Consider the following 287,705-nt stretch of genomic DNA (forward strand, 5'->3'; position numbering starts at 1 on the left):
GACACTTTACGTAGGAGAGCTAAAGCAGGAAGGCAGAGTGTCACAATGTTTGACCTCAGCTTAGGAATGTTCGGTACGGTGACACCTTTTTCACTGCTCTGCACATGCCAGCAAATGACCTCCAAAGCACCGAGTATTGATTATGAGGTGGCAAAGAAATTTTATCAAGGAAGATAATTCATAAATACGGAATCTGTGAATACTGAAGATCACCAGTGTGTGGATCTAGATGCAACTTGTGTGAAATGATATCAACTTTTTATATTACATTAATTAGTTGGGATTAGAACACTAAAATTGTAAATAGCTTTTTTTTTGAGACGGAGTCTTGCTCTGTCACCCAGGCTGGAGTACAGTGGTGCCATCTCAGCTCACTACAAGCTCTGCCTCCCAGGTTCATGCCATTCTCCTGCCTCAGCCTCCCAAGTAGCTGGGACTACAGGTGCCCACCACTACGCCCAGCTAATTTTGTTTTGTATTTTTAGCAGAGACGGGGTTTCACCATGTTAGATGATCTTGATCTCCTGACCTTGTGATCTGCCCGCCTTGGCCTCCAAAAGTGCTGGGATTACAGGTGTGAGCCACTGCTCCCGGCCCAAATAGCTTTTTTTAATAAAAAGATATAATAAGATTTAATTACATTTTCAATAGACAAATGAAAAATTTCATCTTTTTTTGAATAGTTTTGGTCTAAAATGTTCATATTCACTAGTTATAACATAATTTGGCTTTTACTTTTAATAGAAAAACATATTTTAGAAGAAATTCAAAAACTAATTTTTTACATTTCTTTATATTTTTGTGAAAATATGTTAAAATTTTGTGTACTTTGAATATATTTGCTTTTTTCTTTTTTTTTTGAGACAGAGTTTTGCTCTTGTTGCCCAGGCTAGAGTACAATGGTGAGATCTCAGCTCACTGCAACCTCCGCCTCCTGGGTTCAAGTGATTCTCCTGCCTCAGCCTCCTGAGTAGGTGGGATTACAGGTATATGCCACCACGCCCGGCTAATTTGGTATTTTTAGTAGAGATGGGATTTCTCCGTGTTGGTCTGTGACCTCAGATGATTCGCCCGCCTGGGCCTCCCAAAGTGCTGGGATTAGAGGTGTGAGCCACCGCGCCCGGCTATATTTGCCTTTTTTAAAAAACAGACTATGCTTTCATTATTTAATTGCTTATATCATTGCTGTAAAGGAAAAGAAAATTAAGTGAATACTTTATTACAATAATATAATTAATAATGTTGCTAAAATCAAGGCAAGTAAATTAGTTTTATGGAACAAAGGCTGTGATAACATATGAATTATGTACGTCTTAATTTTGTTACTCAGCTAGATCTTGCCAGCCCATCAGCAGACCAGATATGTCCTATAATCATAAAATCAAGGCCAGGCATGAGGCTCACGCCTATAATCCCAGCACTTTGGGAGGCCAAGCTCAGTAGATTGCTTGAGCCCAGGGGTTCGAAACCAGCCTGGCCAACATAGTGAAACCCCTAAAAATACAAAAATTATCTGGGAGACTGAGGGAGGAGAATCGCTTGAGCCTGGGAGGCGGAGGTTGCAGTGAGCTGAGATCATGCCATTGCACTCCAGCCTGGGTGACACAGTGAGACTCTGTCTCAAAAAAATAATAATAAAAATAAAGAAATAAAATAATAAAATTCAGGTGTCTTTAATAGTTTGTTGACATGCAGTCATATAAAAGAGCTTTATACATACTTAAAATTTTTGTTGTTACAAAGATAACTGTATCAAGGTAGAGGATAAAACATGTTTTATTTAACTTTTTGTTGTCGTTGTTGTTGTTGTTTTGAGATGGAGTCTCACTCTGTTGCCCAGGTTGGAGTGCAGTGGTGTGATCTCAGCTCATTGCAACCTTCTCCTCTTGAGTTCAAGCGATTCTCCAGCCTCAGCCTTCCAAGTAGCTGGGATTAAAGGCGCCTGCCACCACGCCCGGCTAATTTTTTGTATTTTTAGTAGAGATGGGGTTTCATCATGTTGGCCAGGCTGGTCTCAAACTCCTGACCTCAAGTCATTTGCCTGCCTTGGCCTCCCGAAGTGCTGGGATTATAGGTGTGAGCCACTGCACCTGGCAACTTAACAGTTTATTGGCTTGATGTATTACCTCTTCACATTTAGACACATGGTATGTGGAGTTCCATTCATGCCCTTGCACTGGGACCCATCCACATCTTGGTGGACCTGCCTCTGTGAAGATTGAGGGTATAGGCAGTATTCTGGGGTCTGTATCCCAGAAAATCAGCAGCCCAGCTTAGCAGATATTCTGATATTCTGATTAGGTCTAGCCCCAAATTGCAGAAAAACGGATGGCAACAGCATCAAATCAGTTAGAAATTCTCCAATAATAGTGCTAAACATTGTCATAGGGTTGGAAAAGGCCACCCTAGCAGACTGGTGGCTGGAAGTGGAGAGATTCAGAAAATGCACAGTGGCTGTGACAACCACTACAGGGAGAGAATCCTTGAGAAGCTGATGGGCTCAGAAGGCCACTTGTTCTGATGAATAGAACATGAAATCAACTGATTTTGCTGTCCTACTCTGGAGGAAATGCAGCAGACCTCTGCAATGGGTCTGCATCCAGGTCCTGGGCGCCAGGGCCCATCCTGAGCATGGAGGGCTCCAGGCAACAGAAGCTGGGTCTGTCCTGAGGCTTCCACCTCTGATTACCCGCAAACCAAAGCTTCTCTAGAGCATATTTATAGGAAGCTAAAGATAAAACATGGAGCCTACCTGCTCAGGTTAACATCACCTCCAAGTATTGAAGTTGGGTCCTTCAATCAGATTTAAGATTTATTTATGGCCGGGTGCAGTGGTTCATGGCTGTAATCCCAGCACTGTGGGAGGCTGAAGCTGGCAGATCACTTGAGGCCAGGAGTTCGAGGGCAGCCTGGCCAACATGGTGAAACCCCGTCTCTACTAAAAATACAAAAATTAGCTGGGCATGGTGGCACATGCCTGTAATCCCAGCTACTCGGGAAGCTGAGGCAGGAGAATCGCTTGAGCCTGAGAGGTGGAGGTTGCAGTGAGCCGAGATAGGTTGCAGAGTGCCACTGCAGGAGACTCCGTCTCAAAAAACAAACAAAGACTTATTTATAATCATTTATAATCATTCAGCATATGCAAAGTCTCAGGGGACTCAGAAAGCGATCTGGGTTCTACTTCCAGTTTCTAGTTTCTGTACTAACCACGGGACCTTGGACAATTCCTTTCACCTTTACAGGCCTCTGTTTCCTCATCTTGAAAACAAAAGCACAGTCTTAGATCATCTGTAAGGTCCCTCTTGCTGTGCAACTCTACGGTTTATCTGCCAGAGGGATTCCTTCTGTGTGCATTGGACTACGTGCAGTATCAGGATTACTTACTCCAAAAGGCAGTTGTTCCTTTGTTTGCTGGCCTCCGGGGAAACCCAGACATTTTATGATGTCCCTGCTATGGGGGTGGCAGGGAGTGCCTGGTGGCTGGTGCCCTCTGCCTCTGGCCTGCGTCATTAGCATTGGCCCAGCCTCTTTGGTGGAGGTCATCCCACCCTTGTTATGTGGTCAGACATGCTACTACCTTCAGGGAAGTAGTCACAAGACAATAGTTCCCTTTGACAGAGAGAAGTCCTTTCAACTATGGTAGACAGCCCTTGAATTCTATCATGGGGTTCAGTGGATAGGTTCTTTAAATCATGGCTTACTTTCATTAGCTTAGTCAATAAATATTTAATGGAGGACAATAATATCTACCTCATCGTATTACTGTGAAGAGTAAACCAGTTCATATACAACTTTGAATAGTGCCTGACACATAATAAATTCCAATAAATGTTCGCTATGGAGTACCTACTGCATGCCAGGCATATGCTAGGTGCTGGAGTGCCACAGGAGCAAGACCAGCTCCTGGAGGAACTCACAGAGGCGAGATGGATGTGCCTACAAGAGTGTGCTGTGAGAAGAAATACAACACAGGAAGAATCCAAAGCCACGGACATGCAGGTGAGGCAGGTACTGATTCTTCGGGGAAGGAGAAAACAATGGAGGGTGAGGGGGACATCTGTCACTTCCCCGTACCCAGCATCACAGCCCTGCCTTCTTCACATAGAATCCATCTTTCTTATGGGGGATCCATTCCATGGAGTCAGGTGGGACTGATCCCAGAGGGGGGCAGGTGGCCCAAGTTTGGCCCTGAGGGTATTGTGTCTTCCTGCTGACAGTCACGGGCTCAGGGATGCGCATGGGGCACATGCTGGGGCAATCCGAAAGCTCCTGGGGACTTTCACCAAACCTATTAGAGAAGCGTTCACTCTCTCTTTGTCTGGGATCATGAGACTTAAGGATAACACACATCTGGAGCTCCCAGTGTGACTAACTTTAACTTTAGGTGGAGGAAAACTAAATCTAAGTCAGAGGAGAAACTGGAGAGAGAGAGAGAGAGAGGCCATGACACTCTGAACCTCTCTGGGTCCTCTTGTGCCTGAAGCTACAACCACTCCCAGTTACATGAATCAGTAAAGTACCCCTTTGCCCACTGTATTAGATTTTTGGCATTTGCAACCATCAGCCTTGGCTAATACAGAAAGTTTTTTTTAAAGAAGATAGGACGTGTGAGCTAGAGTTTGAAGAAGATGCCCACCAGTCAAAAAGTTCTATATTAATCTTTGAGATTCAGGAAAAATCATAATTCCCAGGATTTCCTGGGATGTCTCAAAACTTATAAATTGTTCTGTATTTTTATAATACTATTATGCTAGGTGCAGTGGCTCATGCCTGTAATCCCAGCACTTTGGGAAGCTGAGGTGGGGGGAGTTCGAGACCAGCCTGGGCAACATAGTGAGACCTTGTCTCTACTAAAAGTAAAAAAATTAGCCAAGTGTAGTGATGTGAACCCGCAGTCCCAGCTACTCAGGAGGCTGAGGTGGGAGGATCACTTGAGCCCAGGAGATCCAGGCTGCAGTGAGCTATGATTTCATCACTATGATTTCTTCAGCCTGGGCGACAGTGCAAGATCCTGTCTCAAAACAAAACAAAATGAAAAAATCCCCAATGATTTACTTGTTTTTAAATGATAACAGAGTGACCATAAGAAGAAATAATGAGGCTGGGCTTGGTGGCTCACGCCTATAATCCCAGCACTTTGGGAGGCCAAAGGCGGGCAGATCACCTGAGGTTAGGAATTTGAGACCAGCCTAGCCAACATGGTGAAACCCTGTCTCTTGTAAAAATACAAGAGAATTAGCCAGGTGTGGTGGTGCACGTCTGTAATCCCAGCTACTTGGGAGACTAAGGCAGGAAGAATCGCTTGAACCTGGGAGGTGGAGGCTGCAGTGAGCAGAGATTGCGCAACTGCACTCCAGCCTGGGCGATGAGAGTAAAACTCTGTCTCAAAAAAAAAAAAAAAGAAAGAAACAGTGAATCATGTTCCTGTGTCAGGGTTATCATAAATGTTTCAAAAGTTTTCTGTTTTAAAAAAGGTATAATAAACGTATAATTATTGTTATGAGAAAATGTATGGTACTTATAGATTATTTCAATAACATAAAAATAATCTCTACGTGATAAAGACATTTGAAAACAGAAAACTAAAAGAGAAGATTAACACCAAATAAACACCAAATGAAAGTCATTAAAAGTTGAAAGATACTTTCACAAATACTAAACCATTATTCTCAAAAGGAGATTTTTAAACACAGCGTTAATTGCCCTACATGATAATCTTGATCTTTGTTTCATGAGGGATACTGTAGTGGGAGAAAAATGCCTTTCATTTTGTGTTGACACAGGTTGAATTAAGAGTGCACGTCTGAAAGCATCTTCCAGCTGGGCATTAGGGTACAAGTTGCTTCCTCTAAGCTAGTTTTTTATTTAATGATGAAACTGTGGTCTCCTTGCCCTGATTTTGGTTTTGTCCTGGAATCGATATAGGTTTTGCTAGTTCCGACTTTAGACTGTTCCTGATTTCATTTCTGAGTGTCCCATGCCCACCTTATCTTCTCTTTAGGTTTCCTCCTTGCTGGGGTTGAGCTGGACACCCCAGGGGTTCAGCAAGGCCCGTCTACTCCACCTCATGGGAAGGACAGCATCTCTCAGCCCCAGCAGGCTCCTGGGGTCTCCAGGCAGCTGTCAGCTGCACAGCGCTGCTCACTGCTGGGCCTTCTGAGTCTTGCCCTGTCCAGTCCTCCCCGAGAAGACCCCCCCCTCTACAGTCCTGGGCTCCTCTTCTGGGCAGCTTCTCCTCTCCAGTTCCCTGCCCCCACAAATTCCAGTGACTTCAGCAGCCTCCATCTTCTCTGAGCTTTTCCTTCTCAGCTCAGCGAGACCACATCTCTTCATCTCCTTACTGGAGTCCAGAGAGTGCCCCCAGGGGTGGTTGTGCGGTCACCTGTGGGTTTCCTGGCTCTCAAGGATCAGCCCTGTGTCCCTTGGGGTCTAATTCCTGGAAACAGTTGTCTTGTCTATTTTGCCCATTTTTACAGTTCTTTAAAGCAGGCGAATACCCATTTAATATCAGTCGCTCCCACATGGCCAGATATGAAAATTCATCTCTTATTTTTCATTAAAAAAATGTTGTGAGCCAGGCGCAGTGGCTCACACCTGTAATCCCAGCACTTTGGGATGCCGAGGTGGGTGGATCACCAGAGGTCAGGAGTTAGAGACCAGCCTGGCCAACATGGTGAAACCCAGTCTCTACTAAAAAAAATACAAAAATTAGCCGGGTGTGATGGCGGGCACCTGTAATCCCAGTTACTCGGGAGGCTGAGGCCAGAGAATCGCTTGAACCTGAGAGGGAGGGTTTGCAATGAGCTGAGATGGTGCCATTGCACTCCAGCCTGGGTGACAGAGGGAGACTCTGTCTCAAAAAAAAAAAAAAGAAAGAAAGAAAATGTTGTGATGATGAGGATATTGTTCAAGTTTATAACATGTATATTTTATTTTAAAGTCACAGTTTCACTGTTTTCTCTCTTTAATGCCATAATTCTACATTTAAATGGATTCAGTGTTCTAAGTCTTTCTACAGTGCTCTCTCCATTCTTGAGTTTTTCATGTGATTCATTCTCCTTACAGGTTAGATTTTAAAACAAGCAGGCTTTCTTCTCCCAAGAAGCACTCAAGGGTGTTACATTCCTTGTCGTGTTTTCATGTTTGGGATTGTGACTTGGCCTTTATACTGAAATGGCATCTTGTCTGGGTCTCATTTTCTCAGACACATTTTTTTTTTTTTTTTTTTACAGACAATGTGCTATTGTCTTCCTTAATTATTCCCTAGTGATAAAAATATTTTTAAAAATGTTTAGGGTAGATATGGTGGCTCATGCCTGTAATCCCAGCTCTTTGGGAGGTTGAGATGAGAGGATCACTTGAGTCCAAGAGTTTGAGACCAGCCTAGGAAACATGGTGGGACTCCATTCCTATATTTAAAAAAAAAAAAAAAGCTGCGTGTGATGGTGCACACCTCTGGTCCCAGCTACTCAGGAGGCTGAGGCAGGAGGATTCCTTGAGCCTGGGAGGTGGAGGCTGTAGTGAGCGATGATTGAGCCAGTGCACTCCAGCCTGGGCAACAGAGTGAGACCCTGTCTAAAAAAAAAAAAAAGTTTAGAATTTTGTTTCCTTTTTTCTTATGAAATACTGATACCTACAAAAAACATGTAGAACCAATATATTATACATAATCAAAATAAAATAAACGCAAGTTCATTGCCCCCTTTAGAACTAGAATATTGCCACTGCAGCTCCCTATGCTCCTGCCCAAGCCCTCTCCCACCCCAACCCTCAGAGAGAATCATTATCCTGGCTTCTTTGTAGAATTACCATTAATTTTTTCTTTTATCTTTTTTTCTTGAGACAGAGTCTCTCTCTGTCGCCCAGGCTGGAGTGCAGTGGCACAGTCTCAGCTCACTGCAACCTCCACTTCCTGGGTTCAAGTGATTCTCCTGCCTCAGCCTCCAGAGTAGTTGGGATTACGGGCACCCGCCACCATGCCAGTCTAATTTTTTTGTATTTTTAGTACAGATAGGGTTTTGCCATGTTGGCCAGGCTGGTCTTGAACTCCTGACGTCAGGTGATCCACCTACCTTGGCTTCCCAGAGTGCTGGGATTACAGGTGTGAGTCACCGCACCCAGCCAATTTTTTCGTAAATAATATATGATTTAATTGTTAAATGTTTAATTATTTTTTATTGTTTTTAAACACGATAAATGCAGAATGTTCCTAAGATTCAGTCACCTTGATGTATATAGCTGTAGTTCATTTATTTTCAGTGTAGTTGAGAATTTTAATTTTATGAGTATACTACAATGCATTTATCCATTCTCCTGTCAGTTACAGCTCTTTCCAGTTTTTTCCTATCATGAGCAATGCTGTCGTGAACATACCTCTGCTTGTCTCCTAGTATATGCAGCAATAAGTTTTGTAGGATAAATATACACAGGTTAAATTGCTGGAGCTGTAGGATATGTGCATGGTCAGCTTTACAAGCTAATGCCAAGTATTTTTCTAGAGTTGTTAAACAAATGTAACTCCCACCGCCGGGGCATGAGTTTACCTGGCTGCGCTTTGTCTTCACTGTATCCTGGTCTTGAATGTTGCTGTGACGAAGGCTGAATCCTCCCTGGGTTTTGCACCCCTGGCAAGATTCGCTTTTTCTATTAAGATACTTGAAAAATTTTTTATCACTAAAGTTCGCTAATTTAATTAGAGTATATTTTTTCTTGTTTTGTGTTTTGTTTTTTGTTTGGGACAGGGTCTCACTGTGTTGCCCAGGCTGGAGTGCAGTGGCATGATCACTGCTCACTTCAGCCTCAATTTTCTGGGCTCAAGCAATCCTCCCACATCAGCCTCCAGAATAGCTGGGTCCACAAGTTTGCACCACCACGCCTGGCTAGTTTTTGTATTTTTTGTAGAGATGGGATTTCACCACGTTGCCCAGGCTGGTCTCAAATTCCTGGGCTCAAGCGATCTGCCCACCTTGGCCTTCCAAAGCACCAGAATGGCATGAGCCATCGTGCCCAGCCTAGAGTACACATTAGTATTTAACATTCTGTATTACATTTTTCTGGGAATACAGTCTATTCTGTTTATTTGTATATTCAGTCCTTCATTTCATGGAAATTCACTTGATTATACATTTGAATACATCTTTTGTTCCATGTGTTGGACTCTCTACTTAAGGGACACCAATTATCCTTATATTCAGTCACGTTTTCCTCTTTTTCATATCCATTTCTTTATCATTTATATTCCCTACGATTGTCTTAAGCCTTTCCTCTACATCATAATTCAGTTTTCAACAGTATTTTGTTTCTTATTTCTAGTTTATATTTTAACTCCTTAATAATTCTGCCCTCTATTTGTTTCCCTATATCTGAAATCTCTCTTTTCATCTCATTTCGATTTTACCAGCTCTTCTTTGAGTTCCTGTTTCACCTAATTCACTTTCTAATTAAGCAGTAGAGCCTGCAGAATTGGGAGGAATTGCCTTCATTGCTGGAGTCAGGTTTCCTCTCATTTGGGTTTCTGGTCATTTTCTTCATCCGTTGCCTTTTCCACCCTGCAGGATGGTTTTACACTTGCCATACTTTTTCTTTTCATTTGCTCATGTTTGGGGAATTTCAGCCATTTATTTTATTTGTTCTGATAGTGTGTGGGTGACTTCTTGACGCTCTTCCTCTTCTATTTGTTTTCTTCTCGCAATTTCATTGGGAGAGTTGAGGGAACCAGGTGGGGAGGGCAGGGAAGGCTCGGAGGGCAGAGTGTCAGGGTCTAGCATGTCTGGGCTCCGCTCTGCCCACTGCAAGATTTAGGAGACGTGTCGGGATCTACTCCTCCAGGCCGGGTAGTACACACCAGTCCCATGGAGGGTAGAACCTTAGGCTTTGCATCAGTGCTGAAATTCAGTTTGTAGCCCTGGAGGCTTCACTATGGTCAGAATCAGCCCAGTTGTTCACTTCCTCCAGTTTACCTATTTCTCCCCAACAGGCATTTCTGCTGCTTTATTTACAGTCAGAGAAGGAAATGGATAAATAAACCTTTGTGCTTGGCTTCTCTCGGCTTTGTGGGTATTCGTGAGAATTGCCAGGACTTTGTTGGGTCTCCACTGCAGATTCAGGGGGCGTGGGAACCAGGTGAGGAGCCAAGTCCTGTCAGGCTTCTCCACTCTACTCCAGAATCTTGCTTATTTTCATGGCTAACAATTTTCAAAGTTCATTGCTTCTTTCCTTATTTGATTGCTGTTGGTAAATTTCTCTTGTTGATTTTTACCTCTTTTTTTTTTTTTAGATGGAGTCTTGCTCTGTCACCCACGCTGGAGTGCAGTGGTGCGATCTTGGCTCACTGCAACCTCTGCTTCCCGGGTTCAAGCAATTCTCTTGCCTCAGTCTCCTGGGTAGCTGGGATTACAGGCTCATGCCACCATGCCTAGCTAATTTTTGTATTTTCAATAGAGACAGGATTTCACCATGTTGGCCAGGCTGGTCACAAACTCCTGACCTCCAGTGATTCACCAGCCTCGGCCTCCCAAAGTGCTGGGATTACAGGCATGAGATACTGCACCCGGCCTTGTTTATTTTTACTTCTTTGGGCTATTTTTGAGGTATTGGCAGACCAAAACTCTGTCTTGCTCCATTCTCACACTGCTATGAAGAACTACCTGAGACTGGGTAATTTATAAAGAAAAGAGATTGAATTGACTCACAGTTCCACAGGTTGTACAGGAGGGATGGTTGGGGAAGCTTCAGGAAACATACAATCACGGCAGAAGGTGAAGGAGAAGCAAGTGTGTCTTCACATGGCTGCAGGAGACAGAGGGAGAGCAAAGCAGGAGGTGCTACACACTTTCAAACAACCAGATCTCATGAGAACTGTATCACGGGACAGGACATGGGGGATGGTGCTAAATCATTAGAAACCACCCTCATGATCCAATCACCTCCACCACCAGGCCCCACCTCTGACATTAGAAATTATAATTTAACATGAGATCTGGGTGGGGACACAGAGCCAAACCATATCAAACTCTATGAGAAAATTTCAGACTGCCATCTTAGTTAGGAAGTTCTTTATTTATTGTATGTTATCTGGCTACCTCACTAGAATGTAAATTTCATGAGGGCAGGGGTCTTGTTGGTTTGTTTTATTCCTGTGTCTCTGGATGCTAAAAGAGTACTTGGCATATTGCAGGTGCTCAATAAGTATGTGAAGGACAGATGAGTGGATGGATGAAGAAGCAAAGAAATTGATGAGGAGGCTTTCACCATAGTTCAAGCAGGGACAATGTGGGCCTAAGCAGTGGGGCAGCAGTGGAGAGGAAAGGGTGGCTTTGAGGCACATTGGAAGTTGGAGTAGAATGGAGAGAGCTTGCTAACTCAGGTGGAGTGAGGAGCAGTGAGTAAGAAGGAAAGCCAGACTCTTAAGATAAACTGAAGATTCTGGGGTTTATAGCTTGATGAACAGGTGTTGTGGTTAGGTCCTTCACTGAGAATTGAAACACCAAAGGGGCCAATCATAATGAGTTTAATTTGGACTTGCTAGCTTTGGTCACATTGGGCTGTCTTAAACACAAGGCTGATGCTCAGGAGAGAAGAGAGCTGGGCAGTTTGGGGAGGCATCAGCAAAGGTAGAGGTTGAAGCAATGGAATTAGAAGAGTAGAGAAGACAAGAGAATGGGGCAGAGAAGTGAGGTACTGATCCAGATTTAAAGTAGAGGAGGGGTCACAGGCAAAGAAATCTGGTTCCATGAGGCTCCAGGTCCCAGAAAATGTTTTTAGAAATAAATCAAAAAAAGATATGCAGATGCATGTCGCATTTGTGCCCAACGTAACTTCTGTTTCACCTTCTTCCCCATCCTGCCCTTACCCTCATTACTCCCCCATCAAATGTTTCTTTGCAAAGTTGCAAAAATAAAATGCAGATTTATATAATCTCAGTAAGCATAAAGACAACTGCCTTTAGCAGCGGGAATGGTTTACTTTTCTTTGCAGTCACTGAAGTGTATGGGATGAGTCATGTGAAGTTCTGAAAATTCAGCAGAACCTACATAGGCATTTGAATAGCTCAACCAGTAGAGCCAAGGCGGGTGGGGGCAGAAAAGCACCAGCAGGAAATGCTGAGTGTCAGACAGTAGCCCGAAGGAAGAGCTTGGGAAGGTTACCCTCTGTGATGACGCAGGGTCTAGAAACAATGACATCAACATAAATCATGAGGTTTGAGATTGCGTCTGCTCTCTTCTTGGTTAGGAGGGGAGATTGTGGGCTGGGGAAACATTCCATGATCTCCCTTGGTACCCCTGTCCCCCACCTGCACCCCCTCTATCCAACATCCTTGGACTTATTGGGGGCTGGGGTGATGATTTCATTCTGAATCTCCAAGTTCATTCTCTAAGGGCGCACTGACCACCACAATCCCTAGGCATTGTCATAGGAATTAATTAAGGGCTGGCTTCAGTGGGTCATGCCTGCAATTCAGTGCTGTGGGAGGCCAAGATGGGAGGATCGCTTGAGGCCAGGAGTTTGATTCTAGCCTGGGCAACAGAGTGAGACCCTGTCTCTACAATTTATTTATTTATTTTTGAGACGCAGTCTTGCTCTCTTGCCAGGCTGGAGTGCGGTAGAGGCTGAGGCAGGAGAATCACTTGAACCCAGGAGGCAGAGGTTGCAGTGAGCCGAGATCATGCCACTGCACTCTAGCCAGGTGACAGAGCGAGACTCCATCTCAAAAAAAAAAAAAAAAAAAAAATTAGCTGGGTGTGGTGTTACATGCCTATAGTCTGAGCCGTTCAGGAGGCTGAGGCAGGAAGATCACTTGAGCCTAGGAGTTCAAGGTTGCAGTGAGCCATGATTGCACCACTGTACTCCAGCCTAGATGACAGAGTGAGATCCTGTCTCAAAAAAAGAAAAAAAGAAAGAACATTGGAGAATTTAGGTTGAAGTGGAGTTGCCTTGGATTCCACGGGGCTTTAGTGACTGAATTGCCTCATGCAGGTCTGAGCCAGAAAGGACTGCCCCCCTCAGGCAGACAAGAATTTGTGTTTTACAAATTTTCATCTTTCTTCAGTCAACTAGCTGAGACTTCAGAATAAGGTTTATTGCCAATTGTCACAAAAATAAAATTATAATCGCGAATAGCATGAATGGATAATTACTGCTAAATTAATACTAATTTTTACTGTAGCTGATAATAATTTTTTAATTATGTGCTTAGAATGCGCTGGGCACTAAAATAAACAAGTTATACGCATTATCTCATTTCCTGTTCATAATGATCCCCTGAAACACATATTACCACTTCTATTACTGAGTGAACATGTATATTCATTGATTCATTCAGTCAGTGGCTGGGGATGCAATGTGAAAGCAATAGATTTTGCTGATGTCCCACCCATATCCCTTCCCACAGTGTGGACTCATCTCCAGTGGCCGTGACCATTGGCTGCTACTGTTCACAGCTGCTCCTCTTCTCCAGAGAATTGCCCTTAGCCAAATGGGAGCTGCTTCATGTGGGAGGGTACTCTCCCTGCCCCACCTAGGTATATTCTGAAAAATAATGGAAAATGTCTGCAGCCCATAGCCAATGACTCACTGACACATAAAGGTACCGACTTGGCTCCCTTCTTGCCTCGACGTGGGACAAACCCTGTGGTGTCATTCATGTTCTGGGACTCGGCTGAAGGGACTTGGCCCCATGAGACTCGGCTGAAGAAACCAGTCTCCAGCTAAGATGACGGCCTTTCCCTCATATCCTTCCCTTGTCCTATCTTCCCTCCTACACCCCTTTCTCTCCAGCATACCTTGTTTATAAATGATGTGCTGCAGACTCTGTCTTACGTTCTGTTTCTTGTGAACTACACCTACCACATTGGAATGAGTATAGACTTTAGTTCCAGACAGACCTGAGTTTGAATATGTTTCTGTGGCTGTGTGATCTTGAGTAAGTCAATTAACCTCTCTGAATTCTATTGTTCAGATCCATTTCTAAAAATGAAAATAATATAACTGAGTTTCATTCATTCCTTCCTTCTTTCAATAAACTTTAACATTAGCCTCTGTGCTGAGGATACAGAGACAAAAAAGGCGCAGTTTCTGCCTCCAGAGGTACAAGATTTTCTAAAGATTGTAACTTCTCATTAGAGGGTGGTGAAAACAACTTTAGTGGATCCGACCAGCATTATGAAAAAAAAAATCTAAAGGAATGAAAAGAAAGTATCAGAGTGCCTCACACTTAATAAGAGTAAGTTCCATGAAGAATTGATTTGAATTTATGATCGTGTCTATGCTTAGATAGAATCTATAGAGTATCTATATCATATCTATTGCTATAGATGCTTCATGGTAGACCTGAGGATATACTGAAAAATAATGTAAAATGGATCTCTTTCTGGCCATCAATTTAAAAAAGTTTGAAAGCTTCTTGTCTACAGAGTAAGAGCCAGTGAGAAAAGGGGAGATTTTATTCCAAAATTTGTTTTTAATAGTCAGGAGCTTACACACGTGCATTTTGCGTTTGTACACATCTAAGTAACCTCATAATAAAAAGTAATTTGTCAGTACAGGGAGGCACTTTCTCAAGAATACTTTTCCTTTAAAGGTGGAACAGTGAATTGCTTAACCTTGTGTTCTAGTTGTAAATCCACTCTCTTAATCATTTTTAAATGCTGTGGTATTCATTTCAGAATATTACTCAGCAAAATGAATCAGTGTAGAAGATGGTGTGTATAGTTCAATTTTTTGCCAAGTGTGTAGATTTATGCAGAGAAGAGTGGAAGTCTCTACGACAATATTAAGTGTTACCTCTGTGTAGCAGGATTATTGGTTTTCTTCTTGCCTTGCTTTGTTTTTAAGCTTTAAGCAACATATTAAAGCTTTCTGCAACATATTAAAGCAGAATATATTAAATATATTCAGAGAATTAAACTGTAATGCGTGCTCTCTAGATGCTAAAGCTGTTACATATTACATCATTTCATCATCACAACAATCCTACCCCATAAGTACTACCATTCTCTCCATGTTTACAGATGAGGAACTGAGACTTTACGAGATTAAGTAGGCTAGGCACGGTGGCTCATGCCTGTAATTCCAGCACTTTGGGAGGCCGAGGCAGGTGGATCACCTGAAATCGGGAGTTCGAGGCCAGCTTGACCAACAGGGAGAAACCCCGTCTCTACTAAAAATACAAAATTAGCTAGCTGGGCATAGTGGCGTATGCCTGTAATCCCAGCTACTCGGGAAGCTGAGACAGGAGAATTGCTTGAACCCGGGAGGTGGAGGTTGCAGTGAGCCGAGATCACGCCGTTGCTCTCCAGCCTGAGCAACAAGAGTGAAACTCCGTCTCAAAAAAAAAAAAAAAAAAAAAAGATTGAGTAAATTGCCCAATGTCATAGAGCTATGAAGTAGAACAACTATGAATCAAATGTTGTGGAGACTTGCATTGACCACACTATTACAAATCATAAGCTTTTTCCTAACCTGCCCCTAATCTCCCTGTACAGGGAATTACCATTGCTTTTCGTTTTCTACATCAACATCTCTTATCACTTTCTAACATACTATATAATTTACTTATTTATATACTTATTCTTTTTTTGTATCCCTGAAATCACTGAGCTTCAAATTATGTTTATTATTTACTACACTCTTCCCCATCTAGAATGTAAACTTCAAGTGGACAGATTTTGAGCTTGGCACAGTGGTATACACCTATAATCTCAGCTACTCAAGAGGCTGATGGGTGAGGATCCCTTGAGCCCAGGAGTTTGAGACCAGCCTGGGCAATAAAGTGTCTTTTTAGAAAACACAGAATTTAAATCTATTTTGTTTATGGATATATTCCTAGATGCTGAGATACAGGCCTGGCACATGCCTGACATTCATTTAAATAAATATTTGTTGAATGAATGCTTGATACCAAAGTCAATGATCTGAACTACTACAATGACCTGCGTCCTAGTATATAATAAATATGAACGTTTTTCAAAGGTGGCCCCAGGATAACCAATGAGCATGGATCAGAGCTGTGGTGACAAATGCCTGTGGGTCCATGAAGATGACATGGGTTGTGAGAAAGAGCAGGTTCTGGACTCTTCCATCCCTTCCTCCAGCTCCCAGCCCACCCACCCTGGTTCTTCTACCTGGCTCCTTTTGCTGCAGGGAGCTGCCCAAGGTGTCCCTGACTATACCCCTGATGATGATAGTGATGAGCAGATGGGGGCTCTGCGGGAGTGGTGCAGCCATAGCAGGATGCTGGGCGTTGGGGTTCAAAGAGTTCAAAGGAGTGAAGAGCTGTCCCAGAGAGGTGACCCTGAGAGACATCATTTATTGAGAGTTTACTCCAAGCCAAGCATAAGGCTACATGGGCTTCATATGTGTTGTTTCCAATCCTTATAACAACACATAAAAGTGGGTATTATTGTCTCCATTGTGCAGATGAGCAATCTAAGGAAGAGAGAAGTTAAGTGCTTTGCCCAAAGTTACACAGAAGCCAAAACTACAGCTGAGCCAGGATTTGAAACCAGGCATCCCTGACTTCAAAGTCCTTATGCTTTTATATCATCCAACATTGAGAATATTGCTGTCTCGTAACATCTTAACTTGCCACAATTTATCACATATTAGGAGCTCAATAAATATGTCTTTTAAGAATGAACAGATGGATGGATGGATGGGTGGGTAGATGAGTGGTTTATGTAGCTGTCCCTTGAACTATAGCACCCTTTGTTGACTTTTCATCCATTTTGAGGAATATTTGGCTCTGTATATGTGAAAAAATACAATTTTTCTTTTTCTTTCTTTTCTTTTTTTTGAGATGGAGTTTCACTCTTATTGCCCAGGCTGGAGTGCAAAGGTGCGATCTCAGCTCACTGCAACCTCTGCCCCCTGGGTTCAAGCGATTCTCCTGCCTCAGCCTCTCAAATAGCTGGGATTATAGGCGCCCACCACCAAGCCCGGCTAATTTTTTTGTATTTTTAGTAGAGATGGGGTTTCACCATGTTGGCCAGGTTGGTCTCGAACTCCAGACCTCAGGTGATCCACCCTCCTCCGCCTCCCAAAGTGCTGGGATTACAGGCGTGAGCCACCACGCCTGGCCAGAGTACAATTTTTTCTAAACAAAGGAACACTTCATCAAACTAAATATTATCAATAATGATTATTTAAGCAACAACATAAGTACTTCATGAAATCAAACTATTTTTTCAAGTAATCTTTAATTGCTCATTATAGGCATTTAGAAAACATTAATTGATTGTATGTATTGTTTATAATCAAAGGAGAAAAGGGGGACTATTGTCACTGCTAGCAATGAAGGAGTCACAGATAGTCATGGCAAAAGGACTTTCATAATCACCTTTCTACTGCCCTCATTTTATAGGTGAGTCATTTGACCCCAGTGAGAAATGTATATGTTTAGGTGGTTGTTTAATGATTATTGTTTTGTTTTATTTTTTTTGAGCCGGAGTCTTGCTCTGTCGCCCAGGCTGGAGTGCAGTAGCGCGACCTCTGCTCACTGCAACCTCCGCCTCCCGGGTTCAAACAATTCTCCTGCCTCAGCCTCCGGAGTAGCTGGGACTAACAGGTGTGTGATATCACACCCAGCTAATTTTTGTATTTTTGATAGAAACAGGGTTTCACCATGTTGTCCAGGTTGGTCTCGAGCTCCTGACCTCAAGTGATCCACCTGCCTTGGCCTCCCAAAGTGCTGGTATTATAGGTGTGAGCCACCGCAACCTGGCCTATTCCATTTTTTTTTTTTTTTTTTTTTTTTTTTTTTGACGCGGGCTTTTGCTATGTTGGCTAGGCTGGTCTCAAACTTCTGAGCTCAAGCAATCCTACCTCAGCCTCCTGAGTAGCTGGAACTATAGGTGCATGCCACCATGCCTGGCTTATTTCATCTTTTACTATAGGCAAAACTTTATTTCTCTATAAATGGTTCTTATTTAACTTATTTAAACTTTCCATACCTTAGTTTCATTGCATTTAAAGTGAGAACAGTAATATTACCTACCTCATGGCTTAGCTGTGGTAATTAAATGATCAGTACATGTAAATAACATATGTAAAGTGTTTAGAACAGTACCCGGCACCTCATAAGCACTTATCTATCATTATAATTACTGTTACTTAATAGCAAGAAATTGGGGGATTGTGTAAATCAACTTATGGCTTAATAATGAAATTGATCTCACTCTTCTTTCTAATCTATGTTTATTTTACTATGTAATAATAACTTTTAAACAGCATTCTGGTTAGAATTACAGTTTTCTTGTTTTGCCTAAACACATACACAATGTGTATGTACAGGCATATCTTGGATATATCATGGGTTTGTTTCCAGACCACTGCAATAAAATGAGTCACATGAATATTTTGGCTTCCCAGTGCATATAAAAGTTATGTTTACATGGCTGAGTGCAGTGGCTCATGCCTGTAATCCCAGCACTTTGGGAGGCCGAGGCAGGCAGATCACCTGGTCAGGAGTTCAAAACTAGCTTGGCCAACATGGTGAAACGCTGTCTATACTAAAAATACAAAAATTAGCCAGGTGTGGTGGTGCGCGCCTGTAATCCCAGCTACTCAGTAGGCTGAGACAGGAGAATCACTTGAACCTAGGAGCTGGAGGCTGCAGTGAGCTGAGATCGCGCCACTGCACCCCAGCCTGGGCGACAGTGAGACTCTATCTCTAAAAAGAAAAAAAAAAAAGTTACGTTTACACTGTCCTGTAGTCTATAGTCTATTAAGTGTGAAATAGCATTATGTCTAAAACATAGACATACCTTATTTTAAAAATACTTTATTGCTAAAAAGCGCTAACAATCATCTGAGCCTTCAGCAAGTCATAATCTTTTAGCTGGTGGAGGGTTTGCTTCAATGTTGATAGTTGCTGACTGATCAGGATGATTGTTGCTGAAGGTTAGGGTGGCTATGGCAAGTTCTCGAAATAAGACAATAGTGAAGTTTGCTGCATTGATTGACGGTTCCTTTCACAAAAGATATATCCACAGCATGCGATGCTGTTTGATAGCATTTTACCCACAGTACAAGTTTTTTTCAAAAATGAAGTCAATCCTTTCAAACCCTGCTGCAGCTTTATCAACTAGGTTTAGGTAATAACCTAAAGCCTTGATTGTCATTTCAACAGTGTTCACAGCATCTTCACCAGGAGTAGATTCCATCTCAAGAAACCACTTTCTTTGCTCATCCATAAGAAGCAACTTCTCATCCATTCAAGTTTTTTGATCTTGAGATGGCAGCAATCCAGGCCCATCTTCAGGCTCCATTTCCAACTGCAGTTCTCTTGCTATTTCTACTACATCTTCAGGCACTTCCTCCACTGAAGTCTTGAACCCCTCAGTTATCCATGAGGGTTGGAATCAACTTCTTCCAAACTTCTCTTTACATTGATATTTTGACTTCTTCCATAAATCATGAATGTCCTTAATGACATTTAGAATAATGAATCCTTTCCAGAACGTTTTCAATCTATTTTGCCAAGATCCATCAGAAAAATCACTACCCATGGCAGCTATTGCCTTACAAAATGTATGTCTTAAATAATAAGACTTAGAAGTCAAAATTACTCCTTGATCCACGGGCTGCAGAATGAATATTGTGTTAGCAGGCATGAAAACCATGTCAATCTCCTCGTTCATCTCCATTAGAGTTCTTGGGTGACCAGGTACATTGTCAATTAGCAGTAATATTTTGAAAGGATTCTTTTTTTTCTGAGCAGTAGGTCCCAACAGTGGGCTTAAAATATTCAGTAAACCAGCTGGGTGTGGTGGCTCACACCTGTAATCCCAGCACTTTGGGAGGCTGAGGCAGGGGGATCACGAGGTCAGGAGATCAAGACCATCCTGGCTAACATGGTGAAACCCGGTCTCTACTAAAAATACAAAAACAAAATTAGCCAGGCATGGTGGTGGGAGCTTGTAGTCCCTGCTACTCGGGAGGCTGAGGTGGAGAATAGCGTGAACCCGGGAAGCGGAACTTGCAGTGAGCCAAGATCTCGCCACTGAACTCCAGCCTGGGCGACAGAGCGAGACTCCGTCTCAAAAAAAAAAAAAAAAAAAAATCAGTAAACCATGTTGTAGACAAATGTGCCGACATCTGGACTTGCTTGTTTCATTGGCAGAGCACAGGCAGTAGATTTAGCATAGTTCTCAAGGGCCCTGGGACTTTTGGAATGGTAAATGAGCACTGGCTTCAACTTAAAGTCACCAGCTGCATTAGCTCCTGCCAAGAGAGTCAGCCTCTCCTTTGAAGCCTTAAAGCCAGGCATTGACTTCACACCTCTAGCTATGAAAGTCTAGTTATTAATTTCTTTCAATAGAGGCTGTTTCATCTACATTGAAAACCTGTGGTTTAGCGTATCCACCTTCATCACTTAGCTGGATCTTCTGGATAACTTGCTGCTGCTTTTTCATCAGCACTTGCTGCTTCTCCTTGCACTTTTATGTTAGGAAGGTGGCTTCTTTCCTTAAACCTCACGAACCAACCTCTTTTAGTGTCTAACTTTTCTTCTGCAGCTTCCTCATCTCTCTCAGCATTCACAGAATTAAAGAGAGTTAGGGCCTTGCTCTGGATTAGGCTTTGGCTTACAAGGATGTTGTGGCTGGTTTGATCTTCTATCCCAACCACTATACTTTTTCTGTGTCATCAGTAAGACTATTTTGCTTTCTTGTTACTTGTGTGTTCACTCAAGTAGCATTTTAAATTTTCATCAAGAACTTTTCCTGCATAGTCACAATTTGGCTAACCGTTTGGCACAAGAGGCCTAGCTTTTGGCCCATCTCGTCTTTTTACCTGCCTTCCTCACTAAGCTTAATCATTTCTAGCTTTTGAGTTAAAGTGAGGGATGTGTGACTTTTCCTTTCACTTCAACACTTAGAGGCCACTGTAGGTTTGTTAATTGGCCTGATTTCAATATTGTTGTTTCTCAGGGACTAGAGAGGCCCAAGGAGAGAGAGAGAGATGGGGTATACTGGTTGGTGGAACGGTCAGGACACACAGCACTTATGGATTAAATTTGCTGACTTATATGGGTGCCGTTCGTGGCACCCCCAAAAGAATTACAGTAGGAACATCCAAGATCGCTGATCACAGATCACCATCACAGATATAATATTAATGAAAAAGTTTGAAATATTGCAAGAATTATCAAAATGGGACACAGAGACACAAAGTGAACACATGCTGTTGGAAAAATTGCAAAGATAGACTTGCTCAGCTGGGCGTGGTGGCTCCCGCCCTAACTCTTTTTAATTCTGTGAACGCTGAGAGAGATAAGGAAACTGCAGAAGAAAAGTTAGACACTAAAAGAGGTTGGTTCATGAGGTTTAAGGAAAGAAGCCACCTTCCTAACATAAAAGTGCAAGGAGAAGCAGCAAGTGCTGATGAAAAAGCAGCAGCAAGTTATCCAGAAGATTCAGCTAAGTGATGAAGGTGGATACACTAAACAACAGGTAGCTCACGCCTGTAATCCCAGCATTATTGGAGCCCGCGGTGGGCAGATCACCTGAGGTCAGGAGTTCAAGACCAGCCTGGCTAACGTGGTGAAACCCCATCTGTACTAAAAATACAAAAATAAGCCGGCATGGTGGTATGTGCCTGTAATCCCACTTACTCAGGAGGCTGAGGCAGGAGAATCGCTTGAACCTGGGAGGTGGAGGTTGCAATGAGCTGAGATCACGCTATTGCACTCCAGCCTGGGCAACAGAGTGAGACTCCATCTCAAAAAAAAAAAAAAGACTCGCTTGAAGCAGGGTTGCCACAAACCTTCAATTTGTCAAAAACAATATCTGTGAAGTAGAATAAAAGTAGGTATTCCTGTATATGCATGCACGCATGCATGTGTGTGTATGAGAGAGAGAGAACGAGAGAGAGAGAGAGAGAGAGAACAAGAGAGAGCGAGAGAGAGAGAGAGCACAAGAGTATAAAACATCCAATGCATCAAACCTGGTGACTACCTTCAAATGCATCCAGAGCCTGCCTCCTTCTCAGCACCTCTGCTCTCCCGCCTGGCCTCACCCTGCTCCTCCAGTCTGGCCTCCCACAGGAGCCCCCTGAATGCTCTTCCTGCCTGCTCTCTTGCCCCTCCACCCTCTGTTCTCCACCAGCAGCCAGAGGGCTCCTTCTAAAATGTGAGTCAAGTCATCTTACTTCCTTGCTCAAAACCTTCCAAAAGTGTCTCTTCTTGCCCTGGGAAAAGCCCTGACTACCTCCCTAACCTTCTTCTCTCCAACGCTCCCTTCACTCACTCTGCCCCGGCCACAATGGCTGTTTGCTTCCTTGACCCCGCAGGTGTGCTCCTGCCTCAGGGCCTCCACTCTGGCTGTCCCCTCTGTGGATAACACTCTTCCCTGGTGGCTGAATGACGTCCTCCCTCCTTCCATCCTTCAGATCTCTGCTCAGACATCATCTTAGGCAGAAAGTCTTTCCTGATCACCTCTACAAAGTAACTTAGCACTCCCAAGGCCCTCTTACCCTGCCTGTATTGTTCTCCATGTTCTCCACGGCTCTTATCAACATCACACACATCAGACACACACACACACACACACACACACACATATATATATACAGGCTTGTTACTCCCTATCTTCCATTACTGTGAAGCCTCTCTGAGGTCAGGACTTGTGTGTGACTCCCTGCTCTATCCTCACAGTCTAGAATACTGCCTGACATATAACTGCTCAGTAACATTTTTTCAATGAATTTGTCTTCTTCCCTTTTTACCTTTAATCACTTTTTTTGTCTGTTTTTTGAGACAGAGTCTCACTCTGTTGCCCTGGCTGGAGTGCACTGGCACAGTCTCAGCTCATTGCAAAACCTCCACCTCCTGGGTTCAAGTGATTCTCCTGCCTCAGCCTCCCAAGTAGCTGGGACTACAGGTGGCCGCCACCATGCTAGGCTAATTTTTGTATTTTTAGTAGAGACAGGGTTTCGCAATGTTGGCCAGGCTGCTCTCGAACTCCTGACCTCAGGTGATCCACCCACCTCAGCCTCCCGAAGTGCTGGGATTACAAACATGAGCCACCATGCCCGGTTTTTAATCACTTTTTAATTATTTAAAGAAAAAATGGCTGGGCAAGGTGGCTAACACCTGTAATTCCAACACTTTGGTAGGCTGAGGCGGGCAGATCACTTGAGGTCAGGAGTTTGAGGCCAGCTCCGCCAACATGGCAAAACCCTGTCTCTACTAAAAATACAAAAATTAGCCAGGCATGGTGGCGCATACTTGTAATCCCAGCTACTCGGTAAGCTGACGTAGGAGAAACGCTTGAACCTGGGAGGCGGAAGTTGCAGTGAGCCAAGATCGTGACACTGCACTCCAGCCTGGGCAACAGAACGAGACTCCATCTCAAAAAAAAAAAAAAGAAAGAAAGAAAGAAAAAAGAAAAAGATGCTGTGAGAACTCACTTGCTCACTTGCCTGGAAGTCAGCCCTGGGGCTCCAGTGGACCCTCTGGGCTCTTTAGCTGAGCAGCCTCCAAGCCTGAGATGCCTGCTTCACCAGCCTCCAGGGGTGGGTATGGATACACACCTCAGCTCAGCCCATCAGACACACCCACTGGACATTGACACAGAGAAGCAGGGCCATGGAGAAGCCATCTTTGTGGTAACGGCACCAGCAGCATGGCCATGTCCAAGCTCCAGGAGTATCAGTGCTGCAGCAGGAGCTGTGTTGACAACACCTTATGTGGCACTGGACAAACTCTCAGGAGTTATTTGACCTAGGGAGCCTCCCTCATTCCTGCCCCATCTCCCAAGCTTGATTTTCTGGCATTCTTGATGATTTTATGAGCTCCCCATATCTTTTTTATAACTTTATCTTGTGCTTACAGAGGCAATACACAGTTTCTGTTGCTTGCCATTGAGCACCCTGACCACTGTCGGGCCATGCTGTGTGATGCTTTATGGCAATAAGCACAGTGGGGTGAGGGCATGCAGGAACCACTGGAAAAGCAGTGGCCTCATAGATGCCTTCCTAACGTCCTACAACCTATTATACCTTATCTTAATGTGAGCAAGTTGGCATTCTTTGCATCTCATAATTTGAAGTCATTCATCTTTGTGCTTTTCACCGTGTCTGCTCTCTTTGGAGAAGATGTCTATTTTTGAAGCTACTGGGCATTTGGGAATCCTGCACACAATGTGAGTTTGTTGGGTTGGCATTGTCACCAATGACGATGTGAGTCGGGTTGGCATTGTCAGCACTTGGAGACACAGTTTAGATGGGAAGCTTTCAACCTCAGCATTCATGCCTCAGGGTTCCTTTGGGAGCTACTCTTCTAGCTGCATTTCCAGGAATTTTAATAGAAATTATGTAACAACAAGCACGGAGGCTGTACTCAGGAGACCAAGTGAAGGAAGAGCATCCCAGTCTATTCCCAGCTTCTCAGCTCTGCCTTAGCAGGGAGCACATGGCCTCTAAGACAGAAAAACAAAGCCTCAGCCCAAGATGAGCTCCTCCCCTCACCCCTGCTTCTGTTTACCCCAGCCTTCCATCCCAATCAGGTGTTTTAGTTTAGCACAGAGATGGGCACATAATAAATACCTTTAAAAGCAGTCTAGGCTGGGCACAGTGGCTCGTGCCTGTAATACCAGCATTTTGGCGGGCTGAAGTGGGAGGATCACTTGAGTCCAGGAGTTTGAGACCAGCCTGGGCAATATGGGGAGACCTCATCTCTACAAAAAAGTGAAAAAATTATCTGGACATGGTGGTGCATGCCTGTAGTCCCAGCTATTCAGGAGGCTGAGGTGGCAGAATCACTGGAGCCCAGGAGTTCAAGTCTACAGTGAGGCATGATCACACTACTGTACTCCAGACTGGGCCACAGAGCAAGATCCTTTTTTTTTTTTTTTTTTAAAAAAAAAAGCAATCGAGTGCTAAACCATTGGATAGATGATGGGGGAGACCTCGGAAGGGGAGGAAACACTTCATTTCAGGGCCCTAGAGAGCTGCTAGAGATGGGTGATGTTGCCCTGGAACTCCAGTCCTGGCGGGTCAGCAAGTGTTTATCAGGTGGTCACCAAATAAAAGGAGGTTCCACAACATGGAGATGCAAGGTCCTCTTGCTTTTACCACTGAGCGGGCCTTGATATGGGATGTGTCTGTGACAGTCTTGGCTGCCCTCTGAGGAGAAGCCTGAGGATCAGGCTCTTCCACAGCCAGTTTTGCCTGTAACTTCGATCCAGGCCTTAAGGTCCTCCTGCACTCGTGAGTCTTGCTTAGGATGTGGCCTAAGTTACTGGCTAAGTTCCAATGTGGCAGGGCCCATGCTAGGGTCTTTCATATACACCATGTCATTTAATCTTTCAAGATCCCTATAGGGTAAGCAGCAATATCCCCATCTTGCAGATTAGGAAATTGATGTGAAGAGAGGCTACCTGACTTCCAAGTTCACACAGCTCTAAGTGGCCGAACTGGGATTTAAACTCATGTCCAGGCCAGGTGCAGTGGCTCACACCTGTAATCCCAGCACTCTGGGAGACCGAGGCAGGTGGATCACCTGAGGTCAGGAGTTCAAGACCGGCCTGGCCAACATGGTGAAACCCCGTCTCTACCAAAAATACAAAAATTATCCGGGCGTGGTGGCAGATGCCTGTAGTCCCGGCTACTTGGGAGCCTGAGGCAGGAGAATCACTTGAACCTGGGAGGCAGAAGTTGCAGTGAGCTGAGATTGCACCACTGCACTCCAGCTTGGGCATTGCAGCGAGACTGTCTCAAAAACAAAAACAAAAACAAGCAAAAGACTAAATAAATAAATCTTTGTCCACCATGGACTTTTTAACCAAAGGACCCAATGGATAATAAGAATTAACTGATGAGGCCGGGCGTGGTGGCTCACGCCTGTAATCCCAACACTTTGGGAGGCTGAGGAGGGCAGATGAAGAGGCCAGGAGATTGAGACCATCCTGGCCAACATGGTGAAACCCCATCTCTAATAAAAATACAAAGAATTAGCCAGGTGTGGTGGCGCACACCTGTAGTCCCAGCCACGAGGGACCCTGAGGCAGGGGAATCGCTTGAACCCAGGAGGTGGAGGTTGCAGTGAGCTGATATGGCGCCACTGCACTCCAGCCTGGCGACAGAGCAAGACTCTATCTCAAAAAAAAAAAAAAAAAAAAAAAAAAGAATTAACTGATGAATAGGGAAATTTCAGGTCTTCAACATCTTATTCCAGGACCACAGTAATGGCATTCTAATTGAGCCCCTTGAGGAAGTATTCCCTTAATCACCAGATCAGTCCAGATAACCTCTCTTTGATTGTATAGCCCCTGGAGAATACAGCTACCTTATTTTTGTCTTATTATTCTGAGAGAGTTCAAGATCAGTCTCTATCCTTAGAGACAGACTCTAAGATGGGTTGAAATATTTCTGCCTGCAGGCATTCACGGCCCTGTGTGTGAGTGGGCTCGGCGATTTGCTTCTAAGCAGTGGAGGTGATAGGATTATAATCTTCTAAGCAATGGAGGTGATTATGTTACATAAGATTGCAACTTCCGTCTTGTCAGCAGACGCTCTTTGTTGCCTTCTAAGCTTTCGCGCTTTGATGAAGCAAGTAGCCATGTTGAGGAGGTTCACATGGCAAAAAAGTGAGAGAAGCTTCTGGCCAAAGCCAGCAAGTTGCTGAATCTCACCAACAACACTGTGAGCTTGGAAGCAGATTCTTCCCCAGTTGAGGATCAGATAAAGCCCAGTCCTGGCCAACACCTTAAGTGTAGTCTGAAGCCGTGGACTGAGCTAAACCACACTGCATATTACAGAAACTGTGAGATTATAAATACGTGTTGTTTCAAGCTGCTAAGTTTCTGGTAATTTGGGATAGCAACAGGTAATTAATATGCTCCTTCCACAGTAGCGAGCTCCTGAAAGGTAGGGCTGTGTTGCAGTGTTTCACTCATCTCTGAGGGCCCGGTGCCCTGGAGCTCTGTAATAGAGACCACTGAATCTGGTCTCTATTTCCCCTCCAATATATCCTCTGTATTGCCTCAGAGATGTCTTTTTAAAATGCTAATTTAATTGTGTCACTCTCTGCCTAAAACTCCTCAGTGACTGCCTATCATTTTTAATGAAAATCCAAGCTAATTAGCACAGTAATTAAGGAACTTCACCACATGTCCCCAAACTGTTATTCCAGGCTCTTCTTCCCCCCATTGCCCCCCACCCACCACCACCATATACTCTGGCCACATGGACTCAGCACTCCTCAAACCTGCTCTTCCATGGGTCAAGGGACTTGTGATTGCTGTGCCTCTGCCTAGAAGACTCTCTTTGTTTCCTGGTGAACTCCTACTCATCCTTTACAGTCCACCAAAAGATCACCATTTCCTGAAGCCTTCCCATCTCCTCCCCTAGCCCAAGGCCACCCCTACCACTGTTCTCTCTTGGTAATTTGAGTTCTATTATACCATATATCACATAAAAATAAAAATAATTATAACTATTTTAACACTTGGTTCCCCTTCTAGTCTGTGAGTACTTTAAAGATGAGTACAACTCCTCTTCATATCCTTCTCTTCCCTCTCCCCTGCCTAGAAAACCCAGTCACAGTTTAAAGAGTAAATGAATGGTGTTAATGATACCCAAAGCTGAAATGAGATGCTCATGGGTTAAACAGCAGTGAGGTAGGCTGCGTTAGTGGGTACCAGCAGAAGCTCTGTAGACACCTGAAGCGTGGACTGAGTGTGGTTTGCAACCAGTATAGATATAATCTCCTGTTGCTGGTGCTGTCCCTTTGTTGTAAGGGAAAGGAGAAATGGGAGGCATGAGAAACTTCCCTTTTCTACCAAAGACAGCCGTCTATTTTGTATTAGAACATTATATGGTGACCTTTTCTGAGACTCTGTTCTTACACACCAAGCACGTAAACTTAACACTTTCTTTTCATTCCTAAAATCTTAAATGATGGATCAAGTTTGACTCAAAGTCCTTCTCTGGCTCTCCTAAACTTCCTAATGGAGGCTATTCAAACACAAGGCCCACTGTATCAAAACCTCAGAGAAAACATTTTGTGAATGTCCTGTAACTTGCGTGTTTCCAATGCTCTTTCTCATCAATTATTTTTGTCCTAAGGGTCGGCAGATGTCATACAAATCCAGTTATCCAGAAAAAGGTGCTAAGGCCGCTCCTCACCTTTCACTCTTTATTTTTATTTATTTTATTTTATTTTATTTTGAGACAGAGTCTTGCTCTGTCACCCAGGCTGGAGTACAGTGGCGCGATCTCACTCACTGCAAGCTCCGCCTCCCAGGTTCAAGCGATTCTCCTGCCTCAGCCTCCTGAGTAGCTGGGATTACAGGCACCCGCCACTACGCCCGGCTAATTTTTGTATTGTTAGTAGAGACGGGGTTTCACCATGTTAGTCAGGCTGGTCTTGAACTCCTGACCTCAGGTGATCTGCCCGCCTCGGCCTCCCAAAGTACTGAGATTACAGGTGCGAGCCACTATGCCCGGCCCACCCTTCATTCTTTAGGATTTAAAAGCAAAGGCAGCCTTTTCAGTGTGTAGGAGGGGATCCCTGGAGAAGAGGTTTAGTGCAAAGCCATATAGAGTCAGCATCTTAAACTGACAGTAAATGACTTGGTTTCAATTAAAACAAAGTCTTGACACCACGTTCCTTTTCTTTTCTTTCTTTTCTTTAGAGAGAGGCTCTCACTCTGTCACTCAGGCTGGAGTGCAGTGGTGCAATCATGGCTCTTTGCAGCCTCAACTCCTGGGCTCAAGTGATCCTCCTGCCTCAGCCTCCCAAGTAGCTGAGACTACAGGTGCACGCCATCATGCCTGGCTAATTTTTAAATTCTTGTACAGACAGGGTCTCGCTATGTTGCCTAGGCTGGTCTTGAACTCCTGGCCTCAAGCAAACTTCCTACTTTGGCCTCCCAAAGTGCTAATCCACTGCACCTGGGCTTGACATAACATTTCAACATGAGTGTTTAAGTTAGCTAAGTCACATTTAGGTAGGAAAAGCAGGATCGCATTTTTTCAGTCTATCTCTTATCAGTTCATGGTTGTTTACAGACAATGAAAAAATGTATATATACATTTTTGATGTTGAGTGAATACATATATTTATACCACTGGCTCAGATCATGGCTATTCTATGGATTTTGAGTCTCTGTGCATAACTTATTAATAGATCTGCAACAGAGCCAACCCGATCTGTTGTTTAGGTGGCTGGAAAAGTCAGTTTGAAACTAGATAATTGTTTCAGTGTCCACATGTAAATGGAATATACCTATAAGTATCTTACTCTTTGCTGCAGAAATCATCCTAATCAGCTTGGTATTCTCTTTCCAGTACCACCACAAAGCAGCCTCTGGATTTAGGAGAGGCAGAAAATGCTTCTGTTGCTCTTGCCTGAGTTGGGGACAATGACCTTTCAATAAATATGATCAAATACCTTCCCTACACCAGACATAGCAGATGCAAATGGGACTAAGTCCTCAAAGAGGAGGAGACAAAAGGTAGCACATTATAACATAGCATGGAGTGAGGGAAGGGTTTAGTAAGCATTTGATGAATGAATGAATACATGAAGAATAAGCTGTTATAATAGTGAAGTATACCCAGGAAGCCATGAAACTAGGGCTAAAGCTCAGGTGTATAGGGAATGTAAAAACGGACTTTCTCTTTTCCATATCAACCTAGAATCATAACATTTGCTGTTTTCATTTTGCTCTTCCAGACCATATGCCTCATGAGTAGTGGCAGAGGGTAGCAAGACTGTGTTTGTGTATGTATATGTTTACATAAATAAGTCTGTGTTTTAAAAAATAGTATTTTTAATGACTAAGGAATTAATGATGAATAAATATATGTAAGACAAGGTATTAAGTGGCCAGGGGAGGTGGGAGTTGTTCATAGAAAAGCCATAGCTGCTCTCTGCCTTCAAGGACCTTATGGGAAAGAGTGTGAAAAGCTTACTAACAGTGCAAGGCAGAAGGAGGGATGCTGAGTGAAGGGTGCTGATGCAGGGTCTCCACGTGTGAGGAGGAGGAGGTCATTTCAGGCTGGGCCATCAGAGGAGGATTCCCAAGAGGATGATATTGCAGGATAGATGCGACAGCTGGAACGATTGTGATAATTTCACAAAGTTATATTTGAAAAAAGGGGACACAGAGTTAGTTATTCCATGAAACATGTGAATGAACAAATGAACAATTTATCCAGAACGTTTCACCCAGAAGAGAGATTATATGTCATGCACTGTGCTTGACACTAGGAATGGGGCCCATAATATCCTCATCAAAGGCTATATCCATCCATAGCTATGTTTTTAAAAATATCTTTATTGGCTGAGCACAGTGGCTCATACCTGTAATCCCAGAACTTTGGGAGGCCGAGGCGGGCGGATCACCTGAGGTCAGGAGTTCAAGACCAGCCTGGCCAACATGGTGAAACACCGTCTCTACTAAAAATACAAAAATTAGCCAGGCATGATGGCGGTTGTCTGTAATCCCAGCTACTTGGGAGGCTGAGGTAGGAGAATCACTTGAACCCGGGAGGCAGAGGTTGCAGTGAGCTGAGATCACACCACTGCACTCCAGCCTGGGGGACAAGAGCAAGACTCTGTCTCAAAAAAAAAAAAAAATCTGGCCTGTAATCCCAGCACTTTGGGAAGCCGAGGCGGGCGGATCACGAGGTCAGAAAATCAAGACCATCCTGTCTAACATGGTGAAACCCCATCTCTACTAAAAATAGAAAAAATTAGCCGGGCATGGTGTAGCTGTAGTCCCAGCTACTCAGGAGGCTGAGTCAGGAGAATGGCGTGAATCCGGGAGGCAGAGCTTGCAGTGAGCCGAGATGGCGCCATTGTTGTACTCCAGCCTGGGTGGCAGAGCGAGACTCCATCTCAAAAAAAAAAAAAAAATTATGTTATAAGTGATATACAACAAACTACACATATTTAATATTTTACAGTGTTATATGTTTTCACGTATGTATACACTCATAAAATCATCCTTGCAATTAAGACAGTGGACGTATCCATTACTTTCACAATGTCCTACATGTTCCTTCATCTTTCCTACTTCCTGCCCCTCTCCACAGCCTCCATGTTCAGGCAGCCACCCAGTCTGCTTTCTGTTACTATAGATGAGTTTGTGTTTTCTAGAATTTTCCATATTTGGAATCATACAGTAGATATTCTCTTTTGTTTGATTTTTCTCATGCAGCATAATTTTTTTGAAATTCATCCATGTTGTATGTACATCAATGTCCACTTCTTTTTTATTAATGAATAATATTCCATTGTATACCACAATTTGTTTATCCATTCACCTGATGGACTTTTGAGTTGTTTCCAATTTTTGGCTAATTCTAATAAAGCTGCTATGAACAGTATGCTTTGCATATATTTTCTCCCAGTCTATGCATTGTCTTTTCATTCTTTTCAGTATCTTTTGAAGAGAAGTGGGGTGTTTTGTTTTGTTTTGTTTTGTGGACACAAGGTCTCACTCTGTCACCTAGGCTGGAGTGCAGTGGCATGATCATGGCTCACTGCAGCCTTGGCCTCCTGGGCTCAATTGATCCTCCCACCTCACGCTCCTGAGTAGCTGGGAATACAGGCACTTGCCACCATGCCCAGCTAATTTTTGTATTTTTTTTGAGACAGAGTCTTACTCTGTCACCCAGGCTGGAGTGCAGTGGTGTGATCTCGGCTCACTGCAACCTCTGCCTCCCAGGTTCAAGTGATTCTCCTGCCTCAGCCTCCTGAGAAGCTGGGACTACAGGCGTTCACCACCACGCCCGGCTAATTTTTGTATTTTTAGTAGAGACCGGGTTTCACCATGTTGGCCAAGCTGGTCTCAAACTCCTGACCTCCAGTGATCTGCCTGCCTTGGCCTTCCAAAGTGCTGGGATTACAGGCGTGAGCCATGTTGCCTCCTAAAGTTCTGGGATTATTGGCATCAGCCACCATGCCTGGCCTAATTTTTGTTTTTATTTTTTGTAGAGATGGGGTTTTGCCATGTTGCCTAGGCTGGTCTCAAACTCCTGAGCTCAAGTGATCTGCCCGCCTCAGCCTCCCCAAAATGCTGGGATTACAGGTGTGCACCACTGTGCCTGGCCTTGAAGAGACGTTTTAAATTTTGATGTAGTCCAATTAATTTTGGTATCATATCTAAGAAACAGGAACCCAAATTCCCAGAGATTTTCTCTTATGTTTCTTATAAAAGTTTCTTGGTCTTAGGCTTTACATTAGGATCTGTGAGCCATTTTGAGTAATTTTTGTACAATATTGATAAGATATTCATCGAATTTCCTCTTTTTAGATATGGATGTTAAATTGTTATGGCACTATTTGTTAAAAGACTTCTCCACTTTTTCTGCACTTGTGTCAAAAATCAATTGTCCATATATACGTGGGTCTATTTCTGGACTATTTTGTCCTATTGATCTATTTTTTGAACTTTATGCCAATGCCACACTATCTTGATTACCGTAGCTTTATAATAAGTCTTGACATGAGATAGTGTTAGTCCTCCCACTGCATTCTTTTTCAAAGTTGTTTTGGTCATTCTAGATCTTTTGCATTTCCCTATGAAGTTTAGAAAATAAAAACAACATAAAATAAACAAAAACAAAAACCTGCTGAAATATTGACTGTGATTGCATTGAATCTACAGATAAATTTGAGGAAGAATTGACATTGTAACAATATTGAGTCCTCCAATTCATGAACATGGTATATCTCTTCATTTACTTAGGTCTTTTTTATTCCAGTAGTGATTTATAATTTTCTCGTTATGGATCTTCAAATGTTTTGTCATGTTTATCTCTAAGTGTTTCATAGTTTTTTATGTTATTGTAAAGATATTATTATTTGATTTTTTAAGATTTCTGATTATTTATTGGTAGTATGTAGAAATACAATTGATTTTGGGAAGACCATATAAAGATACATAGAGATTTATCAGCTGGACGTGGTGGCTCACGCCTGTAATCCCAGCATTTTGGGAGACCGAGGAAGGCGGATCACAAGGTCAGGAGTTTGAGACCAGCCTGGCCAATATGGTGAAACCCCGTCTCTACTAAAAATACAAAAATTAGCCAGGCGTGGTGGCAAGTGCCTGTAGTCCCAGCTACTTGGGAGGCTGAGGCAGCAGAATTGTTTGAACCTGGGAGGCAGAGGTTGCAGTGAGCTGAGATCATGCCATAGCACTCCAGCCTGGGCGACAGAGTGAGACTCCGCCTCAAAAAAAAAAAAAAAAAAAAGAGAAAGAAGATTTATCTACAAGCCAAGGAGAGAGGACTCAGAAGAAACTGGCCCTGCAACAGCTTGATCTACAGACTGCAACTATTCTTAGTCACCAGAATTGTGAGAAGATAAATTTCTGTTGTAAACAGAATTTCTGTTGTAAGCCAACCAGTGTGAGGTACTTTATTATGGCAGCCTGGCAAACTAATACATTTACTAAACTCACTTATTAGTTCTAATAGCTTTTTCATAGACCCAGGATTTTCCACATAGACAATTACATAATCTAAATAAATAGTTTTACTTCTTCCTTTCCAATTTGATGACTTTTCATTCCTTTTCCTTGTCTTATTGCACTGTCTAGGACTTCAAGTAGTGTTAAATAAAAATGGTGAGAGGAGGCATGCTAACCTTATTCCTAATTTTGTTTCATTTTATTATTATTTTTTGAGATGAAGTCTCACTCTGTTGCCCAGGCTGGAGTGCAGTGGTGCTATCTTGGCTCACTGCAACCTCTGCCTCCCGGGTTCAAGTGATTCTCCTGCTTCAGCCTCCTGAGTAGCTGGGACTACAGGTGCGTGCCACCTCGCCTGGCTAATTGTTGTATTTTCAGTAGAGACAGGGTTTCACCATGTTGGCCAGGCTGGTCCTGAACTCCTGACCTCAAGTGATCCACCTGCCTCAGCCTCCCAAAGTGCTAGGATTACAAGCATGAGCCACCGTGCCTGGCCATTGTTCCTAATTTTAGTGGTAAGTGTTTAGTACTTCATCATTAAGTATGATGTTAACTTTAGGTTTTTCGCAGATGCTGTTTATCAAGTTGAGGAAGTTTCCTTTTATTCTTAGTTTCATAGCTTTGATTTTTTAACTTCAATTTCAAAAGCAGGCAAATGGGTACTCTGAATAGTTAGGCAAACCTTCCCTACAGTTATAGAGAAAACTGAAAAGTTAGGCACACCTTCCCTATGGTTATAGATAATAACTATACAATATGGAGAAGTAGTGACAAGCATGGACTCTAGACCCAGATTACACAGGTTCAAATCCTGGTTTTGCCACTTACCAGCAATGGAATTTGGGGACAAACTACTCACTCACTTGCGCTTTCATTTTTTCATCTGTAGAATAAGGATAATAATGATGCCTGCCTCATAGGGTTTTTAATGAGGATAAAAATGTATAAATATTTATAATGTGTCTAGAACAGTGTCTCGCAAATAAGTGCTATGTAAAATATTCTTCTCATGTTCATTTACAATCATGGAAGACAACTTGATTCTCTCTCAGGATGCAAGCCCACTATGCTAGCTTCCAGACATGGGTTTTATTCCATCTTTTCCCCAACCCCTGCTGCTCTTGGTGGCACAGTTAGAATTTTAGACTGGTAGAAGCATCAGCTAGCCCCACCTCAAGCCCAAGGCAGAAACCCCTTCTGCATGTCACACCTGACAGCTGCTGGCTGCCTTCTGACCAATAATTCTTCAGGTTGACTGCACATTCAAGAAGTCTAAGTTTCTCAGCTACGGAAGCCTGATGATGTCAGGCTGTGAGGTGACAGTGAGGTTTCCCAGGGATTGGGAAGCTAAGTGTCTGTGCTTAATGTATGCGTTGCTAGGTCCTTCAGTTGCTTCCACCATGACATCTGACATAGGTATTGGCCTCTACTAGAACAAAGGCCCCTCAGACATAAACTCCAATGATTGGGTCTCCTGAAAACTGGCAACTCCTCTTTTTTGCCCCTAGGGAACCAAATTAGGGTCAAGGAGAGGGCTGGCTTCTCTTTCTTAGGAACTGCTCAGATCCTGAATAACTGCTCAGAGACCTGAATAACTCTGGGCTCTTTTTTTTTTTTTTTTTTAGATGGAGTCTCACTCTGTCGCTCAGGCTGGAGTGCAGTGGTGCAATCTTGGCGCACTGCAACCTCCACCTCCTGGGTTCAAGCGATTCTCCTGCCTCAGCAGCCACCCAAGTAGCTGGGATTACAGGAGCGCACCACCATGACCGACTAATTTTTGTATTTTTAGTAAAGACGGGGTTTCACCACGTTGGTTAGGCTGGTCTCGAACTCCTGACCTTGTGATCCGCCTGCCTTGGCCTCCCAAAGTTCTGGGATTGGGCTTTTTTTTTTTTTTTTTTAAAGCCCCATTGAGGGTAGGAGGGTAATTAGGTTCAATTCTTCCATTTCTAATTTTTAAAAATTAGAAAGTTTTCAACAGTGTGTGATTCTCAGGAATTCTTGGCTAGAAGATCTCTTGATTTCAGATTTAGCATGAGCCTTTTCCTGATTGAGCAGCAGGTTGCTTTGCTCACTTAACAGTATTGTTACATAAACAAGCAACAGATCTGTGTGCTACATGCAAAGTCAAAATTTCCATCTGAATTTCAGCTAATCATGATATAAGGACCAGTTCAGGCTTTGGATGTTTCAGTCTCCTGAGCCGTGCAGCTGTGTTTTCCCTCCTTTCACTAAATGCTGTAGTTTAAGATTTAGAGAATTATGTAAAACACACTGGCAGTGCCAGGGCTTAGAAGGGGCAGGATCCCCTGCCCAGTAACGTTGGCTGATGTTCTTTCTCCCTTTTTTGCTGATAGTAGGGGAGAAAGGTTCTTGAAAATGATCCAGTCTACAGGAGACAGTCTACAAGGGTCTACAGGAGCAAGAGGGGTTTCAGACATTACCCAAGCCTTCTTAGTTCCAGGACTATGCTTTTTCTTAAAATAATTCTGAGAATTAAGTGCAAAAATATGCGAATGTCACATGTGCCGTGTGCATTTATAAATAAATGTGACATGTAAAGGTGTATTTATATATCTACCAATTGCACTGCAAAACCATCCCCAGCTCATAGACCAACCAGTATTCCAAAATACTACTGTGATGCACTTAAAATCTGCAACTCTGCAGGAAGGTGACCTCAATGTACCTTCTTTGAATTTGCAGAATTGTGTACAAGAACACAAACCGTTTATATAGGATTGTAGCCTTTTTTAAATGCTAAAAAAGGTCCCCATGATTTGCTTTGTTTAAGACATACACTCAAAACTTTATTAAAAACATTTTTCAAAAATAGTTTCATAAAGCTAGACACATCAGCAAGCCTCGATTGAGGGGTGGAAAATGAATTGTATATCTTTAAACCGCAGAAGTTAAAAGCCTTTTTTTTTTGTTGTTAGCTAACAATGGAAACTTTTTTTTTTTAAGTGTTTCCCTCCCTCGTCTTGCCAAGCAATAGAAAAAAAAAAAAAAAAAAAGAAGAAAAGAAAAACTTGTTCCGCTGAGTTCAACCCCAGACAGGCTCACAACTTCCTTCCTGCTTTCCTCCCCCAAGCCTCCGCCTTTCTCCCTCCTCCCTCCTCCACTACCCCCCCAACTTTTCTTTCTTTTTTTTTTTTTTAATCGTACATTGAACAAACACTGAAGTAACCCGGAGCAGACACTGACAGGGGCAGTATCTCCACGGTCGAAAAGGGCGTGCAGGGCCGGCTTGGCGTCGCCACTGCCGGGATCGCCGGGCCCCTGAACCGAAGAGCTTTCCCCCCTCTTTCGCACTCCTCTTTTTTGTCTTCTATAGCTTGTGAGAAAATAATTTCTGAGCATTTTTACTTTTAAAGCCATCTCGTCCCTACGAGGTCTGCGCCTCTGGGCATGTAGTCTACACAGGACCTGAGAATCTGAGAAACTGCAGGTAAGTTTGGCGGCCTTTTAATGGCTCTCGCCTCTGAACAACCCTCTTTTCCCTCACTTTCTGCTCTGGAGCGAATCTCGGCGTTCCTGGTTCCGAAACAGGGCAAAGGGGTGGGCTGGGGAGGTAGGGAAGGGGGTTTGATTTTGGAGGGTGACATGGAGTGGCGGTGGGGAGAAAATAGGGAGAGACGAGGTCTTCGCATTTCTCCTACCCGCCTTCCGGGCCGCTCACTCCGCGCCGCCTCCCCCAGCGCGCTCCAGGAGTACCCAGGCTGGAGTCTCGGGGCGGCTCTGCTGGCGCTGGGCGAGGCTGCCCGGGATGCGGAGAAGCCCTGCGCTCCGCGGCGCTGCCCTGGGGTGTTAGAGCGCTGGCTCCAGGGAGGTTTGCAGAGCCAGAGGCTCTGTGCACCTAGGGCTGCTGCCCGGCTGCAGCCATGCACGCCCCTAAGTTCCTCCGAGTGGGCGCGGGTCCGGGAGCCCGCAGGGGCAGCCGCGTCCTCTGCAACAGGGCGCGCTGAGAGCGGACTCGCTCCGCGCGCGTGCGCGCGTATACACACACGCGTGCACACACACGCACACTCACAGACACCCCTCCATAGGGGACGACGGCAGGGGGGCAGCAAGTACTGGTTCCGGTAAAGAGAACGTGTAGAACCTCTGTGCGCCCACACTCACAAAACACTTGTCTAGGGATCGGCGACAAGGCTAGCGCTGAAAAACGCTTCGGCTGCAGCCCCGCCGCCCGCCCAGGCCTTCGTAGGCCGAGAGACACAGCCCCAAGGCTAGGGTCAGGAAGGTAAACCACGGGCACGCGGGCGCCCTCCCAGATCCGGGCGCTGGCAGCGGCTCGGCCAAGGCAGGTCCCGCTTAGGTTCCCTCCGAGCCGGTCGGTCTCTGATGCCCGAGAGGGTGGAGCAGGGAGACCCTGAAGCCCAGGGCGAGGGCTGCCGGGTTGCCTTGGATAGCCAATGTTAGCTCAGGCTGGGGAGACCCGGAGACGGTGGCTGGGGTGTCCTCAGCCCGGGAGAGCTGAGTCAGCCGCGCCCCGCACACAGCATACTTAGGAGCCAAGAACTTGGACCTCGCTTCTCGCCGGTCCGCGAGACGAGTGTTAGGATTGGGATTTGAAGGGACCTCATAAAGCGCATCGCAGCCTGGGGCGGGGTGGGGGGCGGGGAAGCACACCCGTAACCGCGCTGGCGACCGAGGCAGCCGGGGCATGCCCTCGCCGAGCCTCGCCGTCCCCATAGGTGAGATGTCTGGTGGCGCTGGGTCCCGGATAGATTGTGTTCCCGGGGCTCCCTCTGGGTTCTGCAGGCGACCCCCAACCCCCTTCGCGCCCTCCAGGGTCCTGACTTTTCTCCTTGTATCTCCACAGCCGCACGGTTGTTTATGGAGCTTTGGGCGGGGGCTGAGCCCGCGGTCGTGCCCCCAGCCCGCTGCCCAGGCCATGCCGCCCCATCTGCGCGCGGAGCCGCGGCTGCCGGGCCTCCGGGGCTGAGCCGGGAGCGCCGGGAGGAGGAGGCGCCGGCGGCGGAGCAGGAGCGGGAGCCGCGGCGGCGGGCAGCGCGGGACCCAGTACTATGGCTGTGTACTGCTATGCGCTCAATAGCCTGGTGATCATGAATAGCGCCAACGAGATGAAGAGCGGCGGCGGCCCGGGGCCCAGTGGCAGCGAGACGCCCCCGCCCCCGGGGAGGGCAGTGCTGAGCCCCGGCAGCGTTTTCAGCCCCAGGAGAGGCGCCTCTTTCCTCTTCCCCCCCGCCGAGTCGCTGTCGCCCGAGGAGCCCCGGAGCCCCGGGGGCTGGCGGAGCGGCCGGCGCAGGCTGAATAGTAGCAGCGGCAGTGGCAGTGGCAGCAGCGGCAGCAGCGTGAGCAGCCCAAGTTGGGCTGGTCGCCTGCGAGGGGACGGGCAGCAGGTGGTGGCAGCCGGTACCCTCTCCCCGCCGGGGCCAGAGGAGGCCAAGAGGAAGCTGCGGATCCTGCAGCGCGAGTTGCAGAACGTGCAGGTGAACCAGAAAGTGGGCATGTTTGAGGCGCACATCCAGGCACAGAGCTCCGCCATTCAAGCGCCCCGCAGCCCGCGTTTGGGCAGGGCTCGCTCGCCCTCCCCGTGCGCCTTCCGCAGCAGCAGTCAGCCCCCTGGAAGGGTCCCGGTTCAGGGCGCCCGGAGCGAGGAACGGAGGACAAAGTCCTGGGGGGAGCAATGTCCAGAGACTTCAGGAACCGACTCCGGGAGGAAAGGAGGGCCCAGCCTATGCACCTCGCAGGTGAAGAAAGGAATGCCCCCTCTTCCCGGCCGGGCTGCCCCTACAGGATCAGAGGCTCAGGGTCCATCCGCTTTTGTAAGGATGGAGAAGGGTATCCCGGCCAGTCCCCGCTGTGGCTCACCCACAGCTATGGAAATTGACAAAAGGGGCTTTCTTACCCCGGGAACTCGGAGCTGCCTAGCTCCCTCATTGGGGCTGGTCGGAGCTAGCTTAACGGTGGCCACAGAAGTGGCAGCGAGAGCTACATGCACTGGGCCACACCGTCCACAGGATCTTGCCCTCACTGAGCCGTCTGGGAGAGCCCGTGAGCTTGAGGACCTGCAGCCCCCAGAGGCCCTGGTGGAGAAGCAGGGGCAGTTTCTGGGCAGTGAGACAAGCCCAGCCCCAGAAAGGGGCGGGCCCCGCGATGGAGAACCCCCTGGGAAGATGGGGAAAGGAAATCTGCCCTGTGGCATGCCGGGCTCTGGGGCGCCTGAAATGGGCAAAAGGCCAGAGGAGACGACTGTGAGCGTGCAAAGCGCAGAGTCCTCTGATGCCCTGAGCTGGTCCAGGCTGCCCAGAGCCCTGGCCTCCGTAGGCCCTGAGGAGGCCCGAAGTGGGACCCCCGTGGGCGGGGGGCGTTGGCAGCTCTCCGACAGAGTGGAGGGAGGGTCCCCAACGCTGGGCTTGCTTGGGGGCAGCCCCTCAGCACAGCCGGGGACCGGGAATGTGGAGGCGGGAATTCCTTCTGGCAGAATGCTGGAGCCTTTGCCCTGTTGGGACGCTGCGAAAGATCTGAAAGAACCTCAGTGCCCTCCTGGGGACAGGGTGGGTGTGCAGCCTGGGAGCTCCAGGGTTTGGCAGGGCACCATGGAGGAAGCCGGTTTGGCTTGGACGCGTGGCACAGGGGTGAAATCAGAGGGGACCTGGGAAAGCCAGCGGCAGGACAGTGATGCCCACTCAAGTCCGGAGCTGCTACCCCAAGATCAGGACAAGCCTTTCCTGAGGGAGGCCTGCAGCCCCAGCAACATACCTGCTGTCATCATTACAGACATGGGCACCCAGGAGGATGGGGCCTTGGAGGAGACGCAGGGAAGCCCTCGGGGCAACCTGCCCCTGAGGAAACTGTCCTCTTCCTCGGCCTCCTCCACGGGCTTCTCCTCATCCTACGAAGACTCGGAGGAGGACATCTCCAGTGACCCTGAGCGCACCCTGGACCCCAACTCAGCCTTCCTGCATACCCTGGACCAGCAGAAACCTAGAGTGGTAAGTCTTGCTCTGAGATTTGCCCAGAACGCATGCTGATTTCAGCAGACTTTTGATGCCCTATGCATCCCTTTTTCTTACTTTCTACAGAGTCATGAAAACCCAGACCAGGGCCCGGGGACAGTCACAGTGAATAATTCTGTCCAGGTGTGTTTGCTGAGGTGGAAGCAGAGGCACTGACCATGCACTTTAGCCTGGACAGTGAATCTAAGTCTTTCTACTATTTCCATGCACATCTTAAAACACAAGTTTTAAAAGTATTTCATGTAAGTCACCACGCTTCTTGGGAAAATAATATTCATAAACGTCACCAAAAACTTCTGGACTAATCCCCAAAGATAGTGAACTGAGCTACTGAGTGTAGTTTTTGTCTGATCAGGTGAAACACTTAACTCTGTGTTTCATACAGGCCAAAGAAAATTGACAAGGATATCATCAAATTAAGTTAGCCTCTACTAATAAGCCAGGAAAATGAGTGATGTGAGTCTATGACAGGGACGCTGAAACCTGTAGATGTGGTTGTGGCCAGTCAACTGGGTGAGGAATCACTGAGCCTGAGTAAGTTAAGCTAGGCCATTGCAATATTTGTGTGGTCGGTGTAACCAAGGTGCAGTTTGATGTATGAATTAAATGAAAACCATACTTTGAGCTAAGCAGATGGTTTCTTCAGTATCACAGGCACCTGAGTGTTATCTCCGGAGTAGGTACCTCCTAATGGATGTACATGTCAGTTGGTACAGGTTGACATTTCAGGTATGTTTTCACATGCCTCTGGTTTGGGTCATCACACTGACATCTTGTTCTGGTTATGGCAGTAGACAGGAGTTTATTTCTATTACATGGTTAATCGAACTTGTAGGCTGCTTTTACTCTTAGGAGGATCAGCGTATCTTACAGAAGACATAGGAGTTGAAGCTAGCACTTCTGAAAAGGTCTGGGCTTTCTCTTAGCTTTTCCAGAGAGCATGGGGAATTTCCTAGTTCAGCGTGCCAGGGGTGGTTGTGCTATTTTGGGGGAAAGTCTGCATTTTATTATAGTAGGTAGCCTTCCGATTTCATCTTGAATATCAAATACTCTTCACTGTACCTCAATAACTTTCTCCACCACGACTAGGAGCTTTATGTTTCTACTCTGCATTCTTCACTAAGGTATTTTGGACCACAAAACATACTCCTCTCTGATTCCCTATTCACAAATCAGTCTGGATTTTTGAAGACCAGGCATTCCTTTTCATGAAACTCTGCTTTTTGCTGATGATCTGGAGGCAAATGTGTATGCACAATCGCCCCAATCAGCCTGGCATTTTGTGGCTAGGACAGGGCCCCTGGGCATTATGCACCTGCTGTCAGGCATAGGCACACCACCTTTAGAGGGGGAAACGGTCCACCTGGAAGGGGATGGTGGTCAAGGGCAGGTGGGAAATACTTCTTTCTGAAGGCATGGGCCAGATTTCTCTGTCTTTCTGCCCAGCAGTTAGAGGCCTACTGAATAAGAAATGGTCCCCTGTCCCATCCCTCCCGGTTGCTTTTGAACTCCTGAAGCATAGCTGGAACAGCCAAAGTCACTTTAACTTGTTTCCTGACTGTCCATTCACCCTTTCTAGTGGTAGATTAGCAACTTCTATTGGCTGGTTGTCAAAACAGTTTGTGTCCCGATGTTTGAAAAGGGCTCTTGTCTAGAAGAGAATTAATGGGGAGATCAATAACGACAGGTGACTTTTTTTTCATTTGCCAGAAGGATGCCATTTGAGAAACCAGAGGGTTAAGTGGTGTTTTTAAGTTACTGAACATATCCAGAGGTAGAAACAAGGCCAGCCTGTTGTCCAGTCTACCTCCCACCTTTAAACAGGTTTTCAGACACCCGCAGAGCAGAGCCAGGGAAAAATCCCCTGCCGGCTTTGCCCTCTGAATCACATGAGACTGGTGGGAAGTGGGGTGGGTGTGTGTGTGTGTGTGTAGGGGGGTAAGGGTGGGTAACCAACTGGAAATTATGGGATCCTAGGGACTTTTGAGCTTTGGTTGAATGCTTGCATGATAAGCAAAGTTTTCTTCTTGTACAGATGGTTACGCTGGAGCCTTATCTGTGACACCCAAACATCAGCTCATTGGTTAAAAATCACTTGATTACCTGCGATAGATATTTTGTCTACAGAAGGCCAGACATCTTGATGGAGTGAGTCTTTTGGCTGGGCCTTTCTGTGTTTGATAGATAAAAGCCCCACCAGCCCCATCAGAGGTTCTACCAAACTGGTGTAGCATTCTCTTTTCTGGACTTTGCTGTGTCTGTCCAGCTACTGCACAACGCTATAGCTGCACACTCTCATGCTTGCTCACACTTGCTTACACTCACCCTCACACATGCTCACACTCACCCTCCTATGCTCACACAGGCTCCCACTTGCTCACCCCACTCACACAGGTCTGAAATGGCACGTTCAGCATTCCAGTCACATAACCAACCCCTGGCCCTCAGACCCACACTAGACACTGAGATTTTTTTCTATGCTGCCCTACCTTCCCACAGAGTTAAGCCTTTCGGGCCTCCTGTGGCGCTTTCTTCATCCTTGCTGAGGAATGAGTGTGTATGATTTGGTGTGCAGGCAAGGGGTGACAGTGTATCTGCTTAGTAGGGATCAGACACTTGAAATTTGCTCAGAAATAGTTGCATTACACACCCAGTGTGCAATGGCTGAAATTCAGGCACATTCATGCTTACTGTTCTCCGAGATCTGAACAAAATCAAATTGCACTGAGCAAGGATAGTGCTCAATCTTTTGTTCTTTCTGACAACTAAAAATTAACCAGCGGTTGTTTACTTCCCTATATAATTCTGTTTAAGAGAATCTGGACCATTGAGATACCAGGCTTAAAATGTTGTATTAAGATATAAAAGTACCTTACTTTAAAAATCGATTTTTATTGATTTATTTCAAAATTGTTCTGTCAGTTTATATGTACAAAAAAAAAAACAAAAGCAGTCTGGGCACGGTGGCTTATGCCTGTAATGCCAGCACTTTGGGAGGCCAAGGTGGGTGGATCACTTGAGGTCAGGAGTTCAAGACCAGCCTGGCCAACATGGTGAAACCCCGTCTCTACTAAAAATACAAAAATTAGCTGGCGTGGCCGCAGGCGCCTGTAATCCCAGCTACTTGGGAGGCTGAGGCAGGAGAACTGCTTGAACCCTGGAGGTAGAGGTTGCAATGAGGCGAGATTGTACCACTGCACTGCAGCCTGGGCTACAGAGTGAGACTCCGTTTCAAAAGAAAACAAAAAACAAAAACCAAAAACAAAAAACACTGGCCTAATTACCTGGGGGATGTATAAAGAAGTGTAATACAAAACCCTTGGCTTCATGGTGCTTACTGTTTTTTAAAGGCCATTGGAATTTTGTTTCCTTAGCCTTTTTTTTTTTTTGATGTTGACTAGTTTTGTTGTCTTTTTTTTTTTCTGAGTGAAAAACGAACTCATAGTAAAAAAATCCAAACAGTTTAACATGGTTTTATGTGGTTTTGAAAAGTGTGTAAAAATTTTAGTTCGGGGTAAACCAAACTAAAATTTAAAACCTTAGAGGGGCACTTTAAAAAATGCATCTGTTGGTGAATACTTTTAAGTGGAAAATTCTTTTCTAGATGAGAATGTTGAAAGCTCAGATTTGTGGGGTTAAGAGCTCAGGTTGCATATGCTGTTTTCTGAAGATGGGGTACCATTCTTCTCTCAGGTACATGGAGAGGATCTTTCTGGCAAGGGCTCAGCAGCTTTGAGATCTGGGAGGACCCCGAGTCATTTATGTTGGGTTCCGGGTATGACTCTGATCTGTTTGGGGATGAGGAAATAAACACTCAGAAAGTCAAAGGGAACCAAGGACACACTCATGGGCTCTGCTTCTCTAGCTTAGTTTTCTCCTCTGAAAATGTGGGTATTGTATGAGAATGATTTCATGGGGTCATCTAGTTCTGTCTGTGACTATGTAATTGAAGACATCTGATTTAAAACCTAGTGTTTGTATTAGGGTATCAGGAAATGCGACAAGACTTCTTAGGTGTGGGTTTCCAGCACTGAGGCCAAAACTGGGCACTTTTACTTTTGTGCTTTTGCTTGAGACCAATTGATTGATCTGCCTATCTTCTACCTCTTTGCCATAAGAAAGGCTCTTTGTAATTTCACACTGAAAAAGTGTCATCAAAATAAATCATCAGTACAATACCTAAGATTATCATTAATAATTAGTCTGGTGGTAGAGACAGCTGGTAGGATGCCAGAACATTAACCTGAACAGTAAAAGATTCATTCTGTTTAAAAACAAAAAGCAGGGCATTGTCCCCCCTCAGATACTGAAGTCTAGAAACTGAGGCCTTGCCCACACAGAGCCAAAACATCACTTCAAAGACCTTCTCTTATCAAAGATAAAAGTATTCAGCCAGCTTAAAACTTTTTCAAGTAAAGGTGAGGTATACAGACAAAGAGAGATTGATTCTAAGCTTTGCTACTTATCATGCAAATGCTTAGACTTTGCAAAACATACAGCTCAAGACTTACCCGCTTTTAGGTACTACAAGAAAACATTAAACCAGTCGGTGTTTTTAGAGAAATATATTTCAGGTGTTACATAAGTCATTTTCAGAATTTTTGTTTTTAAGTGCTGAATTGCTACAGAGTCACTTTTCTGATTTTGTTGGCACATACCTGTTAAATGCAGTTCCAGATTAGATTAGTACCAGCTAGTTTATTTATATTCCTAGGAGTATTGATAACATTGTTTAGGCTTATTTTGTTTTGTCAGGTTTCAATTTAGTTATCTAAAGGTAGAATTTTAAGGTATTTAATGGAAAGAATTTTATATCTTGGTGGAAAAAAAACTGCAGACTTTGGATAATCAGGAGGTGATTCAGAATTAACTTGGGAACTCGTCTAAAGCATGTTGTGATCGCAGCATCAGTGTAGAGTGTTCTGTGGATTTTGGTGGGAGAGGAGACCTCGGGATCGTAGGTTTACGCATATGGTACTCTCAACTCCATGATAAGAAGGCCTTGCCGTGATTTTTCTTTTCCTCACTGGGTAGAATGGGCATTGTGAAAGATGTATTTTTCAGCCATCAGGGGAGCTTATTGTTAACAAAAGTCACACCAAACCCAACTATGAACTCTTTGGTAATTTGAAAAGTGGAGTGGCAGCTGCCTGTTCAGGATTTTGTATTACCAGTTCTAAGATGGTTGCCCGTCCTGTGTTAACTTACCAACCAAGTGACGATGGTGCTACAGGCAGTCCCAAACAACACGGAGCAGAAATAATCAGCATCTCCTTCAGACCCATGGGTCCGGTCCATCTGACTGTGGAGGGCCACCTTGGTGATCTGGAAGAATCTGCTGACCTGGTCTCTTGACCTTGTAGTCAAATTTGACTTGCTGAAGTTCTGCCAGACAGCTCTTCATTTTCTCATTGGGCCCCCTTCATTCACCCCAACTTTCTGGTGAAGACAGCAGCCCTGATCCATTTTTCCAGGAGTAAACTATTATCTTAAATACAGTTCAAGTCTCCTTGGTTGAAAGACACCGTAAATATATATGATCTCATTAGGAAGTTAGGCCTCTGTGCCTGCTATTAAAAAATAACAAAAACTAGGCCGGGTGTGGTGGCTCATGCCTGTAATCCCAGCACTTTGGGAGGCTGAGGTGGATGGATCACCTGAGGTCAGGAGTTCGAAACCAGCCTAGCCAACATGGTGAAACCTTGTCTACTAAAAATACTAGATCTACTAAAAATACAAAAATTAGCCGGGCGTGGTGGCACTCACCTGTAATCCCAGCTACTCAGGAGGCTGAGACAGGAGAACCACTTGAACCCAGGAGTTGGAGGTTGCAGTGAGCCGATACTGCGTCATTGCACTCCAGCCTGGGCAACAGAGCAAGACTCTGTCTCAAGAAAAATAAATAAATAAAAATAAAACAAAAACTTTTCGATAGCTTCCATAATTAACAGTATCGAAATCTGGGTCTGGGGCAGGCTTTAGAGCTCATTTCCTTTTTTTTTTTTTTTTTTTTGAGATGGAGTCTTGCTCTGTCGCCAGGCTGGAGTGCAGTGGCATGATCTCGGCTCACTGCAACCTCTGCCTCCCGGATTCAAGCAATTCTCCCGCCTCAGCCTCCCGAGTAGCTGGGACTACAGGCGCATGCCACCACGCCCGGCTAATTTTTGTATTTTTAATAGAGATGGGTTTTCACCATGTTGGCCAGGATGGTCTCGATCTCTTGACCTTGTGATACTCCCGCCTCGGCCTCCCAAAGTCCTGGGATTACAGGCATGAGCCACCGCGCCCGGCCTCATTTCCTTTAATATCCACGTTTTACAGAGGAGGAAAGCAAGGGTGGAAAATATTCAATACCATTACAGGACCCATGGTTACACCCTCCTTTTCAACTAACAAACTTCCTCAGTGGATAAGCTCCTTACTTGCCTTTGCAGATCCACCTCAGCTTTGAACACTGTACATGCTTTTAAAGCATTTGTTAAAGGAATGGGTGAATGAATGAAGGAGAGAAAAAATCCCTGCTGCATTATCTACCCATAAAAGAAATACAGAATCATCTGGAAGGTGAAGAACAAAGAAAGGGAATCAAGCCCTGGGAATGCAAGTTTGTTGCTTATTCCTGTGACTGCTGCCACAGGGATAAGGGTGCTAGGCTTGGGTTTAGGAGACTTGGGTGAAATTCCAGTCTACACATGGCCAGCAAGCTCTCTGAAAAATGGGGAGAGGAAGTGTGACCTCATGGAGTGGTGAGCGTTCAATTATGCCATGTTTATAAAAGTGCCTAGCACTGTACCTGCTATATAGTAGGGGTGTAGTAGTAGTGGTTTCCTTTTGTTCAGTTGCAGGGTTGGGGATTACTTTAAGGCTTAGACTCAAAGCGATAGGAATGAATTGCTTGGTCAGCAGAAGTGCACACTGTACACCAGCCTCAAGGGACAAGGTCAACCATGACACATGTCTGCCAAGTGTTTGCGCAGGGAAGACCACTCCGATGTTTCTTACTTAAAGGCAGGGTCTTCCAACTTTTTCTTATACGGAATGACTTGTTACAATCATTTCACAGGCAAGCCAACACTCAGGCTTTTGACTAACTTGTCTGGCGTGTTTCTCAACAATTCCATTAAGAATTCACTGTTAGAAATCTGATCTTTTCTCCTCTGTTGAGCTTTACTTGGGCATTTTATTGATTTGATATCACTTAATAGAAACCCATTCAACAAAAGGTATCTCTTCAGGCCACTAGTCAATACAGCATTTTTTATTTCCTGAGATTTTTACTTCTATGTTGCCCCACATCAGCTGGTAAGTTTTATAAGTAAGCAAAAAGCAGGAGCTATAGACAATAAGGAAGCAGAATGAACCTCTGCAATTCATATTTATGTATGATTTCACTTGGAGTGGGAGGAGTTTTTTTTCCCCATCTTTGAATAAGTAGGAAAACATCTCACATAACCTGGGGTGGTGGTGGTGAATTTTCAGCTAAAGGGAATCCTTCCTCGTGAAGCTCACTGCTATCCTGTTAATTTAGCATTTTACTTTTGTGGTAAGATTCTGGGTGGAAAGGGAAAATGAAATGATACAGCATCTCAAACATAGGCATCAAGATTATTTCCGTTGACCTGGTGACCAAGATTAGGGTTTGCCTAACTCAGAGATGATAATATGTATTAATGATGCAGGGTAAGGGCCGGCCCTTGGCCAAAGAGAACTCTTCTGAAGGGGTGGGCCATTTGCTCACATTTATAAAGTTGGTCTCAGGGCGTTGAGGGGTGGGGGTGCAAATGAGGTGCTTTTACCTCTGGCTTTTGGGGCAATGACAGCAGTTTTCTTTCTTGGCCCTTCTAAAGGGTTCTCTGCATTCTGTCCCCCTTCCCGCCCCCATCCATTAAAGGAGAATGAATAAACTGATTTTACTGTTTTCCAAGAAGAAGCCATAACACATTTTATATTACCAGTGTTTAATATTTTCATGAACTACACGGAGCGTTCAGCCTGCCGCGAGACGGATTTGGTTCCCTGGTGACTGGCCATCTACCCAGCTCAATCTGCAATCTCTCTTGGTACGCTGCCGAGTTGGTGGGACCTGGGCAATTACAAGGGAGGTCACTGCACCCCCAGGCAGTTCCCAGCAAGTGTTTTTTCCAATTTCACTGACATTCTTTCCGGGCTCAACTCAATTTGTTTTCATCTTCTCTATGGCAATTGATGACTGACTGTGTAATTCAGCAGGCTCTCCTGTGAAGTGCTTCTTCCCCAGTTGAATAGGAGCTGGTGTTTGTCTAAGCCTCTGCTTATGCATGAGGTATAATGCTTTTTATATGTTATTTAATGCTTTTACACGTTAGCTATCTGAATGATAGATTTAATAAAATATACCTCATAATCTTATGGGGAAAGGATGCCGGCTGGTATAGAGAGGAACTTGGGAGTATCACTTCTGTAATCCTTATCTAACCTGAATCTGTTAGCAGGAAACTGAAAAGGCCTGTGTATGACAATGAGATAAACAATTTTAATCTCTTAACAATGTCAAGTGGAAAATCTAACTACCTGCCAGTAGCTTAAGAAATGGCTAAGAGATTTTGTTGGGCACAAATAATCCTGAGACCCAGATTGCTGAGCCAAGGGTAGGAAAATTGGTTGCTATGTGTTACAGCTGGGAAGTGAGAAGGTCACTGTTTGAGAAACTACTAAAAAAACCTTACGGATTAAACATTCGCCAGTGTAGGGGACATTTTGAATGTGTTATAATTGATATTTTAGTCTATGTGGCTGCTGAACCCTTTTTCTTTTACAAAAAAAAAAAAACTTTGTTGAATTTGAGACAGTGTCTCACTCTGTTGCCCAGGCTGGAGTGCAGTTGTGTGATCACGGCTCACTGCATGCAGCCTCCATCTCTCCAGCTCAAGAGATCCTCACACCTCAACCTCCCGAATAGCTGGGACTACAGGCTCGTACCATCATGCCTGGCTAATTTTTTATTTTTTAGTAGAGACATGTCTTGCTATGTTGCCCAGGCTGGTCTCGAATTCCTGAGCTCAAGCGGTCCTTCCACCTTGGCCTCCCAATCCGCCTTGGCCTCTCAAAGTGTTGGGATTACAGCTGGGAGCCACTGAGCCTGGCCTTCTTCCTTTCTTAACCTTTCTCCTTCATCATCATCATAGTCATCACAGCATTAAACACTCATTAATATTGACCATCTGGCTAATTGCAAGTAGTTGAGGAGACTCAAGGCCTCCTCTGAGAATGTTTTTTGTGCTTTACAAGTGAACGTGCTTGAAAGACTTGTGACTCTCAGATCCAACACTTGACCTCATTGGGCCTCTTTGGACTTGGGTATCCTCAATCTGTAAAATGGGTATATTGATAGTCTTCCTACCTCACGTGGTCTTTGTGAGTCCAAATAAGACGTGTATACAGTCATTTGGGGACAGTGAATTATTTCCTGCCTAAATGAGTTTTTAATTACGAGTACGATGACTTTGCTTTAAGTTTTTACAAAAAGGATGGACAAGGGCAAGCACTCACTCATGAAGAGGATTCTGACCTTGTTGCTTGAAGAGAAATTGCTAAGGACTATGTTAAAAACAATCTTTGCGTCCACAGCAGAGCCAGTTCTGAGGTGGACGGAGCAGTGAGGTCTGGTTGGGATGAGGAGACATTCTGGATAACGCCCTGGTTTCACTTCAGCCGCAGCACTGTCTCCTCTTGCCTATGTGACCATCTTGGCCATCGTAGACTGTGGACGCAGCCTCCTCCGGCTGTGGTTTGCCCACTCGTCAGTGGGCATGCAGATGTAAGAGACACCAGGGAAGGCTGGAGCAAGCAAGGAGCGGGCCCCAAAGCAGGGGTCTCATGCTCCCTGAATAGGGCTGCCAGCTGCTGAATCATGACAGGGAGACTGCGCTGCACTCTAGAATTTGAGGGTACTTAATGGGGGCATGGACTTTTCCAGTACCATGTAGTGGTTTTCTCTTCTGTGTCATGGAAAGTGAAACAGGGGAATTCAGCAAAGTCTTGAGCTTTTAATGCAGATATTACATTCAGCAGATATATACTGGGTGCCTCTGCCAGGCCCTGGGCTAGGTCTGGCAACCACTGCCTCCTTTCTCACGGAGCTGGATCTCCCTTCGGGTGACTGCTCACTTTGAGAAGTGCATTTTGCACCCAGTGGCGGCCCAAATAGCAGGCATTTATTTAATACCCTTGTCTGCAGACACCTGTGCTGAAAAGAACGGCTTAACGGATGCTGTCCCTGTCCTTGGGGATCTGCCTTCTAAGACAAAGTTAATGCCAACAGACATATTGGAGATTTGTGAAACTGAAGAACAAGTTGTATGGCCATTGAGCAAGCATGTTCATTAAATATGAGTTAATAAATAATGGATTGGTGCTGGCATGCACAATGCAGAAAGCTTCAGTACATGTTGTGGAACAGGGAGTAAAGGAATTGGATTTGGGCAACAGCCCTTAGGGAAGGAGTCTGGGGTAAAGGTATTGAGGAATTTGCTCCCTCTGTTAGAAGTGGTTGATCAAAGAGACTGTTCTGGATCCAGAGGCTCATGGAGGCTGGAATGAAAGAGGGCACCCCTGCCCCAGGACTTGATTCGGAGCGTTGGATTCTGCACAGATTGATGCTCAGCAGATGCACGGTGCAGAGCTCAGTCAGCTGCACTGTTGCTGTGCTCTCAGGAGGACCCCAACTGACCAGAAGGACATGGTCAGGAGAGCGCGGCAGGGGTTTTTCTGCTTAGTACGCATTATGGAGCCTTAGCTATGGAAGAGCCCTAGGGGGAGGGGAAGAACCCTGAGGTGGTAGTCCTGGGTTGAGTCTAAACTCTGTTACTTCCTATCTGCGTGACCCTAGAGAAAACTTTCTGCCCCTCAGTTGCATCATCTGTGAAATGTGACTGATAACACCCACCTTAAGGCTGTGAGCCTTAAACAAGGTAATGTGGGAAATGCCTAGTACAGCATCTGGACATGCTAAATGCTCGATACAATAGCATGGACCTCAGAGGCAGCTGTGGTGTCATTTGTTAGTATTTTATGCTGAACCTGTGACCTCCACCATTCTCTTTGATTGGGTGAGAGTGAATAACGGTGTCTGAGGCAGTATTGCCGACTTCTTCCCTTGGAAGAGGAGAAGTCATGGGGTCTGGGAGCTCTTTGACATTGAGGTTTGTAGGAAGTGTGTGCTGGAGGAGGCTTGCTCTGCCGAGCACAGAAGCAAGATGGTCTGCTGGGGAGTGTGGAGCCCGAGCCAGCCAGACCTGAACCCACACCCTCACTCTGTCCTAGACCTTGGCATGGGCCGAACATCTCTGAGCCTCAGTTTCTTCATCTCTAACATGAGGATAATGAGCCTCTCTCAGGGGCTGCTGTGAAGATGAAAGGAGATAATGCGGCTCAAGTACTGGGTGCAGAACAGGGGTGGAATAGAGGACACCCCTCCACCAGTTGTGAAGAGTGTTTTTAAGTGGATGCCCTAATCGCCTTCACCAATTGGCTCGAGTCACATCGTCCCAAGTACAGCTAATTGTCGAAGATGATGACAAAACAGGCAGCAGGATTTATTTTTCCAAGGAGGTTCTTTAGTTGCAGGAGAGGCCTCACTTGGTTACTAGGGGTTGGAACTTGAAGTTTAAAAAAACAATCCCCTGTATTCAGCTGCTGGCAAGAGGTGTCAGGTTACACACCCTGGGGACCAGCCTCTTTTTATTCTGTTTTGTAGGTGGAAACTGGCTGAGGTCATCCAGACACAAAACGCCCAGCATTTGGGGTGTGAAAGCCTCTGTCCCTTCCCTCCCTTCCCCTTGTTCCTCTGCTTTCTTGGTGCATCTTTTAGAGTCACTGTAGCTCATAAGAGAGCCAATGAAATATATACATATATATCTCTCTATACACACACACACACACACACGTGTGTGTGTATAACAACACTGCTCTGTATCGCTGTGGCTTTTCTTACCAAGGAGGTCTCTGGATGTGTGTGATTTAATTAGTCTTCGTCTCTTCTCTGTGCCGCATCTGGTGCCAGGCCAGGCACGTGCTTATTAACACAGGCTCTTTCTGAGATTAAGGAGATGTTTTATTTTCCTGCACACCCATTGAGGCCCGTCACGCGTCCATTCACAGGGACTCAGGTCCAGGTGGCTCTGGGGTCTCTGAAGCACACTGTGCGTCACCCTGGCCTCCTCTTGAAGTAAGCCACAGAGAACCTACCCAGCACTTCCCAAGTCACAAGGCCATACTGTGCCCTTGTCATCTGGGCTGGGATGGTGGAGTGGAAGGAAAAGCCAGTCAGGTGACTGGACAGAGCTGATGAACCCCGAGCACACCAGCTCACTTCCAAGTCCCAGGAGGGCCTACTGGAACCCATGCAGGATCCGGGCTGGATGGTGACAGGTTCCATCTGAGCAGCACGGACTGGCGTCACCACAGCCCTGGGCATCCTGCCTGCCAAACCCTGGTCTCTACTCTGCTACACACAGGATGAGTGAAATGGAACTCTCTCCTTCCTGTCAGCTGTAATGGGCGGGGGGCAGGGGGAGCAGGCAGCCTGCAGGGTTGACCCCTGGGGATTTGCAACTTTTCTGTCCAGGATGATCTATTCAAGCCTTTTCTAGCCCCAGGACCCATTAGGCATCTGTACAGAGCTTCCAGGCTCTGAATGTGCAGTTTTGAGATGTTGTCCCTTTCTAGACATACGTGTCTCAGGCTCAGCCTGCCCTAACACCTCCCCAAGCCCCAGTTTCTTCTTTCTGCCCTTTGCAGGATGAAGGGACTGATGTCTGGGAGGATTGAAACCACGAAAGGAGCTTGTTACCATGTGGCAGTGTTGACCTCAGAGGTGGTCTGATGGCGAATGTGCTGGACAGTAACTCCCTTATTGCCCCAACCTGGAAATATACACAGAATGGTAATTAGTTTCAATCTCAGGGTAAAGCCATATGGAGCAGCGTCTGGGATGCTGTTTACCTTGCGGTATTACACTGTACATTAAAAATCAGCTGCTCTCTCCTGAGAGCCGAGCCGTCTCCCGCCTCTGCAGACTGCTGGTTAACCCCGAGAAGCTGAACGGAGCCCTGCAGGTCCTGGGTCCTTCCTGGCATCCTGTCTTTGGCATTTTGAACTGGCCTAGATTTTCTGGTCTGTCACCATTGGCCTCAAATACCACATTCCCAGGGGAAGGCAGGAGAGTCTCCTAGGAGTTGGAGTGGCAAGGAGCCCCAAGGATCCATGTTGTGCTTGAAGGGCGAGTGCCCTGAATGTACCAAGTGGCAGGTTGCTAGGGACCGTGAGCCTGGCCTCTGACTGTAGTTTGGGAACACTGACTTTGCAAAGAAGATTTGAGCAACTTCAGAAAATAGTTTATGGCTGGGTGCGGTGGCTCATGACTATAATCCCAGCACTTTGAGAGGCTGAGGTGGGTGGATTACCTGAGGTGAGGAGTTCGATTCCAGCCTGGCCAACATGGTGAAATCCCGTATCTACTAAAAATACAAAATCAGCTGGGTGTGGTGGTGCGCGCCTGTAATCCCAGCTAATCCTGAGGCTGAGGCAAGAGAATCGCTTGAACCCGGGAGGCGGGAGTTGCAATGAGCCCAGATCGTGCCACTGCACTCCAGCCCGGGCCACAAGAACAAAACTCCATCTCAAAAAAAAAAAAAAAAAAAGAAAAGAAAAGAAAAAAAGGCCAGGTGCAGTGGCTCACGTCTGTAATCCCGGCACTTTGGGAGACTGAGGCAGGTGGATCACCTGAGGTTAGGAGTTCCAGACCAGCCTGACCAACATGGTGAAACCCCGTCTCTACTAAATACAAAATATTAGCCAGGCGTGGTGGCGTACGACTGTAATCCCAGCTACTTGGGAGGCTGAGGCAGGAGAATTGCTTGAACCTGGGAGGCAGAGGTTGCAGTGAGCTGAGATTGCACCACTGCACTCCAGCCTGGGCAACAAGAGCAAAACTCCGTCTCAAAAAAAATGAAAAGAAAATAGTTCAGTATGACCCCATGACCAGATATCATAAAAGGGAACATAAGTTCCCCATAAAGGTATTTAAAAGTCAGTTGTCCAAAGGATAGGATGGAGGAGTCCTGGCTCATCAATATTTCTTTTATTTCTTTTTTTTTTCTGAGATGGAGTTTTGCTCTTGTTGCCCAGGCTGGAGTGCAATGGCGAGATCTTGACTCACTGCAACCTCCGCCTCCTGGGTTCAAGCGATTCTCCTGCCTCAGCCTCCCAAGTAGCTGGGATTACAGGCATGTGCCACCACGCCTGGCTAATTTTGTATTTTTTTTTTTAGTAGAGACGGGGTTTCTCCATGTTGGTCAGGTTGGGCTTGAACTCCAGACCTCAGGTGATCCACCCGCCTCGGCCTCCCAAAGTGCTGGGATTATAGGCGTGAACCACCGCGCCCAGCCAGTATTTTATTTTATTTTTTGAGATGGAGTCTTGCTCTGTCGCCCAGGCTGGAGTGCAGTGGCATGATCTCAGCTCATTGCAACCTCTGCTGCCTGGGTTCAAGCGATTCCCCTGCCTCAGCCTCCTGAGTAGCTGGGATTACAGACACGTGCCACCACACCTGGCTAATTTTTGTGTTTTTAGTAGAGATGGGGTTTTAGCATCTTGGCCAGGCTGATCTTGAACCGCGTGATCTGCCCGTCTCGGCCTCCCAAAGTGCTGGGATTATAGGCATGAGCCACCACGCCCGGCCGCGCCCGGCCAATATTTCTTTTGAAATTCACTGGGAGTTATAATTTTACTACCAGTTCAATATGAATTAACAGGTGGTGCGGCTGTAAAAAATACTTAACAGTCTTAGGATGCACAATAATAATAAAAATAATAGCAGCAATGATTTCAGAAGTGCCTATTATGTGCCAGGCATGTTCCATCAAATACTTCATATAATTTTTGCAGGGCATTCATTATTTTCCTCCTTTTAGAGATGAGGATGAGACATATAAATTGTTAGTCCCAAGCCCACAGCTGATCAGTGGCAGGACTGGGATTTTAACTCATCTGAATCTCCCAAGTTGCTACCCTGTCCTCTCTGCCACCCATCAGCTGTCGCCTGGAGAACAGAGGAAGGTGGCTTTGAATTTAGTTCTGGGCCTTGTGCTTTAGGGGGATTGGGGCTAACTGAACTGAATGCTGAGGCGGATGGGTGGAGCGATGGGGGCTCTGAACCACAGCCCTGGGAGGTGGCTGAGGGAATTAGGATTGGTTGTTGCCGTGGAAATATTGGACCCGGGAGAAAGAGAGTGTGTTCACATAGGTCCCCTGGAGTACCGTTTTAGTCTGGTTAAAAATTTTCTACTTGAGGAGGTGGAACTAAGAGTGGATTCTTTTCCTTATAAATGAATGGGCCTTTGTTTAAAAAAGGGATGTAATAGATGCAACTGCAGCAAAAGTGAGCCCCTGGAGCTGCCTCCTTAGGCTGATGAACTGGAAGAGAATTCTTAACCCTAAAGGGCAGGAAAAGGTTAAAGCTCCTCATTGCTACAGACATATCAGGGCAGTAAGCCCCTGATAGCAGAAAAGGGGAGCACCCCAAGGCACTCACTCTGCAATCCGGGTCCCCAGGGACTCAGCCTGCCTCCCACAGGGAGAAGAAGGGCAGATCTGCCCACAGGACAGAGGGTTTCAGCAGATACAGAGCACGGATCTGCACATGTCCAGATGCCTCAGGCCACCCAGAGAGAGCATCGTGGGCCTCTTTGCTGCATGGGGCTTGCTAGGTACTGCTATACGGTGAAGCATCCAGGCAGCCTGGAGCTGCATGGCCTGCGCATGAGTCCAACAGGTACAAGCTGTTGTGGGCTTATAACGTCAGCACCTAAGTAGGAATTGAATGCACTCAAGTTGAGTTACCTGCCTGCAGGTAAATTAAATTAAATCGTCATTTAAATTAGGAGACATGGGTGAGGGCCTTAAAGGGGCCAGGACACAGAAGGCCCAGGCTTTCAATAGGTGATAGTCTCAATAGGTGATAGAGGTGGGACTGAAGGGTGTGGCACCTCCCTGGAAAGGAGCACAGCTGCAGTCACCAGGTGAGGCTGTGGCCTCCATCATAAAGGCCATGTGGGGCGGCAAGTGACCGACCACAGGGCACAGTAAGTCAGCAGGGAGTGACCGCCAGGATTCCTTACTGAAGTTGGATTCCTCAGCCTCTGCTATGCTACCCTCAGAGATTCAGATTCAATTTTTGTTTTGTTTTGTCCCGCTCTGTTGCCCAGGCTGGAGGGCAGTGGCGTGTTCTTGGCTCACTGCAACCTCTGCCTCCTGGGTTCAAGTGGTTCTAGTGCCTCAGCCTCCCGAGTAGCTGGGATTAAAGGCATACGCCACCACAACTGGCTACTTTTTTTGTGTTTTTTAGTAGAGACGGGGTTTCGCCATATTGCCCAGGCTGATCTCAAACTCCTGGCCTCTAAGTGATCCGCCTGCCGCGGCCTCCCAAAGTGCTGAGATTACAGGCACGAGCCATGGCGCCGGCCCCCGATTCACTTTTTAGGAGGGGACATCTGTGTCGTTTCCAGGTCTGGCTATTTTGAATAAAGCAGCTGTGAACATTCGTGTACACATTTTTGTGTGATGTAAGCTTTCATTTATTTGTGATAAATGCTCAGGAGTGCGGTTGTTGGGTCGTACAGTAGTTGTATGTTGATTTCATTTTTTACGAAACTGCCACACTGCTCTCCAGAGTGGCTTCACCATTTTACATCCCACAGCAGTGTATGAGTGCTGCAGCTTCTCCACATCCTTGCCAGCGTTTTATTTAGTAGCTAAGTAGCTACTTTTATTTTAGCCACTCTGGTAGGTATGCAGGTATGCAAGGCCATCTCATTGTAGGTTCTTTTTGTGTCTTTTTTTGTTTTGTTTTGTTTTGAGACAGGGTCTTGTTCTGTAGCTTGCCCGGGTTGGGGTTCAGTGGGCAATCATAGCTCACTGCAGCCCTGACTTCCTAGATTCAAGGGATCCTCCCGCCTTAGCCTCCCAAGTAGTGATTTATAGGACAACAGGTATGCAGCACCATGCCCAGCTAATTTTTAAATTATTTTGTAGAGATGGGGTCTTGCTATGTTGCCAAGGCTGGTCTCAAGTCTCCTGGCCTCCCAAAGTGCTGAGATTATGGGAGTGAGCCACCACGCTAGCCTTCATTGCAGTTTTAACTTGCTTTTTTTTGAGAAGAAGTCTTGCTCTGTTGCTCAGGCTGGAGTGCAGTGGTGCGATCTCGGCTCACTGCAAGCTCCGCCTCCTGGTTTCAAGTGATTCTCCTGCCTCAGCCTCCCAAGTAGCTGGGACTACAGGTGCCCGCCACCACGCCTCGCTTAATTTTTCTATTTTTAGTAGAGACGAGGTCTCACTATGTTGGCCAGGCTGGTCTTGAATTTCTGACCTTGTGATCCGCCCACCTCGGCCTCCCAAAGTGTTGGGGATTACAGGCGTGAGCCACCGCGCCTGGCCAACTTGCTTTTCTCTAATGGCTGGCAATGTTAATTTTTTCATTGGCTTATTTACCGTCTCCTTGTGTGGAATGATCTGGCTTAGAAAAAGAAAAATTCCACAGAGGTGCTATAAAAACGGGCAGGGTGTCAAAAGCCTTGGCCTCCTGTTTGGGCTTTGGCTCTCAGGGCTTCAGGTGAAGGTGCTTGGTCATCTCTGAGGTCTCTTCCTGCTCCCGGTGTCCTCTGACTCCAGGATAGAGTCATGCCCCTTGGTGGGCAGCCCGGCGGGAGCTGTGGTGTGTAGGAGGTCCGGACGGCGGCCCCTGCCCACATGCCATCACCGCCCAGCCCCGTCTCCACAGGAGCTTAACCAGGCTGACTCACAGGTGCTGTATTATTTAAGGAAAGTTGTTTATTGATTGTTGGGCCTGGAAATAAAAAGAAAAACAAAGAAGCAGATGCAGAGTGTCTCCTTGCCACCTCCCTCTGGGCGCCTCCGAGATGGTGGCTGAGGACCAGGCCCCGCTCTGGGCGAGGCTTCCTTTCCGCCACTGGTGCTTCCCTTTGTCTCTCTGCAGCCTGGGCCTGTGCTTTGGGTTTAGTTTTGCAACACAGTCATGCTGAAGGTCCCAGAGATGCTTCCCCTTTTTATTGTAATTAAGCCAAAAAAGAAACATGGGGTATGTAATTTAGAACTACTCATAACCACAGCGATGGAAGGAATTTTCTCTTTAAAGCTAGCACTAGATTTCACCTTGCACCCTAGGCCACTTGCCCATGTCCTTGTCATCTTTTAACTCCTGTCTCAGGAGGGGGCAGCAGAAAGTAGTCTTGAGAGTTAATGGGATTGCTACTAGTTTGATTACCTGCTGGAGGGTTTGGTCTCCATCGAGAAACAGGGGAAGATGTCGTCTGCTTAAGAAGGTATTTATGTTTGTTTTTCTGCCCAGTGATATACATGAACCTGGTAGTGTGTGAAATAAAGCATCTTAGTCCTCATTTCAGTGAATCAGAAGAAACTAAAAGGCATGGTTGTTTCTCCCTCGGTATGATGAAGTCTATATAATATTTGCAAAATCTCCTTTGGTGAATTTGTATAAACTATCACAAAGAAAGTATTGTTTTCTATATGGGCTTAAAGGATTTTTGGAAAATGGGCAGAGGATTTTCCCATGTATTCCCTGAGCCTGGGGAATGGAAATCATCTCATGGAGACAGATGACCACAGGCTTTCCACCCAGTCCCCGTGGCCCACTAGAATTGTCCAACATGTTTCAGTGGTTATTTGATTGGGCTCAAGACCAAAATTGGAACTGAATCAAATGATGGTTTGGTTCAGAATATTTTTCCGTTTTGGTACGTTTTGAAAACCTAGGTTTGATGCTGGTTGCAGTTGTTCAATAGATTAAAAAAAAAAAAACTTTGGGTACAACACACACTGAGGCCTTTTGGGGGTGGAGGTAGGGAAAGCATCAGGATAAATAGCTAATTCACGTGGGACTTAATACCTAGGTGATGGGTTATAGGTGCAGCAAACCACCATGGCACTTGTTTACCTATGTAACAAACCTGCACATCCTGCATATTTATCCTAGAACTTCAAATAAAATAAAAAAATTTTAAAAAGAAAATAAAAAGAGAAGATTTTTAGAAAAAAAAAAGAAAAAGATTTTAGAGCCACCGAATCTCTTTTTAGAGTATGGGAAGAATAGAAATACTTTGGGTAGAGCAGTTTTTGACAGAAGATGATTTGGGTTTATATGAGATATACAAAACTATTCTTACGCATTTTTACTGCATGCCACAACTTGGGATTTCTTAGTATTTTCCACATCAACCACACTACTTTAAGTCATCTGATTAGAAGTGTATGAACATGTTATAAGCTCAGAAAATGGCATGTAAAAGCAATAGAGGGCCGGGTGCGGTGGCTCACGCCTGCAGTGCCAGCACTTCGGGAGGCCCAGGCAGGCAGATTGCCTGAGGTCAGGAGTTTGAGACCAGCCTGGCCAACTTGGCAAAACCTCATCTCTACTAAAAATACAAAAATTAGCCAGGCATTATGACGGGCACCTGTAGTCCTAGCTACTCAGGAGGCTGAGGCAAGAGAATCACTTGAACCTGGGAGGCGGAGGTTTCAGTGAGCCGAGATCTTGCCACTGCACTCCAGCCTGGGCGACAGAGTGAGACTTCATCTCAAAAATAAATACATAAAAATAAAAGCAATAGAGTATTACAGTGTGAATCAGGAAATCTTGCACGTTTTGAAGGTTTCAAATGACTTGGTTTAAGAAAGAAAGAAAACTTGTAATACCTAGAAAATTGACGTTGAATGGGAAAAATAAAACAAAATATTGCCATACAAAAACCTCTTTTTATATTCCTGACTCAATCTGATATTTGTGTTTGGTTTGTTTGAATACATAAAATATATTATGGTCACTGGTGAGTAGTTAGTTCATTTTGATTCAAGTTACTTCTCCAGATAGCATCATTGTTATAAAATTTAATTTCCGTGAACTTACATTCTTCCAGGATGGTTGTATGTGTTGATCTTCTGGTATCTTAAATCTTCTGGGTCAGAGTTACTATACTTGCATTTGTGCTTCGCAATGAACTAGAATAAATACTTTCTATTAAAACCAGCAGAGGTTTTGCTAAAGAGAATGCACGCACAGGCCTTGTCTTTTTGGTGCAAGGTAGACGGTTTTATCTACTACCTGCGACTAACTAGCTTTCAGGAAAGAGTGAACTAACGCTTTACTCATGGAGTTCATGAACGTTCATGGTGTACTGGCAGTAGGGATACATGTACAAGCATAGCTTAGTTCCTACCTTCTAGGGATTCGAAGTTTAGTAGAGGAGGCAGATTGTAATACTTAATACCTATTATGCTTTTATTATGTGGTAGACATTGAAGGAGAAGTTAAGTGACATGTCTAAAATCATAGTAATAGAAGAGTCAGGTTATGAACCAAGATATTCTTAGAGTTTCTCATCGTTGGCATTTAGGGACAGATACTTTTTGGTTGTGTGGGGCTGCTCTGTGTACTATAGGATGTTTAACAGTATCTCTGGTCAGTAGCACCTCCCCCCTTTTGTGACAACCAGATGTCACCAGACATTGCCAAATGTCCCCCGTGGGGAGAATCGCCCCTGATTGAAAAGCACTGCTCTAGAGCCTGCTCTTGTGCCCACCAATCTGTACTGTCTTCCCAGATGAGTGAGTGCTATGGAAGAGAATAAGCATGTTTACAGTGTGAAGTCCCAATTCCTGCTGGCAGCAGAGGACAGATGCCAACACTACCTAGGGTGGTGGAGAAGAGAAATATTCTCAGATATGGTGCCATTGGAGTTGAATTTTGAAGGGATTCATGTAGTCAGAGAAAAAGGAAGACTATCTGGAGTAAAGGGATGTGTGTGCACAAAAGCACGGCAGCAGGAGGAAGCAGGGCAACCTTGAGGATGACAGGTAGTTTTCTATAGACCCTTTAATTTCCTCTTCAGTGCTGTTCTCTTGTTTCCTCTGTTCAAGCAGCAAGCCAGGGTCACAGCAGCTCTTCATGTCATTCTTACTTCAAATCAAAGGTGTTGTGTTAGTCAGGATGAGCTAGGTTATGTTGCAGTAACAAACAGCCCCAGAATTGGCAGCAGAAAACAAGAAAGGTTTATTTCCTGCTCATGCCACATACCTGATCTGGGTCAGCTGTGGTCTCATGGTGCTGGTTACTGTACAGAGGGAATGAGAACATGGCGAATCACATACTGACTTGTAAAGCTACATTCCAGACAAGCAACACTTACCACTTCTGCTCACATTTAATTGGCCAGGCAAGTCTGCTGTCCTCACCTAATTCTAAGGGGACAAGGGAGTAGAGTCCTACCATGTGCCCAGGAGAACTAGAAATATTTGGGGACAGCACTCAGGTGTACCATAGATGTCAGAGGCTGATACCTGAAATGTTCAAGCACACACAACTCATCGTCTGCTCTCTGAGAGCCTCCTAGCTTGACTTTCAAGAAGGGCCCTTTGCCATAGACGGTCAAGATTTTTAAAAATATCAATTATCTGAGTAAGTCAAGGAAAGTCCTTGCGGGACCAGGTCACAAGCCCTCAGTTTTTAGAGTCAGGATGTTGGGGTGGGAGTGATAGAAGTGATTGAAGTCAATATAGCCTGGATGTGGTAGGTAGTTTTACGAGGGAGGGTAGTTGTTCAGGACACTGATTGTTATCTGAACACCCAGGATGCTTTCTTTGGCTGTCACTGTAGTAAAAAGAACATTTTTAAAGCCTGAGCCAAGTGTCAAGCAGCAGGAGGGTGTCCTTCGTGAACTCTGAATTTATGGGGCTGTGTCTGAGAGCAAAGAGATGCCAACAGTAGCGACTGAGAACATTCTGGATGATTTTAGTAAACCCCGAACAAATTCCTTATACACCAAGGAGCATTCTCCTTGTTAGAAATTCCTCCAGACCACGACTCTGGCCCTGGCCCTGGGGTGGGGAGATAGAGAGGGTGCCTGGCTGTAGTGGATCTAAAACGGGATGACACCGGAAACCTGTGGGGAGGACGCCGTCCTTGTCGCCCCTTGACAGAGGGGGCACAGAGGCCTTAGAGAAACAAAAATAAAAATAGCAATTGTTTGCCACTTCCCTCCCCAATAAAGTGTTCTCTCCAAACCTGGTTTCCACTCTATTTCTGAACTGTTTCGCCCCATGGTGTGTAGGAAGCCAGGGTAAATGTGGGACTGGGAGGAAGGGGACACAGGCAGCAACTCAAAGGAAGGCAGAATTAGTAGCCGTCTGGGAACTGGGGGCGGGGGCATTCTAGAAATGTGAAGAGGTCGAATAGCCAGCTGGGTCCAGAGTCTCCTCGCCTCTGGTGTCTTAGCAGAGCATGAGTGTGTGTGTATGTGTGTGTATATGTGTGTATATGTATTTGCGCATATGCACGTGTGTGTGTGCATGCATGTGTGTTTATGGGTAAGTGTGCAGTGTATGTGTGTTTATGTGCATGCATGCATGTATGGGTGTAGATATGTGGGTGTGTAGATAAGTGTGGGTGTGCACACGCGTACACCCACGGGAGGGGTGCGATGGAAGTTGTGTGCAGCTGCGTAAGCATTACTGACCATCCTGTGGTTTGCTGATAGCTGCTTAATCTGGGTTGTGTGTTTCCTCCCTCCCCAAGCAGACACTCAGGGCGCTCCGTGATGCACCGGGACGCTAATATTTTCACACCTGCAATCTGTATTGTTCTTTTCTCCTTCGGAGAGCAATATTGCCCTTCTGGGTGCTTAAGCAGGAAACACAGGACCAGATAATTTAAGAGGAGCCTTAATGCTCAGGGCCAGAATGGACAGACAGGCCTGAACAAGGTCACAGGCCATCCAGGGAGTGCAGGGCTAGGGCAATGCCAGCCCACTTCCTCCCAGCCGAGCGCTCCCTTCACGATGACCATCTTCCCTTCAACGCCTTTGTTTCCCAGCTGTAAAATGGGCATGTTGCATACAGCTATGTAGGAAGTGTTTGCAAGTGCCCAGGCTCTGGGAATTTGAGTAAAGAAGGCCCTTTGTCAGTGGCGCACACACCCTCGGCTTTCTTCACCTTGTCAGTTGTCCATTCAGTTGGAGTAGCTATGAACACCCACTTACCCTTCACATATCCTAGGATCAGGACTGTGCCTGCAGTGACCACGAAGGCTGGGGAGCCAGATGGCTATGGACCTCACAAGGGCCTGCCAGTTCCCAGGAAGGGGGTCTGGGCTGCCAGGACGGGGGGCAGCAGCAAGACTGAGAGAGAGGGGTTGCCTCGCAGTGAGCCCTGCCCGTCTCTAGTGCGGTGGGAAGGTGGTTTAAACCCTGCCCTTACCCCATGCTCTGAGGTCTCCGGAAGACACAGGTGCTATATATAAAACTAAGACTATTATCTCACTCTTGCTAAGTTTCCACCCTCGCGGCTTACTGTACACCACCGGGGAGAACATTTCCTGAAGCCCTTCTCCCGGAGCTCTGGGGCCAGGGTGAGGGACGCCTTCTGAGAGAGAAAACCTTCCCCGCAGGGAGGCCTTTTGCAGAACAGGGAGGAGAATAAAAATGTCCCGGCAAATGCCCAACCTCACCCTAGTGAGCTTCCCACTAGCTGAGTTGGGGACCAACATGGTACCAGCCTACAGGGAAGCCCCTCATCTTCCTCTTTTTTGCCTTTTAACATGGAGTCTCTGGGTCGGGGATGGACGTGGTGGTGAGGGATGCTAAGTATGAGCAGACACCCTAGTGGGTTCAGCTCAAACTCCAGAGGGGATGGGGATGGGCAACACTCCTGAGGAACTTCTGTTCAGCACTCGTCATCGCCAGGACAAATGATGGGAGGTCCAGGTTGGGAGGTTTCCATTTAAGCGTTGGTTCCTTGCAATTTCCCTGGGCAGTTTTTTCAAACAACCCATGATTGTCATTTTCGGTAGGATGATCCCCATTGTTTGGGACTGTCCAGCACACTGAAGGTCACTGAGCATCTGGGCATCTGGGCCCTGGAGCACTATTTGCCATTGTGCAACATACACAACTCTCTCTCTCTCTCTCTCTCTCTCTCTCTCTCTCTCTCTCCCTCCCTCCCTCCCCCCCTCCCTCCCTCCCTCCCCCCCTCCCTCCCTCCCCCAAAACACCCTCCGGGCTGGAGGCAGGTACTGCATCTGCTTAGGAACCACTGCAAGGAATTATTTACCTTGGCAACATCTCAAGAGGATATCGAACTGGAGTCAAAGGATTTTGGGGAGGTGGAGTAGGAAGGAGGTAGAGGATGTTAGGCTGAGAAATGTCCTGTCAGCTTCGACAGGGTGTTGGCCTAATTTTTTTAAGTGAAGAAGTTTCATTTTTTTTGTCCTATTTATGAGCACCCAATTGACTGAGCACTCTCAGTTAATTGGAGAATCTTGTGCATTTTGTTTGGTTTTGTTTTCATTCTTTCTTAATAAGAATGTCTTAATAAGATGTCTCTTAATAAGCACTATTACCTGTGGGGCCGGCTTCATGAATGCAGTTGCACAGGCCGCATGCTCAGAAGGGCCCCGCTTTTGGGGTTGAATGCCTGGCCGCTGCTGCCTTGAAATTCGTAATAATTCTTTGAGTTGGTGTTTTGTAAGTGAAGTCCAGTGGGACAATGAAGCATGAATTCCCTGGGCTCCAGCCCCACCTGGCTTCCTTCTCCCCACCCCTGGCAACTACTGACTCTTCTGATCCCATCAGGGGCCTGGGTGAAGGTTCAGGGAGGGAACCTTCCAGTGACACCAGGGTTGGCATCACTGGTGTCCGAAGGCAGGGTGTGGTGGCCATCCCTACCCCAGGCTGGCAGGGCCAAAAAGTGGACAACCGCATGAGAATCCAGCTCACTCCAGATCCAAATACCAAGCGCGTCCCAGCACGAGTGTGCAAACGCTTTGGGTCTGCCTAGGCAGGTGTGTGGGAAGAGGGGACCTCTCTGCTCCTGGCCCAGCACCTGGCACAGGAAGGCAGTAGACACTTAAGAGTGGCCAGAGTCAAGGGGCAGGATCCCAGCGTCTTGTGAGACTCTGCACTCATTAAATAGCAAATAAGAAACACTGTATCAAGTTGAGAGAAACCCTGCAGAAGAAAGGAAGGAAACGGTTTATTTTAGTACCTTTTATGGCACTTTTTTCCTGCTTTTTGAACAAGGGCACTGCATTTTTACTTTGCACTGGGCCCTGAAACTTACGTAGCTGGCCCCTACTTGCTTACTTCATTACTATCTGCAGTTTCTGTTTATTTTCTGTCTCCCGTTTCTAAAAAGAAATAACTAGTTAAAAGGGCTCACCATGAACGCAGGTGCTTCCATTTGTTTCCCCCTTTCTGTTCTTCTGAGGGACATGATCACCAGCCAATCACCAGCTGCCCCACCCCAGACTCCTTTTCCAATGCTACCTGTTAGCATGGCACCTTCTGAAGGAGGCCGTGAGTCAGGGGAGAAGAGACAGGGGCAGGGAAGACAGATGTATCTGTCACTGGGATGTGGCTGAATTTTGTGGTGGGTGGGTTGTGAATCTTCCCATTGGGGAGTGGTTTCTTCCCAGGTAGTTATGAGCTAGTGCTGGCCCCAGGCAGGATGCTATCAGGATACTAGACAGGGAACCATAAAGCAAAGTTCCAAGAAATGAGGCTCTGCTCTCATCAGCAAGCTTTACTAAGAGACCAAGCGGGGAGATAGTGCTGCACCAAACAAGTTAAGCACTGTCCTTGGGCAGGAGTATCATGCTGTAAGACATGGCCCAAAGGAGAATGACAGTGAGGAAACCTAACTGCAGGTAGGTGGGCCTGTAGACAGGGACAGGTGAGGGCTAGGCCTGCCAACTGCCGCTTTTCACCGTTGGTCCCTAGTCATGGAAGTTTCATATTTAGACAATGGAGGGTCAGGGAAGTATCACATCTTCTGCCTTATCTAGGAAGTTCTTGTTGGGGGGAAGTTGGATGTCAGGAGCCACTGTGCCTGCCTCTACCCTAGTCCCCTCCACAGCCTGCTGCATAGTTTCCAAGTGTCCCAGGACCGCAGTGACGCCCACCCCACCCATACATTTTAAGTGTTAGCCACTTCTTGTCTGTTACTATAAAATGCACATCAGACATTCCTAGACCCATCGGAGACCTGGAGAGGCCAGACACTGGACATCCTCCTACCACTGGGCCAGACACACCCACGGCAGCCCAGACAGGCAGCCCAGGGCAGGGGAGGCCATCTCTGTTTCTGGATGTTCCTAGCCTGGTGCCTCGCCAGGGAGGGGGTGCAGCCAGAATAAAGGCATGAGACATACTCATACTAAAAAGTCACTCGTTGTTTATCTAAAATCCAAACGTAACTGGGCATCCTGTACTTTTTCTGGCAGCTCTAACCCAGAGGGCAGTTTTGTCACAGCCTTTGTGAAATGGGTGAATCCAGAAAGGAGACAGCTGGTGGCCCAGAGGTCCCCTATTGAGGGGCCAGACGTCTGGGGCTCTGCTGCCCACTGCTGCCACCTGCTTGCTGTACCATCTGGAGTTGTTCTGAGGCCTGGTGTAGCTCATGTTCACCAGTGTCTTCTTACATCTCCAGTAGGCTGTCCCCCAGAATGGAATACAGTGAGGGGCCTGGCAGAATACTGGCCTAGGGCAGCACGGCCTGCCAGGCCTCCATCAGAAAGCTGCTCAGGCTCCCTGCCTCATGAGTTAAGATGCTGTCAGCTGCAAGTATCAGAAAACTGCAACCCAGTAGAGTTGAAACAATAAAGAAAACACATTCTTTCACCTTGATCAGTAAGTCCCAGCACAGGCAGTTCTAGCATTGGCTAATTCATCAACACAGCAGAGTTACTGAAAGACCTGTGTCCTCTGCATCTCTCTGCCCTGTCCCACAACGTGTTGACTCATCTTTCCTCGTGGTTGCCGGATGGGTGCTACAGGGCCTCCCGTCCTCTGTGGACAGGATAATATCCCTTGGAGGAAAGAGAGGAGATGGCTCTTCTTGATGTCTAAGGCCGAGACATCTTTTTCAGAAGGCTCCCAGCAGATATCCTCTGTGTCTCATTGACCAGAATGTCTCGGATACTCGTGCCTAAGTCAGCCTCTGGCATGGGAGTGGCTTATAACAATTAGTATTCACTCTGGGAGTAGCTCCAAAGAGCATACATTTGGGTGGGTCTCAATTAGGTCCCTTGAACTGTTCCCTACTTCATTCTACCAACGGTTTGAGGCAGGTTTGATTTATTTTTTCTTTGTTCTTTTTGTTTTTTAACAAAAACTTAAATATTACAGAGAAAGAAGCTAATGATAACCATGACTAAATAATGATAACCACGACTAAATGAATGATTTAACTCATTCTAGGTATTTACAGTCCTTGTAAATCCAATTTGGTCTTTGACCAATTGCCTAATTTTGTTTTACATAATTGCAGTCTGATTGTACTAGTTTTATCTTTTATTGTTTTAACGTCATTTCATATAGTAATGAACTGTGTGGTCTGATTCCTGAGTGTGAACTTTCAGCTACTACATCATTTACATCATCTTACTCCTACCTTTGGGTGGGTAGTTTCCATATTTTGTTGCAGTTATTGCCATATGCAGCCATGAGTATTTTTGTTAAAATGACCTCTTTTCTTCTCCCTTTAGTGACTTCCTTGGGAAGTGTTCCCCTCAGTGGTACTGCTGGGGCAACGTCCAATACCAAGAATGATGTATAGCATATTTCATCTTCCCACACTACTCTCTGGAAAGACTGAGCCAATTACGGGGTCATCTGCAAAGTCTAAGTGCTGCAGTTTCGCTTTGACCATTGGATTTTGTTTGTAGTTTGATATTGTCTTACTGTCCCTTAAAGTTGTAATTTGTAATTCTTTAGTTTTCAAGAGGAACTCTACATGTTTCCTTGTGATGATGGCCTTTAGTTACTCATGTGTACACTGCCTATTTATGCCCATTGAGCCACCGTTGCCTGAACATGTTGATGGCATTTTTTATATAGTAAGCTGTCAGTTACTTAATGTACAAATATTTTTCCATTCCATGTTTTTCTCTTAAAATTTTACTTTATTGGCCAGGCGCAGTGGCTCACATCTGTAATTCCAGCACTTTAGGAGGCCAAGGCAGGCGGATCACCTGAGGTCAAGAGATCGAGACCAGCCTGGCCAACATGGTGAAACCCCATCTCTACTAAAAATACAAAAATTAGCCAGGTGTAGTGGCGGGCACCTGTAATCCCAGCTACTTGGGAGGCTGAGGCAGGAGAATTGCTTGAACCCGAGAGGCGGAGGTTGCGGTGAGCCGAGATGGCACCACTGCACTCCAGCCTGGGTGAAAGAGCTAAACTCCATCTAAAAAAAAAAAAAAATTGTACTTGTATTTGGCAATAATGTTTTTATTCTGAATTATTATACTAGGTCCCTTTTTTTCCTTGTGAAATTGTTCTTAATTGCGCTGGCCTGGAAATAGAGCCCATATGGTACTGGAGGGTGACGGTTTTTCATAATTTTTCTCATGCAACCACCCTTAGTGATGAGTCCCTAGAGGATTGAACTGTGCCTCATTCTGTGGACTGGACTTTTTGGAAACCCCTTTTGAGCCCCCAGGAAGCAATTTGGCTGAGAGCTGATGCCTGGATGCTAGCCAGCTGGCTGCTGGCCATATCCAGCCACCCCAGTCCCCTGGCCATCTGTACACCTCGGCAACAGAGTGGCAACTGACACACCCAGGCCCAGAAAGCCAGACAGACTGGCGGCTGGAAACTTCATGGAATCCTTGTAATTAGAAATGGAAAAGACCTGTCAGCTCGAGTGGTATCCTCCTCCTCCTCCCACAGGCCCCAACCTGCTTTAGAAGGTGACATATAATTTGCCCTGTCACCTGGAGCACTCAATTGAGTTTTCTGGGTCTTATCTGTGAAATCCAAGAGCTGGGCCAAATCAGTGGTTTTTAACCCCTTTTGGGTCTTATGCCATTTTGGAAAGTGGTAGAAAGCCACACACCCTCTTTCCAGAGAGAGGCACATTTCACAGGCCATTTTGCCCTTTCAGGACATTGATAAGAAGCCTGTCTAGATCCTAGCCCACAGTCTTCAGGTTTGGAACCCAAAGACTTGTTGATCTCTGAAGTCTCTCTCAGCTCAGAAAACCCACATTCTAGAAAGTTTTCTGTCAAGGACCCCAGGTATGGAAATGGGTAAAAGGGAGTCTCTTGTACTTAACTTGGAGGAAACCACTGTCCAGCCCAATGGGTTTCACTGTCAAGTATTTTTATTTATTGTTTTTCCATTTATTATTTTCCAGGATTGAGTTTGACTTTGTGGTACCACTTTCTTTCCCATCATCTTAATCTTTCTAAATTTCGTACTGCCTTTGATTGAAACAATTGAACTCTTACAGGTTTGTGGAGTGGAAATGGGATTTACGTGGTTTTGACCTTCACCTCACAGGAAGGGGGATCATCTTTCTGGCAATTCCCAGCAGATATTAGCCTCTGCCTGCTGACCCTCAGCCTCCTCTTCCAGCCCTTTAGCAGCTTGGAATAAGAGGCAACAAACTGGTTGGGTTGATGTTTATGTGAACCTATGGGTGCTTGGGAGTTGGAAGATGTGGGGGGAGTCCCTTCTGATGGCTCTACAAGTGCTTTCCCAGCACTCTGGGCTTGCGTGTTTCCCAGGGACTTCAGAGTTTCTAATTCCTCAAATGACCTGCCTGACAGGGAGTCCTAAGAAATGATTTGGGCCTCAAAGATCTGTCCTCAGGGGTCAGGAGAAAACGTGCAGTATAAGTGGATATAGCTGGAGAGGGGATGCCTCCAACCTCCAGCTGTGGAGGCCAGCCTAGCCTCCTGGAATGGGGTGGAGGCAGTCACAGATAATAAGTCTCCTTGGTGGGAAATTGAAGGTATTCAGGCCCGTATGTGCCCGTAGGCACATCTGCATATTTGGATTTGACCCAGGAAGCTTGGGGAAGGAGGGAGAAAATCAGAAGCTTTGACATCTTTTTTTTATTTTTTTTGAGACGGCGTTTTGCTCTTGTTGCCCAGGCTGGAATGCAATGGCGCGATGTCGGCTCACCGCAACCTCTGCCTCCCGGGTTCAAGTGATTCTCCTGCCTCAGCCTCCCGAGTAGCTGGGTTTACAGGCACTCGCCACCACGCCCGGCTCATTTTGTATTTCTAGCAGAGATGAGGTTTCTCCATGTTGGTCAGGCTGGTCTCGAACTCCCAACCTCAGGTGATCTGCCCACCTTGGCCTCCCAAAGTGCTGGGATTACAGGTGTGAGCCACCGCACCTGACGGACATCAGTTTTATGTTTCTGGACTCTCCTCTCTTCCTCTGGCCATCAGAATGTTTATGGAAAAATGTGAGATGAGGGATAAAGGAATTAGCACCTAAATATTTTACATAATGTTAGGATGATTTTGCTCTGTGGGAGAGTGGCCTGAATGTGGGGAGCCTTTGAGTAACTGACCTATAACTTTTCTTAGGCCCTTCTGGTTTTATCCCAGTTACTGATGCTGTTCTTATCTCCTAGCTATTCTGGAATTCATCTCTGAACATTTAATACATTTGGCCAAGCAAGAGCAATGCTGTGATTCTTTTAAAAAGTACAAGCTTTTGCCAGTACTTCTTTCAAGTTCTAAATTTTATGAGGAGTTTGTTCCACTGTGCAAAGGAGCCTCTGACTTCAAGAAAAGTCATTCCAGCTCAAGATTTCAAATGAAGTCGAGGCTGTGTGTAGTCACAGGTTTTCTCATGTCATCGGTAGAGATAAAAGCCTCTTAGTTTTAGACTGGGCACAGCATTGTTGAACGTCCATTACTTACTGTTTAAGTAGCCAATGATCTCTGAAAAAAGCTTGGCTGTAAAGTTGGCAGAATGATGCACTGCTTTGTTTCAAGCCACTGTAAACTGTCTTTCCCAGTGTCACTTTTATCTCCAGTGCTTTTGTCACATCTTTTTGTTCATTTCCCCAGAGAGGAAAAATATTGCATTCCCCAGAATGACAATTTTCGTTGCTGCCCGCTCCATTCAGTTTTTCATAAATGCCCGGGAAATAAACTAGCTGGGTTCTTCTCCATTCTCACACATCTTCATTAGCACACACGAGAAGCTTTTTTTACAGGGAACTCTCGTGTTGACCAGGTATGATACCTGTTGCAATGTGGGTAGCCTTGGTTATATTAATGTTTTTAAAGATAAGCAGTGTTATTACTTTATTGGTCATGTATAATTACATCGGAGATCTAATTATTGAGAGTTAACAATGCTTTGTAATTGGTATTTTATGGCATGCTAAACATTTTTCTGAAGTGCTTGTATTATTAATGTTTATACTCTTTATTAGTTTCGTAGTCACCCTTTTTTCATACTGTAAAGGCAAACGGAATTCGGCTTAAGACTGAATTATCAAAAATTTTCAGGGGTCTAAACAAATAGTATTTAGAATCCGACCCTCCCACTGTTTGAGATCTAGGAAAATAAAAGCCTTGGGCGGATGGGTTTCGGGCAGAACCGCTACGCTCTGCAAGCTGACCGTGGAGTTGGGCACAGTGTCATCCAAAGAAATAAAGATTTTTTTTTTAATTAGCTCTTGAACAAAATTAATTAAAAGTTGTTACTCTTGGGGGTGAGGTGGACAAGGAAAGACAGGATTTGGGAGCCTGCTGACCTACAGTTCAACCCTACAAATGAGGAAACCCAGACTGAAACACATCCTTTCTCCCAAGCCGGGAGCTGGCGGCCAGCAGCGCTGAGATTCTTTTCGTAAGCAGCAACAGCAGCCCCCTTGTCTTTCCCGCCTGCGGGTGCGCAAGCCAGTCTTGCAGGTCAGCATTTCAAGCCCCGCTGCCGCCTCTGCTGCGGGCCCGCTGCCGCTGGAGAAGCCGCTGGCTCTGGCGAAGGCGGCAGGGGCGGCCGCCTCCCAGTCACGTGACCGGCACCGCCGCCGAGCATGCCGGGAGACGGCGCCCGCTCCCCGGCCGCGGGCTTCCGCGCGTGGGCGGCGGGCAGAGCGCGCGCGGGAGGAGAGAGGAGGTGGGGGCCGGGCAGCGACAGGGGAAGAAACCGCGGCGAGGAAAAGCCCCCTGTAGAGCAGGCCCTGCTCCACCGCCCCGCCCGAAATCCCCGCGCGGCGCCCCCGCCTCGGCCAGCGAGCGTCGGGCGGTGGGAACCGGGCCTGAGCTGAGGGCGGAGGGACTCGGGCGCCGTCCGTTCATTGTAAACAAGTCTAGTGAGAAATGGAGGCAGGCCTGGTTCCCCGGGTCCCTTAGTGCAGGCTTTCACACCCCGGGTGCTGGCACTCGGTCTTTCTCCTGCATAGGGGATAGGATTGTGTGTGCAGTCAGGTTTTTCTAGTAATATCTTGCACTTTTTTTTCCTTCACCCACTCAGACATTCCCCATTTTTCCTCATAATCACTTTCTCTCGCTTCAGCATACACACTTAGCCCTTGGCAGGCAACGTGGAATCTCGGATTCTTGTCAGACCTCAATGTTTAAACTGCTGAAACACAGGGCATATTTGGTTTAGATATTTTACTGTTATGAAAATAAACCACCTCCTGCAGTTACACCAGCTCAGATTTTCCCTTGATAGGGTCAGTGTGGATTATCTGTTGGAGGAAAAATATTTAATTAGAAAGGAATGAAATTCTCTTAGTTCCTTGAGGTTGGAGGGAGCTTAGGCAAGGAACAGTTAAAGGTAAGCACAAAAAATGCCAGGGGACCAAGAAGCCACTATTGGAATGCAGTATCTGTTGGCTACTGGTTTAGCACACTGCCCCAGGCTTCCCGGTTGGGACTCCACTCAGGTCCTAGACTGACAAAATGGAAAGGCACCTTCCCAATGGGTCTTCATTATCATCTGCCGAATAAAGAGAATACCAGTAGTTGTATTTCGTGCATTTCTTGGAGCCGAATGATTGGATTAAATCTAGTCCCTTACTGTGCAAGCGTAGTCAACTTTGGTCATCTCTCTCTAGGCCTAGTGCCAGTTGTTGCCTGCCTTTGTAACCAGATAGCCACAATGAGGTCATCAGAAGAGGACAGGCAGCCCTGCAGAAGGGAATCCTTTTTCTGTACCTCACCACGATGAAATAGGGGTAGCCGTGAAGTTGAACTTTCCCTTTTTTTTTTTTTTTTTTTTTTCTCGAGAGGGAGTCTCACTGTGTCGCCCAGGCTGGAGTGTAGTGGTGTGATACCGGCTCACTGCAACTTCCGCCTCCCGGATTCAAGCAATTCTCCCTGCCTCAGTCTCCCGAGTAGCTGGGATTATAGGTGCCCACCACCACACCCGGCTAATTTTTGTATTTTTTAGTAGAGGCGGGGTTTTGCCATGTTGGCCAGGCTGGTCTTGAACTCTAGACCTCAAGTGATCCACCCACCTCGGCCTCCCAAAGTGCTGGGATTACAGGCATGAGCCACCGTGCGGGGCCAAGTTGAACTTTTCTCTTGGGGGAATCATTTCCCTGCTCAACGTAGACCTGGTGGAATTTTCTTGTCTCTCTCTTCCCTGGCATTTTCTCTGGTCTTAGGCAAGCATTTCCTGCCTTTTCTGATTCCCTCTCTGTGTGTGCATGGGACTTAGGGGAGGAAGGAGGAGGGAGTTTTCTGTTAAGGGAGCCATGAATGAGCAGGAAATGGCTATTTGGTACCAGTTATTCTGCAGAATTAGGGAGTGCTGATGCTGACAAGTAGTCAGAAGGATTCAGTCATCATGACATCTGCAGTCACAACTGGGTGGGTTAGTGAGTGCCCCTGAAGTGTGTGTACTCATTTCTGGCGCAGTCAGCAGCAGAATTCGGGAAGACTGTCCCACCCCTCCTACTCCCTGTGTGCTGACAATTTTGCTGTGTGCATCTCCATGGCTCTGTGGAGCTTAAGAGATTAAGTCCTTGGAGAAAATGGTTAAAGTGAAGTTTTGTTTTTTTTTTTTTTTGAGACGGAGTCTCACTCTTTCGCCCAGGCCGGAGTGCAGTGGCGCTATCCCAGCTCACTGCAAGCTCTGCCTCCCGGGTTCATGCCATTCTCCTGCCTCAGCCTCCTGAGTAGCTGGGATTACAGGCGCCCACCACCACGCCCGGATAATTTTTTGTATTTTTAGTAGAGACGGGGTTTCACTGTGTTAGCCAGGATGGTCTCGATCTCCTGACCTCGTGATCCGTCCGCCTCGGCCTCCCAAAGTGCTGGGATTACAGGCATGAGCCACCGCGCCCGGCCAAAGTGAAGTTTTTAAGTAGGACTGTTGTTAGGAACATGTTAGCACAGTTAGAATTTGTAGGAATTCTCCTGTTGGGGTGTCACTTTCTGTTCTGTTGAAATGATACTTCTTCCAAAAGTAGGAGTTCTGAGCTTATACAGCAGAGAGTCTTGCTGCAGCTCACACAGACCCCGCGTGGCTAGCTTCTGGTCAGAGTACCAAAAGCATTTGAAGTTCCTGGAGGTGTGTTAGCATGAACAATCAGTGTCATTGGGTAGCTGGGACATTGTGAGAAGTCTGTAGAAACAGTTTCAGACTGACTGCTCGCTGGTTTCTCATTGAAGGCACCGTGTGCTCCATGTAGTGCTCTACGTAATCTAACATCCAGAGTCAAAGCAAAAGCTGCAAATGATGGCAAACCCAGATCCAGAAAAAGACACAGGCCTTGACAAGGTGGTGAATTTCTTCTGAGCTTCCCAGCATCTCTTTTTGTGTTCTTTTCCTCTCTTGCTTGAATTTTGTTTGGGCCCCCACTCACTTCTTATTCTGATAAGGGTAGAGGGGCTCAGAAGGTGGTGTTCTGCAGGCAGGCAGTGTAACCTTTGGGAAGAAGAAGCAGGCTCTGGAGTCAGAGCCTGAGTTTCAATCCTAGCCTGGCCAATCGCTAATATCATTCTAGGCAAGATATTTTCTGTGAAAACACTTTTGGCATTGGGTTTATGTGGGAACTGAGCAATGTGTGTAAAGTGCCTTGCATATATATTAAATCGTATTAATAGCTGTGATGATGGTTAATACTGAGTGTCAACTTGATTGGATTTAAGGTTGCAAAGTTCTGGTTTTTTGTTTTTGTTTTTTTTTTGACGGAGTCTTGCTCTGTTGCCAGGCTGGAGTGCCGTGGCGTGATCTGGCTCACTGCAATCTCCGCCTCCCGGATTCAAGTGATTCTCCTGTCTCAGTCTCCCGAGTAGGTGGGACTACAGGCGTATGCCACCATGCCTGGCTAATTTTTTGTGTTTTAGTAGAGACGGGGTTTCACCATGTTGGCCAGGATGGTCTCGATCTCCTGACCTCGTGATCCGCCTGCCTTGGCCTCCCAAAGTGCTGGGATTACAGGCATAAGCCACTGCGTCCGGCCAGTTGCAAAGTATTGATGCTGGGTGTGTCTGTGAGGATGTTACCAAAGGAGATTAACATTTGAGTCAGTGGACTGGGAAAGGCAGAACCACCCTTAATCTGGGTGGGCACCATCTAATTAGCTGCCAGTGCAGATAGAAAGTAAAGCAGGCAGAAAAATGTGAAAAGACTAGACTGGCCAAGCCTCCCAGCCTACATCTTTCTTCCTTGCTGGATCTTTTCTGCCCTTGAACATCAGACTCTAAAGTTCTTCAGTTTTGGGACTTGGACCAGCTCTCCTTGCTCCTCAGCTTGCAGACAGCCTATTGTGGGACCTGTGATCATGTGAGTTAATACTTAATAAACTCCCCTTTATATATTTATCTATCCTATTGGTTCTGTCCTTCTAGAGAACCCTGACTAATAGAATAGCTTAGTGTTTGTTTGTCTTTTTTTTTCTTTCTTTCTTTCTCTCTCTCTTTCTTTCTTTTTAAAATTAATGAAGCTCTGCTGTACTGGGTGCTATGAAGAATATTCCAGAAAGAACTATTCTCAGAAAGCTGACAGTAAAGATGATACTGACTAACGTTCATTGAATGCTTAATATGCTGCAGGCATTGTTCTAAGTGGTTTGAATATTTTGGCTTATTTAATCCTCCCAATGACCCTGTGAGGTAAGTGCTATTAATATATCTATTTTGCAGATGAGGAAACTGAGACCCCAGAGGTGTTAAATGACTTCTCAGTTGTCCGAGAAAATTCTAGTATGTGAACACAGTTCTTCAGAGCCCAGACCTGCCTGGCTGCACTGTCGGGCTCTTAACTGCTGTAGTCTACACTGCTGTAGTATAGGCTCACACACTGGGGAATCTGACAGTGTCGTCAGCGGCCCGGAGGGTGCTTGGCGGTGCAGAGATCCTCAGAGATCATCCTCCAGGTACGCAGCCAGAGCAGTCTCTGTCCTGCTCTTGCACCTTTCCTTTCTCTATAGCATTGCTGCTGTGACCAGGAGGCATTGCCTTCAGCCTTCCTACAGAACAGATAGCGCACTGAGTACTTTCCTTCTAGATGAGACTTTTCTCAGTTGGCCTGATAGGACCTTATTATCAGCATACTAGAAAGCCAGGGCTGCTTCCTTACGAGAGGTAGTGGGGGTGAGAGGAGGCTAGAGGGCCATGGAGAGTTCAAGGAACCTGGGGAAAACTTAAGGCATTGTTCCTGCCTGCCAGCTCTTCCCTGTGTCCTTCCCAGCAGTTGGTAGAGTTTCCAGGTGAGACTGGCTTTCTAATTCTTTCTTGCACTGCTCAGCTCAGCCCTCTTAATTTTAAGCAAATAGGTGCACCAGGTTGGAGAGGGTAGCAGCCTGAGATATGACCAGGGTAGCAGAGCTAGTCCTGTCTGGAGACTGTCAGCAGATCTGTGACTATGCAGTCAGCAGGACAGGAAGAGAGGCCAGCTCCAGAGCTGAGCTCTAGCCCAGTGGCCTGGAGCAGGGAGGGCTGCCCCATCTGGGATGCTGCTTTCCATAACCTCCTGCAGATCATGCCTGTCCTCTTCCTAGTCTGACCTCTGCCAATAGTTACCTAACTTTGAGGTTGGCAACCTGGGGAAAAGAGTCTTCCATTTTTCTCCAGCCTCTGATGACTTAGTAACGCCTCATTCATATATAAATGAACGATACCTGTCACCCTGGCCTCTGTCTTTTCCAGAGATGGTTTAGTTGGTTTAGTCTGGGGAGAGGCAAAATGAAACGTGAAGGCACACACTTTCCAGTCTTATGATTCTGAAAGGTTGATCCTCCTCTAATTGGCCCAGTGCCTCCATACTCTGATTTAAGAGAGGTTTCTCATCCCCCTAAGCAGTCAGCATCCCTAGCCCTGCCCTTCTGGCCTCTAAGGTCAGCTCTGCTCAGTTCAGAAATGAGCTGTCGTAGCTGCTTTAGGGATCTTAAGGAGTCTGTGACCTTTCTCATCTTTCACATGAACAGAAATTTCCTGAATATCCACTCTATGCCAGGCAGTAGGCTAGGTGCTGTGGAAACAAAAGATAAATCAAACAGAGCTTCTGCCCTGAAGGTGCTGTCCAATTTGGGTGATTCCCCTTGGCCCCTTGACAGTTACACTGGTGACATTTAGGGGACAGAAAACAAGATTTGAACCGGTTGGGCAGACAAATTCAAAGCTGTCCTTCAGTCTACAGTGCTGTTCTGCCCCGGGGGGAGTGTCCTTCCATCTGTCTGGAGAGCGCAGTGCATAGGACCCTGCCTCTGAGTTGAGTGGCTCCCAGCCTGTGGGCAGCCAGTTGTGGCTGTGACCGGGCTGCCCCCAGAGGGTTTGGCTCCTCTTGGGGACCCCTTATCACCCAGATGTGAGGGCACGTCTGCCAGGGCAGGCCACAGAACTGTGGTGTTCCTAGGGCAGCTCTTATGTGGAGAGTTCTGGGTAGGTGCAGAGGACCCTAGAGAATTGTCTATTTCACTAATGCCACCTGGGGCAGGTCCCCAGTGTCTTCACCACTAATTGCCTCCCTTCTCTAGCTCCCATAGTCGTGGTGAGGAAAAGTGGCTTCAGTGCTCAGCAGAGTGCTTGGGACTGCATAAAGCCCAGTTCGCCTATCAGGTATGTTTGATTTCAGCTTATTCCTCAGAAGAAATGGCCAGCCATTGTTTGCAGAGTTGGAGAATCACGCACAAAGAGATTCCCTCACCTGACCTCTGGACACCCATCTCTCCAGGGATGATGAGAAGGGGAACTAGGGCCTTTCTTGCTGATGCCGGGGCTGTGTCTGCATCACAGTGCTCTCTTGTCTAGAGGGGGAAATTCTATTTCTCATTTTGTAGCACTGTGTATTCATGATCTTTTCAGATTTGCTTATTGGTGCAGAAAGGGGAAAGAGTCTAAAGTTTCTTGAATCTTTGCCAAACATGTACTGCGCCTCTAAATGCATCATGCCTTAATCACGGCTCACAACGACTATTGCTACTTTCATCTTTCACACAAGGAAACAGATTCAGAAAGGTTAACCAAGTTGTGACAGGCACCTAGCCTGAATCAGTGGATTTCTTCCTGGACCTACCAACATTTAGTTGACGCTTGCCCAGGTTTCTGCTTTGGTGAACTATATTCTATTGCTCTCAGATAAGAACACCTCCAAATTAACATGAATCCGTTTGTTTGGTGGTTGTTGACATGATTTGTTCCCAAGAGGCCTGGATGAATGAACTTCGTGGTTGTGACCTTTTAATTAGTGATGCTGTACCTGTCCTTCCTGTAGGAAGCTGACATCATTGAGTGTGATCTGTGTGCTGGGTTTTTTCCTGGGAATGGGGACAGGTTGTGCTAACCCCCCTGCCCCTAGTCGGGTGCTGCAGAGGACACTCAGGCCTCAGGGGACGGCTTGGGCTACATCACCTCTGCAGTGTCTCAGCTCTGAGATTCTCAAGCCTTAGTAAGTGTGATGAGACACTTAGGAAATATTCGGAGCCCTAACCAGATGTAAAGACTGTGTGTGTGTGTGTGTGTGTGTGTGCGCGCGCGCGCGCACGCGCGCACGCATGTGTGCGTGCGTATTTCCTCATTGCTAGTGCTAGCTGTGAGTTCTATGGAGAAAACCAGCCATCTTAGCGGTTGCTTGGTCTCCAAGGGGACCCTGAGAAATAGCAGCAGCTAGTAATGCTCCAAGCTAGTAATTAATACTCCAACTAGAAATTGTGTTCTCAGGAAACAGTAGAAAATACAGGGGCCGGGCATATGCCATTTCGTCTCTAAGTTTTGGCCTTGTCGGAAGTGGAAGCCGGTGTCCAAGATAGTAAAATAAGTTGCTATCTACATGCCAGGGATGTACATTATAACTAAAACTAGCTACCAGGGAACACCTTTTATGGGCCAAGCATCTGTGTTGAGAGAGAGATACACACACACACACACACACGTATATCTATATATGTGTATATATATGTGTGTATATATTTAAAATTAAGTGTCACTTAATCCCATTCCAAAACTATGAGATAGATATTATTATCCCCGTTTCACAGATGTGGAAACTAAGGCTTAGTGAGATTAAGTAATTGGTCTAAATTCACCAGCTAGTGACTGGTAGAGCCAGGGTTTTAATCCAGCATAGTGAATTCCAGAGATTCCCAGGTAGGGGCATTAATGGGTGGGTAATGGGCCAAGCTGGGTGCCCCGGGCAAGCAGCAGGAAGGAACTGAATGGAAGAAGAAGAAGCATGTAAGTGAATATTGGAGGGCTGGGAGTAATTAGTCTTTTCCCTCTGCTCTGCTTTTTTCTTATCCTCTTCCCTTTGCTGGCCTTGCATCCATTTCCTCCCCCTCCTCCCCCCTTCCCTCTCTTTTCCCTCATCTTACTGTCTTGCCCCCTGGGTTTGGGGGGCTTACAGTGACATTGTGGGCTCTGCCATAATTTCTCCACTTCACTTCTTGTCTTCTCCCCCGTGTCCTCTCCCTCCTGTCCTTCCTCTCTTCCCTCTTGCTATCTGTCTTCCAATTCTGCTGCACACCGACTCTTGCTGCGGCTGCCAGAGGACAGAGTGAGGATGGGGCAGAGCCACGTTCTGTAGGGGAGGGGGAGGCCCCACAGGTAGTGTCAGGTCTGCGGCAGGTGTGAGAAGAGAGAGAGGATGGCGGGGTCAATGCTCGGGCAGCTGGCCTGGGTGGGAGTGTGAGAGATGCCTGGACTGCTTGCCCTGTCAGTGCAGCCAAGATTATGTTGGCTTCTGTGGAGTCATGCAGGACTGCCACTCTCTGGGCTGAAGGTTAACCGACCCCCTTCCCCAACCTTCCATACATTAACTGCCATAAAATGCCGTGAGTGCCAGTCTCACTTTGCACAACTGATTTATTTAAAACCAAAATATGGACCTTCAGTCTTTTATTATTGGTTTTGGTCTAGAATGTCAATCAAGATAATTTTGACTCTTGATTTTTGTAATTTATCCTGTTCACTATCCCTCCCAGCTTTTATTTATTTATTTATTTATTTACTTACTTACTTACTTACTTATTGAGACAGAGTCTTCCTCTGTCACCCAGGCTGGAGTGCAGTGGCACAATCTCAGCTTACTACAACCTCCGCCTCCCGGGTTCAAGCAATTCTCCTGCCTCAGCCTTCTGAGTAGCTGAGACTACAGGCGTGCATCACCACACCCGGCTAATTTTTGTATTTTTGGTGGAGATGGGGTTTCACCGTGTTGCCCAGGCTGGTCTCAAACTCCTGACCCCAGGTGATCCGCCCACCTTGGCTTCCCAGAGTGTTGGGATTACAGGCGTGAGCCATGGTGCCCAATACCATCCAGCTTTTTGAAAGAGTTGGAAGAATGAGGAGACCTAAATTCAAATATTGCCCTGGTTAACTTTTTAACTGTGGACCTTGATCGAGCCAGATCAAAGTTTGATTTACCCAGTGGTTTTCAACCAGGAGTTATTTTGGCCATTAGGCGATGTTTGGCAATGTCTGGAGACATTTTTGGTTGTCACAACTGTAAGGGTGGTGCTGCTCCCGGCACATAGTGGGTAGAGGCCAGGATGCTGCCGACATCCTCCAGTGCACAGGACAGCAGAGAATTCCCCAGTTCAAAATGTTCATATTGCTGAGGTTGAGAAACACTGATGGCTAAGCCTGAGTTTCTTTACTATGAAATGAATATAATAATACCTAGCTCCTTGACTTGGAGGCTCAAATGAGATAAGATGTGTAAAAGTACCTGATAAAACTGCAAAGTGCTCTGTGGGTGCCCAGTTCATCAGTTGATCAGTTGTTATTGAGGACACGCCATACCAATTGGTAATGTTGCTATCACTAATTAAAGAAGTCATAGATAGAAAGGTTGACTAGGATCAGACTCAGAAAAGAACCTTCTAGGATCCTAATAAAAGCAATTTCCAATGTTCTTAAGGGTGTGTTTATCAGTAGCCTCTAGGGGTATAGTTGTTCTAACAGCTTCAAAACTGTTCAACCATACTTAGACACAGATTTTTCTTTTTCTGTCTTTTCATGCACCTTGGTGAAATCTGAACACATTCTTTATGGCATTCTTCCTGATTTTGTATGCTGCATCAAAAGAAGAAATGAGATTGGTTTGTTGAGACTTTTTCTTAATGAACCCATGTATATTTTTAGTGATTTCTATCTTTCCCTGTAAATGCTCACAAATCACTTGTTCGGTAATCCAGCCCTATGTTTGCCAGTCTGAAGCTTCCAGAATCCAATTTGGCAAAATGTTAGGCAAATAGTTACCCATCTTTAGTCCTCTGACACCTCTTAAAGGTTATTAGTAATGGTTCTGTGAATGCAGAGTTGAGTTCTTTCAGAGCTATCCTTGAAGACAAGGTGTGCTGTGAGAACCCATTGTGGGTAGGGCTGCATGGATCATTTGAATTCTCTTTTAAAAGCGTTGATGTGGAGCTTTTTGAGTAAACTTGAGTTATCCAGGAAAGGGGAATAAGGTACAAATCACCTTTCCTCTGACCCATGGTGTCAGCACAGGCCTTTAATTCAAAAACGTGGGACTGGCTTCTATGACCACAGCAGTTTTAAAACTACAGATTGTGATCTTCAAATGGGGATCAGTTTAGATGGTTACAACCAATAGATTTTAATAAAATAGAATACGATAGAGTAGAATAGAAAATAACAGCATTCATTGCACAAAGCAATGGTAAGTACTGTTGTGTGAAACTTTTGTTTTCAGTTGTATGTGTCTGGATATATGAAGAATATACTGAGCACACCATAAATTAGATTGCTTACAATAAAACACGTCAGTAGGGGGACAGGCAGTGATCTCTATGGACCCAATAGGAAGTGGTTCTAAAGTCTAGAAATTAAATTCTAAAGCAGTGACTCTTAGGCAGGGGTTTTCCTAATATCTGTGTGCAAAAAGCTGCCCATCATCGCTCGACAGCAGTTTAGACCAGCTAGGGAAAGGAAGGGCATGGTGGAGGGTCTGACTGCTTCCAGAAGCCCGAATAGATCTCAGCTCAGTGTCTTGTGTGTTCTGCTTCTGAGCTTTTGGCTGTCACTATTCCCAACAGAAACTGCAGTCCTGCTCCTGAGAAAGCAGAGCTGGGTGCTGTCTGCTCACTGAAGTTGACCAGAAGTGGCTCTTGTAATGTGCTACCTTCAAGGGCTTCTGGGCCACCCTGGAGGACAGAAGCACCCAAGCCACGACTCACATGCCTGCCTTGCTCCCTGAGCAGCCGAACTTTATTACCATCACACTTGAAGCAGCTCATCAGGGATTTGTTTGAGGCAAGAGTTCCCAGGCCCAGGAAAAAGCTGAAAGCTGTGGACTTAGGAGCCAGAAGTTGAGATTTTGTTGTCTGCTGATTGTTGGCTCTTGTCAGGAAAGGAGGAGAAGGAGAAATGAGAGTATATTCACAGTTACATGGGGGAGTTTTTTACCCTTTTCTTTTTTTAAAGAAGTTGGTATGTTCTTCAAACCTGAGTATTTATGTTTTGAGCACTAACGATTCTACATTTGAAGAATAAATCCCCTGCGTGACATGCTACCTTCAGCTCTCATTCTTGGGACTAAACTGGTGATTTGGGGGTGGCTTTCCCTTATAGTGGCCGGCTCAGAAATAGCCAGCACACTTATTACACAGACTGCCAGGCTCTCTGGAGGAAGACAGAGGCTTTGGAGCCCAAGTTTAGCGTCAGCTGTTCTGTGGCAGTGTAGGGTGAGAATTGGACCTGGTGGTTTACGTTAAGAAGTCCAGGGCTGCAGAATGGGAATGCTTTCTTTAGAAGCTTACCCCCTTAAAAATAATTTCCACTTTCCTATCTATTTAAAGGGGCTTTTGAACTTGTGTTTATGAAATGTGTTCCCGCCATTTCATGTGACGGGACATAGCAGCTGGGTTGATGTTCCTTTTACCCAAATGGAAAGTTGGATTGGGCTAGGGCCTATGGAAAAGCTGGAGAAGTTTAGAAGCCAGGCAAGCAGGATTATAAAAAACAAGAACCAGGAAAAAAAAAAAAAACCCACATGATTTTGAGAGGCAGCCTAGTGTAATGGAAAGAGTGTAAGCTTTGGAGTCAGATGACTTAGAGTTGAATCCTAGCTCTGCTCCTTGGACATATTGCTGAATTTCTTCCATTTCCTCATGTATAAAACTTGAAAGTTACAGGGTTTCGAAGGCTCCAGGAAAAATAAATACATGACACCTTGCATGTAGTAGGCCCTTGATAAATACTGATTCCCTCCCAGGCGTTTTATCTTTGTTTTTCTGGGGCTCTTAACTTTTCTTCACTGGACCTTTGTAGGCACCCATGTGGGGTTCAGCAGGTACCTGGGAGCCCAGAGGAAAAAGAGTGCTACAGACTCCAGGTGGGCCCTGGGTGACCACTGAATCCACCTTCATGATTAGGGCCCACGCAACACAGAGCTGCTTCCAGAGCTCTGGGGGATTTGCTGTTAGCTTGGGGTAGTTTAAAATTGAACCCATCACAATGACACGATGGGGAGACATAAACAGAACATTTGGGAGCAGAGCACAGCTGCTAAGGTGGCATGATAGACTGCTTGGCATTACAGCATTGTTATTTATTAGGGGAAGTTGAAATGGGTCAGAGAATGAAGTTCTCCTAAAGACCTCAGTCTTAGGACTAGCAGTCTCTTTTCATTGTTCCTCCATAAAAATTTTTTGCTCTGCTCTATATTGGGCCAAATGCACTAGCCAAAATACTGTTTTGCAAATTTCAGGGGAGGGGATGCGGCTGCTCATTCTGGGCCCTCCCCTTCCTGCTGTTGACTCAGGCCAGTCTAAGGCGTTCTGTGCTGCATTTGGGGGATTTTCTGGGGCCGATTTTAGAATGCCTGCTTACTGTGCGTGCAGAGCCCCCCCCAGCCAGGCCCCACCCCAGCACGGCTCCTGCCTCTGTCATCTGAAGCCTCATGAGCTGAGACTGGGAAGAGAATAGAAGACACTGGTCATATGCATGTGCCCAGAGTTTGTTTGAGGAAGAGATTATACATCCATATTTCCAAAGAGAAAAAAAAAACGAGGTTTTTTTAAAAAAACGTGGCAAAGTGTGCATAACATAAAATTCACCATTTTAACCGTTTTAAGTGCACAGTTCAGTGGCATTACATCCATTCACACTGTCACGCAGCCATCACCACCATCCATCTCTAGAACTTTTTCATTTTCTCAAACTGAAACTCTACCCATTAAATAATCCCTCTCCCTTCTCTCCTAGGTCCCTACAACCACTAATCTACTTTTCTGTCTTTGTGAATTTGCCTATTTTCGGTATTTGGGATAAGTGGAGTCATACAACATTTGTCCTTTTGTGTCTGGCTTATTTCATGGAGCATAATGTGTTCAAGGGTCATCCCTGTTGTAGCATGTGTCAGAATTTCCTTCCCTTTTAAGGCTGAATGATAATCCATTGTGTGTCTATATCACATTTTGTTTATCCAGTCATCTGCCGATGGCACTTGGCTTGCTTCCACCCTTTGGCTATTGCAGGAAACTAGTTTTGACGTGTTGAGATGCAGGCCTGATTTCCCTGCCTGCTTGTGAGGTAGGTGGACACGTTGAATCGACGGTCCTGTGTGTGAGTGAAGTGTGTGCGACTGTGTCTGAGTGTCTGTCCTTCTCAGTTGACGTAAATACTAGGGTTATAAAAAGTCCTGTTTTATATCTAAAGAAACTCTCCCTGCCCACTGGCTTGTCAGAGCCTCTTGATGAAAGGGTAAACAGGAGGTGAGTGCTTGATGTAGGAGGAGTGACTTATCCTGCCTCAGCCTCCTGCCCTGGAGAGTGTGTTTACTGCAGGCTGCTGTGGGGATGAGAGGACCAGTTTGGGAGCCTGACAGCCCCAGATCAGGACCAGTCTCAGAATTTCTTTGTTGTGTGACTTTGGCTAGGTCACTTTAACTTTTCTGAGCCTGGTTGTCTACATCTAAGAGGATTTTGGGGTCCATATTAAATGTAACATGTCAAAAGCTGTTGCCCGGTGCCTGGCTGATGGTATGTGTTCAAAACACCTTCTCTTCCTTAAAGAAATGCTTATACACTGTTGGTGGGAGTGTAAATTAGTTCAACCACTGTGGAAGACTGTGGCGATTCCTCAAAGACCTAAAGACAGAAATACCATTCAGTCCAGCAATCTCACTACTGGATATATACCCAAAAGAATATAAATCATTCTATTATAAAGACACATGCATGTGTATGTTCATTGCAGCACTATTCCATAATGGCAAAGACATGGAATCAACCCAAATGCCCATCAGTGGTAGACTGGATAAAGAAAATGTGGTAGATATACACCATTGAACACTACGCAGCCATAGAAAGGAATGAGATCATGTCCTTTGCAGGAACATGGTTGGAGCTGGAGGCCATTCTCCTCAGCAAACCAACACAGGAACCGAAAACCAAATACTGCATGTTATTATAAGTGGGAGCTAAATGATGAGAACACATGGACACATAGAGGGGAACAACAGATACTGGGGCCTTTTGGAGGGTAGAGGGTAGGAGGAGAGAGAGGACAGGAGAAATACCTAATGGGTACTAGGCTTAATACATGGGTGATGAAATAATCTGTAAAACAAACCCCCATGACACAAGTTTACCTGTGTGACCTGTACATGTACCTCTGAACTTGAAAGTACACAAACACATATGCGTGCACACACACACAAATAAATAAAACCTTCTGACAAAGGAAAAAAACCCACAAAAACCTTCTCCTCCTTTCTCCACCAGGATAGTGAGCATCTTGCCAGGGAGAGACCTTGTTGTATTTACCTATAGAATTCCCCTTCCCTGGGCCTACCACAGTACCTGGCCCGCAGTAGCGGCTGCTGGTTGGATGCTTATTAACTTTATCCTGGACACTTTCTGGGAAACAAAGGCTGTTCCACAACAGGACTTTCCAAAAATGTTCTGAGAAAACACAGCCCCAGTGGAATCAGCACAGAGCCTTCTAAGGGGGTAGGCTTTGAAGAGAATATTATTTATTTGGATGGGTAAATTCTGGCTTGTTTGAAAAGCAAAAACATAATACTGGCCTCATTACTTTTTTCATTATTGCCCCTTTGTCTGTGGGTAGAGTGCTTTTGAGAGATTATTGGTTGGAACTTTGAAAATAGGCCAGTTGTCAGATGTCTTGGCACAAAAACATATCCCAGTGGCTTTCTTTAGGAATTTTCATAAAGCTAAACGTCTCTCCTTGGAGAGGGCTGTGTTGATCACCATCTGCTGAATACCCTAAAGAGGTCGGAGAGCAAACTTGCTTCCAAGCTAGTGGAACTAGCCAGTGGAATCCAGATGTCAGTAAAGTGGGGAAGCACTTGTTTGTTGTGGGGGAAAATGGAGTGGTTGGTAATGGGAGCAAAAAGAGTCCAAATCATTTTTTCTGGACCCTTCTCCCAATTCTCATCCCTATCCCTACCCATCTGTCTTTGACTTTATCAATGAGAGTCCTACCAGCATCCTTGGGTGGTTTTGTGGGTCAGGCAGAGAGAAGGGTACAAAGATTGTTGGTGGGATTCCAAATTCCAGGTGAAAGGGGAAGGAGAAAGTTCTAGCATAAAAGCTCTGCCTGGGACTCAGCAGGCTGCTCTGGCACAGCTGACTGTGGCAGCAGCTCTGTGGCCTGGACAGCCCCTGAGTAGCCTGCTAATTGTGACTGGCTTTATTAGCATTTTGGGCAGTGGCCCCGAGCAGCTGGGCTGCTGCTCTCAAGGGTTGCTTTACAGATGGAGGACCTCCTTTTCTGTCCTCTCCTCTGGGCCCTCATTACTATCTAATGCCAAAGATACAGAGTGGGGGTGACTCTTGGCTTGGGTTCTGTGGGACCCTGAACACACGAGACAATCCTGATGGGCGGTTAGGAGTGGGGGTGGTTACATTCTGAGTTTCCCGGAACAGCTCTGCAAAACAGCTCCCCGAGGGATGTTGTCTAATTCATCTTTGCATTTCCAGTGCCAGCATGGTACCTGCCATATATAGGGGGCTGCAGTTTAAAAGGCTCTGCTCTTTTCTGGAACCCTCCAGGGCTGCAGGGATCTCTTGTATGATAATATCACTATTTGCCATTCACAGGGGCTTAATCATTGCTGAACCCCATCAGAAGTGTGAACCGTATCAGAAGTGCTAAGCCCATTTGTTTTTTCTTGCCAGAGGCTTGGGCCTGAGACTTGGTATGGCCTCTACTTTGGGTGTATTTATCCTAAGGAAAACTTAGGGCAATTGGGAGCTTTCTCCTGTTTCTTTTTAAAAATAGTTGTTACAGAGATTCCCTTGGCTGGTCCTGGCAAAGACTCTTGAGGTTGTAGGAGCTGCTCTTTCCTCCTCCCCAGATGCCTGGGGGAGTTGGTGAGCTCCTTGAGGAAACTCGGAAGCAGTATCTTTTTAATCTTTTTACCTTCATCTCTGTGGTCTTGAGTAGAGAGCCACATGCAAAAGGCCCCTTGACAATGAGGAGCAATGGCGATGCTGCCCAGCTAAAGTTCCTTCCCACAGCTGGTATCTGTGTGGCCTCTCTGTGCCAAGCAAGGCCACAGGAGGGCAGGAGGGCACTGTGTCTCTAGGTAAGTGCTTCCTACAGTGCTGGAACTGCTGGGGCTGCAGTTTCATGGAACCCCTCAGTTTTGCCAGCCTCAAGTTGACAAGTGCAAAAGCAGATGTGGTTTCTGAGCTTATTCATGTTCCTTTACAGCGGGCAGCACCCTTGGTCTCAGTGGAAAAAGCTGTTCCAGGGACAGAGGGTAGAGGTTGTTCCTATGTTGGCCTCTGAGCTGGAGGCTGGAAACAAGGGATCAGGGTGTGATGTGGCAGGGCAGATGGCACAGAAGACTCCAAATCCTAGTGTTCCCCTTTAAGGCCCACTTTTGGTTGTTTCATTGTGGACAGTGGGTGAGATTTTTGTTTTCATCCGAGGATGGAAGCCATAGGCTCATGACTCTGAAGAGCTCTCTTATGAATAATTTACGGTTCTATATCTAATGGTGGAAATATTTGGCAGCATTCTGCACTATTTCTGCCTTCTCTTCTTGACCAGAGTTTATTTTGTTCCACTCTGATCTTATTTTGGCCCAAGTGTAAATGACGCTATAGAAAGATTCCTTTTTTAAATATTCCTTTTTGCTCACTGACTACAAATATACAGTACTAGAGACCCAAGGCAGCAAATGACTTGTGCCACATCAGTGAGGCAGGACGTTAGTCCCTGCCAGCACCTGGTGATGTCACTCCCTGGAGGTTCCAGATTATAGCATCCCAGCCTGAGGCTTGAAGACCCAGGGGACTTCTGTTGTCACAGCACGGTCAAATCCTCTTGTCAATAACTCACTCTCCCTGCACGTTTTTCTCTACCTCCAGTTCTGCTCTGTCCCCTCCCATTGCCAGATAAGTCAGCCATATGTGGCCCCCAGGGCACGGTGGCATGTGCACACTTGGCACCCCAGGACAAGCCTTAGGAAAAATGGACACACACCCAAACCCTCTGGGATGCCCTTTTTCGACATTGTGCACAGCTACACGTGATCTTTCATGAAAGAATCCAGATGGGAGACATGTGGCAGGAGATCTCCTTTTAGTGCCAGATAGGTACGGAGTCCTCTGGTCTTTAATGAGTTTTATGTTGTGTTATGTCTGTGCTGGGATGGAGGGCACGTTACACCGCAGGCTGACGCAGGTTCAGGGCCCCAGAGGATGCACAGAGGCAGGGCAGGAGCTTTGGGTTTTTCCCACTGAGCTAAAGGGAGTTTGTGGGGTTTGATCCTTTTGAATTTCCCCCATTTCCCCAAGGCCAAACTCTGGACTTGGCACTTAACAAGAAATGCTCCTGGGGACCCCAATCTAATAATGGTATCTCAGTGAACCCCAGGGAATTTTTCCACTTCCTTTTGAAACTGACTATGGCTTCCCTTTCAATCTATACTAGACATGTCCAGGAATGAAATTAGGCCCACTGGGTGACTAGGGAATTGGAGACATTCTTCAGCCAGCCAGAGCCTCACTGTTTATTCAAGAGCAGATGCTTCTGTGATTTGCCCCCTGCCCACCCACCCCCGTGGCCTAATTAGAGCAGACAGAACTGGTTTGGAAGCCTGCTGGCCCACATGGCTTTCCCTTGGGTTCTGCTGAAGTGCCCTGGTAAGCCTTTTAGGGCGGGGGGGCTTTATCTGCCATTCCCTTCCCTTTAGCAACTTGCCTTGTTAACCTGGGGTTGCTTTCTGCAATAATGTCTCAGGTTGGAATCTTCGTCATCCCCCTCCTCTTCTCCCTCACTCTTTCTCCTTTCCTCCCCCATCCTCAGTTCCTTGTCTTGCATCACATTCATTGGCTCAGAACCTTCCTTGTGCTGCCCGGCAGTTCACCGCGGCACTCAGCAGCCAGCTGCTTCATTTCCCCAGCTCCAGAGCTTCATGGATGAGAAAGTGGAATTTTTTTCCTTGTACAATGTTGTGGAGCTTTTAATTAGTTAACTCATGTGTCCATTTTATAAACAATGAACTAAACACCTGTTACATGCTGAACATTCCAGCCCAGCAAGCCCTGGTGCCTGCCCTTGAGGACGTAGAGGTGTCACTGGTCACAGAGACATGCAATCAGATCACAGAGTTGTTGGGTAGAGGCTGCAGGGAGGCCTGTGAGGGCCGTGCAGTGCCGTGTGGGTGCAGACAGGGAGGAACAGCTACTGCCCTGGGGCCTGCTGGGAGGCCCAGAGCTCATCTGTGGAGGCTCTGTGGGAGAGGGGACAGTCAATAACATCTTTACTGTTGAGTTGGACTTCAGTGGCTGGACAGAGGGGGAAAGATGATTCCAAGTTGAAGGTCCACGTGAGCAATGGCCAGGAAACCAGAGAGAATGTGGCGGGACCGGGAAATGGTGAGTGGGTCAATGTTACCAGGACTTAGGGGCAGGGGTGGGGCAGAGCGGGCATGCGTGGAGCCAGGGTGCTGAACACTGGGCTCAGCATGAGCTGAATTTTGAAGTGCTACATTCTAAGGAAATTAAAATATCCTGTGGATGGCAAGAGGACAGGTTGAGTTTTGAAAGGGGCGTCCGCAGATGGAGGTGTAGGGAGGTAGCTCTGAAGACAGGGACTCTTGGATAAATCTCTTACTGTGTTGTTCCCGTTCAAGGGCTGTTTCCCTCTTGGGGCAGAGGCCAACTCCTTCATTCCCCACCTTGGCTTCAATGTCTACTCAGTCATTCAAAGGGAAAAGGAAAGCAATGGTTTTTCCTGACCCCATTCCACTCTCCCTATGTAGGACCTGTGAGTCTGCTGATTGTGGGTTCAGCATCTGCCACCCTGGGAATGCTGACCCAGGGGTGTGAACGGTGGAGCGCTGGAGGCAGGCGGGGGCCCTCCATGATGGGCAGAGCAGCTCAGTGGCCTTGGCAGATTTGGACTCTGGTCCCTCCTGTGTGCCTCTAGGCACGTCTTTGGGGCCCTCTGTACTTGGGTTTTGTTACCTGTAAGTTACATGTGAGTGACTGCTTACCTTCTGGAGTCTCCATGCAGAGCAAATGAAAGAACATATGAGGATATCATTTGAAAAGCACAAGGCCTGAGATCTTTTCACGCATTCATCTGCATTTCGGTAGCTGACCTTTCCCAGGGCTGATTCACCAGCGTTCTCTATTGTGGAAAGGACCCTGTGCCTGAGAAGAAGGGCTTTTAAGAGACCCCAGTTCTAGAATAAGTCTGATTTCAGGTTTGTATGTACTGCCTCTGTGGGTCCCCTTCCCTGGTTAAAGAAAAAAAAAGCGTTGCTCTGTCCTGCTCTGCTATGCTCATTGAAAGAATAGCTGCTCTGTGAATCTAAATGCAGGCCTTCCATGCAGGCTTTCGAGGGAGGATGGTGGGGTGCACAGGTTGACTGCTCTGCTTCCTGGCTGGTGCTGGTCTCCTTCTGGAAGCATGCACTAGGCTGACCAGCTGGACAGTGAGTATCTGGTAACAGATGAGCAAGTGCTTCTTCTACTTTGAGTTTCTTGGGGGTGATTCTACACTTGCTTTCACATATCCTTTTGGTAACACCTGGACTGGTGCCATTTCCTTCCCCTTCGTTTTGTTCCTAATGGCCCCAACGTCAGTACTGCATGCGAAAAGTGAGAGAGAATTCTTGGTGGCAGAGAATTGGGTGCTGTGAAGAGGCTATTTTTCTACTTACGGAAGTTCATATACTCTTTGGATTGGAAATTTCCCTGACACTCAGAAAGTCAGATGGTTTGTCAATATGGAACATGCCTCAGGGAATTAGTAGGATATCCATGCCTTCTTTGACTGGAATTTAATATTTCCCACTTTGGCCCGGCAATTGAACAAAGTCTCTTTGCAATGAAGATTCTTTAAAGTGAAGTTTGGTAAGATGAAAGCTGTGTTCTGAGGCACAGATGTTGTAAGATGTTTGGTGGTTGATTTTGAGTCCTCCTCCAGCCTGTCCTTGGGTAGCTGGCTTTGCCATTTTCTCAGATGAAGAAAGGAGAGAGGCATAGAAAAGAGGGAATGATATGTTGCTCAAACTCAGTTTTAGAATGGAGCATCAAGTCGGGGGGACTCTGAGTTCAGCTAGAGCTTAGATTAGTTGCATGTCTACACTCCCCTTCCCCCACCACCGTCTCCACTTCACAGATGGCTTATACTACACAGCAAGCAGGAGGGCCTTTGACATGGGTAGGGGGTCATGGGGCATAGCATGGTGGAGAAGAATGGGTTCTTGGTACTTATACATGGGTTCAAATCCTGTTTCTGATGAGTCCTGTGACCGGGAGCAAGTCATGGCATCTGCCTGAGCCTCTCTTTTCTTACTGGTGAATCCAGGTCATCTTAGTCCCTGCAGTCAGCTGCCTCACAGGGCTGTTTTGAACATCATAAGAAATAATGGATGAGAAAGAGCTCCATCAACTCTACAGGTGTTAAGGGAGAAAGGAGAGAAAAGGAAAAGGAGAAAGAATCATGTAGGCAGTGGGTTCCTTTATGCTGGGCTGCTCAAAGCACGAAGGGGGAAGTGTTGCAGAGTTGGGATTTCCCAGCCCTCTCTGCCTTGGGACAGTTGTCACACATTCCCAGGGTCTGTGTCTTCCACCCAGGTTTATGCAAGCGTGGACAGCACAGTGACAGGTTGCAGTGCTGGCTGCCCCTCTAGGGCCTGGCTTCCCTCAGAGCATCATGGTGTAAAGTAGGAGGGAGAAGGCAGGTGTGAGTCTGTGGGCAGACAGACCTGTCTTGGGCAGAGCTGCTTGGGATGACACAATCCAGGGTGACACAATCCAGTCTGATTGCCACCCACTTTGGTAGGTAGAACGTGGCCAAATACAGCTGGACTCTCCCTGTAAATACACACCTCCTCCTGAGGCTCAGCTTGCAGAGAAAAAGGGACTAGAGATGGAGAACAAAGGCTGGAGGTGCCCCAGATGCTGCAGTGGCTGCCCTGCCTGTCTCCTATACCACTTTCAGCTTCTTTTATCTTCCACAGCTCCTCCCCAAGGAAGTCTGAATCTTGTTCACTAAAGGGGTCCCCTCTGAAGGGTACTGTCGGCCCACAGCCTCTCTTCATACCAAACACCAGTCAATCGCAGGTGCAATTTGTTTATTAACAATCATAAGTGTCACTTACGGAAGACCTTGTATGTGCCAGGCAATGCCCTAGTGCAGCTAATTCCTAGCACAGCCCAGCAAGGGAAGCAGCCTCATTTTACAGGTGAGGAAACTAAGGCTCAGAATGAATGAGTGGATTTACCCAGGTCACATGGTGGGCAAAATGCTGGAGCTAGGACTCAAATTTCTGCTTGCTTTGCTCCAAACCCTTTGCTCTATCTTGCTACCTCGACTTTCACTGCCAGTACACAGAAGTCCTTTCGGTCATTCTCTGTTCTCAGGAACCCTGAATGGCCTGCTGAATGTTATTTATATTTTCCTAGCTCTTTTGGGCCACTTTGACCAAACACTAGTCCAGTGGTTCTTGCCAAGACTGTACTTTGGAAACATGTGGGAGCTTAACAAATAAATCCCTGTGCTCGACTACACTCCACACCAACTAAGCCAGAATCTCAGGGTGGGGTGGGGGGGACCCAGGCAACAATGGTTGTAAAACTCCCAGGTGATACTGATGTGCAGCCAAGGTCAAGGACCACTGCATTGCCCTCCCAGCCTTCAGCTAGTGGTGGTCCTTTGACTACTGGAGATGAGATGGTGGCAGCTGCCTGGGGATCCTTTAGGAGGCTGAGAAATTCTTCAGCCAGGCCTTTAGGTGGACTGCTGACATCGCTCCTACACTGCTTCCACATAGCTCTGAGCCTTTTTATGTAATGCCCTCATTCAGCCTATGAGCTTATAAGCAGTGTCTGAACTCCCAGCTTGGACTCCTGAGTGGCAGATGCTGGAGTACAGGCATTTGTTTTGGAGGAGGCGGGGGTATCATCTGGAGAGTTGGAAATTTTGTTTTGCAGGGTTGCCAAAAACGTGGCCAGCTAGTAGACCTGCATTTGCTCCCTTTTTTAGTGCCCAGGCTGAGGCATTTAAATGTTGTTGCAGGTGGGAGAGGATGAAGCACAGATCCAAATCTGCACAATGCAAAAATATGCAAATTGGGCTTTAAAAGAAAATGATTCTATTTAATTTTTAAATCAAACCTTTTACCTCAATGTAGTTATTTTTCTGTATGCCCCAGGCGATTGCAGGAAAGCAGCCTGGCATAGGGAAGGCCTGGGTTGGATCTGGGCTCTGGATTTATCAAATTTTCTGCACTTAACCAACTCTGTGCCCTTGCCAGGGTGGTTGTGAAGACCAACTTAGAGAATGGACACAAGCTCTCTTGCATAATGGTAGGCTCAGAGAACACACTCAACACATTAATTGCTTTCCCTGCCTTCTCTGCCCAATTTTACAGATGGGGGTGTCTGCAATGGTAAACTTTCTGGCTAAATCAAAGGCAAATGAAGTGTAACCCCTCAAGAGCAGAAGGGCTGGTTCTAGGTGGGAGTGTTATTCACAGGCTAGGAAGAAAGGAACAATCTGGCCTCTGGGAACCAGCAACACTGTCTGTGGACTGAGAAGCATCCCACGTTAGGTCTTCTCACCAGACCACTGGGTTTGACATGGTGAGAAGAGGCAGGTGGTTAATTTTCTGACCAAGGCGCTCAGCTGAAAGGCTGTCAAGGATGGCATGAATAATTTTTGCCAGGTGAGGGGAGGGGAGTTTCAGAGAGCATGCATCTCAAAGTCTTGTCAGGGCAATGACTGGACCTCAGAGGCTGACCACTTCATAGCTGCGGACTTTTTCTTAGCAACGTGAAAGAACGCATCCACTTAGGGTAGTCACAAGGTGTCTGTGCTGGGGGCGGCAGAGGTCTTGCATTCACCCAGGATGGGGCTGAACATTTTCCCGTTTGTCCCAGGGACAGGGTAGCTCTCCTGTGCCCTATGGGCTTCAAGGCAAAAGGGCTTCATGAATCCTGGTGAGAAAAAGCGTTTAAAATGTCTCTTGGCCAACAGTACCTTGGTTTGGTTCCCTCGATCTGACTTTCCTGAGTTGCATCCCAAGTGGGCTGAGCCTGGTCTCTGAAAAGTCCCTATCATCAATATCCATCTCTTCCCAAATGCCCTTGCTGAAAAGCCTGGGGCCCCCTTTTCTTTCCTCCTTGTACTGTGGGATATTTGCTTTCCTTTTTCATAAGAATCGTGGATAACTTAATACAAGTAATCATTAGAGCCGACTCTTCACATCGGTTCACCAGCTGGTCCCGGAAAAGGACCCTACCTAACACATTCAGCATGGACTTTCTTGGGGAAAGAGCTGACACATTTCTGTTCCTCCTGCTGGTTCTGGGATGCCCTCAGGCTTCCCTACCTCCCCGCTCTCTGCCAAAAGGGACTTAGGATCTCTAAGCTGTCTTTCAAATCTCAAGGAATTTCAGGAACTCGCTTGCTCTTTTGGGGTCGCGCTGATTTGGGCAGTTGGGTGTGCCCCGCCCCCTCCCCGCCCCAGCAGTCACGTCATGGAAAGGCTGGGGAGGTGGGTCCGTGCTCACGTGGTAGCGGGCGCTGCGCTGCCTGGAGGCTCAGTTCTGGGCTTTCAGGATTGAAAACCCCGCCCCAAGCTTAGTTTGAGGCCATCTGAGGCCGCTGGAGAGTTGACCCTGCTCTCACAGGTGATGTGTTAGGATCGAGGTGTGGTTGGTCTCCGTAAGCTGGTCGGAGGCGCAGACGCTGGGCCAAGGTGTCAGCAGCAGCAGGAAATCTACTGGGTGTTGAGGCTTTTTGCAGTTCCCTTTTCTCCTCACCCTCTCCGCCTGGCCTGGGCTTTAACTCTTCCCGGGTTTGCTGCAGGGTTGGGAGTGAGGGCAGTTTCACTGGTGAAAAGGACGCTTTCAGAAGCCAGACTCCTAACCTTCTCCCCAGCAAAATCGAATTTAGAGCAATAACCTTTGAGTTTTAAACTGTGACATGTCCATTGTAGATCATTGGGTAAATACAGAAAACTATAAAGAAATGAAAATCACCCGTAGTCACCCTTTTAGGCTTTTTCCTAGCATTAAAAATACTGCTTTTATTTCTGCAAAATGTAATTTTAAGTATAGTCTTGAATGACTGATGAGGAAAACATTCTTTTATCGTCTTTCTCCTTTAAACATCAGTTCAAAAGGGAGGCAGAATATCGACTTAGGTTAGTCCCCACAACTCAGCTTTTTTGAGACTATCCCAAGAACACAGAATTTCAGAGCCAGATAGTATTTTTGAGTTTATGTGGTTAATCTTTCCATTTTCTGGACTGAGACAGACGTGACACAACTTTCTTGGGGTTTCCAAATTAGCTGCAGAGCTGGAACCAGAAGAACTCAGGAGTTCCGCTTCTGAAGTCAGGGTCCTCCCAAAACTCCAAGAGCATGGAATATCAGAGTTCACTTTTAGGTCAGAAATTTTAAATAAGATCAAAAGCAGAAAAGGGAAGCGGGGAGACAGGGAGCCACATTTGAAAAGGGGCAATTTTCTTTGGAATTTTGGTACATTTTAATTCCTTTTTACAAATGGAAACAAAGGGACATTTTAAAAAATTCTGAATAGACGATGTCAGCCATTGGAACAAAACACCTGCAGGAAGAGATATTGGGAGGCAGGGAGCTCTATCTTAGGCACCCAGTTCTTTGGGATATGAGCACCAATCTCTGCAGAAGTTGTCCCCAGGACTCCCCAGCCTGAGTGCTGGCGTCAGTGCTTCCCCACAGGCCTGCCCTCTAGGCAACCATGTGGTCTTGTCCTCATCAGTAGCCCTCTGCAGAGGCGTGCTCCCTGAGATGCCCCTCTTTCTGACATCGACTCTGGGCCTGTGGTTCTCTTGCTGGGAGTATTGATACCTCTGTTGTCACTTCCTGGGAGGCCTTCTCTTCACACAGGAAACCTCCTTCCTGAGAGCAGAGAGCAGCCTAGAATAAGCCTATCATGAACACCGTTGTCAAGACCACGTAAAAAGCTCACCAAAGCCTTATCCCAGTCCTGGCTCCTTTTGGAATAGACAATTCTCCCTTTTTCTCTCTGGCCAGGACTGATAATGATAATAATAATGAACACTTAGGTAGTGTTTAGTGGTAGACACTTTACATTTTAATCCACACAGTGTCCCAAATTCATTTCACAGGTGAGGAAACCAATGGGGCACAAATAAGCTTGCCTGAAGTCACAACTATGAAGCACAGAGCCAGAATTCACACTTAGCCTGGCTCCAGAGACCATGTTCCTAACCACTAGACTAGACTAATCAGCCTGCTCCAGGGGCTCGGCCTCTGCCCTTGGTGGCAGCGCTCTATTTGAGGTCTGTAGCCGTCTGCAGGGGATTTGATTTTCCTCCCCCATTAGAGAAAGTGAGTCTGGGGTCACTGTGGCTCCTCTGCCCTCTCCTAAGTTTGCATGGCAGCCAGTTTTCATTTTGTGTCATTTTATTTTCCATAGGCCACATTTATCATATTTAATAACCAAATGTTATTTGGTTATTGGTTATTTTGTAAAATTCTTCGTATGAATAATATTAGAAAAATAGTCTTTGTTAGCATCCATGTCCTGGTTTGGTATTTGGACAAATTGTGGAGGTGTGGCCAGAGAGTATATTCTGGAGTTGGACAAATCTGTCCAAATCTAGACTCTACTATTGATTGGCAACATGCCTTTTTTTTAAATTTCTTCATTTCATGGTTTTCAATGTATTCAAGTAATGCCTGTACAAGCTTGATATAGCACGCTAAATAATGCACGTGAAATACCTGTACAAGTGAAATAATACAAGATGCATGAAGGTGAAGCTGCTCATCTCCTCCTTCAGTCCTGTCCCTCTCAGTCGGCATTAGCCACGTTCTTCTCCAGGGCAGCCTCTTGAGCCTCCACACGGTTGTCTTCCTGTCTATAACAGGAGGCAAACGCCCTGTGATGTATGTAATGGGTGCTCTTTCAGTGGTAGTCATTGTTATGAGGAGGGAACACATGTGCATTAGGGCTGCAGTAAGTTGCATTGTTGCCATGGGAAGAGAGATTCTCCACCTTTCCCATCGGTTTCTCTATGCTTCTACATCTTGCAGCCTCTGGCACAGCCCAGAGTCCAGTGGTATCCGGCAGAGGCAGTGCTGTGCAGCTCTGAGCTGGGCCCTTAAGGGGAAGAGGGAGAACCTCCAGCAATATTCAGGGTGGATCTGGGTTCCAGTGCTTCTGATCCTGGGGCTGGGCTTGTCTGAGATTCACAGGAGGTTAGAGAACTAAGGAGGAAGGGGAAAAGGCTTTAACCCACCCCTCTGCTCACTCTCTCTGGAGGAAACCTCAGGCAGCTCTGTGTACTTCCCCCTCTGCACACACACCTCTTCCTGCCTTCTCTACTCTGACACCAAGGTCTCTCCCCAGCCCTGGTGGCATCGTGCCTGGGTTGCTAATAATAGAGAAGGGTGAATCTGCCAGGCAGTGAATCAGAAGGCTGTCCCAGCTCTGTTCTTCTGCCCTGATCCTGGCAAATTCTTGTGGGGCTGATTTGGTAAATATCCTTGTGAGCAGAATAAGTCTTTGTGTGTTCTGGAAACTCCTGCTGTCCCTGGGGGTAACACCCTCTTGGAAGGATGATGGGGATGCCTTTGGCCTCAAGATCGTAGGACAGCGTTTCAAATTGCTCCAGGCTTCCAAGCTAGCCTGGGCTCTGGGAAGAGGGTTTGCAGGTTTGGAGAAGGAGGTGCTTCCCAGGTGCTCAGGGGATGGAAGTGAGAATAGGGAGGGTGTGGAGGGTACAAAGAGACTGTTTAGTTCTTGCGTAAAAGACAACACAATATGGTCCTTCCAGTTCTTTTCAGAGCTCAAAAGGTGAAATAAGAATAAAGAACAGCGATCTGCAGTTTTCCTATTATCCAAAAGCCTACTACCCAATTCAGTGGATTGTTTTGGCAACTTGCTTGGATAAACTTATTTGGAAATTATTTCAGAATTCCTCCAGGCAGTTACCCTACGTCCTTTTTAAGTCAAGGTGTGGTATAAGTCCATTAACGAATTAAAATACTTCCAGATTTCTGTGTTATTCTCAAGGCACTTTTGCTAGATAACAATACCTCACACTTGGATGGTGTTTTGTGGTTTGCAAAGCACTTTCGCATCTGTTTTCTCACTTGGTTGCCATAATAACCCAGGGAGCCGGGAAGGACATGTCTTGTTATTATCCCTATTTTGCAGATGAGGAAGCCAAGGTTTTTAGAAAGTTGGGTGGCCTGGTCAAGGTCACACCAGTAGGGGGATTGGGGGGGTGGAGGAAACTAGAGCTGTTTTTCCTTAACCATCTTGCCTCTCACTGAGATGAAACAGCAGGATGGTTCCTGGGACCCAAGATCCCTTTGAACGCTTGGATTAAAATAATTTATGAGTTCTTTGTGAGTGTGTGTGGACCTGCTGGTAGTGGCTTTTCTTCATCAGAATTTGCATGTAAGATTGAAACTAAGATGGCTGACTTTCACCATCCCAAACCAACCCTGTAGTTTTTGCACCGTGCTGTAGTGGTATGAATTACCTTGCAGGTAATTGTGGCTTAGGTGACGGTACACAAAAGGCATCATGCAGCAGCCAGATGTTCATTTTACTAAATGGAAAATATGACTCAGAACACAGGCCAATCTGAGCCTCCAAGCAGGCAAATTAGCCATTGAGGATGAAGTCTTCACCTCTGGAGAGGAAGGAATGTGGGAGCACGGAGCCCAGAGTCAAGTGATTTGGTTGAATTCCCCCCACTTTGGTTATTTAGACTTGCTTATACTCCTCTGACCAGACTATGGGATCTTCTACAGAAATTCTACAGAAGTGTGGGAAGAATTACAAGTAAGGTGGGTTGAGGAAGTGCACAGGTGAAAGTGTAGCCGAGAGGATGTGTTTGAGGAGCAAGAGGCTGGGACTCAAGAAAGCTTTATGCAGACTCGAATCTTACAGTGATAACAAGCAGTTGCATAGCACATATGAGTTTCATCCTATGAAGGATTCCATAGGATTCTCACAGCAGCCCAAGGATGTGAGCAGAGCAGTAAACAATATCCCTGTTTTATAGAGGAAGTAGAAATCGAGAAGCAGGAAGGTTGGGTAATTTGCCCAAAGTTCCACCACTAGTAAATCGCAGAACTGGGACTAAAGCCCAGGTCTTCTGACCCTCACTGGGCCCAGCATTCTTTCCAATATGTCATCCTGCCTTTTTCCCCTTCCTTCCTCCTCCCCACAGCTCCTTGCAAGTTCAGCCTGCTGGAGGTAAGGGAAGTGATCATGAGAGTTTTTCCAGTGCTGAGACGTTCTGGAAAAAACATGGACCTGTATCTGTGTCCTGATCTGTGCTTCGTGATTGGACTGTCTTGACACTCGTCTCAGGGACTGGGGAGTGCTTGTGCAAGCGTTTCCCAGTGTGGCCGGCTTCTTGAACGCTGCTAATGGAAAGTTGTAAGAGTTCCATTTTCCTGTTTCAAGCGAGTGTTTCCCCCTTGGGGTTATAGCAACCACTTCCTCCTCAGCACCCGGTGGGTCGTGGTAAACACCAGTTACAGCAGAGTATCCCCTTCTGACAACCTCATTGGTTCCTTTTTTTTTTTTTTTTTGGCCTTTAAACACATACATACAGAGTTTTGAAGGCTAGGTCTCCTTTCCCTTTAGTTTAGAGTTTTCAGAGTACCCCGCTGTGGCCTTGGAAACAGAAAACCCACATAGAGGTCAAACACCGTTCTCGTGGAGTCACCTTGTCATCCTGCTTTGTTTTGGAAGGAACTGGGTCGGAGGCAGCACAGTAGGACTACAGCATCTTTAACCCTTGGTAGGATGGCTGGATCTGCTGAACGCTTGTGGGTAAACAGGAAGCTGACAGCCTCAGTGGATCATTAAGGGTGATACAGAAGAGACACGAAAATCTTAAGTGGGATGGGAGCAGAGCAGGACTTGGTGGGTAGGTAGTGAGGAAAAGGAGGCAAATAGGGATGGTGAAGAAATCTAAAGGGAATGGGGGATACAAGGAAAGGGTCAGGAAAGGGTGAGTAAAAGGTTTAAAGAGAGGTAATTTTAGATACTTAAAAATATATGAAAACTTGTGGCTGGGTTTTCATATATTTGTGGGGGGAAATGGAGCAGTTTGAGGATATATGGGCCGTGAAAACCTCCCAGCTCTGCCCCCAGCCATGCCATGAAAGTCATGGTGAAGAAAGGCCCCCATTTGTGTGTTTGTGTTATTAAATAGAACAGTAACAGAGCAGATCTCTGAGCCTGCCTGGCAGAAATCTTTCCGTAGCAGGAGTGTCCTGCAACTCTCTGGCGGATTTGCAGAACAGTACAGATAGAAAAACTTAAATGGGAAACAAGCTTGTCTTGTCCTACTTTGTGGAGATAGATAACAAAGCCGAAAAGCCATGAAGTGTAAATATATAGCATATATCTAATGTATATGGTATATGTACATATCAATCTATAGTTATACAATATCTACACTATTTCTGTATGTCTATACGATGCCTCTAGGCTTCAGAAGACCTGTCAAAGATTTCTACACATCTAGAGAATTTAGAAGGATCCCTTTATAGGTGAGAGCTGAGACTTTATGGCTGCAGGTTGGGATTTGGTGCATTAGTTCCTGGTACCACCACCTAGTTGCCATGATTATCTTTAGACTAACCAAGGCCCTTGTGTTAGCCTTCGTTAAATCATCCCCACCCTTAAGCAAGACAGCACCTATACCTTCACAGTTTCTCCAGTTCATCCCTGTTTTATTTTCTTTATTGTTTTTTGAGACAGAGTCATGCTCTGTCACCCAAGCTGGAGTGCAGTGGCACGAACATGGCAGCCTCTACCCCTGTGTTCAAGCAATCCTCCTGCCTCAGCCTCCCGAGTAGCTGCGCGCCACCACACCTGGCTAATTTTTGTGTTTTGTATAGAGACAGGGGTCTCACCATGTTGCCCAGGCTGGTCTTGAACTCCTGGCCTCAAGCAGTCCTCCTGCCTCAGCCTCCCAAAGTGTTGGGATTACAGGCATGAGCTACTGCATCTGGCCCATCCCTGTTTAAATGGGAATATGCAGAAGATTGTCCTTGTCATACACTCGGTGCAGTTTAGAGTGTCTTCACCACTTGTCAGAAACAGGATTCTGGTTGGGAAGGGCCATCATTCTGAATGTGGCAGGTTTTTGCTTTGTTAATTACTGGAATTGGGGTACAGAAGCCAAATGCAAGTTCTCCACCTGGGACCTTCTTCCTGTTTGTCTGCCCAGTTCACACCTGTCTTAGCAGCTGCAGCCTGAAATAGTGAGATGGCTGCATTGCCTGATCAAATCTGGGATTTATGTAGTGATAACACCTCCCAGGAGATAGATTTCTTCGCCCCACCCCAGTGCTTTCCACACATGCCCATGGACCAGCTCTTTATCTCTGGCATGAAGATTCCTCCCACTTCCCTCTTGCTGAGATCCTTAGGCCTTTAGAGGGCAATTCTTTCAGCAGGGATTGCAGCTCCAGGTTAGAGTGGGAGTGAGAAGAAGCCATGTGCCTCACACCAAAAGACAGCCATGGTCTTGTTGATCTAATATCTGAGCCAAGGTTGAGGACAGCTGCCCAGGACACACTTCCAAGTTGCCTTGGGGAGTGCTCTGTTTGGCATTTGTTACAAGCAGTTTTCAAAGACAAAAGGAATAAGGAAGTGGGCTGACACAAAGTTGTTTGACAGGAATCCTCCCTGGTTTACAGAGATAACATTGGATAGTGATTGCTCTACACTGTTGAACTATGGAGTACGAGTGATGGTGTCCAGCATATGTCATTTTATGGCTACTTAGCATCAGTTAGTCTGGAGCCCACATAGCAAGTGGCTTCAAGAGGTAATTATTTAGCTCAGGCGGGGAGTGAGACGTGATCGCTGTCACACGCTGTCACATTTCGGTGCCTCTCTGGGTTTGATAATTAAAGGGAGCTTGGATTCTCAGATACAAAATTTTTCTTTCTTAGTCTAAAATGGAGAGTTTAAAAAAAATCCATCTTCCTCTCTCACTTGGACAATTACAGCAGCTTCAAAATGGATCTTTCTTGTTTTCACCCTTTCTCACCTGCTTTCTGTTCCCCCGGTGTACGCACAGAAGCAGAGTGAGCCTTTTAGAACATAAGCCAGACTATGACACTCCTCACCCAAAACCCTCCAGCAGCTTCCTATCTCAGTGACATAAAATCCAAAGTCCTAAGAACAGCCTAAAAAACTCTGCAGGAACTGACCTCATATGTGATATATTCTCCTCTTTGTTTACTCTGTTCCAGCCACTTTGCTGTTCCTGCTGGCCTTTGAAGCTGCCCACACACCTGTCTCAAAGCCTGTGCACTTGGCCGCTCCCTCTGTCTGCAGTGCCCTATCCTCTGCCTGTGTATGGCTCAGCCCCTCACTTCCTGCAGAAAGGCCATGGCCAGCTAAGCCAGCACACCCCTCTCCCCGCCTCCCTGGGGCTCTCCCTTTTCCCCTACCTGGCTTTATTTATCTTCAGGATGCTCATAGCTGCCTGATGCAATATGTCTTTATTTGTTTATCATCTGCCTGTCCTCACTTAGAATGTAAGCTGCTTTAAGGGTAGGGACTTCGTTGTGTTCACTGCTAAATCACCTGCGGCTAGAACAGTGGCACATCTGTAAATATTTGTCCAACAGTGAATGCATGTGTGCATGCATGCGTGAATCCATTAGCAACAGCATTTATTGGGTTCTTTTACTAGGCATCACGTTTGTAGCAAGGAGTACAAAGATGGATACCACGGTCTCTGCCCTCAGGGGCTCACTCCTTTGATCTGTTCTTTGTGGAAGGGTTCCCACATCAGTCTCTTTTCTGATCCTGTTCTTACCCATGTTGTTTGAATATTGGAAAGGCCCCTCCACCCTAGGAGTCTAGCTGCTGTCTGTCATCAGAATGGTCCTACACTAATGTTCCTGGGCTTCTAGAGTTCCTTGGGGTCTTCACGGAGCAGTCAACCCATTCAGGGAACAGTTTTCAGTCCTGAGCTCACAGAACCTACAGGAAGAAAGCCCTATTTCTCCGTTAGCTGAAGGGACATTTTGGAGAGTGCTGTGTTCTCAGATCAAATATAGGAAGGAGCACTGAAGGTGTAAGATATGGTAGCAATTTCTTTATGTTACTTGTTTATTTGGTGTTCTGTATATTTTTTACATTGTAAAAGCAAACTAACCAGGCTACAGAAATTTCGAAAATAAAGAAAAAGAATGGGTATCATCATAACCCTATGATCATAATGAAACAGCTTGATTCTATGAATTATTAATTAATTGGTTAATTTGTATTCTACCTTATTCAAAAGATTTGTGGATACTTACAAATATGCATGTAGTGCAATAGAATATAATAACTGAGAAATGAGAGCAAAGGGTTAAATTGTTTGTCAAAGCCAGTATAAAGTTAATGTGCAGAAATGCATATTAGTACAACTACTCTTATAAATTGGTATATTTCTTCTTAGCCTAAGTCTGTATATTTTTCGTAGCTTATTCTGCTCCCTGCCCCTTAATCTTATAGCAAAATTTTCCACGTTTCTTTCTTAACCCTTATAGTTAGGGACTGAATGATCAATCCCAAGGATGTGCCCCTAATTTGTTTAATCATTCCTCTATTGTTGGAAGTTGGGCTATTTTCACTACTATTGTTATTAGAAACAATGGCATAATTAACATCTTTGTGCATGTAACTTTTTCCATTTTTTGGAGTATTTCCTTAAGTAGATTTCCAGAGGTAAAATAAATAACTGAAAGTTGAAACATTTTTATGGCCCTTGCAGCATATTCCTGGGCTGCTTTCCCAAAAGGTCATGTGTCTTGGGGATGCCTCCCAGCAGTGGGTTGGCATGTATCACACCTTACTCTCCTCTTCACCAACACTAGGATTCGCTATTTAAATTTTTTTTTTTTTTTTTTTTTTTTTTTTTGCGGCAGAGCTTGATGGCTCACGCCTGTAATCCCAGCATTTTAGGAGGGCGAGGCAGGCGGATCACTTGAGGTCAGGGGTTCGAGACCAGCTGAGGCAAATAGTGAAACCCCATCTCTACTAAAAATACAAAAATTAGCCAGGCATGGTGGCGTGCATCTTCTAGTCCCGGCTACTCAGGAGGTTGAGGCAGGAGAATTGCTTGACCCCTGGAGGCAGAGGTTGCAGTGAGCTGGGATTGTGCCACTGCACTCCAGCCTGGGCGACAGTGTGAGACAACGTCTCAAAAAAACAAAAACAAAACAAAACAAAAAAACACATTTTTTTTGTTGCTAATAGGCAAACATATATTGTTATTTCATTATATGTATGTTGAATTATATGTATGTTGCCAGGTTATCTACTGGCACCTGAGATTGTTTTTACCCATTTGTTTGAGTTCTTTGTATATAAAACTTAACCCTTCAATCATACTTTATTTTGTAAAATATTTTCTCCAGTTTATTTGACTTCTGCTTTGGTTTGCAGGTGTCTTTGCTTTTGATACTTTGAGTTTTCACATTTTGGATGGTCATAGTTCTTGGTAATTTTCTCTGTTATTTACCTAGAGACAGTGGTCCAAGTTCATTAGCCTGGCAGTTGAGGCCTGTGGCGATGTTGGCTTTGTTATTCCAGAAGACTCACCTTCTGTTCTCTTAGGACCTTCTTGTTGGGAAGCTGAATCAGTGGTGCATCTAGCATATTTTACACCAGGAGTACATTTTTTTTTTTTTTTTGAGACAGTTTCGCTCTTTTTGCCCAGGCTAGAGTTCAATGGCGCAATCTCCGCTCACTGCAACCTCTGCCTCCTGGGTTCAAGCGATTCTTCAGCCTCAGCCCAGGCGCCCGCCACCACGCCCGGCTAATTTTTGTATTTTTAGTAGAGGCGGGGTTTCACCATGTTGGCCAGGCTGGTCTCCAACTCCTGACCTCAGGTGATCCACCCGCCTCGACCTCCCAAAGTGTTGGGATTATAGGCGTGAGCCACCATGCCCAGCTCAGGAGTAGATTTTTTAAAATACTCCCCTCTTCTATAGTAACAAAATTATTTCAGTAATTAAGAAATAAATAATAATGATGATGATAATGGCCAGAAAATAATTTCAGACAGTTAAACATTTCTATTATTGAATTTTGTGTATATGATGCCAGCAATAAAAAAAGGGGGGCGAGGAGTAATGAATTTAATGACGCTAATGCTTATTTTGAAAAAAGGGAAAGGTTATACTTTCATAGTGGTCTGTAGCAGTAATGAATAAAAACTCTATAGTTTCTGGTTTTGAGTCTTCTGTAAATTGATCAGACTTCGTAAATACTGATCTTTGCCTATTCATCATGATCAATAGACAAAGCCGCATTTGTTGTTCTATCTTCCCTCAAAGCTGGTCGCAGAGCACTTTTTATTCCTGTTAATTTTGAAAAGTTTCTTTTGGTTAAAACAGCAGATATACAAATAAGATAAATCTTAAACGTAAAATTTGGCAGAAATTCACAACAATCCCATTTCACAGTAAATTCCAGACATTGCAACAAAGTCCTGTTCTTCAGTTCTTCAGGATTGATTAACATCTCATTGTTGAAAAGTTAGAAACATAAATAAAAACTCCCAAGTGGTATGGTAGAATGAGAGGATGGAATAGCCCAGGTTCTATTTCTTTGTCTTTACAATGACTGTGCTTCCAGCCTTTATTTTTGGTCTGGTCTTCAAGCTTAGGAACACATCATACCACAGGACTCAGGGGACGAGCCACCCCAAAGTGAGTGCCAGTGATACCGAATCCTGTGAACTTGCTCTTGAAACATGGGTAGCTGAGTCCACGGGTGTCAGGGGCTGGCTTTGCAACTATTAATATGAGTTATTTGAATTAACTTCCATAGAGAATGTAATGTTTATTAAAAGGTAATTAGTCTGTGTGAATTTGAAGCTTACATATATTATTAAAAATCAAGAATAATGCAGCAATTGTTTAGAATTAGACAAAAGGTTGTTGGGGGAGGTGTTGGATTATGTTTAAATCAGAATTGCCAGCTCATGGTCATGATAAAAAGCCCATCAGTTTCAGTATTGTTTTAAATTCCTTACAGACAATTTTCCCTCTTTCTGCCTCCCTCTGGGGCAAACTGCTCCGTGCCAGGCCCTTGGTGCTGAGCTGAGCCGAGCTGAGCCAAGCTGTTGGCTGTGCTGTTGGCTGTGCTGTTGGTGCTTTTTTGCTTCTAGGCTTTTGCTTATGCTTTTCTCAATCCTGAAATACCAACCTCCACTTGTGCGCGCGCGCGCGCACACACACACACATTTTCCTCATCTTTTTAAGACTTAGCTTAAATGTCACCTTTTCCATGAAGCTTCCTTAATTTTTTCCCTTTTTCTCCCAAAGTAATAACTTCCTCTTCTGAATTCCTGTAGCCCTATCCCAGATCTGCAGGAGAAAGCGCTCCCAGCTGTGTCCAGTGCCTCCAGGGACAGCACTGATGTCAGAAAATGTGGGTGGTCTGATTGGACAAAGGAGCCCGGGAGCCAGCCCAGGTTACCTGCCTGGGTCCTGGTTCCGGAGCTCCTCTTGTTTGCCTCTCTGCCTGATGGGCTGGCCCTGGTTGTGGGACCTCGCTGAGTCTGGAGGCTGCTGCCTCTGGTTCTTGGCCTCTGGGTGTAAGGCAACCCTTACTTAACTTACTTTTCTGCTTCAGAAACCCCACCCTTAAGCCAGACCCCACAGTAAGGGCTAGGCATTCTGAGCACTCTTCCGCTTTCTCAACCAGACTCTTGGGTCTTTGGTGGGGTTCCCACATGTTTATGTTAGCCTATATTTATCAATTCCCAACTCTGGGAAAGCAGTGTGCCAGGTAGGGCCTAGGGGTTCAGCAATGAACTGGCCATTTCCAGCCCTCAGGGAATGCTCATTCTAGTGGGGATAACACTCATGTCATCACCAGATCACATGAATGTGCTCTCAGCAGAGAAACAGATGCATGTGTGAGGTATAGGGGAGAAGTGATTAGCCTTTTTGAGTGCATTGGGCAAAAAGTGCAAAGACAAGGTGATAATTGCTCATGGTAAAGAATGAAGAAGAGTTCTCTCGGTAGGTTAGGGGAAGGGTCTTCCAGCCAGAGGGGCCAGCACAGAAGGTTCAGGAGCATGAAGCAGTGTGGTGTGTGTTGGCAAACACAACCAGATCAGTTTTGCAACAGCCCAGGGAGTGAAGGGACGCATTGGTGGGGAAAGGCGAGAGCCCTTGAGAGTCCGTGTGTGGTCTGTGGTCTTTGTCCTGCAGGCTTTAGGGAAGCCACAGAAGGTTTAAAGCAGGGAAGGGACATGATGGAATTGGCATGATCAGATTGATGTTTTAGAAAGGTCTGCAAGGCTGATGAGTGGAGAGTGGGTTGCAGGAAGGCACACCCAAGGCGGGACAGGCTGTTGTGATCCTGGAGAGATAGGAAGAGCAAGGGGTGCTGGCCATAGGGAGAGTTGTCAGGGTGGTAAATTAGGAACTTTAATGATTGACTGGATGTTTTGGCAGTCCTGTTCCAGAATCTCCTTAGCTGTCCCTGAGGGTAGATGTTAGGGTCTCCCATGGAATTTGTGATCCTCATATGTTCAGCATTGTCCCATTAGATCTGCGGGGTCTGTGTGCCGGGGCATGACGCTGCACATGCTCTATCTGCCCAGAGCCCCTGGAGCCCCTGGACACCAGGGAACCATGTCCGTCACGTATGATGCTTTGGTAAGGAGCTGGTAAGAAGCAAGATGACCTCTTGCTCCTGAGAGCAGCAAGCACTTACAGCTTCTCCCTCTGAGCGCCTCTGCCTTGATGGGAGCTGGCAGACCTTGCTGAGTCGTGCCCTGATTGGGTGGCCTGAGTCATTGCTGCCACGACAGGCACCAGATCCCACCGTGCCGTGTGCTCCCTTCTGGTATCACAGCTGTTCACTCTCCACATGTGGCCTTAGGGAGGGCTTTGGGGCAGATATAGGACTGATGCCTTTATCATTTAAACCTCTCTTTATCTTCTGAGAAGCCCATTGGTAGCTAGCCCTCTGCGGTCATGTCTGTCATTTCTTTCATTTTTAGGCAGGCTGGTGGGGAAGACCGCAGATGGCCAGGAGCTTTTGGGTCACCCCTCAAAATGTAGTTGGCCGCTACACTGTGAAATCCTCAGAGGCCACAGTGCCCTGTGATTTGCTCCTCGCATTTCGAGTGTTGAGTTTCATGCCCAAGATGGTAGGCTTCCTCCTGGCCCCACCACAGATGCTTCCGTGAGTGTCTCCTCACCTCACCTGGGCTGGGCCATGGCTGGAAGTCCCAAACGCCAACCATCCCCGGTTCTAAATTGTGTTCTAACTAATTAGAGGCAGAGGTTGGTCAGAGTCAGGTACTGCTCTGCCATGACCACAGTGATGTTCCGCTTCTCCGGGTGGGGAGGTGGTACCACAGGCAGGGCCGGGTTGGTGGGGCTGGGTGGTTTAGAAATCCTGGCTTCCATCTCAGCCCCCACCGGTGACCACCGAGGTAGCTTTTGTGTTTCCTGTCGTTTCCTCCGCTACTCATCTCATCAGAGAGGCCCGTTTTGTCTTGGTGTTCTATTTCGTCTTTTAGACCCGAAGGGCCACATCTTACTTGCATGGTGTGTATTCAGGTTTTCAAGCATGTCCCTTGTTTTCCTACCTAGTCCTCCCTACAGTTTTGGGGATGAGGCCTTGCTGTGCATTTTCATTTCTGTTTGCAGAGGGAGAAACAGCAGCTCAGCGAAGTAGGTGACTTGCCCGCGTTGACATGGCCAGTGAGTAGACTACAGTTGAGGTCTTTGGCTTTCCTCAGCACTTTCCCCTTTGTCTCTAAATTCAGCGGCTCAAACTCAAATGCCACCAGGGGCCAGGCAGGTGACCTGTGTCAGCGGGACCCAGTGACAGGGGAAGAGAAGGCCCCGTCTTAAGTGGCTGCTGCTCAGCCCCAGGCAGGGGCCACTGTCCGGGATTGCAGGCCCAGGATTTCAAAGAGAAGTTGGGAATTCGGATTTTTGTGTGGAATCTGATTTTTAAATGTTGGCAGCTAATTTAGAAAAAAAAATGTAGCTAAACACAGTGAGTCTGCTGGCCTCTGCCCTATATCACCTGGCTGCTGGTCACTCACCCACGGCCTTTCCTCCTGACTCAGGTTTACGGGGAGCCTCTGCTGGCTGGCTTTCCTGTTAAGGGAAAGGGGGAAAGGAAAGGGAAGAGGAAACAGTTCTAGGAGCTTCTGGTCCATTTGCGTCGTGCTGGCCACACACTGTGTAAATAACTCAGCTGCCCACATTCCCAAGGCAAATACTTTCCATGCGCCTCTTTGGCCACCTTGAATCCCAGGGCTCTTTGGCAGTTTATCGGCTTGCTTCCTTTTCCGAAGATTCAAATGACGACTGCCTGAAAATATTTTCTTCAGCTGGGTTTTTCCTTGGTGACTTCACTCCGAGACAGATGTGCCCTAATAATAGCGTTGAAAGTTAAGGGGAATAAGTCAGCCAGCTGGTTCTGTTCCCTAGAAATGATGTTACAGTTCCTAAATGTGAGCTCTCCCTGGAGACCTTGGAGGGGCTGAGCCTGCAATAGGGCCGTGGTCATTGTGAGAGTCTGGAGTCCTTCTCCCTGGGACAGAGTCCCCAAGGCTCTCCCCTCGTCCCACCAGGATATGTGTACTGCCCGGCATACAGCAGATGGACATTGCAAAGGAGGTTTGCTCTCTTCGGAGATGGTCAGAGGCTCTCGTTCAGCTCCTGCCTCCGGAGCCTAGAGGCTCCAAGCTTGGTGAGACCTAAATCCTGACTGCACAAAGCAGACCATTCCTCCAAGTGCCTCTCTCGTCCCTGTGTTTAGGCTCACTGACTGGAAGGACTCCCAGAGGTCATTTAAGCCTGTTCTTCAGCCTCTATCATTCCAGAATACATTTCTCAGATAACCCGCTTGCATTCCCTCGATAATGTTTCATTTCCTCTAACACAGTAGGAAGGAGATGAAATAAGTCTAAGAGAACCAGGAGCCTTCTGTAAGCTGTGCAGGCAAGAGAGTGACTTTTGTGGGGGCCAAGCTTTAAGATCCCTTAGATAGAAAACTGGACCAGCCTCTACAGATGTTGATGCTCTGTTTCTTGGTTTTGCTTCTCTGTAAATCTGAGGGAGAAGACAGGGAGGACCTGGGGTGCAGCCCTTCTTTGCCCCTGTCTCATAGGAGATCCTCACCTCACTTTTGTGAAAACCCATGCCGTCTGTAATGATCCCAAAAGCTGCTGCAAAAGACCTCAATATAAAAGAAATGTTAACCTGGACGTGGTGGCTCACGCCTGTAATCCCAGCACTTTGAGAGGCCGAGGTGGGTGGATCACTTCTTTGGACACCTTAAGTCCAGGACTTCAAGACCAGCCTGGGCAACATGGCATAACCCCATCTCTACCAAAAAATACAAAAATTATCCAGGCATGGTGGTATATGCGTATAGTCCCAGCTACTAGGGAGGCTGAGGCAGGAGGATTGCTGGGTTGCTTGAGCCAGGAAGTTAAGGCTGTAGTGAGCCGTGATTGCACCACTGACTCCACTCCAGCCTGGGTGACAGAACAAGACCCTGTCTCATGAAAAAAAAAAAAAAAAGAAAAGAAAGAAATGTTGAATCATTGTAGCCTAAAGCAAGAAGTGAAGGAAACAGTTTCGGGGTGTCCCTGCTCCCGGTGGGCGGGAGAACCTGGCTGCAGTAGGGCATGCAGGCTTCCAGAGTAGGAGTTTGGGCAAGACCCCAAGGTCTGCCCTGATTGGGACACAAACCTAGGGACGCACCTTTACCCCTGTTTGCTGCTCTGGGAATAGGAGGCGAGACTGGTGCCTGCCTTTCTGGGGCCCTGGGAGGCTCCTGTCACGTGGGGAAAGTGCTAAGTAAGCACCCACTGCCACTAGCAGGGCCTGGTTGACAGAGATGCACGGGGAAGGGCGATGAGTCAATCTGTTTATGAAAATCACACATATCGTCACACATACCGTCAAGATGACCCGGGGGACAGCTGAGCCCTGATAGCTGATGAGTCTTGCTCATACTTGGGGGTTCTCTGGTGTCCCTTTTTGGCAACCCGTTTCCTGTGCTTCCAGAGGTCTGCACGTGAACAGATGCATGACTGCTGAACCGAGACACAGGGTCTCTACCCTGAACAGCTCTTGTCAGGAGAGGGAAGCTGGGTGACTCATAGCAGAATTCAGAGCTGCGCATTGGCCACTGCTGGGGCAGGGCTGCAGACGCTTCTTTGGAAAGCAGCTTGGGGTTTCTGGTTCTCTCTGCAAGTCTGCATTCTCGCTCGCTGAGTGCCATTTAGCCACAGGCAAATCAGCATAATCTGTCAGAAATATGAATTGCACCAGTGTAGCTTGATAACTGCTTATAAGCCGTCATGTGGTATTCAAGTCCTCCCTCAAAAGTTTCCTTGTTGGAAATTCCTTAAGAGGGAGTTCCCAAAACTCTGGCTTTGGAGTTAGACCAGGATGACCCCCTTAACCAAATCTCTTACAAGGTCTTTTTTGCATTCCCAGAAACTAATTAAAAGGCAGTATTTTGTCCATTAATGTTCTTGGCCTAGAGAGGTAAACTTTTAGCAATTGGAGGTTGAGGAAATCTTGTCCCTTCTACTATATCCAGTAGTATCCTAAGGTTTTAAAATGTATAACCTGAAGTTTTTTCAATCTCAGGAATCTCTGAAAAAGTACCAGGGGTTACTAAAGAGCTGCTCACACAGAAGTAAGTGTGTTTCCTTTAGCAGAGCTGTGCCTGGGGGAGCTTTGGGGAGAGAAGATGGCATTTTAGATTCTTGAACTTTCTGCAGAAATCTTCCTTTTAGATTCCTGGCTTTGTAAATGTCATCCTCCAGCATGGGATGAAGAAGTCTGTTTCCACTTGTGGCCACCTGGCAGAGCTGCCTGTGTCCCTGTTGCTCAGCTCAGTCTCCCGGGGAACAGGCAGAGTTACTTATTTCAGATCGCAGGTCCCTGGGGGAGGTTTGGGTGGGGGGATTTTCAGGAAACACGAGAGCCTCTGGTGGCTTCCCTGCCAGGCTGCCTCATCGTCCGTGCACTCCCTCTCACACCCGGCTAGAAAGTAGCTCCTGGGCATTTTGGAGTTCCAGAGAGACTGTTTCTGTCAAGGAATAGGACTTTTCATTGGGGATCCACTTCCTCCTGGCTATGGCCTTCACCTTTTGCCCTTTCCTTGTGGAAAGGTGGGATTCGAGGCTGGGATTAGGGATAGAAGAGGAGGTGGTCAGACCCTACTGCTAACATCTGCTGGGCTCATACAGAGCTGTCTCCCATACAGTTCATCCAATCCATAGGCTCTTGACCTTGAGGGGGTCAGACCAGACAGTATACATGAGAGGTATGCAATATTTATCTGCCTCTGTTGAGTGCTCTTGTGTATGTACCAGGCATCGCACACAGAGAATTTAATTTAACCCTGAAAACAATACTTTAGGATACATGGTATTTCCATTTTATAGATGAGGAAACTGAAGCTCACAGAGGTTTGGTAACTTGCCTAGTGCCACCAGCCGGGAGTGGCAGGATCTAAATCTGAGTTTATCTGGTTATAATGTTACCTGTTCCACATGACAGGAAATGAGGTAGCCCAGCAGAGTGATGAAGAGCTTGGATCTGCAGCCAGCCTGCCTGACTACACACGTACAGAACCTTGGGCAAGTTGTCTCATGACTCTGTGCCTCAGTGTTCCCATCTGTGAAGTGGGACAGTGACAGCACCTCTGTGATAGGTTGAGAGACTCTTATCACACACACATAGCAAATACTCAGCCCTGTGTCTGGCTCTGATAAGCACACGAGCTATTTCTTGAACTGGCACTAGAACAGCTCACATGCTATGGGCTGCGCTCCTGCCCTGCCTTACCTCTCTGTGGGCTATAAAGGAAGGATTAAGCAACTCTAGCTCCCCAGACCAGGGAGCTGTTCCCAAGAAGGTGTGTTGGGGGTGGGGATGGGGCTGAGTCCCCTGGCTGGCGCCTCTGAGAGAGCAGCCCAAGATGGACTCTGCGGGTGCTCGGAGGTTCCAGAACTTCAGTGCCAATTGTCTGCCGATCAGTGAAGGGCTTCGGTAAATTTCCACCCTCTGTAACTTGGCCTTGTTGTTTTGCATTTACCAAAGTAAAAATAAAATCTCTGGGGAGGAGTGGATGAGTGCAGGGCGGGAGAGGATCTGCTGCATGTTGCAGGGGTGGCCCTTAACCAGCTGGGCAGAGCCCAGGGGCCCTTTCCCAGAGGAAAGGCTGAGCCCTTCTGTCCTCTGAGCTTTATCCATTAGGAAGTCAGCCTCGAAAGGCTGCACACCCGCCTTGTGCTCTTCCCCAGCCCCCTTGGCCACTCCCTGTTTCCTCCTATTGTTGGTCCCCTCCTAGCCTCCGGGCCCAGCAGCCTTTGAGGCCTGGAGAGGCCCCTGGTGTGAGCTCTGCGAGGCCCCTGGTGTGAGCTCTGTGAGGCTTCTGTTCAGCACAGCATTTCCTGTGCCTTCTTCCTCTCTCGCCTCTTTCCTCTAGCCCTTCATTATTTTTAGTTCTTAAGAGGATGGAATCCAGGAGAGAGGAGGAGGGAAGAGCCAAGTTAATGACCTTCTCACCAGAGATGGAGCATTTGCTGGGCCCTGCCCAATAGGGAGGGTTAGGAACATTTCCATTTTGGGTGAAGGACACCTCGATTCTTGAGTAACCAAAAAAAGACTCTGGTTTAGCAAGATTGCAGGCCCCTTTGATGCCAGCTCCTATACAGTGTGGATGAGGGAAGGAGTGCGGACCTGAAAGAGTCGCTAAGGAAGAGCATTCTTTGCTGGTGTCTCCAGTGTCCCTGGCTCCTGCAGGACACTGGGGATACCCATGAAGAGATGTCCCCTGCCTGCCAGTAAGGGCATCACAGATTGAGGGACGGGAGAGTGAGCAAACAGTGACTAACCTGAGTGAAAGGTTGCCCTCCAAACCCTTGGGTGAAAAAGACCCCTGGGGCCCGGGGCCAGCCAGGCTGCCAGCCGTGGGGTCCTGGAGAGAAACCCAGGCAGACCAAACAGGAAATTCCCACAAATATGCCCCCTCTTGCTACTTGGAGAAGTCTTTAGAAAAATCCAGGTGTGAGCAGGTGAACATAAAGCAGTGTGAGCCTTGGTGTAGGTGTGCTTTATCTTCCAGGCCTGGGCCCTTAGCATGTGCTGGGCCCGCAGGGTCCTCTTATCAGCCAGAGGCCAGGAGTATTGGATTCCTGCTGGCTATCCAGCCTGGGGGACATACAGAAGGTTAGGACAGATCCCCAGTTGCCCAGGAGCCTTCCTGCCACTGGGAGACATGGTGTGGCACACAAGAATCACGAAGCACTCCAGCTTCCTTTCCCTTCCCTGCTCCACCTGCAGGTCTGCTGTGCAGGTGCCCTGCTGGGAAGGTCTCCCTCCTCCCTTCTGCGTATCCACATCCTGCATCTCCCTCCAGCTTCAGGGAGGATTCCAGGAGTGGCGTGGGGCTAGGGTGGCCTGAGAGACTTCAGGGACAAGGTAGGGCCAGCTTGCAGATTCCAGGGGATCTGCTGGAAGGAGAGGTAGGATGTGGATACACTGAAGGGAGGAGGGAGAGCTTTCTGGGCAGAGCACCTGCACAGCAGACCTGGAGGTGGGGCAGGTATGGGATGGCTTGCCTTGACGGATTGGAGTGGGCACGCCAGAGAGTGAGTGTGGGGCCGTATCTGGGGGTGGCTCTGTATCCCGGACGGACTCTGCTCCCTCTTATGGGTGGTCAGGGAGCCTTGGTGAGGCCTTGGGCTGCTCCTGGAGCCCTGTCCTTGCTGGCTGGGCCTTGGGCAACCTCCTTTGGCAGGGTTTAGGGCTTATGGTGGAAGAGGAAGAGTGGCCATGATGGAGGCCCCCTGGGTGCCAGTCTGGGTGCTGCCCTTGGCCTAGAAACTAGGCCTCTAGTTGCAACCGGAAGAAGGCAGCTAATCAGGAGACAGCTGGGCAGTCACTCAAGGTTTTCCTGGCTTTGGCCAGAATGTGCTGCTAGGGGTCGATTGACCATAGTGGCGTCCCTCAAAAAGGGTCAGCCAGGTGGGGAGCTCCAGCCTTCAGCCTGACCAGGTCTACGCACTGCAAACCAGGGGCCCGGCAGCCCTCGCAGCCTGATTGGGTGTGGAGGGGACAGAGCGCTCACCTGGAGCTAGTTCAGCGAGCTAGTTCACTGAGCTGGTTCGTGTAGCCCCTGCAGGGGGTCCTGGTCTGCAGGGGCTGGTAAGGACCCACCATCCTCGTTCTCCTGCCCCAGGCCCAGCAATTGCTTCTGAAGGAGGGACTTCACCAACCCGACAGCGCTCAGTAATCCCTACCCTACACTCATGGGTTCCGTAAAGGGCGGGGGAGAAGAACCTCATGCCTGGTGAGCAGCGCTGTGGAGGATGTTCTGTGCCATCAAGCCTGTGGGAACATCACACGGGGGGTGGAGACGGGGGATGAAATAAAGCCTTACTCGGGTCTTTTCTGAAAGTGCTTTTGCATTTGGCATTTAGGGGGATTTTCTTGTTTGTTAAAAGGGGAAAGGCAGTTAGTCTTAAATCCAGACTTCTATTTTTAGCCAGAGCTACCTGTCCTGCCAAGTCCTTGGGCTTAATTTTTCCAATCCTTGGTGTCTTGGTTTTGAAAGCCCTTCCCCTCCTTCCCTCCCAGTTCCTTTTTGGCAGGGGCAGGTTTCACTTTTGGCCCCAGCCAGGTTTCTAACCAGGGCTACAGGAGGGAGCTATTGAGCCAGGGGCCCCTACCTGCCTGGGCTTGTACCCAGCTGCCGCCAACCCAGCTGGGCCCTGCCAGGGGGAATACAATGAACAAAGTTGGCCACCGCCTCCACTCTGCAGCCTAGGAGAAGCACCAGGCTTTTCCCCAGTGAAGGAAATAATGATCACTAGGGAAACCCTAACTGCTTTTTTAGAAAGACCAAATGAAGAAGGAAGGAAAAAAGGATTTTTTCCAAACATGGAAAACTCAATGACTCTCACTCAGACTTTTGCAAGAGCAGAACAAAGGCTTTGACACAGAACAAATCTCCCCGGGCAGGGGCGTTCTTCATCCACTTTCGACGCTTTGTTAAATGTGCCTTCCCTGAGCGTGTGTCAGTAAGGACGTTCTGGGAACAGACTTGGAGGGAGGGGAGAGTAGGCCTTTGTTCAGGCCTCCCCCATCTGAAAGGTCACTCTTCTGACAAAGCCCTTGCTGTTTATGTAAGGCTATTTTATAACTAGGGGAGAAGCAGATAGCCCCAGGTCTGAGAGAGATGATGGGAGCCCAGTAATCCTGTTGGCTGAAATAAAATCCTTGGAATTAAGTGGCACAAACCTGGAAGCTGTGTGACCTTTTGCAAGTTACTAAACCCCTCTCAACATGTTTCATCATTTGCAAAATGGAGACAACTATATCAGTGTTGTAAGAGTTACCTGAGCTATTAGCATAGTATCTAACACTATGTTAGACATGTAACGTGATCTCTTTGCACACACGCAGCAGAGTTAGGCTGGCAATACTGTTTTCGGAGTGTTAGAGGGTCCAGAGATCATTTCCCATTTCTGATATTTTAGAGATTTCCCCTCATCTCTTTTACTCAACAACAACAACAAACAGAGACTCCTTCTTTATGATTATCTAAAGATAAAAGCCAAATGATCAAACTATTTAAATAAAAAGAGAAGTTCTGGAGGAAAAAGTAGCAAATTGAGGGAACAAGTCAGGTGAGAAAGAGGCTAAGAAAAGAATGTAAACCCCCTTTAGAAAATGAAATTTGCCAAGCAATCTTATTATTCACCTTGAAAATATCTTTCTTTGGCAGTGCCTAGCAGAGTTCCACATATGTGAAATAAGATGCTTTGGGAAATCATTCTTCTTTTTGCAATGTCAGTGACTTGAACCAGAAACTGATATTGACTCACCTGGGCTCTGACTCTTTCCAAGTTACACATCTGGGGGCCTGAGGAACCGCCCCATGAGTCCCCGGAGCTGCCGTGGGCATGGGACGGGAAGCTTTGTAAGCAATTAATCACAGTTAGCCTCATCTGATCGCCACTGGCCACGATCAGGCCCTCTGAAAGTGCCTACTTGGATGCTTGCCAATCTGCTGTGCCTTGGAGGAAAAAATCATTTCAATTTAAGAAAATAGACACAGAAGCAAAAAACCAAAGTGAGCCTGGAAGGTTTGCCTGTCCGTGACAGTCTACAGAGCAGCTGTTTGTGCCTGTCACCTGCTCAGGCTCTCACGGTGACTGCATGGGGAGGGCAGGGTGTGTGCATTGATACCTGCCGTGCCCAGTGTACACCGAGGTTTGCCCATGCTGCAGCTGGAAGGCAGTAGAACAAAGGTTCGTTCCAACCTCTACACCTGAATTGCATTCTGCGTCATCGTCCTGCCTTCTAGAACAACATCCAACTCCATGGGCTGCCTTTTAAGATCTTGATGGAGGGGGAGAGGAATATGTATGTCGCTTCAGCCCTTAATTTGTAAGGTGGTGAAACCACTGTGGGCCTGGCAAAATCAGCAAGAAGGGGGCTGGAGGAAGGGCAGCTGTCTTGGGGTATGCTGGAACTGGAAGGAGCTGCCTTCCTGAAGTCCTCCTTGCTTCTCTGAAGTTGTTCCAGCACAGCTGTGGCTTCCAGGAGAGCAATGTCAGGGCCCTGATGAGGAAATGGAGTGGAGCCCGCACCTGCCTAGAATGTGAAATTTCTTCAGCAGCCTCTGACCAGGCTCCCGATGGGCAAGTGCAGCCCCTCCCACACCTGCTGAGTTTGATCTCCCTCCTCCTGGATGCTGTGAGGCTTGGCACCTGCCCAGCCAGGCACTCAAGAAACCTGCTGGGGGTCTCTGAGGGCCCACCAGGGTAAACCAAGGTCCCTTTCTTGTGTTAAAGAGAAGAACTGGGATGGAGGTGTGCCCAGGGCTCTTTGGAAGCACCCAGGAGGGGCAACGGGAAGGCTTCCTGGGAAGAGGGTGTCTGGGTTGCATTTTAAAATCCAGGAGTTATTTTAAAACAGGAGCATTTTAAAAACAGGAGTTAGCTAAGTCCAGAGCATCCTCAGTCATTCTTCTGCAAAGTCCCTAATAGCAGAAGCTGACACATTTGCGGGCCTAAGGTGGCATGGGGACAGGTGTGTGGAGCAAGAAGTTGCCTGCAGAACTCCACAGGCCTGAGAGAATATGAGCCCAGGTGCGCTGCAGATGGTGCCATGTGTGGATGGGGGTGGGGGTCACCAGGGCTGCCAGTGACCTGCAGTCCTCACGACATACAAGTGTCAGCCCCCAGCGTCACAACCCTTTCTTCTACCCACCCCAAATTGCACTGAGAAATATAACATTGGTTTGGAGGGGCGGGAAGTGGCTGGAAAGAAGACAGGAAGCAGACCCCAGGGGGCATGTGGGCTGAGCTGAGGATCAGACAGTGCTGGCCCTGGGTGGCTTGGCCTCCTGTGGGGAAGGCTGAGCTGGGCAAGTGGCCGCTGACCGGCTCAGACAGCACTGCAGGGACAGGAAGCAAGGCCAGACTCTGAAGAACAGGCAGAAGGCTGAGGTCTGGTTGCATCCTCACCTCTCCTGCCAGGCCTTTCCAGGGGACTTCTCTGAGCCCTGAAAAGAGAGCCACGGGTGCCTGTGGCCTTGAGCCCTCCCCTATCCTAGGATTGAGAAGCCTCTGGTCATTGGCCGTGAGCAGGCCACAGAGGCCTGCAGGTCTGGGGTCACCTGCTGTCTCCTAACGGGGGCCATTTCCTCCCCAGGAGGCAGGGCCCATTTCCTGGCTGAGCAGTCACAGGGCCTGAGAAGGTCCCCGAGCTTGGTGAAGCTCTGCTTTCCCCATCATGACATTCTTACTGAATTTTGGACAAGGGGTCCCTCATTTTCATTTTGCATGTTATGTAGATGATCCTGATGATAGCTAAAGCATTTTGTAAGTGGGGTGGCCAGAGGCCCACGCATCCCCACAGCCTAGAGTAGGGTAGACCTGGGTCCCTCCCTCCCCTCCTTCCTCCCTCTTCCTCCTCCTCTTCCTCCTCCCCTCTGCTTCCTCCCCTCCTCCTCCTCTTTCTCCTCCCCTCCTCCTCCTCTTTCTCCTCCCCTCCTCCTCCTCTTTCTCCTCCCCTCCTCCTCCTCTTTCTCCTCCCCTCCTCCTCCTCTTTCTCCTCCCCTCCTCCTCCTCTTTCTCCTCTCCTCCTTCTCCCCACCTCCTCCTCTTCCTCCCCTCCTCCTCCTCTTTCTCCTCTCCTCCTTCTCCCTACCGCCTCCTCTTCCTCTCTCCTCCTCCTCTTCCTCCCTCCTCCTCTTCCTCCCTCTTCCTCCTCCCCTCTTCCTCCTCTTCCTACACTCCTCCCCACCTCCTCCTCTTCCTCCCACCTCCTCCCCTCCCTCCCACCTCCTCCCCTCCTCTTCCTCTTCCCCCTCCCCTTCTCCCCACCTCCTCCCCCCCTTCCTCTTCCCCTCCTCTTCCTCCTCCCCTCCTCCCCACCTCCTCCTCTTCCTTCTCTCCTCTTCCCTCTCCTCTTCCTCCTCTTTCCTCTTCCTACCCTCCTCCTGCTCTCCCTTCTCTCTCCTCTTCTTCCTCCCTCCTCTTCCTCCTCCCCCTCTTCACTCTTCTCCTCTTCTTCCTCTTCCTCCTTCCTCCTCCTCCCCTGCCCCCAGCAGTCCTTTTTTGCCTGCTTTATGAACGACAAAGGCTAGACCTGGAGGTTACGCCCGTTTGCCCTCTGATTTGTTGAAGGCAGTGTTTCCGTACAGCATGACTAAGGATGCCTGATGGGAAGGACCTGGGGAGGATGGCATCGCCCAGGAACCATTAGCATCACGGGAGGGTTGGAACTTGTTGCAGAAAAACACACAGAAATCAGACCCTCCCCAGGCAGCCCCACTGGCTCGGGGCAGCTCCAAGGATGGGCTGGAGGTGGGGAGGAGGAACTGCTTGCGCAGGAAGGCTCCACCCGCTCCCCCCCACCCCCAGCCACAGAATCCTGGGTCTGTTTTATGGCTCTGTGTGTTGAGCAGGAGGAGATCGTTCTATGTAGGCCTTGGCCCCCAGGGAGTAGATTCCCATCTGCTCTTCAGACCAGGAACTTCTGGGAAAAGGGGAAGAGGAAAAGGGAGACAAAACGTGGCGTGCCCTGAGCTTCCCCAAGGCGAGGGCTTCCTACTCCCAGGTGATGTGGGGAGCAGAATCGGGAGCTGGGGCAGGCTTCTCTCTGTTGCAGGGGAATGCGGCTGCTGTCTGCTGGCTCCTCAAGCTCCCTTCCTCTTTGACTTCCTGTCTCCTCCAGCGCAAAGATGGTTGGGGTTTTGTTGTCAGATTTTTTCCCTCCCACTACAAATCTCTCTCCACATTCTCTGAATATTTTAGCTCTTTCAAGTCGGGTGTCAGGGGACAAAACCACACCAGAGGTCTCCAGGCCTCCCTGAGTTTTAAAGAATCACTCCCCTCACCACCACCACCACCCCTCCCTCACCCTGGTCCGGCTGTTTTCTGATCCTTTCTTTCCACATTTCTCTGAGTGAATTGAAGCTCCATCTTTCCCTGTGCTTCTGGAGTTCAGCATGAGACTCTCTTACAGAGCAGGGTCCAGGTTGCAACAGGCAGGTGTGACAAATGTCAGCAGCAGGCACTGCCCACCCTGCCTGCAGAGGAGCAGCTAAGCAAAGCTCAGACCAGTGCTCATGTAACCAGGAGCGCAGCCACCTAGGGAGTTCCCCATCTGGTTCGCATCCAAGCCTGTGAGGCCGGGGGTTACCTGAAAGACATCATGCCTGGTCTTCAGTTGGTTTAACCATCCCGTCCAGAATCAAAGTAAAAGCCGTGTGTCTCCAGCCCACTCCACTGCCCTTTACGTACCCAGGGGCACCCCTGCATCGTGGTGCTTTCCTTTCCACTGAAGTGTCCCCAAGAACATCACAAGTGCAGAACTCCATCCACAGAGTCTAGAAGTGTCTGGCTGCTCTGATCTGACACGTGGGAGAGCTTAAACCTTGTGTCATCTGACAGCTGCACTGGAAGTGGCACCTGAGCAGCCCCAGAGAGGGATGTATCTGCGGTTTCGGTGGCCAGCATTAGGGGCACCAGAGGCCCTGGGCTCCTCTGCTAATGGGGCAGCCAGAAAACTTCACTGAGCTGGCACCCTTGCTGTCCAGGGGAACCGCCCTGGAGGAATCTTGCTCTTATCCTTCCTGCCCAGTCTTCTGCCTCTTGTCCCCTCATCCTGCTGTCTCAAGACTGGAAGGGGCACTCGGAGGTGGGCCCTCACTCGTTGATAGGTACGGAAGTGGGTGAACTGGCTGGAGGCTCCCCATGTGCATGGTACCTACTGACAGGGCATAGAATGGGATGACTTTGGGGAAGTAACTTGCTGAGCCTCAGACTCTTTCATCTGTAAAATGGAGAAAATAATCCTAACTAGAACATAGGAACAAGGCCATAATTCTCTAACCCGGGCCTGTCACATAGTGAGAGCCCCATAAGTGGTAACAGGTATGAGTGCGCACACCGTGCCATGGTACTGGTGCACGCCTGCAGAAATGGGCCCTCCTATTTCCCTGAGAGATGACAAAAGCAATGCCGGCCAGCAGCAAGTCCCCCTGCACAGTACTACTCAGCCAGCTTAGGAAGAAACACAGCACATCCACTGGCTAGGCCGGCCCCACATCTGCGTGTGAGGAAGTAAGGGTCACAGCAGAGCTGGCCACAGTCAGCTGGCCACCTGCCCCGGGTCTGCCAAAGAGAGGCTCACAGCCCCAGGAGGCCAGCAGGGACCTGCCACACATAGGGAGCTTTGGGAGCACTCCGGGAGGGGTCCACAAGGGACATCTCGATTCCCCTGATGACTGGGAGGTGATGCAGGAGCAGGTGGCCAGCTCTGCCCTGGTCAGGGGACCGGGTACCCTTTGCCACACCACGTTCAAGGCATTTGAAGGCCACTTTTGTATTTTCTAGAGTTCGGCTTGAGAGGCTGGAGACCTGGGACTGGGTCTGATTTCAGACAGAGAAGAGACAGAGGCTGCTGTGGAGAGCTCACTCTTGAATATCTCCCACAGGGGAGGGCTGGAGGAGCACGGGATAAACCCCTCTGGGTGGGATTCTTCTGGGTTGTCCTCCTTTCTTGCTTTGTTACCCGTCTTATCTGGGGGATGAGGCCTGGAGTCCATTTCTGAGGACTGGGGCTTCCTCCAGCCAGTGCTTGGAGGGAGGGCTGTTAGTTAGCCTATCCGCTCCTGGAAAGCGGCGTGTGCCTGAAGTGGATTCGGTTCCTGAGGCAGGTGCTGTGGTCTCCCCGACCATCACAAGGACATTGATTCTCTGGAATCTCCTCCCATCCTTTAGTTTATCTCTGCTCCTAGGGGCTGGGCTGGGGTGGTTGGGGTCACCCTGCAGCCCTCCTTCCCCCAGCCTGGACCTGGAAATGGCTTTTTCTGTTTACTGCTTGGCAGTGACATTAGGCACTGCCTGGGTGCTGCTATTTAAAAATCACGGGGAAACCCGGTGTGCTGCTACTGGCAGAGAGAAAAGAGGTTTCCAGTGCAAGTGCATGGCATTCTCACAAGTGGAATATTCCACGGCCCTCATCCAGGCAGAGCAGCCTTGGGATCGGGGGACTCTCAGGGCCATGTGGGACCTGTTTTCATGGTGAAGAAATGGAGGTGTGGGCAGAGGGGAACCAAATAGTAAAAGTGCTGGTTTCGTCAGAGTTCAGCGATGTGAGAGGCTTGTGGATCCCTTGAACTGTCAGAAGACCCCCACCCTGGAGCACCTCCTCCTTTCTGGACCCCTGGTCTTTAGCCTCTGGGAGAAGTCCAAGAACTGGAAGTTTCTTAGCTTCAAATGGCCTTGCAGAGGCTAAGCCACACTGTCTCGCCCAGCATCTGTTCACCTTCCTGGGTCACAGGCCTCCTGCTCACTGTGTCTTGTGGGTCTCTGGAGAGCTGCACCCCAACAGGGTGGGCAGGACCCTGTCCTAGGCTCCAAGGTCTTTATTGTTCAGAACCTAGGCCGGCAACTCCACCTAGCACAGGACTGACCATTCTTGAAGTAACTTCAGAGACACCTGGGTCCCCTCCTTGAACACAGAGGGCTAAAGACCCTCCCACAGACACCCCGGTACCCACATCTCCTGACAGCTTTATCTCCTGGGAGAACGGGAATCTGTGTGTCGCTCTTTTTACAAACGAGGACTAAGAACTTGTTCAAGGTCAGTCATTGAGGAGGAAAAGGGGAGCCGGGACTCGGGCTCAGGTTGGCCTGCCTCAGCACCCCACGCTCTCCCGAGGCCTCGCCTGCTCACCTGTCTTCCTCTGCCTGCAGCCCCCATGCCCATAGCAGGTCTGGTTCCCAACCACTCCCGGTCCCAGTCCCCGGGCCTTTGTCCCCACACTCCCTCTGCCAGCTGTAGTCTTCTCTTTCTCTCTGTTGAGTCTGGCCTCCAGCTGTCTCTGGTGGGTGCAGCCTCCATAAGCCCCCTCCTTCTCCACAGTGAGCTGCCTTCTAGGGTCCTGGGACCCTTCCTCCATGCATGCTCATTTGCCTCCGCCTGTATACATAAAATATAAACTGGCACGCTGCAGCTGAGAGAGTAGCCCTGTCTAGTCTTCCTCGGAGGGGCCATTGCTGTTGGGATGAGGGAAGGTCACTTTCCAGGGCCCTGGAGTGTCCTTCCATCCAAGGAGCCTGGTATACCAGCTGTCTGTCCCTCATCGGACACAGGAAACTGAGACCCCAAGAGGGACTGTGAAACAGTGCGATGTGGGTTCTCCCCTGATGGGGATATGGCATGGGTTAGGGCGAGCCCTGGATTGAGACCACTCTGGGCTCCCCTCCTCCCACACCACCCCAGAAGCCTGTCAGCCCCTGTCCTCTCTGAGCTCTGCTGAGGGGATGTGACCCACAGGTGGTGACCGGCTGTGCACTTTCCCCCTGGACCCACCGTAATGGCTTCCCCCTGAGCAGGGGCGTCCCTATGAGCCACTGCTGGGCTCATCTTGTGTAATGAGGTTTTTCCATTGTTGCCCTCATGCATTGTGTGCCCTGATTGTTTATGCAGCCTTCTGGGTGCTTAGATAAGAAATGCCTCCGCTGGCTTTAGCCTTCTTTGGCGATCTCCATCAGAAGGATCTAGGAAAAACACCCTTGTCAGTAAAGCCTTGGCCCTTTTGTCACATGGCCTTGTGGGGCGCTGCCCTCTCTTAAGAATAGAATTGGTCTTGGCGGTGGGGTGAGAGTTTCTGGGATGAGGATAAAAATTGCCAGGTTTAGTAAGGAAGAATTCCTCTCCTTAAATAGATTTTAACTTGAAAACCTGATGACAGAAGCGGCTGAGTCTCAGCAAAGAGAGAAAAAAAAAAGGAGGCTGATTTCACCTTGACTTCACCTTGGGGACCCAGCAGCCGCCACTGACCCCTGAGGGCTGCAGCTGGGCGCTTCGGGGCAAGGAGTGGGGACCACATCTTCAGCGTGTCCCCCTGTCAGGCGGGACCACCCTCATCTCCTCTGCAAGCCTCATGGCTTCTGCTCTCCTTGGTTTAGTGGTCTGGGATCCACTTTCTCAGGAACTCACAATGCTTCTCATTCAGGTTCTCATCACCCCCCTGAGGATGGGTGTATTTTGGGGACACTTGATCTTCAACTCCGCAGCCTATTCTTATTAAAGTTCACTTAAGGATATTTTTTCTAAAAATACGGTGTTTTTTTTTTTTTTTTTTTTTTTTTTTTGCTGGGGAAGAAAAGAATTTTATTTATTTTCAAGTAGTTGTATAGATGAATGTTTAAATCCCAGCTTCGTCATTTACCTCTCTGAGGCTCAGGCTCCACCAGATGGAAATAGAAAGAATTGACTTGCATGCTCATTGAGAAAATAAAATAAGAAGATGCTCAATATACCTTAGTTCTCCTTTCTGCCCAAAGGGCCTGCTCTCCCCAAACACACATGCACGCACACACATGCACACGCACACACTCTTGCACACGTATGCACACACTCATGCACACATATCACACATGCACGCACACATCACACACATGCACACATCACACATGCACACACACTCATGCACACATATGCACACACATGCACACACACATGCACACATGCACACACTCATGCACACATATCACACATGCACACATACGCACACACTCATGCACACATATGCACACACTCATGCACGCATGCACACACACATGCACACACACATGCACACTCTCAGCCCTGGCTGTTTTCACTGAAGAAACATCCTGAGAGGGCGGAGCGCGGTGCAGAGGAGAGAGCTGTGGGCTTGCTCCCTCCTGTGTGACCTGAAGCCATCGGTGCAGGTTCTGTTCTGAGGAATTCCTTTAAAGTCTCTCTTCAAACCACTCGCAGGCAAGAGGTGCCTCTGTTGCCTCCGCATCTATGAATTGAATATGAACTAACGTGGTGCGGCTGGGTGGTCGTGTCCTCTCCAGCCTTCTCCTCTCCAGCCTTCCTTGGAGGGGTTGTTGCTCTTGGGACGAGGGGAGTTCCCTTGAGCATTTTGCTCAGGCTGTTTGTTAAATGGGGTAAAGCCACCTCCCACCATATGCTGCATAGGTGATAGTGGTGGCAATGTCCTCGGAGCCCGCCAAGGGCCCTTCCCATCTTGTGGCCACAGGCAATGAGGGCCTTTGCTTTGAATTTGTCCTAACCAGAAATTAGTGGTTGTCTTTCTAATGTAGAGCTTTTTGTTTGTTTCTAGAGCAAATCATGGAGGAAAATAAAAAACATGGTGCACTGGTCTCCCTTTGTCATGTCCTTCAAGAAGAAGTACCCCTGGATCCAGCTGGCAGGACACGCAGGTAGACACAGCTCTCCTGGACTTTCCCAGCATGATGCTCAACCCTCTGGGGAGGTGCCCTGGATGCTGCATTCTGGGGATCAAAGCCCCAGAGCAAGTTCCCTCTGAGACTTTCTAGTCTGAAATCGCAGCCACACTTGCAGGCTGCGGCCTTACCAGTGCCTTGTAAATGCCATAGACAACTGACCTCTCTGGAGTCTGTGTCACCCCCTTCCTCCAAAACATGCATCCTCCCCTCCCTTGGTCTCTGGCTCTTATCTCTGTCTCTTCCAGTCTCTTTCTTTCTGTCTCTCTTCCCTTTGTATTCAATGAGACAGATGAAGCCATCAGTCTTTATAGCTTACCTGCCATTTGTCACCCTGGACAAAGAGGCAAAGCTAACCCCTTCATTGAGCACCTACTGTGTGCCCAAATTGTCATGGTCCTGGGGGTTGCGGTATTAACGGAGATATAGTTTCTGCCCCGAGGGAGCCTGCAGCTGGTGAAAGATGCAGCCAAGCCACCCCATAACCACAAGGCCATGTGCAGTGTTGGGCGGAAGGTGGCCAGGAGCTGAGTCCAGGCAGTGCCGGGGAGGAGGGACATCTGGAGTCAAGGCCCCAGAGCCATCTAGCCCACACGTAGGACCCTCTGAAAGCACTGTCATCTGGAGACATGTCAGGGGCTGCCTGTGGACTTGGCCTTTGTGACTTCACCAGCCTGTGGGTCCTCCTCAGGCCAGCACAGGGTCCCGCATTTCGCTTACCTCCTTGGCCACACTGGCCCAACCCAAGGCACATGGATGGACAGCCTGTGTGAATACTTACTTGGTCTGGCTCAGAAGAAGTGCCGCCCAGGTGGGCTGAGCCTTAGACCCCCCAGCTGCTCAGCCTGCTGTATCTCCCCACCTTGGCTCTGAATCCTGTCCAATCAGGGTTTCTCTACTGAGGCCAGGAGACACCTTCGTTGCCAAGAAGCAAGGCTGATGATGGAGGTGAGGATGAAAATAGCAACACTAAAGAGTGACTGGTTCATGGCACCTCAGTCTCTCACCTAGCTCTGTACCCTTCCAGCAGGGAACACTGGTGAGGAGGAGTCTGGAGTCAAGGAAGCTGGGGAACCAGCCCAGAATTACAGTTAGTGAGTGGGGGACTGGGTCTTGAACCCACTCCCGTTAAGGTGCTCAGTCCACAGCAGGGACATAGGCACACCTTCAGCCCCAGGCTTAGCCATCCCCAGGGAGGCCCAGGCCCTGTGCCAGGGAGGGTGCCTCTGCCAGCTACCTATAGCCGGGGACCAAGAACCTTCTACACTTGCTCTGCAGGGAGTTTCAAGGCAGCTGCCAATGGCAGGATCCTGAAGAAGCACTGTGAGTCAGAGCAGCGCTGCCTGGACCGGCTGATGGTGGATGTGCTGAGGCCCTTCGTACCTGCCTACCACGGGGATGTGGTGAAGGACGGGGAGCGCTACAACCAGATGGACGACCTGCTGGCCGACTTCGACTCGCCCTGTGTGATGGACTGCAAGATGGGGATCAGGTGAGCCAGGCTTCTCGCAGCCCACATGCCTGCCTCAGTGCAAGCCACATGGCAGGTGCACAGCACGGCACTCAGGGCTTCCCAGAGGCCTCACAGGTGCAAGGGCAGGCTGAGGAGGCTGTTGGACCAATTAGAGCCTCCCCATCCCCAGGCATCTCCCATTATGTGCAGAGGGTTCCCGGACCTGGGCTTTGCCCATGATGGCCCCTTTCCTTCTCCAGTGAGCAGAAGCCAGGGGCTGGCGGAACCAGAAAAGGGGCACCGGCTGGGTTCTGAGCCTCCCTAGAGGGAAGGAAGAGAGAGCTGCCCTTGGTTCAGGTGGGATCGCTGAGGGTGCGGGGAGCACGAGGTAGGGAGGTCGCAGGATGGTGACTTCCTGCTGTGTGAGCTGCAGGGGAGATGGGAATCGAGGTCTTTCCATTTCCCCAGCCCTGGTGAGTGGGAAGAGAGAGTGGCTAGTAGAACATGCTGGTTTACCAAAAAAGACCTGTATCTGCCTAAGAGGAGGAGGAAGCCCCTGACGGAACTCAAGAAACCCACATGGCAGGGCACCGCAGGGCCCAAGGTGAGCCCAGAGCAGTCATTGGCCCTGTGTGCAGGACTGGCTCCCACCCCCAGGTTCCTGACAGGGGCTCAGGCTCACCCTGACACCTGCCCAGGGGATAAGCCTGGAGAGGACTCCAGGGAAGAGGAGAAAGGAAGAGGGGGCTTGAAGAGGCAGGGCAGAGAGCAGACAGGGATGCCTGAGGCCGGCTGCTGTGATCTCGGGGCTCAGTTTTAGGCAGCCGGGTTTTCTCATTACCTCTCAAACTGCGGCCCTTCCACCCTGAGTCATCCACAGCACGGCTCCTTCTCCCCGTGCAGGCTTGGTGAACCTCCCTAAGGCTGTCAGCCCCCATGGTGTCCAGCGTGCGGTGCTCATGCTGTGGGCCTGGCCCTGGCTGCAGCACCCAGGCTGGACAGCCAGATGCCAGGCCCCTCCATGCTTTCTTGCAGGGCTATCTGGGAGGCCAGGCACGGAGACTCAGAGCTCAGAGCAGAAGGCTGTGTCCACTGTGACTGGTTTAACCGGATTATTTCTCATAAGAGCACATTGAGAAAGAGGGGTGTGTGTGTGAGAGAGAGAGACAGAGACAGGGGCCAGGAGAGAAGTGAGCTAAGCCAGCCAGCGTTTCTTTCCTTCCTTCTCTCTCCTCCTGGGAGTTCTGTCCTAAAATCAGACCCTGCCACCAACTGTTGTGATCTCTTGCCATCACTCACAGGGAAAGAATGGGGAATGGAGAAGCACAGGCCCCACTCTTTGCTCTTGTGCCATCCCTGGCCACCTCCCTCCCACCATCCAAGTTCCTTACTATCTTTAGCCCGCAGGGACCTGGGATAGGGCAGAGAGGAGACAGAACACCCCCCCAGCCAGCCCAAGGCCATTGCTTTTCCCGATTCTGATTTCTGACCCAGGATGGCATCCCCTGGTGCACCAGAATGTGTCCTCTCAGGGGAGGCCCAGCCCGTCCTTCCAACCCAGACAGCAGCAGGACTTCGCAGGTGACCACACGGAGAATAATCCAAGTGGTGTCCACTCAGACCTGGTCCAAAAAGTATGGCCTGTGTGAAGAACACTGGCTGGGCATTTCTGGAAGTCGGCTGTCCCAAGGACACAGCCAGCCAAGCACAGAGCCAGGCTGCCCCAGAACCTGCTTGCTCCTGCTGGGGACAGGAGCCCCGCTTCCTGCCCCAGGGCTGCCCCCACCCAGCCGCTTGACTTCCGCAGCTTCTCTCTGATTGCACCCTAGTGCTCGCAGGAGAGATCTAGAGTGACCGTGGCTGGTACCCATGTAACCCATCTTGACAGGCAGAGGGAAGAGGATGAGAGAGGAGTATGTGTGGAGGGGAAGAGGAAGGTCTCCCCAGAAGCAGGGTGCACCCAGCCCGATCTTTCCTGCACACAAATCCTAAGGACCCTTCTTGTTCCAAGGGCTGCACTAGATGCTTCCATTATTTATCCCATTGCGTTCTCACCGCCATTCTGGGAGATGGGTCATGTTCCAGTGTAAGCAGGAGGGTTCTGTCACCAGGAGGTTCAGTGACTCATCAGGGCCACCCAGCCAGGCAGCAGCTTGGTGCAGTTCTGCATCAGGCTTGCTTGACTGTAAATCAGGCCCCCAGCTGCAGCCCAGCCCTTCCCAAGGGGGCTGTGTGGGACCCAGCTTCCATGGCATTTCCCTGGGGTGCCAGGCTAGTTCCATCTGGGCCGTGGACTGTGCCTTCCCCCAAATGCGTTCATCCAGAACCCTTGGCTGCAGGGCCTCTCCCAAGACTGGCTGCTCATGGTCACCTCCAGAATGTGGCCTTTCCATGACAGGGTGAGGAGGCTGGAGCCCAGGGTTACCTCACACGCTGAGTCCCAGGGCAAGAGAGTTTGAGACATGTCACAGAGAAAGGGAAGGGCCGGTCACCAAACAATGCTGGGCATGGTGGGGACAGAAGGGTGGCACTAAGGAGAATGTGATGCAGTTGCTGGTGGTGTCTGCACCTCGGGGCTTCTTGAGACTCTGGCTCCCACTGACATGTGCTCAGTGGCTCTGGGGCATGCTCTGCGGTTTGTGACTTGTCCTGGAGAGTCAACACTGTCTTCCTGACGTCGGGACCAGGGGCCTGGAGAGTGCAGGTGAGAGCCCGTCCCTAGCACCTAGGAGCTCTGGGTGGCTTTTATCTGCCACCTGTTGGCTCCCTGGGCTGGCCTGTCTCAAAGGAGCACTTCCTCCACCTGATCTTGAGTCCCCTCCTCCCCCAGCGTCCTGTGAGTGGGCGAGCAGGTCTCTGCTTCCCTGCATGGCTTGGAGCTTCGACTTTGTCTCGGGCAGGCAGGGGAGTGTGGGGAGGGGCTGAGCCTCACTTTCCTTTGGGCCTCCCGCCCCACCATCCAGCTGGCACCCCCTGTGGACATCTCCCCCCAGCCCGTTTCCTCTCCTGGGCAGTGAGTGACTGCCCGCTTTGAGCCACGGGGGCCCTTTTTGGAGAAAGTCCATGTGAAAAGGGATTTCACATTGAGGTCTGCTTCCTGTTTAAGGAGGTGCTGAGAGCTCTTTGCAGAAGTGCAGCCACCCACCATACGGGCCCCTACAGCACCCTCAGGAGTCCCTCCCCCAGCCTGGCTGCCCCTTTTCTACACGGCACACACACACATGGACACGCAGCCCCTGCCTCAGCACCCCCGTCACCACTGACCTGGTTCTGCATGTGAGGGGTGTGCTCTGTGCGTGTCCTGCATGGGTGCACCTGTGTGTGTGCAGTGGTGCACAGGAGTCCGCGTGTATGTGCTTGTGTGTACATGAGCACGTGTGTGTGTGTGCACACATGGGTGTGTGTGCATGCAAGGGCCCAACCCAAAGCTACTGACTTCCCCCTCCAGCCCTCATCACCTCCTGGAACGTCCTAACCAGCCAGGCCTAAGTTCACACCCAAAGGATTTGTTTTTTTCTTCCCTTTTCTTTCTGTGCAAATTTCAATTAATACAGTGGTTTCTAAAGCCTGTCATTTTTAACACGCTGTAGTTTTTGTTTAGTCTGTTCTGGGTCCCAAACCATCAACTTGGAGAAGTAGGTGGGCAGCGTTGGAACAAGGCCTGGGAGACAGATACAGGAAGAGTGGAGGGCCAGGTGGAGGGCAGGCGGGCGGGGCCTGTGTGCGCAGCTCCCACCCACACAGGGCAAAGGGGAGAAAACTTCCCCATCCTGCAACTGACACTGCTGATTTCTGCCTCCTCAAGGGCTGTGGGCAGCCTCTGAGCCTGTTGTGTAGGGAGACTGGGGCTCTAAAAGGAGAGCAGGGGAGCGGGGGTGGGATGACTCACCCCACCTCTGCTCTGGAGAAGGTAGAAGCGCAGAGGTGTGTGCTGGGGGAGGTGGTGTGTGCTGGGGGAGGTGGTGTGTCCCGGCAGCTCAGGGCCAGTGATTCAGCCCCCGGCTGCTCAAGTGCTCTGCTGTCCCTCCCCCTGTTACCTTCCCCAGTGTCTAGGTGGCCCCCGCCAGTTCAGCTCGAGCTGCTCGTGTGGAGGCCAGGGCCATGAGGCAGTTGAGTTGGAAGCATTTTCTCAGGCTTTTTGGGCTGGGGGCTCACCTATGAGGAGGCCTGGTGTCGATGGGATGGGGTGCGCCAGGCATGTCTCTGGGATGAGCAGAGGCTGAGGGAGCCCCCTGCCTTTCCCCCACAATACGGACTTCTCCATCCATACTGGGACCCCTTCAGAGGCCACCTTCTGACCTGAACTTTGTGCTCCAGAAGATTTCCCCTCTTTGGAAAGAGCCAGAGATACTTATGGGCAGGCTCAGCCTCCAGGCTGCCTGAGAGCAGCAGAGATGGGGGCTTGAGGACAGACGACTTCTGCCACCAGGACAGGTTCTGGCTTTGGAAGCCCTCGCTTTATGGAAGGGCCGAGGCAGCCAAGGGGATACAGTGGGGCCCTGAGTAGACCCTGCCCCTAGTCCCCTCTCTCAGCTCCACCGTAGCAGCAGGATCAGGACAAGCCACCCGCGACCCCCCCCTGCTGCCCTGCCTCCATCTTCCTTCTTCTGCTGGTTCCTGTGGGGGTCTCCCGAGGAGAAGCTCCTTGGGCTTTGTGAGGCCAGCCGACGGGCTTGGAGTGAAAGTGAAGGCAGTCCAGTTCAGTGAGGCTGCCCCTTTTCTCCTGGATCAAGAGCCAACCCCAGGCTGGGCGGTGGTGCACACCTGTAATCCCAGCACTTTGGGAGGCCAAGGTGGGAGGATCACTTGAGGCTAGAAGTTTGAGACCAGCCGGGGCAACATAGCGAGACTCCCTCATCTACTAAAAAATTGTCTTAAAAAAAAAAGAAAAAAAAATTAGAGCCAGCCCCAGCTGGAACAGAGTCTGCTGTCCCCTTGGAAAGACGTGCCTTGACTCAGGGCGCTGAGCTGACTGCAGCTGTCGGGCAACACACGCCCCAAACCTTCATCCACCAGGCGGGAAAGGAGCTGCTGGTGAGCCCTGCCCCAGGCCGCGGCCCTCATGTCGCCTTCCCTCCCACGTAGGACCTACCTGGAGGAGGAGCTCACGAAGGCCCGGAAGAAGCCCAGCCTGCGGAAAGACATGTACCAGAAGATGATCGAGGTGGACCCCGAGGCCCCCACCGAGGAGGAGAAAGCACAGCGGGCTGTGACCAAGCCGCGGTACATGCAGTGGCGGGAGACCATCAGCTCCACGGCCACCCTGGGGTTCAGGATCGAGGGAATCAAGGTGAGGCCGGCGAGTGAGGGCAGCCTCGGGCCCCACCGGTGCCCACCTCAGGGGGCTTGGCTTCTCTCAGGGCCCTTTGGAAGCTGTAAGCTTCTCCAGGCACAGGCTCAGAATGTGGGTGGCCCGCCCCAAGGCCAGACATTTGGAGACATCAGCCTATTCCTCAGGTGGGATGGCTGTGTAGGGGGCTCAGGCCTCAGAGCAGAGTGGCTTCCAGCCCTGCCCAGCTGTCAGCCCTCTGCCGAGGACTCTCCATTTAGCCCAGACGGTGCCTGGCACCGAGAGCCAGGCGAGAGCTGCCTGCGGGATGCCTGTGGGGGAGCTGGTTCATTCTGCCGTGGCTGCACACCAGGACTGGCAGACAATTCGGGGAAGGGAGGAGCATGCTGACCGCCTTTGATGTTGGAGCCAGGGTCCCTCAGAAACTGCATTCTCTCCTCTTTGCTCTTCGATCTTCTTTTTTTTTTTTTTAATTTCAAAATATTTATTGGAACAGAAATAGAAACATAAGCCCCAAAGAAACAACATGACAAACTTTATAAGTAAATGTAATTTTTCCCCTAATTAATATATTTACTTTGTGTTTGTGGTTTACAAAATGATGGCTCTTTCCCTTCTATCCCTTTGTATCTATGTGTATCTGGCAGAAAAGTTCTTAGCTCTGGCTATGGGCACGCAGAAGCTTCCTATACATGATTATGTTCAAATGTTGATTTACTTTCCCCAGAATAAATTGGGGAACTGGCACTGTCTGGATTGATGACTGTCTGGATTGATTTCCCTGTCCCTGGGCCCCTGTGTGCACCCTTGCTGTTAAATTTGCAAGAGCCGGGCTTTGGGGCGCCGGCCCCTCAGGGTCTCAGAAGCTGTCCCTCTCGAGCAGATGGCGGTCCCTGTGGGGTTGTCGGGTCTCCCATTCTCTGTCCAGTCATGGTCTGCATCATCTCCAGTGTCCAGCCTGGAGTCAGGGTTGGGCAGCCGATGGTCCTGATGGGAGGGTCCCCTCAGCCTCCTTTCAGATGGCATTTAGACGTAGCTTCCACAGCTGTCAATGGCTCGCTGCCCGCGGTGGCATGTGGGGGAGTTTTTACCTTCCCCTGGGACAGCTGCTTTGTGAGCTCTGGGCTGAGAAAGGCATTTGCCCCCTTCTTCGTATTTTGAAACTAGCCCTTCCCTCTTTTTTGCATCCAGCTCTGAGTCTGGATGCAAATTCTGTACCCCTCCGCCTTCTCCTTAACGCTCGCTTTCCTTTCTTTATTAGAAACAATCCACTTTCCCTTCACCTCTCCCTCTCGAGCAGGATGTGCTTCTGGTCTCTGTCTATTGTCCAGCCGTCAGAACAGCCGACAGCCTGTCTTCCCACTCAGAGAGAAGCCAGCTGTCTTCACCATCACCTGCCTGCCCTGCCCTTAGCCAAGAGGCTCTGCTTGGGGTGCGCTGCCCACAGCCCCCGGCTCTCGGCCCGTCCTGCAGCCAGGGCTGCTCCCTCGGTCCCAGGTCCTGCCAGTCCTGTCGAAGGCAGCCACAGTGAGGACACAGCTGAAGTACTCTCCAGCCTGAGGGCAGACACGGCCCACTGTTGGGACTTCTGGCTCCTGGCGGACCATTCCTTTCTTACCCTTTGTCCCTAAAGAACAGATTTCCTCATAGTTAAGCAAAGTCCCACCTGAGGGCCCAGGACACTGAACAGAGGTAGTGCTGGGACCAAGAAGATGGGAGTAGGGTGGGCGAGGGAGCAGAGATGGGCAGGGCTGTGTTGGATCCTGGCTTTTAGAAAACCTGAAAGAAGAGATGGTAGATTATAAAGGAGGTCAAGTTGAGCTCGGGGCGGGAGCAAGTCTCTCCTGCCTTTGCTGAGGGGAGCTGCCTCTGGCGGGCAGGGACGACCTCCAGGCACCAGTTCCAGGGCCCGGGCCCCGGAGTGGGAAGTCGAGGCTGACCCTCTCTCTTGGCCCTGCTGTTGCACTCAGGACGGGCCAGCCCCGGGCCATGCTCCTCCATCCTCGGCCCGGATGCCCTTCACACCTCCAGGCCTTTCCTACCACTGTTCACTCGTCTGGGGATGTCAGCACCACCCTCTTGTGTTCTCCTGTGTCTGGGCACAGGGCAGACTCCCCTCTGCTGTGCACGCCACCTCCATGTGCCATACGTGGACACCTGGGTGCCTCCACTGGCCCTGCCCCAGGTCCAGATGGGGCTCGCCTGCTCTGTGGTGTTGGGTGGGTGAGAACAGTCTCTGCCTGAGGGTCCCTGCTGACTCCCTCCTGGGTGGGGTGTTCTCTTTCTCAGAAAGAAGACGGCACCGTGAACCGGGACTTCAAGAAGACCAAAACGAGGGAGCAGGTCACCGAGGCCTTCAGAGAGTTCACTAAAGGAAACCATAACATCCTGGTGAGTCTGGCACCTCCAGAGAGGGTCTCTCCAGCCAGCCAGGAAGGGACAACTGTGTCTACTCTGGAGGTGCCTATGGGGAGGACAAGGCACCCCCAGAGACAGCACACCCCAGCCCGAGTTCGTAGGGCTCTGTAGAGAGGCCACTGGCAGAGACTTTTGTGGCTCTCTCACTCTGCCCTTTCAAAAGTCAAAGGTACGCCGGGCAGAGTGGCTCACGCCTGTAATCCCAGCACTTTGGGAAGTCGGGGCAGGCGGATCACCTGAGGTCAGAAGTTTGAGACCAGCCTGGCCAACATGGTGAAACTCCATCTTTACTAAAAACACAAAAATTAGCCGGACGTGGTGGCGCATGCCTGTAATTCCAGCTACTTGGGATGCTGAGGCAGGAGAATCGCTTGAACCTGGGAGGTGGAGGTTGCAGTGAGCTGAGATTTTGCCATTGCACTTACAGCCTGGGCAACAAGAATGAAACTCTGTCTCAAAAAAAAAAAAAAAAAAGTCAAGGGCACTGAAGTTAGTACCCAGGAAGGTTTGTATCCATCCTGGCCCCAGGCTTCTGCTTGGAAAGTAAAGAGGAAGGCGATGTGCTTGTCCCTGGCGTGCGGCGGGTAGGCGGGGAAGCTTGGCAGACACTCACTGACTCTCCCTTAGCCATCAGCCCCATAGCTCCAGAGAGCATTTCCCATGCCCTGAGAGAGAGAACAGTGCCCGCTGCCTGCCAGGTGTCATGCCAAGCGTGCAGCAAATCTTCACAGCAGACCTGCTGTGGGTAGACCTGCTTGTCCCCATCTTGTGTGCCCGAGGTCACACTGCCCCCTGCCAGCGAGAGCTGGTGAGCTGTCTCCGAGTCCAGGAGTGTGAGTTGTACAGGTTCATGACAAAGTTCTGTCTTGTGTGTTGCTGCTGCAGCAGCTCGCAGACTGCATAGATGCTCTGCCCACTGGGATCAGAGCACTGACCCTTCCAGCTGAGTCAGGGAATATTGTGCCACTGTGCCCCAAGTGCACGGCTCCCTGGGACAGTCAGAGATCCAGGCACATCTGGGACACGGGCCCTGGAGCCCCTGTGAATGGCACCTTCTGAACAGTCCACAGCAGCTGCAGAGCAAGTGGGGGCGGACCAGGCAGCCGTTTCTCCAAGGAGACTCAGTACCGGCTGGAACTGGGAAATCTTCCTTTTCCAGCTGAGGAGGCTTCCCTTGGCTCCTGGCAAGCTCTGAGGCTGCAGGCAGGGGGAATGCGCCTGACTCTTTCGTAGCCCAAGTCCTCCAGTTCCTGAGTCCCCTGCAGGGGAGGATCTCAGCCCCTAAGCAGTGGCCACCATGGAACATGCCTCCTATGCCTGGGGTTTGTTCCTGGTGCTGAAGACTGCAGGGGGCTGCTCTGCTGGCCCTGCCAGCTGTCACTGCTTTCCAGCAGGCATTGAGGAACTCTGTGTACCTGTGTATGACGGGCTTCCCAAGGCAGCCCGGGGGTGAGACCCACAGAGCTGGCTTCTGGGGAAGGTGGGGCACCCCCAAGGCCAGCAAAGCTTGACATGAGTTTATAGGGCTCCATGGAGAGGGCACTGGGAGAGATATTTGTGGTTCTCTCTCTTACCCTGTCCTTTCAAAAGTCAAAGGTACTGACATTTATGCTGAGAAAGACGCCATAGCAGCCCTGCTCGCAGGAAGCTGCCTCTAGATGTCCGGCATTCAGGGTAAAGCACACTCACAGGAGGAACCACTAGAGGCCGCATGGGTGTTCTGATACTGCCCTTCCCGGCACCACCTGCTCCTGGAGAAAGGGTGGTGGGAGAAAGGGCGGGAGCGGAGCCCAGCTGCAACCCCTCCTCTAGGCTGCAGTTTCTTCATTTGTAGATAAGGAGCTTGGAATAAGTGATCAGGGTGTAAGGTCACTGCCATTTCTACAGTCTGTGACTCTAATGAGCTAAATGGGCTAAAATCCACCCTTTCCCCACGCAGTGCTTAAAAATCTGGTCCTCTTTCTATTCCCAGATCGCCTATCGGGACCGGCTGAAGGCCATTCGAACCACTCTAGAAGTTTCTCCCTTCTTCAAGTGCCACGAGGTAGATACTAGGCTTTTGCCCTCTTGAGCAGAATGCTGCGCGTGCCAACAGGCCTTCTCCTTCTCCTTCCAGAAGCCCGGGGCATCGGGCATTTTCAGGGTGGTGCAGCCAGAGGCAGGCCATCAGGGACCAGACCCTCGCTGCACGGGGGAGCTGCGTCTTAATGCTCCCTGGGGTGACCACACGGGCTGTCCTGCCTGAGACCCCTGGCTATTGCCCCCTTTCTCCTCCCTTGTCCTTCCAGCTCCAGAGTCTTGTTCATTCTGGGCAGCAGTGGCAGGACTTCTATCCCACACACCCCGTGGTCTCAGGGCAGAAGCTCTCTGAGCTGCTAGAGTAGCCGGGCACCCCCCGACCACCACCTACATCTTTAGATGAGACCCTGAGGAGGGCAGGCAGGTCTTCAGGTGCCACTCTCCTGCAGGGCTGGAACCTCCCAACTTTGCACACGTTGGTTGGCAGGGGCAGCAGGCAGCAGGTGGGGAACTGAGACACTTGAAAGAGGCTCTGGGAGGTGTCGGCAGGTTCCCTGGAGGGGTATGAGACCCTGACATGGGGAGTCCAGGTCCCCAGCCACATGACACATTCACACACACATTCACAGATCCCACACTCATCAATCCTGTACCACACACATTCACAGATCACACTCAAACCCTACATGCACACACATTCACAGATCACACTCAAACCCTACATGCACACACATTCACAGATCACACTCAAACCCTACATGCACACACATTCACACACATTCACAAATCACACACACATTCACACACATGCAAATCACAATCACATGCATGCACACACATTCATACAACACATTAACACAAGTCATACATATACAAACACACACATGTATTCATGTATTCATATATCCACACACATTTTTGTGTGCACACCCACTCATACACAAACATGCATGCCTTTACCAGTCACACACACACACACACACAAACACACAGCTGCACTCCTGGGGCTGGCTAATCCCATGGGTGGGTGGGTGTGAAGTGGGATCCTGCGGCTCCCTGCAGCTGTGTAGGTGGTTCAGGAAAGCAGCCCCTCTCATAGGGACTCTCTTGTGGAGGCCCTCTTGTATGGGGTCTTATATGGAGGTGGCCTCAGCCTCAGCCTATGTCCACAGAGAAGGCTGCAGAGCCAGCAGGAGGAACTCATAGAGTCAGCCCTGGGGCACCCAGCAGGGCGGTGAATCTTTCTGAAAACTATACCACCAGGCCTCCTCAGGCAGATGGTCTACCTTGCTCTGGATGTCATTCCCTGCGGGGCACCTGGAGAGGATGGCTTTGAGGAGGGGGTGGCACACCCAGAGAGGAGACTCGGGATTTGCCGTGCCCCTAGCAGGGAACTCAGTCCTTCTCAGAATGTTCTTTGCTCTCCTCGTCCCCCAGATCCTCAGCTCCTCCTGTGGCCTCTCCTTTCCACTTGATGAAGCATCCTTGTGCCACCTGCCAGAGCCCCCTTTGCCCCAGCTGCCTCTCTGGAGGATGGAGGTGCTGCCTGGCTGCCTGACCCCAGGGGACGAGCCTGGGAGGACTTCAGGCCACAGAGCTCTGTCTCAAAGCCATTCCCACCGTTCTTCAACACTTCTGCTTTTATTTCTTGGAAAAGCATTTTGTTCTACACTTTTTGGAGTCTCCCTTAAGGTCTAGAAAGAGGCCAAATCAGCTCGGGTCTGTTGTTTTCCACCTGGGAAGAGGAAGCCCCTTTTTTGGGCTCAGCCTCGCCAGGGGCCCCACCTGCCCTGCACTGCTGGAAGCTGGAATGTCACCGCAGCCCTCTCTGTGCCCCCGGCCTTCCTCTGGCCCCACTGAGGGGACGCAGGGGTATGTGTGGCCATATTTGCGAAAGCGCCTCGCTCCCATGCAGAGGCTCTGAGCTCACCCAGGAGGGGCAGGCTCTTTGGTGCCCACTGTCTCTGGGCCAGGCTGGGAAGGCCCTGTAGGGTCTGTCCACCCTGAATCTGCCGGGGATTGTCCTGCTGGGGTGGGGGTGCTGTGTGCATTTGAAACGGGTTCTTTTCCACCCCCGCCCCGGGAGAGTTTGGACCCTCCTGGGCACCTTCCCTTTCACTGTGATTCCCTCCAGAGTGTTTGAGAGGAGTCACGTTCTAGGAGGCGGAAGAGCGAGGCCCCAGGTTTGGTTGTGGTCTAGAAAGAGTGGAAAGTTTGCCCAGGTGCAGTGTGATTCATGCCTGTAATCTCAGCACTTTCCGAGGCCGAGGCAGGAGAATGACTTGAGCTTAGGGGTTTGGGACCAGCCTGGGTACCATAGTGAAACCCTGTCTCTACAAAAATAAAAAAACAAAAAGTTAGCCGGGCGTGGTGGCGCATGCCTGTAGTCCCAACTACTCGGGAGGCTGTGGTGGGAGGATCGCTCGAGCCCAGGAGATCAAGGCTACAGTAAGATGAGGTTGCACCACTGCACTCCAGCTGGGGCGACAGAGTAAGACCCTGTCTGGAAGGAAGGAAGGAAGGAAGGAAAGGAAGGAAAAGAAGGAAGGCAGGAAGGAAGGAAAGAGGGAGGGAAGGAGTGGAAAGTGTGCAGGCCAGAGTCAGGGGGTGAAGGGGTGCCTGCTGCTGCCCACACAGAAGGGTGGTTGCCGACCCTGGAACCCGATGCCCTCTGCCCAGGCATGGCCATTCTTGGCCGGCTCTGCTGCCTGTCTGAAAATGGGGATTGGAATTGCAGGCGCCTGACTGCCCGGCCTGAGCGAGCCTCCCCACCCGGTCACCCAGGCCGCAGTGGGGAGGGCGAGGCCGGGGCTTCAGCTCACCCCTCACCCCCCTGTTCCCCTCAGGTCATTGGCAGCTCCCTCCTCTTCATCCACGACAAGAAGGAACAGGCCAAAGTGTGGATGATCGACTTTGGGAAAACCACGCCCCTGCCTGAGGGCCAGACCCTGCAGCATGACGTCCCCTGGCAGGAGGGGAACCGGGAGGATGGCTACCTCTCGGGGCTAAATAACCTTATCGACATCCTGACTGAGATGTCCGAGGATGCCCCACTGGCCTGAGCTGCCCACGCCCTCCCTGGCCCCCGCCTGGGCCTCCTTTCCTCCTCCTGTGCTTCCTTTCTCGTTCCTAACTTTTCCTTCACTTACACCTGACTGACCCTCCCAAACTGCACTACAAGACACTTTGTAGAAGAGATGAGAGTTTCTAGTCATTTTCCTAACTTCAGGGCTTGGAGGTGGTGTTTACACTGCTCTTTGTAGAGAGGGTCACCTACTAGAAGAGAAATGCCCAGTCCGAGAGGTGGGTCAGGTGTCGAGCTGGAGGGGGTCCGTGGCTGCTGAGGGGACCCTACCAGATGAGCCCTGCCTCTGGGAGCCCCCTAGGAAGCACCAGCCTGGACCGACCACCTGCGGAGGCCTGCTGCCCCCTGGCGGCCAGTGCTGTTAGAGTGCTGCCAAACAGCCTTGTTTCTGCCAGGGCCTCCCCACAGGAGAGCCCAGGGGGCCGGCCAGGTTCCTGGTGCCTGGCTGGGAGCAGGGCTTTCTGGTAGTTGGGGCACAAAACCATCGGGGAGCCACATGTTGACTGTGAGCAAAAAGTCTTCCGATTAGCAGCCTCAGGGATGCCCTGGTGGCCTCTCCAGGGCTGCTCAGGCAAGGCCCCCCACCCATCTGGTATGGAAACCTGCTGGCTCCAGGCCAGACCCGGGAGCCAGGAGAAGGCTGAAGCCAGCTTGGCTGTGTTCTCTGATCTAGGCCTTCCCAGAGGAGACGAGCAGAAGCTGTGCCATTTGGAATTGCAACCCATGAGTTCAGAAGGCACACTCTGCCATGCTGAGCTCCAAGGGTGCTACCAGGGGAAGATGGGACCTATAGAGTCTCTGGGCCCTGGCCCCAGGGAGGAGCACGTTTTTCTCGACCCTCGCCTACCTGGTGCTAGTTGGTCAACCCTGCCTGCATACATGGGCTCCTGTCATGGGGCCCAGAGTCCCTTGCAGATACAGAAATAGGGGAGGAGCTCAGGTCTGCGCCAGGCAGGAAGAAGGCAGGCTTCTGGCTTCCAGAGATGCCGCGGTGGCCTCCTGGCATCATTTGTTATTGCCTCTGAAATAAGCCTTACCGCCTGGAGGGCTTAGATTCCTGCTTCTCCAATGTAGTGTGGGTATCTTGCAGGGTATGTGGTGGATGCCAGGACGTGCTCCAGGCATCTCTTCCTGAAGTCTCTGCCTTTGAAGATTCGTGGAGAACCTGTTTAAGCCCAATTTTAACTGAAAGCCAGTGAGTCTGTTATGGAAGGGAATGTAAGATTTGCATGACTTCTTAAGAACAAAACCCCCAGCTCTGTGCCCCAGGCTCCTTGGGGCTTGCCACCCACTCCTTTGCTGTCAGAGGTACAGGAGCTGGGAGAGTCCAGGAGCTAGGGACACAGAGGGAGACTATGGACCAAGGTGTGTGTGTCTGGAGGAACCACTGCCCACCCCACCGCCCTGGGGTCTCTGGGGAACTGTCAGCCTGCCCACGGGACATGTACATTTCCCCTTTTGTGCTGGAAGTGTGAGTGACACTTGCTGGGGGTGGAGGGTGGGACACATGAGGATATATAAGTACAGATTTTAAAAAAGGAAATCACTTAAACTTCCTGGCTCTTGTTTAAAACAGTGGTGAGCTCCTGTGTGGGCCGACTTGCTAAAGGTCACACACGCACCCGGTGGAGCACGAGAGACCTCGTGGCAGCATGTGATCTGGAAGGCAGGCAGGACGGGGGCGTTGGGGAGCCAAAGTCAACTCTGGGCCTCTGGAGCTATAGTGACTTTTGGGCTAGAAGGGACCCTGGTGGTCTGTGCTTCAGCCATTTGCAGGGCAGGGGCATCATTAATTCAGACGTAAAGATTCTATGACTATGGACTGGCCAAAAGTTATCCTCGTTCCATCTGTGAAAGAAGTCTGCTAAAGCAAATCATGATATGAACGAAAACTACAGGGGACCTGTTTAAGAGAACAAAATGTTCCAAGCACTTTAGGCAGACACCAGCTGTTTGCAAACAATGTGCTAATATGCAAATGATGTGCTTATTAAAGGAGGCCCATAGGGCCTCTTATTGGCAATACTTGGCTGTGGGTTACATTAAATATGTGAAAGTAGTATGAAATAGCATCATTTTAGGGTTATTCTGTTACTTAAGGTTTTTGTTTTCTGTTTTTTTTTTCTTTTTTTGTATTTACTGTGCTAGTTCTCTTCCACACCTACTCTGTCTCTCAAGCCATTTTGCCACCTGCTTCCCTGCCATCTGGCCCTTCCCTTTGTCTCAGTGAGATAGATGGATTGTGAAATGGAATCTCCCAGAACCCCTGCCCTGGCAGCCTGGAAGACCGTGCCTGCCCAGCCCTCGTCACCACAGGGACTCCTTGGGTCCTGGCAGTGCAGGTGCCAGCAGGCAGGACAAACTGTGCACCTGTGCCCAGGTGAATGGGCGCAGGGTCCTCTTGCCCTGTCCTCTGGGGGGCCCCGCGAGTTCTTGGCATTCAGCACTGCTTAGCATTCTCGGAAGGTTTCCTCAACTGCTTGCTTTTCCCAGGCTTGCCTTTAGTGTCATGTAAGACATTTTTAAGTTATATTTATTTTGTTGGGTTTTAAAATTGCACAGAACACTAAGACCGAAAGGCTGGACTCTTGTTTCTCCTTGAAAGCTTTGCCTTTGTTTTGAACTTCCTTTCCCACTTGGTAGAAAGAGCCCAGAAGCAGCCCTGGCCCTATAAGATGGACTCTTTCATCCTTCAGTTGTATTTAGCTTTGAGTTTCTCTGCATCCGTCCACCCCATGTGTATATAACCCAGCCCCTGGCTCTGGGGTGTTCACCTCCTCAGTGCCTTTTGTTCTGGAGGAGAGGACCCCCCCGCCTGCCGAGAGGCTCTCTTCCTGTTCTGCACCCCTCTCCCCATGGGACCTTGGAGAAAACTGAACTGTTACAAACCCCTGCACAGTGCCTGTCAAACAGATGCAAACCTTCCTGAATAAAGCCTTGGAGACCAGCGCTGTCTGTGGTGTGATCCTTCTGGCCCCCAGCCCTGAGACCTGGCTGAGGGGCAGGCTGGGGAGTCTTAGAAAGCTAGAGGGCCCACATGGGGGCTGTTAGGGGAGTGGGTGTCAGATTGGGTAACATTTTAATTTGTAAAGAATATCAACCATCTCCAAAACGAGTCTTTTCAACCCTCATGAAACTTTGAAATAGTAGCTCAGAGACTAGAACATCAACCAAGAAGCACTGTCCCCAAGTAGGGGGGGTCTCTGGTGCAGCGATTGCTTCTGGGGCCTTACTCTAAGCTAGACTGGGGCTGAACGTGCCCATCGGAGTTCGCATTTTACCCAGATCAACTCCCTGAACAAAGATTTATAGTCTCTGTTTTACAGATAAGGAAACTGAGGTTTAGATGAAGCAACTTGCCCTAAGTGGGGAGCAGGAATTTGAATCTAGAATGTGCCTTGATTGAAAACCAGTTTTGTTGTCCTCCTAACTGGTGGTGGGGAGGTGTGGGGAGCAGTGTCTGGAGGGCAGAGAGCTTGTCTTATCTTTGTCCCAGATCCCAGGCTCTAAGCCCCTGACTTGGCACACGGTAGCAGCCCAGGGAGGGTCTGGAGAACTAGTTCATGGCTGCTTGGCTGGGGCATCTAGAAAAGACCTTTGGGGGCGAAGCCCCTGCCACACATCGTGATGGTTTCACCATCTGCTACCGTGCACTTTGCTTTAGGCCTCTCCCTAGCTCTGGATTGCTGGGGGCTTCATTTGCAGAACTCAGAATTCTTTATTTGGAGGTGGAGGTCCTTCCTTTTTCTCCTTTCTCCTTTCTTGTTTCCTTTCCTCCCTTCCTCCTGCCTCCCTCCCTCCTTTCTTTTCCTTTCCTTTCTTTTTTCTCTCTCTCTCCCTTCCTCCCTTCCTTTCCTCTTCTTTTTCCCTCCTCCTTCTTCTTCTCTCTCTTTCTCTTTGTTTCTTTCTTTTTTTAACAGTCTTCCTCTGTTTCCCAGGCTGGAGTGCAGTGGCACGATCATGGCTCACTACAGCCTCCATCTCCTGGGCTCATGTGATCCTCCCACCTCAGCCTCCTGAGTAGCTGGGACCACTGGCATGCACCACCACGCCCAGCTAATTTTTTTTGCATTTTTTGTAGAGATGGGGTTTCACCTTGTTGCATAGGCTGGTCTCAAACTCCTGGCCTCGAGCAGTCATCCTACCTCAGCCTCCCAAAGTGCTGGGATTACAGGTGTAAGCCACCGCGCCCAGCTGCATCCTTTCTTTATCATCACTCTGAGAAGTGATAGGTTGTGAGTACAGATGACGAAAGCCACAGGGCCTTTGCACCTGCTCTCTGCAGGCTGGCATGTGGTAACTATGCTTCCTTCAGATTTTTGTGCCTTCACTTAACATGATATTGTTGGTGATGCAACAGCAACCAGCTCTGCAGGTGCCAATTAATGTCCAGCAATGGAGCCCTTTATTGTCTTCAGATGGGTGGGCCATCCAACTGCAGAATTCCACCCCTCGGTCTGTTTTCTAAGGAGACCAGCTGTCCCATTTGTGTCCTTGCAAACCTGGATGATCAGTCACCAGTTGCTTCCCAGGACCACTGCTGGCACCAATTGCCTTAGCCTGGGCCCCCTAGAAACAGGTCACTGTGGCCACCGCTTGGCAACAAGTGTGATTGACTCCTTAGTCTCATGGGATGTCTTCAGAGACACTGCGTGAACTGCCGTGTCTGGGGACAGTCCTCCTAGAGGAGGCAGGGATAGAAATATCTGTGCCAGCTCCCGCTGGCTCTGTCTCCCGGAGGGTGTGATTTCTGGGGTGGCACCATCAGCCTCTCCAGTAACCACGGGGCCCCTGAGCCTGTGCACAGATGTCACATCCCCATAGCGTGTCCCTGCGGTGGTGGCAGCATTGGTGATGTGGCTCCAAGACCACAGGCACCGTACTGGCCATGGCTGGGTGGCTGCAGTCTGGCATGTTGTGTAAACTAAGTTTGGATGGGACCTTTTCCAGCAAACACCAGCAAGGCAGCGTCCATCCAGCCCCTAGCCCCTGCCGGTCCTCTCTGTCCCTTGTATGTCCTCGACTGAGGGCTTCACCCTTTTACTCAATTGGGCAGGAGGCTGGGGTCACATGGGACTGCCCCCCAATTCTGGTCTGGGTAGGAGAGAGAAGCTGAGAATAAAGGAGCTCCGTGGGGTGCCACGGTAGGTTGACTGGGGGGTGCTCAGCAGTGTTGGTGAGAGGAGGCCGTCTCCATACCAGGGCACACCAGAACAACACTCCTCGAACCAGTCTGAGAATTGATGATGAGGGGAAGACCCTGGGAGAGGCACTGGGAGACTCCTGCTTCTAAGCAGCTGTGGGCCGGGTCAGCCCTGTGACCTCTCCTCCCCACATCTGCTAGGGCACCACAATCTCAGGGAGGTCTTCACTGACGTCCAGATGGTCTTTTGTGTTAACATGGTAGTTCTTCACCTTTTGGGTCACATATACCTTAGATAATTTAGAGGAAGCTGTAAATCTCTCCAGAACAACTCATATGCATGTACACAAATGATTCTATGTACAAATTTAGGGACCCACGGACACCCCCCAGCCTCTAAAGACCATTGGTAAATGCCCAGATGGTGTACGGGCCCTGGCTTGTAATAACCTGCCCAGTAAGACATCATGGACGAGTGGCCCCTTTGTCTGCTCTCTCTCGTGTGTGACATCTCTGTGCATGAGAGACCTGCCTGGCCCCTGGCCCCCTCTTTTCCACTCCCTTAACTGCCCAGCTTCTGAACAGGTGTCACCTTAGAAATATGGCCCACCTGATTTCCTAAATAGTCTATTGGAAACAGCCATGCCATTAATTTATGTTTGGTCTGTAACTGCTTTAGTACTATAATAGCAGAGTTGAATTGTGTAGTTGTCACGGAGACCGCGCGGCTGCAAAGCCTAAAATATTTACCATCTGGCCCTATACAGAGAAAGTTTGCCAACTCCTGCCTGAGAATAATGGCAACCAGTAGCAATTAAGGATTGCTTTGTGCCAGGCACCATACCAGGTGATTAAAGCTAAGTTGTTTAATCTTTATAAAAAAACTCTATGATCAGCTTCATCGACCCCATTTTGTAGGTAAGAAAGCAGAGGCACAGAGAGGGTGAGTAACTCATCTAAGATCACACAGCTGGTAGGCAACAGATGCAGGCTTTGAAACAAGGTTCAAAACCTTTCTATGACTCTGCACCCTATTCCTGAGCAGTCCAGGAGGTCTCCACAGCAGCGGGGTTTGCCCCGGCACCAGCACTGTTCTGAGATTACTGAGACAGCCATTGTCAAGCTGAGTCCTGGTTTGGGGACCTGGCCAGGCCCTGTGGAGTATGGACAGCTGAGTTGTAGCAACCCTTGGCTCTAGCCCCCAAGATCAACTGGCAGGACTTGCTCTCCAGCAGGACTGGGGGAGTTGGGGTGGGGTGGGGATATGGTTTGGCTCTGTGTCCCCCGCCAAAATCTCATCTCGAATTGTAATCACCACATGTCAAGGGAGGGACCTGGTGGGAGGTGATTGGATCATAGGGGTGGTTTCCCCCATGCTGTTCTCATGATAATTGAGTTCCCACAAGGTCTGATGTTTTAAAAGTGTTTGGCAGTTCCCCGCCTCGCTCTCTCTGTCCTGCCACCACGTAAGACGTGCCTTGCTTCTTCTTTGCCTTCTGCCATGATTGTAAGTTTCCTGAGACTTCCCCAACCATGCAGAACTGTGAGTCAATGAAACCTTTTTTTCTTCATAAATTACCCAGTCTTAGGTAGTTCTTTATAGCAGTGTGAAAATGGACCAATGCAGGTGGGGACCCTGGGTCTCTCTAGGGAGGCACTGTTTGTTCTGGGCTCTCTGAAACCCTTCAGGGGAGCACAACCTAGGCACCCCCTACACCCCAGTCCTCTCTCCTCACAGCAGACTGACTGTGCAGAACCAAGTTTACTCTTTAGCTCACAGGCTGGCTCCCACGCCCTCCCACAGAAACACGGAATATTATCCTAGTTCCCACAAACACCTCGAAACAGTGGACAAGTCATTTTTCTTACTGTTTTACTGCAACAGCTGTGGCCTGCTCCTGGCATTTCAAGTGCCATGCATGGGCCTGAGATGACAAATTCAACAAGCAAGTGAGAAAGAGAATGGCAAACCAGGAGTGAGAAGATGGATTTCATGCTTTAGCAAGATGTGAGGGCTTGCAGGGTTTTTTTTAAACAAGAAAATAAGGAGTTGATGTAATAATGACAACAATAATACAAGAGAGGGCCAAAGTGCTATCAGACACCTGTCTCAGTCTGTTTGGACTGCCATAAAAACACAGCACACACTGCATGGCTTAACTGAAATGTATTTTCTCACAGGTCTGGAGGGTGGAAAGTCCAAGATCAAGGCCAGGCTAGTTCAGTTTCTAAGGAGGGCTCTCTTCCTGGCTTGCAGACAGCCACCTTCTCACTATGTCCTCACACTGCAGAGAGCACACTCCTCTGCTTATAAGGCAACTAGCCCTATTGGGTTAGGGCCTCACCTTTATGACCCATTCAACCCTTACCATGTCCTCACAGGCCCCATCTCCAAATACACATGAGGGATTAGGGCTTCAACATTTGAATTTGGGGTAGGGGGTGGGCACAAACATTCGGTCGATAACAGTGCATCTGTTGCTAACTAACATCCTGGACAGTTTCTAACTTCCAACCTGTACCTTTTCAAACTTGTGAATGAGTAAAGCAGTTTTGGGGGAAAAAAGTGCAATGCTAATTTCTGTGGCTTTCAATGTGGCAACGTGTTTGGGTTATTTTAAAAATAGCTTCTGCAAATTATGGACAAACAGTATCTTACAGAGCCAGTTTGCTGTCGACAGCAGCCCTGTTTTTATTTCAATGGAAAAAAAAATGCCCAATTTTAGTCATGCTTTCTGAGAACACGTGCTGGAGTGAGATCAAGAGGGCCGCCTACAGAGGCGTCTGAAATAGCCTGGCGCCGCCTGCAGAGGCTGCCCCCTTCTGGACGGTCGGGTGCATTACAAGGTGCCCGAAGAACAGGAAGACGGGTCAGGAGCTCAGCGACGTCCAATCCTGTACCCCCAGGAATGCCCTGGAGAAGAGAAAGCTGCCTTTCTTTCATGGCTTGTCCCAGCCTGACTACATCTTTGCCCTGGCAGAAAGGCAGTGACCATGGCAATGCTGAAGGAATCACCAAAACCAAAGGTTAGGGAGGGCTTCCTGTGTGCTGGGCAGGGTGGTGCACACTGTACACAGGTTACTTTATTTCATCTGTACACTAATAGCACCCCCAGTTGAGGGAGGTGCTATTAGTGTTATCATAAATACGTGTATAAATTAGGAAACATGCTCAGAGAGACTGAATAATTTGACCAAGTTTGCACAGCTAGTGAATGCCAGAGCCAGGATTAGAACCCAGGTATAGGGCATGGCGTGGCAGTGGTCGGGTTCGCAGGCACATGGCATGCAGTGTGAAGAGGGCCGTGGTGGGGCAAACATGGGGCTCCACGGAGTACAGAGGAGACCTGACCCAGGAGAGGGACAAGAAGGTCACTCAAGGGAGGCTTTGCAGAGGACATGGCACCAGGAGGTTGGAGGATGGAGCAGAACATGAAAGTCACAGAGACACCTCCAGAGCATGCTTCGTCTGGAGTCGCTCCAGGCAGTGGGAGCAGAGGACCCTTGTGGAGCTGGTGAAGGGGTCAGGGCTGGATCACGGCCTGGGGAGCCAGGGTGAGGTGCGTGGACTTTCCTGCAGTGACAAGCAGGTGTCCTTGGAGGCTGTCAAGGTGGGGCATGATGAGATCACATTTGCATGTGATGGGATCACTCTGGCTGCCTGTGGCTTAGAAGAAAGGAAGACAACGCGAGGAGATTCATTAGGAGGAGGTCAGGTGAAGCAGAGGAGAGATGATGGGGTCCTGAAGTGAGGTCAAGGCCATGAGCAGGAGAGATGCTGATGAGGTCGCACGGATGCCCTTCCCCTGTGGCTGTAACAAGGTGGGCCTGGGTGCCCCGAGAATGACTGGCTGGTAGGCCAGAAGCATGGGGATGGCCCTCCCTAAGCTAGGAGCATGGGAGGAGAGGCAGGACTAGAGGGCAGGGGAGCAGGGAATGAGTTTAGTGGAGACACATCTAGTTACAGGTGGCTGTGGGACATCCACATCTGACACCAGCTGGACACGTGGGCCTGGAGTTCAAGAACCAGACCTGGGCAGGAGTCATGGGGATAGCATCAGAGGATTGCTGGGGCGCAGCAGGTAGGCAAACACACACTGCCGCGCTCAGCGAGAAATGCAGAATTGAGAAGCAGATGTGCCAGTGAGTCCTGAAGTTTTAGAATGAAAAGAAAAACATCAGATTATTAACAGAGATTGGTTTCAGTGATGGGATAATGAGTGGTTTTTCCTTTCTTTTCCTTTTTTTTTTTTTTGTTTTTTTTTGAGATCGACTTGCTTTTGTTGCCCAGGCTGGAGTACAGTGGCGTGATCTTGGCTAACTGCAACCTCCCCCTCCCAGGTCCAAGCGATTCTCCTGCCTCAGCCTCCCAAGTAGCTAGGATTACAGGTGCCCACCACCACACCTGGCTAATTTTTTGTATTTTTATTAGAGATGGGGTTTCATCATGTTAGTCAGGCTGGTCTTGAACTCCTGACCTCCTGTGATCCACCCGCCTTGGCCTTCCAAAGGTTTTTCTTTTCTACCTTACAGTTTTTTGCTTACTTAAAAATTTCCCAACAAGCATAATTGGCTTTCATAATCAGAAGTACGTACATGCGTAAGGATTTTGTTCTAGTCACTGCTTTGTGACTAAATCATCCGGAATCCTCCTGACAGAGATGGGCTCCCCTTCCGTGTCCCCGAGCCCTTCTCTTTTGGCACTTATTCCACACTGTGAGTTGTCATCATCCTGGCATCCCCAGCTGCAGCCCGGGGCCTGGTACATAGTGGCAACGTGGAAAATGTTAGTTTAATGAATGGAAAAATAGAACTTAGAGGGCCTGCCACAGCCCATGTACCCCAGTGAGCAGGTGAGACCTTGGGACCACCCCCAGCCCCCACAACATAGGATCCATGACAGTGCCCTTGTCAGGATTAGAACAGCACCTGGGCTTGGGCAGGGGCAGTAACTTGCTGTTTATGGAGCTCACAAATTCTTAGTAAAATCTGTTTATAAAAAAACAAACAACTATTTGCAAATGCTAAAACTCATGAAATGAGCAATAACGAATAATATATCAACACATACATCAATGAGCTTGTTAAAAAAGCTATGCTACTTTTGTAAGGGACAATTTGGCAATAAGTATTCCATCTTTTTTTTTTTTTTGAGACAGAGTTTCGCTTGTGTCGCCCAGGCTGGAGTGCAGTGGCGCGATCTCGGCTCACTGCAACCTCTGCCTCCCGGGTTCAAGCGATTCTCCTGCCTCAGCCTCCTGAGTAGCTGGGACTACAGGCGCCTGCCACCATGCCCGGCTAATTTTTTTGCATTTTTAGTAGAGACTTGTTTCACCATGTTGGCCAGGCTAGTCTCAAACTCCTGACCTCAGGTGATCCACTCACCTTGGCCTCCCAAAGTGCCGGGATTACAGGTGTGAGCCACGGCGCCGGGCCAGCATTCCAGATTTTTTAAAGCACATACTCACGGGCCCAGCAAAACTATCCAGGTTTTTATTTACAGATACCATGGCCCACATGTCAAATGACATTGGTACAAGAATGTTCCTTTCCGGGACAGTAAAAGATTGAAGATGACGTCTGTCTCATTGTGGGGGCTGATTAAATACATACCTTCACCTTGTGCAACTCTTAAATGAATGAAGCAGCTGTCGGCACTGAGAAGGAGCACACCCCAGGTTGTATTGTTAACTGGAAAAAAGCTAGGTTGGTAACAGTTTGTGATGGCAAGGAATTCTCTAGTAAGGACCCTTGTTTCTGGAAAAGATACCCATCGGTGGACTGGGGAGGAAGGAGGTGGAGTTCCTCCCACCAAACTAGGTCCTTCTGTTACTTTTAGTTTTGTACCAAACCTCTAGGTACTGTCTTTATGAAAAAATTAATAGAGTAAGATAAATAGGAGTGAGAAACAATTTATCACAGGCTATAGCCAAAGATGTATGGTAAACCACTGTATATCAATGGTATGTTTTCCTCTTTCAAACAAAGTTCTGCTCAGAAGGAGTAACCTTTGAGAGGCCAAAGCAGGCTGAAGTGGGAGGATAATTTGAAGCCAGGAGTTCAAGACCAGCCTGGACAAATAGTGAGAGCCCCATCTCTATAAACGTTAAAAATATTTGAGCTTAGTGGTGAGCCTGTAGTCCTAGCTACTTGGGACGCTGAGGTGAGGGGATTGCTTGAGCCTGGGAGGTCGAGGCTGCAGTGACCCATGATTGTGCCACTGCACCCCAGACTGGGCAACAAAGTGAGACTGTCTCAAAAAAAAAAAAGAAATAACCTCTCTCATTCTCTAGCAGCAGCACAACTGTTTGTTGTATCTTTTTTTTCTGTCCAGGCTGGAGTGTAGTGGTGCAATCATGGTTCATTGCAGCCTCAACCTCCTGGTCTCAAGCTGTTCTCCAGCCTCAGCCTCACAATAGCTGGTACTATAGATGTGAGCCACCACGCCTGGCTATTTTTTAAAAATTATTTTCTGTTGAGATGGGGGATGTCACTATGTTGCCCAGGCTGGTGTCGAAGTCCTGGCTTCAAGTGATCCTCTCCTCTTAGCCTCTCAAAATGTTGGGATTACAGGTGTGAGCCACCGTGCCCAGCCTGTTTGTTGTATCTTAACCGATTCTCTTGAAAGTTAAGATGGGCTGGGTGTGGTGGCTCACGCCTGTAATCCCAGCACTTTGGGAGGCCGAAGTGGGCAGATCAGTTGGGCTGCCGCCAACTGGAGTGTGGGTTACCAACTGGAGTGGGGGTTATCAGCCCCACTGATGTCCTCTGTGTGGCTGGGATAGAGCAATAGAGCAGGCAGAGTGGTGCTCGGGTCCACTTGGGGGCTGAGGAGTCTCCAGGCCTGCTCAGGTCTATGAGAAAACTCCAGAAGGAAAGAACAGGAGCAAAGATGAGAGTGAGCCAAGGGTCCTGTGGTCTGGATGAGGGGTCACTCTGCAGAGGGTGCTGGGTGGACCCTCTGACTTGGACAGACCATTATGGGCCCAAGGACAGCAGAGGCCAGTTCTTTCTTGCAGGAGGCAAGTGTTTCCTCCTTTTGTATTTGTAGGAAGAATTTGTGATAAAATGGCATTAATTATTCTTTAAATGAAGCTGTTAGTTAGAACTAAATATAACAAAAGAAGTGCAAAACTTACCTTTGAAAACTATACAACACTATTGAAAGAAAGTAAAGAAGACCTAAATAATGAAAAGATGTCCCATGTTCATGAATTGGAAGACATAATATTGTTAGAAAATGGCAATATATGTCAAATTGACTTACAAGTCTGATATATTCTCTATCAAAATCCCAGATGGCTTCACTGCAGAAATTGACAAACTGTTTTTAAAATTCACATGGAAACAAAAAGACCCAGAATGGCCAAGACAATCTTGAAAAGAGAAGAAAGTTGGAGGACTTACATTTCCTGGTTCAAAACTTACTACAAAGCTACAGTAATCAAGTGGTACTGGCATAGAGATATACATATAGACCAATGTATACCCTTATGGGATAGAACTGAGGATCCAAAAATAATTCCTCACATTTATGTTCAATTGATTTTTGACAAGGGTGCCAAGACAATTCAATGTGTTGGCCAGGATGTGGAGAACTTGGAACTTTATACACTACTGGTGGGAATATAAAATGGTGCAGTCACTTTGGAAAACAGTCTTGCAGTTCCTGAATAGGTTAAACACAGAATTACCATAAGATCTTGCAATTCTACTATTAGATATATACCCAACAGAAATGAAAATAGATGTTCAGACAAAAGCTTGTATACAAATGTTCCTAGCAGCATTATTCATAATAGCCAAAAAGTGAAAACAACCCAAATATCTAACAATTAATGAATGGATAGATATAGCTGGTATATGCATACAATTGAATATTATCTGGGAATTATAAGAAATGAAATATTGATACATCCTACAATATGGATGAACTTAGAACTCATTATGCTAGTGAAAGAAGCCAGACACAACAGACCACATGTTGTATGATTCCATTTGTATTAAATGTCCAGAATAAGCAAATCCATAGAGGCAGAAAGCTGATTAGTGGTTGCGTAGGCCTGGGGGGTTATGAGGAAATGAGGAGTAACTGCTAATTGGTATGGGATTTCTTTTTAGGGTGGTGAAATGTTCTAAAATTGATTATGGTGACTATCAATAAGAATAACAGTGCAACCCTAAAAAGAATGATAAAGATATATTAGACACAACTTTATGCTCACAAATTTAACAATTCAGATAAAATGGACAAAGACACAAACTACCAAAACTCACTCAAGAAGAAATCAATGAATTGAATAGTTCTGTATTTATTAAAGAAAATGAAGTTATGTCAAAAATCTTTCCACAGAAAAAACACCAGGGCCAGATGACTTCACTGATAAATTCTACTAATCATTGAAGGAAAAAATAATATAATTCTCTATATAATTCTATACCAATTTTTCTAGAAAGTAGAAGGCGGGAAACACTTTCCAATCCATTTTATGAGGTCAGCACTATCCTAATACCAAAACCAGACAAACACATTATAAGAAAATGACAGACCAATATCTTTCATGAACATAGAAATAAAAAATTTTAACAAAATATTAGCAAATCACATCCAGCAATATGTAATAAGGATAATAACTTATGACCACATGGAGTTTATCCTAGGAATATAGAACTGGTTCCAGATTTGAAAATTAATCAGTGTAATTCATCATATCAACAGTATAAAAAATACACATGATATTAATAAATGCAGAAAATGTGTTTTAAAAAATGTGGCCGGGTGCGGTGGCTCATGCTTGTAATCCCAGCACTTTGGGAGGCCGAGGTGGGCGGATCACGAGGTCAGGAGATCGAGACCATCCTGGCTAACGCGGTGAAACCCCGTCTCTACTAAAAATACAAAAAAAATTAGCTGGGCATGGTGGCGTGCAGCTATAATCCCAGCTACGCCGGAGGCTGAGACAGGAGAATGGTGTGAACCTGGGAGGTGGAGCTTGCAGTGAGCCGAGATAGTGCCACTGCACTCCAGCCTGGGTGACAGAGCAAGACTCTGTCTCAAAAAAAAAAAAAAAAAAAAGCAACATTCATAGTAATAATGCCAATAAACTAGGGATAGAAGGACATTCCTTAATATGCTAAGAGTTTCTACAAAAAACAAAAGCAAGAACACTTGCATTTGCCATTATACTTAATGGTGAAAGATTAACTCTTTTCTTCCTAATCTGAACAAGGAAAACGTATTTCCCCTCACCACTCCTATTCAACATTGTACTGGAAGTTCTATCCACTGAAATAAGACAAGAAAAAGAACTTTTTACGAAAAATACATATTACAAAGGAAAAAGTAAAATTTTCTCTATTTTTAGATGGCATTATGGTCGACTTAGAAAATCCAAAAGAATTGTACAAAAAAAAAAAAGCAACTAAAACAAGCGAGCTTTGCAAGGTTGCAGGATACAAGGTAAATACACAAAAATCAATCATATTTCTATATACCAGCAATGAGCAAATGGATATGGATATTTTCAAGACAATATTATGTATAATAAATAGCACCCCAAGCCATAAAATACTTAGGTATACGTCTAACAAAATATGTGTAGAATCTATATGCTGAAAACTATAATATGTTTATGAAAGAAATCAAAGGGGGGCTAAATATATGGGATGATAAATTATGGTCATGAATGAGGAGACTCAATCTTCTTCAGATGTCAGTTTTCAAAATTGTGGAGGGAGGAGCAGGTAGCTCATGCGATTAAACTCTGGGTGGAACAGGGCTAGCACTGGCCTTGGGGATGACAGCATGAGACATTCTCCCTCCATCTCTCATCTCTGCTCTCCTCTGCATGCTGGCCTCTTGCTGTATGAGGTGGGAACCTTGGTTATGGACAGCTTCAGGAGGAAAAATCGTTTTCCCATAATACCAGTTAGAAAGAGCTCATTGAAGACCCCGATCATTCCATATTAGCCCACTGAGAAGGACATGCTATTGGCCTGGCTGGGGCCACAGGCCCACCTTTGCTCAGGGACGGGGGGGCTCTGGGACTGGCAGCCTCCCCAAGAATCCCATGGGGCTCATGAGGGAGGAACTGGCTCTTGGATTACGGGGTGGAGGGCAGAGACCAGCCTTGTCTCACGCCGGTGGACATGGTTCTCCGGCTGGACCTGGAAGCCAGGCAAGGTTTAGGTGGGGAAGTGTGAAGGGCTGTATCCCACTCAGGGGACAGCAGGTGCAGACTGTGGGGACACCGTCATGCTGGAGGACCGGGTGCTCAAAGCAACAACACGGATTTCTTTGTAATAAATTCCATACATCACCACCTCGGCTTTTTCAAAGGATTCTGGATGGGTTTCAAGTTTTCCTAGAGGCCAACAGCAGAGGTGGATCCTCTGTCCCCTGACTTCCGGGGCTCCCCTGCTGGTTTGGAACCTCAGAAGATGGGGTAGCTTCTGGGAGTTTGAAAGTGCTTATTTCCTCTATTAATGGCATTCTTAGTTTGAGAAGTTTCTTTGCTTTCTAGAGTTTTTTTGTTTTTTGTTTTTAGCATAGCTATTTTTGATGAAAATATAAATATCCACCCCTCTGACTGCGAGACAGCTGTAGGCTCCTGCTCTGAGCACAGATAGGCCTCCTCCTCCTCCTCCTCTGAGAACTCTTCCAGACTGAGTCCCTTTTGGGGACCCTGAACTCCAGGTCCAGCAGGCACAGGAGGCACCAGCCCAAGGGGCTATTCACAAGCCAGTCACGTCCCAGTGAGGACAATGCCTCCCCTGGCCACTCAGGTCTCCAGGTTATCCCAAGGATACTGGCGGGGGTGAGGGTCCCAGGAGCAGCTGCACAGCCATGCCTCCCAACATCCAGGAAGCAAGTGGGCTCTAGAAGTATCTGAAGCAACCCAGGGCACAGGAGATGCTGTCGCCCTGAACCATGAAAGCGCCACCACACTCAGGTGACTTGCCATGCTGTGTCTTACCTTGCTTTGGGGATCCCCCTCTCCTCCTGCTGCCTGCCAAGTGAACATCTCAGCAATCCCTGTGTCACATCATTGTGTTAGTTAGCTAGGGCTGCCACAACACAGAATCACAGGCTGGGTGGCTTAAACAATAGAGGTTTATTTTGTCACAGCTCTGGAGGCCAAAAGTCCGAGATCAAGTTGTAGGCAGAGTCAGTTCCTTCTGAAGCCTCTCTCCTTGGCTTGTAGATGGCTGTTTTCTCTCTATGTCTCCACATGGTTTTTGTTTGTTTGTTTGTTTGTTTGTTTTTGTTTGTTTTTTGTTTTTTTTAGACAGAGTCTTACTCTGTCTGTCACCCAGGCTGGAGTGCAGTGGTGTGATCATGGCTCACTGCAGCCTCGAACTCCTGGGCTCAAGAGATCCACCCACCTCAGCCTCCTAAGTAGTTGAGAACTTACAGGTGTGTGCCATCATGCCTGGATAATTAAAATATATATATATTTTAGAGATGGGGTCTTGCTATGCTGCCCAGGCTGGTCTCAAACTCCTGGCCTCAAGTGATCGTCCTGCCTCAGCCTCCCAAAGTGCTAGAATTATAGGCATGAGCCACTGCACCTGGTCTGGTCTTTTATCTGTGCGCTGTGTATGTCTGTGTCCTAATCTCTTCTCTCTTTCTTTTTTTCAGAGACAGGGTCTCGCTATGTTGCCCAGGCAGGACTCAAACTCCTGGACTCAAGTGATCCTCCCCCTCAGCCTCCCAAGTATCATCTCTTCCTATACGGACCAGTCATGCTGGATTAGGGCCATCCTAATGACCTTATTTTAACTTAATTATCTCTTCAGAGAGCCTGTCTCTAAATATAGCCACATTCTGAGGTCCTGGGAATTAGGACTTCAACAATTAGGAGGGGGCACAATTCAGCCCCTAGCAGCCACTATTTGAGAAGGTCTGCATGACCCAGCTGACAGCCAACCTCCCCTGGGCAGTTTTTCATCCCAGCACCTCAGGGGTTGCCTGCTGGCTGGGGGCGGGAGCTAGGGCCTGGGGAGGGGAGCCCCATACAGGGAACACGCCTACCCTGCTCAAGGAGCAGCCCAGCCTGCTGCTTCCTGGGCAAAAGCTCACCATTGCTTTGGTTGAGTGACATTGCGGTGGCTGAACTGACACTTTCAGCTCTGTGTTTCTCTAGCAGGCAGTGAGGAAACATGAGGGCTGGGCTGGGGGTGGCACTTCTGTCCTAGCTCCCCAGCTACGTGTACGTGGAGAGAGTCTAGCTCCTCTTGTCCCTCCTTCTGGTTCTTGATGGCGGGCATGAAGGAATATCCAGGCCCCATGGCTCAGTGAATGTGCATGGTTTCCACTCTTGCTGTCGCCCTATTGCCTCAAGCAGGTCCATCCACATGCCCAGAGCAGGTACTTATGGCAGCAGGTGATGCTCCAGGTGAAAGAGCCACCTAATCCTCTCCTCAAAGGGGGCCAAGAAACCTCAAGTACCATTTCTGGAAGCATCTTTGGTCAGGGATTCAAGAAGGTGTCTTTCAAGAAGGGAGAGGAGGAAGAGTCCCTGACTGAGAAGCCCCATGGGACATAAGAGACTGGATGCTAAGAGGCAGGGGTGGGTTTGGAGTCGCGGCTCCACCACTACCCAGCTGTGAGTCTTTGGACAAGTTGCTTAACTTCTCTTAGCCTGTGTCTTCAGATATTAATGAGACCATAGTCTCAACCATCTTATCTATTTGGAAAGATAAAATAGCACAGATGAACATTCCTGGCATGTGGTAGACACTCAATAAATGCAGGTTCAATTGGAATCTCTTCTTGATGGAGGAAAGTGCTTTGTAAACATATGTCATGACACAAATGGCAATGGTTACTATTATTATTGAGACGGCCGGATGGGAGGGGTTCCTGCAGAAACCCCAACCAGCCTGCCCACTGAAGTGGGGCCTCGGGGAGTTCAGGATGTTTGCAGCAGAGGAGCCTGGCCCCTCTTCTTCCTGGGTGGAACCTGAGATTCAAGCTGCAACAGAAGCGCTCTAGCAGGGATTCCGCGTAACGCGATTCCCTGTTTCCCCCTTTTCTTCCTTTTCACCCAATAAAACCCTGTCTCACTCACCATTCAAATTGTCTGTGAGCCTGAATTTTCCTGGCCATGAGACAAAGAACCCCATCTTTAACTGAGCTAAGGAAAAGTCCTGCAAAAGTTTTGGCGCCCCATTTGGGGGCTCGAGAAGTGGTGAGTGAAATGGGGACTCAAAACCTCTCACTGTTGCTCCTAAGCATTTTAGTCCTCGAACTTCTGAAGGTGGGCAAAACATGCCCCCAAATCCGGGGGCTCCGGAGATCAGAAGAAACGTCCTTTCCTTTCTTTTGGGGGAAGGACAGGCCAGCGGGGGCTCCTTGCTCCCTCTCTCCTCTGTGCGGAAGCTGGGATGCATGGCCCAAGGGTCGCACACAGCTGGCTGGTTTGCTCCAAGCCACGCACCACCACAGCCGTCCCCTTCCCCAGCCAAGGGGTTCAGCTTCATTAGGCAGTAAACTTTTCTCCCTGATGGAGGAACCACTTGTATAAGAATAAGAATAAGAGGTTCTTCCCCAGGGATTTTTAAACCTTTTTTCTTTCCTATTCTCTGCCCCGTCAGCAGTTAAGTTTAAGCAAGTTTTTGTTTTTTTTTTTTCTTTCTAGAAGACATTTTGCTAGGCTAGGAATGATAAGAATCCCTGTTTATATTCTCTGTAAAGCTTTAATTGTGAAAAAGGATTTGTGGGGCTAGTGTTGGGCTGTGGCCAATCTGGTGAGCTTTGCAGGTCTATATGGTTTAAGCCTCCATCTTGTTTTACATCCTGGGGCGTGGCCAGTAACCGCTTGGCAAGGCTTTGTTTAACAATCCTGCCTTAGGGGGTGACCGTCTCTGGTTGGATATCTTCATGTTTCCTAGTCCTGTCCCTTAAAGGGCCTCACCCAGCAACTGGGTTTTCTTGTGCTATCTGTGTATGTACTGTGTGTGATGTCTGTAAAAAGAGCTCTAATTAATTTTGCCTAAAGAAAAGCGCTTGGATCAAAAAATTTTTTATTTTTTTATTTGTTGAGATGGAGTTTTGCTCTTGTTGCCCAGGCTGGAGTGCAGTGGCACGATCTCAGCTCACCGCAACCTCCGCCTCCTGGGTTCAAGCGATTCTCCTGTCTCAGCCTCCTGAGTAGCTGGGATTACAGGCGCACACCACCATGCCTGGCTCATTTTTTTGTATTTTTAGTAGAGATGGGGTTTTACCATGTTGGCCAGGCTGGTCTCGAACTCCTGACCTCAGGTGATCTGTCCACCTCAGCCTCCCGAAGTGCTGGGATTACAGACGTGAGCCACTGCGCCCGGCCTGGAATAAATATTTTTTAAAGGGAATATAAAATCTGTGGTACCTTTCAGTTCATGTGACTTTAATCTTTGAGAAATAAAAACAGCCATGAAGATTATTAATGCAGGTCAGATGCAAAGTTTGCTAAGTGTTTTCAGGTTACAAACTGCTTTTTGGGTTTTGAGAACTATATGACTTGCTGGCTTCATAATTGGTAAGCCTTGAGGACATGTGGAACTAACCAGGCCCTTAAGTAAGAAGGCAAACATTGGCTGCAGTTAGCACACAATTCAACTTACCAAGTTTTACCTTAAAGTTAAAAATTGCTAGGAGTTACAATTATGACATGTAATTGAAACTACTGAAAATAGATTTACATGCAAGGGATGTAAGAAGTGTAAAATGTGATTTTTATGTAAAAGGTTATAAGAAGGCATGGAAATGTAAACTTTTGCCTAGGGTTAAAGGATTATTTTGAGTTAGGGAAAGCTGAAGTTTCACACAAGTGGTGGAAAAGCTGTGGAAATTAATCTTGCAGAAGAGGTTCTCTGTGTGAACATATTAACTAAATGCAAAAGGGTTATAAAAAGCTTTTGCTTCTTTAAAATTTCTGAGTCATGATTTTGAGAAAATAAATAGTTTGTGGTAATCTGGAACTCTATTTCATAGTATCAGGTGCTTTAAACGTATTTAAAAGGCTTCTCGAAATCAAACTTAAGTTTCAAAATTGTTTTTTCTGATACCTGGCTTTTCAGATGTTTCAGAGGGCCCCTGAAACATCCCGTGAAAAGAGGTAAACAGGATTATTTGGCATGTTTAGGTACATGGGATTGCAAAATGATCTTCATTCTTCTTTAGGCTATACTTATGAATACTAATATATGTTCCAAAATTGTATGGGATTTCTAAGATTCTAATGTCTGAGTATATGCTATCAATCATAATTAAGGTTGATATGTTAAGTTATTGCAAACTACGAAGATAACCAAACTTCGTCAATTGTGTTTCTAACTGTAACTACCCTGGACATTTTGCTATTCACAGAAAATTGTTGTCTCGTTTTGATTCTTTTCAAAAGATGGTTTATAATAAGCTATAGAACTTTAACAGGTGCTCCCATATACAGGCTTCTGATAACTTTGGAGATTGTAACATTAGAATAAAGGAAAATGTACAGGACTCATGAAGAGCTGAAATGTTCACAAATATCAAACAAAAGAAGAGTTAACTAAATGAACTGAACTCAGAAAGCTGAAGCAACCTTTTTGACTTTTGATTGGAATATTGCTGATTCTTGTTTTGTTTTTCATAGTTAAGGAAACTTACTTGGAACTATTTACAGCCTTTAATAATTGAGTAAGGTTTACTCCTATGAACAAAAATTTGGAGCATGTTTGTTTCTCTCTGCCTTGTTCCTCTAGAATTTGGAAACTATCTGTGAGTATTCTTACGGTAATGTGGTTGTTTACATCATATGTTGCCCTGTACAGGTAAAGAATGTCATTTTCTAACAGGTCCGGGAGCTCCAAGTTTATCTTGGGACCTTAAGGTAAACTCACAGTTGTTTGAGGATACAAACCCATGGTTGGGCTCAGCATTAAATGGTCTTATCTGAGATTCCTTGTGGAACAAACTTGCATCAAAGCCAATCCAAAAGGTCTATGTAGAAATAATTATTCTTGCTGCACTTTATGCAATTAATCAGGCCAAGTATAAGACTAAAGTCTATTTTGCAAACCATTCAGCCCTATGATGATTTTTTAACAAAAATGAGGACTGGAGAGAGAGAAATCATGTTTCAAAACTTATTATACATTTGTCATTAAGTTCTAAACTCATTGGTTGTTTTTAAGTTTTCACCTACAGTTTAGACCAACCCTGGTTGCTCTTGTGAACCAACCAGCAATCTCCAGCTGCAGCTCAGAAAGAACAAAAGGGATGGGTAATGTAGAAATCTGGATCAATATTCTAGCTCTGAGCAATTATCCTGCAAGTCCTGCTAGGTGATTGGAATGAATAAAATGCCCATCACTTGGAGGTTTCCTTTTTGGGAAAGTAAGACCAAGAAAGCTAATCAAAGCCAAGGACCATGCACCCAAACCCTCGCAAGCATAACTGTAGCCACAAGTTATGTGGTTGTGTCACAAGACATCTTTTTCTCTCCCTTGTTGGAGGAGGATTCAATTCCACAGTTTCACCTTAGCATTTGGCTTATGATAAGGAGTCCGTGCACCCCCCCCCGAGACAAATTTTTGTCCCAAACTCAATTCCAAGCTTTGGGTCAAAGTCCTAGTAAGGAAAACTGGATCTGAGGGATCCAGAGACAAATGACAACAGAGGTTAAAAGGCACAGTGCAGGTGAGCGTGGCTCATTCCTGCCAATTAAGCCAACCCCAAGCTTCTTGTTTCATGGATAAACCCATGGCATAACTGAGGTCTAGGGAACTCCAAGGCTACTGACAGTAGGAGATAGAGGCATAGTTGAGAGCGGATAATTCCTATTCTCTAGGCCCTCCCTGCTTCATGGGTGCAAGCCACTTTGGCACTCATGGCAGCACCTCCCAAGGTCACCGGGACTCGGGGATGCAAGGATGGAAGAGGTAAAGAGGACACTCTTTCCTCCCTCCCTCATGTACCCTAGGTATCTGCTAGGAAGAGAAGGGAACCAGGGACACCTGCTCCCCTCTTTCCAGATGGGTAGCCATTCATCTGCAGTCTGTACACCTTTCAAATGCACCCTGAACCCCTGGGACTCCTTCAGAAGGTGTCTTCTTTTTTCCTTTCTTCTCCTCTGTCCTCTCTTCACTGATAGGTAATTGTGTCTCTGTACTATGGGACAATTCCCTCAGATGCATCCTCCAAACTGGAAAGAGTTAATTTCCCAAACCTTAAACTGGTTGGCTTAGGATTACGCTCAGGGGAAGGGAACTCAGAAGACCAACAACATGCCAGCAAAAGGGTCCAGTTTTTGCCAGTTGGGCTTTTGGCCTCCCTCTCCCTGTGCAAACTGGTAAAAGGCCTCAGAGTTTTTGACCTGTCGTTACCCCTCCCCTTGTCTCCCCTTGTTTCCTTTTGGGTTTCTTTTGTTTTTGTTTTTTTTGTTGTTTTGTTTTGTTTTGAGATGGAGTTTCGCTTTTGTTGCCCAGGCTGGAGTGCAGTGGCATGGTCTCGGCTCACTGCAGCCTCTGCCTCCCGGGTTCAAGTGATTCTCCTGCCTCAGCCTCCCTAGTAGCTGGGATTACAGGTGTGCACCACCATGCCCGGCTAATTTTTGCATTTTTAGTAGAGACGGGGTTTCGCCATGTTGGTCAGGCTGGTCTCAAACTCCTGACCTCAGGTGATCCATCCGCCTCGGCCTCCCAAAGTGCTGGATTGCAGGCGTGAGCCACTGTGCCCGGCCTGTTTTGTTTTGCTACATGTTTTCTAATGACCCCGTTTGTCTGTTCTTGCCTTCGGGCCATCAAACTCTGAACAGTCATGCAACCGGAGCTTCTGATGATGGCCTCTTCTGCTGGGAACCCTTAGACAGGCATCTGAGGGAGCTCTGACTGCCATTTCCCAAAAACAGTGCCTCCTGTCAGCAGGAAGCAGTTAAGATCAGTCTTCATCCTTATCCTTAATCTAAGGGCAGTTAGATGGACTTCTTTAGAGGGGGGGAACGAGACAGCCAGGTGGGAGGGGGTCACTGTAGAAACTCCAACCGGTCTGCACAGTCAGGTGGAGCCTCAGGAAGTTCATGACGTTTGCAGCAGGGAGGAGCCTCACCCCTGCTTTCCTGTGTGGAACCTGGGACTCAAGCTGTGGGCAGGAAGCGCTCTAGCAGGGACTCTGGCCTAGCGAGACTCCCTGTTTCCCCCTTTTCTTCCTTTTCACCCAATAAAACCCTGTCTCACTCACCATTCAAATTGTCTGTGAGCCTGAATTTTCATGGCTGAACTAAGGAAAAGTCCTGCAACTTTATCACCCCAAGTTGTTCCTGACGTGTTTTATATAAACTGAATCTTGGGTCCCATGACCCTTCCCTAAGGCTTTACTCAGAGGCTGACTTGGTATTAGGAGCCCAGAAATGTCCGTCTTGGTCCTCTTGGGAATGAAGACCCATCCTCTGGGTTTGGTGGCCCAACATGCAGCCTGCACTGATGTGCCTCCCAGGGTCCCCCACCTGGGACTCTCACTGCACCAGGTTTGGGCTGTGCTCCTCCTCTGAGGAATGCATCGCCAACCCCATCCTCAAACCCAAGCACTGCCTTCCCACCTCCTTGAGCCCCTCGTCCCCTGCACATCCTCATGTGTCCCTTCCTGTGACTGGCCACTGGCAAGCACGAGCCTCTCCCAGGGCCTAGGGTCTGGGGTGTAGGGAGTTGTGGGAAGCAGATGCCTTCATGTTTGTCACAGCCCTTTCCTTCTGGGTTTGAGGAGAACTCTGTCAAAGTTCTGTCACCCCCCAGCAGAGAGGCAGTGACTGGCTCAACCCACGTCACCCTTCCTGAGGTTAAGAGGCTTGGTGCTGGGAGAAGAGAGAGAATGTTAGTTAGTACATTCAAATGGTATCTTCCCTTCACTTGGCAGTGCTGGAAGGGGAGCTAACTTTATCTCCCATTGTGCCTTCTGATGAGCCCCTCTGAAACTGAGTGACGCAGAAGAATCCTCCAGCCAGGAGCATTCCAGTTTAATCTGAGCACATCAAGTATTTGGACAATGCAAATGATCACAAAATGCTCCCTAGAGTGTCTGGGGGACTCTGAGAGTGCCTTGGGTCATTGTACTGCCTTGGGCTTTAGGTCCTGGTCTTAGCAGCAACTGAAATCAACCTCAGGCACAGATGCCATTTCTGGGGCCTTGGAGGGGCCATTGCAGTAAAGCTTCAAGTCTCACCAGAGGTTGTAGTTTGAAGATGATTCACTCTTTTGGACAACAGCAGCATTGAGGCCATTAAGACTGCAGCCTCTCCTGGGGTAAGTGGACCCTAAGTGTGCTGAGCTGGCCTGAGGAAATGGCAGAAGGTGGAGCGGGGCCCTTCCCTTGGGTGTGAGTGACAGGAATGACACCTGGACACTCGTTGTCAGAGCACTTGCTCCCCCATGGCACCCAGTACTGAATGCAACGCTGCAGATGCGGTTTCATTCCAGACCCCAGCCTGCAGCTCCTCGTGCATCTGAAACCAGATGGCCTGTGTAGTCAGCCTCAGCATGCCGTGATGAACACTAAGCTGCCTGTTGAGTAACTCCCCAGGGATGAAGGAAAGCACGGAGCTTTCTTCATGTCAAGCACAACTCTTTCATTGAACGCTATTAGATTTCATTGTGTTAGATTGCCTCTGCCCGTCGGGAGATTTTGGGATTCTGATTTGTTCATCTAATATACTTATTTCTCCTTATCCACAAATTTGGTCAGTTCTGTAGGTCTTCATCCCATTATGAGTGAAGGCATTGGCTGGGTTGTGGATGCAATTCTCTCACAGGTGCAACCTGTCCTTCGTTGTAACTGAACAGGTAGTTATATATTCTCCTAACCACTCTTACCCAGACTTTCATTTATTCAGAAGTCTTTGTCAAATATGTATGTTGCCCACATTTCCCTCATCAACCAGTCTAACAATTAAGAGCAGGAAATGAGCTGCATCTGTACACTTATTCTTGGTAAACTCAATCTGGGGCCTGATGCTTGATTTAGCACGCAAATTCCTGGTTGCAAAGGGATCAGATTATCAAAGATGAGGCTGTTTGAAGAGTAACTTGCACAAGTCTTTCGGAAGAAGGGGAATTCGGGAAAAAGGTCTGAAAGAACGCAAGACCTGCCTTGGGGGAGGACAGCCTTCATAACGGAGAGCAAACCAATGGCAAAGGCTGCAGAGGTGGGGAGGAAGGCGTGTTGTCCCAGTCAGAGATCTGTTCAATTAGGAACACGGGAGGACACAGGGATTTGAGAAACTACCAGAAAGGTCACATGAATGTTTATTACAACATAGAAAAGAGGGAAAGGAAGAAAAAGGTTTCCAAAGCCATATTTCCAAGGATTTAAAAAAACACAAACTTGGAATGCCAAAGAGATGTCATGCTTCATATATTTATAATAGGAAGGTGTGTGTATGTATAAATATGTACATGGAGATATGTACACAGGTTTTGACTGTCATATATAGTATTTTTCATTGCATGTACAGTAATGCTGTTTGAGTGAAGGGTTTTAAAGCTGGCAGAAGGCTGGAGAATCTGGAACCCTGCTTGGCCCCTAGAGGGCGCTGTGGAGACCCCTGAGCAGCTCCCAGTGAAGGTCTACTGGGGCTGGGGCTGGGTCATGAGGGTGTTGGGGAAAGCTGAGCTGCAGGCGGGCTTGGGCCCCAGGCTGCAGGGTTCCGGCCAGGGCAAGTCTGGAAGCGTCCCTACATCCCCAACATTAGACGTTTTCTTCCAAGAAGGGTTCCAGTCATTGGAATCGGCTGGAAATCCCCTCGTGGCTGGACTGGGGTGGGGCGGGCTCCCCGTGGGTCGGGGTAGAAGTGAGACAAGAAAACCCCAGAGCTCAGAGTCTTCTCTAAGAACAGTGAAAACGCACAGCAGTTAATTTCACAGAAAGAAGAGAGACCCAAACAAAGCCAATCACGGTGTCAAAACACTGCAAATCACAACACAACACTCATTCGTATGCAAATTAAGTTGATACACACAGAACCAGTTGTTTTGTTTTTATATATTTTTTTTAAAAAAAAAAAAATGGCACCACGCACAACAGCAGGGAACTTAGCCGATGAAAAGGGCTGGCCACAGGTTCTCATGGGTGCCCAGGCTTTCTGGAGTGATGGTGCCCACGAGGAGCCTGTTACAGCCACCATCACCTTGTCCCTTGCTTTAAACATCCAGTCAAGCGCTAACCCAGAAAACGGTGAACGGAACCTCCCTCTCCCTTCTTTCCTCCCTGGTTCCTGTGCTGGGGCAGGTGGGTGGGAACACTGCCCCTCTCCTCTGGGCAGGTCCGCCTTCCCCTTCCCACAGGAGGCCAAGCTGGGGTTGTGGGGAATGGGCACAGCCAGGTTTGGTGCTGAGCCCACTCACCCTAGGAGTGCATGGGAGGAAGACATCCACAGGCTAGGGCCCTGGAGACAGGAAACAGCATGTGCATGTGGGCTGGGCAGGGGTCGGGGATGTGATGAGGGAAAAAAGTGCTGCCAGCCAGCACCCATCCCGGAAGAGGGGGTGTGGGCTCCTTTGGAGATAAGTCCCAATCCTGAGGCTCCAGGCACACCCCGGCCTGCTTCCCCCAGCATTCAAAGGTGCTGGGAATGTGTGTGAGTCTGTGCCTCTGTCCACGTGGGGGTGAAATGCAAGGGGATGGACTGTGGCATCCACACCTGCCTGGATGGTTGGCATTTTGGCAAATTGAGGCAGAGAGGGAGAGGGTTTGAGGGCCGAGGTTCCCTAGCTAAATGCAAATCCAGATGACTTGCACTGGAAACTCAGGACACACACACGGTGGATGCTACAGGGCACCTTTCTGCCCCCTGCGGTAGCATCAGGAGGGGAGAGTGAAATTGGGGGCCAGTGTTTCTGTTCTGCTAGAAAGAATCTTGCCAGCTGCAGCAAGGAGGTGAGGCCTGGGCAGGAGAGGACAGCTCTTGCCCGCATGGGGCTGGCCCTCCAAGCCCTTGGCTCTGGCAGAAATGGGGAAACGATGGCTGCCTAAGCCCTTCTTTGTTCCTAACCTATAGATGGTTAAACTGAGGCAAGAGGCAGTCGGAGAGATGCCAGCAGTCATAACAGCACTCAGGCCGGAACTCACTCTTGGGCCACAAGGGAACGTTTGGGGTCACTCTGGTTGGGATTCTTCCTATCTCTGCATTGCCTGGGATTTAGGGCGGTGCATGACTGTCTGAGCGTGACCACCTCCATGCCCCTGTGATCCCGTGAACATCCAGCTCTAAGAATCTTGCAGGAAGAAAACTGATGAAAAACACAGGCCCCTGAGCCTTGCACCCACCTGCTCAGGCTGAGCTTTTTTGTGATTATTTTAAAGATCCAAGCCGGTCAGAAGGACCACAGTCACCTCCCCTGACCAGGCCGGCCCCTCATCCCCAAAGCCAGTGCACAGAGCTCTCTGGAGGGAGAAGAGGCAGTGCTGTCCTTGAAGAGTGTGTCCCCACACCTGCCTCTGCTCACCTTGCATCTTCATCTGCAGAGGCTGGGACGGCAGGAGTGTGGAGGTGAGGGCGTCATTTCCAAGCACAGGACCGCTGGGCCCACATTAGCTCTCGCTGAGCTTGCTGATGAATTAATGCAAAGCAGGGAGGTGACCCCCTGGTGAGGACTGCCTGAGGCCACTACCTGGCTGCTCATTGAGCCCTCCGGAGAGGAAACCCTGTCTTTCCTCAGCCTGAGGCCCGGCTTCTTTCCTGGGGGGGTTGGCAGCAAAGGCTTCAGGCTGCTCCCTAAGCCTGAGGCCTCCAGCCACAGACAAGGTCATGGTCTCTGGGAAGCTTAGGTGCAGCTCCGGTGCAGGGGGTGGGATGTGCTTTAAAAGTGCTCTCCCACCTCCAATCCCTCTGATAAAAGCCCTCCAACAAAGCCAGCAAGAGGGAGGGGTAACAGTAAACTCTGTCTTCAGCCACTATTGGAGAACTTCCATTTAAATGACACGCCCCCAAGCATTTATGCAATGCTCTGGGCTTTCTTTGCAAAATTCACTAACACCATAAGAAACAGCCAATGCAATTAAAGCCTAAGGTGGGCCTGGGAGCCTAGAAGGGACCCTGAGGAGGCCTGGCTCTCCACCCTCAGGCCCAGGGGTTGGATCCGGCAAAACTGAAGTGAATTCTCAGAATTGCAGGCATCTGGGCATGGAAGGGGTTAGCTAAAGAACATGTTTCAGGGTTTTTGGCTTTGTGGGTGTTTTGTATTTTAAAGAGCCACGCTGGTGCAGAAGGACCAGGGCCCTATCAGCTTCCCCTCCTCCTCGAGAACCTCGGGCCTTCGGAAGGCCTTTGACCTGGTCCTGGGGTTTCAGCCCCACTTTGCGCTGCCTTACACTTGGTGTTGGGATCTGTGCCTGGCTTTTCTTTTTGAGAGCCGGACCCCTTTGCCCTCCAGGGGAAAAGTTAACCATGTGGCTTTTTTTCTTTCTGCAGTTCTTTTCTGTAGCATCCTCCTTACTGCTCCCGAGCCCTGGGCATCCTGCATGAGGCGGAGTTCATCTCACACCTCTGAGATGCCTGTGCCAGCATGGCTGTAGCCCCTGGCTGGGAGAGCGGGCGACTTGGTCCTGCATATAAGGATGGGGAAGCTCCTAATACCAGCTGTCTCTCTGCCGCCATCCCCCGACACCCTCAGGAAGGGGCACCTTTCTGGGCCTGCCTAAAGGAGGGAGCATGGGTGTGAGGGCTGCCCAGGCAGGTGGGAGTACGGAGCCTTGTGGGGCAGGGTGGAGGCATCCAGGACCTTCCTAGGAGGTTTTGCCCAACTCCCCCTAAGTGATGACAGGTCTTAGGAGGGGGCCGCCCCCACATATGGGAGGGAGAAGCTTATTTTCCCAGCTTGGGGTGGGGGCGGCTGCTGAGGGGATGGAGAAGAGATGGTAATTTATGTTGCATGTTTAGTGACACAATCCAGACACAGGTGGGATTGTGTCACTAAACATGTGACATAATCACCCTATTACTCCTGAGGGGCGAGGACCCCTCCACAGGACCTGCTCTGGGCTGCCTGCGATTCTGCTCCTTCTTCTGGGAGTGCTGTAGTGAGTGTGTGGATGGCACAGGCTGTTGGGGGGGCCCAACCTGGCCACTTGGCCGTCATGCCACTTAGGAGCTGAGTGTTTGGGGGCACACGGCTTACTGTCTCGGAGCTTCTGCTCTGACATCTGAAACTCACAAAGGCATCTCCCCTCCCAGGAGCTAAAATGCCCTGCACCGTGCCTGGGTGAGGCTGCTCTTGGGGCTGGATGTGTGGGTCTGGGGCAGCTGAGGGTGGGAACCATGCTGCCTGCCCCTTCCTTACCATGGGAAGGCCAGCGGCGTGGCAGGCTGGGGTAGGCTTCGGCAGCAGAGCCATCAGACTCCTCCACTCCCATGGGGACCTGGCCTTCTCAGCCTGAGATCCTTGGTTCTAAAACTGACTCAGAGCTCAACATCCAAATCAACAGTCTCCACCATCCACAGGACACACCCAGGCCACCCACAGCTCACTCTGGCTCTAGGGTCCCACTCTGACCCAAGGGAATGGCCACCCTTATCCCAGTGTCACAGTTTGGTACTGGGAGCATCTCATTGCCTCTGACTTTCTCTGCAAGCCTGTAATTCCTGCCCTAAACACCCACAGCCAGGGAATGTCCTATTGAATTCAGACCGACAAAAGGCCCCAACCTGGAATGTGCCCTGCAGCCTCTGAAACAACAGCCTTGTCTACACTATCCAGGCAAAGCCCAGCTTTGTCACCAAAGGGCTGTGTGTCAACCAAGCACTTGCCGGCACGAGAACCCTAATTTTCAGCTGGCTGGTGTTTGAGAAGTTAACTCTGGCCTTGGTCTGAGTGGCCAGCTGGAACTATTTGGAGTAAATCAGCCACTGTCCCTTATCTACTGAAGATGATCACGCTGAGACCATGGTCTAATTTAGAGGGGCGGGGGTGCTATTTTGAACTGGTCCCGCCCACATGGCAACCCTCACAGCCTCATTCAGGAGACAGGCAGGGGCCTCTTGGCTTCTCCCACACATCAGTTACCCGGAAAGGGGCCTCCTCCTGAGGCTGATGTGTTCCCAGGTTTAGAGACGCAGCCCTCGGGGGAGAGGAGGATCTGGGGGCACAGTGGCCCTCCACACACACAAACACACAAACCCCTGTATTAAGCCGTCCCACACGGGACCCAGGGTGACACCTGCCACTCAAGAAAGTGCCACCTGCATCTGGATTGTGTCACTAAACACGCGACATAAATTGCTATCTCTTCTTCACCCCCTCAGCAGCCGCCCCCAGCCCAAGTGGGGAAAATAAGCTTCTCCCTCCCATGTGTGGGGGCGGCCCCCTCCTGAGACCTGTCATCGCTCAGGGGGTGTCGGGCAAACTCTGGGGGCTGTGTGGGGTGAAGGGCTGTGGGCTGGTGGGCATGGGAGGGGGCGGCTTCCTGCAGCTGAAGCTATTTTATCTGAGTAGAGGGGCGGCTCCACTCTGACGCAGCTTCCTCGAGAGCAGCGAGCACCAGCCTGGAGGATGCCCGCTGCACAAGCAGAAGGTTCTAGCTTTTTAGAGAAAACCAAATCTGTTCCCACACCTTGAAGATACAGAGGCTTCCAAACAGGAGAGAAGAAGGCAAAGGCCTGGGTTGGGGTCTGTAAGAAGAGAGGACAGGACACGACAAAGACACTGCCAGGTGTTCAAAAACGGCAGCCCAGCCCCAGGCGGCAATGGAAGACAGACAGTAGCTAAGGGATCCATGCTAAGGGGTGGGCGGCAGGGTCTGCTTCTCAGGCAGGACTGTGATTAGAAAGCCCAGTGGATGGGGTAGGTGGGCTGAAACCCCCAGAACGGTGGCCACTGCTTCCCAAGCACTTTCATCCTGCAAAATCCCTTCTCCTGCCCTCATGGAGTTCTGACAGTCTCTGATAGACAAACAAGCCCTTCAAAGAGGGACATGCCCAATGGCACTGTGTCAAGTGGAGTCAGAAGCTTGACTCTGGGCCAGCCCCACCTGTTAGCATTTCCTATGTTAGAATGAAAATGAAAGGAAAGGAAACAGACATGTAAATGTCCATCCTCTTAGTATAATTTCTCTTAATTTCAGATTGATACTTGATCCACAGTATCCTGGACAACTTCTGCTAGATTCTCCCCACCCCTAGCCCCCATTAGGGATCTAGCCCTGTCCCAATCACTTACAGAGGGGCTCCTTAAAGAGGCCCATGGTCTTTTGGCAACTGAAGGAGTCCCTGGGTAATGCCGACAATTTCACCCTCTAACGCATCTGTTTGCAAGTAGGATTTTCAGATCCAGGTCCACAACCCCATACAATTGTTCTTGCAATTCTGAAACCCTAAAAGCTCTCAAATGGTAAGTTTTTCCCTAAGTTACTTAGTGGCAAAATTAGACTGAACTGAGGTGAGGCTATTTACAGTTTGTATAGCTCCCAATTAATGGGACTAGTCACATGTTTCTCTGCAGAAATATTCACGTGCCTGATGGTAGGCGAGATGTTCCACACTCTGCCGGGAAGTTAGAAAGTGTACGATAAATGGATCGCATTGTCTTTCTCAAATCTAAAATTTCTCAATTCGGAGACACATCTGGCCCCAATGACTTCAGAAAAAGGCATGTGGGCCAGAAATGCAGTTAAGTATTGGGTGAAAGGCTGCTAGTCTGCCCACTCCTGCTTCAGTCTAATAACTTTGTGTATAAACATCTGGCAGTTCTGGCAGTTTCACCCCAGGGAAGGAGCTACTTCTCTCCTTCCCAGGAAAACACAGGTCACGACACACCCAGCCCTTAGATTTCAGCTGCGAGGAGGCAGGGGGTGCGGTCAGGGAGGCAGGCCCAGGAGACGCCTGTGGGACTGGTCTTCTCCCCGGGGCCTCAGGCCGGCTGTGGGCACAGTGGGCCTTTCCACGCGAGGGTGGAGCCTGGCCATCCTCACCCCCACCCTGGTGCTGCCCCCAGGAGACCACACAGTAACCACTCGGGGCACCAGATTTTGAGGCAGGTGGGGTCCCAGAGGACGGGTCTACCACAGTCCTGTCCCCTTGGTGAGCCCCTGCTCACCGAGACAGGGCCCGGTGTGGCCCGGCCCAGCAGCTGTAGCGTGCCCTTGTAGTGGGCAGTGGATACAGCAAGGCTGGTTGGAGCCTGCCGGAGCATCCCAGCGTCTCTGTGGGCGTTCTCATCTCCACCCCACTCTCTGATGCTCTGGTGCCTGCGCCCACAGTGCTTTCCAGAGCAGGAGGGGCTGGCAGCCCTCACAACCTGCTGAGAAAAGCAGACACGTTTTCAAAATAAATAATATTTTTAAAAATACCCCCTTTCCACCCCCAGTCCAGAAAATGGCAGAAAAGAACATGTAAAGGTCCTTGTGCCCAAAGCTGCCTGGTGCAGCCCTCACAGGGCCCCCCTGGATCTCCCCAGCGGCTCCCGTGGGCTCACAGCTGCTGTGGGATGCCCTGCTCCTTGTAGCCTGTGAGGAAGAAGCAAAGGAGAGATGGTTAGACACCTGCTTACTTCAGGATTTCTCCAGGAGGTGCCCCTAGCCCAGAATGCACACAGGAGGCATTGTTTATACTAAGGTGTAAATGACTGCTACCATTAGAGCACAACTTTTCCCAAGGGCTTTGACTTTCTAATGGGAAACAAAAGAATGAATCAGGAAATGTGGAGTACTGGGTCTACTGGGAATGTATGACAGGCGGGCATTTGGGGTGGGAGCTAAAAGGCTATCGACGTGCTCCTGAACCCACATCTGGAAGCCGCTCACAGACTGGGCTGGTGTGATTTCCCAATGCAGAGCCTTGGGAGCAGGTGCCAGGCAGGCTATCCCGAGGGTTGGGCATCTGGTATGGGTGGATGGAAGGAGGAAGAAAGGAGGAAGATGGCATACAGAGGGGAGCAGCCATCCCTGTGTGCGTCCAACCTGCTGGACGGTTACGGCAGGAAAGGGCGCCTGAAGACTAAACCTTTAAAACATTGTTGATCATGAATCCTTTGGGAAAAAGTGAGCTCTGTGGATAGTAAGGAATTGCTACTGCTTTATTTAGGTGTGAAAGGGTATTGTGTTTGTTTTCTTAAGAAGATACCCTTTGGGAGGCCGAGGCGGGCAGATCACTGTCAGGAGACTGAGACCATCCTGGCTAACACGGTGAAATCCCGTCTTACTAAAAATACAAAAAATTAACTGGGCATGGTGGCACGCGCCTGTAGTCCCAGCTACTCGGGAGCTAAGGCAGGAGAATCGCCTGAACCCAGGAGGCGGAGGTTGCAGTGAGCCGAGATTGTGCCACTGCACTCCAGCCTGGGAGGCACGGCAAGAAAAAAAAAAAAAAAAGAAAGAAGATACCTACTGAAATATTCCCAGCTGCTATTACATGAGCAGAATTTGCTGAGTGATTATTCCTATTAGCCAGTGAACTTAGTCTGAAGAGGAGCTTTGGTGTATTGAGCTGCTTTTTTCTCTTCATTTAGCAGAGTATTTCTCAATTTTGGGTGCTAATAAACCCATGCTGGGGTAGGGAAGATGTAGCGAATGACAGAGGAAAGGAGGCTGGCCATGAACTGATGGCGGCTGAGGCTGGTGTGGGCATTAGGGCCTCATTTTACTAGGGGCTCTACTTTTGTCTATGTTTAAGCATTTTCCAAACCAAAAGTTAAAGCTAAACATAAAAGCCCATTGACCCACTGGGAGAGTGGGTGGGGTGTTTGTGTGCAGGAGTGGGGGTCTCGGGGGAAGGGAGGGCCCCAAGCAGCAGCATGAGGCCCGCACGTCCATCCGCAGACTCACCTTGGGAAACTGCAGCAGCACAGAGTGGGAGGCAGCAGGAGGAAGAGGAGAGAGAAAAGAAGAGAAAACACAGCCTGAAAACAGCCACAGGGAACGCTTGGCACAGGAAACAAAGCAGATCCATGGTGAGGCCTGGGAGATGGGACAGGGGCCATGCCAGTGGCTTCTCAGATGCCATCCCCAGGCAGGGAGTACTCAGTACTCATGGTGACAGCCACAGTGGCCAGCGGTCTGCCCACCAGGTGTGTGGGTGTGGCTAGGGGCACAGCGAGGGGCTCTCACACTGCCAGGGAGCTCGGTCCACTGCCTCCCCAGCCCTCCATATCCTGGCTATGCCAACACTGCTGCCTTCATTCTTTATTCTTGTCTTCTTTTGAGACAGTATCTCACTCTGTTGCCCAGCTAGAGTATAGTGGTGTGATCATGTCTCACTGCAGCCTCAAACTCCTGGCCTCAAGTGATCCTCCTGCCTCAGTCTCCAACATGCTGAGATACAGGCATAAGCCACAGCACCCAGCCTTTTTTTTTTTTTCATCCTCAACTCTTGTCTTTCTCCAGATAAATTCCAGATGGACATGAGGAGTGGCAGCTCCTGGACAGCTAGAGCTTCGACTACAGCAATCTAAAGATGCCGATGTGCCCCATCCTGGCCCCACACTGGCTCTGTCTGAGCTATGTGCTTAGCCGTTTCTATGGAGAGGAGCCACATATATAAAAACACTTTGGGGAAGACCCAGGCCAGAGGGTGGCAAACAGGTTTTATCTTGCAGACCTCTTGGATCAATTAGTAGTGACTGCCTGAAGCCCTGTGCTGAGAACTTGTGAGACTGGTCAGCAGAAAGTGTCATGATTGATTAGCAATGTCTGCCATGGGCATGGCAGTAGAAAGAGCCCACCATAGAGCTACCAAGTATTTACTGACCCATGACCAAGACAGGGTGTTGTTGATTGTTATTTGTTGTTATTCATACAAATCAAGCAACATGCTTGCAACTTCCTGATGTTAACTCCCACTGTCATCTAGATTTCTCTGACTCCTCTCTTAGGAGTTTTTCATGATGGTGTGTTTGCTGATGACACCCCAGGCAATGCCATGCGAAAAGCCAAGGTGTACTGTTACAACTGAAAAGTTTCCTCTGTTTTTATAGCAAGGGGCTAGAGTGACACCAGAAAGAAGAGTCCCTTATCCAACTATCTTCTAGGATAGAAAAGTCCATTGTGATTATTCCCTGCAAAGGAGTCACTCTTAGACACACAAGTTCCATGGTTGCTGGGAGTAATCCCACCTATAGCACCATCTCATGAGTGGCAACTATTCACCCTTTGGGGGTAGGATTAGTTGTGGGAAAAAAATGCAAAGGCTTCCCTTGCTGAGTTGGGTGAATGAGTCTGGCAGTCAGGCAACAGGCAAGAATGAGGTGTGACTGGTTTTTGTATGCAGCCCTCAAGTCTATCCCCCTGATATGGTTTGGCTGTGTCCCCACCCAAATCTCATCTTGAATTGTAACTCCCACAATTCTTATGGGTTGTGGGAGGAACCTGGTGGGAGATGATTGAATTATGGGGATGGGTGTTTATTGTAGTGTTCTTGTGATAGTGAATGAGTCTCATGAGATCTGATGGTTTTAAAAATGGGAGTTCCCCGGCACAAACTCTCTTTGCCTGCTGCCATCCACATAAGAAGTGACTTGCTCCTCCTTGCCTTCTGCCATGATTGTGAGGCACCCCCAGCCATGTAGAACTGTAGGTGCAATATGCCTCTTTTTCTTCCCAGTCTTAGATATGCCTTTATCAGCAGTGTGAAAATGAACTAATACACCCCCCAAAAGCATTCTCAAAAGTTTGATGCAAAGACAGCATCCCTGGGAACAGTGTGCAGACAATCAAGGGGCTGGCACTGACCCCCAGTGAAGGCTGCGTGGCAAAGGTGGGAGCTGCAGCTTCTTGCACTTGCTCATCCTGCAGGCCAGTTAGTGCCCCACACCAGCCACAGCAGAGGAGTTTCTGGCCAAGTCAACAGCCTGGGGCAATGGAAAGTGAGGAAGTGACTGGATCCCCATCTGCACTTCTGGGGCCTCAATGCCTCATCTAGGCATGATGAAGGGAGCTGTTTATCTCTAAGGTTCCAACCTCTTCATTCCTGGGTATTAAGGAGATCAAAGACAAGTGTACCAGAAAGCTCTAGAGATCAGATGAGGCATCAACATACATTATTGAGACCTACCCTGTGACACAGTCATGTTCCGCTTTAATGCAGAGGTTCCTTACTCAGGTCCCCCGTGCCTGGCCAGATGCTCAGTTTGAGAGAAGATGAGCCAGTAAGAGGGGCTCATCTTGCACAAATTGGGCAGCCTTCAACCTTCCGAGGGCAGAAGCACCTCCCAGCTTCCAGCTGGCAACAGGGTCAGGAGCCTGCAGAGCACAGGCCCCTGGGGAAGCAGCACATTTCCTCTGTGGAATTGTAGGGACCAATTTTTAGGAGTCACCTGAGGGCTGGCAGCACTTCCTTCCTATCAGTCATGCTCTTCACCTCTCCAGACAAATGAAAGTGGCCTCTGGACATGCCCAGAGGATGAGATCCCATGAAGGAGATGCAAGGGCCTGCCTGCTGGGCTTACCTCACAATATTCCTCTGACAGGGCAGCCCCTGCCCTGAGCACACCCCTCCCAGGAGGAAGGAGCAGCTTCCCTGCCGCTTCCCAGCTCATCCCTCCCTGGGGCAGCTCGCTGCTCAGCCTCTGGTCCAGCCTGGGGTTCCCCTGCGCTGGCTGCCCCTGGTTGCCAGCATCTGCCTGGTTTGCTCTGACTCTGGGAGACCCTGGCAGTGCAGCTGACCCACTTCCTCCTCTGATCTCTGCTGCCAGAGGAGCCACTTCCGGGCAGCCCATCTGCCCACACGCCACTGCATCTCCCTCAGGCTCTGCATCTACCTGCATCTTCTCTGGCCTGGTGGCCCACCTGGTCACTGACCCTGGTCCTGCCATTTGTGTGTGCCCTGGGTCTTGGATATTCACAGGATCCTGAACTCAGGCTGAGTTGACTATAGATCATTCTACATAATTCTAGGGCCCCTGAACCCTGAGTTTCCCCTTCTGCCTCTGCCACTCTTACCTGGCTCAGCTTACCTCTGACGCCGACGATCCCAGCTATGAATGGTTTTGGGGGGTATAAGACACAAGGAGGGGCATGGGGTACGGAGTGAAGGCAAAGTGCCTGAGAGGTGAGGTCAGTATTGAGGAACTGTGGCCTCACATGTAGATGGGTGTGGGAAAATACAGGGAACGTGGATGGTGGTATGGGAGACATGCACAACTGCTTAAAATGGGTGGTGTCTGTTTTAAGATTTTGCTAGGTTATTTTAGAAAGGGTAACTGAGTTGTCTTTGGTAAACTTGATTTTGTAACTTTAAACCCTTTCACAAAACCATTCTGTGTCTGAATCAAGTTTGCATTAAATGATGGAACTCTCCTGCCATCCACTCATCATTCCCTGCAGGTGTTGGGCCAGGCCTGGTGGGGAGGGTCCCCAGTGCCAAGCAGCCCAGGGAGTTGTGAAGAGGACACGGGCAAGCCCTCTCCAGAGCCCGTGCTTAGCTGGTGAGCAGGACCTCGGCCAGACATGAAGGTCTCCCAAGTCCTTCCTGTCCCTGGCCACTCCCCCACCCCCAGGAGACGCAGCACCGACAGCTACTCACTGGCAAGGATGACCATGTCCATGCCCCAGAAGATGCTCATGATCCAGCCCACCATGACGATGGCAGTGAGGATTTGGATGAGGGCTGCTGCAATGTTCAGCCAGAAGACGCAGCACACATGCCTGTCCGGGAGGTCGGTGCGGGCCCCGCACAGCACAGTGAAGGCCGAGACGAATGTCCCTGTGAGAGGCCAGAGGGGACAGCCTTCTGAGGGTGCTGGGAGACAAAGGGGTCTGTGTGCTCATTGCCGGCCTGGGGCCCAGCTGTCCACCCTCTGAGAGCTCAGAGAAGAACCACTGATGTCTGGCACCCTGTCCTCTGAGTGGCACCCCTGCCCAGACCCTGGCCCACCTCTCGTCTCCATACTGGAGAGGTCAGTGGGCCACCTGGAGGAGGTATTGCACAGGGCTGCCAGGAGCCCCATACAGTCCTGGAACCTTTGGGGAGACAAGGAAGTCACAGGACAAGCAGTCCCTTCTGGGAAGGAGCAATCGGGAAGCCACTTGCAAGGACAACAGGCAGTTGGAAAAGGCAACTTTATGTGGCAAAGATTCCAAGAGCCAAAGAGTTCTGAGGTGGAAGCTGGTGTGTCTGAGTTAACACAGAAGCAACCTCAGAGGTAAATTCAGGAGAGGGGAAGGGCCAGGAAATGACCACCCGGCACACATGCTGATCGCTCAGGGACAGGAGCCAAGAGCCTACAGTGTAGTAGTAGTACACTGTGCAGTGTAGAGGGTGCAGACTAGGACAAGTGTCCCAGAGCCCCTCCCTGATGGGGTTCCCCTAGACACCCTGACCTGTAAGGGGAGGGACAGGGAGCCTAAGCTCTATTGAGCATCCACAAGGTGCCAAGCAACGTGGCTGGTGCAGTCACATTCTTCACCTTGTCTAAGACTCAGCCCCTATGGGTAACATCACTACCTTTACCGAGTTAGGCCCCTTTCCTACATGGGCTGTGAGCCCTCCTGACAACAACCGTGCAGAGAATTAGCATTCTCTGTATCTGTCATAGTTCCCTACAGCGTCAGTAACAAGTTACCCAAACCTCATGGTTAAAAGCCACACAAATTTATTCTTTTATGGTTCTGGAGGTTAGAAGAGTCTGCAATGGGTCCTCAGGGATGAGTCCTTCTGGAGGCTCCAGGGGAAAATCCACTTCCTTGCCTTTTTCAGCTTCTAGAGGCCACCTACATTCCTTGGCTTGTGGCCCCTTCCTCCATCATCACCGCCAGCAGCGTAGCACCTTCTCCCTGACCTCTGCTTCTGTCTTTATATCTTCTCGCTGCCTCCCTGTTGTAAGGACCCTTGTGATAGCATTCAGGACCCACTTGGGTAAACCAGGATGCTCTCCCCATCCATTTAATTTAATCACATCTGCAAAGTGCATTTTACTACATCAAGTAGCATATTCGCAGGTTTGGGGATATGGATGTGGACATCTTTAGGGGCCACTCTTTGGCTTACTACACTCTTACACACACACACAGAGATTCAGTGTGATGGTTAATTTTAGGTGTCAACTTGATGGGATTGAGGGGTTCCTAGACGGCTGGTGGAGCACTGTTTCTGAGTGTGTCTGTGAGACTGTTTCCAGAGGGGACTGATGTGTGAGCCAGTGGACCGAGAGAGGAAGACTCGCTCTCAGTGTAAGTGGGCGCCATCCAATTGGTCAGGGGCCTAGCAGGAACAAACAGGCAGAGGAAGGGGAATGTCCTCTTTGCTTCCTTTCCTCCTTCCAGGGTGAGACGCTTTTTCTTCTCCTGCCTTTACACATCACACTGCAGGTTCTTCAGCTTTTGAACTTTGGAACTTATACCAGCGGCCCCCTGGGGACCTCTCAGGACTAACTGGGGGCTGCACTGTCAGCTTCCCTGGTTCTGAGATTTCAGACTTGGACTGTGCCACGCTGCCTGCTTAAGCCAGCTACTAGCTTCTCCAGCTCTGCAGCTTGCAGTCAACCTATCGTGGGACTTCTCCATCTCTGTGATCATGTGAGCCAACTTCCCCTCATAAATCCCCTTCCAGGGCTGGGCGCAGTGGCTCATGCCTGTAATCCCAGCACTTTGGGAAGCCGAGGCGGGCGGATCACCTGAGGTTAGGAATTTGAGACCAGCCTGGCCAACATGGTGAAATCCTGTCTCTACTAAAAAATACAAAAATTAGCAGGATGTGGTAGCGGGTGCCTGTAAGTCCAGCTTCTCAGGAGGCTGAGGCAGGAAAATCGCTTGAACCCAGGAGGCAGAGGTTGCAGTGAGCCAAGATCGTGCCATTGCACTCCAGCCTGGGCAACAAGAGTGAAACTCCATCTCAAAAGAAAAAAAAAATCTCCTGCCATATATCCTACTTGTTCTGTCTCTCTGGAGAACCCTGACTAATAACTCTCAGGAACTAAGCATCTTGTCCGAGGTCACGATGACAGGTGGGCATTGAACCCACCAGAGTCAGATGCCAATGCCACGCCCCTCTGCCATGCCTCCCAGGTGTAGATGGCCTGTTAAAAGTGGGCCCAGACCAGAAAGCAGGGCATTTGGGAAATTGACCAAAAGACTGGTGACCATTGTCACATTCCTCACGTTCGATTCTCTCAGTTCCTGCTCTTTGAGGCAGCCTTGTTTTTTATTTTGCCTCCCACTCTGAACTGAGTCCACATGCTGATTTCTGAAACTGACCCTGCCTTATTTTCCTCCTCCTCATCTTAACCACCGCCACCAATGTGAGGTCCCAGGCTGCAACTCATTGGTTTCTGGCCCTTGCCTGCCCAACTCGCTGGCTCCTACAGTTTCCAGGTGTAGCCTTTGCTCTCATCCACACCTTTGTGCTTCAGATCTAAGGCTGAAGCCTGAGTCCACATGCTGATTTCTGAAACTGACCCTGCCTCGTTCTCCTCCTCCTCATCATAACCACTGCCACCGATGTGAAGTCTCAGGCGGCATCTCATTCACCTTCATCCCTCCAGCCCCTTGCACAGTGCCTTGTACACAGTAGGTGGCCTGTGGGCATTCAAAGAAGTACACCCAACATCAAGTGTCTCCTCCGACCACCTGCCTCATCGCCTGTGGCATTTGTTAAAAATGCGGGGTCTCACCTGAGATCTACGGAATTTCTAAAGGGTGACCCGGCATCTGCATTTCTCAATAAGCTTCCCCCCTGCCCTCCAAGGAACAGGAATGATAAGGCTCACTAAAGTGTGAAAACCACAGATTCAAGATCAGGCAACTTGCTAACTGTGTTCCTGGTACAGAGCCCCAGAGGCCCTGTGGGAGATCCAGAGAGGCAAAGCTGTTCTACTCTTGCCGGATGGACAGCCAGCTAGGGGCACAGAGTGTTGCTGGAGCCTCCTTTCTGGGGGATGAAGTTGGGGTGCAACTCTGGTGTCTCTGTAGAGACTCACTCAGGAACCTAACCGGACCCCTGCCCTCAAGAACTCACAGTGTACTGGGCAAACTCATCATCCCACCTGACAGTGGAGAAGGAGGCTGAGGGCTCCTGTAAGGGTAAAAGTGATGGAGTTGGGACTTCAGCTCTAGTCTCTTCCTGCTGGGAGGAGAAGGGTGACGATGGTGCAGGGGGCAGGGTGGTGACAAGGGGAAGGTGATGGGGATAAAGAGGGAGGACTGACCTGGCCATTTGTGGAAGGCTTTGAATGCCTGGGTAAGAGTTTGCCTCTAACCTGCAGGAAACGGAACTCTCACAGAGAGTTTTGAGCAGGAGAGCAATGCAATGGAAGCAGGGATTTAAGAAAATCAATTTGTCAGCTGGGTGGATTTTTTTTTTTTTTTTTTTTTTGAGGCGGAGTCTCACTCTGTCCCCCAGGCTGGGGTGCACTGGCGCGATCTCAGCTCACTGCAACCTCCACCTCCCAGGTTCAAGTGATTCTCCTGCTTCAGCTTCCCAAGTAGCTGGGATTACAGGCATGCACCACCATGCCCGGCTAATTTTTGTATTTTTAGTCGAGATGGGGTTTCCCCATGTTGGCCAGGCTGGTCTCAAACTTCTGACCTCAAGTGATCCGCTCGCCTCAGCCTCCCAAAGTGCTGGGATTACAGGCGTGAGCCACCGTGCCCAGGTGGCAGAGTGGATTTAAAGTGTCTGAGATGGGAAAGATGAACTGGGATGAGAAGGCCACAGCTGAGGAATGGAGGAGATATGGGCTCAGGGCTTGGCAGTGGACGCAGGAAGATGCAAGGGACTTAGGGACTATTAGGAAGTGTGTGCCACCATCCTTTGCTTCTGCCAGTGCATCGTGCATGTGAGATAGGAGATGCACACAAGTAGATACTATTACAAAAGAGAACGCTGCAAAAGTGGAAAGATGGTTGAAGATGAATAAGAATATGTGTGGAAAATGTGAAGTGAAAATAACATAGGTGCCATTTGCTGCAAACCTATAGCATGCCAGGCACCGTGCAACCCTCTCTCTACCTACATTACCTCTTATTCTTAAAACCACTGGAGGTAGTTGTTATTATCCCCATTTTACAGATACAGAAACTGAGGCTCAGACAGGCTAAATGACTTGCCCTCACAGCAGAACCCAGACTTAAAGTCAATCTGTCTAGTTTAGAAGGCTGAGTTCTTTTCAGTCTAGGGTGTTGCATCCTTACATTGAAAAATAAGGAAAAAGGCTGGGCGTGGTGGCTCACGCCTGTAATCCCAGCACTCTTGGGAGGCCAAGGCAGGCGGATCACCTGAGGTCAGGAGTTCAAGACCAGCCTGGCCACCATGATGATTTTGTCTCTACCAAAAATACAAGAATTAGCTGGGTGTGGTGGTGCACGCCTGTAGTTCCAGCTAGTCAGGAGGCTGAGGCAGAAGAATTGCTTGAAGCCGGGAGGCAGAGGTTGCAGTGAGCCAAGAATGCACCACTGCACTCCAGCCTGGGTGACAGAGTGAGACTCCATCTCAAAAAAAAAAAAAAAAAAATTAATAATAATAAGGAAAGAACCTTCATGCTTAATGGTTTTCAAATATCCCTTGAACCCACTCCTTCCCGTCCCTGTGTCCTTTATGGAAGGCCCTGAATTGGATGGTGTTCTGATCTCTGGGCTGCAGTGTCCTGACTTGGTGGGAGCTGAGACCCAGTGACCCTCTTTGTGGCTGTGGCCTCACCTCGCTCTTTCAGCCTAGGAAATGGGAACAGCGTTCCGTGTTCTTTCATGTTTTTATTAGGCTGAGCCATAGGAAATTGGCACTTCTGCAGGTCAAGAACAGCTGAATAATAAAAGCCTAATGTGTACATGAAAGTTTTGAGCATAAAGAAACTTTGTCCTTGAACTCAGAGATTCTTAGAGTCAGAAGGTCTTCAAGCCCATCTCTTGCCAAAAGATGAAATCTCGCTGGAATTGCCAAAGTGATTAGAGGCCGGTGGGCTGAGTACCTGCCTGTTCTCGGTGGAGCGGGGAAGGCCTGGTGAGCCCAGTGCTCTGCAGATGAGCAGGGCTGTGCAAACTGAATGATCCTTAGCAAAGGCTTTGGCTTATATGTTAGGAAAAGCTGGGCTGGCCCACACTTTATTTAAAGGAGGAGACAACCTTAGCATGTGTGTGATGTCGGAGGGGTTTTTGGTCTCTGCTCCTTCTTTTACTCATGTTGACACACTCATGATAACTCTAAGTCATGTAAAAATATAACCTTATAAACATACTGACTTCTACCATGTGCATGCATATTGTCCAGTTGTGTGAACTCAGATATCACTAATAAGGAAACTATGACAACAGGTCCCTTTTGCCGAATAAGGTACCACATGCCATAAAAGGTAGAGATTAAGTGAATGGATTTATAATATAAAAACTGTTTTAATCTCTTCAGCAGTAAATTAAAAAAATGGTTTTAGCACATTTTCCTAGGAAGAGGTGTTAATTGTTTTAAATGAGTCTTACCAGTTAAATAAAACGCTCTACCCAACAGCAATGTGTTGGTTCTAATTTATTCTATTGAGCTCCAGCCATATGCCAATGCTGAATCCTGGGAATGGGAGCCCAGACAGGTGATAGGAACTTGCCACCCCCGCCCGGGAGCTCACACTCTGGCAAGGACACTGGGTCACACCAGGAACAGTGACGAATTCTGTTTGGCCATAGCAGGAAAGACTTCACAGGAGAGCAGGCGATGAAGCAGGGAGCTGGGAAGCTAATGGGGACTCCTGGAGGGAAGGAGGAGGGGAAGAGCATCTGCAGACAGGCCGTCCTAGCTGTCTGGAGCTAAGCGGTGCACAGTCCGGAGCTCAGTGGTGCATAGACTGGACTCAGAGGAGGGAAGAGCATCTGGAGACAGGCTGGCCTGGCCATTCACACGGAGATTTAAATGCCCACTGATTGAAGACAGCTGAGTCAGAGACAAGGCCTCTAGAGGTGTCAATTTCAAGCAGTGGTTGGAAGTGAATGAGGTCACCCCAGGAGGACATGACATTCAAGGAAAGACCCTGGGGGACACCAAGATTTTAGTGGTGAGCAAGGGAAAAGAAGACCACAACGGGGACAGGGGAGGTCCAATCAGAGTGGCTAGGAGAGGGCATCCCAGAAACAGGAGAGAACTGTCTGGAGGAAGAGGTGCTGGGGCACATCACCTGCTTCAGCAAGGTTCAGTGAGAGGGGCCATGTGCAATCACAGACTCGCTTAGGCCAAGAGTGGCTCTACAGGGAGTCGGGAGAATGGCAGGGCTCAGAGCAGGAGGTCAGGGGGCTTGGAGAGAATGGAGGTGTGGATTCCAGGGTATGGGTGAGGACCACTTTTCCTTAAGTGGGAGAAACTTAAGCTTGTTTATCTGCTGAGGAGAAGCTGCCGGGAGGGGTCAGGGGACAGGGTGAAGACATAACCAGATAGGGGATAAGTGGACATGAAGGTTCTCGGTAAAATGAGAAGGGGATGGTGGTGGGGAGGGGATCCAAAGCAAAGTTTTCTGAAGCAGTGTGTGCATCAAACATCTCAAACTGAGGTTCACATGCAGATTCTAAGGCCCCACCTCTAGACTGCCACAGGCACAGGGATGGATCTAGGAATTGCTTGTTTAAAAAAAAAAAAAAAAAACATTCCTCCAGCTGATACCAATCCTCGCTCTGATGGGTGGAGGAATTAACCTGGCAGATACAGAATGAGAAAATCACACAACCTCATCAGAAATGAGTCCACGATTCTGGCCTTTCACTCTGTCCAACGGCTTCCCCCACATGACTCAGGGCTGGAGTGGGGAGATGGTCCTCTGCAGCAGGGACAGGGAGGCTGAGGCTGGCCCTGGGCATGCTGTTCCTGGAGGTCCCAGCTAACACTAACTGGCACCAGGGAAAATGATGGTAATGGACTGTATTGTCAACCACCAAAATCAATGTGTTGTAAGATACCTGGGACTTAGGCACAGACATGTGGTTTGCATGTCCTACCATGATCCTGGGAAGAAAGGCAGGCAGCAGAGGCCTGGGGAAGTCCTCCCATGGAGAGTTGCAGCAAAAACACAAGCAGAGCCAAGCCCTGGCTGCCATCACTGCGGTCTCTGTACTCGCAGCTTCCCCAAGGAGCTCCGGGCTCAGGCTCCGAGACAAGGCAGTAGGGAGGGAAAAGGGTCCCTCCACTTCCGTCCTGGAAGCCCCAAAGAGATTCTCTGGGCTTGTCCTCAGGGGAGAGTTCCTGGAGCTTGGCTGTCAGGCATGAAAAGAGAAGCAGCCAGGAGTGGGCTGGTACAGTCTCCCATCAGAAGGGGGGCGGCTCTGCTCCCAGGAGATAAGAGCCTGGGAGCTGAAAGTGTCCTTTGAGTTCTCACCGGGTTCGGCTTTTCACACGACTCACGTGGGAGCTTTGGGAGGTGCTGGGTTTGGAGAAGGGATCTTAAAGCCTCTTGGAACTTGGTGGGAGAAGGGCAGAGCTGTCTTCCGAAGCAGCTTCTTCAGAGTAAAAACTGCCCCCAGGACCTAGGCCAGCAGGTTGTTTGATCCCAGATGTCACCTCCGGCTGGCTCTGCAGTCATTATGACATGCTGCTCCTCAGTGGCTGTGGTTTACACCTGGACACCCTCCCTCACTCCTCCGGAGGAGTTGGTTGAGCACGGCCTTTTTCAAGGCCTTACCCTGAATGTGAGCTTTGGGGGTCAGCAAGGAAATGTACAGCTGATTTTGAAAGCCAAAGAAACAGGTTCTTCACACCCTAAGAAACAGGACCCATTGCCAAGGGCTGCCTAGTTCAAGGCCAGAATAAGCTAAATGGGAGATTATGTTCACGGTCAAAATCAGAGATTGCTAAAAATACACCTTCCTGGGACCCACAACCCTAAGATTCTGATTCAGGAGGTCTAGTCATCATCTTTGCCTCGTTGTGCAATTATTTCAACCAGAAAGAAAAGGAAAGGAAAGAGAACTGACTACAAGTTTCACAAATACTTCTGGACAAGTCCCAGGGACACAGAATCAGCGTAGCCTTGAATGTGAACGGGGTCTATATGGCTGTGGCCTGAGTAAACCAGAGGAGGCTGCAGAGAGCAAGGCCAGGGTCCTGGGCCACTCAGATGCTCTTCATGGCAACTCTTTTGGGTTCTGTTTTCTCAAGAAATGGAGCAGAAGATATGGGATATCATGTGCTCATATGTGCTGAGGGAAGGCAGTGTCATCCTTTCAGCTTGGCCACTCCAGAACAGAGCACAGAAAGACCACACTAGGTGGGAGAGGAAGGTGTCAACCAAAGGGCATATCAGCGCAGGGTTCGAGGCTGAGCAGGTCTGCGGAGGGGCTGTGTCTTCCCCTGGAACTACATCGAGTCATTCCCCCAGAAAGTGTTTTGTAGACCCAGCACTGTGGGCAGCCTCATGTCCTGGCCCGCAAGGAATTTGCAAGGAGGACTCAGAACATAAAACCGAACTAGAATAGTGCAGAGTAAAACATGAACAGTTCTAGCATCCTCATCATCCTGAACATCCACACACTTTTGCAGAATGAATCTGCCAGTGCCCTTGATGCCTCTATCCTGGAGCAGCAAAGGGTCTGTGAGTGGCTTTCAACATTAGAGAAAGCACAGACACCCTAGTGAGGTCACACTGCCCATTGGAAAGCCGAACTTGCCAGCATTTCATTGTGATCCCATCATTTCAGTGCAGTAACTAAGGGGTCTTTCCTGCTATCAGCAGTTCCCAGTGGCCAATAACCCACCTTTGATCAATTAGAGATGGGAGAGTGGATTTATTATGGCTTAAATCTTTCCATGCATGGGTTTCATGGAAGAGAATGAGGAAGAGTGGACAGGTGGCCTTCTGTCTCCCAGCAGAGAGAAGGTGTATGGCATCTTGAACCACTTCTCCCTTAGCCTCAGCTGCTCCCCCACATCCAGAGGCCCTCTGTTCTCTCCCCAGTCAGAAAGTGCCAGCTTGGGACAAACCCTCTTCATTCCTCCCAGGGTCTCGGGTAAATGCTCAGGGGTCTCGGGCAAATGCGTTGGGATTGTGAGGATTGAGGGGGTCAGGGGAACACAGTGGGGTGCGAGTCTTCAGGCAGACAAGGGGTGTACAGGTGAGACCCTGGTAAGTCACAGTCTTCAGGTGTATTGCAGCATCAGGTGGGCTGCAGCTGTTAGTGTGTGCCTTTGATTTTCCAACTGGCATAAAGGAAAGAAGACAGGAGCCTTCTTGGATGCCATATATCCATCTGGTGTCCTTCCTTCTGAGGACAGAAAGAAAATGAGACCAGCTCCCTCCTCCATCCCCCTCAGTCTCCTGACTGTGACATCAGTTCTCATCCTGCTGGGGGTGAAGGCGACTGGAGATAATAATTAATTTTAGTGGCGCCGGGAGTGCATCAGCTTCCCTGTGCTTATTAGCAAACCTCCTCTGCCCTCTGCCTGCCCCCTCCTAGACCTCTGATGTGCTCCCAGCCTGGGCACTCTGTGGCAGGGCTGGGGAACTGCGCTACAGAACTGGACACCATAGGTCTCTTCAGGGGTCTTCCCAGGATGTTAAGCTGGAGCAGAAATTTAACTACATGGAATTTCTCAGTTCCCTAACTGCAAGCCTGCCATGACAGAGTCTAGGCTTCAGTGCTAGAGGGTGAACTGAGGAGACGGGGATGGGAGGGGAAGGATGGTTGTGTAATGGCCAGGGCGGGGGAGCCCAGGACAATGCAGTGGCCCTTGAGGGCTTAGCCTTGTCCTTCCTACCTTCCAGCAGGTTGGTGTTAAGGGTGGCCAGTCTGGTGGAAAGATGGGTGAGGGCAGCAGTGGCGATATTTGTTATAGGAGACAATACGGCTATCATCTCCTTAGAATTTGCAACCTCACAAGATGACAAACATGGATGGGTAGACATGGAGATTAAAAACAGAGAGGGGTTCTGCCCAAGGCTGCAGCAGCCAAAGAGCCTCTCTGAGATCAAAGGCAGTGAGAGCCTACAACATGATGAGACCCAAAAGGAGCTCTTGTGGGGATGCTCATCATTGTGGGGATGCTGCAGCAACTGAGAACAGGGATCCCTGAGCTGACTCCTTGCCATAATGGTGCCACTAATCCACAGGCCCTAGGCTAAGACATGAGACATGCATGCAGGCTAATGCCCGGACCTCATCTGACTGCCCAAATAACAAATAATATGGATGTTGTGCCCACCATGTGCTCAGCATGGAGCTTGTTAAAGCTGAGGCACTCTCTCCTTACCAAACGCAAGCCTGGGAACAAGACTGCCCCGGGCATTTGGCAGCCCAGTGTGTGTGAGCTCAAGTGTGCCAGGCAGCAGTGGGAGCTCATAGCCAGGCGTGGATGACCCCTGGGAGTGCTGGGAAGAGCTGTCCCCAGGTCCCCTGAGCTGTGGCTACACACACTGGGCATATGGGAGAACAGTGCACCCTGAACCCTTAAGTCCTTGAGCTCTCAGAAGCAAAAGCCTCAGTGGGCCTCTGACATAGCAGGTAATAGCAGAACATCTCCAGTCACTAGGCCTAAAGACCAAATTCCATTGAGCAAAGGTTTGATGAGGTCATGGAGTTGTAGTCTCCCTGGTGGAATTGATGCCCTTATAGAGGGATAAAGAAATCCAAGCTCTTTCTCTCTCTCCCTCCCCACCATGTGAGAAAATCAGGAAGAGGTCCCTTCCCAGAACCCAACCATGCTGGTATACTGGTCCCAGATTTCCCAGCTTCCAAAACTGTAAGAAATAAATGTCTGCTATTTAAGTTACCCTGTCTATGGTATTCTTGTTACAGCAGCCTGAACTAAGACATGTCCCCTCCTTAAAATCATACCCAATTCATTTCATCCATTCATTTTTCCATGTATTCAGCTAGCATTTACAAAGTACCTGCTGAGTGCTTCAGTGTCCTGGCCCTCAAGAATCCCACGGGGTGGTGAGAGAGGCAAATAACCCACAGAACGCAATGCTGTGTGGTCAGTCCTCTGAGTGGGGACTGAGGCGGGGCAGGCAGGATAACACTGTGAATACAAAGGTGGGCTCTGGCATCAGAATGCCAGGGTCCGAATCCCAACTGCATCACAGATAAGCTGTGCAACCTTGACAAATGATGGCACTTCTCTAGACCTCATCTCCAGATAACAGCACTTCTCATTTCCCCATCTACGAAACGCACAATGATAGTAGACAAGGGTAAACGTGAGGATTAAATTAATGCATGTAAAGTACTTAGAACACAGTATGAAACCAATAAGGCCTAGCTGGGGCATGAGGAGGGCCCCACATCAAGTAGGAAGGAGGATGATGGGGACTGTCCTCTGAGGAGGCAGTGCTGGAGCAGAATCTTGGCAGACAGGAGTTATTAATTATGACTAGGAAAATAAAATTGAAGATCTCAATGAATCCTGCTCTCATGTTGACTTGTGGCCAATGGCACTGTTCTTCACTCCACCTTTTAAAAAAATTATTATCATTGTTAAGTTCACCATGTCAGCCTCATGAAGCCTGAGGCTAGGCACTCATCCCTATGCCGCAGTGTGGTACAGCCAGTAAAAATTATAATTGCGATGACTACACAGCAAGATGGGCGAGCGCTTCGAGTGAGGTTACACAAATAGAAAGTATATTGTGTGGGGGACTATTTTAAAATATTTATTTATGTGGACAAAGACTGGAGTGTATTAAGCAAAATATTGTAAAAATAGTTTTGCCATGGCTTTTCTCTTTTTTCAAAAACAAATTCTCATTTTGGTTAAAACAAAGTTTTAGGCAACCTGTTGAGATCTAACTCTTCAAGGATGTCTATCAGTTAGCTCCTCACTAGCTGCAGAGAAGCCAATGGAGTGGTTGAGTAAACTAGGGGACAGATGCACTCAGACATCTAACACAAAAAAATTAAATGATGCCATTGGACTCTGCAAGGCTGTGACAGAAGCCCCTGGATTTCCCGGAACACCCCTGGAATGCAGCTCCCAATCCTACGGTGTTGTTCCCAGTTAACCAGGCAGAGTGGGGCTCTCAGCCAAATGACAGGCTTGGGCACACCTGCTGGAGATAAGATGAGAGGCCAGACTCTGAGGCTTATGGGTTGGAAGCCAGGAAAGGACTCCAGTCCCAAGAGAGCTTCAGGAGCCACTGTAGACTCAGGCAGCCAATTCTTTGACACTCTTTCATCAAGAGATGGGCCCATATACTTTCCTCTTAAAACTGAACTCTCTAAGAACCAACAGCATATAACAGAAGTGGCACTGTGCCAGTTTCCTGGCTCAGGCCTTAACAAACTGCTGGATTTCACTTCCTGCATCTTCAGCTGCATACTCTTGAACCCAGCCACCATGCTATAAAAAAGTCCAAACTAGCTCAGGTGAGAAACTCCAGGCAGAAACCTCGTGTAGATGGTCCATTCAACAGCTCAGGTGAGGTTCCAGCTGAGGGCCAGGTTCAGCTACCAGACATGTGAGTAAAGATGCCTCCAGATGATTCCAGTCCCCAACCATTTAGTCACCCTGGTTTTGAGTCTTGCTAGCTGAGGCCCCACACATCATGGAGCAGAGACAAGATATCCCGAATGTGTCCTATCTAAATTCCTACCCACAGAAGTGACGAGCATCACACAATGGTTTTTTTTCGCACCACTAAATTTTGAGATTGTTTTCTATACAACAATAGATAGTTGGAACAAGAGTGTCACTGGGCAACATGTCAATGGAGGGGGAAGAAGAGTAGAAGAAGTGGGCGAGGATGTTTGGTTTTTACAGCAATCATTTAGCATCTAGAATCCTAAAGGCCTGTACTGCTTGGCTGTTGGGCAGAGGGGCAATTACTCCCATCCCCCATCCCAGAGCCCTGCCTCACCAAGCCAGGACAACTGACAAAAGTCAGAGAGTCTGTTAGGGTAACACCACACTGCAGCCATGCTATAGGAAGTCCATAAGATTATCAAAAGATAGCCAGTGACAGAGAGGAGGACTCTAGTGGACACAGAGCTGTGAGGAAAGAGAAAAAGGAAGAGACCAGTGAGGAGGAGCTCCCTGAGGACCTTTCTGGGTGGACAGGAATGGACTAATAAGGCACTGAGGAGGAAAAACAGAATTGCTTTATGCTGTCCTGTAGGATAGACATGTGTGCTTGCTTGTCTAGCAAAAGGTACATTTCCGGCCTTCCAACTGGCAAAGGTAAAACCATTATCATTATAATCAATCTGTAATGCACCGAGCACACATTAGAAGTTAGCATTTTACCATATTTCCTCACTTGATTTCTACAACAATCCCAAGTCTTTATTCTCTTTTAATAGACAAGAACAGGCATAGAATGAATGGTACATTAACCAACGGCAGCAGATTTCAGAAATGGCCCCAGTTCTCCACTTCCTGTATCCATAGCCTTTGCAATGTGATTTTGCTGCTCCTCCCATTAAGAAGTAGAATCTGCTTCCCCATCCTTTGAATCCAGGCTGGCCCTGGGACTTTCCTTGGCCAATATAATGCAGGGGAAGTGGCACTGTGCCACTCCTGAGCTGAGGCCACACTCATAGAGCTCTGCACTGTCACCACACGGACAAACCCTGGCTAGCCTGTTGGAGGATGAGACACCACATGCGGATGGCTGCAGCCATCTAGCCATCCCAGCTAAGAATAACCAAGCCCAGCTTGACCAAAGAAATGCCCTCCTGAGCCCAGCCCACAGAACTGTGAACTCCATAAACACTATTGTTTTAAGCCACTAAGTTTTAGGGAGGTTTGTCATGCAGCAAAAGCTAACTGAGACAGCCCGTGCCTGTTTTCACAAACTTGTTGGTTACCAGGAAAGGAGAGGGAGAAGCCTGAGGTCTGTGGCCCCTCAGCTCCATCAGAGAACAAGAGGGAAAGCAGGTACTGGGGCTTCAGGAGACAGCCTACCCTGGGACTGTGGAAAACCTTTTCAGGACTTTGAGAGCCAAACAAAAGTGGCCTGGCTTCCTGTGCACTGGCTTTCAGATGAGATTGACTTTGGGATGACCCTTCAGGATCCACATACTGATGTCTTTTTTTTTTTTTTTGAGATGGCATGTTGCTGTTGTTGCTCAGGCTGGAGTGCAATGGTGTGACCTCGGCTCACTGCAACCTCCACCTCCCAGGTTCAAGTGATTCTCCTGCTTCAGCCTCCCCAGTAGCTGGGATTACAGGTGCCCGCCACCACGCCCAGCTAATTTTTTGTACTTTTTAGTAGAGATGGGGTCTTACCACGTTGGCCAGGCTGGTCTCGAACTCCTGACCTCAGGTGATCCACCCGCCTCGGCCTCCCAAAGTTCTGGGATTACAGGCATGAGCCACTGCGCCCAGGCCATACTGGTGTCTTAAAAGAGCAAAGAGCCAAATGGATTTGAGAAACTTACTTTTTAAAAGAAGACTGATTTCAGGAAAGAACCAAGGATTAAAACCAGTCATCCCAATGGTGAAGGATGGCACCGACCTTTCCCGGGGCAGGGGCCGGCACAGCAGCAGCAGCGTCTGCCTCCGTATCAGTGGAGCTGTGGTCAGGCTCCCTGGGACCAGGGCTTCCAGGAGGAGGCTGGGGACAGCTCTGGTAGCAGCATGGCTGCAGGGTGACTAAGTGAGGGAGAGCTGGAAGGGGAGGGCCAGACGTGTGAATGAGGGGCAGGGCAGAAGACTGCAGTTAGAAATGGAAGAAATGAAGATTTTAGTCAAATCTCAGATAAACTGCAGCAGCTGCAGAGAGGACTTACAACACTCCACAGTGGATCGGTGCAGGATGTCCCTGGAATGGGTCCCCCTGAAGGATGAGAGCATCTCAGTGACACAAGCCGGCTAGGGCAGGCCTGGCTCAGGATGAAATCCACTAAGAGGATGGCGGTCCTTCACCACTGGCTCCTCCCTGACGTGCCCTTCTTCTCATCCACTGACTCTTCTCAGCTCATTTTGCTGGTTTCCAGTTCTTCTCCCCACCCACTACCTGGCTGTCCATCCTCCCCCACCATCATCTCTGTGTGTACTCCTGCCCACTGCACTCCAGCCTGGGCAACAGAGTGAGACTCCGTCTCAAAAAAAAAATAAATAAATAAATAAATAAGAGGAAGAGAGAGCTAAGCTCATTCACTCTTGCCCTGTCACCATGTGATGCCCTCTGCCACGTAATGATGCAGCAAGAAGGCCCTCGCCAGATGCTGGCAACATACTCTTGGACTTTTCAGCCTCCAGAACTGTGAGCTAAATAAACTTCGTTCTGTTATAAATTACCGAGTCTGTGGTGTTCTGTTATAGCAACAGAAAATGGACTAAGACAGCAACAAACCAACTGTCTGTCCGTCCATTCAATATTCATTGCCCAGTGAGTAGGAAGACTGCTAGCTGTCCCCTAAATCCCTTCCCTTTGACTTCTGGGCATTTAGCCACTCATCTAGAGTCTACATGTCCCATCCTCCTCTGCAACCAAGAGAGGCCATGAGACTAGGTTTGGGACAATGAGCTATGAGCAAAAGTGATACATGTGTGAGACTTCTGGGTCATCTCCAAACTAAATCCAGCTGCTTTCCCCAGACTTTGCTCTTTTCCTTTCCTATGGGCTGGAAAGAAGACATGGCAGTAATCCAACTTCAACCATGGGCACTAGGGCCACACCCTGGGCCTTGACAGAAGACTATTCACCAAGATGATTCCAATGAATGACCTCGTAGAAGAGAGTTGCCCTGCCAGCCTGGCACAGCCTGATAGCTTGACATGAGAGAAAGGGCTTCTAATGCATTTAAGCCACTGTGTTTCTGGTCTCTTTGTTACAGCAGCTGAGCCTCTGTCTACTCTAACTACAGATCCACCAAACACTGTCCTTGGTGCTGGGGGCACAATGGTGACCCAGACATAGAACCCTTCGATTAGTGGTGGATCCAGATACACAGCTGGGTATTCGCTGGTCAATGTGATAAAGGCTGTGAGGGGGCAGCATGGGGAGCAGTGGGGCAAGAGCAGCCCTTGACCCAGGCATAAGAGCACAGGAGGGCTTCTGAGAGGAAGGAGAGACCTCAGGGTGAGTGGGGAGTCTAGGAAGGGGGAAGAATGTTCCAAGCAGAAAAGATGGGATATATGCCAGGGAGAGGGGGCACACTTAAGGTATGACTTGTCCCCCTCTGCCCTCCCCCTCATCAACCATGAAATGTTGAAGCCCTCAGGCTCAGCCCTAGACCTCTCCTCTCCCCAGCACACAGCCTCTCCTAAGATCCTCTCCCCTCCACCCAGGGCACCTGATTGAAGACTTCATTCTCCAGCACAGACCTTGCCTCTGAGCTCCAGACCACTGACAATGGCTTACTTGACACCTCTTCTGGGATATTTCAAAACCCTCTCAAAAACAAGTACAAGAACAAATTCCTGACCTGTCCCTGCACTAAGCCTGGCCCTTTCTCATCTCAGAGATCCACACCCACTCCCATCACCTGCACCAGCCAGAACCCAGGATTCCCCATGGCTCCTTCTCCCACACAGCCCATCTGAGACCAAATCTGTCATTTTTTACTTCTAAATGTCTCTTACCTCCACCCACTTTGTCTCTGCTAACACCGCCTCCTAGTTCAAGTTCCCATCAACTCTTGCCTGGACTGCTGCCTCCTAACAGGTCTCCCACAGCTGTGCTGCCTACAACAGCTACAGGGATGTTTTCAAGATGCAGATATGGTTATCCTTCGGCTGCTCCCATTGCTCATAGAATAAAAACAAAGGGGCAGGGCAGGGTGGCTCATGCCTGTAATCCCAAATCCCAACATGTTGGGAGGCCAAGGCTGGAGGCTTGCTCGAGGCCCAAGCAACACAGGGAGGCTCCATCTCTACACAAAAAATTTTTTTTTTAATTAGCTTGGGGCAGTGGCATGTGCCTGTAGTTCCAGTTACTAGGGAGGATGGGTGGGAGGATGGCTTGAGCCCAGGAGTTCAAGGCTGCAGTGAACTATGATTGTACCACTGCACACCAGCCTGGGCGGAAAAGGCCCTGTCTCAAAAAAAAAAAAAAAAGACATAAGGCCTTCCCAAGCTGGTCTCCCTGATCCCCACTACACTCTTTCTTGGCCAGTGAGGCTTCCTTGGGAGGCCCCCATGGCCCCTCACTCTCTTAGCTCTGAATGCCTCTCCTTCACAGACCTCCTCATCCCACACTTGTGGGTGGGATTATCTGATGTAATGTCTATCTCCTCGAAGAGACAGGAAGCACCACATGGACAGGGACCAAGTAAATTTTGCTGATACCACTGTATTCCCAGCACGCAGCCCAGCACCTGGCACAGAACTGAATGAAGGCTGCACTCATGTGTTGGCAGTTGGCATCCCTTATCGTGATGACCTGGCATCCCCATACCCCATCCTTCCCCCATCACTCAGCTAATGCCTCACAGTGGCTTCTCTCCACCATGCTGCCAAGATAAGATAGTTTCCTTCTATCATTTGCCAAAGGGACGGTGTGAGATTAGGACACCACGCTTCTCTCAAAGAATTAGTGCACATAGCTGGCTTCACAGCTGCAGACCCTAAGAAATTGCATTGGGATGGGCCAGGCGAGAACCCACCATCCATACAGGTCAAGCGCATCATGAACCTGATCAAATTTAGGGATGCACAGAAGATTCCTCATGCAGAGGTATGGGCCCCACTGGAACAGGAAATTCCAGCCGCAGCACTCACTTCTTGCCATTATGAACTTTTAGCTCCCCAAGATTCTCCTTCAAAGTGCAAATTTATCTTCGATTAAGTCCCTAATACTTCAGTGTGGCTTTTTTTATTTCATTGCTTGAGAGAGAAATCAGCAAGAGAAAACCCTGGGGTATGAGGGGCAGCTGATCAAGACTCAGGGATGGGAGGGGAGAGGCCTTCCAAGGCCCAGCTGCACTCATTCTCTGCCCAGGGAAGCAGCCGCTGCAGGGGTGGCTGTGGGCTTTAAACTTGGCCTTCACCGAGTCAGACTGAGCCCAGTTATGGCTGCCTTTTTAAAAAGGGATTGGGGCTGGGGGCAGTGGCTCATGTCTGTAATCCCAGCACTTTGGGAGGCCAAGGTGGGAGGACTGCTTGAGCCCAGGAGTTCAAGACCAGCCTGGGCAACATGAGACCTTGTCTCTACAAGTAATTTAAAAATTAGCCAGGCATGGTGGTGCATGCCTGTGGTCCCAGTTACTCTGGAGGCTGAGGTGGGAGGATCACTTGAGCCCAGACAGTCGAGGCTGCAAGTGACCTGTGATTGCGTCACTGCACTCCAGCCTGGGTGACAAAGCGAGATGCTTTCTCAAAAAAAAAAAAAAAAAGCTGGGGGTCGGGGGGGTGATGTGGGGGACTAAATGCAGGATGATCACTCGAGGGCCAGAGTTTGAGACCAGCCTGGGCAACACAGTGAGATCTTATCTCAGTTTTTTAAAAACATTTTTAAAATTAAAAATAAAGAAAGAATTGAAAAGAGACTACATGACCATGATGATGCATAAGGACATTTTGAGAAAGCACACAGAAGCAAGATGATGAGATGTTGAGAAGGTGGCAAACAGCAATGTCTTTTTGACGGCATCATCCTCCACCAAGGTCCAACAAGGTCCAGCGTCCTGGGCCCACGGGGAGGGCAGTCTGGGGCCGCCTCTCATGATACTATCTCATTACAATGAAAAAGTAAGGCTGCGTGTCAGGGAAGAGGCCGAGGGGGCAGACCTCCCCCAAAGAAAAGGGTGGGCCAGGCCCTCCCACCTGCCCAGGCTAGTGGTGGAAGCAAGGCAGTGACTTTGGGTTTTTGTACTCACTCTCCCCCACCCTATTGCCTCCTCTGTGCAGACTCTGCCTCCTTCACCCCATAGAACAACCATCCCCCACAGAACAACCCATCTGTCCGGGGAGAAGACGGCAGGGCAGCCCCTGAGTCGGAATCTGACTAAAGCCTCCAAAAGCAGCGCATGCTGTCACAGTAAGAGCGGCTGGTGCTGGCCCCCTCTCCCTTTCAGCTGCCCTTACTCCAACGAAGACAATGGCCCTGGGGCCCGAGGGGCTCTCAGCTTTCCCTCTGGCAGCGAAGGGCACCATGGGTAAAGGACTTGCAACCATCATCATCAGTCCCTGGCGTGCGTGCGTGCATGAGTCTGTGTGTGCCTGAGTGAGTGTGTGTGTGTGTGAGAGAGAGAGATACTGTTTCATGTGAAGAGCTGGCAGGGTGAGTGAGACAGCAGATAGCTTCCCACAGCCCCGGAGACTTCCCGAGGCTTCATTCCCGGTCTTCTCCATGGTCTCGAGCTGTACTAGATTTCTGGGTACAACTTCACTTTTTTTTTAACCGGGTTTGCTTTGCTTTTTGCTCTCCTATTTACTAGAATCACGTCACCCAGACACAATGAGGACAATTCCTGAAAGGAGAGCAATCCCAAGAAGGGACACTCTCTTCCCTGCACTGGCTGTGAGCCCTTCAAGGCAGCACCGTCAAGAGGTTAAGAAGACCAACAGCAATGCTGAAGCCAGCCTGCTTGGGTTTGAGCCTCAGCTCTGTCACTTCCTACCTGTGTGATGTTGGACAAGTCACCTAACCTTTCTGTGCCTTGGTTTCCTCATCTGAAAATGAGAGCAGTAATGCCTATCTCTGTGTGTGGCTGTGAGCAGTAGAGGGGGTAACAGGTGCTTAGAACAAGAGGGAGCAGCGGTGGTCACTGAGAAAGTGTGTGTGTAGCGATTTTTGCTGTAGAAAGTAGGGTTGCATTTACTCCCCTTTACATTCTAGGCACCAGTGCAATGCCTGGCACATGGCAAGCCTTTCATAAGGGTTTATTAAATGAATAGATCTCCAGAGAGGCATCAGCCAAGGCCCAAAGAGCTGTGTGTCCACGGAACTAGACAAGCTGTGTTTGCGGGTTTCTGCTGCCCTGTACTCTGGTGGTTGCCAGGGCCTGGGAGGGGGGAGTGGGCAGCTCATGTTAATGGGCACAGAGTTTCCGTTTGGGAAGATGCAAATGTCCTGCAGATGGATGGTGGTGATGGTTGCACAACATTGTGAATGTACTTACTGCCACAGGACTCTACACTTAAAACTGGCTGAAATGGTAAATATTACGTTATACACATTTTACCACAATAAAAAAAAAATGTCTTTTGGATGTCCACTAACTCACTAGTCATTGGCAACCTTGGCAAGAGATGGGTCTTTACCTGGGACACTTACACTCCACACAGCAGCCACTCGGGAGCCTCGATCATGTAATCTCTCCACGAATGAATTTCATTTCATCATGGCTTTTGGAGAATGGGGAGAATTTCTTTTCTTTTCTGCTGTGAATCAGGGCTACTGGCCTTGCAGGAGACTTTTGGCTGGGAACCCCAGAATACCCAGCCAACCCAGGCCCATAATACCAGTTCTGTCCCCTAGCCCCTTGCCCAGCAGCAGCCCCAGCCAGCAGCTCCAGGAGACTGTGTGTCACTCCCTCTAATGAGCTGCTCCTGCAACCTGGAGTAAGGCCAGACCATCACTCCACCTGTCAGGGAGTGGCCAGAAGAGGAGTCGTGCTCCATTCTGGTGGTCCCCACCTGATTACTGGGCCAAGGAGAGAATCACAGGGTCCGACAGAGCCGCATCTGAGGCTGATGGATTTTCAAAGCAGAACTCATTAGGTGCAGGGAGACTTAACAGAGGCTTTGCAACCTAGGGCAGTAAGTTCTCTTTCTAGCAGTCTAAACAAACAGGAAAATGACAGGGGTGGCAGCCCCTGAGATGGGGAGGGCAGGACTCAGCCCTTGGCCTGATGCCAATGCAGGCTCTGGGGAGAAAGTCATCAGCAGACATTTCCTATTAGGGAAAGAAGACTCTGCGGATGTGAAAGGCTGAATATCTATTGGCGTGCAGTTGCCTTTGATATTTTGGTGGTTCAGACTATCCACTGCAGGCTTCCACATGCCTAAAAGGAGCTGAAAAATGGGTGACCAGATATGACATGGTGTTAGTTATTTTTGTCCTCCCAGAAACGGCACTTGAGGAAATCTTGTCCTGTTGAACACCAAGAAACACCCTCATGTTTGCCCTAGCCTGGGCCTTTGCCCCATCTTCTCCCCACCCCTGTTCAGAAAGTCCCACTGCCACTTAGCCACCCCCCACTCTGTTCCCCACAACCCAGAGCCCAGCCAGGCCTCGCGGCCCAGTCCATGGACCTGGCCAGCCACCATCGCCTGCCTCCTGCCTCACCCACCCTGGGTGCCTGCCGGCAGGGATTGGAGGGCAGCCTGCTGGAGCATCAGACCAGGCCAATCTGTCTTTCTGGGAACCTTCAGCCTCCAGCTGGAGCTGATCGTCAACTTTCGGTTGAGAAGTCACTTTTCTGCATTCTCACCACACTGTCTATCCGTGCAATGGGGCAGCGTGACAGCACTCACCTTATTGAGGGCTTCTGGTGTCCTGGCTCGTTCTGTATAGGCCTGATCTAGTCCTCACAAATCCCTGTGAGGTGCAGGGCAGGGGTCAGGTGACTGCTCCTGGTACCTGACTGCCTGAGCCCACCAGCTCTGCCCCTTTCTAACTTGGGCAGGTCCATCAGGCTCTCTGTGCCCAAGGCTCTCCTCCCGCTAGCGCCTACTTCTCAGGCCTGCTGTGAGCAGGCAGTGAGTCCACATATGCAGAGTTCTGGGATGGAGCCAGCAGCCCGGACAGCAAGGAGCCCAGGCACGTGACCCCAGCCCTGCTCGGAACTGACTGCGGTCCACACCTGCGGTTTGCTTGTTCCCCATGAGTTGGGGTGGGCCTTTCCCTGAGGGGTTGTGAGACCCAAAGCCCTGGGGCCCCTCTGACCTCGGGACACGCCCTCTGGGCTTCAGGAGTCCTGTCACTTCTCTTGCAAAGCTGTCTCCACTCTGAGAGTTGGCAGTGGTAATGTCCCCACCTCGGGCTCCCTGAGGCGCACTTGTTTATGTGAGGTCACCACGTCTCTCACAGGCTTGGTCACCCATCACTTTGGCCTACTTCACATCAGTTCCTCTTCTGGAAACAGTGCGCGTAGCTTCCTTTGGGGTCCTCCTCTCGCCTATGCTCAGGCCATGATGTTTGGGTGGGACTGACCTTGGCCCCCAATTCCCAAGGTGGGCACATGATACAGGTCTGGCCGATCCAAGCGTCTCATTGCCCTGTCACAGTGATTACACAGGGAAGGGCACATAACTCAAGCCGGGCCAACGACATTCAACTCCAGGAGTTTTACGGGACAATTAGGGAAAAACAGCCCTCTTTTTGAAGGAAATACTGTCATTTGCAACAACGTGGGTGAACCTGGAAAACATTATGCTAAGTGAAATAAGCCAGATACAGAATAAAAACTGCATGATCTCACGTATACGTGGAATCTTAAAAGGTCAAATACACAGAAACAGAGAGTAGAACCGTGGTTACCAGGGTCAGAGAGGTGGTGAAATCAGCAGACAGAGGTCAAAGGGTACAAAGTTGCAGTTACATAAGATGAACAAGCCTAGAGATCTAATATATGGCATATGGACTATAGTTATTAAAAGTATATTGTAGGCTGGGGGCTATGGCTCACGCCTGTAATCCCAGCACTTTGGGAGGCCGAGGCTGGAGGATCATTTGAGGTCAGGAGTTTGAGACCAGCCTGACTAACATGGTAAAACCCCATCTCTACTAAAAATACAAAAAATTAGCAGCACATGGTGGTGTGAGCCTGTAGTCCCAGCTACTCGGGAGGCTGAGGCAGTAGAATTGCTTGAACCCAGGAGGTGGAGGTTGCAGTGAGTTGAGATCGCACCACTGCACCCCAGCCTGGTGACAGAGCAAGACTCCATCTCAAAAAAAAAAAAAAAAAGTATATTGTACACTGGAAATTCACTAGGAGAGTAGATTTCAGGTGCTCTTACCATATACATACAGAAAAAGGTAACTATGTGAGGAGATGGATATGTTCATTTGCTTGACTGTAGTATTCATTTCACTATGTATATCAAAACATCATGCTCTACACCATCAATATACACAATTTTTATTTTAAATATTAAAAATAAATAAAACCCCCTCTTTTTACTGGAATTGCTAGTTTAAAAGACATTGTCAATGTGGATCACCACAAGTCACCATGTAAAAAGAGTCCACTTAAAAATCAAGCAATATAGAGGAATGGAAGTCAGGCCAAGAGCTGGAAAGAAAAACAGAGCTTTGAGGACATCTTTGAGCACCTGGATCCAGCAAGGCCTGAAATCCACTGTGCCCTGGATTTTACTGTTCTGTGAACCAATAAATCCCGTCTTCTGTTTAAACCAGCTTGAGTTGGTTTTCTAACACTTTTAACTAAAAGAGTCGTGACTAACCCGCCACCATCTGTTACAAAAGCTCTATGTGCATTAACTCACTTATGGCAACAACCCTGTGAAGTGGGTACTACTAACATCAGGTTCATCAAACCTGAAGCACAAAATGCTTAATTGACCTGGCCAAGGTTAGAAAGGGCTGGTCAGGAATGGCAGGACTGATGCACCACTTTGGAAAATCTGCTGTATGTGGTAACTAACCTATGCAGGGATCCAGGTGCCCAGGTAACACTACAGCAGGTGCTGGACTAACTCCAGAAAGTTGGATTAAAACAACAACAAACCAAACCCCAAACCTGCGGCAGGCCCACGACTCAGACATGATCTTCATCCTACTGCTTCCCATGTGACCGCCATCTGGGGACCAGGGTCAGGAGGCCTGGGTTCTAGCCCTGGCTCTGCCACTATGTGACCTGGGAGAGTCCCTCTTACCTCTGAGCCTCAGTGCCCATGTCTGTAAAATGAGAGGCTTGGACTATGCGTTCCTCAAGGACTCTTCCAGCTCTAACTTTTCATGAGCCTGGTCCTGTGAAGCAGAAGGGAGCCATTCCTGCAGAACTAGTACCACGGACCCCAACTTTCCTGCTCAATGCCATGGCAGGACCACTTGAGGGGCTTCCAGGCATTTCCCCAGAGGTTGGGGCACTTTCCCTGGGGCAGAGCAGCCAGAGTACCTGAGTCCCAGGAATGCTGCCCAAAGGCCGACTCAGGGACTTGGGGAACTCAGGAGGCTTCCCTGGCCTGCTTAATTCACTGGGAGGCCCTGCCCTCTGGGAGTTCTTAGACAAAGCGTGCTCCCCTCTGCTGGGTCTGCTCATCGTAAAACTGTGACCAGCTCCACTTTCCCCTTTCCATCTCCCCGAGGCATCTAGCCGCACAGGACTGTTAGCCTCTCCCACCTCAGGTTTCCTGGTTTCCACTGAAGCCCAGCTTCATGACAGTATCACTGTAGACCCAGGATTTGGCCAAGAGCCTACTTTCAACAATGCATACTTGTAGAAAGTTATTAAATGAACATAGTAGGTATTAGAAAAACAGACTGAAAAAAGCCCTGAGAATCTCAGAGTCAACGGCTCTCACCTTTCCAAGGTCAAACTACATTTCAATGACCTTGACCCAGAACACCTGTGCTGTGAATGCCCCTCTGTGGAGGAAGGTGATGGTGCCCGTTTCTTTGACGACAAGGGTGACAGGTTCTCACGCAGCCTGTATCATCATCATGCCCTTTAATTCTTATTTATTGACTGTGCTTGTTCAACAGTGTCTTGCTGCCTCTCTGCTCTGACTGCCTGTCCATGCCAGTGTAGCAGCTCTGACAACACAGGTTTTTAAGCAACTTTGCTCAAGAGGCCTCCAGGCACTCAGAAGTGCAAAGTAGGAGAATAAAGAAGGGAGAAGGGGCCGGGTGTGGTGGCTCATGCCTGTAATCCAAGCACTTTTGGGAGGCCAAGGTGGGTGGATCACCTGAGGTCAGGAGTTCGAGACCAGACTAATCAACATGGAAAAACCCCATCTTTACTAAAAATACAAAAATTAGCTGGGGGTGGTGGTGCATGCCTGGAATCCCAGCTACTCAGGAGGCTGAGGCAGGAGAATCCCTTGAACCCTGGAGGCAGAGGTTGTGGTGAGCCAAGATCATGCCATTGCACTCCAGCCTGGGCAACAAGAGTGAAATTCCATCTCAAAAAAAAAGAAGAAGAAGGGAGAAGGTTCCAAGGGGTAACCCTGGGGTCCCCAAACCCCCTGGGGCATCCATGAACTATAACTGAAAAAAAAAATTTGCATCTTAATTTTCACTAAACTTGAACTCAATTTTAGCATTCCCTATCATTATGAATGCAGACAATAACCACAGTAATATTAACACAATCTGGTCTTCATCACCAAATGGAAACCATAGATATTCCTGCTACGGTCAAGAAGTCGATTTCTCAAAATATCATTGGCACTTAACACTATTTCGAAGTTATGGTACTTCCTAGACCCTCCACTGGATCTTCTTATTTAATACATCAATACAGAAGCACAGTGTTTCTATAGGCAAATTTTTTTCTATAGTTTTTGTTTTGTTTTGTTTTGTTTTTGAGACAGTCTCATTCACTCTGTCTACCAGGCTGGAGGGCGGTGATGTGATCTCGGCTCACTGCAACCTCCGTCTCCCGGGTTCAAGAAATTCTCCTGCCTCAGTCTCCCGAATAGATGGGATTACAGGTGCCCACCACCATGCCTGGCTAATCTTTGTATTTTTAGTAGAGACAGGGTTTCACCATTTTGATCAGGCTGGTCTCAAACTCCTGTCCTCAAGTGATCCTCCCGCCTCGGCCTCCAAAAGTGCTGAGATTACAGGTGTGAGCCACAGTGCCCGGCCTACAAATTTGCTTTTAAAAATATTTTAATAAGTCTTTTTCAATATCATTGGGGCTTTTAAAGTCTATGTATTAAATGCATTAAAAATGCATTTTTAAAAAAACCATTATTCTGAGGAGGGGTCCAAGGCTTCATCAGACCGCTAAAGGGTCCAATGGCACAAAAACAAGGTTAAGAAACTCTGGATTTAGGTCTCTAATATCTTCTCCCAGGTTCAGCCCTCACCCCTTCACATATGAAGGATAAATGATCATTTGTTTGGATGCTGCAGCTCCAGGTGCTGGGGAAGCGGGGAGCCCAAAGAGGGAAGAGCTCTCTGGGTGATGCTCCTTGAAGAAAAGGCTGCTCTGGCCAGAAGGAAGCCAGGTGGAGGGAGGTGGCTTGGCCCTTGTGGGGTAGAAACTTCTCCCACCCTGGTGCTGTCTAGTCTAAAACAATGGCGACTTCATCTGCTTCGCCTTCTGAGTTTCTCCACCTGTTGGAGGAACTGTGCTTAGCTTCTTCCCTCCTACTCTGTAGATTTCTATTGTATTTTACAGGGTGGTTTCGGGCATCATTGGTTGCTCTGACACTGCCAATGTGCTTTGGATGATCCCTGTTGCTAAGAAACAAACCTCAGATGTATCTTTAAACACACAGCTCCATAAAAGCACACGCCTCCTGACTCAACTCCATTATGTCTTTTCTTGGGCTGCTGGGTTACACTAACAGCTGTTTTCCAAAGGCCACATTTTGAACCTCAGGGAAATCTCACTGACTGTTCTGCTTATCCAGAGGAGCCACCAGAGCTCCGGGTGACAGCCCTGAGCAGAAAGGAAGGCATCATTCCAGCCAGGCGTCCTGCAAACATCCAGCAGGGGGCTTGTGAAGGAGGGCCTCCAGGGAGGGGCGGGGCTCAGGTTGGGGGCAGAGCTGAGGACAGGAGGAGCCCTGATATGTGGCAATCACCCCGAGGGACCAGTGAGCTGTGGGCCTGTATTGGAGGCTCTTTTTCAGTATTTCTAAGAACCACTGACCTCACCTTACTGCAGAGCAGCTCCAGATTAAAAATGCTTCAAACCAAATCTAACCCCAACTTCTCTCCCTGCAAGGCTCTACCCCTCTTCAGTATTTCTAACAGAGAGTGCAGATCCCACCATCCCCTCCCAGTCCTGAAGGCAGAAGAGGGCCACGCAGGCAGGCCACGGCTGGGAGTAGCCACTCCGGACTCTCTCTCTTGTCCCTCAATCGCAGGCTTTGGGGATACGTTACATTGAGCTTCCCCAGGAGTGTTTCTCAAATGGGGTGCTTTTCAAACAATGCAAGTTATCTGGCCCCACCCCATTTCTGCTAATATTGAGTCAGAATCTCTGAGGGTAGAAGCTGGGGTTTTACATTTTTACCAAGCTTCCCAGGGGATTCTGAGGTCTGAGAACTGCAGTGTGGGACCACACATCAGCCATGTCCCTGACGAGCTATTTGGCCCCAAAATTACTGAGCACCTGCTATGAGCCAGGTATTGTACCAGCCACAGAGGTGCAGAGCTGAGTGAAGACTCGTCCTGTGCTTAACAGGCCCACAGCCTAGTGGCCCTGCTGAGTCACAGAGCATTGGACCTCTTACACCTGGAATGGGAGGGCTGGCTTCACCCCAGGACAAATTCTAAGGATAATAATAATAAGGACAACATGCAAGCCTCACTATATATATGTGCAAAGTGCTATTCTAAGACTTTATATATAATAACATTTAACCTTCAAGAGAGCCCTATGAGATAGGTATGATTATTATCCTATTTTACAGATGAAGAAACTGAGGCACAGAGAGATTAAGTCACCTGTGTAAGGTCATACAGCCATCGTGTGATAGTGTGGGATCCAGGAGGTATTCCTTCAGAAAAAAAAAAGTTATCCCCAGAAAAGAGACACCAAAACTTGGGGAAGCATGCATGTGTGGGCACACACACAGCACACCAGCATTCTGGGACCTGACTGCCCACCCTCAAATGCCCTTTTGCTGGGGACCCTACAAGGACCTCTGTCTCCCACCCCACCTCCTCTTAACAGTGTGGTCGGCGGTTCTGCTTCTGCTTATCCTTGCTTCTAGAGAATAAGAGAGGCCACCCTCATTCCTGGCACCAGGAGCAAGGTCTGTCCCTGGAGCAATGAGGTGTCCTCCAGAGAGCAACGTCGCAGGGGCGAAGCTCCTCACTGCATTTCATGCCTTGGGCCTCCTTTCAAAGCCAAAGTCAAGGGACAAGGGACATGCCCACTCCTCCCCACAGCTGGGACAGTGGCCGCCAGAGGGGGCAGCAGGCAGCCAGGCACCAGACCTGGCTGTTCTTTGCTCAGCAGTCTCCTTCCCTCTCCTCCTGGCCGCCCACCAGCCTCAGTCAAGCTGCCTGCTACTGATGCTTTAAAATTTTTTTTTTAAATTAAATGTGTGTTGAAGGAAGAGGCTGGAGCTGCGCTGCAGGCAGCGTTCTGGTTCCAATTCCCACTCTGGATGGGGCAATGAACCACATTCCTGAAGCTGTCCCTGCCAAATTCCTCTGGGCTATTTCAGGGCAAAGAAAAAATGCCTGGGAAGCCCTTGGAGCAGCACTGATACACCCTGAACGACCCACCCCGCCTAGGGTTGACAGCAGCCCCGAACCCGCAGTGGGACTCACAGCCCTCAGCACCCTCAGAATGAGGCCCACCGAAACCTCACTACTCTAGAAGCACAAACTCTTTCTTTTTCAATAAACACGCTTGACAAATCACAAATCAGCAGCAGCTGCTGGCCGTTGCCAGCGCCTGCAGAATGGACAGTCTCCTGACCTTTCCCACTGGTGTGAAGTGTGAGACCGTGCATAGTGGAGCTGGTGCTCTGAGTTTTTCTGATTTGTGCAAACTTCTGGACGTGCACTTGTCTTAGGCACATGTGGGATGCTGGTGTGCAGGCTCCCGGGCACACACATGACCTCTCCCGGGCGTCTCAGGTTTGGCTTCCAAGAAATGGAGATCAGTGCTCAGCCAGACAGGTAGTCTGAGTCTGGTACCTCCTCCTCGGGGTGCCCTGTTCGCATTTCTGACAATACATAAATAATAATGTCAACACAGTAGCTTTCTAGTAATTCATAATTCTTTATGATTCATAATTCTATGTGATTCAAGCCCCTTGGCTGTGTTCAGGTGTTCAATTAGGCAGCGCCTGGTGCCAAATGCGTGACCTGCTCACTAGAGACCCCTCGGCAGAATCATCTCACGCTGGCACGCTTCCACTTTTAACTGCTTTTATTTGTCATTTCTTCTCCAACATGTGTTTGGCTATTAGAAAATTCTCTGTCTTACTTGTTCATCTCCTCCCTCGATCTCCTTGTATAGCTCATTCTCTGGGAAATAAAATTTACTGGCAAGCCCCTGTTTGTGAGCCATAACCAATGTCTGGCATCACTGATAAAAATGATGCTGTTTAGGGCCATCGGGATCATCTACCTCTTCTCATTAAATCTGCTTTCCCTCAACCACTGGCATTCAGGATGAATATAAAACTATTTCTTATTCAATGTTTCCTTACTTTGTTTAATAGCTAATATTGTTGTGTTTCTATTTTCTGTTATTTTCCACTGCAAATGTTCAGCATTTTAGCAGTGTAGTGTGGTAAATGAGATTTTTGAACAAATCTGGTTTGAGAAAAGAGCCCTCAGGGCCCTCACCACCCGTTGGATAGCTCCAGGACGGACAGTCTTCAAAGCCTTTTTGAAAGCAAGGCTTGGGAAGAGATTTCAGGTCAGTCTGGCCTGGACAGGACTGTTGATTAGCAGAGCAGGTGCCCCAACCTCGCCACCCTACTGGCTTCATCCTAGGAACAGGCTGGTCTCCTTCTCCCCTAACCAGATCTACCTCCAAGAAGCCCCTTGTGTCAAGTGTGTTGTTTAGAAATCCAGGTCTCCGTCCTAACATGGATTCTTGGAATCTTATTTGCAGCATTTGCGGGAAGCAGCAACGGGGTTGCTGCCAAATTCACCACCTACCTTCCCCCCAACACTGCATATCAACCTCAGCCTTCAATGTGCAAAAATCCCCACAAAAATCATGTTTATGGAAATCATATTGCCATGGCAACTGTAAAGGTCTCACAAGTATTTTTAAAATAGCAAATTAACAAAACCCACTTATAAAAATCTAAAATCTGTTCCTTCGTAGGAATTACTGATCATACAAGGTCCAGCAAATATAAGATGTGTTTTGTGACATGGTGGCAAAAAGTCAGTTAAAAGGGCTCTTGATCCTGGATTAATTGGGACAGAGGGTTGAATTAGTGAAAGCAAAGTTTGATTTTTTTCTATTAAGCGGTTGCACTTTGAATTTATTCTGGAAAAATGACACCAAGACCTTCTGGTACAAAAAAAAAAAAAAATGTGGGTAAGAGACCTGAATTGCTGAAATACTAATTCATTACTTTCTATTTTCTCATCACTGATATTATTACCTTCCCCACTCTGCAAGACTATTCCATTTTTAACTCATAGGTTTTTAGCAGTTGCATAAGCTTCTGCCGCTGTGATTTAGCCTGGCTGAATCTCTATTATAAAACCTGCTTCTCAGAAGTCTGCACACAAATCACACAAGAGGGGGAAAAAATCAGAAGAAGCCTACTAGAACCTTTATGCCTTTTAAAAATGTAATTGGCATGGCTATCAAAAGGGATTCTTTCAAGTAGATGATGCACTAATTTTTGGTGTCTTTTGTAAAGACTTAAAATATAATAGGCGTATTTTGATGACTTCTCATAACAAGAAATCATTGGGGGCTTTGACATTTCAAACAGTGGAGGTTCTTTCTGTGAGTGGAGGAAGAGAAATCAAACCACGCAACTGAGGATTCCATTCCTAAGCAAGTGTCATTCTCCAAGGGAAGAGGAACAGAAGAAAGGGTGGTGGGGGATAAAAATGCAAAACGATGGGTCCTAGGGAGAGGGGAGTACACTGGACTGAGTAGCGATTTGCTTTCAATATCTTCTGTTTATCACAGAAAGAGTAAGGAGGAATCGCTGGTAAGCCCAGCACAAGCAATGGGCTGGGCAGTTGTTGCACCTTCTAAAATGAAGGCTCCAGGTGAAAGAGGGAAATGACATTCCGGGAAGGCAGCGATGCTTCCAGCCATCTGGGTTTCTTGGGAGGAGAGCAGGCAGAACCAGGATTCTGCTGCTGGGGAATCCTCCGGGCAGGAGGTGCAGCCCAGAGATCTCTGAGCCAAGCGTGGGCGGGAGACGGGAGGATGGGGGGTATGCAGAACTACCCAGGCAGGAGCCGGGCAGGGAGTCACGCCTAGCACCTTCTCAAGTCTCCACCCCTCCCCCAACTGAGGCATCTCCTGAGCACCAGAGCCATTTGCAAGCTGGACACCCACACTTTTCAGACGGCAGGAAGCTCTGGCTCCATGTACTGGCTGTTCCAGAGCTTCTAGGAGGAAGATTGTGTTAGAAACCAACATCTTTAGGAAAACCAGGTGGAGCTGGGTGGGGATGAGAAATGATGGTGGGGGAGCAGTAGTAGTGCCCAGGCTGGTGGTTCAGGACCCCACAGTCTAGTCAAGGGTGCTAAAAACAAACATCTCTGTGTGACCAGGGGGTCCCAGCAGGAAGCAAAGGCTCTCACCTCCAGGGTCTTCATGAAGGAACTATACACAGAGGTCTGGGCAAGATGGGAGGCTGAAATGCTGGTGCCCAGCAACAGTAGGGGGCCATTCCCACCCTTGGGCCTGAGGGGCAGGGAAAGGGAAGGCTGTTGTTGGGCAGAGAGGGCTGGGGTAGTGGAAGGGGGCTGTAGAATGGAATTCGTGGTCATAGACAGGAAGTTGGAGGGAATGGGAAACAAATACCCCAAACTCTCCCTCCTTTCCTCCATCCCTACCAGTGCCTCCCATTGGCTAAGACACCTGGAAGCCAGAGGGCAAGGGGGCCGGTGATGCAGGCCACAGAGGTCGGCCTCCTCGGGTCCAGAGCAGGATAGGGAAGAGCAGAAAATGCATGGGGGAGGGCAGGGCAGTGGGAGCCACTGGCCTACCTGTCAAGCCTCCTCCCCTGCCCACCTCTGCTAGGGCAAGGCTTCTTAGTCATTCAGAACCGGAATGCATGAGATGCATCAGGCTAAGCACCGAGGCTCCCATCAACAGGATGAGCTGGAATGAGAAGCCAGGATTCCAGATCTCAGCCAGCAGAAGCCACACTCTTCTTGAGAAAGGGGCACATTTCCCAGCTCATTATCACTCAGCAAGTAGGGCTGGGATTCTACTGGGTGCCCTGCAGTGGGCCCTCCACTAGAGGAAGTCACACAAAAAAGGTATAATCAAAGAGATAAGATTAACCCACATACTAAGTTAGGAAACTCAAAATTAGAGTGGCAGGTAGACCAGATAATCCAAGAGTAAGTAGATGCCTGGTTCTAATGCACGTTCTACCCATCACCCAACAACCAACCCCAGCCATTGCTGACTGTCTTCAGACGCATGTTAAGAATCACACTCTTTTCCCCCCATGATTGGTGGCAGTGCCACTCCCATGATGCTGGGCAGGGAACCCCATGAAGAATAAGAAACAATGAGATGGAAATAGGCCTGGGAGACATAGACACTCACCCACTCCCTTCCCTGAGTCCTCCTTCGAGAAGTGCTTTGCTTGACCTCCAAGCATTTCCTGAGGACCTACATCTTGAAACAGGATAACCTAGCTCCTAAGTCCTCAGGGAAACTCACACAGAGAGATCTAGAACATCCTGGGGCATGAGTTGTATTGGGCTCAGAAGGGAAACTAGAAGGAAAAATAAACCACACAGTGGGCCCACCCAAGAGTGGGCCCACCCAAGAGTGGGCCCAAGTAATTGGGTATCTCGCCAGACTCAATACTTTCCTGAGTTTTCTTTCCCTTTAGCCCAAATCAATTCCCAAGCACTGAGGCCCTTGTTCTCAGGATGTATTGGCCTCAGAGATCAGCCATGGGCAGTCGGACCCAAGACCACCCGAGCCTTTTGGCCAAGCCTGACCTGTGAGTGAGGGTGCATCAGAGCTCACCACCCTTTCTGCCTTGAGCCTCAGAACCCCAGCGATTTGGGCCTAAGATGGTAATGTTTACTTTTTTCCCTTCTGAGTCAGGCCACAGGGCAATTCCTGGAAGGATTCCACTTGCACGTTCAACCCACATGACCTCTCAGAGCAGCCAAGGCAAAGGGGCAGTTCTCCCACGCCCTCTCAGCATGGCAAAGTCACTGGTTGTTGATTTGAGGTGGTTTCTTTGAGGTCCATGGACAACTTCTGGACTCCACACTAAGTCAAAAAGAGAAATAACGAAGAAAATGAAGACTTCTCCAAAATAGCTCTGCAGCATTGGGATCTGCTCTGGCTCTGGCTGAAGCATTCAGATTCCTGATCAACCCCAAAGGAAGCCTGCAAAGGCAGCCTGTTCAGATCCATGGGCCACTGAAGGGAATTGGGTGTGCACAATGACCCCAGCCTCCTGGAAAACTCACTTTAATTGAGTTAGTTCATCAAGCCTATGCTGATGGGGCAGAAAAACACCTCATACTCCCAAATGGCTGCAATAAACGTTTGTGTGCCCTTAGGGTTTTAATAGTAAGGATCTCTGGAAAAATCTCCTTTGGGGGCCTGGGCCTCGCAAATCAATGCCATCTTGTGCCCTGATGTTTTTCCTGTGGTCCCCAGACAGCCCCTGACTTACTTATGGCTGGTAGACCTTATGGAAGTGATAAGAGAGAGGATGTGACTGGCTTAGAGTACAGTAGTTTGGATTTAGGTGCAATCACTATGTCCGAACTGTATGAGTGTGTTTGGCTTTTTGCCAAATAGTTTAACTTTATATTTTAAAATAGTTTCAAACTGGCAGAAAAGTTTCAAAAATAATGCAAAGAACTCTGGTCTACGCTTTACCCAGATTCCCAACTTTTAACATTTCACTCCATTTGTCTTGCCATTCTCTCTCTCCACATTCTTATTTTTTTCTTTCTGAACCATTTGTGAATAAGCTGCCGACATCATGGCTCTTTATTTCTTTGTATTTCAATGTGTTTCCAAAGAACAAAGATATTCTCTTATATATTCATAGCACAGTTAAACTTAGGAAGCTAAATATTGATACAATATTTCATCTAATCTGCAATCTGTATTCTAACTTTTGTCAATTGTCTCAATAATGTCCTATTGTGATTCTCTTTTCTTCCAGTACAGGATGTAATTCAAGATTATGTTTTGTATATAGCTGTCATGCATTTTAGACTCCCTTAATATTTTATGACAATGATGCTTTTGAAGAATACAGGCCAGGTACCTTGTAGAACACCCCTCAATTTGGGTTTGTCTGATGTTTCCCCATGAGCAGATCCAGTTTATGAACCCCTGGCTAGAAGACTACAAAAGTGATATTGTGTTCCTCTCAGGATATCATATCAGGAGGTACATGATGTCTATCCCTTGTTGATGATGTTAATTTTTAACAGCTTTATTGAGATACAATTTTCTTTTCTTTTCTTTTCTTTTTTCCAGACAGAGTCTTGCTCTGTTGCCCAGGCTCGAGAGGGTATGCAGTGGCGCAATCTCGGCTCACTGCAACCTACGCCTCCTGGGTTCAAGTGATTCTCCTGTGTCAGCCTCCCGAGTAACTAAGACTACAGGCATGTACCACCACACCTGGCTAATTTTTGTATTTTTAGTAGAGACGGGGTTTCATCACGTTGGCCAGGCCAGTCTCAAACTCCTGACCTCAGGTGATCCACCCACTTCGACCTCCCAGTGTGCTAGGATTACAGGAGTGAGCCACCGCACCAGGCCAGAGATGCAATGTTCATATCATAAAATTCACCCACTGAATAATTCAGTGGCTTTTAGTATATTCACAGCTTTGTGGAACCGTCACCACAATCAATTTTAGAACATTTAGAACATTTTCATCACCCCCAAAAGAAAGCTCATACCCATTAATGGTCACTCCCCACTTCCCCTCAACCTCACCCCCCACCCCACATACTGTCTGTCTCTACGGATTTGCCCACTGTGGAAATTTCATATCAGTGGAATCACACAATGCTCGGCCTTTTGTGACTGAGTTCTTTCACCCAGCACAATTTTTCAGGATTCAGATTATGTTAATTGCGTTCACTCAGTCAAGATGCTATCTGGTTCCTCCACTCTGTCATGTTCCCCGTGTAAGTTAGAAGCATTCCAAGGGTAGACACTTTACAATCATGCAAATAAATATCCTGCTCCTCATCCAACTTCCCCCTAGACTTAGATTTGATGGTTATTGACCAAACTAATCTTTATTAACAAGGTTTACTAAGATCGATCCCTTCCACCACTCCTCTGACACTCATCAGTGGTTAGCTACACAACTGGAAAGTTCACAGGGTAATTAGAGATGGTGGCCCCGCTCTTCTCAGTAACATCATAACTGCTCCAACAAGTCCCCCACAGACCAGGCCATCTGTCCCAGCAACATCTCTGCTCTGCTCCAGTTCCTCCCTGAGTGGTCGGGGACCAAGGACTCCTCAGAGACACACATGCTGCAGGACAACACATCTGCCCTCATTCTGCATGCAGCCCTGAGAACTCTGAGCTAGGAAGGCTGAGAAGTGACAGGAAAGCCTGTGTCTCCTGGGGAAGGGTCCACTAGGTTAAAAGAACAAGGACCTGCTCTTGATTCCACCTTTCCTACCAGTAGTTAATATGCAAACGTACCTTCACTTCAGCAAACACCTACTACAAAGGTGCTAGTTGCGATTGGAAATAGAAGATAAGTAAAGCACAGCCCCTACCCTCAAGGAGATGATTTCCCATAAAAGGATTAAGACAACCAAAGAACCAGAATCTCAAGGAGAGCAAGAGGAATGTCCTAAGTGACCTGACCATTCTGAGGAAGGAAGAGCCCACCTCACTGGCATGGTCAGGAAAGGCTTTCGGAAGAGGGCATTTGAAATGGGTCTCGAAGGCTGGGTAGGAGTTAGACAGTGATGATGGAGGAAGGAGTACCAGGCAGAAGGTATAGCAGGAGCAACGATGCTCTCAAATAAAGGCCTACATAAAGCGAGGGAAAGAATGGGTGAAGCTCGCTGGACCCTCGTGGGTCCAATGTGGAATGTGAACTTGGTTCCTGAAGAATTTCAGGGGAGGAGAATCTAATGATCAGAGCTGAGACATGAATAGAAATGTGCTTAATCTGCTAACAGAGAAAATCAAAATGGGAGCATTATACCACAGCCATTCTGAGATGTGACCCAGGGGACCCACTTCTATTTCATCTGCTGTCGGCGCTCCCTTCTGCAGCTTGGCCTAAGAGTGACACTTTTGAAACCAATGCAATATCCCCAACCAGGGCCAGAACTTATCCATCCCAGAGAGAGTGACTCACTCCATCACAAACATGCCCCACATTTCAACCTGTGCCACTGGCTCTGTGCTATTCCATTTTCATTGAGAATGTTTTCTGCTTGGTGACATGCTTCTTTTTCAAACGAAACAGAAAATAGAAGATGACAATCTCCCAAACAATGTTCCATAGCCTGGAGGCTGCTCGCGTCTTGCCAACCAGCAACACTAATGTGAGCTTTGTCTTCTGAGACGTGGATTCCTGCACTGGCAGAACTTGGAGACAGCAACAGCAAAAAGGTTCCCAAACAATCACCCTTCCCTTCCCCAAGAGCACCTGGATTAAGGTGTTCCTGTCGCATTAAACTTCCAAGGTTCTGGAAGAAAAGTGGTCAAGTAGTGAGGCTGGAAGCCAGGGCTGTGGAATTAGCAAAAGGCTATAGATTTCCTAAAAGCCATTGAATCATATACTTTGTGTGTTTTTTTGTCTTGTTTGCTTGTTTTGAGACAGAGTTTCACTCTGTCACCCAGGCTGGAGTGCGGTGGCGTGATTTCAGCTCACTGCAACCTCCACCTCCCGGGTTCAAGCGATTCTCATGCCTCAGCCTCTCAAGTAGCTGGGATTACAGGCGCCCACCATCACGCCTGGCTAATTTTTTTTTTTTTTTTTTGAGACTGAGTCTTGCTCTGTTGCCCAGGCTGGACTGCAGAGGCGCAACCTCGGCTCAATGCAAGCTCCGCCCCCTGGGTTCACGCCATTCTCCTGCCTCAGCCTCCCGAGTAGCTGGGACTACAGGCGCCCGCCACCGTGCCCTGCTAATTTTTTGTATTTTTAGTAGAGACGGAGTTTCACCATGTTAGCCAGGATGATCTCGATCTCCTGACCTCGTGATCTGCCCCCCTCGGCCTCCCAAAGTGTTGGGATTACAGGCGTGAGCCACCGTGCCCAGCCAACTCTTTTGTAGTTTTAGTATAGACGGGGTTTCACCATGTTGGCCAGGATGGTTTTGAACTCCTGACCTCAAGTGATCCACCCGCCTTGGCCTCCCAAAGTGCTAGGATTACAGGTGTGAGCCATCACGTCCGGGCTGAATCATACACTTTGAAAGAGTGACTTGTGTAGTATGTAAATACATCTCAATAACATTGTTCTGGAGGGGCAAGGGTGAAGCAGTGAGGAGAGGGTCCTGGTGGCAGGCAATGATTAATGTGGTCACTGACAGGTCATGTGGCTGTGCAGTTGTCCTTCGCAGTCCTCACCAGGTCTTCATTAACAGCGATGTGTTCAGTTAACTGGACAAATATGAATTAACCCTCCAGGACAAGCCAGGCACTGTGACAGGCAGGGAGACCCTGAAGCCAGGGTAACTGATGGTGAGATTGTGGGTCAGAGCCTTCGACTTCGACGTGGTGGGAGGCCTCCTTTCTTCCCTTGTCTGTAAATTGAAGGGGTTGCAGCCGCAGTGAAGTTCTTTGGCCCTTGGAAAGTTGAACCATTTTCATTGTTGAGGTTTCAGGACAGGCTCTTCTCCACAAACAGCAAATTGCTCTTGGCCTCAGGGTCAAACTTCTCACACAACAGAGACCAGAGCTGGACTGAGTGCTCTGCTCAACAGGGGACTCTGGCCATGGCCCCTACAAATTCCAGGTTCAAGGGCAGTCCTGGCCTTATCTCATTTTACTCTTTTTAAGAAAAGTTACTTCATCAATGTAATTTATGGTCTGTCATAAAATAAATGCATGGTGAATCCCCGTGTCCTACCTTTTGATTAGGAAAATATGGTCTCCTTCCCATTGCCTCCGCTTTCCCCTAGGAATATCATTTCTAGTATGTGCTGGGCCTGGGCCAATGAGACCCAGCACCCAGTTCTCACTGGGAAGTTCCCATGCTGAAGACACACCTGCTACCCTACCCTGCCCCAGACTGTGGGGCTTCAAGTGTGCTATAAACCACACCAAGTGTGTGCCTCAAAGGTATATGGACACAGAAATGTTCAAACCCAGACCTAGAAACTAAACTATGCTCTAATTTTTATTGTAAAATAACTATAGGTAAAGTCTATGGAACATTTGTGCACACACACAGGTGCACATCCACCCACCCACCCACACACACACACACACACATTCAGTCACCACTTTGATGTTCCCCAAAGCCTTTTACCAAACTGTAAAGTTAGCCTCAGAGACACATCCCTCGCACAGGCCCAGGCTTTGGGGAGTACAGTGGAGAAAGCTTCCAGTTGGTGTGTTGAACTAAGCCCTGGAGAACATGTGCCCTTCCCGTTCAAGCCAGCACGTCACGTGTGGGAGGTCTGGTTGGGTGCCCAGTGGGAATTCCTAGGTCTCAGCTCCGTGTGCTGCATGGAACTGAGCTGCTGAAAAAAGGTGGAAGGGCTTGTTAGTCACCCTGTCCACCCCCTAGTTGCCACTCAGAGAAATACCCCAGGAATGACCCTGGGAACAAAGGGGATTTTGCTAATGATTTTTGTGTGTTGATTTTGTATCGCACAACTTAATTGTATTATATTCTAACATATTCTAACAGTTTTTTGGTGGAGTCTGTAAGGTTTTCTACATATAGGATTATGTCATCAGCAATGACAATTTCACTTCTTCCTTTCCTATTTGGATGCCTTTTCTTTCCTTCTCTTGCCCAATTGCTCTGGCAAGGACTTCCATTATGTTGAATAGAAGTGGCAAAAGTGGGCATCCTTGTCCTGCTCCAGATCTTAGAGCAAAGGCTTTCAACTTTTCACATTGAGTATAACGTTAGCTGTGGGCTTCTCATATACGGCCTTTATTGTGTTCAGGTACGACCTTTCTATACCTAATTTGGTGAGATTTTGTATCATGAAAGGATGCTGAATTTTGTCAAATGCTTTTTCTGAATCTAATGAGATGATCATATGGTTTTTGTCCTTTATTCTGTTAATGTGATGTATCACATTTATTGATTTGCATATGTTGAACCATTCTGGCATCCTAGGGATAAATCTTAATCATGGTGGATGATCCCTTTAATGCATTGTGGAATTTGGTTCACCAGTATTTTGTTGAGGATTTTTGCATCTATGTTCATTAGGGATATGGGCCTATAATTTTCTCTTCTTGGACATGTCAGAATGGCTTTTCTCAAAAAGATGAAAGATAACAAGTGTTGGTGAGGACGTGGAGAAAAGGGGAACCCTTGTACACTGTTGGTGAGAATGCGAATTATAGGACCATTATGGAAAATAGTATGTAGATGCCTCAAAAAGCTAAAAATAGAATGACCATATGACCCACAATCCTACTTCTGGGTATTTACCCAAAAAATTTGAAATGTGTTTATCCAAGAAATGTCTGTACCCCATGTTTACTATAGCACTATTCACAATAGTTAAGTTATGGAATCAACCTAAGTGTCCATCAGCAGATGAATGGATAAAGAAAAGGGGGTATATATGCACAATAGAGTATATTCAGCCTTAAAAAAGGAAAGTCTATCATTTGCAACAACATGAATGGGACTGAAAAACATTATGCTAAGTGAAATAAGTCAAGCACAGAAAGACAAATACTTCATGTTCTCACTTACATGTGGAATCTAAAAGAATCAAAGTCATAGAAGAAGAGAGTCAAATGATAGTTGCCAGGCACTGAGGTGGGCGAAGGAAATGGAGAGATGGTGGTCAAAAGGTACAAAATCACGGGAGAAGTATGATTTTTTTCTCTTTTTTGAGTTCTATTGCACAGTGTGGTAAATATAGTTAATAATAGAGTATCATACATTTCAAAGTTGCTAAGGGAGTAAACTTCAAATGTTCTCACCACAAAAAGTGTTAAGTATTTGAGATGATGGATACATTAACTAGCTTGATGTAATTATTCCACATTGTATTCATAAATTACAGCATCACTTTGTACCCCACAAATTTATATAATTAGAAATTGTCAATTTATAATTTAAAAGTGCAAAGGGGATTTTGCTAACATTAATTGGTAACAATAACCTTTTCTGACCGTGGAGTGCTTTACAGTTAACAGGGCATCATGACTTTGTCAGATGCCCAAGCAGAGATTATTATTTTCATTTTACAAGTGAGAAAACTGAGGCTCGGAGAGGCTAAGTGATCTGCTCAAGGTTCCATGCTACTGAGGAGCCAGAATTAGGTCTGAAGCCTCCTGGCTTCTAGTTCACCTCCCTTTTCATGATGCTTTGTGGCATCATGAACCTAATGTTGAACTCGAAATGGCACTTAATTTAGACCATCCGGGTCATTCTGTTTTGCTCATCTCCCAGATGGCCAAGTTTGCCAGAAAAGCATTGCCTCACCACTGCAGACTGGATGAAATGGACCCCAGTGGCCCATCCTTTCCTCCATTAAAGCACACACTACTGTCTGTATTTATTAGCGTCTGCCTTCCCATTAGACTGTCAGCTCCTTGAGGGCAGGGACCACATCTTCTTTGACTTTGTGCCTCAGCTCTGAGCATAGACCTGGCACACAGTAGGAGCATGTTAAGAGTGAAATGCTGCTGAAGGCACTCAGAAGTAAGCCCTCCTCTGCTTAGCAAGCTATCTACACTTTATTGAGACACAAACTTCCTCTGTATCATCTGTTAACTGACCACTCCCATGGCAGCTGGGTCCCTTGCCATTTCTCAGAAGGAATTCAGATGCTGTTAACACATCCACTTGAAATTACCCTTGAAATGGGACAGGTCCAAATTGAGATGTGCTATAAATGTAAAATATACACCAGATTTGAAAACTTAGTATGCAAAAAAGAAAATATATCTTATGAATAATGTTTACATTGATTCTATGTTAATAATATTTTGAATATATCGGGTTAAATGAAACATATTATTAAGGTTAACTTCATCTATTCCTTTTTACTTTTTATGATATAGGTATGTACTAGAAAAATTTTAAATTCCCTATGTGACTTATATTATACTTCTGTTGGAAAGTTCTGGCTTAGGTCCTTACAGGTCATAATAAGGACTCGAGCTTTTACTCAGAGTGACATGGGAGCCATTAGAAAGTTTTGAGCTCAAAAGTGACACAATCTGACTCGCTCGTGTTTAAAAAGCAGCACTCTCGTTGCCATGTTGCGGACAGACTGTAAGGGACATGAGTACAGACAAGCAGACCATGTAGGAAGCTACTGCAGTAATACAGGGGAGTGTGGAGACTTGAACCAGAGAGTGGTAAGAAGTGGTCAGATACTGATCAGGCTTGGAAAGCAGACCAAGAGGACTTCCTAACAGATTGGGCATGGAGTTAAAAAAAAAAAAAAAAAAAAAAGAGTCAAAGTTGAGTCTCAGTTTTTGGCCTGAGCCACTGGGAGGCCGCCATTTGCTGAGATGGGGAAAGAGGAGGGAGAAGCAGGTCTGGAGAAGAAGACCAGGAGTTTGGTTTTGGATGAGTTATGTCTAGGATGCCTTTTGGTTTCCAAGTGGAGACACTGAGAAGGCAGTTGGATATATGACTCAGGAGTTCAGGGAAGAGGCCTGAGCTGGGGATCTAAACTGGGGAGTCATCATCATAAAAATGCAATTGAAAGCCCAGAGACTGCGCAAGATCACTGCAGGAGTGAATACAGGCAGAAAAGAGAAGATCAGGGTCAAGAAGACCAAGTGCCCTGGGGAGCTCTAAAGTTTAGAGGTTGTCAAGAGAGGCAAAAGAAGCAGAGAAAGAGCCTTGAGGTAAAAAGAAAACTAGGAGGGAGTGGTGCTGTAGAAGCCAAGTAAAGAAAGCATTTCAGGAGGAGGGAGTGAGCCCCTATGGCCGGCGCTGCTGATAGGTCCAGGAAGAGGAAGACAGAGAACCGGCCACTGAATTTAGCAACCTGGAGGAGACTGGCGACCCTGACAAGTGCAGTGTAAGTGAGTGATGGAGGCAAAAACATGATTAAAGTGAGTTCACAAGAAAATGAGAGAGGAGGGATTGGAGACAACAAATATAGACAGCTCTTTCAGGGAATTTTGCTGTGAAAGGGAGCAAAGAAATGGGCACAGGTCAGAGTGGATAATGGATCAGGAGAGGCTATTTTTAGAAGATAGACAATTTCAGCATGGATGTGTGCTGCTGGGAATGAGCCAGTAGACAGGAAAATTGATGATGCCAGAAAGACGGAGAATTCTGATACTTCCCCAGTCTCCAAAGAGTATGCTTATATTGCTTTTTCATGTTTTATCAAATTTAGACATTACCTATCCACTTTCTGCTGTAATACACACAAGCCAGCTTGCTTATATCACCCCTCATTGCACTTTTACTCTTGTTCCCACATGATTCCAGCAGATCACTATCATCCCACTGTCCCAACACATCAACTATTTCAGTTCATCTATTGGTCACCTTGGTGCCTTTTATTTCTTGGTCTATTAACTACAGACAGCATCTCTCGACTCCCGTTTTATATGATTGGGGTATTCATGCCTCTACCCTACCATCTGCTGTTAGTCAGCTTTACATATGTCATGCTGGGACAATAACAAGACCAACAACCACAAAATCTCAGCAACTCAGGCTTATTTCTGATTCACATGCCATGCCATGGCCTGCTTCTGATGTGCTGTTTATTCTGGGAACTAGTTGAAGGGCATCCCCCATCTGAGACCTGCTATTTTCATGAGAGAGGGAAAAGAACAATGTCAGAACTTCACACCGCCTCTTAACGTGTCTGTTCGGCATGGAATATGTCATTTCCACTCACATTCAATTGGCCAAAGCGAGTCACGTGGCCAAACCGGGTATCAGTGGACAGGAGAGGAAGTATTCTCCTACAAGGGCAGGCAAGCCATATGGCATCAGGTGGGGGTGTGAAATCCTCTTTCAGGGAGAACAGTGAATAATTGGGAACAATAATTTAATCTATCACAATTCCTCTTCTCTCTTCTTCTACTTTCCAACTTCTTTTATGTTGTCAAGCCAGAAACTCTTTACATACTCCTTTATAGCTATTCTTAAGTAGTCTTCAGTGCTTTGTTGTTGATTTTAGAAGTTGAAAGCCACTAAGCAGCATTTACATTATTATGACTAAGCAAATATTCTTTACTGCAGAGCCAAACAGTCCATATCATGCACCACTGTTCCAATGATAGACCCTGTGCGCTTAGAGCCTTTCTTACGTCCCACCACATGCTCAAAATCAGGCCACATTTTGGACTGCTTCATATTTAGGCTATCCCTTTCATAAGAAATTTTTTGTTTTTCCAGAAGTTTCTGATTATGTTTCTTTTTTCTTGTTGATAGAAGAAACATTTGCCTTCTATATCATATCCCTAATAACCTCCAAATTTCTTCCCACTCCATGTATTGTTTGGACTCTTTTTTTCTTTTTGAAGCCTGCTGACCTTCTGACCTGATTGGGCAAGCTGCTTCATTTTTGGATCTTAATGCTTTTGCATGGCTCTTTGTCTTTTACTGCAATTACTAATTGTCTTCTGTTTTGTTTGGGTGGTTTTTTGGCTTGCTTTCTGCTTTTCATTACAACCTTAATTTTTTGCAGTGTCCTAATAATACTTTCTACTCTCTAGAATGTCCTTCTCTCATGTCACCTTCAGAGACCTCTTTCCTTCCACTCTAATGAAAAGTAACTACTCTCTCGTTCTGCTGAACAATTTCATCCTGGGGTTGCTTTTCATGGCTACTCTGTATAGGCTTCAGTGTTTCCTGAATCTCATATCTCCTTTCTTGGTTTACTCCCTTACTTTATTGAAAAACATCTTCAGGAACTTCCTTCAAAAGGCTTAGTAGGCCATAAACTTCCTTGGTCCTTGCATCCTTAGGCCTACTTCACTTTTATATTGAATAAAGGCTTTGGACCAGATGATATCTTATGCCTATTCCAGGAGTATAATTCTAGTCTATATGTATTTGTGGATAACATACTCTTTCAAGAAGACATTTGAAATAGTTGCTGCTCCCCAGGAATTTAAGATCTACTTAGATAGACAAAGAATAAAGTCTCAAAACAGCAACAAAAAATCTATGATACAAAAGATGCCAGGAGGTAGGAAGTGATTAATCATCAGTTTGAGCCTTGGGTCTAGAGGAAAGAGAGAGAGAAGAAGCAGAGCCAGCCTGTGGTGCTTTTATTGAGCAAGCAAGACTTTAGCAGCATCAAAGAGTAGGCAGTGTGTTAGGGATAAATTGTCCCTATCTGATGTCCTGAGTCCAATGGAGTGGTTAAAGGTCCATGGAGGTCCTCCTCCCTTCGACTTTCCCTGTCACTGAGATATCAACATTTTCATTTCACCAAATCAAGATAGATATAATTTTTAAATATAAAAGTATAATGATACTCCTGACCACTAGACAAACTCTCTGGCTATGTTGGGGCATAACAATGAACCTTCATTACAGGTATGAATAATCGTGTATATACTTATAGACACCCTAATTGTTGGAACATGAAGGTACCAACGGTGGTCTTTATTAGTAGAATTTCACTGAATAGGACTAGAGGTGACTCTCTTTACTAATGTCCATTTGTAAAAATCGTTTTTCATTGTTTCAGTGAGGAGTTGGAGTGATCATAAATCACTTCTCCTTTCCAGCCACTCCCTAGGAGAGAGCACATCCCACTCATGATATGAGTGTTATCCCGAGAGCACTGTTGCTTGGGTGGAGAAGGCACTGGGGAATTTTAAGGATGGGGCTTCTCCACAGCTGGTCCTGCAGACTGGATAGAACTGAGACACCTACATCAGAGGGAAAAAATAAAAATAAAAAACGAGCCTTCATTCAGCAAAGACTGCCCTCTCATCCAATCTGCAATCCAGGAGAGGACTTGCAGGGAAGGAAGTTTCCAGAAAAAAGGAAGAGATCTTTGGGCCAGTGGTCTGAGCAATTTCCAGAATGGGAGTTTAGTGAGGATGGCAAGTGCTTAGGACACGTGATAGATTTTCTCAGGAAGTTCTAACCTAACACTACTCCCTTAGGGAGGCTTTCTCTGAGCCCCCTTCCTTCGTCCCCAGGAAGAATTAATTTCTGCTACAACACTCTGTTCCTGCTGCCATCCTAGCACTTATCAAATTCAGACAAAGTTGGCCTCAATTTTCCTCAACAGTCTATGACATCCTGACTGATTTATTCTTCATCACAACCCCAGTCAATGCCTGGCATGTGGTAGGTGCCTGTTTTGGTCAAATGAATGAGTGAATTGAAAGAAGCTGCATTTCATCAAAGAGCAGTCTCAGCCATGAATATTCAGTTGTCCCAGGAGCTTCAGATAAGCCAGGAGGCCTTGGAGAAGTGGATCTGGGCCAAGTGGCGGATTTCCAAGAGCTGGGGCCATTTAAACCACTCCTGGGGAAGGGGGGCAATAAAACCACCTGCAAGATTGGTCTAAGCTGCTTTGTTGCCTGGGACTCCACTGCAGGTGGAGAGAGGAGTAGAGGGATCAAAAGCACTCAAGGAGCCTTTGCTTCTGAGTGGTCCAGAGGGCAGTGCTGCCCTGGCTGCAGCAACCCCTACCCAGAGATGGGACCAGTGCTCAGCTCTGCAGAAGAGCAAGATGGACCCACCATCCCCGGAGAGCTTCCTATGCACCAGACACTGGGCTTTATGTAATCACGTTTCATCCTCTCAGCAACGCCAAGAGACAGGTGTGCCTGACTTACAGATGAGAACCACCACCAAGGATCAGGAATCCCTCATTCTGTGTGGAGAGGAGCAGGAGCCTGTGCACCCAGTAAACTGTACAATAGCAACCAAAGCAAAATTTAAAAAAAAAAAGCCAGGATTATGTCACTGAAAATTCAGAAATCTGTGCACCTACAGCTCACCTGTTTTATTACTTTTGTGGTTTTCATATCTTCCCTTTGTTTTCTCCTGGTTTCTTATAATGGTTTGTTTTGTTTGTTTATTTGTTTGTTTCACAAAAATCCCATAGGATTCTGATCTCACAAAAGGAAAATCTGGATCCCCAGGGCAAGGAGCCAGGGGTCAGCGGAATGGACGATGCCCTGCAGCCGATGCTGTCAATGCAGCAGGGCTAAGGCTGGGAAAGGCACCTAGTGAGGGGAGACCAGGGAGGGTACACACAGGTGCATGGGTGGGCAGCTGCTGTCTCCTGGGGCTGGTCTCCCACAAAGTGGTTTCCTCGTGCAGCAGTGACTTGGTGCAGCCCCTCTCACCTGGCACCAATGCATTTGTTTCCTCAAAAGACCATAGGGTGGCGTTTACCTCACCACTTAAAAAAAAAAAAAAAAAAAAAAAGGTGAATCAAGATGCATGCTGGCTCAGGAGGATCTTCATATCCGCCAGAGGAAGGGGCAGGCAGTCTCTTTTTACTCCAGCAGGTGAGAATTTCTGATAAAACTAGATTAACATCAGCTTGCCTCCTTGCAGTGTCTAAATGTGCAAAGAGAGCTGATCTTATGACACCAGCCAGGGAGACAGGTCGCTGGAGGCATCCCAGAAGAGAGAAGCCCAACTAAAGACCACCTAACTTACTGCTCAGATAGCCTGCTCTGGCTGCAGCAGCCCCTTAGGGTAGAAAGACAAGTAAGCTCGGAGGGGAAAGTGAACGGATCCTGCGTGGGTGGCTGTGGCCTTGGCTATCACCGCAGCAGAGGCCCCTGCTAAACAGGCGAAGAGCGAGGAGACCGTGAGAAAGGCCAAAGTCAAACTGAAAACCCCTTCCAGCTGGCCTCTGCTCTTGGGAACTTGGAACCATACGTTGGCAACAGGCTCGCCGACAGGGGCACGCTTTCTCCCGGAGAGGGCACTGGGGCGCCTGGCTCTTCGGGCGGGCATGGGAGAGGGGGGCACCTCCCAGCACGCAGGAGCAGCCAGTGCCAAGCTGGAGGAGGGGAGGGGCGTGCAGGCAGAGACCTAGGGGTGGAGTTAAGGGAGGGAGGGTCAAGAAAACTTCTCATTCCCTGCCTCCATTCACCCTCCCGCACCATCTCTGTAAGGGGCCTCTGCTTTAAAACGTGGGACATAGATGCCACCAGAACCCCTGCTGGCTGCCAGAGTCCTGCACAAAATTACATCGGCGCACTCTCTACTTCTCAGGAACAGAAGGGATCCGAGGGAGCTATGGGTTCATCTCTGGCCACATGCATCCAAACTAATAAAATCATCCCCCATCCCCCTGGCGCCCTGCGGGGTGCTGGCGGAAGTGCAGGCACCCCTGAATGAGGCGGAGGAGACTCTGGCTAGAGTTCTCGTCCCCACGCGGTGCGCACTTTGCGAACCAATGGGGGCTGCAGGTATATCTAGCCCGGCTTGTCCCCTTTCCCCGGCTCAGCTGACTTCGACGCCCGGGAGTTTGATCCTCGCCGCCGAGGCCCTAGAGCTCACTCTGACCCGACCCCATTCCTCTCGGGGAAATGGGCTCGCGTACGGATGCACACGACGGAGAGAAGGAGCAGAAATCGGGGCGCCGGGACGGGAGCCCTACTCCGAAGCCGGCAGAGCCATTCCGGCCGCCGCTGCGGGCTCCAACATTGGCCGCAAAGTTTCTGGCTCTTTGGGGCCCCGCCTGCGGGTCGGAGACCCCAGCGCAGCCTCTCCCCTCTGGGGTGCCCACTCCACGCGCTTCTGCCACCTGCTAGGGGACGCCAGGAGCGGGCGGTCGCGCGTGGTCGCAGCACTTGGAGCGCGCGGCCCGGCCAGGAGGTCTCCGGCCGCGCCCTTCTCTCCCCCCACACGCCCTCCCGCGGCGGGGTCGGGGTCGCAAGGGTCGCGGCAGCCGTGTCTTACCCAGTCCCGGCACGAAAGTGTTGAGGAAGAGGCAGATGACGGCCACGGGGAAGGGCATGTAGGGGATGGCGGCGCGCAGGGGGCCCTTCTTCTCGCGGACCTGCACCACCACCCCGCTGGACGAGGACGCCCCCCGGGGGTCCGCTGCCGCCACCGCTGCCGCCGCCGCCGCCGTCTCGGCGTCTTTGTGCGAGGGCTCCATGGCCAGGCGCGCTCTCGGGCAGCCGGGCAGCACGGCCGGAGCTGGCGCCCAGCGTACGGGAGCAGGAGACTGCCGGCTGCGGGCTCCGGGCTCCGCGCCGAGCTCAGGCGGCCGCCGTGCTCCGTGCGCCGCGCGGCTCGCGGAGACTCCCGCCCTCCGGCGTCCCCACACGCCCGGCGGAGGGGCGGGGAGGGCGGCGCGACACCCGGTGACAGCGCTCTGACGCCCCTCCTCGCCAGGCCCCTTCCCCGCCCCCTCCCCCCGACCAAAACCACCACTCACAAGGAATGGAAAATCAGGGCGAAGGGAAAGCAGTAGAAGAGGACCGCAAAGGGATCTGTTTGCCCAGGTGCTGGAAGGGATGGACACACCTCGCCCTCCCAGACAGGTGAACTAGGAACCTTGACCACGAAGCCCTGCGAACTGGGAGTGTGTGCTTGGCTGACACCGTGGGGAAAGCCTCGAGGCTGAGTCCCCTGATCTAGAGCAAGCCTTTGGCCAGGGACATGGGGACAAGGGACCGCGCGGCGCCTGACACCTAGTCGGCCTTCAGTGCATTGTGATTTAAATGATTTTGTTTGGGGCGAGGGCAGTGGCTCCCGTCTGTATTCCCAGCACTTTGGGAGGCCAAGGTGGGAGAATTGCTTGTTCCCAGGAGTTCGAAACCAGCCTGGGCAACGTGGCGAGACCCACCCCCCCACACACCCCCCAGCTCTATTTTGTAAAAAAAAAAAAAAAAAAAAAATCCCATTAAAAAAAAGAGTGAATTTGTTTCAAGTGTCAGAGAAAAAGCAATCCAGGGATCGGATCGATAATAGAGGAAACAGATTTTCAAACACCAGGCCAGGTCTCCGCAAGACTAGTTAAAAGATGGGACACTCCCTACACACACGCACCAAACCCAGAAAGAAATGTGCTTGTTGCAGGCATGTTGGGAAGCGTTCACCATCCCCTGAACTATGCTGGAGGAAACCTGAGCCTTTTGTGAGCCCGACGTGGTGGTTAAAGAGTCAGTGAGGACACAGCGCCGTCTGGCGTTAATAATGGGGCAGTTGGTAGAAGCAACAGCCGGCAGCTTGAGGTCCTGTTTTGAATTCGATTTTCTGAATAAGGCTGCCTTCGCCTCCGCACCTGGAAAAAGTAAACGGATGAAAGTTACCGCCTCTAACGTTAGGGAGGGGTTAAAGGCTTTGGAATGATCCAGACAGTCAGCAAATCGTCTGAATAGTTGGAAGGGTGCAATAGCCTCCCTTCAGGAATAATAGTGATTATCATTATAAACAACCCAGGGTCTCAGAAGAGGCTAAAAGAACATGGATTATTGTATACTTATACTTATTGTATAAGTCTCTGAATAAAATAATTTTAAAAGCAAATGGCCAGGGGTTAGTGATGATACTGGTGGACACACACATGCATGTGTACATATACACAGACACACACACACAAACACGAGTCATTAGTTTAGGTTTGGCAGTCAGAAGAACAGGGTTAAAAATTTTAGTCTTTGTTCAGTCACTAATTACGTGTATGGCTTAGAAGAACTCGCTTAGCCTTTTCTGGCTTGGAGTTACTGTGTTTGTTAAAATCATAGCAAGATTCCATTTAATACACACTTATTGATGGCCTACTAAGACTTAGATTCCAGGGACAGAGAAATGAGTAAAATCCAGCCTCTCCCTTCAAGAATCTAAGAAATGAGCTGAGAGATACTGACAACTACAAAGATAGACTTACAGAAACAGTGAGGAATGTTGCAGCTGTGCTGTGCTGGAGGTGCTGCGACAACATGGACCTATCTGTGAAGCCAGCTAGCGTGGGGGAGGCCTCGGGGAGATGTCCCAAAGAAGGCGATACTCAAAGGGACTTGAGCAATGACTACAGTTAACTATTTGCAGATTTGTTTTATTTTCAACAAACACTTATTTATCCAAGCACTCTCTGCCAGGCATCATTCTAAATCTTTTACACATTTTAACTCTTTTAATCCTTACCATAACTCTACAAAGTAAGGATTATTTATTACCCCATTTTACAGATGGGGCAATTGAAGCAAAGAGAAGTTAAACAGCTGCACAAAGTCCCCCACTAATCAGCGGTAGAGCTGGCAGCTGAATGCAGGCAATCTGGCTCCAGAATCAATTCTATATAACCATTATTTTATTCAGAGACCTAGAAAATAACCCACATTCTGTGACTATCCTTTTGCAGAGCACTTGAACTGTCTTAGGGCCAGTCAATCATTCCTCCTGGAGAAAAAGGATTTCAGGGAAGTCAGTGGATTTTCATCCCCCAGTTTTTCAGATGATTTGCTGAATATCTTGGATGTCAGAAAGACATCCAGGCAGAGCAACAAAATATACAAAGGCATGGGAGCCCAGGGAAGTAGGGATGATTTCAGGAACTGCAGTGTGGCTGGCACTAGGGCTTGTGTGGGCAGAGACAGGAGATGGATCTGGTGGGGTGGACAGGCATCTAGTACTGAATGGCAAAGGAATTTGGACTTCATCTCGGTGGTGGCGACGCAGAATCACTGGAACATTTTAAGCAGGGGTGTGGCATAAGTATTCCAGTTACCATCACTATGTCACAAATTACCCCCAAATTTAGCAGCTTAACACAACCATTTTTTTTCTGATCACAAATTCTGTGGTCAGGAGCTTGGACAGAGCACATCGAGATAATTCTTCTTTGCTCCTTGTATCTGGAGCCTCAGCTTGGGAGACTGAAATGGCTGACAGCTGGAACAGCTGGGGCTAGAGGATCCACTTCTGAGAAGATTCTCAGGAATCTCAGCCTGCCTGGACTGGGGTAACTTGAAAGCTGGGTCAACTAGGATGGGTCAGCAAAGCGCCTACACACGGCCTCCCCACGTGACTTGGACTTTTCACAATATGACAGCTGGCTTCTGAGAGGGAATTTCCTGAGAGGAGGCCCCCAGAGAATGAACATTGCAGGACCGGTGGAAGCTGTGTGGACTTTTCTGCCCTAACTTCGGAAGTCACACAGTGTCACTTCTGCAGGGCTTTACTGGTCGATGCAGTCACAAGCCTGCCCAGATTTCGTGGGGGACACCCCGCCTCTCTGTGGAGGGGTGTCAAAGACTTGGGCCTAGGCTTTAAAACCACCACCATTATGAGATATATTTGTTCACAGTGTGGAAGATGGGCTGGAGGGGATAAAATCAGGTCACATGCTTATGTAGAGGCTGAGGGGGAGGAGGACTCTTCCTGACTGAAAAGGACTGAGAATGGGGGAGGGACAGTTCCCAAATGAAAACTGGGTATTAATAGCAGACAAGGAGGAAATGAGTTTGAAGAGTCTGAACACATCCGAGAGGTAGCGGGGACTCATTGATTAAATGGCCAGCATAGATAATTGTCGTGATAAAAGTTGGATATTGAGTCAAATTGAGAATCAAGAAAGCAATTGGGGCTGCAGATTTGGGAGCCTTCAGCATACAAATGGTAGTTAGAGCGCTGTATGCAGACATGGAATTTAAAAAGTCATAGAGGCTGGGCGCAGTGGCTCATGCCTGTAATCCCAACACTGGGAGGCTGAGGCAAGAGGATCGCTTGAGCCCAGGAGTTCAAGACCAGCCTGGGCAACATGGCAAAACTCCATCTGTACGAAAAATACAAAAATTAGCTGGGCGTGGTGGTGCACACTTCTAGTCCCACACTCAGGAGGCTGAGGTGGAAGGATCACCTGAGCCTGGGGAGGTCGAGGCTGCAGTGAGCCGTGTCGCACCACTGCACTTCAGCCTAGGCAACAGAGTGAGACTCTGTCTCAAAAAAAAAAAAAAAAGTTATAGAATTTCTGTAATTAAGCAGAAAGGAAAAAGGAGGGAAACAAGGTTTACATGGAGAAACACTAAAAGTGTTTCATGGAAGCCAAAGCAGGAAGATTTTAAGGATGATGCAGTCAGCAGTGTCAAATTCACTGAAGGGTAAGGTAAAACCCCAAAAGTGTCCTTAGATTTGGCAGTTGGGAGATTTAACTCTCTGGGATCCTAGCTAAAATGTCTCACATGCTATGTATCCCTTTTCTAGGAATGTGTCCATTTCATGGAAGTTATGGAATTTGTTGGCATAAAACTTTTTCTACTTTTCTCTTATCTTTTTAATGTCTGTCAAAGCTGTAATGACGTCTCCTCTTTCATTTCTGATATTGTTCACTTGTACATTCCTTTTTTCCTCACCGCTCTTGCAAGAGGTTTATACAGCATCTACTTGACATTGTGATTGCAGCTGATGTTTGTAGGAGAGTTTAAGATCTAAGGTATTTCAGGGAGGAAGAGGCTTCCGAATAAAAGTTAAAACCTTAAATGATCATCTCAAAAAATCAGACACAAACGCAACAGGGGAAACAGACCAAACAGTTCATTACATCAGCCAAATAATACATCTGAGCCAAGCATTGGGTCATGAAGATAAAAATATATTTCTTAGCCTTGTTCTGTCATCAGATGAATAAAGTACATCAAGTTTTGGACATTTTTTAGCTAAAATAAAAATTTGCTGAAGTCAGCTTCCAAACTACATGAGGAATTCATATTCCAACCAGGTGGCTCCTTTTTGGCAAACACTGGTATCATAGCATCAGCAGTGGAAAGGCAGACTTTGTTTGAAGCTCTGAGCCTTTGAAAAAGTTTTTTAACCTCTCTGAGCTTCAGTCTTCAAAATTGTAAATAATACCTAGCTCATTTGTGTATAAGAGGATTAAGTGATATAATATGTATAAGGCACTCAATAAGTAAATGGCAACTGAATCAGAAGCTTTTTCATGCCAAGTGATGGAACACACTCAAATTTAGTTTATGGGGGGAAAAGTATGGATGTAATGGCTTTTTGATGTATCAACTTGGCTAGGCTCAACTCTAGCCCACAGAATTCCCTTTCTAGTTAGTTTCCATTTGTGTTGGGCCAATGGGAATATTCTTGCTCAAGAGTTGGAAGACATAAGGGAGGCAGCAGCCATTTTGTAGTATTCACACACCTTCCCTGAGGTATCTAATCAAATACAAATCTGGGTGTTTCAGTGAAGGAATTCTGCAGATGGGATTTAAAGTTCCCAATCAGGGTGGGCGTGGTGGCTCACACCTGTAATCCTAGCACTTTGGGAGGCTGAGGCGGGTGGATTGCTTGAGCTCATGAGTTCAAGACCAGCCTGGGCAACATGGCAAAATCCTGTCTCTTCAAAAAATACAAAAAATTAGCTGGGTGTGGTGACGCGTGCCTGTAGTCCCAGCTACTTGGGAGGTTGAGGTGAGAGGGTGGTTTGAGCCCAGGAGGCAGAGGTTGCAGTGAGCTGAGATCACACCACTGCACTCCAGCCTGGGTGATAGAGCCAGACCTTGTCTTAAAAAAATGAATAAATAAAACAAAGTTCCCAATCAGTTGACTTTAAGTTAATCAATGGAACCTAGGCAACATGGCAAGACCTCATCTCTGCCAAAAAAAAAAAAATTTTTTTTTAATTAGCTGGGTGTGGTAGCACATGCCTGAAGTCTCAGCTACTCAGGAGGCTGAGGCAAGAGGATCACTTGAGTTCAGGAAATGGAGGCTGCAATGAGCCATGATTGTGGCTCTGCACTCCAGCCTGGGAACAGAGCATGACCGTGTCTCAAAAAGAAAAAAAATTAAAAAGTTAATTAATGGGAGATTATCATGGGTGGGCCTGACTTGAGCTCCTTAAAAATGGGCCTTCTCTGAGGGAGATCCTCCAGGTAGCTACTGGGTCAACAATTGCTCTCCTTTCCCCTTAGAACTTTCTTCCTGACTGCAGCTGAAGGACATCATCAAGCTTCAGCTCTTGCCATGGGCTTCCAGCCTACTTGTGACCTTCCCTTGCAGCTGCCTACTGTAGAGGAAAAGTTAAATATTAAATCTGAACTCAACTGAACGTGGACACAAACAGTGGTCACTAAGCCCCAGAACAGACTGCATGAGCCCCTTGAGGCATTCATCCAGCAATGTTTCAGAGAAATCTGCTCCTGTACGTTAGTTATTGAAAAACAACGGACAGTTGCAAAAACAAGTTGACCTTTTTGTGTTCCTTGAGCCCAGTCACGAAGGGCCCTCATGACTGGGCCTCATGCCAAACAACTCGTTACAAAAGAGCTAGGGTCCCAGGCCGCGCTGAAGCTCCATGAGACCTCTCCTCGTCTGTGCACAGACTGGCAGCCGACTCTGGAACCCAGACTGTTGCTTCCCGGTCTAGTGATCCTACCTATGACTATGGAGATAGTCTGGTGAGTGTAAATATATATATATATATACATATCTTTTCCCTTCTCCCCTTTCTGCTGCAATTTGCATTTTATATCATTTGCTTGTTATATCTGTATTGCTATATACGTGGGATAAAGGTTGCTTACCCTTAAAAGGTATCGTATGTCTTTTCTTTTCCCCTCGTGAGTTTCCCGCCCAGAACATTTTTTGGCATCACGAACAGGATTCGAAAACAAAAGTATGCTGCTTTTTGGCTGCAAGGACAGGAATGGAAGCTCGGGGACTTCCCATATCCCAGGATTGGAACTCCCCCAGTTTTCCGCCTTGGCAATTGAATGGTCCAGGGGAACCGGCCTTTGTGAGAACTGGGAATCTAAATTAGTGCAATTTGAACCTTTGGCTGTGCGTGAAGTGCTGCAGGGGATTCCAGTTGGCAAAGGAGATGCCAAGGAGATCTGGCGTGGATGGTGATTGCTTACTGCTTATAAGTTAATGTGTCCAGATAGGATCCCTATCTTGGTTGCTACAATAAAAAACTAAGCTGGAAAAGGAAAATGCTGACTTAACTTCTAGGCTGGCTTTGGCCTAATACCAGGCCTATGTCCTGACTGATCAAGCCCAAAGCTACCAGGCTATTGCTGACAAAACAGCTGTCTGGGTGGCCTGGTACAAGCATAAGAACAGGCAAGGCAAGATGGATAGGCAGAAGGTACAGGTAACTCTTGCTCGAGCAGGCCGTGAGTGGGACCCAGACACATGGGATGGAGATATATGGGATGATGATGAAGAAGGGACCACTTACCTGATGAATAAAGGGAACCTGCTGAGGCCAGACCCTGGAGGTGGCCACGGGCCATAGAGCGGGGGTGGGACAGACAGATGGTCTGGAGAGACGCTGTAGAAGACTTTACCCAGCAGGAAATAACAGACATTTTACAAACCTTTGGACAAAAGAGAGGGGAAAGTGTAATTACTTGGTTGGCTCGAATCAATGAACAGGGTGCCAATGGCATTAGAGTGGACTCAGGGAATGTTCTAAAGCTTCTTACCCTCTTGTGGGTACCCGAAATTCAGCTGGCTCTTTGAAACTGGGCAACTGGACCCCACCCTACTAATGATGAGGGAAATGTTTTAGATGAAATATCTTTGTGGCAATTGGCCTTCAATGCGGCCAGATGGAAATATTCCACAGAGGATGCCTGGCCAGATGAGGGAAAGCTCTGGCATACACTTAAGGAGTATGCTATGCGGTTGAAGGAGGACATGGAAACAGCTGTGGTGCTGGGAATGGCTGATAACATAGAGGCAACACCCTTAAGTCCTACAATCTGCAATAAGATTTTAAAGATTGCTCCACCTGCTTATAGAATGGTGTTAACATCTTTATTATTTTCCCATACCGATACTACCACATGGGAGGTACTGGAACAACTAGGTCAGCTACAGGACTTGGGGGATCGGATGCCCTGTGGGGAGGAGAGGATTAAGGAGCGGGGCAGACAAACCCGGGACCAATCTCAGGTTAGTTGGAAGGATATGTTTGCAGATTTATTGAAGGCAGAGGTTCCCAGAGAACAAATTGATGGCAAAGAAGCTAAAGAGTTATGGAAACTATACTAACAAAAAATGAGGAATGTGTGCCAAATAACAACAGGTGGGCCCTCTAGTTTTGGGCCGGGAGTCACCCCCAGCGTGCCTCCATTGACTACCCCTGTAACCCAGCCATTGAGAGGCTCTTACCAAGAATTATTGGATTCTTTAGCTGGACTATGACGGGAAGGCCAGGCCCCTTTGCAAATATAGTGCATAGATATGCACCCATATGTGAAGCTTAACATCTATTGGAAAAACAATACTATTACTACTCTAAAAGCCCTAATTGATACAGGAGCTGAGGCCACTCTAATATGTGGAAACCCTAGCACATACATTTCATGGACCCAAAGTGGTCATTTCTAGTCTCAGAGGAAAAGAGATTCCTGCCTACTATTCTGCTATACAAGTGAAAATAGGAAATAGCCACGGAAAAAACATAAAATTATGATTGTACCCATCCCCAAATTTATTATTGGCATTGACATCCTAAAAGGGAGAACTCTCTACCTGCCAGACGGCTGATACTCCTTTGAAGTGAGGTCCTTAAAGTTAGTCTGCCCAGTTACCACAGGCAAATTGCATTATGAGGTAGATATTCCTGCTGCCACTCAAATAATAAATTTGAAGCAATATTATATTCCGGGAGGACACAAGGAAATTACTGAAACCATTCAGAATTATGTAGCGGCGGGTGTCTTAGTGCCAACCACCACTCAATAGAATAATCCTATTTGGTCCGTTAGGAAATCTGATGGGAGTTGGCATATGACCATGGATTATCAGGCCTTAAATAAAGTCTCTGCCTCTAACTGCTGCTGTCCCGATGTAATAACCATTGTTGAACTGGTCCAGCAGCATCCCGGAACATGGTATGCTGTAACTGATCTAGCCAATGCCTTCTCTACCATCCCTTTAAACCCTCAGATATGGGACCAATTTGCTTTCACATGGGACAAGAGACAATATACTTTACTTGCTTGCCTCAAGGGTACATACATAGCCCCACCATTTGCCATCAGCAAGTTCCTGAGCATTTAGATGCTACAAGGCCAGACCTAAATTATTTGGGACTTCAAATCAGTCATTATATTGATGATATTTTAACTCAGGGGGAAACTGAAGAACTAGTCAGCCGGGGTTTGCAGCAGGTAAAAACCCAGCTCCCATCTCAAGGATGGGAAATTAACTCTAGTAAGATTCAAGGACCTGCACAAACTGTAAAGTTCCTTGGTGTCCTATGGAATGCAGAGAAATAGTCCATTTTACCAAAGGTTAAGGCTAAAATACTAGAATTTGCAACCTCTACCACCAAAAAAGAGGCCCAGAAATTTATTGGCTTGTTTGGATTCTGGAGACATCATATTCCCCACTTGAGTAACATTTTACAACCTCTGCATGCAGTCACTAGAAAACGCTATGACTTTCACATGCTAAACAAGCAGTGCAACTGGCCCTGGATCTATGGCCCACACAGGATGGGCCAGAAGAACTGCAAGTAACTGTCCTAGATCAACATGCTAATTGAAGTCTTTGGCAGAAACAAGATGGGAAGAGGGTACCTTCGGGGTTTTGGACCGGGAAACTGCCAGAGGCCGGCCAAACTTATACCCCTTTCAAGAAGCAATTGTTAGCTTGTTGTTGGGCTTTGCCGGAAACAGAGTGCCCCTGCTTCAACCATGATGTCATTATGAGGCCCAAAATTCCTATCATGACTTGGGTCATGAGCTCCCCAAAAATCACCGAAGAGGGCACACCCAAGAAAGTTGCATCATCAAATGGAAATGGTATATACAAGGTGGGGCTAAGCCGGGGCCAAAGGGGGTATCGTTTTTACATGAGGATGTACAAAATTTGCCAACTCAGGACACCACCAAGCAAGTCCTGCAGATAGGGAAAGAGCCACCCCCCCACCCCACCACCTACAATGGGGCAAATCCTTTAAAGAACTAAACCCAAAGAATCAGAAACACATTTGGTTTACTGAAGGATCCGCCAAATACATTGGTGGGACCGGATGCTGGAAGGCTGTGGCTCATAATCCTGTTAAAAACATGAGCATTTCTGTTGAAGGAAGGGGTGGGAGCAGCCAGCTGGCTGAACTGGCGGCTGTCCTCCAAGCTATTCAGGAGGAGGCTGGAGCTATTCAGGATTTGTCACTTGTATACCAACTCTTGGTCAGTAGAAAATGGTCTCACTACTTGGGTGCCCCAGTGGCAACAAAACAAATGGTTAATTGGAAATAAACAGGTTTGGGGAAAACAATATGGGAAGATATCTGGATCCTGGCACACACTACCGTTATCACCGTTTTACATGTTGATGCTCATGCGTCTCTGCTTTCTCTTGACAGACTAATCAGCAGGCAGACCAACAAGCTAAAATTTCCACTATTACTGCAGACTCAGGCCCAGAAGAACCGGATTGGGCTGCGCTCACACAATGGGTGCGTCTCCAGTGAGGACATCTAAGCATCCAGGGAACCATGGCTTGGGGAGAGCAAAGAGGGATATCATTACCGCAGGATGTGGTAATGCACTATATGCCAACAGTTAAAAACTAAGCCAGTTCCTCAGAGGGTTTTGGGGCACATTCATAGGTGAAAAATGCCAGGACAAATTTGGCAAATGGACTATACTTGTCCTTTGCCACTTCTAAAGGGTGTCAATATATATGTACTTCTGTAGACACCTACTCAGGGTTCCTAGTAGCCCGCGCTTACGCTAATGCTAACCAAACTAACACTACTAAAACCTTAAACATCCTAATTCTATATTATAGTGTGCCCATACAAATTCAAATGGACAGTGGCTCCCATTTCAAAGGTAAGGCTGTACAAACCTTTGCAGCCCAACATGGCATAGAATGGATTTTCCACATCCCGTGCCACCCACAGGCAGCTGGCCTAATCGAAAGAATGAATGGGTTATTGAAAAAACAGCTAAAGGTGTTAGGGCAAGGTAAGTTAGAAAAATGGAAGGATCACCTGTTTGAGATACTACAAATTTTAAATAATCAGCCATTAACAATATCTGAAACCCCATTGAGCCGAATGCTTACCCTACACTTACAAATTGCTAAGTGTGCGGGTGTAGTCCAACCTCTCTTGCTAAAATGCTGGAAAATCCACCCACTCCCATGGAGGAGTACAAGAGGAGCCGCCAGTTTGGACTTATATAGTTTAAAGCCTGGGATAATTCCCGCCCAAAGTACATACACGGTAGCCACCGGCTTAGGAGTTATTATAGGTATTATACCTTGCAAACATTATGGGTGGATTACATTCCAATCAGGTCTTGCAATGCGGGGTATTACAGTACATGGGGGTATAACTGACAGTGATTACTGGGTAGAGTTAAAGGTCATTTTATACAATACCACTCCAGATGCTTTTGCTATAAAACTGCAGATACTAGTTGCTCAATTGTTAGTGGTACCTTGTCAGCAATTAACCCTGTAGGAAATCTCTGCCCCAACAGAGGCTACATACAGAACCAGGTTACTCAGATCCACTGGTACTAGTGGCTTAAATCCTGGAGCCAAAATATGGGTACAGCATCCATCAGATCCCACCCCTAAGGCTGGTGACCTTGTAGCTATGGGAGCAGAAAATGAAAGCATAGTACAATTTCCTAAATATGAAAAAACAATATCATGTTCCCCTCCACTTTTGCTATTACAGGGAATGACCTATCTACTGATGTGTCTTTTGTCTTTGTGTCTGAGGCCTAGAATGAATTTATTAACTGGGTAGCCACCACTGCAAAAGAGGTCAACCGCAGTCAGTGCTGGGTATGTGTCGAGTTGCCAGAGGCTGCAGGGAATGGATTACCTTAGAATATTATCTCTCCTAATATTTCCAAATGGCTATGTGGCTACCAATGGGGTTGGGAGAATAGCACCTGTAGTACAACCTGAACTTCTTTTAACCAAACCAAACAGTCTATTCTTGCCCAAGTTCAACAAAAGGCGAAATCCACCCTTGCAATGAGTCAAAAGCTTTTGTATCCTACCTGATATGCCTGGAACAGCATATACTGGGAACTTGTCATACTGGTAGCTGGACTCCTTATGGCCCCTCCTTGGTTTGGGGGCCTTAAATGGCTTCCCCAATGACACTCTGGGGTTTCTCCCACCAGACAGTTGTCAGCACATACTCCAAATCAATAACAGTGCCCCCAACGAAACACAGTATCTTTGTTACTTAAATTACATATTACAGCAATACGATTATAGTAGAACTCTTCCCCTTCCCTGGGGCGCCCTCTGGGTATGCGGATCCTATGGGTGGTGATACCTGCTGCCGAACTGAACGGGGAGATGCACTTGGGGGTAGCCATTAATTCCATTCACTATCTGGGATAATATTCCCCTCCCCAGTAATCTAGTTACTTACAAATATTGCTGGTTACAAATGCGCCAGACTCCCTGGTGGTGGTACCATATCACTGCTGGTACAATCCCGCTTCAACAACAAATTAAAATATTAAGCTTGCATGTAGAAAAAGCTCTTAATGATAGTAGCACTGGACTTATGTTGTTATCAGATGAATTTGCTCAGGTGTGTACTGTTGTGTTGCAAAATCAAATGGCATTAGACATGCTTACAGCAGCCCAAGGAAGGGTTTGCGCGTTACTGCATGCTGAATGTTGTGTGTATATCCCTGACAATTCTCACAATATTACTCTCCTTGCCCAAGACATGCAAAAACAAAGCAGTTAGAATGTAACCATGGGCACCCCATCGTGAATTGGCTGTCCAACTGGCATTGGCGTTGGCCGTGGTGGGTGTGGTTTTTATTAATTGTGCTTTTAATTCTCCTGTGTTTACCCTGTATCAGTAATCTATATCAACTATGCCTTCCCCATGTATCTTTACACATTTTATCTTACAACTGAGTATCAAATTGAGGCCGAATGTGGAGGAAACGTTAAATATTAAATTTGAACTCAATTGAACATGGACATAAACAATGGTCACCAAGTCCCGGAACAGGTTGCATGAGCCCCTTGAGGCATTCATCCAGCAATGTTTCAGAGAAATCCGCTCCTGTACGTTAGTTACTGAGAAACAACAGACAATCACAAAAACAAGTAAACCTTTTTGTGTCCCTTGAGCCCAGTCGCAAAGGGCCCTCGTGACTGGGCCTCATGCCAAACAATTCGTTACAAAAGAGCTAGGGTCCCAGACCGCACTGAAGCTCCATGAGACCCCTCCTCGTCTGTGCACGGACCGGCGGCCCACTCTGGAGCCCAGGCTGTTACTTCCTGGTCTTGTGATGCTTCCTCCATAATCTGGTGGTGTAAATATATATGTACATATCTTTTCCCTTCACTCTTTTCCACTGCAATTTGCTTTTTGTATCATTTGCTTATTATATCTATATTGCCATATACGTGGGATAAAGGTTGTTTACCCTTAAAAGGTCTTGTGTGTGTGCCAGGCGTGGTGGCTCACGCCTGTAATTCCAGCATTTTGGGAGGCTGAGGCGGGTGGATCCCCTGAGGTCGGGAGTTCGAGACCAGCCTGACAAACATGGTGAAACCCTGTCTCTACTAAAACACAAAAAATTAGCCGGACATGGTGGCATGCACCTATAGTCCCAGCTACTTGGGAGGCTGAGGCAGGAGAATCACTTGAACCCGGGAGGCGGAGGTTGCAGTAAGCTGACATCGCACCACTGAGCTCCAGCCTGGTGACAGAGTAAGACTCCATCTAAAAAATAGAAATAAAAATAAAAAAGTCTTGTGTGTGCATCTTTTTTTTCCCCTGACGCATTTCCAGCACAGAACACCTGCCCTACAGACTTCAGACTTGTTTAGCCACAATTGTGCCAGCCAATTCCTTATAAGTCCATCTCTCTCTCTCTCTCTCTCTCTCTCTCTCTTTCTCTCTCTCAATCTCTCCCTCCCCTATCTATATTATTCTACTGGTTCTGCTTCTCTGGTTGAACCCTAGCTGATACAATGGGCTTACATGGCTGGGAAGTCCATAGAAGGGCTCAAATTATGTCTATAAATATTCTAATCTCCGTATGTATATCTCCGTCTCCACCCTTCCCCACTTCCCTGCCCGCATCTCTCAGTTCTCAGCTCTGCTTCCCTCTGTGTGTGGCTTCAGTCTGCAGAGACTGGCTCACTCCTTGTGGTGAGGAAGATGGCCTCAGAAAACCCCAAAATCACACCCTTCCAAACAAGGCCAGCAGAAAGAGACTTCTTTCTCACAGGGAAGTGGTTCTCATTGTTCCATCTTTGGTAATGGGCCCAGCTCTTGGATCAATCACTGTTGCCAGGGTACCATGATTGAGTACTGAGTGTGACATGGCCTGTAATCGGTGGCATTCTGTGACTGACACCCCCCATCAAACCTAAAGGAGTGGATAGAAGTACTCCCAAAGAAATAGGCGGTACTGCAACCAGAAAAGGGGTGTAGGGATGCATGCTAGACAGACACAACTGTAATGACCAAGGTCTACTAGAAGAAGCTAGTGGACCTCTTGGCAATGAACCTTCTAAGTCACTGGTCTTGAACTACATGAGCCTCGTATTTGGGCTTCCCTCCACATGCTGACTTCCAGAGCCCATCTTCTGGTTGCCTTTTCTGGATGCAATGTACTTGTGCAAAATGTGATCTTAAAGACAGAGCCTCAGCTTGGTGTCTACTCACACCTCCACTTTTACCCAGCTGCGTGACTGTGGTCAGAGCAAGTCATTTCTCTGTGCCTCTATTCTCCATTTGTTTAATATGAATTTCCACACCCACCCTTCCCACTCCAAAGGATCAGGAGTGTGGAATTAGATCATAAATTAGAATAGTACTTTTATTTCAGCTTTTTGGATCAGGTGGTTTATTTCCTGCTTCTTCTGTGGATAAAGCTTCCCCTCCTCCTTCCTAAAGTAACGTTTGTCCTCCCCACTGGTCCCCTGAAACCATAATGGTATCATGTTTGCAGAAGAACATGATGAGGGAGAAGAATGCTTCTAAAGCCAAGATTGATAACAGAAGTGAAGGCATGAGTCCCCCCTCCTCCCACCTTCCCACTGAGAGGCCTGCTAGAGCCAGGGTGCCCTGCTGGACTTAGGGTGGGTCTCTGTTCTAATGGAAGGGACCTCTCCTCTGTTAAGTCTTCTTTAAAAAAAAAAAAAAAAAAAAGGAAAAGCAACCTCGTCAGTAGAGGAATACTCAGGTCAGGCAGTCTAGATTTAGACGGCAGCTGTTTACAGAAGTATTTGGAAACCTTAGTGTTTCCAGGAAGTCAGAAGGGAGGGATGAAGGGTAGCAGAAACTATCCAACCTGCGGGAAGGTGAGCTTGGGCACAGCACTCGGAGTGGGAGAAGATGGGGCCTAGGACCCAGAGTAAGAACAAGGGTCACTGTTAGACAACCTTATACAGCCTTTAAGGACCCAAGGAAGAATCTTTGCCACATTGAATTTAAAGTGTTGATGATCTGAGAAAAACAGGCTGAGAGGAGCTCTAGCAAGGCTGAGGAGGAGATTACTGTCTAGGGATCTAAGGAGTCCCACAGTAGACACTCAGAGCTAGCACTTTACCTTGGCAAGTCACATTTCTTATGCCAACAGTTTTATTTACATTTTTCCAAAGTGGATAAGGCTGGGGCTGATGACCAGGTTCCCGAGAAAAATGTGGAAGGCTGTTAAGAGAGAGAACACGAGAGCCAGCAGAGGCCTCTCTGGTCTAAAAGCAGCTGAACTTGGACAGACTTTCATTCTCTTAAGAACCAAGGACTCCTAGACTGTGCACTGCTGAAACGTGGGCAGAATTCTGAACCACACCTGGAAGCCAAGGAGACACGCCCCCAGAGGCCTCTTCTCTTCATGGAGAAGCCGCTTAAAGGGCAAGAGGGTTGATTCCACAGAAGAGCAAGTAGCCTCTCAGTTAGTAGTTATTAACATGTGCTACTTAAATTTAAAGTTAAATTAATCAACATTGATTAAAACTTAAAATTCATTTCCTCAGTCGCACTGGTCACATTTCAGATGTTCAATGTTCACATGTACAGGCTGGTGGCTGCCATACTGGACAATGTAAATAGAGAATATTTTCATCATCTCAGTAAGTTTGATTGGACAACTCTGAGTTAGAATCAAGGTGGGGATGCATATTAAAAAGATGCAACATGAAAGTGGCTTAAACAAGATAATGGTTTTTGTTTTGTTTTGTTTTGTTTCCTAAAATTTTAGGTCAGTAAAGTAGCTTAATTCCCCAGAGTCATTAGGACTGCCTATGCTCCTGTGGTGTCTACAGAGTCACAGACCCAGGATCCTTTTATCTCGACACTCGGACATTCCTAGGATGCCGGGAAGGGTTGTCTGCATGGCTTCAGATGGTGCACCAGCCAGTGGGAAGAGGGAAGGACAGAGTGCATCTTTTCCTTTCAAAGACATCCCCTAGACCTGCATAGATCTCTTCCACTTATATCCACTGGCCTCATCTAACTACAAAAGAGCCTAGGAAACTTTATTCTAAATTAAAAGTTAAATAAACAATCTAAATCACACTTTGGGAGCCTGAGGCAGGAGGATTGCTTGAGCCCAGGAATTCTAGACCTGCCTGAGCAACATAATGAGATCCTGTTTCTACAAAAAAAAAAAAAAAAAATTAAAACATTAGCCAGGCGTGGTGGCACATAGCTGTAGTCTCAGCTACTCAGGAGGCTGAGGCAGGAGGATCACTTGAGCCTGGGAGGTTAGGGCTGCAGTGAGCCGAGACCGCACAACTACACTCCAGCCTGGGTGACAGAGAGAGACTCTGTCTCAAAGAAAAAAAATCTAAATCAAATATTTAAAGCTCATTACTATGGAGGAAGGGGGGAATGGATGGGGAGGGCATGTAGCAGTTTCTTCCATGGCAGTTATATACAGTATGTGAATCCGTTTCTGCCAATATTCTCTTTTTTGTCATCTTTCTCTTTGCTGTCTCTCCTACTTCCTCCCTCTTCCTTTTATCCCACTGACCCCTGCACACACACCCCCACCCCAGGTATCAGGAACCATACCCAGTTCTTTCGCCTGCACAATCTCATTTTATCATCACAAGCACCCTATGAAGTAGGTATTAATTATGCCCATTTTACAGATAAAGACACTGAGGCTCAGAAAAGTTAAATAATGAGCCCTGCCTAGTTCCTAAGAATTGCTGGAAAGATTGGTCCCAAAGGCTTTCTTCCCACATTCACTCAGTTCCCCTTGCTTCTTCCCCGCCGCTTGTCTCAGGCCCATCTCTTCTCTTTGGATTCTCTCCCCCACCTCTCCCTCTGCTCACCTCCTAACTCCCTTCCCTTTCTCCCTGGCTTTTGGCTTTCATTCTTCTTTTCTGTCTCCCAGTGCAACAGGCCAGCCTCACTCAGCCCATTACACGCTGGCCCCACTCAGCTCCTAATAAATCTATTAAGTTGTAATCAATCTATAAATCAGCTCTCCTGATTAAACCTAGTGAGGATTAGGTTTGGGTTTCCCTGTAATTACAGCTGAAGATCTGAACAATAAACCAAATTGACTGGCAAAAAAAAATAAGGTTACCTCCAAACACCCTATCTGTTATCTCCCATGGTTCATGTGGCCAGGCCCTGACCACAGATGTCTGGCTCCTTGCAGTCCCCTCCCCAGCCCCAAGACAGAGCATGTGAGGACCAGAACAGACCTCTAATCTTGGGCTAGAGAACGGGGTCTGTAGGTGGGCCAGGAACCTCCAGAGCTCTAATCGTCCCACTCATGAAAACCCCGTCTCCTCTGGGTCCTGAGTAATGAGGCTCCCTCCTTCAGCTTCATGAGGTTTCTGTCCTTCCACTTGGGTACAGAAGTGGGTTAGGACAGGGCTTTCTGAGAGGTGTCAGTCCCCTCACTCGCCTGGAGACTGCCTTTGATTCGGGCTATTTCTGACAGAAACAGAATGGGACCGCAGGCAGCAGTGAACATGACAGAGGGGACTAAAGATGGTCGGCGAGGCGTTTGCTAAGAAGGACAGAGGATGACAGTGCCCTGGAAACTGAAAATCAATCTCCTCTGCTTCCCCCTCTCCAGAGACTGCGGCGGAGTTGGGACAAGCACCCCTGGTTGAGGCAGGGAGGCTGACTCTTCCTCCCGCCCTCCTAAGAATCCTTACTGCCAGGGTTAGGCTTCTGTAGCTTCCTCCCCCAGCCCCCAGCTCCACTTCCCTGCAATACACGCCCACACCCAGGGCTGAGCACAGAGGCTGGCACATCCCGGGAGTTCGATCAATGTGAATTGAATTCGCCCACTCATTCAGGCACCAATCAATCCCTGTCTCTCCACGTGTGATTTTTATTATTCAGCTGTCCCAGACATCCCCCAATTCACTGATGTCTTTTCGGAAGCAGTGGGAGTCCCAGAACTGATGACTCTCTAGAAGATGGAGAAGCCAGGAGGAATCCAGAGAGAAACAGGAAAGGGGAGAGAAAAAAGGAGAGAAGTGGACTTGGGGAGAGAAGGAGAGAGAGAGCGAGACAGAGAGGCAGAGAGATCATGCCTTTTTCCTTGAAGGTCATCTTTACTAGGCCTCCGAGGTGAGTCGTGCCATTATACTCCCTACTCTGCAGTTTAACTAAACAAGTCATGAACTAAAAAACAAAACGATAGCAAAAACAAAGCCAATCAAGAAAGCGGGTGCTTTCAGTCCTGGACATCCTCAAATCAGCAAAGATGGGTCCAAAGCCAAGACCCAGTGTCTTCTTAGTGTTCTCTTTCCTAGTCCTTCAGTGATACTTCCTCTGGCTCTAAAAGCAGGAGGCCCAGCCCTGGGACCCCTGACCCAGCTAGCCTGGCTCCAGCTCCCCAGCCCCTCTGTCCCCGCTTCACGAAGCAGCACGCTGGGCCCAGGCTGCTTTGGCACCCATTAGTTGCGTGGTCTCATGTTTCCTGTGATGACACATGGGGACATGAAGCTCTGTTATTCTGGCAGGCACCACAGACTGGTCTCTGTTGGCATTTGGTTCCTGGGCGTAGGTTGGTTTCTCACTTATGGCAGTACCTCTGAGGCTTCAGGGGAGGCTCTGGGCTGCCGTGTGGCAAAGGGCTCTCTGAAGGCCCTCAGCCTGTATCCAGGGCAATTCTTTTCGCTCCATGCTCAGCCCCTCCCTATGTACTCTCCTAGGCCAGTCAGGGGCTGACTCAGAGAGCCCCAGCCATGGCTGTGCCCAGGGAGGTGTGCAGGGCATGGAAACCGAACAACTGAGGACAGGAAGTGTTCGGATCAGGAGTGGCAGTATCACACGGGCTTGGACTCTGACATTCCAGAGAGGGGACCATCCTACTTCTGCCACTCATCAACTTTGTGACCTTGGGCAAGAGGCTTAGACTCTCAGAGACTCAGCTTCCACATTTCTAAAATTGGACCTTCTTCGTAAAGTTGATATGAGGACTACATAGAGTGCTTAACACGATGCCCAACACATGGTAAGTGCTTGACAAATGGGACTATTACCACGACCATTATTATTAACACTTTATAGAGGAGACTGGGACAATCCTTTTGGTACTGAGCCCCTGCAAAATGCAAACACACAAAGCGTAGGTGGTTTATCAGATCAGTCATCTTCTGGGGTGGTGGGAGGAGCAGACATAACCCCCAAATCCTACAAAAGATGGCCCTATTGGGTGGCAAAGTAAGTGGTGATCTAAGCAGAGTGATTAAGAACCACCTTCCCAGCATCCAAATAGTGAAGACTCACAGCATAATGGCGTTTCAGTCAACAACATACCACACAGAGTAGTACACTGGTCCCTTAAGATTACAATACCATATTTTTACTGTACCTTTTCTATGTTTAGGTATGTTTAAGTACAAAAATACTTACCATCATGTTATAATTACCTACAGTATTCAGTACAGTAACATGCTGTACAGGTTAGTAGCCTAGGGGCAATAGGCTATACGCCATATAGCCTAGGTGTATAGCAGGCAAACTCAATGATGTTTGCACAAGGACAAAATCACCTAATGGCACATCTCTCAGAACATACTCCTGTCATTAAGCAACACTTAACTGTAAACCATTTTTATGATTCACTAGTCATGGACCCCTAACATGTCTCCCCCGGTCACTTCTTTGGAATAAGGCAGAAGCCCCAAAGACCATGCAGAGTCTGCTTTGGGGACTTCTTTGATCCAATTATTTCTATCTTGTCTGACAGCTGGGAGAAAATTTGTGTTAGGATAAGACAGAAAATTGAGCTGGTACGAGCAGGTCTGGACTGGAAGAGTTGTGCATGGTGGGGGCAGGTGGCCAGGGGCGCAGGGTGTGGGTCCTCACAAGTGAGGGAAGGGATTAGGGTACTGGATCCTGAGGTCTCCAAAAGAGGAGTGTGGGAGACACTCCCCAGGATTCCCGTCCCCCGGCTGTTCACACCCTGTATATCCCCCTCCCCTTGAGCTTCGGTGGACCCGAGACTTGCTTCTAGCCAATGGACTATGGGAAAAATGAAGGGACTTTCAGAGGTAATAGAGGTCCCAGATTGGTTGGTTTTGAGTTCAGCTAAAGGGAGATTGTCCTGGGTGGGCCCGACTTAATCAGGCAGGTGGCCCTTAAAGAGAAGGGCTGGGTCCCTCCTGAGGGCAGAGACTGTCAGTGGTATTATAATACCATATTTTTACTGTACCTTTTCTATGTTTAAGTACAAAAATACCATACTGCCTCATCTCCTGAGGGCAGATGAAGTCAGTGGCCAGGCCTTTGTGGCAGGAAGCTGGCAGCCTAGGACCTGAGGGCAAGCCTCCAGCAAAGCCAGCAAACAGGGGGACTCTCCCTGACCCCACCCCTTGGTACAGTTGCAAGGAAGTGAATGCTGCCAACAGCCTGAGTGAATCTGGGAGTGGATTCTTCCCCAGGTGAGCCTCCAGAGGGGAATACAGCCCAGGGGACTCTGAGCAAGGGATGCAGTGAAGCCATACACAGACTCTTGACCCCACAAACTGCCATAGAATAATGGGTGTCTTTTCAACTTGCTAAACTTGTGACAATCTGTTACAAAGCAATAGAAGACTAATATACGGGTTGAGGGGAGGGTGTCCTGGAACGGGAGGTGGGAGGTGCCGAAGACAGGCTCCAGCTATGGTAAACTGGTCTGCTTCTCACTCCAGGGGGCACTGGTTTTGTCCAAAAGATTCCATTCTGACCACCTTGCTGGCCCCACTCTGTTTTTATCTGGAGGTGGAAAGGGGTCGTGTTTTGGACCTGAAGACCTAAGAACGCTTGCCTGAAGCTGAGATGGGAGGGTATCCTCCTTCAGAACGCCACCAGGATGCCTCACCCTGAGGATGTGCCAGGGGCTCTGAAGCAAAAGGATCCGGGCTCCCAGGCTTGTCCAGAGACGGTGCTGCCGGGAGTGTAGGGCGAGCTCCAAATCTAGGAGAGCTCTAGATCTTCCAGTCAGACCTGGAGCTGGACTGGTGCCCTCATATTCCCGCAGTGCCCCCAGGAGTGGTCGTCCCAGCGTCCCTGGCTCTGGCTCTGTCATCTGCGGGCGTCTTAGCGCCTTTAGATAGACCTGGGGCCACCCCCAGGTAAGAAGGGCCAAGGCCCCTGAAACTGTACCCTAAGACCGCACCTCGGTGCAGGAGCTGACTCTGGCCCCGGCCCCAGCCCTGCCCCACCCTGAGCACCTCCACTGCCCTCTCTCAATACCAAAGGCCTGGAGGGCTGCCTCCCTACTCCCGTCCTCCACCGCTACGCAGGGTCCCCACCTGCAGCAGGGCACTTCGGCTGACTTAATGTCTCTCATGGATAAAATCGCTCTGAGTAGTTTTAAAGCTTTCAATTTTAGCCCTGGAAGCTTTTCCTTAAACAAAAATCTCACAAGAAAACTCAGTCTGCAAGAATGAAAGTGGAGCTGCTCTGAAGGAGTGCAAGGAGGTCAGTGGCTTCTCCCCAGACAGCCTCCCTTACCATCCCCCGCCCCTGCCTCCTTTTCCCCTGGCAGTCCCTGAGGGGCCGTGTGGAACGGAAGTACTTCTGGGAAGCTTGTTTGGACGGTGCCGACCAGGACCCAGTCACGTTTTCCTGTTTGTTTCCCTCAGGGCTGGTTGGGACAGGAAGTCCCGCCCTCTCAACCGCAGTGCAGCTGTCAATCAACGAGAGCACAAAGAATGTTCCCAATCCGCAGACAGAGTCCCTTCCACAGCGGGGATCTTCTCCACCTGGAGGACTACGTTCCCCGCCCCACCTTGCAAGTGGCTTGACATGAATTTGTTATCTGTGAGACAAATGTTCTTGGCCTGCCAAGGAGAGCTTTAAATAGACTCCGAGTTAAAAGGAAGCTTATCCATTATTTAGTCCAGCTCTTAGCTCGGGCAAGAATTCCTTACACATCCCCACCAAGAGGCAATCTAGATTCTCTCTGAATACTCCCCACAATGGGTGGCTCACTATCTCACAAAGCAGGTGTCTCACTGTTAGGCAGCTCCTATTAAAACCCAAACCTGCCACCTTATAGCCCTCATCCACTGGCTCTGCCTCTGGAGCTCAAAGAATAAGTCATGAAGTCGTGGAACTTATACTAAAAGGAATGCAGCTCACCCCAGGCTAGTCTTCTCATCTCCTGTTCCATTCTCCTTAGAGGGCACTTGTGTAGATTATTATATTGGTGGTCAAGGAAACATGTCACTTAGTATTTGTGGACTGTGTATTCCCCTCTCTCATTGACTCTTGGATTATCCTCATGACTTGCTTTGGCCAATGGGATATTAGCAGGCATAAAGCCTTGGAAGCACTTGCAAATTTGGGCTTTCCCCCTTAGAAAGTTCCTCCTTGGAAGCCAGCTGCCATGCTGAAGGAAGCTCAAGTTTGGCTACTGAATGGTTCAAGGCCATGTGGAGAGAGGCCCTGGAGAAGGGTAGTCCATTTTTTCCTTATTTTTTTATGTTTAATGTTTGTGGGTACATAGTAGGTGTGGATATCTATGGGGTAGATGAAATGTTTTGATACGGGCATGCAATGTGGAATAATCACATCATGGAAAATGGGATATGAGGAGAGGCCATTTTGGATGTTCCAACCACAAGCAAGCTCCCAGCTGAAGGCAACCACAGGAGTGACCTAAGCAATACACAAGGAACAGAAGAGCTGCCCTGCTAAGCTCAGCCAAACCACAGGATCTTGAGAAATAATAAATTGTTGTTTTAAGCAACTAAATTTTGGAATGGGTTGGTAAACAGTGATAGAGAATTGAAAACTACTGGTAGAGTTTTTCTACAAGCACATTTCTAGGATAATATGGCCAAAATTTTTCATCTCAGATCAGCCATTTACAAAGAGTATAGACAACCTGCCTAAGCCAAGAGATAGCAAACATCTTTACTGGAGATACTGGGAGCTCGGCCACTTAGAATTAAATCAGAAGGAGTCAGTCAGAGATGGGAAGGAGTTAGGAGCCTTTGGCTTGAGCAAGTCTGAGAGCCCTGTCTGAATGACAAATTATATGGAATAGCTTGGCTTTCCTCACAAAATAAAATTATGCTTCAGTTCAAATGCCTTGCCAATTACAAATTACTTTTTATTTTATTGCCCTACAGACCACGTCCAGATAGGTTTGGATGCTATGCTGTTTTTTATATGTCATTCTCCAAAGCTGTGAAGGTACAAATCATGGGCCATCCCAAGTGGTTTGGGGAAGAGACGTTTTTTCTTTCAAAAACAAGGTTTGGGTACATACTTGTGGTAATGACATAGAAATAAAAACATAGCAAGATCAATTGGAGTTTATAATAGCATTCTGAACAGGGAGAAATAGTGTGAAATGCTCCTGGATGAGGCTGCCCCAGCCTTCTCCCAGCACTCACTCCATAAGCCTTTATTGAGCACCTACAGTCCCTGCCTTTCAGGCACTCATGTTCAAGGGAGGAGACTGACAGGTGGAGCAGCAGGAGCAATACAGTGTGATAACGAGGAGGTCTGGGACAAGGGAAGTACCTACAAGAGGCCTGTCTCCTAAAAGAAGCTCTATCTAGGCTGAGAGCAAAAGGGTCAATAGAGCAAGTTGAACAAAGAGAAGGGACATTCATTGATTGCAGAGATTACTAGCTCCTACCCAATATCTATCTATCTCTTTTTTCTGATGATTAGAACATCATTTTATCTGCTAGGCAATATTTCTAGCTAAAGGACAACATTTCCCAGACTCCCTTGTAGCTAGCAATGAATAATGGGATATAAATACAAGTTTATAGGGTTTCTTGGAAGGAGTTCTGACTCAACTAGGAGATACAACCAAGTTCCTCCATCTTTCTGCCTGGAATGTGGACTTGATGGCTGGAGCGCCAGCAGCTATTTTGTGTAATAAAGCAAACTTGAGATAGAAACCAACTATTAAGTATGGTAGAGCAGAAAGTTAAGAAGAGCTTGCATCCTGACAACTGTGAAGCTGCTATATCAGCCCTGGAGAGCCACCCTTCTGGCTTCTTTCACATGCCAAATAAATAAATGTCAGATTTAAATGAATTTTTTGTTGTTGTTGTAATTTGCAGCTGAACCTAATCCTAACTGATATACCTGCATGTGCCAAGGCCCAGAGGTAAGAGAGCACATGATATATTCCTCAATCTGCAAATGGTTCCCAGTGGATGGAGCTCAATAAAGTGTGTGACAGAGGAGGGGGTGGTGAGTGGGACAAGAAAGGGAAGCAGAGGTGAGCCTGGAGTTCTTGAGCAATGGGGCACAGAGGGAAAGCATAATTGCTAGCATTTATGAAGGGCTTTAAACAACAGATTCTTCTCTCCCTATCCTCTACATCTGGAGAAAGGACAGCCTCCTGTTCCCCAGAGACCTAGGACTAGGGAACAAAATGTCGTAAGTTAAAGGGTGTGTCTCAAAATTGGGGACATGGCCACAGACAACTGTCCTTGGATATAATAACTGCCTCATGACTTCGCTTAAACAAATTAAACCTTCTCTGGGTCCCATTTTCCAGCGTGATATCAAAGTCAGCTTCCCTCTCCCAAGGGTTGTGCAAGATTAGAGAGCCAAACTTGTAGAAAACCAGGAAAAGCCTCCAGCCTTCCATCATGGAATTGTTTCTAAGTTGCCTGTTGCCAAGGCTGGGATGGTCCACGGGCAGCTTTGTTGCTGCCCAGATAACCGTGAGAACAGGGATCCCCTTGAGGAGCCCAGGTCCACAGCTCGCTGAGAGTAGCCTCCTCCTGAATCCACAGGCCACCCCAGCAGAGGTCTGGCAGCTCCCAGATTCCACAAGAAAACATGGCTTGTTCTCTGCCACCCTTGGAAACCCCCAAACCTAACCTTTCACCTTTGCTGGGGAAACCCCTCTTTACCCCCCTTTTGGGTGGGAGCCTTGTCATTTTCCCCAGTCGAAAGGAATCCAGCTCAGTCCCCCTGGATAAGCCTGAAACACAGAAGAGATTTGCCTCCCACCTTTCCACACTTTCTCCCTGCCCTGGGGAAAGGGATAATGTAAGGAACTTTAAAAAATACTTGTCATCCAACCATCCAACCATCACTGGCAGCAGAGTCCCTGAAAATCATATAGCCTGGAGCAGCTTGTCGCAGAAGATAGTGAGGAAACAGTCAAAGACAAATTTGATTTGATAGAATCGTAAAATGGTCTCTCAGGAGCCAGGATGAAGAGGCTCCCGCTGGCCAGAGATGTGAAAATGTGAGTACCAATAAGGACAGTAACAGCAGTGTATTGAAACAGGTCAAATATATATAAATCCATGAGTCTATAATGATACTTTTTTAAAAGAACCTAACTGGCTATCAGTTGAGGCTATCAATTCATACTAATGAATTAATTCATTGTTTTGATAACATATATAGAAGTAAAAGATCAAGCAAGCGATAAAGACAAAAAGAAACTACTCTGGCCCATGTAAATATATCTCAAGATGTTAAAAAAAAAAAAAAATTAGAAGAGTTTAGCCTGTAATGACTGTAGCAGGAAAAGCAGTGCTTTTTAATGATGCACAGGGGACTGAGAAGTCCTTGCTCTGAGCCTTGGTGGTCCATGGGAGGGTCTATGTGGGCTTGAGCCAGCAGGGTTTCGTAGGACATGGTTCTCCAGAGAAAACGCCCTGGTGAAAACCACAGGCAGAAAAGAATGGGATGAGCCTGGGATGGAATAGCAACAAGAATATCCCAGAAAGCATTTTTTTTTTTTTCTGAGATAGAGTCTAGCTCTGTCACCCAGGCTGGAGTGCAGTGGCATGATCTCAGCTCACTGCAACCTCCGCCACCCAGGTCCAAGCAATTCTCCTGCCTCAGCCTCCCGAGTAGCTGGGATTATAGACATGAACCACCAAGCCCAGCTAATTTTTGTATTTTTAGTAGAAATAGGGTTTCACCATGTTGGCCAGGCTGGTCTCAAACCCCTGACATCAGGTGATCTACCTGCCTCGGCCTCCCGAAGTGCTGGGATTACAGATGTGAGCCACCGTGCCTGGCCCCACAAAGCATTTGGGCACTTTCCCAGCATTCAGTGAACTATGTGACACAATGTTCTGTGATGAAAACAAGATGCCACCCACATGGGAAGGATGAGAACTGAGTCAAGTGATTGAGTTTGGCAGTTCGTAGACTTCAAATCTCCTTCAAAGGACTCAGTTCAGGGCAGTTGTGGGTTGTCCACCAAGTCGCAGAGTCTTAAGGAGTGAAAGGTGGAGCCAGACCTGCTGGGAGGGACAGCCGGGATAGAAAGGTGGGAGAGGGAAAGTCAGCTTGAGGAGGAAGCAGAGGCAAAGAGCTTGTTATGGAAATGATAGGGGAAAGGCCTAGTAGATGAGTCCCAGAAGGCAAGAGAAAGAGGCATGGCTGAGCTGGACTGGGTGCGGGGGGCACCTGGAGAACAGACCCGGAGAGCTCTGCTTCATAATGTGGGGGCAAGCATGCCACATAGCAGCCTGGTCTGCCACTTTCTCTCCCTACTCCCATCTCTATTCAAGGATGGACTAGGGCAGGGTTCAAAGGCCCAGGAGAAAGTCAAGGAGGCTCCCAGGACCTTGCTCCAGAGAAACCAAGAGGCCATCAGGCAGAGCAAGGAGGTCTGGGTCACCAGTAACCAGGTGAAGACAGGTAAGGAGGATGGGTAGGAGATATGGAGGAGGATGAGAAGGGAGATGAGGAGGAAGGGGGTGGAGAGAGGGAGGAGGAGAGAGGGAAGTGGAGAGGGGATATGAAGATAAGGTGGTAGGAGCTGGAAGACACACAAACGCAGTGTATTTAGGACCTGCTAATTTTTTTTTCCTTTTTTCTTTTTCTTTCTTTCTTTTTTTTTTTTTGAGACAGGGTCTCATTCTGTTGCCCAGGCTGCAGTGTGGTGGCGCGATCTCAGCTCACTGCAACCTCCTCCTCCCAGGTTCAAGCGGTTCTCCTGCCTCAACCTCCCAAGTACCTGGAACTACAGGTGCATGCCACCATACCCAGCTAATTTTTGTATTTTTAGTAGAGACAGGGTTTCACCATGTTGGCCAGGCTTCTCTCGAACTCCTGACTTTAGGTGATCTGCCCCCCTCAGCCTCCCAAAGTGCTAGGATTACAGGCATGAGCCACCACCCCTGGCCAGGACCTGCTAACATTGAGTGTGGCCCATTCATTGTGCAGATGAGGAAACTGAGACCCAGAAGAGCAAGTTCTTGGTCATAAAGCCCAATGTTATCACAGAGGGGCAGGACAGTGATAAGAAACACACAAAAATTGTCTTCACAAACTCCCTCAAACCCCCACTCCCAGAAGAAAGAGGCAGAATGATTCCCAGTCCACCCAGGTCAAATGACTTTGGATGGTGGCACCTGTGGGTGGGCTGAGGAGTCCAGGGTGTGTGGGTGCAGCTCAGTCCTTCAGGGTTAGTCTGTCCTGCCCCGCTTTCCCAAGCTCTCAACTCTACAGGAAGTTCATGGCTCCACTGCTGCTCAGGGTGTGTGAAGCGGGAGAGAAAAGACTTGGAAACCCATGTACACCTGCCCGATGCAGAAAGGACAAGGGTGCCCTTCTTCTACACACGGGTGGGACGTGGGCCTGGCCTCAGGAGGCACAGCTGCCCCTACCCAGGCCTTGGCTACAGTCGCCATGGAAACCGCACTGTAAAGGACTGAATGACCTCAGATTTTGCGTTTCATCTCCCAACATAGGATTTTAGAATGCAGAGAGCAGTTACTGGTCTTCTCTTATTTCAATGCCAGCTGAGCAGCATAGAGGTCCCTGGGGGCCCTTTGAGCTCCTCCTAGCTCACAGGAACAAGTGTGTGGGTCATCTCCCTGAGCCAGCCTCCACTGCGAGACTTTGCCTTGACCCCTTGATCTATTCTTATTCACTTGGCAACAGTGATTAAGCCACAGGAGGTTGCAGGTGCTGGGTCAGGCAACAGGGAAAGGAAGATGAGTAGGAGACAGATCCTGACCCAAAGAAGGATGCAGTCGAGTTGGGGAAACAAATACATAAATAAATCATTATAAACCCATGTGGCAAGTGCATGGGGCACCCAATGCACAGCAACTGGCTCACTAAAGTTAGGTGACAGAGGGGGCAACATTGGGGCGAAGAGCTTGAAGAAAGTGGTGAAGGTGTGGACGGTTATTAAGGGGAATCATTCAGAGGACCAGGTCAAGTGGCTGCTGGGTGATACCAAATGCCCCACTGAGGCTGGGCCCCAGGCCAATCTACAGGCCACGTGATTTTTCTCCAGCAGGGCTCAGCTATGAAGGCATATTGTGGGACTGTGGTCAGAAGGTAAAGCATTGGAAGTGAAGATTTCAGAAGAGGAGCTGTTTTGGGAATAAATGCAGGGTCCAGCATGTGCCCTGGGAATGGGCAGCAGACCAGGAGCCAAGGCAGGAGTCACAGGAATTACAGAGGCACAGGGATTCCCCCTGCGGTAGGACAGGTGGTTCCCGCAGACAGTGTTGTCCTGGGACTGAAGTGGTTACGGCAGGAGTGGAAAGGAGAAGGTAAGCCACATTCCAGCCTCTGAGGAATGGATTCCCTTCTCTCAGTCCAGGTCTCCTCACAATGCAGCAGAGATGATAATACCCAGGACACACTGTGTCCCCTTCCTTCCTCCCACACTGTCCCTGCCTTACCTCTCAAGATCACTCCAGAGAGAGTCAAGCATTGCATGGGACGCACGTACACCTGGCTCGGGAGTCTCGCCAGCTCGGGGATAAATTTGGACATTGAGCCGTGATTGAATGCTGGTTCTAGTAAAAATTCAGTGTGTGTTATTGCATTAAATAAAATAATGAGAGCTCTTAAAGCAAATCGTAAGGCAGAAATGCACACTGTGAAGGGGTTGAGTTGAAAGACTTTGCCCTTCCCTTCTCCTTGGGTGAACATGGCAAAGTGCTCTCTCCTTGTGCACAGCTGTCAACCTTTTCAGATGCTGAGCAGGCGTCTAGTCAAGCCATTTCCTGCCAGGACAAATGACAAGCACCCCAAAAGGAGAACTTACGGGAGCTCCAAGGCTCCTCTTTATAGAGAGCCATGTTGAGTCCTTCTCAATGTGGCTCTCCCCAACCACATGACTGCAGCTGAAAGAATAGCCTCAACCCAGCCCTCCCTCTATACCTCGGCCCCTCCCCAGGCAGGCAGAGTCCCAGGAGGATGAAAGCAGGATTAGCTGTGTCCTTGTGTCCTCCTTAGCAGTGGAGAGGCAAGACTGGTTGGATCTGCTTCAGCTTTGGCACCAGGAGACCTGAATTTAAATCTCAGCCCTACTACTTCCTGCTGTGTGACCTTGAGCAGCTCACTCAGCCCCTCTGAGCTTCAGTTTCCTTTTCAGTAAGGCAGGCAATGTGGCATTGTGGTTGAGAGCCAATGTGGCTTTGTGGTTGAAGGCCAAGCACCAGAGTTATTCTTCTGGAGCCCAAATTCTGGTTTTGCCACTTCCTAGCTGATAGCCATGTCCTCCCCAGTTCCAAAGCCCAGCCTTGCAGGCACACACCACAACCACATGGCTGAGTGATTGTGGTTGCTAGCAGCCTCCTCTCTCCACAGCCACTCTGGGCCCATCCTAGACCAACTGGTCACCAGGTGCCTTGGTGCAATATCTTGTCCCCCCACCCCACTCCACCGCCCTTTTCCAATGTTCAGCGGAACTGCGCATGGGCCACACAGCCTTCCTTTTTCTGTCTTTAGCCACTCACAGATTCTGCCTCGATTTTCATCTTCGTTTGGATCTCATCAAGCTCTCCTAAATTCCTCCTCCTGATTCTGATTTTTCTTTCTTTGGTACCATTTAACCACATGCTTTCATGCGATAGAGCAATTTGTATTCAAGCCCCTCTCCTCACTGGGCTAATTTAACAGCTCTGTAGAAACACAGGAGTGTAGTTTGCTCATCATCGCCTCCTCCAGAATGCCTTCCACAAAGTGAGGTATCTGTAAGGCAACCACCGTGATATGGGATCTTTTTCTCCAGCATTTATAATCATCTTAACTCCTTTATTGAGATATAATTTACATAGCATCCGATGGTTTTTAATAAATTTACAGAGTTGTGCAATCATCACCACAATCCAGTTTTAGAACATTTCCATCACCCCAAAAAGATCCCTTGTGCCCATTTGCAGTCGCTCCCCATTCCAAGTCCCAGCCACAGGCAATTTTTAATCATTTTTACTAAAAAAAAAAACCACATAAGCCCTTATTTCTCCCCAAATGTTTTGCTCTTAGAAGTAAAGCTGCACGAACTTTCATGTAGGGAAAACGTAACACGTATCCATGCTCATTTCTCCCAAACTCACTGAAGATTCAGGGAAGGACCGAGTATCTGACCTGAGCCCCACATTCCACAGGTGACAAGTGCATGGATGAGTGCCACCCCTAAGACCACGTAGCCCATAGCAGGGCTGGGACTGGAACCCACCGGCTTCCACTCCCAGCAATGGTCATTTCAGTCACTCTGTCCCTCTACTCAGAGATAAATGCATTAACTGACCTTAATTAGTTTAATTTGTTTTTTCTAGCCACTGCTTCTCCCTTCTCACACCCCTTCCTCAGTGGAAGTGCTAACTGGAATTGAGTGGCTCAGAAACAAATGGCAAAGAAGGAGGTGGAAAAGAAAGAGTTTTGAAACTGTACGTCAGGCTCCGAATGGTGGCTTATGCCTGGAATCCCAGCATTGTGGGAGGCTGAGGAGGGAGGATTGCTTAAGCCTAGGAGTTTGAGACCAGTTTGGGCACCATAGTAAGACTCCCATCTCAACAAAAACTAAAATTAAAAATTAACGTGGTGTGGTGCTGCACACCTGTAGTCCCAGCTACGCAGAAGGATGAAGTGGGAGGATTGCTTGGGCCCGGGAGTTCAAAGCTGCAGTGAGCTATGATCACACCACTGCATTTCAGCCTGAGTGACAGACTGAGACCTTGTCTCAGAAAAAAAGTAGGTGGGGATCATAAGTCATTCCCCCAACTTCTCATGCAAGGAAGGAGCAGTCTCCTCGGCTTCTCTGACCCCACAGGGAAGGTGGGGGGATCTCCTAGGGTACAGGAACTCACTGAAACTATTCCTGTCTTTCTTTTCTGGTTCCAGTCAGCCCTTTTCCTCCAATGCATCCTCCAGTGCCATGAACACGTTCTTCCAGATGCAGTTATTTGTAAGTAAGAGACTTGGGGGCCAGAATGCTCAGGGGTGGGATGGGAGTGGGGGATTCTAACACCACCATTCACTAGCTGTGTGACCTTGTACCTTCCTAACCTCTCTGGGCCTTGGTGTACTCATCTGTAAAGTGGAACCAGAATTGCCTACCTCAAAAAATTATTGTGAGAATTCAATAAAATGGTATAGGCAAGATCAGGTTCAAAGTATGCAATCAATAAATGGTAGGGTTTTAATTAACCTCCTTCTTAAATTGTGGTCCCAATAACGACTCCCTGAATACACATATGGGATGCACACAGCACGCACATGATACTACAGAACTCTTTCCTTCTGTCGTGAACCATAGTGTTGGACCACCTCGCATGTTTTCCTATCCCTTTTGGGAAACTTGCTCTACTCCATAGAAGCAGCGAGTCATACGTTTTTAAAAAGAAACTCTGGTGGCAACGCAAGGAATAGATTGTAAATGTGGAAGCTAGGGGCGAGGAAGCTGAGCGAGAGATCGTGCAACATTCCAGGCAAACCAGGAGAAGGGCCCGAATGGGAGGGGCAATGAGGAGAAGCTGCAGAGACCAGACCTGAGAGGTACTGAGGAAGCAGAATCAGTGGAGCATGGTGAGTGATGGTCATGGCAAGAGCACACGCTTACTATTCCTCTCTCTCAAAAATAATACCTGCCTCACGACACTGCTGGGAGGCAGGGTGGCCATTCATTGAAATATTAACTAAGTGCATGCAACGTACCAGGCTCTGATCCAGATGCCGGGAACACAGCCTAGAACAAGACAGAAGCCCTGTCCTCTTACTGCTTATAGTCAAGATAGAGAGTCATGTCTTTGAAGAGTCTGACCCATGGTAGGCACTTAATAAAGGATAGGTGTTGTTATTACCACTAATAATATAATGTTTAAATTATATGTTAGGTGTTTCGGCCACCTAACGTCTCTTCTCCTTTCCCATGGTGTGACATCGTGGTAATACAGTAAATGTCTCCATCTGTGCTTTCACTATAGATGCCAAAGTGATTCCTGGAGACTCTGCCAGCAAGGCTCTTCCTCTAGCCACTGCAGTACCAAAGTAAAGGAGGACCATGCTTGAACATATGGGTGCTCTCTCTCTCTAGGGACTTTAGATCCTGAGCAAGCGACCACATGAGTAGAAGCAACAGAGTTAATTCATCCAAGCACGAAGAACCTGACCCAGACTATTTCTGCCACAAGATTCTCCCTTCCAGCTTGGCTATCTGTAAGTTTGAGAAGTCAACCTACCAAGTGACTATTGACATCTCCCTCCAGGAGAATTTCAGTCCATTGTTACTGCTTGGCAGAGTGCTTTGGGATGTAACAGACGTGGTAAATGAACTGAAATGACATCAACTGAAAAAAAATGGTACAATTTCATCTAACTTTTGTCCAGCTTCCATTTCTACTTTTTGTTCTTTCATTGGAACTCAAGTACACAGAACTGGACTGAGTATTGTCCTTGGTTTATGACACACCCTCACTATTGGTCTATACATGCCTTGTTTTTACTTAGTTATTTTAAATAATAGAAGCACCTGTGAATGCACCAGATCCAAACAAAAGCGAGGATCCTGACAATAACCTTGACATATGGTCCCACCCCATCACATCCTCTTGACTCTACCTGACCAAGATAATCATTCTTAATCCTCTGTCCATCAGCTCTGTGCCTTCCTTTCAAAATAAGTTCTATTGCATCTATGTGTCCTTCTGAAAGATGTGTTTTCATAAAATTTTAGTTACTTTAGAAATTATAAAAAGGAAATGAGGCCAGGCATGGTGGCTCATGCCTGTAATCTCAGCACTTTGGGAGGCTGGGGTGGGCGGAAGGCTTGAGCCCAGGAGTTTGAGACCAGCCTTGGTAACATGGCAAAATCCCGTCTCCACAAAAAATACAAAAAAAAAAAAAAAAAAATTGCCAGGCGTGGTATAGTGTCTGTAGTCCCAGCTACTCAGGAGACTGAGATAAGAGGACCACCTGAGCCCAGGAAAGTTGAGGCTGCAGTGAGTCATGATCATGCCATTGCACTCCAGCCTGGGCAACAGAGTGAGACCCCCCCCACCCCAAAAAAAGGATATGATATTCTATGTAAGTTTTTCAGACTTACTTTTTTCCACCAAGTATTATATTGCTAAAATTATTAATATTATTGTTTATGGTTGAGTTCATTTATTTTTATTGCTGGATAATATTTCGCTGTGTAAATAGACCACAATTATCCATTCACTTTTCCATTAATGGACATTGAGTTATTTTCAGGTTTTGCTAATGTGAAAAATGCTGCTAGGAGTGTTTTTATTCAAATCTCCTGTTTTATGTGCATGAGAGTTTCTTTTGAATATAAATCTAATGGTGGAATTGCTGGGTAATAGGCTATGTGGATGTCCAATTTTAGGGGAGAAAGCCAAGCCCTTTTCCAATGTGTTTCACAAACATACATCCCTATGAGTATAAGAGGGTTTTTTTTGGTTTGTTTTTTTAGACAGAGTCTTGCTTTGTCGCCCAGGCAATGGTGCCATCTTGGCTCACTGCAATCTCCACCTCCCGGGTTCAAGCGATTCTCCTGCCTCACCTTCCCGAGTAGCTGGGATTACAGGTGCACACCACCACACCCAGCTAATTTTTGTATTTTTAGCAGAGACAGGGTTTCACCATGTTGGCCAGGATGGTCTCAAACTCCTGACCTCATGATCTGCCCACCTCTGCCTCCCAAAGTGCTGGGATTACAGATGTGAGCCACCATGCCTGGCCAAGAGGTTTTGTGGCTCTATAATCTTGTTAAAGCTTCACGTTGTCAGATTTTTAATTGCCAATTAAACAGAGGTAAAAACAAATTTTAGAGATTATAATGTGTTTCTCTGATCATTAAAGATGTTGAAAATCTTCTCTTGTGTTTATCAGCCATACATGTTTCTCCCTCTTTTTTTTTTTTTTTTGAGACAGAGTTTTGCTCTCGTTGCCCAGGCTAAAGTGCAGTGGCACGATCTCAGCTCACTGCAACCTCCACCTCCCGATTTCAAGCAATTCTTCTGCCTCAGCCTCCCAAGTAGCTGGGATTACAGGCATGCACCACACCACACCTGGCTAATTTTGTATTTGTAGTAGAGACAGAGTTACAAATCTTGGTCAGGCTGGTCTTTAACTCCTGACCTCCAGTGATCCACCCGCCTCAGCCTCCCAAAGTGCTGGGATTACAGGCGTGAGCCACCATGCCTGGCCCATTTATGTCTTTTGATCATTTTTCCATAGGGTTGGTTTTTTTTTGTTGGTTTGTGGAAGTTTTTTTATGTATTCTTAACACTGATCTATTGTTGTCAACTATCTCTTCTCAGTTTGTAATTAGTTTCTTTACTTTTGCTTTCCCTGAGGTAGCTTTTGAAGAACACGTTCTTAAGTTTATTACAGTCAAATGTATTTATCTCTTATATTATTGCCTTTTTTTGTCTCTTGTTTAAGCAACCTTTCGCTATTCAGTCTTAAACATATCTGAATAGAAAGATAGATAGATAGATAGATAGATAGATAGATAGATAGATAGATAGAAATATAGATATAGTTTGGTGGGTTTTTTTGTTTGTTTTTTGAGATGGAGTCTCACTCTTGTCGCCCACGCTGGAGTGCAGTGGAGTGATCCTGGCTCACTGCAAGCTCTGCCTCCCAGGCTCAAGCGATTCTCCTGCCTCAGCCTCCCAAGTAGCTGGGATTACAGGCATGAGCCACCACACCCAACTAGTCTTTGTATTTTTAGTAGAGATGGCGTTTCACCATGTTGGTCAGGCTGGTCTCATGCCTGTAATCCCAGCATTTTGGGAGGCCAAGGCAGGCAGACCACTTGAGGTCAGGAGTTCGAGACCAGCCTGGCCAACATGGCAAAACCCGTCTCTACTAATAATACAAAAATTAACCCAACATGGTGGTGTGTGCCTATAGTCCCAGCTACTGAGGAGGCTGAGGCAGGAGAATCGCTGGAACCCAGGAGGCGGAGGTTGCAGTGAGCCTAGATCATGCCACTGCATTCCAGTGTGGGTGACAGAACAAGATTCCAAAAAAAAAAAAAAATAGTGTATTATTTTTAATGCCATGTTGGTATTTTAATTGCTAATATTTTATTTAGTGTTTTTGCATCAATATTTATGAGTAAAATAGGCCTAAAATTTTTTTCTCATAAATCCTTTGTCTGGTTATGGTATCAATTTTGGGAATGGAAGATGCTGTAATCCAGTTTTAATATGTTATCTTTGCAGAGAAATCCCTGGGAGCTCATTTTTAAAAAACAACCAATGGCACCTAGTAAAGACTGCTTTTTACCTCGATATTTTAAAATTAATAATTTTTGTAGCATTTCTTGTAGGTTGACATATTCACCAGAAGGTAGATGTTAAAATCTGTCTTGTTCATTTTATAAAGATCTGAGTAAGTTTGCCCAGCTCCAATCCTCCAGCACCTTTCCTGTTCACCATAATTCCTCAGAGTTGACCAACAATGGTGCTTCTAACACATCTGCACATCTCTGACAACACCTGATAACCTGGGAAGTGACTCCTAAGAAACCCAAGAGCTGGCTGGTGTCTGATGCATGGATTTGTGCACAGCATGTGGGGCTCTGAGCTTCTCAGAAAAAAATAATTGTACACCAAAGGCATCACTAGTTATGAGCTCCTGGGTGAAGCAGCTATTGTTATCATTTAAACAGAACTTTCTAGCTTTGCTTCTGGGCAGGCGACCTAATGTGAGAGCATTTGGAGGCCAGGAAGCACCAGTTAGGAACCAGGCATCATTGTCATTATCTGCAGGAGTGCCCTGTGGCTAGCTTTCCCACTGCAGCAGAGCCTTGCCTCCATCAATGTGCTCTGCTCATGCCCCCAGCCCCACTCTCCCCTGGTGAGTAGTGAGCTCCAGAACTCTTCAGGGCAGAGAGAAGTCCAGCTGTGGAGTTCAGAAGCTGAAAAACACCTCCGCCCAGTGCCCTCCCAGCACAGCATCCTGGCTGCACAGGCCTGAGCCAGACAGGCTGCCTAATCATCAGATAGAGACCCTTCTGGCTCCATCATGGAAAGACAATTAGGTCCCTTTTGCTGGCAAAGCCAAACCAGGCAATCCTTTGAATTAAACACAGTGACTCTCTACAAGACCCAAGGAATTTCTGAGGCCTGAGTCAGAGGAATCATAAGATAAGGTGGCTGGTTACCTAAAGAGAAAGGGTTAGTGCTTTTTTTCTCCTGCCTCTTCTTGTTCTACCTGTGATGATTAATTTTATGTGTCAACTTGACTGGGCCACAGGGTGCCCAGATATTTGGTTAAACATTATTCTGAATGTGTCTGTGAGGATGTTTCTGATTATCATTTGAATTGGTGGACTGAGTAACACAGATGTCCTCCCAATGTGGATGGGCTTGATCCAGTCCAATTAAGGCCTGAATAGAACCAAAAAGGTGAGTAAGGGAGAGTTTACTCTCTGTCTGACTATCTTCAAGCTGGGACATCAATCTTTTCCTGCCTTTGGACTTGGACTCAGACTCAGACTGGAACTACACCACCATCTCTCCTTGGTCACCAGCTTGCCACCTGCAGATCTTGGAGCTTCTCAGCTTCTACAATCATATAGGCCAGTTTCTTAATACACACACACAACATGCACACACACACACATTCTGTTGGTTCTCTTTCTCATGAGAACCCTAATACATCCCCTTACCCTCCTTCCCTACTAGAAGGAAAGAAAAAAGAAAGGAAAGACAGAAGGGAGGGAAGAAGAAAGGCAAGGAGAGAGAGGAGAGAGAGGGAGTGGGAGGGAGCCACACATCTTTCAATTTCCTTGAAAATAGGAAATGGATTCAGTAATTGACCAGGTTAACATGAGGAAATGGGGGCAGCCCTGAGAGCCAGGCAAACTGAGCATGTGGGTTGAAGCCAGTAACAGTCAGCAGCTAACTGGGAACACTCCACACCTGAGATGGGAGCTGCACTAAGCCGCTGCCAAGCCATGGGCCCCATACACACATCCCAGGGATGGCTGAATGCACGGTCCCCATGGCTGTTTCGTGTTTGATGAGCTGGATGAGTTTTTTCTATGGAAGATTTTTTTATGGGCCCTGGTTTCCTGGATAGACCCTGGCTGATGCTCTGTCCTGTTACCCCAACCACCCTACGCCCTTGGATTTTATTTTGCCCCTGAGGATCTCTCTTTCCTTTCTGGGTGCTATTTTGTGTTCTCTTTGACCTGACTTCATCAGAACAAAAACAAAGGGTGGGGAAGAGAATGACCCAGTATATCCCTAAACATTTCTGTAATGTTTCTCTTTTCCATGATAAAAGTAATAAATACTTAGAGAAAGCATAGAAAAGTATAGAAAAGTTTTTAAAAGAGATAAATTACCCATAGTTTCACTACTCAGTGACAACTGATGTTAATATTTTGGCAAACGCCTATGCCCTCACTTAACATATTTTAATTTTTCCCAATTTAGGAAGATAGGGTAAAAAGCTGTTAAACAAAGAATTCTTGGTAAAACAACTGTCCTTCTGATCCTCCAGCAAAGTCTCCTCTAAAAATTATTCTCCTGAACTATTGTAATGTTGAGGAGTCAGTGCTCACTCTCTCTTCCTATGCTTTTAAAATCAGTCCTTAATTTGTTGTTTGAATTCTTATCTATCACATAACATGCTGCTGCACTCAAATGGTGGTTGGTCTGAACTATCCAAGGTGACTCACTTGCATGTCTGGTGCCTTGGCAGCCATGGCTGAGAGGCTAGGACCACTCTGTCTCCAAATGGCTTGGGCTTTATTTTTTGGCAAATGAATCCTGAATCTCAAGGGTGAGCATAACAAGGAGGAAACAAAAGCTGCCAGTCCTCTTAGGCCTAGAACTGGCAGAGCACTGTTTCTGTTGCATTCTAGTGGTTAAAACAGTTGGGACCCACCCAGTTTAAGGGGAGGAGAAAGAAACTTCATCTCTAGCTCAGTGGCTCACACCTATAATCCCAGCACTTTGGGAGGCTGAGGCAGGAGTACTGCTTGGGGCCAGGAGTTTGAGACCTGGGCAACATAGTGAGACCCCATCTCTACAAAATTTTTTTTATTAGCTGGGCATGGTGCCAGGCACCTGTAGTTCCAGCTACTCTGGAGGCTGAGGTAGGAAGATCACTTGAGGCCAGGAGGTTGAGACTGCAGTGAGCTGTCATTGTGCCACTGCACTCCAAACTGGGTGACAGATGGAGAGTCTGTCAAAAGAAAAGAAAAAGAGAAAAGAAGAGGGGAGGGGAGGAGAGGAGAGGGGAGGGAAGGGAAGGGAAAAAGGAAAAGAAAAGAAGAAAGAAACTGCATCTCTAACTGGAAAGAATAACAAAAAAATTGTTACCATCATTAACTACGAAATGGGAGTAAAGAATGGAAATATATACAAATTCGCTTACATTTTAAAAAATTGCTGAATGAATAAGCCAAAAACTCATAAAAACGGCCACCTATTAAGAGAGAGAGAACAGGATGGAGAAGACATGAATAGGAGCTAGACTTCTCTGAATATATCTTGTTAGATAGTTTTGACTTTGAATACAAATTTTTTAAAAATCAAAAAGGCAGAAAAGCAAGTCTTAAAAATTGAAAGTAAGAGGAAAGAAATGTACCTAACTGCACATGAAGTCCATGGCACAACAACATGAAGAAAATAATCACTTCACATGACTTTAAAATTAAAAATTTCAATTACACAGTCCTAGCAGGATATGTTCTACGGACAAAATGAGCCACAAAGAAACCTTACACTGTATTCAGTAATCTTACTGTTAGCAGCAATATTCACTTAGCTATTTTGAAACTATTATAGTTATATTATAGAATAAGGTAAATAAGTAATTATGTCAAAATTGTTAAAAACCAGGCTTTTCAGCAAAGAAAAAAATGAAAATGTAAACCCAACCAAGTTGAGTAAAAACCCTGTAATCTTAAATTTGAATTGGAAGCATTGGTACGAACCCATAATTTTTTTCACTTTAAAAAATGTGAGAGTACATATAGCATAATCAAACATAAAAATCTGTGTGCCCAATGATATTAAAAGCAATACAACGCATTGGTCAATATTTTAGGCTGCTATGGTACCAACTCCTTCTCTGAAAGCTATTGTCTGGTGGCTCACGCCTGTAATCCCAGCATTTTGGGAGGCCAAGGTGAGAGGATTGCTTAAGACCAGGAGTTCAAGACAAACCTGGTCAACATAGTGAGACTCCATCTCAAAAGAAAGAAAGAGGAAAGGAAAGGAAAGGAAAGGAAAGGAAAGGAAAGGAAAGGAAGGGAGAGAGAGAAAGAGAAAGAAAGAAAGAGAAAGAAAGAAAGAAAGAAAAGAGAGAGAAAGCAAGCAAGCTAATGCCTGCAAGCAGAGAAAATTATTCTTTTTTCTTTTTTTTTTTTTTTTTTGAGACAGAGTCTTGCTCTGTCACCCAGGCTGGAGTGCAGTGGTGCAATCTCAGCTCACTGCAACCTCTGCCTCCCGGGTTCACACCATTCTCCTGCCTCAGCCTCCTGAGTAGCTGAGACTACAGGCGCCCACCACCATGCCCAGCTAATTTTTTGTATTTTTAGTAGAGACGAGGTTTCACCATGTTAGCCAGGATGGTCTCGATCTCCTGACCTCGTGATCTGCCCACCTCGGCCTCCCAAAGTGCTGGGATTACAGGCGTGAGCCACCGCACTCAGCAGAGAAACTTATTCTTTATAGAAAATAATGGTCAGGTAAAAAGTTGGAAGTATGATGGCTCATGCCTGTAATCCTAGCATTTTGGGAGGCTGAGGCAGGAGGATTGCTTGAGGCCAGGAATTTGAGACCAGCCTGGACAACACAGCAAGACATCATCTCTACAAAAAAATCAAAAAATTAGCCAGGTGTAGTGGCATGAACCTGTGGTCCCAGCTACCTGAGAGGCTGAGGCAAGAGGATCTCTTGAGCCCAGGAGTTTGAGGCTGCAGTGAGCCGTGTTTGCACCATTGCACACCAGCCTGCGCAACACAGTAAAACCTTGTCTTAAAAGAAAAAAACATTTTTCAAGAATTGAAATATCACTACCTTGCAACCACTAAGAAAATAATGAACTAGAGCTGCTAAAACCATCAGGTTGGCAGGACCTGAACCTACCTGATCACAAAAAGAGAGACAAAGCAGACATCCTGTGCCTCATGCAGTAATGTAATAAGAGGCACACAGCACCCCCTGTACGGGATTCTTGCCTAAAAATGGAGCCTGAATCCAGCGGCCTACCAAGGAGGGTTTGGGGGAGATACTGATCCACTTGTATATAGGCAATAGCAGGGTATTTTGTAGAGAATTCTACAGAAATAATTAGACCAATTCAATGGTTTTTATCATTGCCATGCACTGGCAGTTCTAGACAATGTCAGTGATAAAATACCCCTTCCCTCCAGGATGTCAGTTTCCAGTGCCTCTCCATCCTTGATACGACTGCCTGGATCTGATCAAGTTTCTTGACTTAAATAACAGCTAAAAAGAAAATACAGAATATGGAAGAACAAGTTAAATGACATCACAAGAAAGCATTTATCCCAATCCAGAATGTGGAGCATTCTACTGGACAAATCACTCAGGTTCTCTAACAAAGTATAGGCATGAAAAAGAAGAGAGCAGGCTGCTACAGACTGAAAGAATGGAGGAGTCTTAAGAGACTTAATTAAATGGACCTATAGGCTTTGACACCTGATTTGGACAAACTTACTGATAAAAGATAATTCCATAAAGACAATTGAATTAGTTTATGCTAGGTGTGATCATGGCTTGGTGGTTTATATATATGTGTGTTTACTATCAATTCAAAATGACCTGAAGATATTTGTGCTTTTATAACTGAGATATCTAGAATTTGCTTTAAAATGCTCCAGTAAACAAATGAATGAGCAACAAAAATGGGTAGAATAGAGAAAACAAGATGGGCTAAAAGTTGATAATGGTTGAATGGGTGATGGATAGATACATGAGGGTTCCTTACTATTCTCTCTCTTTTTTTTTTTGTATATGTTTGACATTTTTTCATCACAAAAAGTTAAAAAAGAAAAGTGAATAAAGGCAACGTGTGTCAAGTGGTAGCTATCATTGTCATCATTATCATCATCATCATGATCAGACCCTGGTTGAGGGCTCAGGAGTGAGGCAGGTGTCAACCTATTCTCCAAAAGCCAGGTCGGGTGCCAGCCAAGAGGGCCAGGCTCTAGGCCCAGTGGCTGGACACAGACAAAGGAGGACCAGCTCAGCGGCTGGCCACAAATAGAAGCCCAGCCTAGCAGGTGGATCCCAAGAAGCTGAAGGCAATGTCACTGCAAACAGGTGGTAGGTAATCCAGTCACGGGATTGGCATCAGGAGGTAAGGGGGGCTCTGGCAAGAGACAGAGCCTAATGCCAAGCAACACTTGGACATCCTTGGGAAAGAGAACCTGTCCTCCACTGGCCAAGGATCTCAGCTCTGAGGGGAGAGAGGAGGGTATGATGGTTAATACTGAGTGTCAACTTGATTGGATTGAAGGATGCAAAGTATTGATCCTAGGTGTGTCTGCGAGGGTGCTGCCAAAGGAGATGAACATTTGAGTCAGTGGGCTGGGAAAGGCAGACCCACCCTTAATCTGGGTGGGCAACATCTAATCAGCTGCCAGCGTGGCCAGAATATAAAGCAGGCAGAAAAATGTGAAAAGGCTAGACTGGCTTAGTCTCCAAGCCTACATCTTTGTCTCATGCTGGATGCTTCCTGCCCTCAAATATTGGACTCCAAGTTCTTCAGCTTTGGGACTTGGACTGGCTTCCTTGCTCCTCAGATTGCAGATGGCCTATTGTAGGACCCTGTGATCATGTGAGTTACTACTACTTAATAAACTTCCCTTTATATATATATATATATATATATATATATATATATATGTGTGTGTGTGTGTGTACACACACACACACTATTAGTTCTGTCCCTCTAGAGAACCCTGACTAATATAGAGGGGAAGGGGGGTTCGAGACAAAACAGGAAGTTGGCAATAGTGAGGAAAGTCCTCCTCCCTAGAGCGACTGATATTCAACAGGTCATAAAGATTTCATCACTAAATCAGGTTGCAAGAGGAGCCCTGGGCTCAGGAACAGCAGGAGCAGGCTCCAAACTCTAGATTTAGGCTGGAGGGGCCCCTACTTCACTGGCACCCCAAAGGCTGGCCTATGCTCTGGACATCCCTGAACCCAGGACAGGACCAACTAATTCCAGAGGGCAGGGCATGGCAGGAGCCTATGACGGGGACAGAGCAATATGCAGGGTAAGGGTTAAAGCACTGAAGACTAGCCACTTGCGTGAACTTTCTTATTCACAATATTTTACACGATGTTTTAAATGACTTCCTGTGTCATTGAATATGTATTCAAATAAATTTGTTATATATGGGTCTTAAAGTTCCATTAGTAATCTCTGTTCCCTTAACAATCTGTTTGCATAGCTTCTTGCAACATGATATGCTCGCAGCTTTTTAAAAGTAGAAATGCCTCCAGCCAGGAAAAGAGGCACATGGCTCAGCACCCCACATCTTCTGAGCCGCAAGGCTGGTGGTCTAAGTGTTGGGGACCAGAATGTGTTGCATAAGAAGCTGGTTTGGATGTGCCTCACATGCTGACAATATTGTAAGAGATGAAATAATGTGGGGACTTAATTGCCCAGCTGCAAGATGAGACAGCCTAGGTCACTCTAAATGAAGTGGTTCCCTTTGCCTGTTCAAACTTTGGGGCTACTATGAACCCTAAAGGTGGTGACAGGGAATGCTCACACCAGCCCTCTCCAGTTCTTGGCTTGGGGCAGCTGCCATGTCATGATGGATGGGGAAATGACCCTGTTCCTTCCAGCCCAAAGAAACTAACTAAACCTAAACCTTTTTTCAGACTTCAATTGGAAAATAGAGCTCTATTTTTTTAAACGCCAAAATATTGTAATACAGACAAGTCATTTATCATCATGAAAGTCATGTTCTTGGCTGGCTAATTCGTCCCTTGTGCGGCTCTCACTATGGATGTGGACTCACTTGAACACAGTTCTCTCCCAAAGAGATGGCCAATGTGCCCAAGGCAGCTTTTGCTTCTGCAGCATTTAGCAGAACAGCCAGCAGAGAGGACTCTCAATGTTTGCTGATGATCATGGTATTTCAAAAACGGTGATAAGGGACCACAATTTGCTCTGTGGTTCAAGCTTGAGAGATTATTAAGGAATGAGTGTTTATCCCAATATGCATCCTTCCATCCTCCTCCAGGATCCCTCTCTCCTTCCTTTCCCTCTGTCTGTATCTATGTGTGGTGGTGGGAGTCAGGAGTGGAAGGATGTCCACCTCACACACCCTTTTTTTCACTGCCCTTACCTTTTCTTCTTTCCTATTCCCACTTCTATCTCCTTAAACTATAGTAAAAGATACCCCTGCCCAGGCATAGCTGAACAAAAGGCAGCAGAAACTCCTGCAGACTTAAACATCCCTGCCTGACAGCTTTGAAGAGAGCAGTGGTTCTCCCAGCACGGAGTTTGAGATCTGAGAACAGACAGACTGACTCCTCAAGTGGGTCCCTGACCCCCGAGTAGCCTAACTGGGAGACACTTCCCAGTAGGAGCTGACTGACACCTCATACAGCCGGGTGTCCCTCTGAGACGAAGCTTTCAGAGGAAGGATCAGGCAGCAACATCTGCTGTTCTGCAATATCTGCTGTTCTGAAGCCTCCGGTGGTGATACCCAGGCAAAAAGAGTCTGGAGTGGACCTCCAGAAAACTCCAACAGACCTGCAGCTGAGGGTACTGACTGTTAGAAGGAAAACTAACAAACAGAAAGGAATAGCAACAACATCAACAAAAAGGACATCCACACCAAAACCCCATCTGTAGGTCACCAACATCAAACACCAAAGGTAGATAAAACCACAAAGATGGGGAGAAACCAGAGCAGAAAAGCTGAAAATTCTAAAAAACGGAGCACCTCTTCTCCTCCAAAGGATCGCAGCTCCTCACCAGCAACGGAACAAAGCTGGATGGAGAATGACTTTGATGAGTTGTCAGAAGTAAGCTTCAGAAGATCGGTAATAACAAACTTCTCTGAGCCAAAGGAGGATGTTCAAACCCGTAGCAAGGAAGTTAAAAACTTTGAAAAAAGATTAGAAGAATGGCTAACTAGAATAAACAGCGTACAGAAGACCTTAAATGACCAGATGGAACTGAAAACCATGGCAGGAGAACTATGTGACACATGCACAAGCTTCAGTAGCCAATTCGATCAAGTGGAAGAAAGGGTATCAGTGAGTGGAGACCAAATGAATGAAATGAAGCGAGAAGAGAAGTTTAGAGTAAAAAGAAATGAACAAAGCCTCCAAGAAATCTGGGACTATGTGAAAAGACCAAATCTACATTTGATTGGTGTATCTGAAAGTGACAGGGAGGATAGAACCAAGTTGGAAAACACTCTTCAGGATATTATCCAGGAGATCTCCCCCAACCTAGCAAGGCAGGCCAACATTCAAATTCAGGAAATACAGAGAACACCCAAAGATACTCCTTGAGAAGAGCAACCCCAAGACACATAATTGTCAGATTCACCAAGGTTGAAATGAATGAAAAAATGTTAAGGGCAGCCAGAGAGAAAGGTCGGGTTACCCACAAAGGGAAGCCCATCAGACTAACAGTGGATCTCTCAGCAGAAACTCTACAAGCGAGAAGAGAGTGGGGCCCAATATTCAATATTCTTAAAGAAAAGAATTTTCAACCCAGAATTCCATATCCAGCCAAACTAAGCTCCATAAGTGAAGGAGAAATAAAATCCTTTACAGACAAGCAAATGCTGAGAGATTTTGTCACCACCAGGCCTGCCTTACAAGAGCTCCTGAAGGAAGCACTAAACATGGAAAGGAACAACACGTACCAGCCACTGCAAAAACATGCCAAATTGTAAAGATCATCAATGCTAGGAAGAAACTGCATCAACTAACGAGCAAAATAACCAGCTAACATCATAATGACAGGATTAAATTCACACAAAACAGTATTAACCTTAAATGTAAATGGGCTAAAGGCCCCAATTAAAAGACACAGACTGGCAAATTGGATAAAGAGTCAAGACCCATCAGTGTGCTGTATTCAGGAGACCCATCTTATGTGCAGAGACACACATAGGCTCAAAATAAAGGGATGGAGGAAGATCTACCAAGCAAATGGAAAACAAAAAAAGCAGGGATTGCAATCCTAGTCTCTGATAAAACAGGATTTAAACAAACAAAGATGAAAAGAGACAAAGAAGGCCATTACATAATGGTAAAGGAATCAATTCAACAAGAAGAGCTAACTATCCTAAATATATATGCACCCAACACAGGAGCACCCAGATTCATAAAGCAAGTCCTTAGAGATCTACAAAGAGACTTAGACTCCCACACAATAATAATAGGAGACTTTAACACCCCTCTGTCAACATTAGACAGATGGACGAGACAGAAAGTTAACAAGGATATCCACGACTTGAACTCAGCTCTGCACCAAGCAGACCTAATAGGCATCTACAGAACTCTCCACCCCAAATCAACAGAATATACATTCTTCTCAGCACCACATCCCACTTATACCAAAATTGACCACACAGTTGGAAGTAAAGAACTCCTCAGCAAATGTAAAAGAACAGAAATCTTAACAAACTGTCTCTCAGACCACAGTGCAATCAAATTAGAACTCAGGATTAAGAAACTCACTCAAAACCACACAACTGCATGGAAACTGAAAAACCTGCTCCTGAATGACTACTGGGTAAATAACGAAAGGAAGGCAGAAATAAAGATGTTCTTTGAAACCAATGAGAACAAAGACACAACATACCAGAATATCTGGGACTTTTAAAGCAGTATGTAGAGGGAAATTTATAGCACTAAATGCCCACAAGAGAAAGCAGGAAAGATCTAAAATCGACACCCTAACATCACAATTAAAAGAACTAGACAAGCAAGAGCAAACACATTCAAAAGCTAGCAGAAGGCAAGAAATAACTAAGATCAGAGCAGAACTGAAGGAGATAGAGACACAAAAAACCTTCAAAAATAAATGAATCCAGGAGCTGGTTTTTTGAAAAAATCAACAAAATAGATAGAACGCTAGCAAGACTAATAAAGAAGAAAAGAGAGAAGAATCAAATAGATGCAATAAAAAATGATAAAGGGGATATCACCACCGATCCCACAGAAATACAAACTACCATCAGAGAATACTAGAAATACCTCTACGCAAATAAACTAGAAAATCTAGAAGAAATGGACAAATTCCTGGACATACACCCTCCCAAGACTAAGCCAGGAAGAAGTTGAATCTCTGAATAGACCAATAACAGGCTCTGAAACTGAGGCAATAAGTAATAGCCTACCAACCAAAAAAAGTCCAGGACCAGACGGATTCACAGCCAAATTCTACCAGAGGTAAAAAGAGGAGCTGGTACCATTCCTTCTGAAACTATTCCAATCAATAGAAAAGGAGGGAATCCTCCCTAACTCATTTTTTGAGGCCAGCATCATCATTTGGTATCAACAACCTGATACCAAAGCCTGGCAGAGACACAACAAAAAAAGAGAATTTTAGACCAATATCCTTGATGAACATCGATGCAAAAATCCTCAATAAAATACTGGCTAACCGAATCCAGCAGCACATCAAAAAGCTTATCCACCACAATCAAGTTGGCTTCATCCCTGGGATGCAAGGCTGTTTCAACATACAAAAATCAATAAACGTAATGCATCATATAAACAGAACCAAAGACAAAAACCACATGATTATCTCAATAGATGCAGAAAAGGCCTTCGACAAAATTCAACAGCTCTTCATGCTAAAATAAGCATAAGCTAGGTATTGATGGGACATATCTCAAAATAATAAGAACTATTTATGACAAACCCACAGCCAATATCATACTGAATGGGCAAAAACTGGAAGCATTCCCTTTGAAAACTGGCACAAGACAGAGATGCCCTCTCTCACCACTCCTATTCAACATAGTCTTGGAAGTTCTGGCCAGGGCAATCAGGCAGGAGAAAGAAATAAAGGGTATTCAATTAGGAAAAGAGGAAGTCAAATTGTCCCTGTTTGCAGATGAGATGATTGTATATTTAGAAAACTCCAACGTCTCAGCCCAAAATCTCCTTAAACTGATAAGCAACTTCAGCAAAGTCTCAGGATACAAAATCAATGTGTAAAAATAACAAGCATTCCTATACACCAATAACAGACAGAGAGCCAAATCATGAGTGGACTCCCATTCACAATTGCTTCAAAGAGAATAAAATACCCAGGAATCCAACTTACAAGGGATGTGAAGGACCTCTTCAAGGAGAACTACAAACCACTGCTCAACGAAATAAAAGAGGACACAAACAAATGGAAGAACATTCTATGCTCATGGATAGGAAGAATCAACATCGTGAAAATGGCCATACTGCCCAAGGTAATTTATAGATTCAATGCTATCCCCATCAAGCTACCAATGATTTTCTTCACAGAACAGGAAAAAACTACTTTAAAGTTCATATGGAACCAAAAAAGAGCCCACATTGCCAAGACAATCCTAAGCCAAAAGAACAAAGCTGGAGGCATCACGCTACCTGACTTCAAACTATACTACAAGGCCACAGTAACCAAAACAGCATGGTACTGGTACCAACACAGAGATACAGACCAATGGAACAGAACAGAGCCCTCAGAAATAATACTACACATCTACAACCATCTGATCTTTGACAAACCTGACAAAAACAAGAAATGGGGAAAGGATTCCCTATTTAATAAATGGTGCTGGGATAACTGGCTAGCCATATGTAGAAAGCTGAAACTGGATCCCTTCCTTACACCTTGTACAAAAATTAATTCAAGATGGATTAAAGACTTAAATGTTAAACCTTAAACCACAAAAACCCTAGAAGAAAACCTAGGCAATACCATTCAGGACATAGGCATGGGCAGCAACTTCATGACTAAAACACCAAAAGCAATGGCAACAAAAGCCAAAATAGACAAATGGGATCTAATTAAACTAAAGAGCTTCTGCACAGCAAAAGAAACTGCCATCAGAGTGAACCGGCAACCTACAGAATGGGAGAAAATTTTTGCAATCTACCCATCTGACAAAGGGCTAATATCCAGAATCTACAAAGAACTTAAATAAATTTACAAGAAAAAATCAAACAACCTCATCAAAAAGTGGGCAAAGGACATGAACAGACACTTCTCAAAAGAAGACATTTATGCAGCCAAAAGACACATGAAAAAATGCTCATCATCACTGGCCATCAGAGAAATGCAAATCAAAACCACAATGAGGTACTATCTCATACCAGTTAGAATGGCAACCATTAAAAAGTCAGGAAACAACAGGTGCTGGAGAGGATATGGAGAAATAGGAACACTTTTACACTGTTGGTGGGACTGTAAACTACTTCAACCATTGTGGAAGACAGTGTGGCGATTCCTCAAGGATCTAGAACTAGAAACACCATTTGACCCAGTGATCCCATTACTGGGTATATACCCAAAGGATTATAAATCATGGTACTATAAAGACACATGCACACGTATGTTTATTGCGGCACTATTCTATTCACAATAGCAAAGACTTGGAACCAACACAAATGTCCATCAATGATATACTGGATTAAGAAAATGTGGCACATATACACCATGGAATACTATGCAGCCATAAAAAAGGATGAGTTCATGTCCTTTGTAGGGACATGGATGAAGCTGGAAACCATCATTCTGAGCAATCTATCACAAGGACAGAAAACCAAACACTGCACGTTCTCACTCATAGGTGGGAATTGAACAATGAGAACACTTGGACACAGGGTGGGGAACATCACACACCGGGGCCTGTCGTGGGGTAGGGGGAGCGGGGAGGGATAGCATTAGGAGAAATACCTAATGTAAATGACCAGTTAATGCGTGCAGCACACCAGCATGGCACATGAATACATATGTAACAAACCTGCACGTTGTGCACATGTACCCTAGAACTTAAAGTATAATTTAAAAAATAAAAAAATAAAAAGATACCCCTGCCCTGCCCTGCCCTACTCAAGAGAATCTTCCTGGTCTGGGGTTTGCTGGGGCGGAATGCATGGGACACCCATCAGCTCGCACCATCTGCCCACGATGCAGAGGGCCCCTTGCCCCTGCTCCTCTTCCCTGGACAGACCCTGGGATACTGGCCTCCTGAGAGCGCGTGCCTGGGGCTGAAATAAAGAAAAGGAGGGCTAAGTGATCTGGCCAAATGTCCAGCTTTCCTCCTGGGGCAGAGGCAGCCTGCGGCTCTGCTGTGGTTCTCTGCCTGTGGTGTGAAGGGCTGGCCGCCGTCCTCTGCTGTGAGCCTTAGGACCAGGTGCATGCCTTACACACCATTTCATCCTTGAAGTGCTCGGGCAGTAGGTGTGGGTGTCTAGGAGCTGCCTGTGGCATGACACCCACACTCACTGAACCACATCCAGCTTTCCTCTCCTGCCTCTCTTTGCTCTTCCCCCAACCCCCACTCAAACCCCCGCTGCCTGAACAATAAGGTCCTCTTCTTGGGGACAGAGGGATGGAGGGGTCACCATAACAGCATCACACACCTCAGAAACCCTGGCACAGCCCGCTGAGAAAACGTCTTAAGGAAACCTTGGCATCTCATTGATGGAGGCACTCTCTTGAGCGTTCCAAAGCTGCAGATCAGAGCCAAGACGCTCTTGAGAGAGTTTTCTGGGCACTGCGATTAGGCCATGGTGAGGAGTGGGAGAGAGCCAGAGACACAGCTGGGGATGCCAGATTGGGGACAGTCCTCAATGACAGGCCAAGGAAATCAGCAAACCTCCAAAGACCCTGTAATTTCCACATTGAGCTGTTTTATTGCTTTGATAAGAAAAGACTGAAGCCTCTTCATGGTTTGCTAGGCAATTTGCAGATAAATGGGCGGCAGCCTCCAGAGCTGCAGCTGATCCTGCTCTCTATCTGGGTGAGCTTCTGCCCAGCATTAATTGGGGGCTAATTAATGTCTCTAAGGAGAGGCTTTCAGGCTTTCATGTGGATTGAAGGATCACTCTGGCAGGCAGCTACAATGCCAGTGTTGGCCTGGCTCGGGCCTGTGATGAAATGAGTAGGCCCTTCATGACACGGGCAGTTGCCACCAGAGCCGGGCCTTGGCTCAATGAGCAGAGAAAGTCAAATCACCCACCAGCCTGGAAAATGCACAACCTCTGGCCTCAGGAGCGCCCCTTGCAGCACCGATGCATGCGGGGCCCGCAGACTTGCCCCGGCAGGGTCAGGCTCCTCCTTGCTCTGGGCTGAGGCTGGCATTTCCTGGCAGACGAGCTCTCAGGGAAGTCATAGAATCTTGGAGTTTCCATCAGAGGCGGCCTAGGGAGCCCAGTCCTGTGTCTGAGCTCCTGCATCACACCTGTATTGCCCTGCATGGAAAATACAGGAAGAGCTTAAGAGAGAAGAGAGAGGCAACAATAGAGGAAGGCAATGGGAGGTGGGGAGGGAACCAGGGCAGCACCTCTGCTTTCTGGTCAGGTGGCAATGCCACACCATGCCTCCATGGGAGGCTCCAGGGCCTGCCCATTCCCCTTACCTTCTACCTTCTCGAGCAAGGCCAGCCAGGCCAGCGCTACCCTTCCCTCCCACTCCCTGGGCAGAGAAAACTCTGTCAGGAGACCTGAGTTCCTGCCTCCACTCTGGGTGAGTGACCTTGGGTGAGTCACATCCCTGCTCTGGGCTTGGTTCCCATCTCTGTTAAATGGTGGTGGGATCACTGGTTGCTCCCACATACTGACACCTCCGCACTGGCTTGAAGGATTTGCATGGAGTAAGGTAATGAATTCCTTCACAGAGCAGAGGGCTTAGCCCAAACAAATAGCAGTCCCCCTCCCCGCTCCTGTGGGTACCATCAAGGATGACTGTCCATCAGTTTCCACCAACACTCTTTAGCCTACTTCAAGGTCCCCAAGCCCACATCTCGCCAACCACTCCCTTGCCTGGTCCTCCAAATGTCCTGCTAGTCTGGTTCACTCTGCCCCACCTGCCCCATCCAAACCAACCCCCTGCACCCTTCCTTACCCTTTACCTTGCACCATCTTTCTTCACAGCACATTTCACTGCAGATATTATCAAACCTGGTCATTTGCTTGTTGTCTGCCTCTCTCTCCCTGACAGCAGGAACAGGATCTGCCTTGATCGCTGCTGCACACAGTAAGTGCTCAATAAATACTATTGAACAAGTGAATGCACTAGTGTGCTACCACCCTGTCTTTGCTCCCACAGCTCCCCTGCCTGCCCTCCCTTCTTCCCTTCCATCCATGCTCTTCACCCCATCAGGTTCCACCTCCCTTGCCTCTGAAAGCTTCCCCGCCTCCCTGCTTGGAACCCTCTTGCTCTAACACCTGCAGTGCCAGGGGTTCAGCTGGCCTCCTGTGCATCGTGGTGGGAGCAGAGTGCCGGGGACACAGGCATGCTCAGAATGTCAGCCCTAGGGCCAAAGGTTGGGACACACAAAGAAAACCAAATCCCACACACATAATTGGCATGGAGGAAAAAATCTGCTCTTTCTCAAAGCCTCCAGCCCACAGAACTCCATTTGTCCCTTCCGGGTACCACAGATGCTTAGTGACAGCCAAGATCTGTCTTGCAGAAGCAGGAACCAGAGAGTATTTCTGGCCCAATTAAGCTTGAGTGCTTGACAAGTAGGAAATGCAGCCTCACCTCTTTGTGTTCCTAATGTGAGAAACATATGGGCTCTGTGCATCTGCACTGTCTTGCTCGCCTTCCTGCAGGTGCGTCACACCAAGGGCACGGCAAATGTGCAGGTAACAGGGAACAGTACTGGGCATGATGAGGGGTGTCTCTAAAGCGATGTGGCCGACTATCATGTTGACTTGTGGCATCGGTCTCGGGCAATATATATGAGTATTGTTTTGCAAATGATCAATATTAGAAAATCAATCAATTATCTCCATTTCAAAAGCGTGAGGACACTTCTCTTCACCATTCCTATTCATAGCATTGGGTTTATAAGTGCAAACAATGCTGCCAGTAATAAGGTTTCTATTCTTTCTTCTTCCAGGCTTGGCAGATTGTATGCTGTCAGTTTTAGCTGGGAGACCAGGTTTGAGACATGATCTCTGCTTCAACACAAGATAGGTAGTTTGATGGAAACTCAGATTAGCTGGATAGTCTATTAAGCTACATACATTTGAAGAACTCTTAAATAAAGCATATCTACTCTACATAGGTGGCCCACTTGAAACAAGCCCTGTTCAGTGCAGTAAATGTCTGACTCACCTTGAGAAAGAAACCACAAGTAAGCACCTTGCGCCCAGGGCCCAGAGAGACTGCCCTCCCATCCTCCCTGTCTGGACTGGATCCTGCCCTGCTCTGGTCACTGGGAGGCCTGTTCCAGGTCCTGGCTCAGGGAACCCTGCTGTCCCACCCCACACTGTTTTCTGCCTCTGTCCAAAAGGCCCCTCCCTGTACCAGCAGCCCCTTGCCTTCGTGTGGGCACAGGCCTGGTGTGGCATAGGCCCTCCTTTCTCTTGGGTTCTCTATGGAAATATAGGAAATGGGTCATTATAGTTAGGAGTGTCTGCATGTAAGACAGATGAGGTGTTGGTATATGAGGGGGAGAAGGGGTGGTAATCTATAAATACCTTGTTCATTTATTTAAGCTCCAAGTAGCACTTAGTGTGTAGCTGGTGGTGTTCATTTCCGAATCTGTGTCTAGCACAATGTGTGGCATAGGGTAAGTCCCAGGAGGAGCTGGGGCTGAATATGAGCATGGTCAGGTAGGTGAGGGAAAAAAAACTGTCAGGTTGGGCCATCAGAGTCAAACTAATTACAGTATTATTAGTTACCATTAATTAAGGGCATCCTTTATGCCAGGCGTTTTACAGACTTTGAACAGCTGAACCCTTACAGGCCCCCAATGAAAGAAGCATTATCAGCGCCACATTTCAGATGGGAAAACCAAGGCTCAGAGGGGTTCAGCAGCATTCCTAAGGTCACACAGCTTGTGACACAGCCAGTTGTCAAACTCAGAATAGTCTGACCCCAGCACCTGAGTTCTTGACCATCATATACTTCTCTTCCTTCCCTTCCCTTCCCCTCCACTTAGAAAGAGCACATAGGGGCTGGACGCCGTGGCTCGGGCCTGTAATCCCAGCACTTTGGGAGGCCGAGGCAGGCAAATCATGAAGTCAGGAGTTCGAGACCAACCTGGCAAACATGGCAAAACCCCATCTCTACTAAAAATACAAAAATTAGCCGGGTGTGGTGGTGCATGCCTGTAATCCCAGATACTTAGGAAGCTGAGCCAGGAGAATCACAACCGGAATTGTGCCATTGCACTCCAGCCTGGGCAATAGAGTGAGACTATGTCTCAAAAAAAGAAAAAAAAAAAGAAAAGAAAGAAAGAAATGAAAAGAAAGAGCAAATTCGGGGCGGGGGGGTTCTCTCTCTGCTTTGGAGCTCCCCTCCCTCTGTCTGCGTATGAGGGAGCTTCTATCTTCTGCCTTCTCCCATCTTTCTTGCTTATTAAACCCTCCACTCCTTAAAACCACTCCATGTGTGTCCATGTCGTTTTTTCCAATTCAGTGTGAGACAAGAGCCCTGGTGTTCCTCCACTCATCGGAGCGGTATCATTTTGGTGCATTGGCTGGGAAAGGAAATTCAGTCATCAGACTGGTGAATATGGAGCAGATTTCAACATTAAATCTCTCCTTTAATCTCAAGGCTCTCTGCCAGCTACCCTGTCACCAAACTTTCTTTCTCTTTTTATCCACGGTCTCTTACTCTCTCTCTGTATGTCTAATGTGCAGGAATCTTTACAGTTCAGGGAAACAGGTCTGTTAGAAAAGATCGTGAATCACGGCAGGCAGTAACTCAATAACTCTCTCTAGGGTTTCTCTGGCAAGCACATGGTATTTTTAAGCCACCTAGTAGAAATCAGGATCTAGGCCTCTTCTGAGAACGGGAAGTTCCTGCTTTTAACAGTTAGGAGTAAAATGTCTTTGGCCGCCACATTTTAGTCCCCGTATTGTCCCATCAGTGGGAAAACGGCCATTCGATTCCTACGTTCTTTTAAGGAATCTATTTTGTCTGTGATTAAGATAGTACTTAATTGGCAAGGGAATTTTAAGTTCGGAAGTTAACCAGAACTGTTTTAAGAGTAAGTGCTTTAGCACGGGCTATAATAGCAGGCAATCTAGTACACTGCCTCCATTAAAAGAGCCTTGCCCGAAGGCAACACAGTGTCTCCAGAGGGAGCCAGGCAAATCACACAGGTTCTAGGAAGTCAAAGGCAAATCACACAAGGCGGATAAACTAAGGCTGCGTGGGTACGCATGGTTAGCCCCATGACTTAGTTCATCCGGTTCCATGGCTTGGAGGACCACGCCTGCAACCATGGCGGGGCGGGGCAGGCACATTTTTAAAAGTTCCGGAATCCAGAAACCGAGGAGGTAAGACATTTGGAAGACGCTTCCTGTCTTCTCCTCTACTCTGGGTCATATGGAAAGGAAGGAGAGTTAGAGGATGGTTTTATTCTCACTTCGTTTTCTAAATGGGTAATAAATTATCTTCAGCTTGCACCCCTCTGGAGTGCACTCTGAAACACTGGAACTTCCTTAACCTCAGAACTTTAAAGAAAACAACTCATTTTATTTTGCACAAGAGCATGGCATTTCTACTAAACCTCTGCACGCATTGTAAGATCAACCCAGCTCTTTTAGCCACCACTTCGGGCAGGCAGGCAGCCGACTTCGCGGAGCAGTTTCGCTCCTACTTAGAGAGTGAGAAGCAATGGAAGGCCCTCATGGAATTCATCCTGCGCCACCTGCCTGACTACCATGACCTGCCCAATGGCGGTGGCTGCCTGGACCAACTGCTGTCCCTCTCCATGGTCTGGGCCAACCACCTCTTCCTGGGCTGCAGTTACAATAAAGCCCTTTTAGACAAGGTGATGGAAAGGCTGATGGGATGGAAGTGGAAGACCTGCCACAATTTACTACCAGAAGTGAATTAATGAAAAAGCATCAAAACTAAGCCAGAGGATTTATCACATTTTCATCATCAGCTACAGGATTAGAAAGGAGGCTGGGATGAATGTGACATAGACCACAGCAGCTCTCTTAAGACTCCTGGTATTACCAACATAAAGAGGCAGGTGGAATGAGAAGGACTCTGTCTAGATTGGCTTTTTTAACATCCTCATTTTTCCATAGTTATCACTGTAAAAATATACATGGATATTTGTGTATTTATAAATCATGCACTCTAAGATGACTTCATCAACATTGTAAAAGCCCTCTTTTCTATTTTCAATTTGTTTGTTTTTTCTTACTGACAAGTCTCACTCTGTCACCCAGGCGGGAGTACAAATGTGCAGTATTGGCTCATTGCAGCCTTGAACTCTTGGGCTCATATTTTCAGTTTTTAAATATCAGCATTTTTGTTTAAAATGCCTTTTTGGGCCGGGCGCAGTGGCTTACACCTGTAATAATCCCAGCACTTCAGGAGGCCAAAGTGGGTAGATCACCCAAGGTCGGGAGTTCAAGACCAGCCTGGCCAGCATGGTGAAATCATGTCTCTATTAAAAACACAGAAAAGATTAGCTGGGCATGGTGGCGAACATCTGTGGTCCCAGCTGCTCAGGAGGCTAGGGTTGGAAAATCACTTGAACCTGGGAGGCGGAGGTTGCAGTGAACCAAAATTGTTCCATTGCACTCCATCCTGGGTGACAAAAGTGAAACACCGTCTCAAAAAAATAAAAATTTAAATTTAAAAAAAAAGAATCATTTTTCTTTGTCAACAGGACACAATTGGAAAAACTGGCTATCTTACCAAGGCTTTGACTGAAAGTGTGTGTTTCCCTTTAAGGAACAAAGCTTGACATGCAGAGCCAATAAAAGCCCCTTGGGGAGAACTGGCCTCATACCTTGTCTACACAGTCCCCACACAGGGTTCCTAACCTGTGGTCAGTGAAGAATGTCACTTTCTAACAGGTCTGGAAGCTCCGAGTTTATCTTGGAACCTCAAGAGGAGAGGATCACCCAACTCACAGAAGCAATCAAACTCCAAATGGTGCTGCAAACTTAACCACACATGGACACACCATTCTTCTGAGGACCCTTAGATCCACCCCAGGAGAAGCCCTAGCTGCTGTTCCCCATTCAACACCCCTTTTCAGCAGGAAGTAGCCAGAAAGAGTCGTCATCCAAAACCCTGTAACAGCAGTTAGTGTGATATCGCCACAGGGAGGAATGTGGTAGGAGTTATTAAGAAATCATTTTAAGCAGATAGGGAGAAAAAGGAGTCCTTGGGAAGTTTTCATTTTTTAAAGCATCTCCGGAAAAGTTTCTTGTAAAGCTGCAGCTCTGAGAGCCAGGCCGGCAACCTTTGATATACGAATGAAGTCCATTAGAAACTGAGTCCACCCAACATGGCGATTCCCTCGGCCTTCTTGCCCTTGCCCCACATGTTCCTGACAACATGGCCACCCCCACATATCCCCACATGTGTAGAATATCTTGGTGCCCTGCATTTGCATATTAAAAGGCTAGGGTGGGAAGGCCAGCTTTTTTGCAGGCTACGTGAATGATATGCCTGGTCAAACCAATCCCCTGGGCCCTATGCAAATCAGACACCACCTCCTCCAGCCTCTATATATACACCGCCTCCTCCAGCCTCTGGAGGCTGGTTTCTGCCCCACTTGGGGTTTCCTCTCTTGGCTTTGGAGCCCCCCTCCCTCTGTCTCTGTATGGGGGAGCTTCTATCTTCTGCCTTCTCCCATCTTTCTTGCCTATTGAACTCTCTGCTCCTTATAACCACAAAAAAAAAAAAAAAAAAGAAAGAGCAAATAGGGACAGGAATCTGAGGTCAGCAACCTGACAAGCCCCTGGGGAAGCCTCAAGAGGATGCGGTTCCAATGAGAAAGCAGCTCTAGAAATGAGACCTGTTTTTCTACCCAACAAACGCTCAGCAGAACCAACCAGGACTGCCGATCGGCTGGTGTGCACCAGTACAGCTGACCTGTGGATAAAATGTTGAAGTATATTCCCACAAGTTAGCAAGTAGCTGCTACCCTGACATCTCCCCTCCTAGGCCCCATCAACCTGACCACTCAGGACCCTCCAGTGGAATCCAGGAGCTTCCCCAGTCCCACATTCAAGGGTTAATGCCTGGCCCTGCAAGGGGCTCTAGGACCCTGTTCCAGGGAGATGGCCCAGAGCTTGGTGCATTCCCAGGCACACCAGTTTTTCATTGTTTTGAAATTCCTTTGGGTCCAGTCCTTTCATGGAAACTTCTGGTCTGAAAGCAGCTCCTAGGACCCTGGATGAGGCAGTCCTCCTTAAGCAGACCCCAGAGGAAAGTTGCATCTGGGCTAGGCTGTGGGGTCAGGCTGTACAGGCACAGAAGGAGTGGTCCCCAAAGCAAGGGGTTCACTGGAGCAGCCTTCTCTCTTTCAGTGACTCCTGTAACCAGGCCAGGCAACACCACTCGTGCCTACAGCAAGTTATGGTACTCTAGTGAGCCAGACTGGCTGGAAGAATGGTCCAGGGGAGAGTTCTACAGTGGCTGGAAGGGATCAGAAGACAAAAAGTCAGAAGTCAAAGCTGTCTGTGGCATGGAGAGAGGCAAGTGAGCCTCAAAGGCAGAAGCTAGGAGAGTAAGAACAATTTGGCTTTTGGGAGGTGGGTCAGAGCCTGTGATTCCAGTTTAAAGATGTGAATACTGTAAGGGTGCCTGGTACACAGCCAGCAGCCCCTAAGACACAGGTGGGTGGAGGCCTAGGACCCAGCACACTCTGTAAAGCTACAAGGAGAGTAGCTGTGTCTGAGGAAAAGGGCAAATCTTTGCTATCAGCAAGGACAGCACAGGTCTCTCCTCCCACCCCCAAAGCCCCCAGCTTACACCGAATATGTCTCCCATCCCCACATTCTGAGTCAAAATGCAATCAGATTTTATGTAGCAGACCCCATAAAAAGGACAAAGCCCTGTGGACTCTGCTCTGCTCAGCTCCACCCTCCCAGGCCTGCTGTTTGCTTCCCAGCCTCATATTGCATTAGTGCGTGGTTCAATGGATTTTTTATTACAGTTGGAATTAAATAACTCAAAGATGGATCCAGTGGGTTGAGGGAAAACAGAAGTTTAATCAAAGGAAGTAACAGAGCCGATCTGGTTCCAGAATTGCAGGATGTACTGAAGCTCCCAGCAGGGCCTGGTGATGATGTCCCTCTCATGTTTTCTCTTTGAACTTTTCTCCCCACAAGGCTTGTGCCCATGAGGGGGCTTCAGGTGACTCACCCCTCAGTGTGGGCAGCTCACAGGTAGCAGAGGCAGTGGGCTGAGTCACAGCCGCGTCTCCAGGCCACCACAAAACTCAGGGAAGATCAAACCCAGAATTTCCGTCCCTATCATTGAAGCATAGCTGAAGGGGATTGCCCTTTTTTGCCTTTTGGTTTTTTTCTCTTCTCCTGAGGTTCTAAGGGCAAGCAGCTGACCCTCCTAAAAGGGATTCTAAATTATGACGTGGGATCCTGCAGTGTTGAGTGAAGCCAAGATTTGTGTGGCAACAGGAAGGGGTCTATGAGGAGGGAGAGATAAGATGTGAGAACTTGGGACCCAGCTAGGCATGGCCCCGTACCTGTGGGCAGCTGGAAGTGGCAAGACCTGGATAGGATCTACCTGGGTGTGCAGGGGCAAGGCTCAGGCCCACACCAGGGAGAGGCCCGGACAGGCATGCTCCGTGGGCCATCAGAAGGCCCCGCCCAGGTTCCAGCCTTCCCATACATCCTTCTTCCTCTCATTGATTGTGCTCAAACTCTCAGGTTTTCTGCCACCTACCTTCCTGCCTCAGAACCTTGCCCATGCCATCACCTCTCCTGAGAACACTCTCCCCTTCCACCTAGAGCCTCTGCTTTTCCTTCAGACCTCAACTTTCACATCGTTTCCTCCGAGAAGCCTTCCCTGACCCCCTCAGACCTGCCCAGGTTCCCCTATAAAACACTCTCACCATGCAAAGCAGGCTTGCTATGCTCTAGTTGCCACTTCAGCCCACCATGTTTTGGGCCGCAATTTCTACCACTTGCACGAGTCAAGTGAAATAGACCACTCACACAGCAAGTTAAATAAAGCAACTTTATCACTCACAGGCAGCAAGGGACAGTAGGAACCTGGGATTTGTGGTGAACCAGTCCCCTGAGGCTCAGGAAAGTTGCCCGGGGTGGATGGAATCTTGTCTACATGTCCCCAACTTGCACCACAGCTAAGGGACCTCAGAAAGCAGACCACCTGGATTTAAACCCCACCAGCAACCTGATTTGCTGGGTTAAAGTTTTGTAGGGCATCCCGTTCTAGGAAGGACAGGAACAGACCCCAGGCTGTTTTGGCCAGTTCTTCCTTATCTCAGCATGTTGCATTCCCAGCACTTTCTACAGTTATTTTTGAGAAATACAAGCAAGAAAGGAAGAGGAACTGGTTCTGGCCAAGGCTACCTGAAGAGTGGTCATGCACACAGCCCTCAGGATTTTCATGGCACTGACCACCATACAGAATTATGTTTAATATATTTCTACACTGTTGTCTATAAGCTCCCCAGGGGCCCAGACCACCTTGTCTTATTCTCTACTATATCACCAGTGCCCACAGAAGTTCCTGGTATGTAGAAATGACTCAGCTACATTAATAAATGAAGGGTTTAAGTTAAACTATTGGTGTTAGAAAGGCCCCAAGAGAAGGACAGAGCCAGATGCCAGGGAGTCCAGGGCAGGCAGGGCTTCCAGAGGGCAGCGGGACTCCATTCCCAAGGGAGTAGGACCTGCCAGGAACAAGGAAGGAACAAATCACAGAGGCCTCCCAGCCTAGGCCACTCACCCTGGTGGGACTCAGGTCTGAAGAACAAGACAGAAGTCCAGTGCTCCAAGATGGGACTCCGCTGGAGGAGGGTTTGAGTCTTGGAAACAAGGGGAAGCCCACGCGTGAGAAGTGGGGCCCCAGATCAGAACTGATTGCCACCAATAATGACCTGATACTGAGTTACAGAATATTGGGA

At 47.9% G+C, this 287,705-nt stretch overlaps 2 protein-coding genes across 8 annotated transcripts; one reads left to right on the forward strand and one right to left on the reverse strand.

The window, feature by feature from the left end:
* Positions 1 to 36,483: 36,483 nt before the first annotated feature.
* On the forward strand, positions 36,484 to 160,151 carry ITPKB (inositol-trisphosphate 3-kinase B). Of its 7 annotated transcripts, none has more exons than XM_063671700.1 (8): positions 36,487 to 36,876; positions 38,254 to 40,390; positions 126,897 to 126,996; positions 128,299 to 128,512; positions 133,559 to 133,763; positions 136,053 to 136,154; positions 138,154 to 138,225; positions 158,070 to 160,151. In XM_063671700.1, exons 2-8 carry the CDS (start codon positions 38,459 to 38,461, stop codon positions 158,208 to 158,210), a joined length of 2,766 nt encoding a protein of 921 aa, XP_063527770.1. In that variant the 5' UTR covers positions 36,487 to 36,876; positions 38,254 to 38,458; the 3' UTR covers positions 158,211 to 160,151. The 7 variants fall into 7 exon arrangements, with proteins under 7 accessions (XP_054323883.1, XP_063527774.1, XP_063527773.1 ...); XM_054467889.2 differs by lacking the exon at positions 158,070 to 160,151 and adding an exon at positions 139,638 to 141,040; XM_054467900.2 differs by lacking the exon at positions 158,070 to 160,151 and adding an exon at positions 141,047 to 144,231 and having other exon boundaries at positions 36,490 to 36,876.
* Positions 160,152 to 166,673: 6,522 nt separating this feature from the next.
* Positions 166,674 to 227,320, reverse strand: STUM (stum, mechanosensory transduction mediator homolog). The gene is made up of 3 exons (XM_054438595.1): positions 226,975 to 227,320; positions 178,894 to 179,073; positions 166,674 to 173,882 (listed from the first exon to the last, which is right to left on the reverse strand). Exons 1-3 carry the CDS (start codon positions 227,174 to 227,176, stop codon positions 173,848 to 173,850), a joined length of 417 nt encoding a protein of 138 aa, XP_054294570.1. The 5' UTR covers positions 227,177 to 227,320; the 3' UTR covers positions 166,674 to 173,847.
* Between the last annotated feature and the right edge of the window lie 60,385 nt (positions 227,321 to 287,705).

The sequence above is a fragment of the Pongo pygmaeus genome, chromosome 1 (genome assembly GCF_028885625.2).
Source record: "Pongo pygmaeus isolate AG05252 chromosome 1, NHGRI_mPonPyg2-v2.0_pri, whole genome shotgun sequence".
Taxonomy (NCBI): Eukaryota; Metazoa; Chordata; class Mammalia; order Primates; family Hominidae; genus Pongo; species Pongo pygmaeus.

Coding starts and splice junctions, on each gene's coding strand:
- STUM (XM_054438595.1), bottom strand. CDS start 227,176: ATGGAGCCCTCGCACAAAGACGCCGAGACGGCGGCGGCGGCGGCAGCG. Junction 179,074..226,974: donor CACTTTCGTGCCGGGACTGG/GTAAGACACGGC, acceptor GGCCTCTCACAG/GGACATTCGTCTCGGCCTTC. Junction 173,883..178,893: donor GGACATGGTCATCCTTGCCA/GTGAGTAGCTGT, acceptor TCTTCCTCACAG/GCTACAAGGAGCAGGGCATC.
- ITPKB (XM_054467889.2), top strand. CDS start 38,459: ATGGCTGTGTACTGCTATGCGCTCAATAGCCTGGTGATCATGAATAGC. Junction 133,764..136,052: donor TCAGGATCGAGGGAATCAAG/GTGAGGCCGGCG, acceptor TCTCTTTCTCAG/AAAGAAGACGGCACCGTGAA. Junction 138,226..139,637: donor CCTTCTTCAAGTGCCACGAG/GTAGATACTAGG, acceptor CTCGTCCCCCAG/ATCCTCAGCTCCTCCTGTGG.